A 288,358-nucleotide genomic window follows, 5' to 3' on the forward strand; every position below is an offset into this window, starting at 1 on the left:
TGCCTTGTTTTATTTCCTCCACATTTGTGACTCAATTTGTCCCATGACTTTCCCAGAATTATCTATATCAAAATATAGCCTACAGCATATGTGGCTACTCCCTGCTGTGCTGACGTAGAGGCATTTGGAGATCCAAGAGAAGGGTAGTAAAGACCTCTTCAACATTCACCCCACTCTGATTTTTATGCCATATCCACTGTTGTGGCATTGGAACTACATCACTTGCAGAAGCTAGGACGAGGAGTGGAATTCAGAAGGCTCTGTATTCTATTCTGTACGTCACATTCTGTGTTCTCTGTTTTTGTTTGGCCTGGTACCTCACTGTCTAATGCCATTGGGATTTTACCATTAAACTGTTCCATTTGTTTGAATAATGCACTTCATACAAGAAGTGTTCCCCAGATTCTGTATTCTACTTAGCACTCTCAGAATATGTTCTGAACTCACACATAACCAATCCTAGAAGAAGTCTTCTCAGCACAGTTACCATGAGGAAGTCTTCTAGGTGACACGAGAAGAATGGGATTCAGTGGACCTGTTTATTCTCAGGTATACCAGCCAAGCAAAGAGATCTCCTCTCCCTTGGCTTTGAGGCACTCTACCCTAGTGCACAGAACTGTACTGTCCTTTGTTATTTGGGTGGGCATGGTGCATATCCTCCAGATCACTTGGAGATATAAACCCAATTGGTCAGTTTCCTACTGCTTCCACCTTCCTTCCCATAGCAGAAATGTCATCCAAATGTGTATGAATAAGACAAGCTCTGAAGGAAAGGATTTTAATTCAAGTGATGCTGATTGCTTGGGGACTTCATAAGTCAGTCTCAAATGTGTGGGCATGGCCTTGCTCCTCAGTGAAGTTGTGGACCACAGAAGGATTCTTAGCACACATTCTTCAGTCTGGGTGTTTCTGTCAGGCTGCTACAAAATGCTGAAGTAACGGAGCCTAATGTAACCTAAGATCATAGGTGTAGGACTGGAAGGGACCTTGAACTCCCCAGACCCTGGCCTGTGTGCTGAGTCAGGGCCGTGTATACTTAGCCCATCCCTGACAAGTGTTGGTCCAACATGTTCTTAAAAACCTGCAATTATGAGGATTCCATAACCTCCCTTGGAAGCTTATTCCAGAGTTTAACTAACCTGGGTTTACAATAGGCTTTTGATACAGTCTTCTGTTTCCAAAACACACATGGTAATTAACATAAGGTTAAATTTAAGGTTAATTTTAGGTTAACATAAGGTAAACGTAAATTTATCCATTTAACAGTTTATCATAAATTTTAGAGAGAGAGAGACATTTCACCCAAGGTCCATTTAAATGTTAACATTCCCTTTTGTCCCCTTACGCCCAAGAGCTCAAAGAGAGCAATTGTCTTTCCACATGGATAGCCTCTATAAGATAAACATATATACTAGTATTACCTCAATTTTCTAACAATGTAGGTTTACCCTTCAAAGTTCTGTCTTAATGAGAATTGAATTCCCATAATTGGCATAAAATTTTGTTGCAGCTATATTATGGTAGTATCAACAATGGCTTTTACGGTGTTATTCTAATCATAGAACGTCTCACTTGGGCTCTCTGTTCAGCTTCTGGCCTGTGTAAAGCATGGGAGATCTATGGAAGGAAGGCGTTACAGAAGAGGTGGGTATTCTTTATTAGACTGACTTATTTTGCTGCCTGTTTTATACATTTCTCACCATCATGCTGTCTGAGCATCTTGCAAGCAATCAGATACTACATTATGGTTCCTTTTCTCCATCCAGAGGAGTGTTCGATGTTTTTGGTGTCTTAATTCACTGGTAGTTGTCACCAATAGTGAGAACTTATAAAACCAGAGCCAACTTCTGTCTGATTTGCAACTCTGCAACCCTTCCAACCTTATGTACAAGCTTTTAAATGGTTACTGAAGCCATTGGAATCAGAGGTGTAGCCGTGTTAGTCAGTATCTGCAAAAACATTGAGAAGTCCTGTGGCACCTTATGGACTAACAGATTTTTGGAGCATAAGCTTTCAGGGGCAAAGACCTATTTTGTTGGATGCATGTAGTGAAGCCATTAGGGCTCTGAGTTTAGGTGGAGGGCACTCTTTGGCCCAGACTGATTTTCACATAGCCAAAAATGGGATTTTTCTGGTTGGGATAGGGTTTCTTTTCAAGTAGGGTCTGAGTTAAAAGCCCAAAGCAGGACAGTCAGACCCAGGGTGAGTGAAGTGTTAACTGAATGTGTGAGCCAGAGAGTGAGCTGGTACCACTTGCCACAAGCTGCTTTCAGCTTCTTGATCGCTAAGGTAAGTATTTGGTGACATTATGCATCTGTCAATATTTGCACTTGGAAGGCATCATGATTCATATCCTGGTTCCCATTAAATATGGAGATGTTGACCTGTGTTTACCCTATGGTATTGGCCATCTGATCCTGTAAATTTAACTTCTTCGAGTCTTACTGAGAAGCTGGTTGGTTACCATATATTAATGCAATGTGCAATACATGTAAAATGTTTATATAACTTATCTTCCTCCAATGAAATCTGGTGAGGTAGACAGAGCCTGAGATAGGCTAGAGTGGAAATTGAATTTGTATTAATCAGTGCAAGGCAGGAGCTGAGAGCAGCACACTGTGTGGGAATGACCTGTTTAGCAACATGTTCGTGACTGAATTCTGGCTCTGTGGGCGTGTCTTTAACAATGCTTCTTTCTAACCAGTCTCATAGGTATTCCTAAAGCATTTCTCTTGTAGGCTCTGTGCATAGAGCATTGATGGAGAGAACCCGTGGGAATAGTAAGTGCTTTTTAATATCAAACCCCCAATTGTTCTAATTCCAGAAGGGGGAGTTAACTCATTGTGTGCAGTCACTCCCCTGCTTTTCCTGCACTGAGGCTGATTGAGGAGAAGGAAGACGCTCTCTTTAAGGGAACATCTACCCATTGAGGACTGGGCTGAGACCACTAGCTCAGCAGCTTAACAATTTTTACCTGTGTTGCAAGAGCACCCACAGTCACAGTCCAGAGACCTATGGGGCTATGGAAACACAGAACAAAAAAGTGATTGGCGCCTTTGGCTTATGAGCTAGTCCAAGGGGCAACAGGTAGAGACTGACAGATGAGGGGGCACAGGTTGGCAGAGGGACAGTGCTGGTCACAGCACATCACTATCAGGCACTGCATGGATCAATTAACTCCCACTGGATTCCCCATGCCCCCCATCAGGTATTTTAGGAGAGCTGTAGGTGCTGGATTGTGCATCCCCTGTTTGTTTCCTGGTGAGAGGCCAACCCTGCTTTCCAGGTAATGTGAAAATACTGCAAAATCTTCTTCCTCAAGCTCTTGTGGCCCCTACCAGGACTCCTTTTCTGCAGAAGAAGGCAATTTGGGCCTGTGGGCATAATTCTGCTCCCGTTAAAGACGCTCAAGGTGACACTAGTTGATTTTACCAAGAGCAGGTTGGACTTGCAAAAGCTTCTCTCTGTTCTATGAGAGTAAAGTTCTGACTGTGCTTTAATGGTTTCAGTGTCAGTTGTCTTAAGGGCACATTTCATCCTCCGCTGCATTATGATATCACAGATGACTGCATCAGAACTTGCCACTCTGGCAGCAAGAGGAGGTAAGGTTCTGATTGCACTGAGCAGGGCAGAAGGCTGGGCTCGTGGTTGAGATAGTGCCCTGGGACTCAGGAGCTGAGTTTAATTCTAGCTCTGCCAGATGCCCTGTTTGAGCCTGGACAAGCCACTTAACTGTGTCTCCATCCCTACCTGTAACATGAGGACAATAATGCTGCCCTGCCTCTCGGAGGTGGTGTGAGGTGCTGATGCTTACACAGCCTCCTAATCAATGTACTGCGTGGAGCTGGTCTAAACCTTTCATGTCTGCCTCGCTGCCTGAGGTGCTGGTCTCAGTTCTTGCCAATGGAAGTTGCCTCAGTATGAAGAGGGGAATTGAGCCCTCCGCTGACCTTGTCCCAGATTCCTGCTTCCAAGAGTTTGCTGCTGCTGCTTTATTCTTTGGCACCTGGGAAGGTCATCTGTCTAGTAACTCCCACACCTGCGAGTGAGGGTCTTTCTCAGTGCTTCTGTGCTGGCTGCTTGTAGCTCACCGGTCACTCAGCTCAGCACAAACAATGAGAAGTCATGTGGCACCTTATAGACTAACATATTTTTGGAGCATAAGCTTTTGTTGGTGAAGACCCACTTCATCAGGTGTGAATAAGTGAGTCTTTGCCTACAAAAGCTTATGCTCCAAAAAAAAAAAAAAGTTAGCCTATAAGGTGCCACAGGACTTCTCGTTGTTTTTGCAGATACAGACTGTCACGGCTACCCCTCTGCTACACATCTCAGCAAAGACCTAAGGAGAAATTGACTTGGAATGGCACCAGCTTTTTTGTCACATCCTCTCCCAAAATTGAATTGAAAACAGCAAGAAGTCCTGTGGCACCTTACAGACTAACATGTTTTGGAGCATACGCTTTCGAAGGCAAAGACCTGCTTGTCATTAATGAAGTGTCTTCCTTACATCACCTTTTCTTACTATGATTATTATAATTATTTCATGTAATGTGGTGACACTGAGAGGCTGAGCCCCACTGTGCTACATGCTGCACAGAGATGCAAAAAGCTGAGCTTACAGGCACACACCCCTGCATGCTAGAGACACACAGTGCTTCTAGCCGTTTGAAATCTCGAACAGGGTGAAGACACACACAGCTAGACCAGTTCTGTGGTCCCTTCTGGCCTTTGTGTCTCTACATATTTATTTTCAAAGCTGTATTAAAATGTGACTATGCTAATTTGTGCAGGGACATGCAAATCCACACCCCCATCTCAAACAAAGGCAGGGCCTGCTAGAGTCAGTAAGCAGGAAAGTTATTATAAACCACCTGCCTTCACTGCTTTATCTCTGTTTCTTGGTCTTACGCATACTCACTGGCGGGTGTTTCCCAAGACAGGAAACAGCCATAAACTGATGTCTAAAAGCAACCAAGTGGAGATGACGTGAAGCCATTTCACTGTCTCTTGAAATTCCCAGGGAGGCAGAGGGAGAGTGGCACTTTGGACACTAAGCTAGAAGGGCCCGTAATGCTCTTGCCAGCACTTGGAACCCCGCGGGATTACTTCAGTGCCAACTGCTGTCAGCCTGGAGCTAATCTCTGACATCGGCGCGCTGGCTAGGAGGGCTGTCCAGCTGCAATACTCCCCAGTATCAGGTACAATAGAAGAACTTAATGAAAGTACAGAGGCCGTTTTTTTTGTAAAGCTGACTGCTTCTCCCTAAGGCTGGTAGGAATCTTTCCTTGGGGGGGAGCCATGGATGCTGCAACAGAGAGGCTAAGAGAATGTGCGTGGTGTGAGGGACGTGGGAATGCTGATTTGACTGTCTCACTGGTTTGCTGTGTTTCCAGCCCCTCCACTTCTCCCTCAGGCTGCTCCACTCTAACATGAGGCTAATTCTGTACCTCACAGCTGTTGGATGGGTGGGGGGTGAGCTCTAAGGTGGGCAGGGATGTTACCGTGAGCCTGTTCTGAGATAACTTCCATAGAATCCTAGGGCTGGAAGGGACCTCAGGAGGTCATCTAGTCCAGCTCACTGCCTAAAGCAGGATCAACCCCAATTAAATCATCCCTGCCAGGACTTCGTAAAGCTGCGACTTAAAAACTTCTAGGGATGGAGATTCCACCACCTGTCTCAGTAACTCATTCCACTGCTTCACCACCCTCCTGGGGAAATAGTTTTTCCTACTATCTAACCTACACCTCTCCCTCTGTAACTTCAGACCATTGCCCCATATTCTGCCTCCTGTCACAACTGAGAACAGCCTCTCTCCATCCTCTTTAGAGCCCCCCTTCAGGAAGTTGAAGGCTGCCATCAAAGCACCCCTAACTCTTCTCTTCTGCAAACTAAGTAAGTCTAAATCTCTCAGCCTCTCCTCACAGGTCATGTGCTCCAGCCCCTTAATCATTTTCCTTGCCCTCCACTGAACCCACTCCAATACATCCACATCCTTTCTATGCTTGGGGGGCCCAGAACTGGACACAGTACTCCACATGTGACCATACCAGTTCAGAGTAGAGGGGAATAATAATAATTTCTCTAGGTCTGTTGGAAATCCTTCGTCTAATGCACCCCAATATGCCATTAGCCTTCTTGGCTACAAGGGGACTCTGTTGACTCTTATCCAGCCTCTCATCCACTATAATCTCCAGGTCCTTTTCTGCTGCACTGCTACTTAGTCAGTTGGCACCCAGCATGTAGCAATGCTAGGGGTTCTTTACAGCATAGAGAACTGCACTAGGAATGTGTCTTTCCACTGCCGCTTGTTTAATCAGCTTACACAAGACACACAGGTTTGTGTTGGCTCCATGCACAGTCAGCATGACTAAGGACCAGCTGAAAGCAGAGCTGAATGCAGCAGGAACATCCAAAGGAATACTTTGCCCCAGACCTGTGCAAAGTTGCCTGAAAGTCTTCCTGTGTTTTCCCGTGATCCATCTTTACTCGCTTACCAACTTCCCCTCGTTCCCAGTCCAAATAGAGCAGTACTTATTGCACTATATTCTGCACTGACAGCCCTCTTTGCCTTCCGGGAGCTGTGAGGGCTGTAAGCCAGGGCTGAATTTGGCCTGGACTTTGGAGATTTAGAGACTTAGACTAGGATGTTCAAAGGTGCCTAGAGGAATCGGGCACTACTTGGAAACTGGTATGTACTTTCTTTAGGAGGCTCTGTAAAGCTAAGGCTTGAATCAGCAGTTCTTGTTTTTTGTTTTGTTGGTGTTTGTTTTTTGGTCCAGCTTCCGCTTGGGTTTGGAACTTGTCCCTATTTGCTGACCAGTCCACTCGCCCCAAGACCCTTCCACTGGGTTCTTTTCATTACAAGGAACCTTCCTGGCAGAAGCATTACCATTGTGTGTCTGATCTCAGCCTTCATCTGCTGCACATCCAAGCATCTGGAACAACTTATAACCCTTGGCAGGTGAAAGCAGACATCCTTTCCAGGGCTATTCTGCTGTTTCCCTTCTGCACTGACAGGTACTTTTCAAATTTCTTAGAAGGACAGTCGCCAGTGCACTGATCGCTGGCACCACAGGAAGCTGAGACATGGCTGCAATCAGCTTGTATCTGGGGTAATGCAGGTATTCCTTGGGTTTGCAATCCAGAGAGTAAAGAGGGGGGTTCTGTGAACCTCAGACTGCACCTCACCTTCAGCTCAGGTACAGGCAGAGAGCCATTAGCTTATTCTGGCTATTTTAGTTTTGTGTTTCATAAATTCAGCCTGGTATGGTCTCTTGCTCCACTTTTTACGAACCCAACAAGAAATTTTTGTTGCTTCCTACCCCATTCTTTGCTAAGCGTGATTTGAGGCAAAAAAGACATTACAGTGGCAATGTAAACTATAGAGAGTATCTGGCTTAGAGGGCTTGGCCAACTTAAATCCAGTAATTTTTGATTTCCTTCTGTTTCTTTTTCATAGATTTGACTATGCCCACATGACTGAGTTAACCACTGTCCAATTAGCATGGTCTTAAATATGACTTTACTACGTCGTGTTTAACATTGGGTTCATTAGCAAGCCTGCTGAGGCAGGACTTTCCTCCAGCACAGGTGAGACCAAGATTTTCAGAGGGGTAATGAGCACTAGGGGTTCACTCAATGTGGTGTGCCTTAGAGGGACTTGATTTCCCGAAAGGGCTGGGCACCCACCTTCTGAAAACCAGATCTCAAGTTAGACACTTGTAAATCACTAGTCACTGTCTCAGCTGAGACGCCTGTCAGAGGCTGCCTGCGTTCCACGTTCATAATGGGCCCCAACAGGGAAGTAACAGTTCTTCACATGACACAGAAATAGTACCCTACTGCATGAATGAGGGACCACTTGCTTTCAAGGAGCTGGGTAGATCAAGGGAACCTTTGGACATACTTAGCAAGTTTCTTCCTCTGGACGGCAAGCAAGGAAGCAGTTGCAGAAGCAGTATTACTTGCATGATGTGCATTGTTGCATCATTTTTTTTTGTTTACTACATTTTATCTTGCTGTTATTGACAGGCCCGTAATGGTGCATTCATACACGGCATGCCTTCGGTGGCTGCTTGGGCAACTCGGTAGTGTCTGACAGTGCTGTGCAGGGAGGAAGGTTTGGCTAATTTCCCTATGTGAGGCAGTGCATTGTGAGAGGGGGTTATGAGAAGCAGCTGAGCTGCCTTATCCATAATGGTTTGAGAGGAGAGGGTCACACATTTGGCTGGAAATGGTTGAAGATTGTGACCGTTCAGCAGACTGACAGTGCTAGACGTGTACCCAGAAGGCCCAAGAAGGAAAATAACAGAACACCAGTGGCCACCTTCACCTACGACCCTCAGTTAAAACCTCTCCAGTGCATCATCACTGATCTACAAGCCATCCTGGACAGCGATCCGTCACTCTCACAGACCTGGGGGGGCAGGTCAGTCCTCGCCTACAGACAGCCTGCCAACCTGAAACAAATTCTCATCAGCAACTATAACCCACACAACAATAACTCTAACTCAGGAACCAATCCCTTCAACAAACCTTGGTGCCATCTCTGCCCACATATTGACACCATCACAGGACCGAACCATATCAACCACATCAGGGACTCATTCACCTGCACATCTCCTAATGTAGTGTATTCCATCACATGCCAGCAATACCCCTCTGCCATATACACTGGCCAAACTGGACAGTCCTTGTCAAAGAGTAAATGGACACAAATCAGGTATCAGGAATGGTAACCAATCTGATTCGTTTCTGTGATGCCGTAGCTGGCTCTGTGGACATGGGGAAGTCCACGGATGTGATAGACCTTGACTTTAGTAAAGCTTTTGATACAGTCTCCCACAACATGCTTGCCCATAAGTTAAGGAAGTATGGATTGGATACATGGACTATAAGATGGATAGAAAACTGGCTAGACAGTCAGGCCCAACAGGTAGTGATCAATGGCTCAATATCTGGTTAGCTGTCAGTTTCAAGTGGAGTGCCCCAAGGATCGGTTTTTGAGCCAGTATTGTTCAACATCCTTATTAATGACCTGGCGATGGGATAGATTGCACCCTCAGCAAACTTGCAGATGACACTAAGGTAGGGGGTCAGGTAGGTATATGGGAGGGTAGGGTTAGGGTTCAGAGTGACCTAGACAAATTGGAGGATTGGGCCAAAAGAAATCTGATAAGGATCAACAAGGATAAGTGCAGAGTCTTGTGCTTGGGATGGAAGAATCCCAAACGTCGTTACAGATTGGAGACCAACTGGCTACGTAGCAGTGCAGCAGAAAAGGACCTGGGGATTACAGTGAATGAGAGGCTGAATGTGAGTCAACAGAGTCCCCTTGTAGCCCAGAAGGCTAATGGCATATTGGGGTGCATTAGAAGGAGCATTTCCAGCAGATCTAGACAAGTTGTTATTTGCCTCTATTTGGCACTGGTGAGACCACATGTGAAATATTGCATCCAGTTCAGGGCCCCCCAGTACAGAACGGATGTGGATGCACTGGAGCAGGTTCAGTGGAGTGCAACAAAAATGAGGGGTCAGGAGCACTTGACCCATGAGGAAAGCCTGAGAGATTTGGGTTTATTTAGAAGAAAAGAGTTAGGGGCGATTTGATGGCAGCCTTCAGCTTCCTGAAGGGGTCTCTAAAGAAGATGCAGAGAGATAGTTCTCAGTGGCAACGGATGGCAGAACAAGGAGCAATGGTCTGAAGTTACAGAATGGGATGTGTAGGTTGGATATTAGGAAAAACTATTGCACCTGAAGGATGGTGAAGCACTGGAATGCATTACCTAGAGAGTTGTGGACTCTTCATTTTTTTTTTTTAAAGTTCCGGATTGATGTAGTCCTGGCTGGGATGATTTAGTAGGGTTAATACTGCTTTAGGCAGGGGGCTGGACTAGATGACCTCCTGAGGTGTCTTCCAGCCTTGGAATTCTATGATTCTATGAACATGCAAAAACCTGTAGGAGAACACTTCAATCTCCCTGGATACTCCAGTAGCAGATTTAAAAGCAGCCATTCTGCAACAAAACCACTTCAAAAACAGACTCCAAAGAGAAACTGCAGAGCTACAGTTCATTTGCAAATTTGATGCCATCAATCAAGGATTGAACAGAGACTGGAAGTGGCTGGCCAAATACAAAAGCAGTTTCTCCTCTCTTGGTGTTCACACCTCCATATCAGCTGTTGGATGTGGGCTTCATCCTCCCTGACTGACCTGACCTCATGAACTCTGGCCTTCCTCTTGATTGGGACTCCCTCCTTTTCATGAGCCTGTATAATTAGACCTCCCGCTGGACTCTCCACTACATTGTATCTGAAGAAGTGGGTCTTTGCCCAGAAAAGCTTATGCTCCAAAATATCTGTTAGTCTGTAAGGTGCCACAGGACTGCTTGTTGTGTTAACAATTCAGCTGGTCCTCCACTAGAGACCTCTCCAGAGGCATTTGAGCCGAATGGCAGAGCCAATGATTGTAGAACACCTGAGACAGCTGCTATCTGGCGCCATGAAGCATTGCAAACTTGAGGCATTTGAACCAACTGTTTATAGCATCTAGTTGCCAACTGTGCCAGTGGTTACAAGGAGATTAAAGTCCTGGTATAGAAGTGAGGCTCCTGAGACACAGCTGATGCTGCTTCTGGCCTGTTGGGGTCGTGCCCAGCATGCAATGCCCACTTCCTGCCGGAGAGGCCCAGATCGCCCCCCTCTAAGTGCTTTCTGCATTTAGGACTCTTGGCGCTTACAGCACAGTTCATTTAATGTGTGCTGGAAACAAGCCCCTTTTGTATTATCTCCATGCACACTTTTTTGTGAAGTTGAAAGGACAAGAAAGGCAGATCGATCGATCGATCGATCTATATATAGAGCTATCTTCTCCTGCCACAAGGGGGTCTGAAAGCAGAGCTCCATGTGTTGTAGCCTTGGCATTGACCAACAGGGTGGTGGAAGAGCTTGGATCATGCCATTGCTCTGTGCCTCAGTTCCCCTTGTATAAAATGGAGATAATACTTAGTTTCGGGGTGTAATCTTATTTTCTTAAATAACAAAGTTATACCCTCTGAAGTATAAATTGTCAGGTGCTTTAAAATCCTTCATAACAAATCATGCGTTCTGTAATAAATGATTTAACACTTTGCAACAGAAACATTTAAGGTCAAATCTAGGTCCCCTAATTTATTGAACAGGTCTGCAAATGACTTGTGAGCCAAGCCGTACTAGGACTACCACTGTCACATGCCAGGGAACGTGTGATAGAATGACCCGCTGACATATAGAAGGGTGCACTAAATTGTCCCTAAAGCTACTCCATCTGTCTTCATGCTTCACTGCAGAGCTGCCTCCTAAGACCTTTCCCAGCCTCTTCCAACTGGCGTCTTGATAGACAATTGAAGAAAACAGCACACACATCCTTGTCACACATGCCTGCATTCACTTAAATCACTTGGATACAAAGGAGAAAATTCCTTTGGCCAGTGTCTCAACCCATGCTCTTGCTGCCAGTAATGCTGCTCTCTTAGATTTCCCATGATAGCTTTAATTAAAGCTCCAAAGTGTATTTGAAACAAAATGCACCAGGTAAATCTGACATACAGTGAATAACAACTGTAAGTTTGCTACCTTGTCAGTGTACTGAGGGGAATGAAGCTGCTGTCCCCTGGAGTACACTTGTACCTCAACCACCAGGGCCAGAAAGTGACATAGCCCATGTCGGGATCTCTCCTGCTGCGTTGGGGCCCCACACATTGTGAGGCTTGACTGGCTGCCTCTTCCAGGAGGGAGCTTTGGCCCATCCACCCTGTGCTGGAGACTCACATCTTGCTGATTTGCTCCTAAACAGCAGGAGGTGCCTGAAGGGTCAAGATGCAGCGGAAGAAGATCAGAGCAGATGACCATGTCAATCTGATGGGTGAAGACCACAATGCCAAAGGCCCTTATTACGGGAGTCTGAGCCAGGGGCCTACTGAAATCTTGGAGGTAGGCAGCTGAAATCTGCAGTGGATGGTACTTAGAGCTGTGAGGGGGAAGGGCCAATCCAACTACACCCATTGTCTTCTGTCGCTAGGGGGATGACTGGGGCAGTCTGGGGAGCGCAGCCCCAGTCCCTGTTAAAGGAAGGGGAGAGCAACGCTGGGCAGCCTGGCTCCAAAGGCAAGTTGGAGAGGGCGTTCAGGAAGCCCAGCTGCTCCGAACAGTGGATATGCTTGCGCAGAGAGCCACCCTCTCCAAACTGGCTAGTGGCTGTGGGCTTGTCTCCTGGCAGGCACTGCATGCACTGAGACTGACTTGTAAACTGCAGCTCCCACTGTACGCTCATGACTTATCACTGCGGCAGTGGCATATGACCACTTTAGAAGGGCAGCCTGTAGTCTGTTGCCCTTTTCTCAGATGAGAGCTTAGAAACCTCTTCTGTGCTCTCACTGGCGGTGTGTGGACAGCAAGGGCCCAGAAGTGCCCTTTCTAAGAGACGGGGGTTTCCTAAAGTAAAACACTCTTGTCTTTCCCTCATGGCCCAGCTTGCTCTATATGGTAAACCCTCAATTTACGCGGAGGTTGCATCCTGGGCAACCTCCGCGTAAATCAAATTTTAATCAGATTTTAGAGATCGCTGGCATTCTCTGCTTCAGCCAGCGGCTCTGGCTTTGCCTGTGGGCGGGTCGGGTACGAGTGGGGTGGGGCACCTCCTGCTCCAGCCACTGGCCATGTGGAGCAACCATGGTGCTCCCGCCTGCCGCAGCTGCGGTACGGCTTGGCCCCGAGGCTGCTTGTTTGGCAGCAGCTCCAGCTGCAGTGTGGCTTGACCCAGGTAGCTCCAGCTGTGCCTGTCCCTCTCCGCCCTTGGCATTGCAGTGCTGGGCAGCTGCAAGGCAGGAGCTATCTCCTAAGGAGCCCCTGAACCAGCCGGCAGTGCTGGGGTAAGCAGCGAGGCGGGATACAAAAAAGTAGGGTCCCCCCTGCACTCCACTCGCATTAATACAAAAGTGCATAAGTCGAGTCTGCACAAAGCGAGGGTCTACTGTTCCTGTTTTCGATGTAGTCCCAGCAGTACCTGCGTATCCCAGGTACCACCAACTGCACTGCAGCCCTGGAGTCAGCCCTGCACCTGCATAATTACATATCAAAAGGTATGTCGGTGCCGCATGAAGGTTACCCTTTCACATCACTCTGACATCAGGAAATGTTGAGTGGTTCTAAATTATAAACGAGAACCAGATGGGAGGACTCTCCTGACTTCTGAATCCTCTGCTTCACAATCTAACATTCATAATACTAACCCACTCACTCCCTCTCTCACGTGCCATTGGAACTACAAAATGTAAGAACACAAGAGCAGCCACACTGGGTCAGACCAATGGTCATCTAGCCCAGCATCCTGTCTTTGGGGAATGGCCAGTGCCATGACCAGAACAGGAGATTATGTGCTATCTTTTTTGGGGTGAGGTTCCTCAGTCTCAAGGCACCGTGACTTGAAAGGATGCACAGTGACTGGTCCCTTGAGAGGAAAACTCCAGAACTCGGATTCTCCTTGGTGCAGGGCACTGCAGTGCAGAAGAGCACAAGACTGCCCTCACAAGGTAGCACACGGCTGGGGGTCGTACACTTCCACAACCCTGGTGGGGACTGCATGACGCCGGCAGCACCCTCCCTTCCTCATGCTATTTCCTGTCAGTGTGCAGCAGGTGTGAGCCCAAGCCTCTGCTGAGTAAATGCTTTTCTTCTAGCTGAGCAAGCCAGACCAGGCAGCCCCTGTCACATACAGCACTGCAAATGTCTTCAGTGATGGGCGCACCAGGATAGGTGAGGACATGGTGCAGGGGAACTGCTGGGCTCAGGGAAGCTGGGGTCGAGGTTGACATCCTTTCTGTTCATTTATTTTAGAGAAGGGCAGCTGTACAGGAAGGGGTGAAGTCCCCAGCTCTGCTCTCCATATCATGCACACTTATGGGCTGGGATGTGTCTGCCAGTCCCTGTGGCCAGGGCAGAACTGAATGGGTTCTGCTGGCGACAGTAGTTCTGTTTACCCCATCCGGAGTCTGCTAGGGCCCATCTGTCTAACTGAAGGTCCCAGTTTGTCTTGGGACCACTGGTCCTCATGGCTGCAGTAAGGCAGCATGTCTGAAGTCACACAAAGTCTACCTGTCCCATAAAGGGCAGTGCTCCTACTTTTATGATCCCAGCCTGCTCTTCCCTGCTCTTAATCTTTACTGCCCCAAGATTTGGCCTGGTGACAAATGGATGAGTGGGTGGAAGTGAACGGAGAAGTAGATTAAGAATAAATGTGCATGAGCTGGGTGGTTCCCAAGAGCTTTGCTCCCAGGTGGCGTTTAGTGTCCATCTGACTGTGATGTGGACACAAGATGTCTCTTGTCCCAGACTTTGTCCTGGTATGGGAAGCAGACCCCCAGGAGCAGGAGGGGCAGAATGGAAAAGCCAGAGCTGAGAGTGAGGTGCCCCGGTCGAGAAGAGTTGATTTCCACAGGACTTGGCGGAAGAAGTTTCTAAACAAGCTCCAGGCTGCTGGGATCTGTATAGAAAAGGTAGCTGGGTCCTTCCTGGTGACCGTGCAGACTTCTGCCTGGCTCTGCAGGGCTGCCCTGTCCTGAGAAGTAGAGTTGTTTTGTTCTTGGATCCTGGTCTTACCCCTCTGCCCAGTATTGCCCGTCTGGAGGAGTGGGAGGTTCCCCCTCCAGAAAGGGAAGCTTATTGTTCACCTTGGCTCCTCTCGGTGGGGAAAGGAAAGCCAAAGGCCAGCTGTCTGGACAGACTGAGGAGCTGGCCAGAAACGCAGCTGTCTGTCAGCAGCAGAGGCAGCCTGCCAGTGAGTGGTGGTAAATGGAACCTTCTTCCCCACTGGAGTCCTGCATGTTGCACACTTAGCAGTGCAGAAACAAGGCCCTGTGTATGGTGCAGCATGTGGGAGCTCAGTTGTGGGTGTGGGCCCCTGGGCCGCATGAGCTGTGTTTGGCCTGTTTCTTTTGCCATGTGAGATGCCATCCATGCACTCCCCTTAGCTGGAGGCTGGTGGGAGGCCCCTAGAGCACCCCAGCCTCACCTAGCTGCCTGCACCTGCCACAGGCTGTCATTGGGGGTAACAGAGGGGAGGGGGCTTGTGACGCAGGTCACCCTTCCCTTTCCTCCACCACCAGAGCACCCACAAGTGGGTGGAAATTGGGACCAGAACTTTACCCTTTTCCACAGTGGGTCCCTCCCCAACGACTGGGCCCCGGCAGCTGTGGGCATTTCAGCCTCTGTGGAGCAGGCGAACCCTCTGCTTGTCCTTCACTGGGATAGTATTGACCTTGTCGTGCCCAGTGTTCCCTCTAATTCTTTCCATCTGTATGCAGGATCAACAGAGAGTCCTGTGGCACCTTACAGACTAACAGATTTTTCGAGCATTAGCAAAGACCCACTTCGACACATGCATCTGACCAAGCAGGTCTTTGCCCATGAAAGCTAATGCGCTGATAAGTCTGTTAGTCTGCCAGGCGCCACAGGGCTTCTCGTTGTTCTTGCGGCTACAGACCGTCAGGACGGTGACCCCTCTGGTAAGTGTGTAGAATAAATCGTCTGTGTACCAAGGCATGTGCAGACGTGCACCGCCAATAGAAACGGTGCCGGCAGCGGGTGGCTGTGGGCACTCAGCTAATCCACTGGGCTGCACCTGCATCTCTCCTGGGGGGTCACCCGAGTGCTCAGCGTACAGGGAACACTGCATGTACCCCATGGTGAGAGCGTCTAACCCTCTGCCATCACCTAGTGATTCTCCCTGCAGGTGCAGGAGGGGAGCGCTCTGGTCTCCAGCTGCCTAGCCTGCTGGGAGAGGCACTGTCTGGGGAGGTGGCTGCCCACAGGAGCCTGGCTGGCTCTGTGTGATCTCTGCTCTGCAGTCACTGAGCTCTGCAGGGCTGCTTGGGCATGACTGCACTGCAAAAGAAACCCCTAGCAGCAAGCGCCCAAGCCCAGGTCAATTGACTTGGCCCTCAGTGTGGCTGTTCTGACTCTGGCTGGAGCCCAGGCTCTGAACCCCGGGTGCTGGGGCCCAGGTTCCAGCCTGCCAAGGAACAGCTTCACTACTGACCTGTCAGCTTGGAGCCTTGCTGCTGGGGCTTGCTTTGCAGGACAGAGGTCTCCCCAGCTGGGGCGAGCTCTGCCTGGCTGGTCCCTCACTGCTGCGAATGTCAGAGCAGCTGCTGCTCCAAGGGGGCCATGCTGCTACACCCCACTGAACAGCCCCCCCAGTGCCAGGCTGAAGACGTGAGGGTGCTAATGCTGCCTTTCCCTCTCCCCTCCCAGCACTCAGTCCCGGGGGAGAAGAAGGTGGTGCACTATGCCCTGCTGAATGCCCCCTGGAACGTGCTGTGCTATTACGCCGAGGATCTCCAGCTGAGGCTCCCCCTGCAGGTGAGGGTCTTTCCAAGACGTGTCCCTCTTCCCGCTGGTGTCCCACTCCCCTGCAGGAGCGGCCGCCCTTGCAGTCGCCAGGGTGTGGCCATCCCCTGCTCCCCGGGCCGAGGGGTGTTGCTGCAGGGGCTGGGCAGCCCTGTGGGTGGAGCCGGAAGAAGGTTATAGGGAGACCGAAGTGAAGAGGGGAGGTGGGGTGTGCCCTGTCTCCCCACTCGCACACCTCAGCAGTGGGGGTCCTGTGCAGGCCCAGGCGTTCCCTTATGCCTTCAGGGCTTCTCCACCCCTCTCTCTCAGCTGCTGGCGCTCCCAGACCTTGCTGTGTGGCTGGGGCGATGGCCACCGTCACCCCTGCTCCCGGTCGCCGCATGCCACTGCTGAGCGTTTTCCTTTCCTGGTGCCCAGGCCCTGCCGAATCAGGCTTCAAACTGGTCTGACAGGGTGGCCAAGAGGCTGGGGGTCCCCAACCTGCTGCAGGAGGAGGTTCCCAACGTGCCCCAGGACTACTACACGTGTCACTTCAAGGTGAACAAGTTAGCATGGTAAGAGCCCTAGGAGCCCGGGATACCTTCCCCCCGCTGCCACGTGCAGGCCAGTTCTCCTCTTTCCCAGCTGAAATGAGCCTCCTGCTCCCTCCCAGCGGCCCCGAGGAGAGACTCGCCCTCCTGTAGGGCGCCTGCAGAGACATTGGTAACGCTCCCTGCTGGAGCCTTCGCCCGCGCTGCTGCCTCTCGCCCCTTTCCACCTGCGCACCTTGTCTGCCTGGATCGCAGCTTTTCAGGGCGGGGAGCAGGTCGGCGTCTGTCCCTGAGCGCCCATGGGCATCGCCGTAGCCATCCCAGCAGGAAAGGGGTAAAAATGGGCCCACGCAGCCTGGCACCTGCACCTCCCGGGAGGAGGAGCCATGTGCATGTATAAGTGCAGGGGCCTGAGGGTCGGCAGAGCCAGGCTGCTGAGAGAGGCGTGTCTGGGCCAGTGGCCCTGGTACGCAGCCCGCTGAGCTGATGGCTCTTTGCAGCTGGGCTGTCAGGGCAGGGAGGTGGCATCCTGGGCTGGCTGGGGGAGGCGCAGGGCTGTCCCTGGGGGAAAGCGGATGGCTTTGGGCTCAGGGAGAAGCAGCAGGATGTCTTGTCCTGGGGAGCATGTTCCCATCGCTGCTCTGTTGTGATTGCAGGTTCCTTGGCAGCAATGAGCAAGATACCTTCTTCAGCAGCACGCAGCGGCACCGCATAGTGAGTAGCCAGCCTGTGGGTCTCTTGGAGAGCGGGAGGTCCCAGTGGGCTGGGGCTGGGGCTGGGGCTGGGCTGGGCTCTGCCCTCCCTCCTTGGCTTTTGGCTCAGTTGCTTTTTAGTCAGCCCAGCTTGGAAGGGCTCGAGTGTTCTGACCCAGGCCAAAGAGGGGGAAGGTTTGGGTGCAGCAAGCTTGGGTCCCTGGCAAGCTTGGGGTTGGGCTAGGAGCGGAGCTGGGGGTCATGGAGCAGACCCCATTTGAGCCTGGAGGGTGTAGGGCTTCCAGGCAGGCATGGGCTTAGATTGGGGTGCAGGTCTCGTGGCCTGTTGGGAGGCTGACCTTTGAGCAGAGAGGAGGCTTGGCTTAGGCACTAGGCACATCTCCAGATGCTGATCAGTCTAAATCTAAAGGAAGAGGGTGACTTGCTCCTCTGCAGAGAGCATGTGAAATGTGGCTAGCTCAGCTGTCTGCTGTGCTGCCCAGCTGGCAGCATGGTGAGCCTACCTTGCTCACGTGTGAAGGGCTGCAGTACGTAAGAGGCAAGGCAGTGGGAACCAACCAGCTGTTTTGGGTACTTCCAGAGCCCCCTCTTCATTGTCTCTGAGCACCTCACCACCTTTAAAAGTATGAGGGCTGAGCTGTTATCCCCATTCACAGGTGGGAACTGAGGAACCGTGGGGCTAGGTGACTCACCAGGCTCGTGCACTCGGTCTGTAGTGGAGCAGGACTATGTCTCATAAGCCCTAGACTGTTTCCCTAAGCACTGGACCATCCTGCCTTGGTCAGCTGCAGGCCTTAGTTACTCAAGGTGCTGGTTGTGTCCTGCCAAGGTGTGAGGCAATAACTAATGGTTAGGTGGAAGAATTAGGTTTTTTATCAGCAAACATGAATTTTACCATCCAGTGCAAACTGCCGAAAAAATATTTCCATTGATAAATGAAATTCACAGATAGAGTAAGAAAAATGCTGCTGTAGAACGTATTAGTGTGTGATTCAAGGGTATTTATTCTGTGTAGTCTGACGTGATGCTGTCTATTTGATTTTAGTGGTTATAGAACTTTTAACTTTGTGTATCACAACATCCGCTGCCATTAAAGAATTGTCTGACCCCCCGTTATGTCCTGGCACAGTAAACATGTAAATTAACATTTAAAAAATTTGTAACTCTGAACGTTGAAACTGATAAAATCTTCTTAAATACAGCAATATTATCCAGATTCTGCCAAGCCCACTAATGATCCACAATGTTCTGCTATTTATAAAGATCCAGACAGCTCCAGCCCTTTGGGCAGGATGCCAAGCAACCATGCAGCCTGGTGCCAAAAAACGACCTCCAGTGAGGAAAGTCAGCACCCCTCCCACTCCCCGCCTGGGTGATGAATTCCCCCGGGGCAGTCACAGAGTCCGCTCATGGACCAGAATCTGTCAAAAGAATACTTTGCAAAATGCAGGTCAGAACTGATGCAAACACAGCCTCTAGCAAATTAACATTGTGTTTGTGAGGACACCAAGACATGTGGTGTGAGTTTGTTCCTGATCATGACAACTGCGCTGGTGTGATATTGCCTTGGTAATGGAAAACTGGCTGTAGACCAGAACAAGTGGGACACTTATTTTAAAGAAGAGAAAATGGTGAAGTAAGAAAACAGTTTCCCCTCTCCATTTCCTGGCTTCCTTTGTGTGACGTTAGGCTGAGAGGAAAACTGCAGGTGTTTTTTAAACAATAACTCTCGCCCATCACTGCTGCTTTGTAATGTGTAAAATCCAGAAAGATGAGTTTCAAACAAAGTTCTTTTCCTTGTTTGTTAGCAACAGAAATGTCAAGGAGGTTAAGTCTGGTCTTCTCTGGGCTTGGGCTTTTTGAGGAGTCAGAAGGGGTGCAGTGTAAGGGTTCTGCTCATTCACTGGCAGTGGGGTGGGCTGAATTTTTAATAAAGACAACTTTTCTCCCAAGTGTTCATTGGCAATTGGAGTCAAATACATTTTAACACAGGCAAAGTCTAGCCTGTCTGGCTAACAACCAACCCCGCTCTCCTGGTTGGTCAGGTTTCAGTGTCTGTGGAAGGGAAGTTACAAGGCCCAGGAGTGTCAGACTTGGAAGTAGTGGCAAAAACCTCTTGTACCGGAGTTCTTGTGGCCGCTTTAGTCGCTTGCGGCCCAGGTTCTCCCTTTCCCTCTGGAAGGTGGTGGTGCTGCCTGAGACCCTCTGAGGCGCAGGGCAGAGCATGGTGTCAGTGCAACAGTGATTCGATACCGTCTCTTTGCTTTCCCCAGCTGTACGAGATTCTGGCCACAACACCGTACGGCCACCCGAAGCAGGGGCAGGTTGGGGTGGATCGGCTGCTGAGCGAGGGTGTCTTTGCAGCCGCATTCCCCTTGCACGAGGTAAGTCAGGGGCCAGGTCTCTGCTGCCTCAGCCAGGCTGTTCACACACACCGGCTCTCCGGCTCGGGCAGCAGGGAGCCCAGGTCAAGGCAGAGCATTTGGGCGGCCTCTACCCAGCAGGGGCCATGCTGTTCCGAAAGCTCCTTATTCAGCTTTCCTGTGGGAATGCAGAGGTGACAGGCACGTGGGGAGCACAGCTGGGGGGACATGGTGGGAGGGGAGGGGGCTCTTGTCAGGTTCCCCTCCCCAGCCCAGCCAGCTGCTCTGATCTGCTCGGCTCAGCTCGGCTCGGGCAGCGGCACCGCTTTCACCAGCTTCTTTCCTCTGCTGCAGGGTCTCTTTGCAGTACCTGCCATCGGGCTGGCCCCTGACAGCCTGACAGAGCGCCAAGTCCTCTTCCAGTACTGGGCTAGGTGGGGGAAATGGAACAGATACCAGCCTCTGGATCACATCCGCAGGTACTTCGGAGAGAAGATTGCTCTCTACTTTGCCTGGCTGGGTGAGTACCACGCTCTTTGGAGCCCTCCCCCTGATGTGCCTTCAGCCCTGTGCCCAGCCTGACCTGTCAGTGTGCAGCCGCGGCTCTCCTGCCTCCCCCACCATTTCGCTTCTAGTCTGCACCTCTGCCTCTGAGAAGCTCCTGAGCTGTGCTCACTGTGTGTTCCTTGCGCCCACTGGAAGAGAAACTGGTGCCTCACTGGACCGGAGAGCAGACTGTCCTGTCTCGCCAAAAGCTGGCACAGTGAATGATACTGCCAGCTGTGGCCACACTGCACAAAGGGGACGGGCCAGGCTGGGCAGACATTGTCCTTGATGGGACCCCACTGGGATCCCAGCCACAGATGAGATCTAAAAGCAAGCCCCAAACCCAACCCAGTGCCCTCTGGCTGAGGGGAGGAGGGAGAAGGTGTCCTAGCGAAGCAGGCAGGAAGGAACACAAGAAGTGAGAGAGACAGGAACACAACTGATTACAAATAGGCTGGAAGGGGGAGAAACAGACAGATGAGGCTGTCTTTGCCTCTGTGTGCGCCCCACACAGCCACTTGGCCTATTGAGACCACGATGGTAACACATGAACCAGGTCAAGGGTCTCAGCCAGTCTCCTTAGACAGAAATGCGGAGCTCACAGCCAGAGAACAGGAGCCGGGAGTCAAGCCTCTCCTGCCAAGAGAGGGCTTCTGCACCTCGTGGGGGACTGGCTTTATGGTCGCAGGACATAAGCGCTGTCATGTCAGCAAGTGCAGCAGACTCTACCCTGCCTCCAGGTTCGATTGGTCTAGATCCTTGTCTCTGTGCATTAGAGATGCAGGTGGGATTCCCATTCTCACTCAGTGCTGGGCAAGTTCTACTCTGCGGAGCAGACAGCCCTGAGTGGCAGTGGGAATTGCACTGAGCCACTGGGAAAGCCCTGCCCTGGGCTGATACCCAGCCCTTCCCTGGAGGCCACATCCCAGGGTGACGACCCAGCAGCAAGAGGCTCTTGAGTCACTCCCACGGTGGGATAACCCTTAACCTCCCTGTACCCACACCTGAACTGGAGGTGCCCCACGCCCAAAGTGTCCCTGGAGAGCCTGGTGCAGAGCACGGTGGGAATGCTCCTTTTCAGTGGCTAGCAGGGGACTCCTCCTTCAGCTGCTGGCATGCAAGCCTCCCTCCTCAGCGGGTTTCACTGGAGTGTGGGGCTCTGGCCCGGGGGCGCAGCAGCTGAGATGAGGGGGCAGGTCAGCTCTAGGTCCGGTGCTTGCAATGAGATTCCCACTTCTTGCTGTTCTCTTCCCTCTCGCCAGGGTTCTACACAGGGTGGCTCCTGCCTGCGGCAGCCGTGGGAACCCTGGTTTTCATAGCAGGCATCTTTCTGATGCTGAGCGACATACCTGCGTAAGTGCCAGCCTCTCTCCCTGCCCCCTGCCCTCGCCCGCTGGCTGTTTCCACCCGGGAGGGCGGCATGTGAAGGTCCTGGGAAGGCTGGGAAGGTTTCTGTGCCAGGTGCGGCCAGGCAGCAATGGGCCAGTGCTCTGTGCTGCCATGTGGGCATTCCAGCTTCAGCCCCTAGTACCACACTCTCACCTGGGACCTATGGGGGGACTCCCCAGAACCCACTGGTGCAGCAATGGTCACGGGCTCTCCAGAGGTCCTACTTGGTCCTGCATCAGTGAGAGCAGTGAGGCCTTGAGGTGGGAGAGGGTGGCTGAGAGCAGAGAACAGACCGTGGTCCTGATTTCTTCCCGCTCCGCCTTCACTCGCTGCAGGCAGGAGATCTGTGCGAGTGAGGGTCAGTACCTGATGTGCCCGCTGTGCAAGGAGTGCCCGTACTGGCAGCTCTCCAGCATCTGCAGCATGTTCAAGGTGAGGGCTGTGGCTCCAAGGGGTTAATTTCTGGATGGCAGGGCCAGGAAAAGATGGTTTCCTGCAGTCACCCTGGTCGGTGGTGCTTCCTCAAGTGCCTGTGTGCACACAGCTGTCCTGCCCCTCCTCTGTCCCGGGAGATGCTGTGTTTGTGCACTGGGACGGATGATAAGCCCGCTGTTTGCACAAGCATAATGGGCTGGAATTTACCCACCGCCCTTTCCTCTTACTGACACAAGGGATGTCTCGGGATGTGCACCTGGCGAGAGGGGACAGCACCAGGAGTCCACTCAGACTCTCACTAGCAGCCCTTCCCTTCTGCCTGCCCCGAACTTTCCTCTCACTGGCCCAGCTTTGCTCCCTAGGCAGGTCGCCTCTTTGACCATGGGGGGACCATCTTCTTCAGCATCTTCATGTCCCTGTGGGCAGTGACATTTCTGGAGTACTGGAAGCGGAAGAACGCCAGCCTGGCGCATCACTGGGACTGTTCTGACTTCGAGGACATTGAGGTAGGGGCCTGCCCCTCCATTCCGCAGCTGAATTCCCAACACCCAGCAAAGCTGAATCAAGGCAATGCCCTTTCCCTCTGTCCTAGGAGCGGCCACGACCACAGTTTGCTGCCACAGCGCCCACGACCATGGAGAACCCAATTACTGGAGTAGAGGAGCCATACTTTCCCAAGCGGAACCGTGCAAACCGGGTCATGGCTGGCTCCATGGTCATCATCATGATGGTAAGGGCCCCATGCCTGGCTCCAGAGCGCTTTCATGGAGGCTCCAGCTCTGGGCACGGCTGCCTCCTCTCTGCACGCTCGCTGCATCTTACTGCCGGCACGGCTCTTCCATGGCTGCTAGTGTCCACATGGATCAGAGCACTCCCAGCTCTTGCTGCCCTTCCCGAGGGTGAGTTGATGCCTGCTGGCTTGTGATTGCAGATTGCCGTGGTGGTGATGTTCCTGATCTCTGTTATCCTGTACCGGGCAATTATCAGCATCCTTGTGTCCAGATCTGGGAACTTCCTCTTTGTGGCATCGGTAAGATGCAACCAGCTCTGCCCTGGGCTTTAATGGGCGTGAACACATTACTGGGGAAGTTCTGGCTCATTCCCTCTGCTCACCTCTTTTCTAGGCATCTCGTATTGCCAGCCTCACGGGCTCAGTGGTGAACCTAATCTTCATCCTCATCCTTTCCAAAATTTACATTGGGGTGGCCCATTTCCTCACCAAGTGGGGTAAGTGAATTTGTGGGGGGCTTCAACTCCTGACGAGACACGCTGGCACTGAATCTGTGGGAAACAGTGCCATCGTACTGGGGGTGAGTCAGACCCACTGCACATGGGAGACTTGATGTGGCTGGATTCTTACGCCACTAAACAGGGGCTGCGAAAAGAAACTGGACCGAGGGCCGAAGGGAAGAGGCAGAAGGACAAGGATCAGAGAAGGAGGAAGAGCCCAGAGCAGTACTAATGCAAGGAATGAGGGCAGGTCTCTGGAGATAGTGTGACACAAGGAATTTACCTCTTGGGCAAAACATCAAATGTTGCAGTTGCGGAGGTCTGCAGTCGGGTGCCCAGTGGCATTCTGCAAGTCCACAGAAATGCCTGGGGAAAGCCGGCTGTATGAAGCGAGGCATTGGACATAATCAGAGGGCTATGTTTTTTGACAATCTTTTTGATTGTCTTCATTTTGATTGAAATTTTCTGTTTGGGTTTTTTTAAAACTGTGTGGGGAAAATCCTCACAGCTTTGGTTTTAATTCATTTAATAAAACAAACTTTAGTGACAGGTGCTGTATAGTTTCTGCCCAAAACTGCAAACTGAAATGAAATGAAAATGTTATTGTTAATTGCAGAACTATACAGCCGTTCTTGGCAAGCTCTAGGAATAGTATTAGAGGATAAGATCTGTACTGGCCTTTTTAAAAACAGAGAAAGCTCTGACGAATGTACTAGTACCTAGTTCAGATGTGCAAAGTTATTGCTCTCTGCTGGGACGAACCAGAACTGTACAAGGGTGTGAGCTACAGCCCCCACTTCTGACTGCTGGCAGAGATTCTCCCTAGGTGCAAGAGGCAGGGTCATAGCCTTGTGTGCAAGAGGAAGTGGATCCCACCCTGTCTCTCACAGTGGTGTTCTGCATGGCCCCGCCAAGTAATGTAACCGCTGTGAAACCCGTGACAGGCATCTTAAAGCTCGAATGAAAAAGCCTCCCAAACACCACCCCGCTCTCCAGGTTCCCGTTATGGATGCTGTTGCCATGGTTACTGGGTGCCAGGAGAAAGTGCCGCTAGTCTCCTTGACTAACGCTGCAGAGCAGGGCTGATGCTGTCTGTGTGTTGCTCTGCTGCAGAGATGCACCGGACTCAGACAAAGTACGACGATGCTTTCACCTTCAAAGTGTTCGTCTTCCAGTTCGTCAATTTCTACTCTTCTCCCATCTACATTGCGTTCTTCAAGGGCAGGTAAGGCATTGCCTGGGAGGGCAGCTCGCTCTTCCCTGCCCATCGCCCCGCACTGGGCATGGCCTCTTCTGGGAATCGCGCTGCAGGTGGCCAAAATGTAAGCAGCTCTGGGTCCGGGGGATGTGCCGTCCCAGTGGTACCCTGGGAGTGCAGCAGGGAAGCTGCAGTACTGCTGCCATGTGGGATGGTGAGCTGCATGTGCGGGGACAGCAGGGGGGTCCAGGCACAATCCTAACCTGGGAAAGAGCTACTAGAAGCCACCCCGGTGGCCGCGTCCCTCTGTAAGGCAGCCCTGTACTGTCCAGGCCTGCAGTGCACAGTGCAGAGTTACGCTGCCCTTCCCGTGTCAGAGCCCCACTGCGCACAGCCAGCTCAGAGCCCCGTGAGGTTAGGGCAGCTGAGTTTGGCAAGCACAGAGCCGAGACTCCTTGGGCAATTCTGCTCCCTGCTGGTGAGAGGAAGGGCTTGCTGCGTGCACAGCTGAGATTCTGAAGGGAAGCCAGGCTGTCTCTGCATTGCAGAGCTGGCTGTGGGTGCAGGGGAGGCTGCTGGTATCAGCATCTGATGGCCCCTCTTAACATAAGAACATAAGAATGGCCATACTGGGTCAGACCAAAGGTCCATCCAGCCCAGTATCCCGTCTGCCGACAGTGGCCAATGCCGGGTGCCCCGGAGAAGGAGAGCAGAAGGCAATGATCAAGTGATTTATCTCCTGCCCTTGTACTGAAGGCTGGGGCACCATACGTTACCCCTGGCTAATAGCCATTTATGGACCTAACCTGCAAAAATTTATCGAGCTCTTTTTTAAACCCTAGTAGAGTCTTGCAGAGCCCCAACTGCCATTAGTGCCTATAGGGACCTCTGCTAAGATCAGAGCTCCGTTGCGCTGCACACGCAGCGTGGCCCAGCCTGGAGGCGCATTCTGCTGGAAAAAGCAATGGCTGGAGATGAGCCAGGCACACGCGCATGCCGTGATCTGCCCAGGTCACCCGAGTGGGCAGCGACCGACGGTGCCCAGGGTGCCCGCGTCCCAGTCTGTGCTTGGTCCAGGCCCATGCTGCTTCCCAGCCCGGGGAAGTGGGGGTGTGCAGCAGAGGGGTCAGCAGGGGAGAGTGGGGGGTAACTACAGTCAGTGTCCCCCTTTGCTGTGGGCTGACGTTTGGCATCAGATGCCTCAGATGTGAAAGGGTGAAATTAACGTGGGCAGGTCTGGGGCAGCCTTGGGTGACCTCACTTGGAGCAGGCTTGGAAGGCAGGGTCCCTCCTCACCCTCTGCTGGGAAGATCAGGGCCCATGGCGTGTTCACAGCCTGTCCCTGGCAGTCTGGGCTGGCCGCCCATGGGAGGGGCAGTGTAACTCCAGGCTGGCCGCCTGGCAGAGCAGCCTCGGTGCTGGTTTCACGTGTGGGTGAGGGAGAAGGTGAGGAAGTAGTTTTGGCCTTGCTCGGTTCAATTGAGCAGAGCTGCCAGGGTGGCATCCCCAGGCTTCCAATGTCTAGGGGGTCAGGGTGTGGGACAGGGACCTGCAGAGTGCAGTACGGTGCCGTGCCCCGAGTAGCCTCATGCAGAGTGAGAGCTGGCGGGGGAGCGAAGGGGTCAGCTGTGGATTTACTTCTCTCTTGCCCCCCTGGCTTTCCCAGGTTTGTGGGCTACCCAGGGCACTACCAGACCTTACTTGGGATTCGCAATGAGGACGTGAGTACCAGCTATAAGGCCTGAGACCATAAGAAGGGCCCTGTGGGGTCAGGCTAGTGGTGCAGGGAGTGAACAAAACAGGGCAGGTGCTGAGTGTCCAGCTGCAGGCCCTGGCAGGCAGAGGCTTAGAGCACAGGGTTGGGAGGAGGTGGGCCTGGGGTGAGGGACTGTGCGGTAACCGGCCGGACAGAACGGGGACCCTTTGCTGGGGCAGCAGGAAACGGCCCCAGGCCCTGTACCGTTCTGGGCGCAGCCAAGGCTCTGCAGCACTCAAAACAGTCCTGGCCAGCAGAGGAAGAAAGTCCTGGCCAGCTTCAGTGCCACTGGAGCAGGCTCCTGGTTTGGTCCTTGCCCAGAGATTGCTCCCTGCCACTGGGGCCTCTCACAGGAGCAGCTCCATGCCAGGAGGAAGTGCTGCAAGTACCCTGGGGAGGCACAGGGGCATGGATGGGGAGTCCCCCTTTCTGATGCCCCCCCCAGCACTAACGAGAAGTGGGGTGGTCAGACCCTGCCCCACAGGGCCCCACTGCTCAGCCTAGTGGCAGCGGCTGAGCCGCTTGTTCCTGGCACGCACCACCCACCATTCGGCCCCAGGGACGAGAGTCAGGGCTGGGAATAGCTCAATGATGCAGGCTGCCCCGTCCTGGGCTCCTCTGGCTGCACACAGCAGGCAGTGACCCTGCGGCTGGGGGCTGCAGCGCGTTGGCTGCTGTGCTCTGCTAGAGTGGCGTGCGTGACTCAGAGTGCCTTCTCCTGGGTAGGTGAGAAGTGGAGGGACCCTCTGCCCGCACCCTCCTGAGCTTGGGAGAGTCCAGATCCTGGCTCCTTCCCTGGGAAAGTGCAGCACGGCTGATGTACCTCTGTCCTTCCCATGCAGTGTGGGGCTGGTGGCTGCCTCATCGAACTCGCCCAAGAGCTGCTGGTCATCATGGTGGGCAAACAAGTCATTAACAACGTGCAAGAAATCGTCATCCCGTAAGTAGTGAGAGCGCAGGCTGGGAGCTCAGCTCCGCAGGGGAGGGCAGAGCTCCTCTGGTTCCCAGTACTGCCGGCACACGGTTGTTATTCAGACAGGTCCCAGGGCCCAGAGCGTAACCCTCCCTCACTCGTACCCTGCTGCGGGCTCGGGATGTAACCCTAGTGCTGCGTGTTCAGGGGTGTCTCTTCCCATGAGAGCGCTGTGTACAGCACTGCCCGACTTCCCCTCGGTTTGTTTACAATGCTCAGGCTGCACGCACAGTGCCCCACGCCCCAGGTGGATGGGCGTTTCCTAATGGTTGCTCAGGCTCAGCTCCCACTGGGGGACCCCAGTTTCTGCACAGTGTGTCGGGCAGGGTGCCCTGGGCTGGCAGCTCTGAGGTTTGGCTGTGTCTGGAGTTGGGCCCAAAGAACAGCCTTTGGGTTACAGAGTGAATATTGAGTCCTGTCTTACCATACTTTAACCACTCACTGAAATATTTTACTAAATCACTGTCTAGCCAACCCTAGTGTGCTGCAAAACCATTCTCAGCCCCGTCTTACCCCACGCTTGAGTTACACCTCGCAAGACAGAAACAAAGACACAGACCCAGCCCATACAGCTCAGCAACAGCAAAGTGAGGCCCATAAAGCGAAAACAACAAAGGCCTTTCCCCATAGCCAAAGTAAGGCTTTTGTCATCAGCCCTATTGAATGAGCACCAACCCTTAGCCAAGAAGCAGGAAGTGACAGCCTCGCATTCCCTCTGAATTACATTAAAAGAGTGTAATATGAGGCCATTTAGGAGCCCCTGTCCTGAGAGGACCCAGCGTGACAAGGTAAAGGAAACTTTATTGGAGGGTATTTTGTCAGTCGGGCTAGCGGTGGGTGTGACATCCCCACATAGCCTTGCCTTGGCAGACCATTGCGCCAACAGGCTGGGGAGACAAGTGGAGCCGTCTGGGCAGGGGCAGGGGCAGAGCTGGCCAGGAGAAAGGGGCTGAGTCAGCATGAAGGCTCCCACATGTCTGTCCCTCTCTGCGTGGCAGGAGGTTGCAGTGCCTGTCCCGAGGAGCTTGACTGGGCTGTGGTTTGACCTAGGGGCTCCTGCTTAGACTGGACCAGGGCTTGTGATCGCGGCCCTCTCCTGCCACGAAGGAAGGAAGAGGGGCCAGGCAGGTTGTGGCCACTGGTGTAGGGAGGTGGTGTTGCTACAACAGATAGTGAGGGGATGGGACCCACAGCCCACGTGGGTGAGTCAGAACAAAACAAAAAGCTGCTTTGCAGCAGGTCTTTCAGCCTGTTCGCCGTGTGCATTGCAAAGCCGCTGGCTTCCTCCTGCCCCCGCTCTTCCTTCCTTCGGCCCAGGGATTCTCGGCACGGACTCCTGACAGAGGCAGCCTTATGGTCAGGGATGCTGGAGCTGGGAGGACTTCTCGTGGGCCTCCTCTGGAGTAATGTCCACACAGCCCAGGCAGGACTCTCCATTTGTCCCCTGTCATTCCCAAAGCAAAGGCATTGCTGGCAGCAGCTCCTAGCTGCTGACTGCAGCAGAGCAGTATTTCAGTGGGGATTTAAACCACCCTGGGCTTGAGAGTCTGGCCCAGCTCCTCACAGCAGAGCAAAGGGATTGTGGCTGGCTCAGGCCGCTGGTAACAGTGTGCGGGGGGGTGGTTCCCAGGCCTAGATGGCAAGCCATAGCCTGGCTTCCTGTGCCGTCCATCAGGCCAGCGAGCGAGCCAGTGGCCGTGTCAGTGCTGCTGGGGCGTGGCCCTGCCCTGATGGGTCTGGTCTCTGCTCCCCCAGGAAGCTGAAAGGCTGGTGGCAGAAGTACAGGCTTCGCTCGAGAGCGAGAAGGAACAAGGAGCCCCAAGCAGGGCTGGTGCAGCAGGCACCCTGGGAGAGCAACTACGAGCTGCTGGGCTGTGAGGGGCTGTTTGACGAGTACCTGGAAATGGGTAGGAACCAGCCATTGAGTCTGCCACCTCGGTGCGTGGGAGGGAGCCACGTGCACAGCCTCCTGGCCAGGGTGGGCCCCGCGCTCACTGCAGAGCCCCAGGGGAAGGGGCTGAAGGGCAGAGACATTCCTCCAGCACTTGCTGAGCTGCCTGCTGCCTGCTGCTCACCCATGGCAATGCAGCACGTCCTCCAGCACCTTCGCTTGAGCGTGAAATTGGCTGAGCTCTGGGGCTGCTGTCAGTGGCCTAAGGAAAGCCTCCCTCAGGGGTGTCGGCCTTGTGAAACAGACCCTGAGAGGCAGCTCTGCCTGCCGCAGGTGGAATCAGAGCAGTGCATAACCCCAGAGGAAATCGGCTTATGCAGCAGGTTCCACTGCTCCCCATCACCCTGCCAAAGCACCCTCCTGACTCTGGCTTGAGATGCAGAACATCCCACAGGGTGTTGCCCCCTCAAGCTGGGAGCTACCCCAGGCTCCAGCCCAGCCTCCTCTGGCTGCAGCCTCCTCTCCCCTCCCTGCTCCCTTATGGAAGCAGGCCCTGCAGGGAGTCCACATGAACTGCCCTGGGGATGCTCCTGGGTCAGTCAGGTACCTGGGCTGATGGTTGATGGACCATGGGCAGAGCTGTGCCAGCAGAAGCCTGGTGCAGCCAGAGCTAGCTGTGTTGATGACAGGAGAGCCTGGCCAGTACAGCACAGGGCCCTCCCTGCACAAATATGGTGGATTGCAACGTATTCCCCAGGGCCTTCCTGTTCTTGTCCTTGGGAGACCGGGAGGGGATGGGGCACAAGAACCAGCCGCACTCAGCACAGGGGCGTGGAGTGGCTGTGCTCTGTGTGGACCAGCACTCCCCCCACTCCCATCAGCACCACGTGCACATGGTGACTGGGCTCTGAGAAGTTTTTCCCTCTGCACAACAGTCCTGCAATTTGGCTTCATCACCATCTTCGTGGCGGCTTGCCCTCTGGCACCCCTATTCGCCTTGCTCAATAACTGGGCCGAGATCCGCCTGGATGCCCAGAAGTTTGTCTGTGAGTACCGGCGGCCTGTGGCCGAGCGGGCCCAGGGCATTGGCATCTGGTTTTACATCCTGGAGGTCATCACGCACTTGGCTGTCATCAGTAACGTGAGTAGCCGTGGGCCGGGAGGGAGAGGGAGGACAGCCGTGACCCAGCGTTCAGACTGAGCTGACCACACTACTGGCACTTACCGATAGCGAGATGTTGAATATAGTCTTGTTTGGCGTCTGAGGGCAGCCGCTGAGCGTGCTAGAATTGGGGACAGGGACTGAAAGCCAGGACTGGACTGGTGCTGCAATCCCACATGGTAGCTGCAAGGCTGAACATGCCATTTAATGCACGCTGAGCTGCCATGGCATGGGACAGACCCATGCTCTGGTTCAAGGCCTGTGGCAGCTCAGGCCTGCTGGTTCTCTGGCCCCTTGACAAGGTGCTCCCCTTTTGGAGCAGCAATGCCTGGGCCTGTCGGTGCAAGCTGGGTCCTCAGAGCTGCAGCAGGGGAATAGTTTTCAGCTCTGCAGTGCTGAGTGTCCCCCAGCATGTGAAGAATCTAAGCCTGCAGCCTTACATTGCCAGCAGGAAGCAGGACAGGCCCTGCAAGGCCAGCAGTCCTCAATCCTGACTTCCACCGGGGCCTTGCCTCAGCAGGAAGTGCAGAGGTGGGGGACTGGTGCCCTGGAAGCGAGGCACAGCACACGGTGGGCCAGCCAACGCACAAGAGCTGCATGGACGACTCTTCAGAACACCACCACTCGCCTGAGGTGCTAGTGGGTCTGCTGAAAAGGGGCTTGGACCTCTGGCCTGGTAGGAACCTGGAGGTAATGCTTGCGCTTTTTCCTCTGTATTTCAGGCCTTCCTGATTGCCTTCACATCGGACTTCCTGCCCCGGCTGTATTATCAGTACACTCGCACTGGTGACCTGCAGGGCTATGTTAACTTCACCCTGGCGTATGCACCAGAGACCTTTGCCTCACAGCACAACGGCACATGCAGGTCGGACTCCCAGCTCGGCTGCCTGAGCAGTTGCAGGCCAAAGCTCCCTTTCACTGGCAGCCTCTGGGCTTTCCTCCCCCAGGAGGCCCCGGCCCTGTGGCTGGGAGCGGGAGGACAAGGGCTGGGGCAGGCACATGCTTCACTTCTACTGAGTCTAAGGGAGATGGTGCTGAAGTACTTCCACCGAGTGTGCAGACTGCTGCCCCGTCCAGAGACAGGGGGCCATGGGTGCCCCAAATTGTTCATTAGGGGGACAAAAGAGAGACCATTCCAAACACACCCAATTTGCAGCTGCATTGGCCTCCCTTGCGGAGCTGCACCCCCCGTACAGGGGGCTTCTGGGTCATGTGCACCTTGTAAACCCCTCTTGTGAGAACTCAAATGTGGGTTTTTTAATTGACCCACTTCTTCTCGGGCTGTTCTAACTCACTGCTGCTTGCCAAGTGCTGGAGGGATGGACACACGCTCTCTCCTGGAGAAGCAGCCCAAGCCCTGGCTTACCCAAATGCCCAACTGTTATTAATCCAGAGGAGTGACTGTAACGTGGATGCAGTCACAGACAGCACCGTCACAGGAGTGAGAATCCCTGTGGCTGCCCTGAGGATGTGCACTAGAGAGCTCCTCTTTCCCAGCTGTGATATCATCTTTTCATCCCCAGGTACCGTGCCTACCGCGATGAGAGGGGCAGGTACTCACTCACCTACTGGACCCTTCTAGCAATCCGCCTGGCCTTTGTTATAGTGTTTGAGGTATGGCCCTCTCATTGTCCTCAAAGCCCTGCCCCCCCCCCCAAAGGTCCAAGTTCCTTCTACTACCCCTGTTGCTGAGGGCACATACTGTCCAGCACTGCCTCTTTCTGGCCAGACAGACATCCCTGGGGGTTGCAGACCGTGTGCTCTCTGGGGTGTACTGCTTGGTTCAAGTCATTATTGGGCCTGTCCCAGTCCCTGGAGCACTCCCATTGCTTGGCTGAGAACTCCACTCTGCATGGGCCAGGCACTACTCACTTGGTCTTGCTTAGAAAAGAATCAGCTGGCTGACAATACAGTACTCTTTTCTTCCCATTTCCAGCATGTAGTTTTCTTCATTGCTCGTGTCATAGACCTGCTGGTGCCTGACATTCCAGAGGCACTTGAGATCAAGGTGAAGCGGGAACGTTATCTGGCCAAGCAGGCACTGGCTGAGAACAAGGTAAATCTCAGGCTCCTCTACAGCAGAGACTTGTTCTACAGCAACCAAGTCAGTAGCTGAGTGGCAGCCCACCTAGGAACCCCCAGATGCTTCTGGACAGACTCTCTGAAATAATTCTTTGGACTCTTTCCTGTGGGCATACATATGGCCCACCCCTAGAATGTGGCCAGACAAATGGATGAAATACACTACATTAGTACACCCCCCCATACTTTCTGGTCTTTGGACATTCTTAGCAGTTGGGTGCTCCCTACTCATCATCCCCTTGTCCCAGGTCATCAATACTCTCCACTCATTTCACCTGTGCCCCACATGTAGTGGCTGTGGCTGCAGTTCCTAGACAAGCTTGTCTGGCAGTTCTGCCTCCTGGGTTTTAAAATTCAAGGCTTTGTGGGGTACATAAATCATGCCTTCCTTTGTTAAGCATAGCTGGTTCCTAAGGTCACTGCGCAGGATAGCATTCAAATGCTCAAAAGTTGTGGGTACTAATTGTCTTTTCTTCTTTTGATCCACTAATCAAAGGCTCTCTTTGAGAGAGAGGAAGTCAGAGCCACCTCCAGTGCCATGGAAACAGCCTCCCAAGACTGGGAGGTGGAGGAGGTGCATGAAAATCAGGACCCGATGCACCTACGGACTGTCCCCTCTACACACACATTAGATCCAAGTCCCCAAATTCCTCCTTAGCATTTTGAGTGTGAAGCAGCATGCCCATGAATTGCTGTTGAATCCCCTTTTAAAGCCCAATAAATGTAACTGTGCCTATGTGGGTGTGAGTGAAACAATGAGCTTGGCCATGGGGCGGGGCTGGGCCAGGCCAGGCCAGTGCTCTCCTTGCCTGGGCTGGTGGGATGGGTACATGTTCTGTCCTGGAAATGAGCCCTGATCTGGTGTGGTCAGACACCTCACAAGGGAATGAATGCATGAGTTTTCAGAGTTGGTAAAGGTAACTGCATGACTAAATGAAGTACTCCAATTAAACAGGATCGTGACAGGCCTGACTCCCTGAATACCAGCTACAGCCCAAAAGCACTGCAGATTAAAGTTATGTTAGACACAGGGAAGAGCCTGGCACATCTGGGGTTGGAAGAAGTCTCTCCTGCTGGAGTGCTGCTAAGCTGTTTGTCCCTTGACTCCTGGGCTGTCGGAAGCAGCCATGCACAGCTGCAGCAGGGCTCAGGGGAAGTCTAACAGCCACAGCATGGTGTCAGATAGGAGCAGGGCTCAGACCAGAAGGAGCTTGAGCTGAAAAAGCAGGGATGAGCCTGGGCACAGGCCTGGCTGTGTGAGGGTAGCCCTGAGTGCTGGCCCTGTTCTGTAAGGGTCTGCATTCCGATTAGACCACACACCCTGCTCAACAGCTAGTAAATCCATACAGGAAACAGCTCACACCATGGGATCACAGCTTTGAAAGAGCCCCCAGCAGGCTAGGCCCAGTGCTGCTGTCCATGGAGCAGCACAGGTTTCCTAAAGCACGGGCGGAGAAATAAGACAGTCTGAGCTGTTTCAGGTTTTTATTTTAGAATTTATAAAATTCCAGTGTCATCCATACTCATGAGCTTTTTTTACATGTTTGCATATAGTCTCCAAATTCCAAAGTTAAGGCCAAGGGATCACTGCCATGGAAACATACACTATGGAAGACATTGAAAATAAAGGAAATGGAGCACATACCAGAGCATTTGCTACAGATTGAGGGGCAGCAGGAGACAGTACTAGGTACAATCACCTCACGACCTTTAGCAAGTAGGGGCCCTGAATTTAACTCAAGCCAAGAGATACAACTGATGGTGGGGAGACAGGCTTGACCACCTCAAGGGACCTCCCTTCCCCCCCTGAGGTGGGGGAGGGGGTCAAGCCCTTTTCAGAACCTTTAGCTGGAACTGAGGGACTTGGGCACTACCCTCCTTTGGGTTATGCCCCTCTAGACCTCTGCTGGGTGGAGGGAGATTGCCCTAGTTAGTCACCCCTGCCTTTGGAGGGCCCTGGCTGCTTCAGTGGACAGCAATTCTCCCCTGCAAGCAGCAGAATGGTTCGGGGTCCAGCTTCTACCCTGACAAGGACAACAGCAGAGGGAACTGGGGAGAGAAGGTAGGTCAGCTGTTCTAAGGCGCAGTGCTGGGACCAGCAAGAGCACTGGGGCCAGCCTTCCACCCGAAGGACCTTGGCCAGTCAGCCTTTATTAGGAAGACACAGGGGCATTAGCTGCACCAGAGCTGAAGCACCTCCCCACCACCTCCTGCCCTCACTTTGTGGCTGAAAGAGCAGCTCACGTGAGACATCTCCTTTGCTCAAGCTAGAGCAGTGCTCAGGTGCCAAGCTGCTGCAGTACAAAGCATGGGACGCCCCAGAGCTTGCCCTGGTTTGTTCTGCTCCTGTGCATACTTCAGAACAGCACAGGGCCAACGTACAACCTGTGGTACCATAACCCCCTCGGTTTCCTCCTGGGTGGGGGTGGCCAAGAGCTACACATGTTGATTGGTGCTCTTCAGATCCCCTCCTCCTGTGCAGAGAATTCAGCTCCAGTCCCCACCCCTAGAAGAGCAGGTGGGCAGCAGGGCCAATGCGCCTGTGGGGCCATGCCCGACTAGTCTTTGAGGTAGAAAGAAGGCAATAGCGAACAGCGACATTTCCTACCCCTGGTCTCCAACCACAAAGGGTCAGCAGGAGGGAGAAAGTTTGTGGCTTCAGCATGGCAGGTCCCATCCCTGGTGACTTGGGCTGACCTAAAGGCTGTTGCACCCCCTAATACTGGTGCATCCTGGCTCTGAGCAGCTTCAGGGGTGGTAGGAGAAAAAGGGGAAACACGGGGATGTAGCTGTTTTCACTCTCACATGGTGGAAGACTCACTAAGTCTGCATGTGAGCACCTAGGCTCAGCTCCACATGGGCATGCTCAGTGCCCATATCACTCCAGGGCCTCTGTTTGAGCAGGGGATCTCTTGGGTCACAGCTGGTCCCTGCCAGTGGTGTTGCTTCTATAAAAGAAACTATTGTATTGTTCCTTTAAAAGCAGTTTCTAAAAATCTTGTAACTCACTCCCCACATCCACTCTCGCTGCTTGATGGATTTTTGGCAGTTCCAAGGAAAAGCTGATTGCACTCTACACTAGTCAGGTAAAGCCTGGGATAAACAAAAGGAAAAAGGGCAAACGTTTTGGCTTTTTAGAAAGTCAAGGAAATTTATTTCCTGAGGTCACGAGACAGGAAGTTGATTCCTAGCCACAGTAAAGGAGGTCTCCTAATGAGGGTTGGAGTGCATGGCAAGACATACTCAAAAGGATCCAGTCACATCACCACTGCAGCAGTTGTGAAGCTTAGCAGATTTGACTCACTTATGACAATGTTGGAAATAAAAAGCTGCAGCTGAGTCAAGAGTGGAAAGCTGGGACCTGGGAGGATGACCATCCACATATAGTAAGTCCTAGACCCAGTGACAAATAGAACAGGTTCTAGCACTCCAAACACTATTAGGAGACCTCACAGGGCAATTCAATTGTGGTCCAGCCGCTGGTTAAGAATTCAAACGAAGTATCTGTGGCAGGTTAGTGTCAGGTCAGCTGGCTGGAGGAGATGTTTCTGCTTCCACGTCATTATCGCTTGGGGCCCCAAGGAAGAGTCTTGGGGGCCACCTGAGCCCCAAAGCTGGGGAAGTCTTCAGAACTGCTCATGTCAGGGGCCTGGAACAAATAACAGAATGATCCACATAATACAGGTTGGCTGCAGTTCTAAACACTCAAGCAGCTCACCAACAGCTGCAGCATTCAAGAAATTACATGTGTAAACACAGTACGAAGACATGCAGAGAGCGAGGAGCGGGAAGGATGACTACCGCAAGGCCACTGCGTTAGAGGACAAGGACAGTACAGCCCATGAGGGGAGCAGATAAGGTATGAAGACAGCTCATGAGCCTTTGTGACCTTAATTAAATCCATTCAGAATAGGGAGGGGGGCACATTCTGCAGCAGAGAGAGAGAGAGAGAGAGTGTGGCACCGATGAGGAAAGAGTGGGCAAACTGTCCTCTGTTCTCCACCTAACTGGGCAGTGGCAGGAGAGAGACTGGGTGGGCTGGAGCTTCTTGCCACCCCAGGCTGGCTTTAGAACGGAGACCTGCCAATCCTCAGCACACCTGAGGAAGTGGCCCACACCAAGGTATTTCGGTTACTTTAGAACTCAAGAGTTCCTGACTAGATGCCCCAGAAACAGAAGACAGCCCAGCCTGCCAGTGTGGCTGCAGAAACTTCGAGGGAACATTCAAACAGACTCACTGCTCATTTCACAGCCTCAATAAGAGGATTCTTCCTGTTCCTAGAAGGAGAAGTGTGACTGCAGCAGCAGAAAGCTGGGACTTCATACGCCAGGCCCTGGGATGGGAGTACGCTGCATTTTTGGAGTGGGCCAGCTCAGCAGGGGACCAGGGAGAATGAGCAGGACAGGCCTAGAAATCCACTGAGAGCAGGAGACCAATAACCTACCTTAAGTAACTGCTGTTCTGAGCGAGGTGGCGCACCTGTCCCTTCCATTTTGGGTGTGCACAGCTGTCAGTTGTTGCCTTCATGGTATGTGCAAGGTCAGCTGTGGCTCCCCCCTGGACTGCTTTGCTCATGCCCAGGTACAAGGCACATTGCTGGCCCTGTGCCCCCTCACTTCCTTCCTGCCAGAGACTCCCACAAAAGGGAAAGTAGGTGGGAAATGGACTGGACACGAGGACCTCCCTTCCGTAACTCTTCCTCCTTCAAGTGCTGGCTTGTGTTGATTTCAGTCCATGGAACTCAGAGTATCCTGCAAGGTGGACTTGAGTTCAGTCATGTGGCTTGTAGCACTGCTGGTGGCGGCACTTTCCCCTGTTCTCAGCAAAGCTGAGCACACAGGTGGTGATCAAGGATGAAGTGCTCTGGGTGGCAACAAGTGTGGCCCCTCATCCCATCTGGCACCCCAACAAAGAGCTGCACGGACATACAGCACGTCTCAGTGTGACCTCTGCAAAGAAGCAGGGGCCACAGAGCGTAACCCACGCTCATCTGACTTCCAAGGTTCTGGGAAAAAGACTGGTAAGCAAGTATGCCCTGGCTCATATGACATGAGCTGCTCTGGGCAGAAAAGCTGCTGGATCTTGTCAAATGCCATGTAAAGTGGCTCTGAGTTAGGCACCTTATCTCAGAGGCCCTACAGGCTAATGTTACTGCCACCATGAAAGCTGCAAGGTGTAACCCACAGATATGAGCGCTCAGTGCTCTGGGGTCACTCGTAACCAGCCTGACTGGAAAGGGATTGGCGTGAGGCAGACGGCTGAGGAAGGAACAAGAAGATGGAACCTGAGAGTGGACTGCAGCAACATCCTCAAGTGCACCCTCAGACCGAAGGCTTGTGGTGCCAGGCAGAGCAGGTGAAGAGAAGGTGGGCAGCTGGAGACTACTGAACCCCATCTCTTCTCTTAAAGCCCTGCCAAGGAGGCCATGGCCAAGGAGGCAGGGTGGTGGGAACTGCTTCTTCCTCATCTGCAGCATATGCAGGCCCAGTGAGTGGAGAGCAGCTTGAGAATCCTGAAGTCCATGCAGCCTCACATTTGTTTGTGCCTAAGAGAGGCCACTTCCCTCAGTGGGAAGGTTCTGATGGAGGACTGCGTCTCCTGGGACAGGCCCAACAACTGAAACCAGAAACTGCAACTCATCACTATGGCCAAGGTTGCAACCCTGGCTGCCAAATCAGCCACATTCCAGGCCATCTGGAGACCCCCTCTCCTCCGTGGTACCCTTCTACAGGACGGTGGCAGACTCCTGGCCCAGGTCACAAGGTTGAGTCTCTGAACCCCCTGAGAGAATAGTAACCTGTGGAACTCCACCTCCCCAACAAAGCCTGGTGGTTCGATTGTGTGGAATGAGAGCTGGCCGCAGAATAAAGAAAATTCTTCCAAGAAAGCTCCCGCCTCCTGGCATCCTTGTTTTTCGGTGTGCAACTCACCTGCCCTTCCCCATCCCTTTCGCTGACCTCATGTGACTAGACCCCTGGGAATGGGTGGGCATACAAATACAAGTTGAACCTCTCTCAGCCAGCACCCTCAGGGCTGGACCTGTACCAGATGAGAATTTGCCAGACTACGGGAGGCCAATATTTTCTGTTAACATTACCAATGCTTCCACTGTTTACTGAGCTCTTGGAAGACATTTAGGGGTAAGTTATAGCTGAACACCCACACAGAGCACACAGCCAGGACTGGTGGCTGTAAACAAAACTTTATGGGACCATGGGAAACTTGGACACACCCATGATAAGTGGTCATCCAGCTAACTAAAACCATGCCAGATGAGAGTTCCAGCCTGCATTCAAGCCCTTTAACAGGGACAAGAAGATTTTTCTGCCCACTTGGGAAGGACAAATGAGGGTGTTTGCCACAGGGCCTTAACAATCTTTAAAATCCACACAGGTAGTGGCAGCATGATCCGTGATGGGACTGCCACGGTTAAAATGTCAGACAAGTTGTCCCCTTACACACCCAGCTTTGAAGCCACCCTTCTACCTTGATGCCCCCTAAAGTCATTGTGTGGCACGGCGCGCAAGGCCCTGCTACTTCCTAGTCTGGCAACAAGGACCATGATCGCACCACTGGTGGAAGGTGCACGGCACTGTTCCCCAGAGGGGTGGCCCCCTTGGAGCAGCTCCTGTTCCTTTACCCCAGCATGGGAGTCTGCCCTGGGGACAAGCCTGGTGCTGCTGCTGCAGAAGGTTGCTTCTCTGACGCAGCAAGGAAAGAACGAACGGTGTGAGAAGGGCACTGGCATCACCATCGTGGCCCACATGTTCCCACACAGCCACTGGGCTGGTCACCAGCCCTACTTGCCACAGGAGCAGAGACAACTCCCAATGCTCACAAGGTTTGTGGCTGCTGCAGCAGAGTGGGGCTAAAGTCCCACTCCAATGCAAATGAGTCCCTGACCCATGACCAAAGCGGGGCCATAGATGCTAGTGGCTAGCAGCTGACCCCAGGCAGGGGAGAATGGTGCCCTGAGTAAGGCAATCAGTGCATCTCAGAGGGCTGGAGCAGGGGACATGGAGACAGCTGCCATGCAGGTGAGTGATCCTGAACTGGCAAAACTCAAGCTGAGGCATAGGCTGGTGAGAGGATGATTCTTGCCTCTGTGCAGGCAAGCCGCACCAGTGGAGATCGGGACTGTGATGCCAGTGACCTGGGCCACTCGACTAGAAACCGAGGTTGCAGAGCCAAGGGACTAGGGCGCAGAGTCGGGGAACGCTGCTTCTTCTCCAGGGAGGGATAGTGTTCTGTTGCCCTCTGAGGTGGTCTTCATGGCTGGCTTGCCCTTAGACTGGGGAGCCTTAGCTGCCTCTTATGACATGCGTGGCACTGGAAAGGGGATCTGGTCCCTAACCATGGGGGCCACTGATGTTGAGGGCACAACTAGGTGCCTGAGTCCCCTACTGCTCCCAGGAGTTGGAGGTTGATTCCTGTGAGGCTTGTGATCCAGCTGGAGAGAGATCCCCCTGGGGCTCCGGAGTAGACAAATGGCCCAAAGGGGTGTTGGTGAGCCTCCCTTTTCCAAGTGCTTCTTCAGCACTAGGGAAGGGAGAGTGGTGCCAAGCGAAGCTCTCCTCACCAACATGAGGTGCTAGGCAGAGTCGCAGTAGGAAGGCTCCGACGCTGGACAAAGTGCAGTCTCTATAAGAAGGCCTTAAATGAATGTCCACTCTTTCCGAGCTCTGAGTCAGAAATGCTTGCAAATTCAACATTTGTTCTTTGCATAGCAATCTCCCAAGCACTTCATGGAGCAGCCAGGAGAACTGCTAACAGGCATATGCCTATCACAGGCTGAACTACACTCGAGACTGGCTAGCCCTGGGGCAGAGTCCGTGGGGGAGCTCTAACTCACGAAGTACTGCAAGCCACCACAAACAAAGAACAGACCATCGGTGCTGGGAAAACCTGCTACCCACTTGCGGGGCCAGGGGAAGGTGCTGACCAGCAGTCAGAGGGGGGAAGGACGAAGTGAGAGCACATGACACCAGTGTCACTTCATCTGCTGGTGCATGAGTGTGCCACTCTAGAGGGCACCAGAGCCAGCCCAAGATCCCACTAAGGAGGAAACCTCCACTGAGAGTGCGCATGCCCGGCATGGCATCGAGGAGAGCAAGAACAAGCACCGCTCCCTCGGAAGGTCCCCAAGACACAGCGAGGTGTCCCTCTGCCTCACCCCCCCAAGCCTGGCCTGGGAAGCGGCAATAGCAGAAGCAGCACTCACCTTCTCATTGTTGCCAGCTGCCCAGGGGGCATCTCTCACCACAAATCCCTTGGATGGGGCCTTCGACTCCTCATGTGCAGAGGGTTTCATGTACACCTGCATCGCCTCATTGTCCACCACGTCAGCCAGCTGCAGACAGGGCAGGGCAGGGCAAGGGTTTCTCTTTGTACCACAAGGTTCCTTGTGTTCCTTGCTCGGGCAGTGGAGCCTCCATACCCCCCACACCATCGAACTGGGATCACTGCTAGAACAGCAGTGCACCCCTCCTCTAGTCATCTACCCCTACCCCCCCGCCCCCGTGGCACTGGCCATGTGGGCTGCCTTGACACAGCCTCCACACAGAGCACGAGCTTCTAGGGACAGCTGCAAAGAGCAGCTGAAATTAATGTTAGCATGGAGATGGGAGAGGAGAGACAGGCTGTATTTCTGTCCCAGCCTATGGGAGGAACTGCAGAGATCTGGATGGTCAAGGACTTCTGCAGCAATAGGCTGGTATCAGATAGGCCCTGTAAGTTTTCACAGGTGCTGGCAGGAGAACGCCACGCACCTCCCTGCTGTTTGTGCTTTTTTGGCCCACTCTCCTGTACCGAGGAAGTTCACCTGCACCAGAGCCACTCTGCTGGCCTTCACTGCCTGGCCGTGACCCCCCTACTCACGTATTCCTCCTCCAGGTTCAGGATATGATCAATTGCTTCCTCCACGTTGTCGGGGAGCCCAGTCACAGTCACACAGTTGGGGTCAGAGGCACCGCTCTGTGGGAAGCGGATATCCACCTGCAATGCAAGGCCCAGCAGAGGGTCTCAGAGGTCTCAGCTGGCTCGTCCTTCTGGAGGCCCGTGGGCAGGCTGCAATGCCGACACCCAGGCACTCTCACTCAGTGGGTCCGTTTGCAGTGGGCCATGCCTGACCCTAGTGCTGCCATTGGTTCCGGTACACAGCACTTCCTTAAGGAGCAGGAAGCCTCATTCCAGCTGAGCAGAGTCTGGTCAGCTTAGATGCGGGGGCATTGGACACCTCTCCAGCCCCTGCTACCAATGGCTCAGCCCCAGCCCAGCTTTGTACTGCTGCACAGACCAGAGTCCTGCAGGGCTGAGCTGCTCTTCCACCACCACCTGCCCTGGACAGAGTCCCCACTTCTGCAATGTGCCCGAGAAGGGCAGCAGCTGGACAGCCAGCGACCATTCCCACTGCCATTACATCAGAGCCCACCACGACAACAGTTCCAGTTTTAACCACTGAGGGGCAGGAAGCAGAGGGCTCTATGAGCTGCTCTGGCCCCTAGCACCACCCCTGCAGCTCCCATTGGCTGTGAGCCACAGAGGCAGGGACCAGGGGGCAGTGGGAGGAGTGCACAGATATGCATGATCCCCCCCACCCCCCATGGCTAGGAGCTGGCTAGAAGGGGAACAAGCAGAGACCAAAGCTTGCACCTCAGGTTTGATCCCCCTCCAAACCACTCACCCATGGCCCAGCTCAGAGCTCTCACCCTCTTCTGCACCCCCATGTGATGGGCATTCATAGCCCAGCATAGTTTCCCTGCCCTTGTGCGGCCCACTCCTGATGCGAGAGCACCACAAACACTGAATCCAACGGTCAATTCAATACGGCCTATGGGAGTCTGAATAGGTTCATCTCATGCTGCCCAACTGCCCACGGGTCTCAGTGAGCTGCAGCCCTGGGAGGTGCTTACAGGAAAACACTGGCTCCTGATGGGTCGAGGGGAGTGGAGGCAGGTGCCACAGCCCAATCACTTGTAAGAGCCACAAGGGCAAGTGGGGGCCGGGGTGGGAAGAGGAGTAGGAGGGGACAGTGCACAGTCAGCCCTGGGGAGAATGGGCAGGCCTCACTTCAGGTGCCAGTGGGGTCCTGTTGACACCTCACGCCCCCCCGGCTCCATGATCAAATCATTGGCAGAACAGCAGTTAAAGCCCTTCCTGCTCCCTTGGAGACACCACTCAGCTCGGGTCTGGGAGGGCGGCATGATCAGAGCACTGCGAGGGGGATGGGCAGCTGCCAGAGGCAGCGGCAGAACGGCTGTGGCTTTCTTCTGGGCTGCTCCAGAAGCAGGTCTGAATTAAATCCACCCAGGCCACAGCCGCTCAAGATCCATCCGCCCTGCAACAGGCCACCTGGCTGTGGAACTGCAGCAGAGATGTTTGGACTCAGGCTGGAGCCACGGGCCTCTAGCCTCAGCGTGCTGTTTTAACTACAGGGTACGCTGTAGCCCCAGCCAGACGACGGGCCAGTCACAGGTGTCGACCTGCAGTGCAGACACAGGCAAAGGGCTCTCTCTCACCTGGGTGCCGACTGCTGGTGTCGCATGCCCCACCTTGAGAGCAGCTCAGACAACTGGAGTCCCCCATTTCCCAGAGATCCTGTTTTGTTGGGGGAGCAGCTGTTTCAACCCAGTCTGAGTGATATCAAACCACCTCCGGTGGCTGGGCATACACAGGAGCCATGTGTTCCTCAGCCTTGTGGGCAGTGACAAGGCTGGCGCACAGAAGCCCTGACAGACTGGAGCAACGCCCCAGGCGCTAGACAGGCCAGGGGCTTGCCTCCTGCCACCTGACTCCCGCATGCGGTCAAGCCTCCAGGGAGATGCCCTGTAACCCAGCAGCACCTCTCATCCCACCACTCCTGGTGGCCCAGAGGCAGCACTTGTGCCGAGAGCAGAAGGCGCAGGCGTTAGGAGCCCAGCAGTCCAGGTGGGAGTGGTCCAGGGTAACCCAGCTAGCCTACCGCAGCCCTGCCATGGAGCCAGCATCTCCCCCTGCTCACCTTGAACTCATCCATGATTTTGCGGATGGCTTTGCCCCGTGCGCCGATGATACGGGCATGAACACGATGGTCCAGGGTCACATCCTCAGAGACCATCTGCTCCAGCTCGCCCACAATCTTCATGATGGCGTCTCGGGCTGCCTCGGTGTTCTTCTCATAGCCAGTGATGGTGATCTGATCCTGGGACTAGGAAAGTGGGTAGGAGGAAGTTAGAATGGAGCTGTTGGAGCAAATCCATCCTGGACCTCTTCGGGAGAGGCCTGATGGGAAGCAACTCTCCAGCCCAGTGTCTCCTGCAAAGTGCACATAGCTGCAGACTGGCCTGCCTGGGACACTCGAGGCATTTTTACTTTGTGGGAAGCAGCTACAGGAAAGGTCACATCATGCTCTACTCAGAGCCTGTGATGGAGTGGGGGATACCTCTGTGTGTGTGTGTGTGGGGGGGGGGGGGGGGCGCTCCTGCTGAGGGTAACCTTGATGACCAGGTAACACCTTTGTACTGCAGACAAAGGAGGAGGTGGAGCCTGAGGGGTTTGAATTGGAACTGGGAGTTGGGAAGCAGTTAGTCTGGGCTGAGGGAGAGAGAGACCAAGGAGGGGGCAAGGCTCTGGGGGCCCCTCGGGGCCTCCTCTCCCCAACATGAATTGGACTGGCTGTCTCTGCCTGCTGTACTGACTCCTCTATACGATGCTGTGTCCTGTCAGCTAATAAACCCGCTGTTCTCCTGCTGAGTGAGAGTCACTCCTGCCTGCGGACGGGGTGCAGAACTTGGGGGACCCCAGAACCCCATCACAGAGCCCCAAGCCTCTTATGCCCCTGAAGGCTTCATCCCTGTCTGGTCCTCACCTGGTTGTCATCATCCTTATCTGGGAACTGGATGTTAACCTCATGCTCCATGCGGATCTGGGTGATCACAGCCCCCTTTCTGCCGATGATTTTAGGGTGGTATTTGGGGTCCACAGTGACAGTCAGCTTGAAGCTTCGCAAGGCCTGTAATGAGAGAAGAGGCCCTCAGTGCTCCAGCAGAGGATACAAATTAAACCCATTTCTGTCTGTCAAGTTCTCTCTCAAGTGTCCAGTCTGTAGGGGACATTGCATCCCAAGGTAGAGTCAGGTGGAATTTTCTGCGCTCCTGTAACGTGGCCCAGGCTGTGCCACAGTGGCACTACCTAAACACACGTGCACGGCTGCAGAGCCCAGACTGGCTCTGCACGTCAGCCGCCAGCCTGTGCTTCTGTTGAACCTCCGCTCATTTACCCAGAGCTCCCCGTCACTGCTCACAATAGCTCCTCACCGTTCAGTCCAGGGGCTGTAGAGAGGGAACCCACCAGGCCAGAAAGGAAACAACCCGCTCCCACACTTCACATGAAGATGGTAGGTAATGGGATCCAGGGGCGTGTCTTGTGGAGCAACATTAAAACTAACTACAGACTTCAGTGGCACCAGGATTTCAATAGCAAAACATCCCAGATAATGGCAACCGGACAAGATTCTGCCCACTGCCTAGATATGCAGCAGATTCCACTTGGAAGTCAGACGGAGGAGCATTGGGACAAGCTGCCATGTGGCTACATTCCACATGCTTTGCATAATTAAGTTCAGCTAAAAGGCTGGGCAGCCTGATCACTCTTTCATCAGCTCACACCCCACAGCTGGGTGACTTTCACCCCAATCTTTTCACAGTTATACTGAGCAGCACGCCGAGTGGAGTGACCTTCTACCTTCAGGCTAGTAGCTACTGGGGCTGTAACAGCTGTGGTTACAGTGCCAGGGCTCAGGTAATGCAGCTTGTAACTCAACCATCTCCCGTCACTGGAGGCAGACGCAAACAACCCTGTGTAATTCTAGATTCTGTCTCTTCGGCCAAGGGAGCGGCTTCGTACAGAGCTGCAGGATCCAATTCCACACCAGCTAGGTGCAGATTCATCCTACTGCCCAGGTTCAGAGGCAATGGAGGGGAGTCTGAACACTGATCCTGCTCTGCCTACCCTAGGAGCGCCAACATCAGGCCACTTACCCAGCGGTATTCTGCCTCTGACATACCGACTCCTGCACACAGAGCTAGGGTCAGTGCTTGGGTGGTTCAGCTGTGGTACTGTGCTTACCCGATCTTCTTGTTCAGCCTGCAGTTCCTTCACCCTCTCCAGCAGCCCAGCCTTTGCACGGTCCAAGTTTGCAGCCAGCCCCGTGATACTGATGACATCAGACCGGAGCTCAGGGGCAGGGACTTGAATGTTCACCTAAATGACAAACACCGATGGTCATCTGCGGTGAACGGTCCACCCTACAGGCAGGCCACATGCTGCTGCTTCTTGCCAGGGCAAGTGGCTAGGATTGTAATGTCACCACTGCCACCAAGCCCTCCCCATCTAGTGCCCCATCTCTGGTCACTGGGGACTTTGGTACTCACAGTCCATGATATGCTGAAACTCATCAAGCTCAGGCTTGAAGCCAGGTTAAGTTTTTGCCCCTACTGCTCTTCTTGGAAGGCTATTCCAGAATGTCACTCTTCCCTTGGAAACCTTCCCCTACTTGAGCCCACACTTGTCAATGGCTAGCATAGAGCCATTGTTCTTGCATCCACACTGGGCATTTCAGTAACTGCTCTTCCTCCCTGATCTTTACCCCTCTGATGTATCATGGAGAGCAGTCAGATCCCTGTCAGTCTTCGTTTGGTTACTCTAAACAAGCCAGGGACCATTTTCCATTCCTCTAATCACCCTCCTCGCCCTTCTCTACACCTTTTCCGGTTTGAATTCATCTCTCTTAGATATATGGCAAGCCAGAATCGCACACCGCGTTCCAAGCAAGGTCTCACCAGCACCTTGTATAACAGTGAAAGTAACATTTCCCTGTTTCTGTGGGAAACACTACCTCGAAGGCTCACAGTCCTCACTCGATCAAGCAACGCACCCAGGTCTTCCTCCTTTGTCGTCACTTACAACTGATACGTCCCCAGACGATGACCAGAGTCTTCTTGTTAATCCCTACATGCATGACCTTGCACTCAGCACTATTACATTTCATCCCATTTACATTATCTGGTTTGCAAGGACCCCAGATCGTCTTGTGTTATTCAGCCCTCCTCACACTGGGAATCCCACCTGCCTTTGCATCACTTGCAAATTTTATTAGTGCACTCCCACTTTGCGCACCAAGGTCAGTAATAAAAAGCCTTAAACATGGCCTCAATCCCTGAGGAACGCCGCTAGTAACCTCCCTCCAGCCTCACAGTTCATCCTGCAGCATGACCCATTGCAGTCACCCCTTTCACCCGTTAAAATCCACCTCGTAAGTCTCCTATTCAGCAACGGGGTCTCCAACTGAACTCTATCAACTACCACAGTGAAATGCAGGGCGACTGCATGTCCCTTGTCTAGTAGGTCAGTTATGTTCTTCAAGGAGGAGATCAGGTGGGTCTGGCACAAACTGCGTTTTATAGAACCCTGTGGTATTTTATCATGTTAGACATTCACCTCCTCCCTCAACGACTTTTTAGAAAAAACTGGTCACTGATCGTCGGGAACCGTTCCATTCAGAGCTTGGGAGTAGCCCCTTCCCTCCCACTCCCACGGGGAGACAGGAAGCATCAAATAGTACATCTTCTTAATGGGTGCCCAAGTGGCTGAATCAAAGCCCTGTCTTGCAGCCAGGCCAGGGGCAGGCTAACGACCCACTTCCCTGGCACTCCCAGAGGCAGCATTTGCAGCCCCAGGATCGCTGGGAGCCAGAAAAGGGAGGGAGACAAAACTCAGCTTACTTCAAACTCATCCATCATTTTGCGGATTCCACTTCCTTTCTGACCGATGATGTAACGATGAAGGTCAAAGGGCACTTCCACCTCAGTGGTGACCGGAACCAGAGCCTGCATGGGGGAGGAAGAGCGGCATTTATGGCCAGGCTCCTCACAAAGCCTTGCTGCACTTTAGATTAGCCACACCCGCCCGGAAAGTGGGGGAGATCTGGCACACCCTGAATCCTGTGGTTTAATGCATTTGAACCAAAGATTAAGTCACCGATGAGGCAAGAAAGCAGGGAGTCTGCATGGGCAGGTGCAGAAATGAAAGCTACAAGGACATACTTTCAGAATTAACAATGGTACCTCCCTTGTAGTACTGTGCTGTCTTCATAGCCTCACCTTAACATTCAGCGAAGGCAGGGAAAGCCCAGAAAGACTGTCCTTACATTAAGCAAAGAAAAACGAAGGTCAACGTGAGCTACCTAGAGTCAGCTTAACGCTAACATAGGCCGGACCTACCTCTTAAGCATCTAGAGTTGAGTTTTGTTCCTGCCAAATAATTGCCCCATTAGGCTGACTGGATTCCAGCTCCATGAGCAATGTAGACTCAAAGCCAATGCAGTCAGGTAAAGGCAGTGTCAGTGTAAGCTCTATGGTGCTCACGTTAACTGTTACGGGCTTTCAGGAACGGCCCCACACGGAAGTTACAACTGATACAAGTGGTGTTGGTGAGGTTGCACACTGCTGGACCCAGAAGCAAAGTACAGATGTATATGCAAACACACACAGGGTTGACTTAGTTTTGTTGGTGAGACATTGCCTTAGCTGTGAGGTGAACGTGCCAAGGCTGGAACTAGTCAGCCTGGAAGAGATCTGAAAGGGCTTTACTGAGGAACCACACTGAAGACAGACAGCAACTGCTCTGGCATCATAAAGGAGAATTGAAAGGACAAGTCCTAAGAGCCTTAGGCACAAAAACACACACCAACTACTGCTTGGGGTCTTCAACAGCTCCCAAACCAAAGCAAATTCACAGCTGTCCTGCAACTCAGCTGGCTAGGAAATTTGAACACAAGAAAGGAAACCCCTTTCCCTGAGCCCACCTACGTCAGGTTAGCCCCAAGGAGGACACCAACCTGAGCAAAGCCCCTGGCAACTCAGAGTTCAGAGAACTCAAACAGAGCCTCTATGGGAAGGCACGAGCAGATTATGTCTTTGTATGTCCTGACAAGACCCAGCACCACCACGTACCTGTAGTGCCTCTTTAGCGGCCTCGCATTTCTCTCTGCGGCCCGAGATGACAATAATGTCGCACTTCTTTGGGGAAGTGGGGTCAGGCTCCTTAGCTTCTTTGCTTTCTACACTCTCCTCTCCATTCTCATGCACAGCCGACTCTGTGGCAGGGGCTGAGAGCATGGAACCAAACAGCAAGAATTTAATCAGTGTGTGCAGACCTGCTACTTCTCCCAGAGAACAAACGCTCCTCCTCGCCCAAGAGGGCAATGGCCACTCACCATGGAAAGAGAGAGGGTTAAACATCTCTTCTACTGTCAGTGCTAGCTCAGCCTTGGCTCCACCCAGGCTTGCAGAGTTCCCCAGGATGCCCTGCTCTGCACACAGGAACACAGCCTCACTCCAGCCAAGCAAGCTCCTCTCACGGACCCCATGTTTTGTACTGCACCTTCTGCTCATTCAGCAGCAGCTAAGTACGGCTGCTAGTATAATGCACCGCCCAGCACTGCTGTTTGAGAACCACCTCCCCGCTTGCTTTTCCTTCAGCTGTTCTATTTCTCATTGAAAGCAGCATATTCTGTCTCTGTTCGGGTTGCCGTCCGAGCATGAATGTGACAAACCACGCACTTGCTGTGGAAGGACTTATACTAGCATATTGACAGGCCTTGCATTACAAGGTTGGCACAGAGCAGCCACCTGGGAAGCAGAGACACAGTTCACCAGCACTTTATTCAATAAAATCCCAGAAGTAGCAGCAGCTTGGTGCCAGGGCAACTACTTGTCACCTGTACTCTGGCTGGTCACCTGTACTGTGCTTGGACACACCCTGGAGTCAGCTCCAGATTACTAGCCCCAGCATGTGTGGATATCCCCATCAGTCCCTTTAAGAGGAGACCAAGGGTTGTGCACGTGAATGCGTGCGTACAGACAAGATACGCCAGCTTCAGAAAACAATCCAGCCAAGTATGTGGCTCCCTCCTCTCTCGAATGGCGATCCCCACTCGGATTCGTAGCTAGAGGAGTGTCTTGGGTTAGCGAAAGGCAAGAAGATGTCTGGAGAGCAGATCTAACACCATGCTCTGCTCACCACTTTCCCTGACAGGAGGGGATCTCCCCCTCTTGCAAACAACCCGTTCTCACACCCCTCGTTTAACATATGCAGTTACACATCAGGCAGCCTGGAACGAGCCAGCCTTGCTGCATGTGGTATGAAGACCGCACAAGCCCTTTTTTCACTGCGTGGCTGGAGAGGTGGGCAGGGGAAAGGAGAGGAGATTTGCTTAACAGTTCTCTCACTCCAAGAGAGTTCAAAACGTTTAAAAAAGAGAGACTTGAAGTTTCTAGACCTTCCATGGCTCTGTGTTGTGCATCAAAGAATAGCGCTCTCCTGCCACTGCTGTCTGCCTTCCTTCTTGAAGAAGGAGATAGAAGCTAATGCACAGCAGTTCCGAGCCATATTGAGAATGGGACACCACCATGGCAACTCCTTTTTACTATTAGCCTTGGGGGCAGGCTAAGGACTGGACAGCTTAACACACACGGCCCCTCTTCAGGGAAGGGCTTAAATGCCACAGCTTGGTAACCTGGCTGGGAGAGCCTCTGCAGCAGCTGTACACGCTGCCAGCTATCTGGCTGCTCAGACCAGCCCACAACAGTCAGGGGGCCTGGAGCTGTTTCACCTGCCCGCCCCCAACTTGCCGAAGTCTTGTACCTGGGGTCTCCTCCCGGTCGGGGAACTTGATCTGCACACTGTAGTCGCGAGTGATTTGCTGAATGCGGGAACCCTTGGGGCCCATGATGGACCGGTGATACTTCTGGGGGATGGTGCACTCGATTGTCACTTGAGCCTCCTGCATGTTTGACAGGGAAAGGGGGTGAATTACTCAGGCGACACCTGCTGCTGTGCACACCCTCCCTCAGCGCAGTGCCCAAAGACTCACTACAGCAAGTCTGGCCATGTGACACAGGGAGACAGAGCAGAGTGGAGGCAAAAGAGCAGATCAGAGCAACAAGGAGTGCATCAAATCCCTCTTACTGCCAACGTCCAAGAAACAAAAGGCGGCCTGACCACAAAGCAGCCTGCCCACAGCTCCATTCCCACGCACACCCTCCCTCCAAAGCTCTCTGCAGGGGAAACACAACCTGCTGGGGGTGAGGACAGGAGCACTGCACTTAGCCTCAGTAAGTCGTCGGCAGCCTTGGGAGCACCAGCTCCAACTCAAACCAGAAACCCCGAGTTCACACCCAATGCCCAACACACGCCATCACCCAGGGCAGTACGCACCAGTCAGGAGTGAGCGACAGCCGCTCTTTAACAAGGCAGTGCTGAAAGAACAGCTCATCTTCCACCAAGGGGCTAAAAAGAGCACGCCAGAAAGATACCTCGACCCCTAGCCACCAGCCTGCTGTTACAATGGGGAGTGGAGAAGCAGGAGGCTGAGGCCAGAGTGAAGGACTCCGGTTCCTGAATGCCCACCAGCGTACAGGAAACACAGCAGAGTCTTGGCCCAGAAGACACTGCCCCAATTGGTGACTAAGGGGAAGCCAAAGGGGGATGTCTGCTTTACCCCAGCTGGGCTGCTGGGGTGGCCAGGCACCTTTTCCTAGGCTAGGCTCGGCTCTAAACAGGGGGTTACACTAAACACTCCTTGGTTTTGACCCAGGGTCCGAGTGCCAGATACAGTGGCAGGTAACAGGGCCTACCGGTTCCTTAGATCAGAGGCTGGGTATAAAGAGGAACAACCCCCCCCTCACATTACAAGAAGTAGGAGGGAGGAAAGGTGGAACAGAACAGGGATATGTGACACACGTAAGAAACGGCAGACTTGTTTCGAGAAGCTGCCACTCAGACACACACCAGGTCTTCAATGATCTCCTGGATACGTTTCTTGGCGGCCTCCACGCAGTCCTTTGCTCCCTTGAGGACAACCTTATCACTCTGGGTGCCAGAGCGAGGGAAGCTGACCATCACACCACCATACTCGTCAGCAATCTCACGGAGAACCTGCCCTCTCCGGATGACGAAGTGTCGGTGGTGTTTGGGGTCAACCACCATGGAGTCATCAACCACGTTATCCTGCGGAGAGGGGACATTGCACACTGAGTTTATTCATTGCACCATATCTCTGGGTTAGAAAAGTCCCTTCCACAACTCACAGCATGGAACGCTCCTCTCTACTGCACAGTACCCACTTCTCTAGTGATAAGCATGCATATCTTAATCCTTGAGCTTCTTCCAGGACCTCCCAGAGAGGCAAGTTGTCCTTACCCAGGGCCAAGCAGTTCCTCTAGACCGACAGGCTAGCACTGGCTAGCAGCTATGCTGCAGAGGTGCTCACTGGGAACATGTAGGTAGAAAGAGAAGTGAATGTAGGAAGTCTCCCTCACCAGGTTCTTGATGAGTGCCTCCAGCTCCTTCTGAGCCTCCTTGACAGCTGCCTCGGTCCCCATGATCGTGATGAGCTCCTGGTCTTTGTCTTCGGAGGTTGGGAAGATGATGCGGGCCCCTGTGTTATCCCGCACCTTGCGGATGTTGCCACCACCTTTGCCGATCAGGAACTTGTGGTACTCCGGCTTAGCACGAAGGTCCACTGTGTAACTCTTGGTTTGCTGATAGGAGGTCAGCCCCCACCCCGCACAAGAATAAGCCCAAGTGAGTATTCGAGAGCACATGCTGAACGCCATTTTTTAAATCCTCTGAAAACATGGAGAAACTTCCACAATAAGCTTGTGTATATGTCCCTTTTGCTAAGCATGACTAGTGTAACAGCTGAGAAATGCAACCCTACAGATACCAGTTTGCTTTTCCTTTGAGAGATCAGAAGAGTTCAAGCTCTCTGAGCATCAGAACATTTGCACTAAGAACCTGCATTTGAGAGGCTGTTGCTTTACTTCTGATATGCCGCAACACAACCCTGTCTGAATGCACCAGGATTAAAACTGTGATGAGAGCAGAACTGAGCGAGCTAGAGAAAAGTTCATTCACTGTACAGGCCAGCCCCTTCGGAGGATAAGCTGGTGTCAGGCCAGTCCCCAACTGTGACGGCTTACTACAGCAGTGAGTCTGGCCCACAGCATGACTACACAGCAGTGTTACCAGGCAGCCATTTGAGGGAAGTTTAATCAATAAATAAAAAGTGGCCAGGCATGCATCTTGGAGGAATATCTTGTCACTGGAGACCTTAAATGCATCTGTAATCATAATCAAGGGGACCAAGGGATGTGAAAGAATAATGCCTCTCATTCAGAACCTGCAGGCATGGACAAAGGGCAGACAGGAAGGGGGAGCCACGTAAAGCTGCACCTCTCTGGGTTTAACCATCTCCAGTCACACACTAGTGTCCCATTTTCCAGGAAGTGAGGCAGAGAAGTGTGGACACAACACTCCGAATACTTCAGCCTGACCAAAGGCATTTGAGCAAAGGGAAGATCAGACAAGGGTTAGATCACGTTGCTGGCAGCGTCAGTGGGTTTTTACACTAACTGGAAAACCACCAGGATCAGTCTCTCTCATCCTAGCAGTGGCTGCACCACGTTTTGAGTGCGTTAACAGGAGACACGAGAGACAAAGCCTCTTACAGCACTCCCCTTAATTCTTCCCCACGTGTGCGCAGAGTGCATTGTCAGATGTACCAGCGTGAAAGATTGCCTTTAAACTGGTACACGTAACAAAACTACTGCAGTGGTGGGGTCAGTGGCTCAGGGCTGGGGCAAAGGTTTGGAAAGCAGACGATGAGGGGATCCAACGGGGGCGGGGGAGGCTCTGGGGTTTCAGGTGCAGGCTGCCCCACGGGCTATGGTGGAGAAAGAAAAAGGGGAGAGAGAGGACTCTTTCTAGGCTGGGCTGCAGCTATGAGCCCGTGTGCAGGGCTCTTCTAAGCCCCACACTGTCACCTTACCCCACACCTCCCTGTGGTAAGGCATACAAGGAGGATGGATCGAAACGTTAAGAGGGAAGACACTGGTTAGATATGATGCTTGTGCCTATTCACAGGGCTCACCTTCTCCTCTGCCAAGTGCAGCAGCTGTTTCTTGGCTTTCTCCACATCCTGGGCAGGGCCCCTGATGATGACTGTATCGCTTCCAGAGCCCTCTGTGGGGAAGTGGATGTGGACTCCACCACACTCTTCCATGATTGAGCGAATGAAGCGACCTTTGGCACCAATGAGGGAGTTGTGGAGCTTGGAGGGGATGGAGACCTCCACCTCTGTGATATCAGCCTAGGAGAAGAGGCCAGGTTGTCAGGGTTGCATTGTACAGCAAGCTCTTGGAAGCAGGTTGTTGGGAGAGGGAAGCAGACCCAGGCAGTCTGCTCCCCCTGCTGACAGTCAGACACAGAGCTTACTGGGATTTCAGCACTGGGAGAGAGCCCCACAACTGCTCACAAAGCAAATCTGAGCAGAGGATCTGGGACATCTGCCAAACAGCTGGGTGTGCCAGCACATGCCAGCCTTCCAGCCCAATAAGGGGCACTAGCGAAAAATATTATCTCCATGGCAGTGTTACTGTTTGGGCACAACTAAGAGTTGGTGTAAATGATGCCCCTTTCAGAAGAGATGCGACTAAATGCAGATTTGAGAGGATCCTGGTGAGAAGCACTAACTGGATTTGGTCAATCATCTATATGGAGACAAGCAGCTGTACAATGTACTGCTGAAAATCATATCCTGAGCTTGTCAGTCTTAAATGTTCTCAGGATTAAGCAATTAGATTTCTTTACCTACTTCAGTGGCATGACAAAGCTTGCTACAACTGGCAGAACTCAGTCCAACCTGGTTTTCTTCAAATTATCTGGAGAAATTGGTCTCCAATTAAACATTTGATCAATCAGTTTTACTGGCACTCTTCCAATTCTGAATCTTAATGAAAGAAAAATGCTTTAGGGACAGTCAAACAAGGAGACTTTCTCACTATGTGATTTTCAGTATCAGCTCTCGGGATTTGCAGCCTAGCAAGTTGGCAGTTTCTTTACGCAAGTCTGCATCCAAGACAATTAGGCCTAAGACAAGAACTTAGTGAGAAAGGAGCATAAGTATCTTTTGCTGAGAAACTGGGCTCTTTGATCTTAAAAGCATGCAAAAACTGAAGCTATGAACACAACACGTCAAAGACTGGACTCCTAAGTTTAACAGCTTCCTGTGTAATTGTTTGCATATTTAAGTTGTCTGGTTTGTCAGGCTTCTGTTCTCCATTTAAAACACCTTAATTTAATGAGTCCCTGTTACCAGCTCTTTTTGGATGGAGAGAATTCGGTGGCGAGCTGCTTCACAGTTAGCTCTCTTGCCAGTGATAATGATTGTCTCAGAGTTGCTGTTCTCCGCCGGGAGATCAATCTTGGTGTTGCTTTCCTCGCGAATCTGCAGTTAAGAAGCAAGCAAGCATTTGAGGTGGAGCACGCAGGAGCGAACGCTGGAAGGTTAAGCTCTACTGCCCCACACAGGTGGTACTGATCATTGGAAGGCAGCTGCAGGCAGAGAGAACAGAAGAACTTCACAAAAGATGTGAAGGTCAGTAGCAACCTCACCTTTTTGATGTTGGCGCCTCCTTTCCCAATGATGTTCTTGTGGAATTGTTTGAAGATAGGAACAGAAATAGAAAAACTGTTTTCAACCTTGCAGAGAGAAAGAAGAGAAGTCGTCAGTGAGGAGATGGAGTCACCCCAGCAAGCTTGTCCATGCCTCCCCCTGCTAAGATTTCTTAATGCACGTGGAGGAGAGCTTCTTGGTTTACTATTCTGCTTAGAAGCTGCCTGACTTCTGACCACCTCATCAGCAAAGCAAATTAACTGCAAACAGACCAAAGCTACAGGTTTGGGACCTCCTCCCTCCCTCAATTATCCTGGGATGTCTCCTCTTAGACTCCTTTATTACCAATATCAACACAATGCAGGTGTCCCACCCATCTGCTACATGAAGTTTTGGACAAAGCGCAAGTGTGATGCCAGCAAAGAGTCACCCTCTGCCCCCACACTGAGCAGGGCTGGGAGGTGGGGAAGACAACACACAGAACTCTCATACCAGATCTGCCACCATCTTCTGCATGTACTTGGTGCATTTTTCCACCTCGTTCTTGGGTCCTCTAAGTTGGACAATGTCGCTCTTATGGGCTGGGTCTGGGAAGTTGATGATAACCTGCAAGAGGTGGTCACTTCACAGCAAAACAAATGGTACATACACATGTAAAGGTGCAACTATCAGGACAGAGGATCCTTCTTCTGTGCTTGGCTACAGGAACCCTTCAGCAGAACGGGACTTTGTGTTTGGAAAAAGCCTTTGAGAAGGGTCCTCTCTGATGGCTGCTACATCTCAACAGGTGCTATTCCCTACCCATAAATGGAGCAGCTCCTTCAGCTGAAGCAGCAGAGGCCTGTGCTTCTAGTGCCAAAGGTCCTATGTCCTAACCCCACTGATGACCCACAGGCAGGCACGTGTGAGTGAGGGGGAGGACAAGAATCACCACAATTCATTCACCAGGCTAAAGTCAATGTGTCTGGTTATCTCGAAAGCAGAGAGAGTCGCACAGATTCCCAATTCCAGTTGGGCAGGAGAAGCCTTACCTCTGGGAATTTATCTCTGATTTCCCGGATACGCTCTCCCTTCTGCCCAATGATGGTTCGATGGAATCTCTGTTCAATAATTAGATCCTTGGTGCGTTCATTTTCCTGTGAACGTAGAGATGACATTTAGGTTTTCCATGAAGAGGAGTTCCATGCCCTTTGTTTACTCCATTTTGTTGCATGGCAATCAATCAATCAGGAAGACAGATCTTTCAGATAATCAATCTGCTGTGCCAGATTGGAGCTGTGGCTCCCTAACGCTGAAAAGTGAACTCAAACACCTCGGCAAACGTTTATTCTGCTCCCAGCAAGAGTACAGTATGGTACCCACATGCTGATTGGGGGTGGGGGAGGGAGGAAAAGACACCTTTGCTCTAGGTCCAGAAGACATGAGAAGAGGTACAGATATATTGACTAACAGACCCCGCTGGCTAAGTCAGTTCTGGGGTGCCTTCCAGCTTACCATTCGTGAAGCAAGTTCCAGCAGCTCTTTCTTGGCTTGTTGGACGCCTTGAGGGTCTCCTTCAATTCTGATCAGGTTGCTCTTCTCGTTGTCCGGGGGGATACGCACAGATACTTTGTACTGGTCTTTGATCCGATTAACTGCAAGAGAAGGATTCTGCTGTAACACTAGTCCGTTCCATCACACCTACAGTGCAGAACTAAACACCCCTTTTGAGAAGCTGCTCATCAGCATAAAGACAAACGTGGCATTAACATAGCTGGTGGAATTCTGGCCACTGTCTAAAGAGATGGCTATAATGCAGCTGTAAGAGCCTACTACATCGCCCACAGAAAGGCGCCTCACTCACTATTGGCTCCATTCTTTCCAATGAGGTGTCGGTGGAACTTGTGGTCAACGTTGATCTCTGCATAATCCATCCGGTTGATCTGTAAAGAGCAGTGCAGGGTTAGATGGCAGAGCATTAGTTCTTGCATAAGATGTCCATAACGATTCAATGTCAGTGTCAGGTCTTTGACAACTGGCCATACACATTATGACTGCTTTCGAGTTGAGCAGGCCCATTAATTCACTCTGGTTCAGACTAGCAGCGTTTCAAATGCTGGGCAGTAAGTCCACATGCAATCTCTCCAGCCCTAGAGTGAAAACCTCTTGTGGCGCGAACACCACTTGAAAGAAAGAGTTATCGTCTTGTACGAACAACATTCCATCTCTTTGTTAATCTTAAGGTAAGTTACTAAGGGGCAGAGAGAAGATGCTTCATGATGAATGCTTTAACTCACTCTCTAGTCTGCCTGCTTTCTGTCACATCACTGTCCACCTAGGCATTCTTCTAACTTATACAATAGCTTGCAGTCTCACCTCACTGAAGCTACAAGCGGCCAACTCACCAGATCCTTCACCATGACCTCAATCTGTTCCTGAGCCACATTCACGTCCTCCGTGGGTCCCTCAAGCGTGATTTTATCCTCCCCTTCAGTGAACTCGATGTGAACCTTTAAACGAGACAACGAACACTGTAAAAGCTTCAAGACACAGCCCAGATCAATGCTACTGGTCATGACAAAGCCATCTATCCCTGCTGCCAAGGGCTGGGTCACTTCCCTCCCACCTCAGGCAGCAAAACACTTGCATATTATACTTTATTTATATGAAAGAAGGTCACCCATATCAAAAGACATGGTTGAATGTCAAAAGCAGGCACCCTGCATTCTACTGACTTTGGGCACCTCTCTCTACCTATTATCTCCGTTTCATCGATGGAGGAAAATTAACTTATTCACCTTTTGAAGCTCTCGGAAGACAGTAACACATAGAATCATAGAACACTAGGACTGGAAGGGACTGCGAGGTCATCAAGTCCAGCCCCCTACCCCAATGGCAGGGCCAAGTACTGTCTAGACAATCCTGATAGACATTTATCTAACCTGTTCTTCAGTATCTCCAGAGATGGAGATTCCACAACCTCCCTAAGCAATTTATTCCAGTGTTTGACCACCCTGACAGTCAGGAACTTTTTCCTAATGTCCAACCTAAACCTCCCTTGCTGCAGTTTAAGCCCATTGCTTCACGTTCTATCCTCAGAGGTCAAGAACAACAAGTTTTCTCCCTCCTCCTTATGACACCTTTTAGATACCTGGAAGCTGCTATCATGTCGCCCCTTAATCTTCTTTTCCAAACTAAACAAGCCCAATTCTTTCAGCCTAAGTCATGTTCTCTAGACCTTTGATCATTCTTGTTGCTCCTCTCCGGACCCTTTCCAATTTCTCCACATCTTTCTTGAACTGTGGTGCCCAGAACTGGACACAATACTCCAACTGAGGCCTAACCAGCACAGAGCAGAGCAGAAGAATGACTTCTTGTGTCTTGTTCACAACACACCCCTTAAGGCATCCCAGAATCAGGTTTGCTTTTTTTGCAACAGCATCACACGATTGACATTTAGCTTGTGGTCCACTATAACCCCTAGATTCCGTTCTGCCATACTCCTTCCTAGACAGTTGCTTCCCATTCTGTATGTGTCAAACTGATTGTTCCTTCCTAAGTGGAGCACTTTGCATTTGTCTTTATTAAACTTCGGCCTGTTTAGCTCAGACCATTTCTTCAATTTGTCCAGATCACTTTGAATTATGATCCTATCCTCCAAAGCAGTTGCAACCCCTCCTGGCTGGGTATCATCTGCAAACTTAATAAGCATACTTTCTATGCCAATATCTAAATCGCTCATGAAGGTATTCAACAGAACCGGTCCTAACACAGACCCCTGCGGAACCCCACTTGTTATACTTTTCCAGCAGGATTGAGAACCATTAATAACTACTCTCTGAATACAGTTATCCAGCCAGTTTTGCACGCACCTGATCTTAGCCCCATCTAAGTTGTATTTCGCTAGTTAACCGATAAGAGCATCATGCAAGACCATACCAAATACCTTACTAAAATCTAGGTATATCACATCCACCCCTGCTCCCTTACACACAAGGCTTGTTAGTGTATCAAAGAAAGCTATCAGATCGGTTTGACATGATTTGCTCTGTACAAATCCATGCTGGCTATTCCCCATCACCTTACCACCTTCCAAGTGCTTGCAGATGATTTCTTTAATTACCTGCTCTGTTATCTTTCCTGGCACAGAAGTTAAGCTGACTGGCCTGTAGTTTCCTGTGTTGTTCTTATTCCCCTTTTTATAGATGGGCACTGTATTTGCCCCTTTTCCAGTCTTCTGGAATCTCTCCTATCTCCCATGATTTTCCAAAGATGATAGCTAATGTCTTGGATACCTCCTCCATCAGCTCCTTGAGTATTCTAGGATGCATTTCATCAGGCCCTGGTGACTTGCAGACATTTAACTTTTCTAAGTGATTTTTAACTTTTTTTTTATTTTATCTTCTAAACCTACTCCTTTCCCCACTAGCATTCACTATGTTAGGCATTCCTTCTTCAGACTTCTCAGTGAAGACCAAAACAAAGTCATTAAGCATCTCTGCCACTTCCAAGTTTCCTGTTACTGTTTCTCCCTCCGCACTGAGCACTGGGCCTACCCTGCCCCTCAGTCTTCCTCTTGCTTCTAAAGTCTTCTTGTTTCCCTTAATGCAATTACTACCTCTCATAGTTATTTAATAAGAGTGGCACAATCTTTCATATGAAGGTTCAACCTGTCCCAGTGGTTATCTGAACCTATATTAAAGGGAGATATTCTGAATGGAAAAGTGGTAGCATGGATACCACGTGCAAGAGCATTTTGTAAAGAGGCACATTCGCATCTCCTTTCTAAAAGTGTCTGTCCAGCCTAGTGGGAGAGGCTTGAGGAGAAAAGGGCAGAGACTACCTCTCCAAGGAGAAAGGTGGAGAAGTCAAGCAGGGTGGGTGTGGCCACCATGGACCATCTGTACCTTTGGCATCTGCTGAGTGATTTTGGCCAGATTTTGTCCTTTCTTTCCAATGATGAAACGGTGAAGCCAAGAGGGGGCAGAAACAGAGGAGACGGTGAAGCTGTTAGCCTAGGGAAGAGGAAAGACTACAAACATGAGTGACTACGAAGGCCTATCACAATATACCCACCACACAAGGACTGTGACATCTTTCACCCCAGCACCAGCCTGTTGGCAGAGTTCTCAAGTTTGCTATCCACATAAAAGAGCAGAGGAAGTGCTCATGACCTCCAAATGCTCTGGGATCCACTCCCATCTATGCCCTTTAGCCAGGGTAATGCAGGAAGTTGCTCACTGGGGGCATCTGAAGAGAGACGGCCCAGTAGTTTAAGATGACATATACTAGAAACCATTACCTTAGCATAGACTTCAGTCAATGCCTGCCCAAGTTTTTCAGGCTCACCACGCAGTATCACCGTCTCCGAGCTGCTGTCAGTGGGTGGGATCTCGACTGAGACTCCAGTTTTCTCTAGGATCTCCTGCAGGGAATTCCCCTTTGGACCGATGACATATTTGTGCTGGGACTTTTTCACTTCCACTGCAATGGTCGTAGTCTTCTTTTTCTGTGCAAGGAAAAGACACGAAGGAGTCAGTTGCAAGGATCACGGACAGAAAAGAAGGCAGGAGGGAAGAGCAACCAGAGATAGTGTAAAAAAAAATTTTGCCCAGAAAGGAGCAGGGTTAGGAAGAACCACTCAGCCACCTGAAGGATAATCTAGGACAATGGTTAGGCTCCTGCTGGAACTGACGATCAAATTAAGTGCTCACAAGGATTTTGAAGTAAAGCTATTGGCTATGACAGTAAATTCCCCAGGGCAAGGATAGCCCTAAGTGCCTGCACACTTGTATTTCATATCTGGTATAAGGTCCTGATTCACAACTGTGTTCTCAAAGAGATAGCCAGTTGCAATAGAACAGGAGAGAGACACTCAGGGTTTCAGAAAAAGTGAAACAATTCAGACTTAGCTGGGGGGTGCAGCACTAAAATTCACAGCTGGATCATCAATAGCAGCTAGCAGGGAGTTAACAGAAGAGACGACATGTATGCTGCTTCTATTCTACCAAGCCAGCAAGCCCAGTCTTCAAGCCCCATTTGCCCAGAAATTCCACCTTTCCTCAGTTTTATTTTAGTTCCAAATCGGATGTGACCACTTGTGGCAGGCTGACCACAAGAGAAACTCTTGAGAGAATTCAGTAACTCACCCCACCATAAGACCTGCTTTTGTCCAACAGGAGACCAGACCCAGCAAACACTTTTGCTGGGAAGGGCACCAAGAAGGGACCAACATGAGGCATGAGTGGTGGGTAAGACACAGAGGGAGGAAAAGGCAGCTACGAATACGAGATTCTCTTAACAGCATCTGTACCTTCTCCTCATAGATCTTCTTAATACGAGCTACAGCTTGGGCCAGCTGCTCCTTTTCACCTGTGAAGACTATCTCGGTCTTGTTGACACTGGGTGGTGGAATGTTGATGCGTGTCCCTGTCTCCTGCATGATCTCGCTCACCAGCTTGTTGAAGGGGCCAGCAATGAAAGGGTGGTACACTTTATCCACATCCAGTCTTTCCACAGCACGCTTATCCTTCAAAGGCAAAGCCAGACCGATTAATCGGTGCTCCAGGGGTATGTTCCAGACAAAGTCCCCACTGCTTACTAGCCAGACTTCTTACCCTTCTCTAAGGGTGCCTTATCCCCCCAGATACAAATATCCTTCATAATCCTAGCCCTTAAATCTTCAGTTCCCATAAAGATGCACTAAGAGCCTTACTACCCCCATCACAACATTCCCATCCATCCATGAGGCTTCTTTGGATGAAAAAGCCATAGGTGAAAGGAGCTCATCGCATAGAGAAACAAAACAAAAAAAAAACAAACAAAAAGTCAGTTGGTGGGGGCCACACTGATGTGGCCCAAAGGAGATGCCTCACTCCCTTCCTGCTTCAGCCCCACAAGAAAGGCAGAGGTTTCTGGGCTTCCCCACAGTCAGATTACTATCTCTGGTTCCCCAGAAGAATTAGATTTTGTAGGCACCCCGCTGGTTCTGGAATGGGACCAAAAATGAGGGGCTCTGTGTGAAGGAGGTGGCTGGGTGTGCAGGGCTGGACAGGAGGGAGGGTGTGGGAGTGGGCTGCGGTGCAGGGTCTGGGCAGGAGGTTGAGTGTGTGGACAGCAGATGGGTGTGTGAGGGTTATGGGAAACATGTGGTTCCATGCTGCTCCTCTGGCCAAGGGGAGCAGTGGGGACAAGCCTCCAGGCCAGTGCTTCTCTGTGCTGTCCTTCCCCAACCGGGGCAGATGGAAATGCAGTACGAGGAGACGCTTCCTTTGCCCAAGCAGGGAGAGCCGGTGGGGGGGGGGGGGGGGGGGGAAGAGAGGGGCCAAACTGGCCTGCAAGCTCCAAGGCTCAGGACTCTCCCCTCCCACCTCAACTCACACTCCAGCCATGGGGCTGCAGAACCGAAGTACCAGCGTAGACTCCCTGATGCGAGGGGTGGAGTGGGGCAGGAGAAACTTTGCAGGCCACAGGTTTCCCACCCTGTCATGACATCTTCAAGTGGTAATACTCCCTATCCAACTTTGTTTTCCTACAAAGGTGGAGGATCAGAGCCGGTAGAGGTCACAGCTTGATGCTGGGGCTTCTGACTCCTAGAGCTGTCCTCTGAGCATTAGGGCAGCATTGCCTCTCTACAGCACTATGGTCCTTCTGTACATTGTGGCAGCACTGCCTGTGAGGCAGCCTGCATCCCTCTGCTCCCGGAAAGCTGAGAAGATGAAGGAGCCCCGCAAATACCTGCTCGGCGGAGATCAGCAGGATCTCGTGTCGGGCCTTCTCTATCCCTTCCTTGGTGCCGGTGATCTTGATCTGGTTGCTGGAGTCGTCCGGGCGGGGAATGTGGATTTTGGTTGCAGTTTTGAGCTCCAGGTCCTGCAGCTTCTCGCCATTCTTGCCGATGACAAAGCGGTGATGCTCTTTGGGAATGGCAACTGTCGCTGAAGCCTGTGACAAAGCAGCCAAACTTGGGAGTAAGTACACGCATCAGTCATGGTCAGAAACAGCTAGGTGCCTCCCAGGATAGTACTACAGAACAGGACATGTTCCCTTAACCCATGGCTATGTTCTCTCTCAGGGGTAAGGTACTAGGTGATTTCCCTTGGTGGAGCCTGTATTAGCAGCAAAAATGAAAAGTTGCTTTTCCTCAACCAAACAGCTGTATTTTGAGGTGATTTCAATCTTGTAAGAGGTGTGACAAGGAAGCTCTGGATAACGAAGTCCCCTAGCTGCTGACAGCAGTGAGCTAGAGACATTATGGGCAGAGGCAGTAAAAGGAACTTTGTACTGCAGCTACAGGTTAGAGAAAGAGTGGACAATAATTTTTGACAGGCAGGGGCACTGCAAGATTTTTGGGAAGTGGTCAAGGACCGTGCTTTTCCTTGGAAGATGTGCAGGGGACGAAGATTGGCATAGAAGAAACTTGAGGTAGGGAACTGAGGTGCAGGATAGGGTGTGAAGTCTGGGAAGGAGCTTGGCTGAAGGGGGTTGTGGTACAGAGGCTGGGTGCAAGGATGTGGGAGCAGGTAAAGCATCTGAGAGGGAGTTGTGACCTGGGACACGGGGGAGAAGGGTGCAGAAGGTTTGGGCTGTGAGCTGGGGCAGGAGTGCCGAGTCTGGGTGCAGGACATGATTCTGGCCTGGGAGGGACTTGGGGTGGGGTGCCAGAAGCAGGCTCTGGCCAGGAGGCACGTACATAAGCAGCTCCTGGCCAGCAGCCCTCTCAGCAGGTTCCCCTGTGCCAGCAGCCCCAGCCCACCAGGTGTTCATGTGGCTCTCTACACTGCAGGGGGGGGGGGGGGGGAGAGAGAGAGAGAGACTTCGCAGGCTGGCCCCCACCCCACCCCCAGCAAAATCTCTCTGCTCCTATTGGCCAGAAAAATCACACCCGGCTCCTATGAAACTAGCCAGTAAGTGAGATTTTGCTGGAGGTGGTGGCAGTGCCTCACAACCTCTCCCACCTCCACAGGCTTAGGAGTGGGCCATGGGCCAGATTCAGAGGCTTGGTGGGCTGGATCCACTCCATGGGCTGTATCACACCTGGCCCTGGTTTAGAGAAAATGCCTGGTGGGCAAGTGTAGATTTAGACTTTGGCCTCTGCTGTTAAAAATGGGCAAGACCAATATATTTGTTCACAGCAACTCAATCAAGGAAGTGCTAATTTCAGAGGGCAAGCACCTATGGGATGGCAACCCTCGCTCACTACTGAAGTGGGGCATCTGAATGTGTACTGTACTATTGGCAGGGGCTATTCCTTTTCTTGTATAGCCCAGTGCTTTGTTATTAACCTTTCTGCTATCTTGGTGGTCCATCAGTATGATCCTATGGGATCTCTTGATGCCCATGCATGTCAATCAAGACTAGAAATTACACCAACAGCCAAAGTCAAGGCAAAACCAAAAACCCTCGGGGGTGTCACCCAGAGACAACTCTCTACTGCCTGCTACTTCTGGCCTGAGAGAAGAGATGCAGAAATGAAGCAGGGAAGGACAAAGTCTCTGGGCAAGTGCAATAGGAAGCCTTAGGCTGGCGTCCATGCAGGTGCTATAGCTGAACAAAAACATGCTCTCCTGCAACACTCCCAGATGCACCCCAGCCTACAGCTTGTCCAGTTCACCAGCTGGTCTGATACAAGGAGCAGGTGAAAAGGCACCATTATGGTGCCCACATTAACGCTAGCACAGGCACCTGCCTCCACTGGACAAACTAACAGCAAGTCAGAAGTGAGCTGAGAGATGCAGACTCCCCCCGCCCCCACCCCAAAAAGCTGTGGTAATGCTCCCTTGAGCACAAACATTATAAAAAATATGTAGCTGCGAGAGGAGGGCACAACAGCACCTGTGGGTTCTGGTGAGTGAAGCCCCACTTGGAAGCTCTCATCCAAACCCCTGATGGAATGACTTTCTGTAATGCCTCTCCTCAGCCTCCTTCACTCAGCTGTGTGTATCTGCTGGGCTAATAGCTGGCCTCTGTCCCAAGCAATATCAGCTTCATCTTAAAGGCCTGCAGTGTGTTCTCTGTACAGCTGATGTTGCAGGGATCTAGCTGGGGAGGAGTTTGCAGCAGGGCCTGTAATTAGCTTTGAACCCTGTTTCAAGGCTGCTCTCCATTGCGACTCATCATTTGCTCCTTTTGAAGAGGCTAGGCAAAACCAGATTAGTCATCTAATGACAAGCCTTCGGTTTACGAGCACCCAGGCCCAAGGGCCTCGAAGCAGCTGGGCATCCAGGGAAAGGGCAAAGAGAAGTAAAGGAGCACAGTTGGATACTCTCACCTGTGTCTGAAGCCGAGCGACAATTTCCTTCCGAGCTTTCATGACCGCTTCCAGCTTGCCAGAGACCATGATTGAAAGGCCTTGGTCCTTTGCCAGAGAGAGCTCCAGGTGAGCACCAGTCTTCTGCATGATGTCCAGGCAGATCTTGGCCTGCTCTCCTTCTCCAAACTGGTTCATGTCCTTGTATTTCCTCTCCTCGAGTGGTACGTGAAACACCTGACCAACCCATACAACAGGGGAGATGAGGACAGATGATACAGCCTGACACAGGCTGTTGAGATATATGGACAAGCCCTACCATTTAGGCTTTGAACAGGGTTACTACACTGGATCTTCACCCTTTGCAATAATTAAGATACTTATGCAGTAGACTGAGCCATCAAGTTAGGGCAGTTTTAACAAGATGCTTTATATATGCCACAGGAATCCTCTGCATACCAGACAATAGCCACTGTTCTACCCAGTCAGAACCAAGGTTCCCCTCTTACCCAGCATCACATGATTTCAGAGGAAGAACCCCACAGCAGGCAGATGTAGGATAGCCTGTTCCCAGAAAGATTTCAGTCTAACTCAAGTTAGGGATGAGCATAAGTCCTGAAGCATGAACTCGTGTTTTCAGTTTTAGTATTCGCTATTAGAACTCTGCATATTCTTGTCCATTCTCAGGATTACCAACACTGTTTATAAAATGAGAGTATCTCCTCTCCCACAGAAAAGCCAGGTATACCCTCTCTGCAACCAGAGCCCTTTGCTTTAACCCTCTTGGCATGTCGCTCTCCACTACAGTACCTCCTTTCTCAACCTCACTGGGGAGGAGACAACCACACTCCCCACTCCCACAGCACACTCCCTACTGAGTTAAGGGATGCTCAGCTGTAGGGCCCTCCCAATTCACAGCCCATTCTGGTCAAATTTCCTGGCCAGAAGATTTTAAATTGTTTTTCCACAATTTTTACATCTGAAATGTCAGGTCTTGTAACCGGTGGGAGGGGAGAGAAGTCTGACCCAGAATGGGATCGTGGGGCGGTTTGCAAAGTTGTTGTAGAGGGTCCCCAAAACTGGAGGCAGCATAGAACTAAGGACTGAGAGCCAGACTCGAAAGGCAACACCCTCCCAGCAGCCAGAGGAGGTTCTGGGAAGTGACAGAGGGTAGGATCTCCCCTGTGTTGTTGGGAGAACCCCAGCTGGGTTTGCAGTCCATACCAGGGACAGATTGAGGCAGGCACCCCTGCCATTTCAGAGCTGACTCTCCCACCTCCCATGAACCAGTGGAGTGCACAGGAGTGGAATCCCCCTACCAAATCACAGTGAAGCCCAGCTGGAGTGGCTTGGCAGAGGAAGCTCCCAAGCAAGAAAGCCCTGTGCTACACCAGTAGAGGAGGCAGTCAGAGCACAGGGTGCTGCCTGGAACACAAGTCCTGGGGCAACGCCGCTAGAGGTGGTCTGATTACCCCACCAGGCATGCTAAGAGCAGGGCCCTACTCATCTGTATGTCAGGGAGAGCAAGAAGTTTGGCTTCCACCAACCTGAGTGATGACAGAAGCCTTGATTGGTCGAATTTTGCTCCAGGCACCAGCTGGCTCCTGGGCACTTTCCAGACATGCTGCTTTCTCAGGGAGGGGAGGAAAGGCATCCTTGTAAGTTGGAGGGTCATTCTCCTCTTCAGAGTTCAAAGCTGCAACTGCAAATGAGGCAAACAATAGAAAGTTTTAACTGCAGACAATTCTCCCATTTCTGCCCATTGCAGATAGCTATTTTGGTAGGGTTGGGGGCAATAGGCTGTGCACCACTAGAACCATCAGTCAGAAGTTATGTTTATTACAGCAGGGCCTAAGGACCAACCCAGAAGAGGGCCCCACTGCACTATGTACCAAACAAAGAGAAGCAGACAAATTGTTTCCCCACCCACCCAATAGATTACCATCTAAACAGACCTTACAGCGCGAGGGGAAAAGAGCAGAACACACCAGCAGAGTGAACCAAGTGATGGAAGCAAACTGTACATTAGTGACACAATATGTATTTATTTAGGTGGGTTTAGTTAAGAAGGGATCAGCTGTAAGCAAAGAATGAGACATGGCAAGAGAGGATGGAAGAAGCAGCAGGTGAGGAGTCAATCTGAGGCAAAAAGAAGGAAGGAGATGGAGGTACAGAGCAAACAGAGCAAAGAAAGTCCAGAAGAGAGCGGAGCTCAGGTATGATCAACTACGGAACGTTTAAGGGCTTTAGGCACACCAGACTGACATAAGACCTGTTGTGAAGCAGGTGCAACTCTTCAGAAGTTAGAGCTGGCCTGCTGTGTTGGAAGGGTAGGAAGTCCAGCAGTATCTTCTCTCACTTAGCTCCAGCCACAAAAACCTGCATGAGCGTGACAGGAAACAACCTCTCCCACCCCCACCGGATCCTGTTATGGGAAGAGCAAGTCCTCTCCCATCACTGTCTTTTGCTCTCCCAGGTGCACCATGTTCTACAGCACATCCCACTGTTGTTACCATCTGCTGACATGAGGAGTCCCTGTAGAGGCTGTGGGCCTGCTTCTCTAGTGTCCTTTACATCTGGGCAAAACAGATATGAAATATATACTACCCTTCTGGGCAGCCATGATCTGATGGTCCAGACAGCCTATGAATAAGGAGACCTCCTCCCTGGCTACCCACAAGTAGCCTAGCAACTTTGAAGAAGCAGCAGGAGGAACCCCATGTGTGCAGCAGATAGCAAATGGGATTTCATAGGAACTTGGTGACAATCTTACCTTTCACCTGCTGCTGAGACAGGCCGCTGCGGTGTTCAGCGAAGCTCTCCTGGGTCAAAACTGCCACAGAGCTCATTGTCGATTTCCCACCTACACACAATCCGGGTATGCCACTGGGAGACAGAAGGGTGCACTGCTTATCACCAGGATCATGATAAACACAAATAAAGGTGGAGCTCCCCAGGGGCAGAATTTAAGAAACTAGCTTCAGAACTTCATCTGGTGTGGTTTATGGAAGCTCTCAAATACAGTAAACCGTAGTCCAACACCTCCAGGAAGGAAGCAGTAACTTTAAGAGATGCTTTCAGTATCAAGGGGAAACCATTTCTCACTTACACATTTGTCATCTAGGGACAAACTGTTGGTAAGTGTCTAGTTCATTACTAGAGCCCAGCATGGATTCCAAATTTCATATCCGTATCCAATTTGTAAACACAGAAAGCAAAATAGCCAGAGATTTTGCACAGCTCAATTAATTAGCGACCACACCTCCGCAGAACAGTGGAATGCAAAAAGCCACTTCTAAGCATTTTTCTTCCTGTTTACCAATGGACTTGAGTCTTCCATTATTCCAATGGACAATACAGCCCCTGTGAAAGTTTTGGTATCTTGCCTAGCCCCTGCTTCCAGTTTCTACTGTGTGAACTCCTGTCCTGGCTCCCCTGTTTTCTCTGTCTGGAGTACTATCACAGAACAAAGCATTAGCAGCAAATAAGCATTTAGCAAGGCTCTCAGATTCCTCCGAGGTACTCTTCGCCTCCTTTCAGTCAGCTCCAGCACCAAATCACTACCAGCTTGGCAAGCCAGACCTACAGTCATCCAAGCTGTGTGAAACTTACTCCCCAGAGCAAGGTATGAGTTACTTAGTCAGGAGGTGGATTTCAAGTCCTGAAAAAAGTTGCTTTAAAAAGGAGAAAGCCATCCATAGTGCCCCTCCCCACCTCCATCTCAAGCTTTTTGTTCAGTCCAATAACTGAATTTAACACAGCCCAACTTTCTATATTCTAAGCTCAGTGCTCCAAGTCTGGAGTGGAGGAATGTCCACAGTTTATACCTACAGAAGCGTGGTACACAAGCAGACCAGCACTCACTAATTACTTCATCCAAATTTATCAAGGTGGGGCTTTGTTGTTGTTTTCAAACTACAATGGCCATATGCTGATCCCAGGTGGGATGAAACTACAGAAAAATGGTCCCTCAAGCAAACCTTTAAGGTTTAACGATGGACAGATGGCTGCTGCAGAACATTGGTAGTTTCTTTGCTGAGCCAGTGGCCCAGGAACAGGAAAGTCTGATTGATACGAACAGTTAACTTACCAGCTAAATGGTCAGTAGCCAGGAAGTCCGTCCTGTAAGCTGCCTGTTCGTCAGCCTGCCAGCTTTTGCTTAATAGAAAGAAAAAGGTAGTTATTAATTTGGCTCTCAGACAACAGAAAACACAACACCTCCAATCTTGTAGGACAGCAAAGCGTTGCCTTTACTGTATTGTTTCACACTAAACAAGCTTCTGTGCCATTCCAAACTCACCCATCCTCAGTAAACCTCTAGCACTAACACACACATCGCTGCATTTCCTCCATATTATTTAACCACAGCCATAGGGAATCACCAGCGCAAAGCTAAATCCCATAGGAAACTTAGTTTGGTTACCCTGCCTACCAGTCTATGTAGTAGAAGATAGGAATACAGCAGATTAGTAACAGATGTAGAAGAACTGAAAGCTTGAAGGTTTTTAAAAAAAAATCCCACAGAATCAACAGCAGCACATCTAGTTGGAAAAAAACCTGAAAATCTGCCAATAAAACTGACAGTAGTCAGAAGTTAGGAATGTAGTTTAGTGAAGCCTGGGTGAATCAATGTAGAAACCCAAGACGGAGAGACAGACAGCTAACACACAGACAACTGCTGGCTAGAATGAACACACACACACACACACACACACACACACCCCCCCACCCCCAAAATGCCTCTGTCAAGTACGCCCACTTTGTGGGGTCAGCCTGCCCTTGAACGACAGATTTTGAAGTTAGGTTTTTAGGGGTTGCCTGTATGGAAATGTCTAAATCAGCTGGAGGGGACAAGGCCACCTTCTACAAGTATTGCCGATTTGCTCGGAAGAGGTTCCAAGTCAGGGCGGGCCAAGCTGCCAAATCCAGCCTGCAGCGCAGAGGAAGCCTCAGTCAGGCATCCGACCCCACTCTGCCCACGAAGCAGCCAGCTATGGGGCCATGTTCTCTGAGCACTACTACAGCCAATGGGAACTGCGAGCTTGTGTTGGAGTCAAGGAACAGTGTGTCAAGCCTCTCGATCTCGCCCTGTTCCCAGCAGCATTCAGAACACACGGGCTCTGCAGCCAGCCATTCCGAGGTGCGTACAGGGGCAGGGCAGGCAGAAAGCCTGCCCAAGGGACCTGCTGGCCAGGAGACGCCTAGGTAAGCGCCTCCCTGTCAGAGCCTGCACCTGACATCCCACTTCTTCCCTCCCATCCTCTGCACCTTAATCCCCTGCCCCAGGTCATAAACTAAAATCTTGCCCTGCCTCCTGCATCCTTGCCTCAGGTCACAATCCCCTCCAAGACCACAGACCCCTCACCCAGGTCAGAATCCTGTCCTGCAGGCACATGCATACTCCTCCTGTACCCCAATTGCCTGCCCCAAGTCACAGCTCCCTCCTTCACCCGAACTCCCTCCCACACCCTTTCCTGCACCTCAGTCCTTCACACTGAGCTTTCTGCACTCAGACTATCATGCAAGAGTGTGGCCCTTCACCATTTGGCAAATTCCCACACTGGGCCCCCTCACCCCATCAGACGTGACTGCTGAGCCCTGCTCTAAGCAATCCGCAAATGAAGCTCATCTCTCACCAAGTCTTTCCTCCCCTTTCCCGTAAGCCAGTACATATCATTCCTCTGACTGCCCCAAAGCAAGCTAGAAGGTTCACAAAAGCCAAAGACACAGTCTTTGCTGTTAAGACATCACAATGTAAATGAGACAAGACACCATGGTGATTGGCTGGGGTGGGGGAGGGGAGCAAAGGACAAGAGTTGCAATCAGGTCACAATATCAGGGCCCGATCCAAAAGCAGCACTCACTGCAGAGACTCCCAAAGGTCTTCCCAGTCTTCGGTTGGCCTTGGGATCAGGCCTAGGCACACCTGATATGAATCAGATTCCCTGCCGGCTACAACAACTAATGCGTCTGCTGTATGACCAGAAACCACCACCGCAGAGTGATTGTAGCGAGCAGGGAACACCAGGGGAAAGGCTGAGGGAAGGTGCATGTGAGAACATCAAGGTTCATAGCCTCAAATGGGTGATGCTACAGTCAAAGAAAGGGTTCGCTGCCACACCTTTCCCAAATTGTTTTTGCCAAGGTGCAGAGTCTCAGCCAGAGCTGTTGACACCATGGACACTAGTATGGCTGAAGAGGTCTTCATCCAGCAGTGACCGACCTGTGAATAGCAGCAAGGCTACAGCCCAGCAATAGCAGTCCTGGTCTGCGCGGGAGTTGCAGATTTCAGTGGTGTACAGAACCCGGCTACAGGCACCCTGAAAATCACTGTCATTTGGCAGTAACATTTCACAGAGGAGCCCATAACTTCCTACAGACCGGGGTGGGCTCACTTTGCACATGCTCTGCTCCTCAGGGGCTGTGGCTAAGGTCAAGAGGGTGTGCACTGCGGACAGGAAAATTGGAGCACAGCTGCTGGTTTCACACAGGTCACGTGATGTGGTGATTTGCCTTGCCATGGATGCCAGAGCAATGTACTTCGGGAAAGGAATCCCCAAGCAGGTTTAACAGCATGAATCACCGCTCCATCATCAGCACACCACACTAAGGCTGTGTCTACGCTAGCCCCTTTCTCCAAAGGGGCACGATAATCTGCCTGAGAAAGGAATAATAATGAAGTGCTTCGATGAATATGTAGCACCCCATTAGGCTGATTCTCCCCACAGCAACTTCAAAGGTTCAAACTCTGAAGCGCTGGCATGCCAGGTAGCCATGGGCACTTTGAAGTACCTGCACAATTTTGAAGTGCCTTTACTCCCAAAAAATTCTTGAAGTGCCCACTGCTACACAGCATGCCAGGGCCTCAAAGTTTGCAGCTTTGAAGTTGTTGTGGGGGAAATTAGGCTAATGAGGTGCTGCATATTCATTGAAGCACATCATTATTATTCCCCGCTCAGGCTGATCACTAGTGTAGACAAAACCTAAGAGTGTCAGTCTCCAAAACTTTTCAAGCCACGAGATACATCCTCAGGTCATACCAGACAGCAACCAAAGTGACCATCAAGTCAGTACATTCAGATAAATGGACCTCTAATGAAACCCCAGGGTATGCCACACCTTTTGGGGTGGTATGACCATACTTTTCACCCAACAAGCCACACACTCATGCTTTAAATGGCTTCATGTCACTGGAAATTTCAGATGCCTATTGGATGAACTGCAGTTCCTAAGCAAAGGGACTCAACATGGTACCTGGATATATTAAAATTTTGTTCTGAAGAAAGATAACAAGGGACAGAGTCTCTTCTACATGGGAAATGAGTGTATGCAAGAACAAATCTAGGAGACTACATGGCAAGCCACAATTTAGAGTTTCAATAGGATCAGCATTTTTTGAACTGCAGAAGCAAATCATGTGCCATTTTAATCTATTTTTAATTAAAATGATTTACATTTGGTTAATCGTGTTAAATCACATCACATATATAATCAAATGCACAAAGCAGAAAGGGTGGGTGGGTCAGCACCCTACAAAGCTCCACCTTGTCACTTGCCACAAGGTTTGATTCCCCTCAGGGGGCTGCTTACCCATCTCTGAGGTAGGGACTCAATCTGTATTTCTTGCAAGTATCCTATTAAGCATATTGGAAAAAAGTGCTTTCAGCTAGAAGCACTCCTAAATATAGCCAACCTAGAGACTGATCAGTCACGAACACTATGGCGTATCCCCTCCTTGATCCCTCCTATTTTATAGCTACCTCAAAACTCAGTTCTCGCCCATGGTCAGTAGCTGTCCCCTGTGCCTCTCTCAGGCCACAGCACTGCCTGCTGTAAGAGTGGCCTCTAGCTCTGCATCCTTCTGACTTAGGGGATGTCTACACAGCAATTAAATACTGGCAGCTCATCTGGCTCAGGCTGCAGGACTAACACTGTGGCACTGACATCCAGAGTCAGGCTGGCGCCTGAGCTCCGAGAGCCCAGGAGGCCATTCTAAAGGCCAGGCCGCAGCCCAAGAAGCTACAACAGTATAGCCCCATAACCCAAGCCAGCTGACCGGGCCAGCCATGCTTGTTTAACTGCTGTGTGGATGTATCCTTACATTCCTGACTGAGCAGCGTAGGCTCCACTCTGCCTTCCGAGGGGAAGGAAATTAATTCATCCTTCCAGGATGGTCTGTGAAAGATCCAGCAATCCAGCTGGTCTAATTAGTAGTCCAATTTCAGATGTCTTATGCTGCCTCATAATCCATATAGCCTGTGCCCTTTTTTGTATTAAAAGTGGGACAGAATTTGTTGTCCTATCAGTCATCTTGCTTAAACTTACATTAGCATATCAGCAGTGTCATATCTGACTTGGGAGAAATTTCAGTCTGTTGTTCATGCCACAGAGGTCACTCTTGACCTGATCCCTCCATTTAACTTTGGAAGCATTTCCTCAGTTTCCTTTCACAAAACTTTACGTTTCAAATACACTTTTGATCTTGCCTAAATCTAAGTCAATATAACTCTTCGAGATCAAGTGAGTGGATACAGGTTCACGTGTCACTTCTAAGGTATTAAGCTAATTCAAGCTTCATCTGCCCTCAAAATGACAAGATTTACTTTTTTGGTAATTTCCTCTTTCCAGTATTTACAGTAAAAAGTGTTACTTGACACATTAGAAGTCACACACCCCACATGAAGCCATATTACAATGCAAGCATATTTGAAAGACAGAATCTGCTATGAATGCCAAATGGAACTGGACATGTTACTCAAGTGAATTGCATGAGTAAAACAAAGTGAGAAGGTAGCCTCTGGTCTAAAGCCCACAGAGGAGCATGCCCACGCAAGGAGGCAGGCGGAACTCCCAACCATTCGAAAGTCCTTCTAAATTTCAGGAGCGCCCCACAGAGCCAGCAGTGTCAGTGCAGAGCAGAAAGTAACTTTTGCAAATGCCACCTCAGCACTGCCTGTACCAGTGACCATTCGCAGCTTCAGGGAAGGGGCGGTGCAACCTTAAAGGGCCAGTAACTTATCACAACTCGCTCCCTAGTCAACTGCATCCACACATAAGTACCTGATTGGTAAGAAAGTGAGATTTACACAAGCTGCCCAGAAACATTTCAGTTGTTCAACACCAGGTAATGCCCGTTACAAAAACCCTGTCTTCCGCAACATGGCCAATTATAAGTTGATTAACAAACTTCATTTGTGTGTTATGCTAACTTGTGTTCAAGCGCTCTGAAAAGCTACTGTGCTATTCCCAACTCCACTGATGTTCGGTGACCACAGAGAAGTGGACTAAACATCTTTATAAATGCACACATTCAAGAGGCCTATTCTCTACTTTGTGCTGTAACTTTCTAAGACATGTGATATAAAGATTTTTAGAAGGGGTGATTGAAAATGAATGGGTGGGGATGGAGGGAATATACTCAAACGACACTCACTGGCTGAGAGGAACCAGGGACATGGTACTAGTGAAAGAGATCTAGAGTTAACAGAGATCATTTTAGTTGGCCATGTGATACAGCAACAAAAGGGAAAAGAGGCTAGGTCAGTTTTGCACTGCAGATGAAAAGTAATCGTGTTAGAGAGGGGTTGTTACCTTTCTTCTCCATATTTGAGAGCCCTACACCAGCAATATTGTGAGAAGTTCTGTGTGGGCCCAGATTATTATGAAAATATTGACAAATTGGAGCCTCTCTTCTAGTCTCATTACAGAGCTGCAACCCAAATGATTTAAGTGGCTGTAGGGATTAATTTGTCAGTATCCTAAGTAACATTTATAGTACAGCTAAAAGATGACATGGTGCTTTACAAGTATTTGAAGTATACACCAAGGAAAGAAAAATTCTTTCTAGAAGGTCACTAGAACATTAAGGGCAAGTTAGTAAATTACTTTGATATTCATTCTAACAGCGATACCTGCATAGAAATAACCCCTTAAAGGAAGCGACTGAAATGAATCACCTGAGACTTTGGTTTTGAAGTCACGGGAGGAAGGAGGAGAGGGTGACACAAATATCAGAACCTTGCAGCAGCAGTTATATGGACCGAATTACTGAAAACCTAGTCACACATTGAATCTCTCTTTAAATCAACCTGGCTCAATTGCCACAAAGAAATCATCAGCTAAAGCACCTCACTTGTCTTTATCACAGTCATTTTCATTCCTCCAAAACAAACAAACAAGCAAAAAGCCACACACAACCCGTGGGCAAATAGCATTTTGCAAGAGTGATCTGGCTTTGGACCAGATCCCAAGACATGCCATTTTGTTACAGTTAAAGATTCCAGTAGACTGGGGCTAACTAGGGGTACAGTTCACAGAGTCAGCTTCTGCCAATAGCTTTTTGAACCATGGCTACTTCATGCTCTTCCCCAAAAGGAGAGTCACCCAGAAAGCCTTTTCATTACTGAAACCCAGTCAGAGTGTCTCGGTCACCTTCCTGACCACCACTCAGTCTCACCTACACACTGTCATTGGTGGCAGACTAACACACGAGAGCCGATGTGCCTTTCCTACACGAGGCTTCCGGCTGTGTTAGCCCAGTACCTCTAAACTCCAGCTTAGCCAAAGCTCAAGCCTTCCCCCTCCCCGGGCAGCCCCAGCCAGGGAAGCCCATTTCATCTCCCCCACCCGCCCAAGCACGCCGGAGAGAGTCACCTCAGCAGACAATACTGGGTCCGAGTCAAGCCCCCGGTTGCCGAGTAATTAAAAGCAGAACACCGACTTTCTCGGCAGCCCTCCCCCAGCCTCGCTTTGTCCGCGCTGGTTATGTCACCGTCCCCTCGCACCCGCGGGAGCGGCCCGGGGCACAAGCCGCCTCCAGCCCCCACAGCTGCAGCCAGGGAGCGACGCGGCCCCTCGGGGGGCGGCCGAGCCACGGGGACGTTCGCACCCAGGCCCGGCCCGAGCCCAGGAGACACGGGACGGGGCCGTTCTCCGCCGGCGGCCGCTGCCAGCGTCATCACCACAAGCCCACGTTCGCTCCCGGCGCGCCCCTCCCCCGCCGAGCCGAGCCGAGCCGGGCCGGGCCGGGCCCCACGTGCCAGCGCAGAGCCCGCGAGCTGCAGGTGGCCCCGGGCGGCCGGGCCCGAGCTCCCGCCTCGGCCGGGCAGAAAGTTGGTGCAAAGTTCGGCGGCGAGCGCGGCCCTGCGCGGCAGTGACACGTAGCCACGGCCGCGCGCCCGCCCGCCCCCGCGGCGGCCCCGGGCTCGGCTCGGCGGGGTGGGGGCGCGGGGCCGGCCGGCCGACAGCTCCGCCGCGCCTCCGCCTCCACGTCGGCAGCGCTGCGGGCCCGGCCCGCCAGCCGTGCAACTTACTCCGGCCGGTGCCCTGCTAGCTCTCTCTGCTGGAGAAGCCCCGAAACGCTCCTGGGAAAGCGGCGAGCTCCCTTCCCCGGCAGCTATATAGGGCGGGCGGCTGCCAATCCCGGCCGCGCACGTCAGAGCCATGCCCCTTCCCTTCCAGGGCAGGCCCCGCGCCGCCGCCAGGGCGCTGCCCCGCGCCGGCCCCAAGGGGCGCCCGGGCCGCAGAGGAGCTGCTGCCCGCCGCTCCCGAGCAGCGCGGTGCGGCCCCAGCAAGCCCCTTCCCCGCTCTGGGGCCGGGCGGCCCTTGGCAAGCTCCAGGTGCTCACGGGCCGCCCCTGCCCAGTGGGCAGTTCCTCGGCTGGAGCTCTGTCCTGCCCCGGGCAGCGAGCCCGGCCCGGCCATGCGCTGGTGCGGGCGGGGCGGTGTGGTCCGAGAAGGGGGAAGTACTTTTTAGCACCCCGTTCCCTGCAGGCCCAGGGCAGAACAGTCCGTGACCCCCACACAGGCAGGAGCCTCGCCTGGGCAGATGCAGTCCTGCTGCCGCGGGGGTGGCGCTGCGCTTGTGCTCGTGCTCGGGGCGGCTCAGCCAGCTGCTGGCATGGCCAGGGCTGCCACATGCCCCTCCAGCAGGGTTGCCAACTGATAAAAATGCGAACACCCTTGTCCCACGTCTGCCCTGAAGCCACAGCAGGGTCCCAGCCCTTCTCTGGGGTCCTGCCTCGCGCTCGTTCCACCACCCCACCTTCTTCCAGTGCTTTCTTTCCTCCTCCCTCACTCCCATTCACCAGGCTGGGCCCTGCTCGGGAAGGGAGATAGGGTGGGGTTGCCACGCTGGACAGGGGCAGAGGGATTTGGTTAGGGAGGCAGGGAAGGAGGGAGGGGGTTGCAGACATGGAGTGCGAATTCTGCAGCAGGGATTGGGGGTGTGGGAAGGAATGAGGAAGGCAGCAGCTCCTGGGGCAAGAGAGGGTCTTTGTGAACTGCTCCCCACAGGCACGGCCCCTGTAGCTTCCAAAAGGAGCTGTGGAGGCAGAGGAGGGGCAGCGTGTGGCAAACCCCCTGACCTCCCTTACTGATTATAGGAACATGCTTAAATTAAGATCATAAGAATGGCCATTACTGGGTCAGACCAATGGTCCATCTAGCCCAGCATCCCGTCTGCTGACTGGCCAGTGCCACGTGCCCCAGAAGGGGTAGACCAAAGACAATGATCAAGTGACTTGTCTCCTGCCATCCACATCCAGCCTCTGACAAACAGAGGCCAAGGACACCATTCCTACCTCCTGGCTACTAGCCTTTTATAGGCCTAATCTCCATGAATTTATCTAGCTCTTCTTTGAACTTTCTCTTAATCCTAGCCTTCACAGCCTCCTCTGGCAAGGAGTTCCACAGGTTGACTGTGCGCTGTGTGAAAAAGAACTTTCTTTCATTAGTTTTAAACCTGCTCCCCAGTAATTTCATTTGGTGTCCTCTAGTGCTTGTATTATGAGAACAAGTAAATAACTTTTCTTTATTCACTCTCTCCACACTGTTGATGATTTTATATACTTCGTCATTCCATGAAGACATGAGAGGAACCATCCAATATGACGGCGCATTATTGGATGCTTTCAGAATCAGGAGCGGCGTCAAACAAGGATGCGTGCTTGCTCCGACATTGTTCGGGATCTTCTTCGCACTCCTCCTGAAGTATGCCTTTGGATCTTCAACAGAGGGCATCTTGCTGCACACAAGATCTGATGGGAAACTGTTTAATCCTGCAAGGCTGAAAGCTAAGTCTAAGGTGCAGGAAGTCCTCATCAGAGACATGCTGTTTGCAGACAATGCTGCTGTAGTGTCTCACATAGAAGACCAGCTTCAAAAACTGCTGGATCAGTTCTCCAAAGCGTGCAAGGACTTTGGGCTTACCATCAGCCTAAAGAAGACAAACGTACTCGGTCAGGATGTTGCTGAATCCCCATCAATCAGCATTGACAACTATACGTTAGAGGTCGTCCACGAGTTCGTTTACCTCGGGTCCACCATCCCTGACACCCTGTCGTTGGACACTGAGCTAAATAGGAGGATCGGAAAAGCGGCCACAACTCTGTCCAGACTCAGCAAGAGAGTGTGGAATAACAACAAGCTGTACACTCACACCAAAATGTAAGTCTACAGAGCCTGCATCCTCAGCACCCTCCTTTATGGCAGCGAGACTTGGACCCTGTATGCCCGCCAGGAAAAGAGGCTGAACGTCTTCCACTTGCGCTGCCTCAGGCGCGTCCTTGGAATATCATGGAAGGACAGAGAGACCAACACCACCATGCTCGAGCAAGCTGGAATCCCAACCATGCACACCCTCCTCAGGCAGCGTCGGCTCCGCTGGCTTGGCCACGTCCGCAGGATAAATGATGGAAGGATTCCAAAAGACATCCTGTATGGTGAGCTAGCCTCTGGCAAAAGACCACCCGGACGCCCCCAGTTGCACTACAAAGATGTCTGCAAGAGAGACCTCAGAGAGGTAGACATCGAGCTGGACAACTGGGAAGAACTAGCAGATGACCGCAGCAGATGGAGGCAGGGGTTACACAAGGGCCTTCAGAAGGGCGAGATGAGGATCAGACAGCTAGCAGAGGAGAAGCGAGCGCACAGAAAGCACACTAAGGACTTGTCAGACACCCACCACAAGAGATGCAAGAGATGCAGCAAGGACTGTCACTCTCGTGTGGGTCTTCATAGTCACAGTAGACGCTGTAAATGAAGTCCTCAATGGAAACTATGAAGGGAGCGATCCATAGTCTATGCAGACTGAAGGATGCCTACTACTACATATCCCTCCACCACCACCCTGTCTCCTCTTTTCTAAACTGAGAAGTGCCAGTCTCTTTAACCTCTCCTCATAGGGGACCTGTTCCAAACCCCTAATCATTTTAGTTGTTCTTGTCTGAAACTTTTCTAATGCCAAAATATCTTCTTTGAGGTGAAGAGACCACATCTGTATGTAGTATTCAAGATGTGGGCATGCCATAGTTTTATAAAGGGACAGTATTCTTTATCTTATTTTCTACCCCTTTTTTAATAATTCCTAACATCCTATTTGCTTTTTTGACTGCCCCTGCACACTGTGTGGATGTTTTCAGAGAACTATGCACGACAACCCCAAGATCTCTTTCCTGATTAGTTGTAGCTAAATTAACCCCCATCATATTGAATGTATACTTGGGGTTATTTTTTTCAATATGCATTACTTTACACTTATCCACATTAAATTTCATTTGCCATTTTGTGGCCCAATCACTCAGTTTAGTGAGATCTTTCTGAAGTTCTTCACAGTCTGCTTTTGTCTTGAGTATTTTGAACAGTGTAGCATCATCCACAAACTTTAGCACCTCACTACTTACCCCTTTCTCTAGATCATTTATAAATAAATTGAATAGGATTAGTCCTAGAACTGACCCTTGGGGAACACCACTGGTTACCCTTCTCCATTCAGAAAATTTAACATTTATTCCTACCCTTTGTTTCTTGTCTTTTAACCAGTTCTCAGTCCATGAAAGGATCTTCTCTCTTATCCCATGACAACCTAATTTACACAAGACCCTTTCGTGAGGGACTTTGTCAAAGGCTTTCTGGAAATCTAAAGTATACTACATATATTGGATCCCCCTTGTCCACGTGTTTGTTAACCCCTTCAAAAAATTCTAACAGATTAGTAAGACACAACTTCCCTTTAGAGAAACCATGTTGACTTTTGCCCAACAAACTATGTTCTTCTGTGTGTCTGACAATTTTATTATTTACTATTGTTTCAACTAATTTTCCTAGTACTGATGTTAAACTTACCGGTCTGTAATTGTCAGAGTCACCAGGCAGCCTGCCTAAGCCCCACTGCATTGGGGTTGAGGGGGGCAGTGCCTATGAAACCACCTGGGGCATCTGGGCCAATTGCCTCCTTTGCCAGGTGCCACCTCCCCTTTCAGTGAGCCTGTGTCCCTATGGCTCAACTTTTACATACAGCAGTTTCCACGTCAACTTCTGTAGCTTTGAGCTCTCTCCCCCTACACCCTCATAGCTATCTTTAAGGATCCCTATGTCAGTCTTCTCAACATCAATTTACACAAGGTTGTAAAAATATACCCGCTTGGTACAGAGATTAGACCATTCTCTGGTTGATTTTAGAGTTTTTCTGTCTTGGAGTTTTGGCCTGTTTCTCATCACTGTAGTATCTGAAGGTTTTCCATACAAACTAGATTGGCAATGGCAAAGTCCCGACCCTAGAACTTGGTGTGGTAGCTGAGTGGTTGAGGTGATACTCCTACAATCTTGGAAGTAGTAGGTTTGAATCATGCTTCATTTTTAGGGTTCTACCAAATTCAAAGTCCATTTTGGTCAATTTCTTGGCCATCAGCTTTTTAAAATGGCAAATTTCGTTATTTCAGCCATTTAAATCTGAAATTTCATGGTATCAGAAGGGTAGCCATGCTGGTTTGTATCTGCAGAAACCATGTGGCAGCTTAAAGACTAACAGATTTACTTGAGCATAAGCTTTCATTGCAAAGATCCACTTCGTAAACTACATCTGACAAAGGAGGCCCTTGCCCCATGAAAGCTGATGGCCAAATCTGTTAGTCTTTAAGGTGCCACAAAATTCATGGTGACATAATTGTGGAGGTCCTAACTTAAAAAAAGAATTGTATAGAAGTAGTGAGGTTATTGTATGAAGGTTGTAGTTTTGCTACCCTTACATCTGCACAAGATACTTAACTTCCTGCATCCCTCGCCCCCCTCCTTCAGTTCCATGTATCTGATTCGTCAGTTTTTATTGCAATTTTTTTTGGACCTCTGTGCTATTTACCCAAGTCTCTTCTGGGAAGGCTATATATCTGACGAAGTGGGTCTGTCCCATGAAAGCTCGTCACCTAATAAATCATTTCGTCAGTCTTTAAAATGCTACATGACTGCTGTTTTTTTCTATACAGCTGCTGGCAGTACCACTGCCGTCAGAGATGGACAGCTAGCGAGCAGCTGCTGCTGGCTTGGAATCAAGCTATAAAGGCAGTGTTGCTGGTAGCAGCAGTGCAAATGGATGGTATGGTATGGCGTTGCCACCCTTGATGCTGTCTGCAGAGCAGGGCCCTTAGTCAGCAACCACCACTCTGGCCCTGCTTCAGCAATACAGAAGTAAGGGTGACAGGGTGTGGTATTGCCACCCTTACTTCTGTGCTACTGCTGGTGTGGTGCTGCCTTCAGTGCTGGGCACTCAGTCAACATTACATGCACCACTCTCCAACTGTCCATCTCTGAAGGCAACGCACAAGGGTGGCAATACCCTGACTCTGCTTAAATGATTGTGTGATGCCCTGTAACTCCCTTTTGGGTCAGAGGAGCCTCAATTTGAGAAATGCCGGTCTCCCCTCTGAGAGTTGTACAGTATAAGTTAAAGCACACAAAAGACCAGGTTTCATGCTCTTTTCCATCTGAGTGAGTTTGGTAGGGGTCTACTCACCTCATACTGAAAGGTCACTTCCAGTTCAGCCAGCTACAAAATTGGGTATTGGATCCATTGGGTTAGGGCAGTGAAAAGTAGATAGCTGTAATGCTAGCTTCTGCATGGATGGCTGTGAGACCAAGGTACCTTAACTGAGAGAGTTAAGGGGGAGTGATAATGTCTTTTATTGGACAAATTTCTGTTAGTGAAAGAGACAAACTTTCAGGCTATACAGAGCTCTTCTTCAGATCTGCCTTAACCAGGGCAGCTGCTGAGTCACTGGCACAGAGGGACTTTGAAGTTCTAGCAGCGTTCGTGCAAGCATTGGCTCTTCTCCCTCAACAGATACAGAAAGCACCACAAAGGTAGAGTGCTTTTTGTGGAGTGCCAGAAATGGCTAATCTGGAACATTGTGTCTGAAATGTATAATCTTTAATTAAGAATGTAAAATCCTCAGGTAAGGAACTCTACTTTTATAAGCAAGTTGTTCCCTTCTTTTATGTAATGGCATGCACACAAAGACCGTGTTTAATTAAAGTACATTGAAATGACCCATAAGGAGATCTAGTACATCACCCAGAAGCTAAAAGCAATACACTTTCCCTGGTCCTCCCACGACCACATTTTCACTTCTACTGGCTTATATTTCATAGTAGCAAAGTCCTCATTGCCCGAACATTTACAACAAGTCCCAGGCAAAGCAGAGAAACTCACCTCTGTTATTTCAGATTCACTTAGAATTTAAGGTACAACCAAAAAATCAAACAGATGTGTAAAGTTTTCGATCCTATTTCCTTCATGCAGCTAAACAACATCTCAACACTAGGCCAATATTAACTAATTAATATTAGTTAAGTTAATAAATATTAACCAAGACATGTCTTGTGCTCTCTGGCCTGATTTCTAGTAAGCTAGAAATTCTCAGATCCTGCACTATTTAGGCTCCTAGCTTCCACTGACTTAAATAGGAGCTGCGAGCCTTAATACCTGTGAGCATCAAAGCCATATTTCCACCCATTTCTCTGTGAAGAGACATGTCCTTTTTAAGGCACTGTGTACAAGTAGTTTCAGCTACACCCAATTAGCTCTTGTGCAGGTAGGAAGCCTATCATGGCTCCTGGTTACCTTCAGCACAGGGAAGCGCTGCTAGATGAAATCCCCATTGGAAACTCCTAGTGGGATTTCTCCCCCTTTTCCCAAATCTCGGTGTCAATATGGCATTTGATAGGGACATGCTGTAGCATATCAGTGATGGGGACCTACATATACCTATTATGTCACACTTATCCCCGAGTTCTAGTCTGAGACATTATAGGTTTGTGGATATCCGTCCAACCTCCCCTCAACAACTGTATCCTTTTGAGGGAATACTGAGGTGATCTGGCTTTTTTAACCACATGGCTTTAACTACAGAACAGTGACACAGCATGAAGTGGAGTGTGCCCCTGGGGAATTGGGGCAGAGGAGGTTCTGGAAGGGCCTATCACAATCTGTTGCCTCTACTTCTATGGTGAAGATTTGTGTTGGGGTGGGGAAAAGAAACCTGTCACATCCTTTTCTCAGAACTATGAAGATTCCACAGAGGGGGACAGCCTGTCATGGCCCAGTCCCGCCCCTCCACCCCCCCCCCTCACACACACACACACACACACACACACACACACACACACACAGAGAAGATTTCCTGTAGGAGGATAAAGAGAAGCCTCAATGATGCTCTGAAGGCTGCCATGATCAGCTTCCCCTTCTTCCCACTGCAACAACACTAGTGGAAGAAACCTGCCACGGTCACTTCCCTTTCTTTTCCAGAGGAGGAGTGTTTACTGCCCTCTCTGCTTACCATTCCATCAGGGTGACCACATACTGAAAACAAGCCATGTGTCAGACATATGTAAGGGTTTGGTAAAAGGCATCAAGGGAGAAGAGTGCACCTGCTCTTCATGACAAGCAGTTCCCCATCCCTCTCTTCCCTTGTACCCTGTGGAGTTGGCTGTGTAAAGAGAAGGAGAGTGACTTGAGGGCTAGTGAGAAGAAGAACGCACAATAAATCATCACAGAAAAGATGTTAACGTGACAACTGGTGTAGTACTTGATGAGCATGTGCTCCAGTAACCTGTCATCAGTTTCTGTGGCTCAGCTGCACAGAGCCAGTCTGAAGGAACGCAAAGAAAGTGGGACAAAACAATGACGTAAAACCTTCAGGGACACTGGGTCAGGCCCTAAGAACAGGACATTCAAGTGGAGAACAAAAGCTTTCCTAGCCATGTTCTTCTTAGGAACAGAGATTTCTAGGAAGGAAAAAGCTTGTGGCCCTTCCATGCCTGGTGCAAAAATGCGGTTCTTTCATAGCACAATCACACTTGGACAATATGAGACCTTTCCAACAGCTTTTCAAGCATTTTCTGGTGTTGCAAGAGATGCAAACTTTGTTTTATATCCCGAGAATGGATGGCCTTGTTTTGAACTCAACCCAAATATGTTAAAGTGGTGTATACAAATGTAAGATTTAACTAGCAAGCACCCATCGTGTGCTCTGGGTTCTTATTCCACACACTGAAATTACAAAATAATGCAAGAGACCTGCCCAGAAATAGATCAACCTCAGTTACATTAGAGAAGAGAAAACAATGGACATTCCAGCATACCCAAACAGTTAAATCTAGGCTCTACCCTCAGTGGTATTTAGGATCCTAAATTTTATTGCAATCAGTGGATGTTAGGAACCTAAATATGTTGGATGATCTGGGCCCAACTGGCTAAAGAGGGAACAGAGTTCCAAAATGGAGGACTAGTCAAAAAGAACATCTTGCAAGTTCCCTCTTGTTTATATTGAGGGACTTCCAGCTTTACTGATCTAGATTTTGGCAGTACCGTACTAAGGTTGTGTTAGAAAGTATATGTTTATTTCTTTTAGGCAGACTACTGTTTTAAAAAGAAGGTGGAAGCAAAATTAGGAATGAAGGCCTCACACATCGCAGAATACAGAAACTCTCCCACAAGCAACCTATATTACTGCATGGGGCCAGGTTTTTCACTGGAAGAAAACCTTTGATTAAGTTGTAATAATATGGATCGTCAAGGAGAGAGAGGGAAAAAAAGAAGTTTGCTGTAAAAAAAAAAAAAAAAAAAAGAGTCAGAGTGGCATAAGAGCATTCTGTGCTTCCTATGTCAATGACTTCCAAACCAAATTTCCATCATTTACAATTGGACAGGGAAAAAGTTCTCACTGGAGATCTGGAAGTGAAGCTCTGTTGTTTCTGATTCAGGCATCAGTCACAAAGATTTCATTGGCCAAGTTCAGCCCACGGTTACACTTATGCAACCCCACTATCTTCTGTTGCTCATAGTCTACATGTGAGCGATGGCGCAGGTTTGTATCCCTAAATGGTGCTCCTGTTGAAAGGAGAAGCATCCAGTCCCATACCAAGGCTTAGTTAGGACTAAATAGCCTGATCATACCCAAGTACCTTCATAAAAAAGTTCCCTTGCCGTAGTAAGAAATCTGACCAGAGTCTGAGGTCAGGGTGAATTTGTGAGGCTGTTTAACCTGCCTGGGCTTCTCTGTCAGAAGTCTTTGGTTTATTGATTAATCTTCTGGGCACTCTGGCACTAAAGCAACGTAACTATTTGTCTACAGGCAATGCACAGTGTCCTCCTTATAGTATCACTGAATGCACCACAAAAAAGTCCGAGCAAATGTGTTTGAAGAATTAAAGTAACTTACTGGTTTGGTAAGCGTTCTAAAGTGAACAGGACAGATAAGTGCAACATCACTCCCACCACCCGCCACCATCCCCACAGAAAGAGGAACCACAGCGGGTTGGGGAGGCGGTGGTCATGATCTACCTAAGGCAAGAGGTAAAGATGAACATGCTGATAGACTGGGTAAGGCGGAGAACAACAGCAGATGCATCAAGGGGTATCAGATGGACATCCTTTTCCTCACTGGAAGACCTCAACTTTGCGGGTGACCTTGCGTTGCTTTCCCACACCCAACAACACATGCAGGAAAAGACACAACGCATATATACCTTTGGACGCCAGGCTGGACTAAGAGTTAACCAGGAAAACCCAGAGATTATGACATTCAACATAGATTCACCAGCACCACTCAAGACAGATGATGCAGACTTACCCAGCACAGACAGCTTTATGTACTCAGGCAGCATCATCCACCATGATGGAGGCACCAAGAACAGCATCCAGAGCAGACTAAGCAAGGCCAGAAATGGCCTCAGAAGTACGAACAATGCATGGAGATCTACACAGTACAGTGTCCACACCAATCTTAAGCTGTACCAGAGCTGTGTCATACCAACACTACTATACAGCTCAGAGTGCTGGCAGATGACAGTATGACCATGCCAAGCTCTCATCCTTTCACACCACTAGTTTTAGCAAGCTACTTCGCATCTTTTGGCCGAAGACGATCTCCAACCATGACCTGCTCTTGTGATGCTACCAGGAGGAAATGACCTCTGTCATCATGAGAAGATGCTGAAGATGGATAGGGCATGTGATGAAAAGGGAGGCAGATGCCACTGCAAAGAGAGCACTTCACTGGATGCCTGAAAGATGACAGAAACGTGGGAGGCCCAAGACAACGTGGCGGCGTACTGCTGAGGCAGACGTGAAGAGAATGAACTACACTGGGACACACTGGAGAAAATGGCCAAAAGACAGACAGAAGTGGAGAACCTTCATTGATGCCCTACATGCCAGCGGGCATAACAGGCTTTAACTAACTAAAGCAAGAGGAAGCATTGTTTAGTGATGTGATGAAGTGGGGGATTTTCTTAATGTTTTGTGTGAATATAGTGTGTGCATGTTTCCCCTATGTGTGTGTTTAATGAGGTGGCTGGAGAGGGTGTTTCTTGGTGCAGAGACTCAAGTGTGACCTCACACAGCAGCCTGAACCCATGACAACTGCCAGATCCCGTAGAATTTCCAGTCACTGACCTGAAGTCCCACTCCATCTTGGGAGACAGTTGATTCTGGCCAATGGGAACAAAGGGTAGAAGAGAGAGGGCCCACATAATCTGAGATATTTGCATCAATTCTGAGTGTGAAAGTACTATTACAGGGTAAATGAGAGTTGCAGGTAATTATAAGTCTAGTACTTCAAGAAGAATCTGAGGTTGGCTTACAGCTAGTCTCCCTCTAAGACAAACACGCAAAGAACTGACACGATTTCAGCTTTTTCTTGTTAAGGAGCAATGTTTAGTTATTGATAAAATGCCTTGTTAGATACATACCTATTGTGTAAACAGGAGAATTTAGCTGTTGCCCAAACACTCCTAATTTCTGTGAATTTTGCATTCACTGATATTAAGTGCCAAAGGACCTGGATGTCTTTTACAGATATTGCTTCTGTGTGGGCATGCTTCATTCAGACAGCTACCTACAACATTTCTAAAATTCTTCCCTCTGAAGTGGAGCAGAGTATCACTAGAAAACAAGTCCAGTAATTGAACTTCTCACAAAAGAGTGGGGGGGGGGAAAACACCTGTCCCTGTTTCTACTTTTCATGTACAGATAACAAATCTGTTTTACTTTTTCCAGCAGCATGCTTTATCAAGAGATGTCCGCTCTACACATGAAACACTCAAGAAGGTAGAGTTACAGAAATTGTACTTTCATCTACTGAACTTGTAGCCAATATCTCCCAAGTACAATCTCTTCCCTAAAATTAACCCATAAACATCCTCTCTGCTCTTTCTTCCTTTAAATTTCTTCCAGCTTTCCCTTTTCTTGACAAGCTCCCAGCATCTCTCCTTCTACAGCCAGTAACCTTGTAAGCCAATGCTTCTCATATATGGCCACATGCAACCACCAGGGTTTTTTTTGCACTACAAAGCAGTGTCCCTTTCCCCTAGGCCTGCCCCCTCTGGAGACCTGGAGAAGCATGCTGCTAGTAGTGAGTTCCCCTTCCGGGAGACAGTAGGGTCAGGCTGCAGCCCTGGGATGATGGGCAGCAGGCTCTGACCTTGGGGTTGGTGGGCAGCAGCCTCTGACCATGAGGCTCCACCTACAGGGCTAACTCCTCCCCGCCACCCCAAAATGCCCGGGTTCCCACTGCTTCCACCAGCATGTCATGGAGTCTCCGCATCTCCTGCCTCCCCGCTGCTGATCTCCACATCCAAAGCTCAGTTTGTCCCCAGACTTGCCAGGACTACGTTTGCTGCTATGAAAAGTTATATTTGTGTGTTTGTTAACATCACTTTTCACAGTGCCAGACTTACTAGCTCACAATTCTTTAAAATAAAAGCAACAAAACAAAAAGGAATGTGCCAAACACCTTAGTTGGGTTTCTCTTCTGTTTAAGTCCAGTAAAGAATACAGACAACTGTACATTCATTACTCAGTCTGCAAAAAGACTAAATAAATTACAATGATTTAGACATATTTATGAGCATATTTATTACTTTTGCCTAAAGTTAACTGAGTATTTTAAGAAAATCTGTCCGTGTGACCACCAGCAAGAGTGGATGGCTACATTGTGAGATCACCAAAAAGGTTATGAGAACCCCTCTTTTAAGGTAGACATAGCTCCTTTCATCAGCCTTTGCTGCTCAATAAATGTGACAGCAGTAACGTACTTCCAGCAGGGGCACAGCATAGTGCCTCAGCAATGCAGCTGAGGCATCTAAGGATAAAGAAAGCAAGATCAAGGTCAACCCTACATCCTACTAGTGATGCTGTCAGAACACCAAGACCTAATCCCTCCAACCCTGTCTGTGTGCCTTGCTGGCCTGCCTGTGCTGCTACCCCACTAAGCACAGCGCAGTAACAAGAGCTCTAAAAGCTCTGCTTCTGCATGGAGCCATTTTCCCCAATCCACCAGTTGCAGGGACGGCAATTACACGAGTCCAATTAAGTGTTTCTTTCCCAAGAGCACTGCTAGGAAAATGGTAAGTACAACAGTAATTAGATACGAGGAAAGGGAAAAACTAGAAGTTAGGACCATTAAGGTTTTTAAGAAGTTCAAGTTTGGTTGTTCTTTTTCTTTTTTAAGGATTTCAGGTTTTTAGCAACTCCACCATGAAGTCTCTAGGGCTTCTATGCCAGTACCAAGCCTGGATAAAGGAGCAGGGTTGCTGAGATGAGCGACAATGCGCTGAATGTGAAACAACAATACGAATGAAATCTGATGTCAGTACAACTAAAGATAAAGGATGCTGGCTCAGACATCGCCCAGATAAATGAGTTCTGCGACACCAACTGGGCGATCAGGTTTGTGTCGATAAGTTGGCTACTGAAAGAAAATTACAAGTAACATGCTATCAATTGGAATATGGAACGTCCGAACACTGTGGGTGACTGCAAAATTAGAGCTGCTTCAGGAGATGGAGAGATACCGATGCGATATACTTGGACTGGCAGAGATGCACTGGATGGCATCAGGAAAGATGTGCAGTTGCAAAATCATTTGGTCAGAAAATGGAAGGAAGCATGAGGCAGAGTCAGAGTCCTTCTTAGCAAAAGAGCTAGAGGAGGATTATTAGAATACAAACCAGTGAGCACAAGAATGATGGCAGCGAGATTTGAAGCAAAATCACTCAACATCTCGGTCATTCAGGTGTATGCACCCACGCAGGACAGTACGGAGGAAGAGACTGAGCTATTTTATAAAGACGTGGCAAAGATGCTGGAGGAGATATCAAAGAGAGATGTGTTGATCATCGAAGGAGATTGGAATGCAAAGGTCGGAACAGATAACAAAGGCTGAGAGTGAGTCATGGGAAGGTTTGGATATGGGAAACAAAAGAACTAGGTGAGAAACTACTAGAGATTGCTACAGAGCATGAGATGGTGATCTGCAACACGAGATTCCAACAAAAGAACTGTAGTAAGTGGAAATGGCGATCGAATGACAGGAAGTCCAAGAACGTGATAGATATGATTTTGATAAGAAGCAGATGGGTAACATCAGTACAACAGTGCCAAACTTTCCTAGGAGTAGACACAGACTCGGACCACAGTCTAGCAATCACAAACATCAAGATAAAACTCAAGAGAAAGTGTAAGACACAGTTTAAGAAAAGAAGAGACGTGGCGAGGCTAGGCAAGGAAGAAACAGGAAATGCGTACAGAGCAGCACTCAAAGAGCAGATTAGGAATGCGGGCACAGAGAATCAAAGGGATAGCTATGGCAATAGAAGAGGCAATTGAGCAGACTGTTCTGGAAGGAGAGAAGATGAACAGGAAGTGGATCATGCAGGAGACACCAAAGTTGGTCGAAGAGAAGAGAGCATTGAAGACCAGAAGGGATGTTTCTGAGAGGGCAGAACAGCAATACAGGGTGAAATGCAATGAGGTAAGGAAAGTGGCCAGAGAAGATAAGGCAAAATGGTTAGAGGAATAATGTGAAGACAGAGAGGTACTACAGCGAATGTAAGACAAGGAAGGCATATAAGATGATTAGAAATATTAATAGGAAGTGGCAGCTGAAGAGTGGCGATCAAAGATGAGAATGAAAAGGTGCTCATGAACAGGGAGAAGATTGTGCATCGACGGACAAGATATTGTACCGATCTATCTAAAGCACAGTTGGACCTGAGTGTCTCAGAGAGACTGACTGAAGAACTGAAAGAGATATCTCCACTGAGACTGATATTTCAAAGGAGGAAGTGAAAAGAGCAGTGAAACGACTAAAGAACAACAAGAGCCCTGGAAATGATAAGATCACAGTAGAGATGATCAAATACAGTGGAGAAAGCAAGATTCGGGAAATACACCAACTGTGTAATACAGCATAGAAAGAAGAGAAGGCACCTAAGGAATGGGCAAGATCCGTGCTAGTGACAATACACAAGAAAGGAAGTACATTGGAGTGCAAGAACTACAGCATGATTGCCCTAACAAGTCATCTAGGTAACATGCTGATGACGATGCTGACAAAGAGCCTAAGATCGCAGATAGAACATCTAGCAGACGAGCAAGCGGGGTTCAGGTAAGAAAGAAATATCATATAGCAGATATTGGCACTAAGATTGATAGCGGAGAAAGCTTGTTGAAAGAAAAAAAACATATACACTTGCTTCATCTATTTTCAGAAGGCATTTGACAGTATAGATCAGAAAGTGACTTGGGCAGTGTTGGAGTCATATGGAGTGGATAGCAGACTGATCTGGTTGTTGAAGGATATCAGTGACAATGTGGAGGCAGCAATGAGAATGTGCATTGCGTTGGGAAGTTGGTTTAGAATGAGTAGAGGTATGAGACAAGGAGATCTAATATCACCAAGTATCTTCATCACGCATCTAGAGAGAGAGAGATGGACAAGATCAAGGAAGAGGTAGGAGGGCTATCTGTGCATGGGATAAGAATTAACAACTTGAGGTTTGTGGGTGATCATTGAAGAAGTTGAGAAGCTAGCAAAGACAGTGCAGGTGCTAAATGAGGAAGGGAAGCTGTATGGACTAATTACGAACTTCGATAAAACGAGAACAATGGTATTTGGAGGTAAGGAAATAGGAAGGAAGATCAGTGCAGATGGGATTGAACTAGAGAACGTAGAGAAGTTCATGTATCTGGGGAGCAACATAATGTATGATCTAGACAGAAAGAAGGAAATAGCCACTAGAGTAGTGAAAGCAAGAGAGAGTTTGAAGGCAATGAATAAGATCTGGAAAAGCAAAGTGATTAGCTTAGGAATGAAGCTGAGCATCTTGAAAACGCGTGTATTCAGCAGCATGTTGTATGGATGTGAATCATGGGTGATAACAAAAGATTCAAAGAGAAGAATATTGGCATTTGAGAGGAGTTGTTATAGAAATATCCTGAGAATAGGATGAATCCAGAAGGTCACCAACAAGGAATTATATAGGAAGACACAGCCGAAAGAGAACCTACTGCAGAAGGTTATACAATGCAAGTTACAGCTATTTGGGGATATTTGCAGAATGAACGACGAATGAAAAATCAAGACACTGGTATTCAGCATAATAGATGGTTCGAAAAGGAGAGGCAGACCCCACAGAGAACCGGTAGATGATATAGTAGATTAGTGTGGAGCTAGCCTACAGGAACTAAGCCACTCTGCACTGGACAGGGACAGTTGGAAGGAAATAGTGAGAGAGGCATCAGACACCAACGCATGCTGAGCCCATGGTTGTTGATGATGAAGTTTTTAGAAAAAGAGACATTGATCTTTTTCTTACCTTACGTATTTTGTACCAGGAACTAACTACTTAAATACTTCCCAAAGATCAGAGGAGCATACAACAAATTGTGAAATAGTTAAATCAAGAATCTACCTGTGAACTAACTGCTGCAAGGAATTATTACATAAAATATTTTGCACTTCCATGGTGATTTTGATCAAGGAATGAACAGTCACTATCTTTACATGTTGAAAATTTACCTGACATGTACAAGTTGGAGGTCTGAACTTAACTAGTCACAGACAAGAGGGTGGCCACCAGTAATGTCCAGAGATTACCTGATAAGATACGAAGTGCCCGGCTACCTCAAGGTGCAAGGTAGGATGGCATTTCTACTATGCTGCTTAAGCCAATACCAGAATCTCTGTAGCTGGAGAGAAACTTCAAAGGAGGCCTGGTTTCCCTGGTTAAGTTAAAAGTGCAGGCTCTTCAAATTTTTGTTGTAGACAAACACAGAACAAGACCCATCACGGATGGATGACATTCTGTTCACGCAACTTAAATCCTTAAACACACAAGAATTCTCCAACACACCAGAAACTTAAAAAAGCACAGATTTAAGTAGGGAAGATTTTTCTAGTACTCCCATTTTTAGATAATACTACATTTCTTTAACCTGAAAAACAACGGCCCCGCTGGAGTCACAACATGTAAACAGGGTGAGCACCACCTTACGGCTACGTCTACACTAGCCAAAAACTTCGAAATGGCCATGCAAATGGCCATTTTGAAGTTTACTAATGAAGCGCTGAACTACATATTCAGTGCCTCATTAGCATGCGGGCGGCCACAGCACTTTGAAATTGACGTGGCTCGCTGCCGCGCGGCTCGTCCACACAGGGCTCCTTTTTGAAAGAACCCTGCCTACTTCGAAGTCCCCTTACTCCCATCTGCTCATAGGAATAAGGGGACTTTGAAGTAGCCGGGGTCCTTTTGAAAAGGAGGCCTGTCTGGACGAGCTGCATGGCAGCGAGCCGCATCAATTTCAAAGTGCCCCGGGCGCCCCCATGCTAATGAGGCGCTGAATATGTATTTCAGCACTTCATTAGTAAACTTCGAAATGGCCATTTGCATGGCCTACAAGTGCAGTGAAGGGAAACGGAAAAAAATAGAGTAAGGGAGTTTTAATTTCAGAAGCTTTGGAAAACATGTTAGGTTAACTTACAGAAGAGCTTACAGCTTTAGAAAAAATAAACAAGCCTTCCTTTAAGACTACTAAATTAAACTCTTAACTGAAGTCTTCCCACTGTAGGTCCTCATAGAGGATGAATTCCTAAAGAAAGGTTACTCACCGTAGTAACGGTGGTTCTTCGAGATGTGTCCCCGTGAGTGCTCCACATTAGGTGTCGGGCTCGCCCGGCGCCGCAGATCAGATCTTCCAAGCAGTTTCTGCCAGACCGTGCATGCGCCGGTGCGCGCCGCTCCCTTGCGCGCTCCTGGCCACGTGCGCGATCCGGTCCCCACCAGTTCCTTGACCAACCGCCTCGGATGCTCCTGCAAAACACTAAACAGAGATCCGAAGCGGGGAGGATGGGCGGGTAGTGGAGCACCCACGGGGACACATCTCGAAGAACCACCGTTACTACGGTGAGTAACCTTTCTTTCTTCTTCGAGTGTCCCCGTGGGTGCTCCACATTAGGTGACTACCCAGCAGTAACCCAAGATAGGAGGTGGGTAATCGGATTATGTGCAGCTTGTCCCTGAGAGGACCGCTGTCGAGAGACAGGTATCCTCTTGGAATACCCTGTGAAGGGCGTAATGTTTGGCGAAGGTGTCATAGGATGACCAGGTCGCCACTCTGAAAATGTCTTTTAGCGCAACGCCCTTGAAAAAGGCTGTTGATGCCGCCACCACCCTAGTGGAATGAGCCCTGGGCGTGGCCAGTAAAGGAGTCTTTTTGAGTTCGTAGCACATTTTTATGCAGGATACGATGTGCTTCGAGATTCTCTGCGAAGAGAGACCTTCTCCTTTCGATTTGGGAGCAAGAGAGACTAGGAGTCTATCCGTTTTCCGGAAGGACTTGGTCCTGTCTATATAGAAGGCTAGCGTCCTCCTCACGTCCAAGAGGTGTAGGCACGCCTCTTTGTTAGAGTTATGAGGCTTTGGATAAAATGAGGGCAAAACGATAGGTTCGTTAATGTGAAACTCGGAAGAAACTTTAGGAACAAAGGCTGGATGCAGCCATATGGTTACCGCCTCCTTGGAAAAAACAGTGCAGGGTGGCGTTGCCATAACTGCCGCAAGCTCGCTCACCCTGCGAGCTGACGTGATTGCGAGAAGAAAGGTCGTCTTTATCGTAAGGAGGCGGAGGGAAACCATGGCCAAAGGCTCGAACGGTGGTCCCGTTAGCGCATTAAGCACCAGGTCCAAGTTCCACGAAGGTGGAAGCGGTTTCCGAGGGGGGTATAGGTTTACCAACCCTTTGAGGAACCTGGTAACCATGGGATGGGCGAACACCGTGTGCCCTTCCTCTTCGTGTCTGAACGCCGAAATGGCGGCAAGGTGGACCTTTAACAAGGATAGTGAGAGTCCTCCTCTCTTGAGGTCCAGTAAATACTCTAATATTACAGGTATAGGCACCGAAAGGGGGGCCAGCTGTTTGGTAGAACACCATGCCAGGAAGCAAGTCCATTTCTGCTTGTAGGTCTTCCTGGTGGAAGTCCGCCTGCTACTTTCTAGGACTTGTTGCACTTCCTCCATACATGTGCTCTCTAGGGAGCTGAGCCATGGATTAACCACGCTTGTAGTCGCAGGCCTTGGGGGTGCGGATGCACTATGGACCCCTGGGCTTGTGTGAGCAGATCCGGCGCCACTGGAAGCGGCATCGGTGGACGGTCCGACATGCGCAGGAGTAGGGGGAACCATTGCTGTCGATCCCACGTTGGGACTATCAGGATCATTCGGGCTCCTTCCCTCCTGGCTTTCTGCAAGACTTTGTGGATCAGCATTGTGGGAGGAAAAGCGTAAAGCAGGGGGCCCCTCCAGGAGATCGCGAATGCTTCCCCCAGGAACCCCCGGCCCAGTCCTGCCCTGGAGCAGAATCGTGGGTACTTCTTGTTGTGTTGAGTGGCAAACAGGTCTATCTGGGGAAAACCCCATGCGTGAAAAATTGGTCGTAGCAGATCGCGATGGATCTGCCACTCGTGCGTGAGTGTGAAACGCCTGCTCAGCTGGTCTGCCTTCACATTGTGAGCGCGTGGTAAGTACGAGGCTGTCAAGATTATATTGTTGGCGATGCACCAGTTCCATAACCGGACTGCTTCCGCGCATAAGGCATGGGACCGAGCTCCTCCTTGCCGATTTATATAAAACATGGTGGAGGTATTGTCTGTACTGATCCCGACTACTTTGCCTTGTATATGGTCTCGAAAGTGTCTGCAGGCGTTGAACACTGCTCTGAGCTCCAGTATATTTATGTGCAGTGACTGCTCCGTGGAGGACCGCAGCCCTTGAGTCACCTCTTCGCCCATGTGTGCTCCCCACCCTATGAGGGAGGCATCTGTAGTAAGAAAAACCGATATTTGTGGCTGGTGGAAGGGTACCCGTTAGCAAGTTCTTGGGGTTTACCCACTATTGCAGGGATTTGCGCACCTCTGCTGTGGGCGACACCACCCTGCGAACGGTGTGTGCTGACGGTTTGTATACGCTCGCCAGCCAGTGCTGCATGCTGCGCATGTGTAACCTGGCGTTCTGTACTACGAACGTCGCTGCTGCCATGTGGCCCAGCAGCTGTAAGCACGTCAGGACCGGCACCGTAGGGCTGAAGGTGATGACTTGCACGAGGGAGCCGATGGCCCAAAAGCGAGTATCTGGTAGATACACTCTCGCTGTAATAGAATTTATGCGTGCCCCTGTGAACTCTATGTCCTGTGTGGGGTCTATCTTTGATTTTGCCAGATTGATAACCAGGCCGAGCGAAGAGAACGTGCCTGCTCTGACGCGTATCATGCGTAGTACCTCCTCCTTCGAGGCCCCTTTGAGCAGGCAGTCGTCCAGATACGGGAATATAAATACCCCCTGTCTGTGCAGGTAGGCTGACACCACTGCCAAGGTCTTGGTGAAGACTCTGGGGGCCGAGGAGAGGCCAAACGGTAGGACCTTATATTGAAAATGTTCTTTGCCTACCATGAACCGGAGGAATCGTCGGTGAGCCGGATGGATAGTTATGTGAAAATACACGTCTTGTAAGTCGAGGGCTGCAAACCAATCTCCATCGTCTAGTGCCGTAAGGATGGAGGCAATTGTGATCATCCGAAAGTGTTGCTTGCACAGGTACCGGTTGAGGCCTCGAAGATCTAAGATGGGCCTCCAGCCTCCTGTCTTTTTCTCCGTGAGGAAGTACCTCGAGTAGAACCCTTTCCCTTGCAGTTGCTCCGGCACTCTTTCCACTGCCCCTGTGAGCATGAGATGGTCTACCTCCTGCTTGAGCCTCGCTACGTGGGAGGCCTCCTGGAGGTGGGGCCTGGGTGGAGGTCGTGGCGGTGGGAGCGACTGGAAGGGGATGGCGTACCCCGTGGCTATGATCTCCAGCACCCATTTGTCTGTGGTGATCCTTTGCCACTGGTCGTAGAATGGTCGGAGGCGATGGTGGAATAACAGCTTCGGATGACCTTGTGCGATGGTAGTGATGGCGCAGCCCTGGATCTGTGTGTCAAACTTGTGGCCTTTGGCCCTGCCCTGAGGACGCACGGCTCTGTTGGGAACATCGCCTGGGAGTTCTGTACTGCTGGTGCTGTTGATGTCGCCCTTGCTCGTAACCCCTGTGGTACTGGGGACGCTGTTGCTGGTACTGGTACCGTCTTTGTTGAGGGTAGTACTTTTTCTTTCTGTATGGAGGGGTGTAAATCCCCAGGGTCCTAAGTGTGGCTCTTGAATCTTTACTGGAATGAAGGACCGAGTCAGTTGATTCAGCAAACAGCTTCTGCGAGTCGAAGGGAAGATCGACTATCTTTGCCTGCAGATCCCTCGGTATACCCGAAGTCTGGAGCCAGAACTCCCTTCGCATCACCACTGCCGAAGCTGTGGAGAGTGCTGCTGTGTCCGCAACATCCAGGGCGATCTGAACTCCCGTCCTCGAGGCCGCGTAGCCTTCTTGCACGATGGCCTTGAGCACCGGTTTCTTGTCCTCTGGAAGCGAGTCCATGAGGGAGGTTAGCCTAGTGTAGTTGTCGAAATTATGGTTCGCTAGATGCACTGCGTAATTTGCCATTCGCAACAGTAAAGTGGAGGAGAAGTAGACCATTCTGCCGAACAGCTCTAGCTTCTTGGCATCTTTGTCTGTTCCCCCTGTCTTGAATTGAGATGTCTTTGATCTTTGTTGCGATGACTCCACCACCAAGGAATTTGGTTGTGGGTGGCTGAACAGGAACTCCATGCCCTTCGCCGGCATGAAGCATTTCTTGTCCGCTCTCTTGTGGACAGGCAGAATAGTCGCAGGGGTCTGCCATATCATAGTGGCGGACTCCAAGATTGCTTCATCAAGCGGTATTGCTATTTTGGAGGAGGCCGGAGGTCTCAGATTTTTGAGGAGCTTATGGTGTTTCTCTTGCACCTCTGTTGTCTGGATGCCTTGCGTGAAGGCCACCCTCTTAAACAGCTCTTGAAACTGTTTGAGATCGTCCGGAGGATGGACGTCCCCCGGGGCCGTAGCCTCGTCTGGGGAGGAGAGCGAGGAACCACTAGGGTACGCCTCTCTGGACCCTTCCAGTTCCTGTTGGTGATGGTACATCCGCTCGCTGGAAGCTTGCAAGGGAAAATCTCGGGGTTCCATAACCAGTTCCCCCTGAGATACTTGAGTCTCTGTCCCCGTTCGCAATTGCCCTCGGGGATACAGGACCGTCTGTGGGGATCTTTCCCTGGTAGATTGCCGGTGGTGTCTATGCCCCGCGTGATAAGGGCGACCATGGCAGCATGGGCACTGTTCTTGGGAAGGTGACCTAGACCACTCCCTTGGTGCATACCCTCTGCGTCTTGGGGAGCGAGATCGTCGAGAGACCTGGGACACTGGAGAGAGCGATTTGTGATAGTACTCCAGCGGCTCAAACCCCAGGAAGGGTGAAGGTGGTCCCAGCCAGGGCGAGGCTGGTTGTAAAAATGGAGACGGGGGCTCCGGGTAGGCTAGGGGGGACCCCTGCCTTCTAGTTGGAGTCTGCAGCATGAGCGGAGGGCTGAGAGAAAGCAACTCTGCAGCCCTGTCTGGAGAGGGGCTGCAGTGCCTTGTTTTGTGTGCAGCCTTCCCCCTCCCTTGAGGAGGTAGCTCCGCCCCCTGACGTGTAGGGGATCTCGGCCCCATCCGCGCCATGCTCGGCACGCTTATGGGAGGTGCCGCACGGGCGGTGTCCTCCGGTACCTGCAGGCTGCGTGCCTGCGCGCTCTGCACCGCCGGTTCCCCGGGGGTCGGTGCCGCTGCTTGCGGTGCTGCTGGTACCGGCGCTTGTTTAGCCGCCGCCCTGCCTGCGGTGCGGGGCGGCTGTTTAATTATTGGAGGCTGATCCGCCTCCACGTGGCTCTCCGCGCCGCCGCCGATCAGCTGTTGCTGCGGCTGGGGGCTGTGCGCTCCTCCCGTCCCGCTCGCTGTTGCTGCCGGCAGGGATCGGGCTGGGGAGACTTTCCTCCGTTTTTGCGCTGATGCGGTGAGGGAGGCGGCTTTCCTTTTATGGGCCCTGGAGGGTCCCTCCTGCTGCGGCCGCTCCGGCACGTCTGGCTGGAGGGCCTTGTCAAAGAGCAGCATTTTAAGCCGCATCTCCCTGTCCTTCCTTGCTCTGGCTATTAATTTTGCACAGAAGGAGCATTTCTGCGTGACATGGGACTCCCCCAGGCACCTTATGCAGTGACTGTGCCCATCAGACGCTGGCATTGCCTCTCAGCAAGACTCATATTTCTTGAATCCTGAAGAGGACATTTTTGGTGAGTCTTTCAGTTGTTAATGGGGTACTTAGCACCTTCTCTGTGCTGTTTTCCCCCTCTCCGATAGCCTGCTGCGGCAGGAGGGCTAATGGCCCTGGGCTCCTGGCCTCCGGTGCTCCGCTTGTTACTAGGACTGGACTGAATTCCGTCCCGCTTGTTGTTTCTTTTTCTTTTTTGAAAATAACAACTGGCTAACTTAACAGTAGCCTAAGAACTTGAAAACTTTAAAGAAAAACAGTTAAAACCATTGAATACGCTAACTCGGCCGTAGCCTAGTCGGATTCCGTCTGCAGCCGACGGCGGTTAAGAGGAACTGGCGGGGACCGGATCGCGCACGTGGCCAGGAGCGCGCAAGGGAGTAGTGCGCACCGGCGCATGCGCGGTCCGGCAGAAACTGCTTGGAAGATCCGATCTGCGGCGCCGGGCGAGCCCGACACCTAATGTGGAGCACCCACGGGGACACTCGAAGAAGAACCTACACTATTCTTCTAAAACTAGAAGAGAGAGCTAAACTGGAGAAGCTCTGTAAAACTTGAGCAAGCATTGAAGCTACATTAAATTCTTTGGGTAAAGTTGTATAGGTTATACACATAAGCTAAACAAACCTCCAAGCCTCTGAAGTTAAATGAAGGGTCCCAAACTAAAATGAGCTGCTCCTCAACCATGGAGATCAGTTTGACAAGACCCTTAACACTGACCTTTATGGCTACAGTTATAAGCAATCTGTTCACAGAAGTCACCGTCAGAAGAGATTTCCTGACAAAACTTCTGTTGACAGACTTCAACCACAAACGAAAGACAATCAGAAGAGCACTCTGGCTCTGTTGACAGAGCAGCCAGACTGCCCAGCTTCTCTCTTGACAAAACTGGCGCCCTGAAGCTAAGCAGACAGGGTTGCCCATTGTTCTGGATGCCCGGTCTGTCAAGAGAAGAGCCACCCAGAGCATCCACATAGCTTTTTTTTATTGACAAAATCTGTTGACAGCAGTGTTATGCCTCATGGCTGAGAGGTGGAACGCTGCCACAAAAGTGCTAAGTTTTGTCTACAAACTGCTGACAAAATACGTTTTGTGTGTGGATGTTTCACTGGTTTTGTTGACAAAACTTGCTAGTGTAACTGTAGCCTATACATTATGGCCAGTCAGTCCCCTCTATCTGACTTAGAATGGAATCTCATAGCCTGTAGTAAATAGTCTCTCTCAACATTGAAACAATTGCCCCTAACATGTTACCTTAAAAACCTACACTTTATTTTTTAAAGGTAAGATCAGTTTGGAGGAGGAACAGAGATGCTATCTTTACAGCATACACCGTGCAACTGAATTCTGCTTTCCTATCCCTTCTTGAGACTTGGTAACATATTCTAAAATAAATAACACAACAGTGATCTAACTATTTTACAGCTCTTGTTCTGGGTCTGTATGCTGTCTGTGACAGACTAATGGATAAATAATTCTTAGCAAAACTAGGCTCACTACATGCTGGCTGAATGTAGCTTCCTCAGGACTAAAAACTTTGCTGGGATTTTAAGTCAATGGCACACAGACAACTGTCAAAATTGCTAGGACTTTCTTATAGGATGCTACAGGGGTGTCTCTTGGCCTTCTCCAGGGAGCCCTAAAAGGTCTGTATTTAGTGATGTAGTGCTTTCCCTAGATTCTCTTTATAAAAGGTTGTGCTTCTATCACCGTCAAGATAGCATATGCCTGATAAAAATATTGTATGTCCTACTCTAACTACCTGAAAGGAGAAAGTGTTTTCTATGGCCGTTTCTACACAGGCCATTTTCTTTGAAAGTGGCGTGGTACTACATGGCCTGAAATATGCTAATGAGGCATGGATGCAAATTCCCTGCGCCTCATTAGCATACAGTCACGTCATTTGGAGTCTGGAAGACCATTCTTCTGGACTCCAAAACGCCGTTTAGAAGCGCGGCTCCCAGGGGGTCTTCCGCTAAGAAGTCCTTCTTCCAGAGGCCGCTTCTTCCTGAAAATTTTCAGGAAGAAGGGGCCTCCGGAAGGACTTCCTTCCGGAAGCTCCCCGGGAGCCGCACTTCTACATTGCGTTGTGGAGTCAGGAAGAAGGGTCTTCTGGACTCCAAATGACGTGACCATATGCTAATGAGGCATGGGAAATTTGCATTCATGCCTCATTAGCATATTTCAGGCCATGTATTACCATGCCACTTTCGAAGAAAGTGGCCTGTGTAGAAACGGCCTGTTTCTTTTAGGGGGTTGTCTGCTATTGTATCCTCCTTCGCATGATGATGATTAATGCTTTGGGTTCCTAGTGGAAAAGTCAATCTCCACAGTCATTCTCCATCGCTTGCGATTCCTCCATCTCCACAGTCATTCTCCATTGCTTGTGATCCTTGCCTATAATCTTGATTTGATCCCCCGTTAAGCCAGCCGCTTTTACTTCATCCAGGAAACGTCATTGCGATGTTTGCAACCTCTCCTTTTCCTCTATCCCTTTGGATTCCATTCTAACACTTGTCTCATGATACATTCCTTGCAGTCCTTACATAGGATATGGCCTGCCCATCACCATTTTCTCTTCTTGATCTGGACCTCCATTGGCTTCTGGTTTGTTCTGGTCCACAAGATTTCCTTTAACATTCCATCCTACCATTTTAGCTGGAGAATATATCTAAGGCATTTATTGACAAACATCTGAATTTTCTTAATGTTTCTCTGGACAATGTGCCCTGTCTCCAAGCCATGCAATAGTACTGATTTCACACTGGAAGTGAAAATATGTAGTTTGGTTCTTGTTGAAATGGCTCTTGTATACCAAACTGGTTGTAATATGGCAAAGGCTTGTTGCACCTTTTGTGTTCTTGCACTGATGTCCTCTTCAGTGCCCCCATTCTTGCTGGTAACACTCCCCAACAATCTTGCACCGCTCTTCCTTCAATTGTTATTTCACTTTCCTGTCTATTATTAACACGCATCAACTTGGTTTTCTCTTGACTGATCTTGAGGCCCACTCACTCAACTGTTTCCTGTAGGGCATCTGTCTTCTCTTGCATGCGCTCTAGTTTATCTGCAAGCAGGGCTAAGTCATCTGCAAACTCTAGATCTTCAAGTTTCGAAATTAGGGTCTATTGGAGTCCCCTCCCTGAGTCAGCATATGCTGACTTAGTGACCCAGTCTAGGACAATCCGGAAGAGTAATGGAGAAAGAAGGCAGCCATGGCGTACACCTGCTGTGACCTGTAATTCTTCTGACAATTTTCCTTTCTGGATGACTTGACGGGAGTATTCTTCACAGAGTTTCTTAATGACGGTTAACAGTTTGCCTGGGACTCCGTAATGTTGCATGATGATCCAGATGGATTGCCTGTCCACACCGTTGAAGGCTTTCATGAAGTCTATGAAGCTGATGTAGAATGGAGCTTGCCATTCAATGCATTGTTCTACGAAGATCCAAAGTGTTACTATCCGGTCTGTGCAAGTTTGTCCTCTCCTAAAACCTGCCTGTTTTTCTCATAGTTTGTGGTCTATGGCATCTTTCATTCATTCCAGCATGACTCTGTTTAGTACTTTGCTTGGAATGGACAGGAGGGTAATCCCCCTCCAATGTTCACACATTGGGGCAATTACAAAAGAAAAAGTCTGCAAGGCAATAGGAACCTAAAGAATGGCAAGACAGCAGGACCTGATAACATTCCACCTGAAGTACTAAAAGAAAGAGGAGCTGCTATAGTGGATCAGCTACTCAGTTTGCTGAACTGACAAGGACAACGGAAGAGATTACAAAGGACTGGGGGAAAGGGTTGCTAGCGAAACTCCCTAAATCCAGAAATCTGTCCTTTGCATGGTCTCTGAGAATATGTCTGTTCTGAAAAAAACAATACTGCAGCATTGTCTCTCAAAGCCTGGGTCAATGACATGATAGGAACTTCCACACTGCTATTTTCAGTGCTTTAGCATTAGACTCATTACCACATATATATATATTTGGTACTGCAGACATAGCTCTAGCTGCTGTAAAGCTCTGATCTGTCTACTATAATTCTGTATCTATCTTATTCTACTCCCTTTTATAGCTTCTATTACTTGGGTCCTCTTTTCCTCTGAATAACTCCAGTGTTTGTCTCTGCTGATCATTTGCTTTTCCCAGGAGCAAAAATGTGAAAGTAACATGACTCCTCACAGGTTCACTGCTATTTGCAAGGTTCTACCAGCACAGAAACTCACTAATTTCTCTAAGGGCAGGAGTTCTCAAACTTCATTGCACTGCAACCCTTTTCTGCCTACAAAAACTACTTTTGGTAGACTCATGCATCTGACAAAGCGGGTCTTTGACCACAAAAGCTTACGCTCCAAACTATCTGCTAGTCTATAAGGTGCCACCGGACTGCTTGTTGTGTTTGAAGATACAAACTCAGTTGGCTACCTTTCTGATTAAAAACTATTTTGTGACCCTGAGTGGCTTCAGCCCTTGGTGGCAGGGCTCAGGCTTCATCTTCAGCCCCAGGCCCCATGGAGTCTAACTCTGGCCAGCATGACCCCATTAAAATGGAGTCATCACCCACTTCTTGGGTCCCAAACCACAGTTTTATAACCACTGTTCTAGAGTGTTCCTGGAGAAAGGCCAACAACAGACGCACTGGGGAGCTTTTTCTGAAACCTCAGAACACACACTACATTTGAGAAGTTCTAGCTTTGTAACTGTAAGGCCTAGAAACAAGGTTTGTTTTTTCCAAATGAAACATTAAATTAGTTTAAGCCTCTATGCTTACCAAACAAAGTTCTCCCACTCATTAGTGGTGAGTAGATTGGGGGATGACATGAGGCAACAGAAGAGGAATAAGCATCCATATTTACAGCTTGCATATGGATGAACTGAGACCTGATCTAAGCATTTTTGGTACCAATAGAACTGGTTTTGTTTCCATTATCGCTATAATATCTGGTTTCAACTTCCTGCATCAGTAGTTCTTGTTGTTCCTTTTTATTGTTACCCAGGCTCCCTGCACGGATGTACAGACACCTTAGTTAATTCTGTTTGGCTTCACTCAGATCCCTTACCTGGCTATATACAGTAATCCTACTGCCCACTATGGCACTCTGGCTTGGGACTGCAATTGCGAGATTGGTATTGGCACTTTCTCCTTCCCACTGCTGTTCCTTTCTCCATTTCAATATTCTCTTGATTCTTCACCCTCATCAATATTCAAATGAATACACCTCCCAACCGTCTCCCGAGTTCTTAGTCTAAAGGTCTTTCAATCAGATGTGCCATCCTCCACCATGAAGTCTGTTTCCCTCCTTATTCAAGTAGAGTCCATCCAGTGAGAACAGTCTTCTGTCCATGCATTTTCCCAGTAGCTGAACATCCCCAAATCCTCCTTTGTAGCATCACTGCCATCTATTGATGATCATCATCTTGTCTCACCTTTGTTCTACTCCTCTAGGGACATAGAAAATCACTTAAGCTTTTATTTCTTTAATCCTCTTCCCCAGCCTGGCATAGGCCTCACTGATGCATTTGAGTGAGAATCTAGCAGCATCAACTGTTCCCATCCAAGGTCAAACAGTGAATTATTTCCTGCTCCCATTAGTGTATTCTTCACCCTCAGGTCCACATCCCACATTTTAGCTCCAAGCAAACAGCATACCTCTCTGTTCTCTGGATCAGCTCCAGTGCCAGCCTGTTCTTTGTAGGGAGCCACCATCTCTGTACACCTGCTTCTTCCAGTTACTGGTGTGATCCTCTGACCCTCCTCCTGTTCCTTCTGGATGCGAGCAGTGTTCTCTGTAAGATGAGTGCTTGGGAGGCTGACTAGGAGAGATTCAGGTGCTGCTCAGCTGATTGACAGAGCATCCACAGCTCCCTACAACTGGCAGCATGTGTTTCTATTGGTGGTGTTCATTTGCACATGCTCCACTGCACATAAAATTTACTCCACACGTTCTCTCTTGCAATCTTCCGTGAGTCATTCTCTATCCTCCCATGGCTCCTAATCGTCCTGTCTTCACTGATTTTTCCCTTTTCTTGCAGTACTAATTGTCCTTCTCTTCCTTCCCTGACACTTTCTGTTACTGCTTGCAGAGCTCTTTCTTCATTTTCCAACTCAACAAACCAGCTCCTGAGCTCTCTTTTGCCTTCAATAGCCTTCTCTTAACAAAGATGCAAAACTGCTTCGAAATTGCTTAATGTGCATAGTTTCTAGATTAGCTAAGCATGTGCTGGAAGGCACTAAAAGGTGTGTGTTGGTCACATGCCTATTCACTGAGGGTGTGACTTTGTGGAGCAAATGGGCCTCATGATGATAGTAATGGAAATAACCCTTCCAATCCCAAATCAGTAGTTCAGTGACACAAGATGACATAAGAATGGCCATACTGGGTCAGCCCAAAAGTCCATCTAGCCCAGTATCTTGTCTTCTAACAATGGCCAATGACAGCTGCCCCACAAGGAAGGAGAAGAAAAATCATCACATGATCCATCCCATTGCCCATTTCTAGCCTAACAATAGAGGTTAGGGACGCCATTCCTACCCATCCTGGCAAACAGCCATTGATGGACCTATCGTCCATGAATGTCTCTAACTCTTTTTGAACCCTGTAAAAAGTCCTGGCCTTCACACCATCCTCTGGCAAGGAGTCCCACAGATTGACCATGCTTTATGTGAATAAATACTTTCTTCTGTTTGTTATAAACCTGCTGCCTGTTAATTTCATATGGCGACCCCTACTTCTTGTGCTATGAAGAGTAAATTAGTATTGTCTCTTTCCAAGCTGAAAAGTCCCAACCTTACTAACCTCTCCTCATATGAAAGCTGTTCCTTACTCAATCATTTTTGTTACCCTTTTCTGTACCTTTTCCAGTTCCAATATATCTTTTTTGAAGTGGGGAGCGGGATCAGAGCTGCACACAGTATTCCAGTTGTGGGCCTACCATAAACTTACATAGAGGCAATATACTTTCTGTCTCATTATCTATTTCTTTCTTAATGATTCTTAACATTCTATTTGCTTTTTTGACTGCTGCTTCACATTGAGTGGATGTTTTGAGAGAACTACTCCAGATTTCTAATATCTCCATCTTGAGTGGTAACAGCTAATTTAGATCTCATCATTTTATATGTATAGTTAGGATTATGTTTTCCCCATATACAACACTTTGCATTTAGCAACACTGAATTACTTGTGCCGTTCTTTAACTTTTAATTTCAGTTAAAGTTCCTCATTTTTGCGTAGTCTCCCTTTCTGAAATTAAATGCTACAGTGTTGGGCTGCCGCAGTATTTTTCCCCACCACAGGGATGTTAAATCTAATACTGGTATGGCCACTATTACCAACCCATATTTTGCCACTGTGGTGCAGCTCTTGGAGCAGACCATGCGCTATACTTAGGACTAAATCAAGAAGTGCCTCTCCTCTTGTGGACTCTAAGACTAGCTGCTCCAAGAACCAGTCATTTAAGGTGTTAAACTTTAGGGCTATGGCTACACTGTGGTTTCTGTTTTGGGATACAGATGAAACCCAGCAGCTAAATACCACACTCAAAATGGCAGGGGTATTTGGAGTGCGGTACAGTAGACCCCCAAGTTAATGTGAAGGTTGTGTTCCTGGGCAACATCATGTAACTCAAATTTTATTCAAGTTGTGAGGAGGTGGGAACCAGGCGGCAGCCCAGCTCCCCTGCACTTGAGGGAGCTGGGGAGCTCACCAGCGCTGGTGCACTGGTCACTTTTCTGGCTCCCAGAGATGGGGCTAAGAACCAGGTGGCAGCCTGGCTCTGGGCTAGACTCTGCTGTTGGGAGCCAGGAAACTGACCAGCACATCGCTGCTGTGCTGTTCAGTTTCCCTGCTCCTGTCAGGGGCACCAGCCAGGAGTCCAGGCTGACAGAATTGGTTTCCCTGCACGTGTTAGGGACTGTAGCCAAGAGTCAGGCTCTTAGCTGCCACCTCGATAGGAGCCAGAAAACCAACCAGTGCAGCAGCTGGTTGGTTTTCCTGCTCCCCTGAGTGGTGGGGAGCTGGCGTTTAGTAGCCCAGAGCCAGGTGCCAGCTCTCTACCACTCAAGTCATGTCAGCCTGAGATACCACACGTTAACCCAAGATCGTGAGGGAGTAGCAGGAAGTTCACAATAAGTTACCTTGAAATAACATATGCAATTTGTGCAATACAAATTGCAGAAGCTATGTTGAGATTAGGCTACAGTGTAGCCCTAGCCTAGCTCTGTATCTCATCTTATGGTCACAAGTATCCAGTCAACGTGGGGAAAATTGAAATCCCCCACTATTACTGAGTTTTGTATTCCAACAGCCTCCCTAACCCCCCATTCTACAATCAGTATCACCATCTTGGTCAGGTGGTATTTAATACATCCCAACTCCTATGTTTTTGTTATTCGAGCTTCTGTGAGATTATTAGAGATTCTATGATACACTTTGCAATGGCTAACTGCCCTGTTCTGAAGGCAGCATCTCTACCTGCAGCAGCACAGAAGGGTGGTCATGCAGTGATCCCCTCTAAAATAACCTGGCAACTCTTCCCAAATTTCTTTTGGGTCCAGCCCACCAACTGAAGAAAGACTGGTTTTCCCTGTGAAATCTATATAGTTCAGGGTAAAAGCACACAAAAGACCCAAGTAGGGGACCTGTGACAGGATTTTCACGGCCATGACTTTGGTAGGGCTCTACTAGTGCTACATCTAGGCACGGGGGCCACAGTGCTTGATCTCAAAGCTCAGGTCTAGAGTCACACGGATAGTTCTCTAAAAACTAGATCTGAAAATCCATTTCAGATATGCAATACAGCAACTGCATAGCTCGCATCAACAAATCAGAAAGAGACTTTTGTGACTGTCTTCACTGAGGAAGGTCGACAGGAGCATTTCTCCCATCAACCGCCCTTACTCCTCATGATAGTGAGGAGCACAGAAGTCGACTGCTGACCCCAGACAGATCAATTTTGTGCGCCTTTACCAGATGCACAAAATCATAGTGAGGAAGGTTGGCCCCGACTGGGTGAATTTTCACGGAAGCGTAGACAAGCCCTAACGCTGCCACTGCTGCAGGGGAAGCAGAAGTTAAACTCCAAGTCTAGGCGCAATAGATTTCCAAAGGAACGCAAAGACAGGTCCAGTGGAGCTGGTCGCAGAGCCAGCACTAGAATCACAGACGCACGGCTTTTTTCCTAGAAAAAATGGTGGCAGAGCTCAAGCCCCAAAACCACCCTCCTCCAGCCCCAAGCTTAACACATACGCTCCCCGCAGCCCCAGTCTGCACCCCCTCTCGTCCCCAGGTGTCTTAATGCCCCCGCAGCCCCAACTTCTCCCCAGGCTTCACCTCTACCCTGAAGCCTCAGCCCCCACTCCCTGCTCTAAATGAATGCCCTCCCTTTCCCCAGAGCCAGACAACCCCAGCCCCCTCCCAGCTCTAAATCAATGCCCTCCCCCCTCCCCCAGAACCAGGCACCCCCAGCCCCCTCCCAGCTCTAAATCAATGCCTTCCCCCCTCCCCCAGAACCTGGCACCCCCAGCCCCCTCCCAGCTCTAAATCAATGCCTTCCCCCCTCCCCCAGAACCAGGCACCCCCAGCCCCCTCCCAGCTCTAAATCAATGCCCTCCCCCCTCCCCCAGAACCGGGCACCCCCCAGAAACAGGCAGCCCCAGCCCACTCCCAGCTCTAAATCAATGCCCTCTCCCAGAACCAGGCACCCCAGCCCCCTCCCAGCACTAAATCAATGCCCTCCCCCCTCCCCCAGAACCAGGCACCCCCCAGAAACAGGCAGCCCCAGCCCACTCCATCCCTGCAATTCAACTCGACTCACTGGAGCTGCCGATGGAGCCGGGGATGAAGGCGTCGTGCCGGGCCTCCTGGGCTGGCCACACCGCAGGTGCTGCACCACGCCCCAAGGCCTTGCCAGGCAGTAAGCCAGCACCCAGTCGCAGGTGCTGAGGCAACATGCACTGCGCCGGTCCACAGCTGCCAGGGCAGTGACAGGTGTCAGGAGCTGCACAGCTCCCAGGTGGAGCGCAAGAGCTGTGCAACTCCCAGCTGGAGCCGTGCATGCATTGAGCAGGGGGGAGGGGCACTCAACATGTGCGGCTCAACTGAGGCACATTTTGCCACCGCCCCCTGCTGCCCTGAAGGGGACACTAGCCCAGCTGCCTGCCAAAATGGCAACGCTGGGAAAAACGGTGCTGGAACACCATTCTGCAGTGCTCCGGCAGAGAAAAAGCCCTGCATAGAATCATAAACTCCTAGGGCTGGAAGGGACCCTAGGAGATCTTCTAGTCCAGCTCCCTGTCTCAAGCAGGATCAACCCCAACTAAATCATCCCAGCCAGGACTTTGTCAAGCCGGGACTTAAAAACCTCTAGGGAGGGAGATTCCATCACCTCTGTAGGCAACGCATTCCAGTGCTTCACCACCTTCCTGGTGAAATAGTTTTTCCTAATATCAAACCTACACCCCCGACTCCATAACTTCAAACCATCGCTCCTTGTTCTGCCATCCATCGCTACTGAGAACAGTCTCTCTCTATCCTCTTTAGAGCCTGCCCTTCAGGAAGCTGAAGGCTGCCACAAAATCATCCCCTAACTCTTCTCTTCTGCAAACTAAGTAAGTCCAAATCCTTCAGCTTCTCTTTATAGGTAAAGAGCTCCAGACCCTTAATCATTTTTGCTGCCCTCCACTGAACCCACTCCAATGCATCCACATCCTTTCTACACTGCGGGGCCCAAAACTGGACGCAATACTCCACATGTGGCCTTACCAGTGCCGATTAAGGAGGAATAATGACTTCTCTAGCTCTCCTGGAAATGCTCCTCCTAATATGCAGTTAGCGTTCTTGGCTACAAGGGCACACTGTTGACTCATAGCCAGCCTCTCATCCACAATCCCCAGGTTCTCTTCTGCTGCACTGCTACTTAGCCAGTTGGTCCCAAACCTGTAACAATGCTTGGGATTCTTCCGTCCCAAGCGCAGAACTCTGCACTTCTTTGTTGAACCTCATCAGATTTCTTTTGGCCCACTCCTCCAATTTATTTAGGTCACTCTGGACCCTATCCTCCTACCCTCCGATGTATCTACCTGACCCCCTAGTTAGCATCATCTGCAAATTTGCTGAAGGTGCAATCCATCCCCTCATCCAGGTCATTACTAAAGATGTTGAACAATACCAGCCCAAGAACCGATCCTTGGGGCACTCCACTTGAAACCGAACACTAACCATACATAGAGCCCTTGACCACTACCCATTGGGCTCAACCATCTAACCAGCTTTCTATCCATCCGTGTATCCAATCTATACTTCTTTAACTTATGGGCAAGAACTTTCTGGGAGACTGTATGAAAAGTCTTGCTGAAGTCAAGGTATGTCACATCCATTGACTTTCCCATGTCCACAGAGCCTGTTACCTCATCACAGAAGCTAACGAGATTGGTTAGGCATGTCTTGCCCTTGGTGCATCCATGTAGATTACTCTTGATCACTTCCCCTCTTCCACGTGCTTCCAAATGGATTCCTTGAGGCTCCCCTCCATGATTTTTCCAAGGACTGAGGTAGAGCTGACCAGTCTATAGTTCCCTGTATTGTCCTCCTTTCCTTTTTTAAAGATGGGCACTTCATTGGCAACTCCACCATGAAGCCTCTATGAGCTCCATTCCAGTCCCAAGCCTGGATGAAGGAGGAGGGTTGGACAGATGAGTGTCGATGTGCTGACCATCAAACAACAATACGAATGAAATCTGATGCCAGTACAAGTAAACAATAAAAGATGCTGGCTTGGACGTCGCCTGGATAAACAAGGTACACGATACCAATTGAGCGATCAGGGTTGGGTCGATAAGTTGGCTACCGAAAGAAAATTACAACTAACACACATACTATCCATTGGAACATGGAACGTCCAAACACTGTGGGCACCTGGAAGATTAGAGCTGCTTCGGAAGGAGATGGAGAGATACCGATGCAATATACTTGGACTGGCAGAGATGTGTTGGATGATATCAGGAGAGGTATGCGGTTGTGAAGTCATTTGATCAGGAAACAAAACAAAGCATGAAGCAGGAGTCGGATTCCTTCTTAGCAAAACAGCCAGAAGAGCATTATTCGGAGACAAACCGGTGAGTGCAAGAATGATGGTAGCGAGATTCGAAGCAAAACCATTCAACATCTCAGTCATTCAGGTGTATGCACCCACATTGGACAGTACGGAGGAAGAGATTGGGCTATTCTATAAAGACTTGAGAAAGACGGTGGAGGAGATACCAAAGAAAGATGTGTTGCTCATTGGAGGAGATTGGAATGCGAAGGCTGGAACATATAACGAAGGTTGGGAGAGAGACATGGGAAGATTTGTATATGGAGAAAGAAACTAATGAGATGAGAAACTACTAGAGTTTGCTATAGAACAGGAGATGGTGATCTGCAACACGAAATTCCAACAAAAGGACTGTAGGAAGTGGAAATGGCGATCAAATGATGGGAAGTCCAAGAACATGATAGATATCATTTTGATAAGAAGATGGACAACATCAGTACAGCAGTGCCGAACTTTCCAAGGAGCAGAGATAGACTCAGACCACAGTCTAGTGATTGAAAACATCAAGATAAAACTCACAAGAAAATGTAAGACACAGTTTAAGAACAGAAGAGACGTGGCAACGCTACGTGAGGAAGAAACAGGGAATGCATACAGAGCAGCAGTCCAAGAGAAGACTAAGAATATCACCACAGAGAAAGACCTATTTACAAGAGTCGCAGAGATAGCCACCGCTACAGAAGAGACAATTGAGCAGACTGTTCTGGAAGAAGAGAAGATTGATAAGAAGTGGATTACTGAGGAGACACTGAAGTTGGTTCAAGAGAAGAGAGCATTGAAGATCAGATGAGACGTTTCCCGAGATGGTGGAACAGCAATATAGGGTGAAATGCAATGAGCTAAGGAAAGCAGCCAGAAAGGATAAGGAGAAATCGTTAGAGGAGCAACGTGAAGATATAGAAAGGTATTATGGCAAATGTAAAACCAGGCAGATGTAAAAAACAATTAGGAATATTAATAGGAAATGTCAACTGAAGCAGATGGCAACCAAAGATGAGAACTAAGAAGTGCTCATGAACAGGGAGAAGATTGTACAGCGATGGACGAGATAGTGCACCAACCTATACAAAGCACAGTTGGACCCGAGTGTCTCAGAGACTGATTGAAGAACTGAAAGAGATCTCTCTACTGAGCATAGCGAGCGAGACTGATATTTTGAAGGAGGAAGTAGGAAAACCAGTGAAACGACTAAAGAACAAGAGCCCTGGAAATGATAAGATCACAGGAGAGATGATCAACTACAGTGGACAAAGCAAGATTCAGGAAATACACCAACTATGTAATATAGCATGGAAAGAAGGGAAGGCACCTAAGGAATGGGCAAGATCCGTGCTAGTGACAATACACAAGAAAGGAAGTACATTGGAGGGCAAGAACTACAGAATGATTGCCCTAACGAGTCATCTAGGTAAGATGCTGATGATGATACTGACAGAGAGACTATGATCGCAGATAGAAGGACATATAGCAGATGAGCACATGGGGTTCAGGAAAGATAGAAGTACCATATAGCAGATATTGGCACTAAAACTGATAGCGGAGAAAGCTCGGCAAAAGAACAAGAACGTATACACTTGCTTTGTTGATTTTCAAAAGAAATTTGACAGTATAGACCAGAAAGTGACTTGGGCAGTGTTGGAGTCATATGGAGTGGATAGCAGACTGATGAAGGATATCAGTGACAATGCAGAGGCAGCAGTGAAAACAGGCGGGGAGTTGGGCAGTTGGTTTAAAACAAGTAGAGATATGAGACAAGGAGATCCAATATTGCCAAGTATCTTCATCGCACATCTGGAAAGAGCGATGGTCAAGATCAAGGAAGAGGTAGAAGGAATATCTGTGCATGGGAAAAGAACTAACAACTTAAGGTTCGTGGATGATATAAAGTATCAGAGGGGTAGCCATTTTAGTTTGGATCTGTAACAGCAATGAAGGGTCCTGTGGCACCTTATAAACTAACAGAAAAGTTTTGAGCATGAGCTTTCGTGAGCACAGACTCACTTCCTCAGATGCCGTCCAGCATCTGATGAAGTGAGTCTGTGCTCACGAAAGCTCATGCTCATAACTCTTCTGTTAGTCTATAAGGTGCCACAGGACCCTTCGTTGCTGTGGATGATATAGTTATCATTGAGGAAGATGAGAAGAAGCTAACGAAAACGGTGCAGGTGCTAAACAAAGAAGGGAAGTGGTACGGACTGATTATGAAGATCGATAAAACAAAAACAATGGTATTTGGAAATAAGAAAATAGCAAGGAAGATCAGTGTAGATGGTATTGAACTAGAAAATGTAGAGAAATTCACATATCTGGGAAGCAACACATGATCTAGACTGTAAGAAGGAAATAGTGACTAGAATAGTGGAAGTAAGACCGAGTTTGAAGGCGATGGATAAGATCTGGAAAAGGAAAGCAATTAACTTAGGAATGAAGCTGGGCGTCTTGAAAACTTGTGTGTTCAGCGGCATGCTGTAGGGATGTGAGACGTGGGTGATAACGGAAGATTTGAAAAGAAGAATATTGGTATTCGAAAGGAGTTGTTACAGAAAGATTCCAAGAATAGGATGGATGCAGAAGGTCACCAATGAGGAATTATATAGAAAGATACAGCCGAAAGAGAACCTGCTGCATAAGGTTATAAAATGGAAGCTACAACTATTTGGGCATATTTGCAGAATGAACGACGAACGAAAAATCAACACCCTGGTATTCAGCATAATGGACCGCTTGAATAGGAGAGGCACATCCAACAGAGAATGGATAGACGATTTAGTAAATTGCTGTGGAGCTAGTCTACAGACACTAAGCCACTCCACACTGGACAGAGAAAGATGGAAGGAAATAGTGAGAGAGGCATCAGACACCACGGTTATTGATGATGATGACTTTATTTGCCTTTATCCAATCATCTGGGACCTCTCCCAATCTCCACAAGTTCTCAAAGACAATAGCCAAAGGCTCTGCTATGACATGTGCCAATTCCCTCAGTACCCTTGTATGGATTAAATCCAGACTCATTGATCTGTGTGCCTCTAGTTTTTCCTAAATGGCTCATAACCGTTCTGTCTCCACCAAGGGCTGCCCACCTCCTTCCCCTAGGGCACTGCCTAGTGCCCCAGCTGGGGAGCCGACCTTGTCCGTGAAGACAGAGTCAAAAAACCACGGAGTATTTCAGCCTTGCCCGCGCTATCTGTGACCAGATTACCTCCCTCTTCCCGCAACGTCAAGCGAACCCGGCTTCCGCAGCTCAGTGACGGCTCTCGCCTTAAACCGGGCCTAGAGCACGGGAATGGGTCAGGCTAGGGGCGCCTTTAAAAAACAACCGAACGAAGAGCAGCCTCCCAACCCCTCCCGCCCCGCCGCACAGCGCAGGTGGTAGCTCGTCACCCCACAAGCACCGGCGGGGGGAAGCGGGGAGCAGGGCGCGACTCACGCCTTCTAAATACCCCTGCCCCGATCCCGGGGAAGCCGCCTCCCTCCCCCGGGGGGCGGGGGGTGCAGGCTGCGCACGAGCGGACGCGGTGGCGGGGGGGGGAGACCAGTGGCACCCCCGCAGCGGACAGGCATCCCCGACCCGGGCCCCCACCGGAAGGCAGCGGCTGCCTCTCCCTCCGCCGCGCTCCATGGTAACGGGAAAGGGTAGGGGAACGCCGCTAGCACGTGGCCGGCCAGCACCAATAGGAAAGGAGCCAACCATAGAGCGACGAAGAGCGCTGACTAGACATTGCCGGCCCGGAGCCCGTCTCTCTGCTGCCGTCAGAGTGTTGGAGGCAGTGCAGTCCTCCTAACCCCCCGCCCCCCCCGCGCGGCGGGGGTCGGGAACGGCTGTCCGGCCCCCTTACCTGATGCGTCCCTAACCCGCCGCGTTGTATCGCACTGCCGTAGCGAGCGCGAGCGGAGAGCCGCGTTACCTCTGATGGGCCTGCAGCGAAGCCTATGCTGGGTACGAGACCGAAGGGCCAGCCGCCATCTTGGTAAAGGAGAAGGATGTGCGTGACCTGCCAGCATAAGGGTAGCCCCTCCCCAACGCACCCTTGTCCTGTCAGATCGCCACAAGAGCAGCGCGTGTGCACTGGCGGTCACTAGAGCGCATGCGCCCTTCGCCCCCCCCTCGAGTTCCGCGCATGCGCGCATCCAGTCTAACCGCCGCGCGTGGGCGTGCGCCTCCCCGCAGTCAGTCGCCGGCTCCGCCCTTGGGGCGGGTTCAGCGGCAGCGCGCGCGCCACAGTCTCCAGAGAGGCAGCGCGGGGGAAGGCGCTTCCGCCATCGCTGCGCAGGGCCCAGCGGCGCGGGGTGCCCCGGCTCGTCACGGGGAGGGGCGGCGGAGCTAGGCAGCGCGCGTCTGCCCGGCTGAGGTAAGGTCAGGCCCGCGCTCCCGCCGCCGGCTCGCCGCTGCCGCTGCCGCTGCCGCTGGGCGGTGCCGGGCAGGCGGGCGGGAGCCGCAGCTGTCTGGACGCCCGGCCCAAGGCGCGGGCGGCCGCAGACTCCCCCTCTCCGCGGGAGAAGGGGGCCGGCCGCCTTCGGCGGTATCTAGTACGTACCCCCTCCCCGCCGATCCGCCGCCGCCGGCTCGGGGGTGTGTGGGCGGAGCTGCCTGAGCGGCGCCTGCCGCAGGCAGCTCGGCGGAGGACTCGCTTGGGCCGTTGTGGCGGTGTGAGTGGTGCGCCGCTCCCCGCCCCCCCGCCCCGGCACTCCGGCGCGCAGCTGAGAGCGGTCAGCCCCTTACCCCCGAGCCTTGAGCGTGCGAATTACGTGGGCTCTTGCCGTGGTGTGGTGCTGAGCAGGCTGCTCCCGCTCTGGCTGGGGAGCGAAGGCCGCTCCACGTACAATGGCAACACTGCCCGGGGCTTCACAGGCAGCTGGGGTGCAGTTTATTCGGTTGTGGGAATGCTGTAGCACTGGGAGCCAAGGATAGAAGATAGGGGGCCGCAGCTGGAGGCTGACTGCGGGGGTGGAGATACAACCGTGCAGAGCAGGGTTAAGTAGGAGCCTTGTAGCCTAAAATGGTCATTACACCAAGTGCAGTAGGAGATGGAGCAACTCTGTGTTTGGAGCTTTCTATGGCCTATGTGCAGATTTATAGACAAAATGTAGCATCTGCAAAGCAAATATAAATGAAGATGAGGACACTGTAAACGAAATTTAACCAGATCTTAGTAACAGAGAAGTAACTGTTAGTCTGTAGTCTAACAGAGTAAACCAGCAGTCGTGTAGCACTTTAAAGACTAACAAAATAATTGATTAGGCAGTGAGCTTTCCTGAGGCAGACCCACTCCAGATCTGAAGGAGTAGGTCTGGTCCACAAAAGTTCATCGCCTAATAAATTGGTTTGTTAGTCTTTAAAGTCCTATGAGACTGCTAGAGTTTTAGATGGAATTTAATAGCAATCTCCTGTAAGTCTAGTTCAAGCTTTGCTCAAATCTCTTTGATCATTCAAAGCACATGTATAATGACATGGGTTTTTTGGACAGCTGTAAGGGAAGATCTAGGGTGGCCATATTGAAACTGCTCTTATGCAGGCAGCAATACAAATGCTTAAGAACTTAATCACAGTCTTAAAACATCTTTCATGCAGTATTCCCTGTTGTGAAAAATGTTTTTGTTGGTTGCCTGCAGCGGTGATTCTCAGTCTTTCCAGAGTCTGGTTTGCCTTGTGTACCAGTTTTCTCTTACTTACAATATCAGATGTAAAAATACAAAAGCTTCACAGCACACTAGTCCAGAAAAAATGTTTACTCTTACCATAAAAAATCAGTTTGAATATAAATATTGTACTTAAAGTTTAATGTATAGTAGTGTAGAACAGAATAAACAAATGGTGTAAAATTTTAATTTGTACTGGTTTCACAACTGCTTTTTATATAAACTTGTAAAACTAACAAACATCTACGTGACTTAATGTACCCCTAGAGGTATATGTACCCCCGGTTGAGAATCTGACCTACAGGAAACCTAAGAGGGTAGATGGTTACATCAGAAAAGCATGGACAATACAGCATGTTCAATGCCAAATAGTACGATCCTATCATTTCAATAGAAAATTGGAGAGAATTTTGCATTTTTTTTGCTGAACAGATAGAAAATTTGGATATATCTGCTTCCTGAAATCCCTAGTAACTTCTAAAATAGAATATTTGCTAGGATGTTGCAATTAACATACCTTCTTCTTGTGAAAATTACTGTTAAACTTTTAGTAACCACAAAGGGTCAAGGCCTCTGGTTTATATCTTGGTTAAGCTGACATACTGTATGCAGTAAGTAGTGGTCATCAAAGTTCTCTATCTAGCCATTATCAGGTTTCAGTTTGATGTGCAATATTCCTCAAAATGTGTAATTTTGAGTTGTGCTTAACTCACATTAATTCAAGCTAAGCGCAGCTCTAGATCCCACTCCCCCAGCCCCCATTCAACATGCGCACACCTCACAGCCCTGGCTCCAGCTCACCTCACCCCCCTGGGCCTGGCTCTGGCTAACACCCCCACCACAACCATGTGCAGCTCCAGCTCAACTATCCTGTAAGGCCGTGTGGCTGTGGCTCAGCTCCTGCCACCCCTGCAGCCCTAACCCACCCCAGGTTTAACCCACTTCCCCCCTCCCATGTCCCCAACCCACCATCAGGCTTAACCCTCCCCAGCTGCCCACCCCTACCCCCAGGACTTATCCTTCAGAAGGAGCTCCAGGTGCTCCTGCTACTTTCCCAGCTGCAGAAGGTGCCTTCTGCTGAGGAAAAAAGCTGTGCCCCTGACTTATGTGAAATTAGTTATGTGAGGGTGTGTGGGCACCCTCACATAACCCAAGGAGCAACTGTACATTATGAAAAATGAGTTTTGAGGGACTTGAAGTAGGAGTAGATGCTGGTATGGTTTCATTGGAAGTTTTGTTTTGTTCTATTTACACACAAAAAAAACTGGTGTAAGGGAAAGAATACAAGTGCTTGGAGAACTGAGTGATTAAAGCTGGCATCCATAAAGTGAAGGTGGGAGTCCACTTGGTGTGAGGTGGTAAATTATAGAGACCTTTCTTGAATAAGAACAAGAAGTTATTTTTTTGATGTGATGGATGAGGGGGAGACTAAAAGAGACGAGGGGGAGCAGCTGGCAGAGGTATGAAGCCAAGTGATTATCCTGGCAGCATTTTGAATGGTAGGATTAGGTTGTAGATACTGTAGCATGGTCAGAGAGGAAGGAGGTAATAGTTTGTCTAATTTTGCTTACCATATGTCATTCTGAAGTTGTTAAACCTTTTCCTTTAATTATTATTTACAAGGCACTTAGAAGTGCAGGGGTAGGAGAGAGCGCTGTGTTGTTTGAATTCTGAAATGGCACTTTACAGTAAACTCTAATTTGGACATGTATTTTTATTAATACCTTATTTTAGAGATACAAGGTTGGTGAGATAATATCTTTTATTGTCACACCAACAGAAGTTGGGCCATACAAATATTTGAGCTACATTGAGCTTTTCTTCAGCCTTTTCTTTCAGTTGTTTCTGGTGGAAGGTGTAGGCTTTACAATTTTTCCAGATTTAAACACTTTTTTCCATATAGTTCTTGGAATTTTCACTGTCGGCTTAATTGTGCTTCCAGTGAAGTAAATAGAATTGGAATTAGGCATTCAGTGTTGATCTTTGAATAACAACTGGGATTTTGATAACAAAGGTAAAGATAACAATATTGGTATCTGGCAGGAAATATGTTTGTGGAGGTCCAGAAACTGGGTGACACTTACATGTAGCGTAGAAATGTTCTCATCTTGTTCGCTATCAAGAGACAATTGAAATTTAATTAATCAGTGGTGTTTTTAATGGGTATTTTTTCTTTATATTATTCTGTTTGTAATAAATTAAAACAATTTTGTTCACAGAGTGGGTGACCTTCCATAAGGATGGCCAAGGTAAGAACAGCATTTGTATCATCATTAATAAAAAGCTGCACTTTATCTTGTAACGTTTTTACATAGTGCAGTCCTTCCTTTGTAAGCAACAAATACAAAGGTTTTAGGGTGGGGGGGGGTTTGCAGTCAAGTGTATGGAAAATTTCAAATTCACAAATGAATGAAAATAAACTTTGGGCAGTTTGCTAACAGATGATATTATGCAAAACACTGTTTATGAAAGTGGTTTCCCTAAGGAAGTTATAAAGAAAAAACATTGTGACAAAATGAGGCTGGACAGCTGCAAAAGGATCCTGAAAACTGATATTTTGCTATATTAACTGTTTTTCCTACAGTCTGAAAAGGGGTTACCTGAGGTCAGTTATGGATGCCTGTTCTACACCTCCTTTGGGGAGATCAAGAGGGAGAGAGACCAGCTGCTACCAGACTAGTGACACCAGGGAAATAAGCTGCTGGAAAGTGAGAGAGGCTGTACCCTTTCCCACAGGGGAGACAATCAAATGCACTATTCTTTCATGCTGTGTATTTCTATAACTTTGTTTATAAATTAGAAATGAAGGTTGAGTGCTCTCCAGAGCACCATCTAGTTTTCCTTCTGATTTTAATGAATTGACCATAGATTAGTTGAAGCTAGAAGGGACACCTGTATTAAGTCAATTTACTTGCTTTATTACATGATCTCTGATTTACTACCTCAAATAGATTACTATTAAACCCCAGGTAGTTTTTTAATACTTTTATTTGTATATGTCAGAACTGAATAAAAATGTAGAGTTACGCGTATGCTAAGTCAAAATGCAAGTGACATCGGACAACCACTTTTAAAATGGCATTAATCATCACACATTTTTAAAAGTGGCTATCATGATTGTAACAGAACCATAGTCTGTTGAGGGTAATCTTGAAAAGAATTAACTACATTTCTGGAAAGGTAGTTGGAATAAACTATGCCAGTTGTGAAAACATTCACTTAGCAAAGTTAATCTGTTCTTTGTAGTAAAATTATCTTCAAAATTGTTATGCTAGTGTGAACATATCTATAATGTGTTACTGCACAGCATGTAGCGTTACTAGTGAGAAACATTCCATGAATTTTCATTTTCCCTTAAAGTCGAGCTGTGGCCACACTAGCCCCTCCTTTTGGAGGAGATATGGTAATGAGGCACTTTGGAATATGCTGATGAGGCACTGCCATGAATATACAGTGCCACGTGAGCATAATAGCAGCCATGCGTGCTTCGGAACTGCCGGTTTTGAAATGCATGCCACCTGTGTAATGGGGGGGCCTTTCAAAACGACCCCCCTGATTTCGAAAGCCCCTTCTTCCCAAAACCAAATGGGAAGAAGGGGCTTTCAAAATCGGGGGCCGTTTTGGAAGGCCCCTGGCTAAACGAACAGCGTACGTTTTGAAAGCAGCACTTTCGAAATGCGTGCAGCTGCCATTTTGCTAATGAAGCACTGCATATTCATGGAAGTGCCTTATTAGCATATTCTGAGGTGCCATGTTATGATAGCCTCTCCAAAAGGAGGGGCTAGTGTGGCCACAGCCTTGAAGGAAAAACATATCATTAATTTAATCTGGGAATGAAAATGCTACAGTAAAGTTGTTGCTATATTATTGGTCAGTGAGTATATTGATATGTAAATTATTTTAGGCTTACATTGTGCCAAGGCAACCAGTCATTTACGCATTTATTTGTAATGAGATAAACTACATTTTAGAAGAAGACACAATAAAATCAGCAGTGAATCGATAACCAGAAACAAATCGTTAGCAATGTTACCACTACTCTTTTCTGTCTGTGTGCAAAATAAATTATGTCCACTGCCGTATGTGCAAATGTGCACCACCAAGTGGGGTGCGAGGTGACCCAGCCCCTCGTCAAGACCCCCACACCAAGAAAAAGCCCACCCTGACATTATCTCCTGCAAAGCAGGAGGCAGCACTGGCTTCCTGCGGCATGGGGGTCAGGGGGACCCATAGCTGCATGCCAGCGACTGTGTCTCAGGAAATGTGTGTGCTGCTTCCCCTCCCCAAACAGCCGGTGTGTTTCCTGCAAAGCTGGGTTTGTTGCCCGCCGGTGTCTGTCTTCCACAAGCTGCGTTCCTGTGCAGGGGGCGGGGAGGAGTGGGAGTCCCGGGTCCGTGCCTGCTCCTTACTCTCCATGGCAGCTGTGCACTGCCTGAGCAGATGGAGCTGGCATGGACCCGGGACCCCCCCTCTTCCCATGCCAGCCCCACAGGAAATCACCAGAAGGCAACAGACACAGCTTTTCAGGAAACACACCAGCTGTTTGGGGAGAAGCAGCGTATGTGCTTCCTGAGACTCAGATGCCTAACTTTTCATCTTTTCTGACATTATCATCGCTTGCTAAAAGTGAAGGTTTACAAGAATTTTGTAAAGGGGATGTCAAGAACAAACTTGTTTCATCTGGACTCTTTGCTGATCAATTCATGCTCTAACTTTTCTGGCAACCCCATTCATAAATTCGTACGCAATCCATTCAGTGATGTCGATTCATTGCCAGAGGTATTGCAAGAACAAGCACTTGAAATAAAATGATTCAAGTGCAAAAGATAATTTTGAAAACTTAAGCTTGGTGGAATTTTGGATAAAATATTTCCCAATGTACTCGCAAGTTGGAGAAGTAGCATGACATAGTATTCTTCTGTTTTTGTTAATGTACCTCTGTGGGGAAAAAAGCTGTTCAAGTTTAATCACATTAAAAATGAAACAAAGAAATCAACTGGATGTTGAAAATTATTTGCATTACACACTGTCACCTTTCAAATCTAGGATTTCCCAACTCATGAAGAAAATGCAGGATCATCCTTCACATTAAATTCTTTTTGTTTCTGCTATTTGGTGTTAAATTACACTTTTATTAAATTTTTGGGCTAAGAAAAACATTGTGCTTATTTTTAAATTTAAATAAAATTTTGTACCAAGTTTTTGTGTTATTTTAAATTTTAAAAGCAGGGTTGGATGATGGTAAAGAAGAGATGGGGGAGGCATGAGGGTTTCTCAAAAATCAGAAAGGGGGCATGATGCCAAAAAAATTTGGGAGCCACTGTCCTAAAGCCTAAGTGCAAAAAGGGGGCCTTTTAATCAGTGGTGCAGATCAGCAGGTTTGGGTTCTTTCAGACCAAAGGTTGGTGACTACTGTGCATTTCAAAGCTGAGGTACTTTTACAGAGAACAGTCCTGGCAGCTCTGTTTATAAATCAAGGTGACTCAATCTTAAGTGCCTCTTCTGTAGAGAACAGTGTGAGCAACAAAGACTTCAAAGATGTTCGAGCTCTGTCTCTAGTTTGTAACTACAAACTTCAGAACTGTCCTCAGTTATTTCAACCTATAGCATATATAATCATCTGATTATTTAATTTAGCAGCCGTCTGCCCAGTTTACCAATCCGGAAACTCCTGGCTATGTAGGATTTGCAAATCTTCCCAACCAGGTTCATCGGAAGTCTGTGAAGAAAGGATTTGAGTTCACTCTCATGGTGGTTGGTAAGAGAAGATATTTAATTATATCTTTTAATTAGATTTTAGAAAACTGGGGATTAGACAGAGTACAACATAACTTCTTGTATGAAGGAAGTCCTGTATAGTTGTGTAATTTTAAGTATACTTGAGTTTTTAATAGTTTAATGAGCTAGCTGTTCTACAAAAGCAGTAATACATCCAAACATATTAATGTGTGCAGCAGGTAATCTGTAGGTAAGATTGAGTAGTCTTCTCGCATCTTGGTCTCCACGTGGCCACTGTGTTCCTGCTGCGGCTGCTCCCAGTGATCTTGCTGCAGTATGGCTGTTCCCTGTGCTTGCTGCCCCCAGTGGTGAGTCTGAAGCATGCCAGCCCTCCTGTCCCTGCCCCTCTCTTTCCATGTTCTGGAAAATCCTGGGGTTTCAGGCATTTCCCACCTTCCAGGCACAACCAAACCCTGAGCTTGGTTTAAGTTAGGCTAAGTGGAGGATGCATACCAAATTTTGTGGTTGTAGCTCTCATAGTTTGAGGTGTTCTTAAACATAGAACTAAAAGACAGGCACACTCGAAAACACAGTAGGTAATTCAGGACAACTTGCTTACATTCCCAAGCCAAGGGGGAGAATTGAACAACACTTTGAATCAGTTATGATGTTTGTGAAATATCTATTCCTTGCTAGTTAGGGTTTTTGTCAGTTCTGTTGGCTTTGTTTTGGATGAAATCCTAACAGGATACATTCAAACAGCTTTTATATAAAATGTCATCTTACTTTCTAAAACATAATCTACTAAGAAACACCCTAATTCTGAAAATACAGTATTCTGTAATCCAAAATATTAAAATGAGAACTATAAACACATTTTCTCTGCTGCAGGTAAACTTAGTTCCCAGAACTCTGACATCAGTTGAAAATACAACTACACAATAGTGTGGCTGTGGCATAGAGCTCTGTATAAATTATTAAACAAAACAACTCAGTGTATGCTCCACTCAAACGAAATTCATGTGTACAAAGTGGAAAAAAGACAACAGTAATAGTGGAGGAGAAAACACTTCTTTGTAAATTGCAGAGCGGTAGCCATGTCAGTCTGTAGCTTCACAAATAACAAGCAATCCTCTAGCACCTGGAAGACTAACAAATTTGTTAGGTTAGGAGCTTTTGTGGGTAAAGCCCACTTCTTCAGATTATGGGAGTAGACAATTAAGATAAGCTTTATTAGCTCTTAAGGTACTACAGGACTGCTTGTTTTAAAGTTTGTGGGGGATGGCATTGCCAACTGGATGTTACCTGTTTGCCAACAGTTGAAAGGTATAACTAAAGACATTTGAGAACAGTTGGGGAAACAACAAAACTTCATTGAAATGCATTGCATTTGGAGAGGTTGTATGACACTTTGCTAACAGGGGGAAAGTAGATAAGAGTTAAAAATAAACTACTCAAAATTCTGAGTGTTTCAACACTGTGGCCTGAATGTGTTTAGTGACTTTCTTCTGTTGAGATATGTATAGGTCAACAAGGGTAGCGGTTTAACTTCTGTTGTGAATCATATTCTAATGTTGTTTATTCAAACTTTTAAAGTAGAAAATGAACATGGTTTGTTTTGGTGTAGAGCTTAGCCTAGTTCTTAAAATCATGGGTTTACTAACGTAGTGGAACTGTTCAGCCAGCAAGCTCCATTCATGAATCAGCTGATTATAGGAACTGATTGTAATTTTTCAATTTGAAAAATGGACATTTTTTTCTAAAACATTTGACCCACCATTTAGCTGGTTGGCTCTTTAATTTTTTTATAGTTTTAATTTTCATATTGATCTTCATATTCAGTCATCACATTCATGTTTGATCAGTGTTATTGCTTATATTGCCCCAGGAGGATTGACTGACCCCATCGTTCGCTTTTTAAAGTTCTGTTGAACAGTTTAAGAAAGAACAGGATCTTTGACAAACCAGCTGGATACATTGCCAGTGATGCTTCCCTACCCCCACAACTTACTTGAATCTGGCAACATCAGAAGCTTAGCTTTTGACAGAGGTTAAAGTCTTCATCAAAGCAGGTGGCTAAGTAGCCATTCCTTTGACTTTTTTTTCTGATACATCATAATGGTTCTGAGCTAGCAGGCCTGTTTATCACACATTCTGTTGTTCCTTACATCAGGAAATGATACTTGGTGCATATGCCAAAAAGTAGCATTGTACCCTTTTCTCAAAGGTTGCCACGTACCCTGTCTGTGAACATATAAACAGCAGGCATAACCATATTTTCCATTGGCTTACCATGGCACAAAGATTCAGTGAGTGTTGTTCATTACATAATCCCAGATGGCTCCCAAACATATTATATACAAAATTTTGATTGTAACTTTTAGTTTAAAAGCCTACAGGACACTGAAAAAATCATAAGACTCAGACTATGAACTTTAAGGTCAATTAAAAATTTTGCGCTCTAACAGATTTACATGTAAATCTCAAATATCAAGCTTAATTTAGTGCGTAAAGGCAAAAAAAATTGGCATATATAAAATTAACTACTGCTTCAAATGCATAATGGAGGTTTGACTATATCATTACTGCTTCATGTCAATTTAAACCAGTATTTGAAATATTTTGTTACATATTACTCAAGAAAAAAATGCATAATCAGATTTTATACATCAGTTCTGAAAGGTTAACTATATAGAACATATTTATGAACAGTATATTTTCATAATGATTCATAGGTGAATCTGGATTGGGAAAATCTACACTAATAAACAGCCTGTTCTTGACAGATCTCTACCCTGAAAGGATCATCCCAGGAGCAGCAGGTAAACATTGTTATTTCCTAATATCTCTTCATTGCGAGTGGTTACATATTTTTGGGTTGTACAGACTGCTAGGGTGGAAGCAATAGGAATTTGTCATGGGAATACGCCAAACAATATTCAGACTGCCTTGCTGGGAGAGCCCCAGTAGCATGTTTTCTGCATTCTGAGTGCTAGGGAAGCAGTATGCTTCACCCCAGGGAAGGTGAATGTGAGCCCCTTTCATTTGTTAGTGAGCCCATCTGGTCTAGTGTGCAATGATGATAAATAGTTCCCAAAAGTCTGTCCAGTTCCTTTTCGAAAAAATGTCGTCATGGCAAAGGACGATGGGAGGAGAGACGTTTTGTTGAGAATAGTCAACATGAACAAAGATGCAGAATGGTCTCATGCTATCTCCCTTTCAAAAATTAATACAGGCATCGCTTGACCTCTTGCCATATCTTGATAGACATGCTAACTTTTTTTTTTTTCTTGCACATGCTTCCATTGGGCATGCAGACTTGATGTATCTTCTCTTTTGACATAGCTGTCACAGGAATTTGAAGTTGCGAAGGGATATTTTTATTTCCCTCTCCTCTACTGAGAATCTTTTAATTAATGCTGTTTGTGTTAAAGTTCCACTGTTTTCTTGTTGAGTGACTCATTTTTGTAGGCTCTTCATGCCATGTGGAATGTCTGTCACTTTCTTCCAACAATGGAAAAGGAACTTCCCTATAAAAAAAAAAAAAAAAAAAAAAGTAGTCCTAAAGCTACTGTCTGCTTCTCTTTGCATCCAAACTCATTCCTAACCCTTCTGCCTGGATTTCTGGTACAGATTTAAAGAAACATTACACATCCTCAGAGGTCTTGAGAAAATTCTTCTATGGAAAATTTTGTGTCTGCATCTGATGTCATGTGATCCCAATTATAAGGTTATTGGTAGAAGAAAGTCTCATAAAAAGTTAAACTTGCTAGTTATTCTTGATCTAGCCTCTGAAGTAAACTATATTTATGAGAATAGTAATAGAGAGGTAGCCGTGTTAGTTTGTACTCCAGCAACACAAAACAGCAGAAATGTAGCACTTCATCAGATCACCAAATAATTAATTTTGTTAGTCTTTAAAGTGCTATATTTTTGCTGTTTTGTTACATTTATGAGATTTAAGATCAACTTTTGTTTTCTAGAAAAAATTGAAAGAACGGTGCAGATTGAAGCATCAACAGTTGAAATTGAGGAAAGGGGTGTTAAGCTCCGTTTGACAGTTGTAGATACACCAGGATATGGTGATGCCATCAATTGCCGAGACTGGTACGTATGTAATGGTTGTATTGATCTGTAAAGAAGAGGATTTACATCTCTTTGTATTCTTTAAAGTTCATTCTCACAGATGTTTTCTCGGGACGAAGCTGCTGAAGTGCAGGTACGCTGTGTGTCACAGTCACAGAAATGGAAGGATTGAAAGAATCTCTGGAATTTGTCCAAGCCTATCCCCCTTTGTTGGGGCAGGACCAGAGTTGTCCTGTCCATAGGATGGTTTGGGGTGGCTTCCCCAACCCGTCTTGTGGACGGGTTCCAGGACTACCTGGAAAATTGCCTTGGAGAGGGGCCTGGCATGGGGCAGCAGCCGGGGTTTCCCTCCTGCCACTCACTGCGGTAGCTGGAGTTGTAGTGACCCGTGAGCCTGCTCTGCTCCACCCCACCTCCCTCTCCTGGCTTACTGTGTTCTACTTCACCCCAGCAGCAGGAAGCGCAGTGCCCAGGCCCTGGGTGCTCCACTTCCTGTTGTTGCAGAGAAGCATATAGCAACTGGCTGGGAGAAGGTGTTAGGGCAGAGCAAAGCAGGCTCCTGGGCTGCTTTATTGACCATTGCTGCCACCCTGTACCAGACCGTTAGGTAAGGCCTCTGCTTTTGTTGCTTGGGGGAGGGGTCTTGGGCAAGTGATGGGGCTGGGGGAAGGAGTGGAATGGAGGTGGGCCATGCAGTGGGGATTCCCCAGGCCCAGTACACACCTAGGGATGACCCTGGGCAGGACCAAATATACCTAGACTATTTCTGAAAAGTGGTGGTCTAATTTAAAAGCCTCCAATACTTTCCTTGCTAACCAATTCCAGTACTTAACTATACTTAGTGTTACCCTTTTCCTTAATGCATGTGATGAAGTGGGTCTTTGCCCAGGAAAGCTTAAGCGCCAATATATGTTAGTCTGTAAAGTGCCCAGGATTTCTCATTGCTTTTCCTTAATATGTAACCTAAATCTTCCTTGCTACTTGTCCCACCTTCAGTGGAGATAGACAGCTGTTGAGTGGTACTTTTTATAACACCCCTTTGTATATTTGAAGATTTTCCGCTCCCTCTCGGGGTATCTCCTCACTCCTACAATTGCTAAATATGCCTGTTTTTTTTAAACTTTTCCTCAGAGGTCAGATTTTTCTAAATCTTTTGTCATTTTTGTTGCTCTCCTCTGGACTTTCTCCAGTTTGTCCATATCTACCTTTAAGTCTAGTGCCCAGAACTGAACACAGTGCACCAGCTGGGGCCTCCCCAGTGCTGAGTAGACTAGGACATTTGCCTTCCACACCTGACATACTGCCCCCTGTAAACACTCCCCTGAATAATGGCCTTTTTGGCAACTGTCACTTTGTTGGCTTACATTCAATTTGTTGTTTATTTCAATCCCACATTCTTTTCTCCGGAACTATTGTCTAGCCAGTCATTCCATTTTTATATTTGTGCACCTGATTTTTTTCCTTCAAGTGTAATACTCTGTACTTGTCTCTATTGAATTTGAACTTACTGATTTCAGACCTGCTCTCCAGTTCCTCAAAGTTGTGCTGAATTATAATACTTTTCCCCAAAGGTTTTAAACCCCTTCCAAAATGTCAGCTGCAAATTTTATAAGCATACTTTCCATTTCATTATTCAAGTCATGAATGAAAATATTGAATAGTACCAGACCTGGGAACGACTCTTGCAGGACCCTGCTAGGTACAGCCTCCCAGTTCAGCAATGTATGATTGATGCTGAGTTTTTGTTTTGCTGTGGAATTAGAAGGAAGTTCAGTTGTGTATCAGTTCTCTTGGAAGGGCAGGGGTAATTTGGAGGGGCAATATAAGATATATTCAAGAGGATAGGCAATAGCGGCTGCAGTACTGTTTCCCTACCTGGGGCCTCTGAGCACATGTTTCCATGTTAAAAGCAGGCATAACTGCTAGTGCACATCTGTTGTGTGACTACAGGTGGTCTTAAATATTGTATAAGTGACTTAAAGCTGAGTTTAATTTCTTACTATTACAAAAAATGAAGTAAACAAACTTATGCTCTTAAACTTATGTATGGCAACATTTTAGGATGTATATGCACCATGTTGTTTTAGTACGTATCTTCCGTCTTTCTGCTGAACTGTAAACCAATACCAGATCTCTTCAGTGTGTTATATTTGAAATTGATGAATATGTAACGGGAATAAAACCCTTTCCTTCCATAGTGGAGAGAATCTAATATTTATGATAAAATGAACTGACTGGTTATGACAGTTTATAATGCAGCAGCTGTCATAAGCAATTGGAGGCATTTTCTCACATCTGTCATGGCAGTTCAATGTGCCTGCTACTCAGCATCAAATCTCTCATATTTTTACCCCAAAACTGAGTTGGAACATTTAAGTCAAGAATATATTGAACATCTGTTTAATGTTAGCCCAAGAGGAAATTTCAGAGGACAGTCACTAGATGAATAAAATAGTATTTTTTTTATTTTTTTTTTTTTTAAACTCTCCTTGTGCATTTTCGGGAGTTTGACTTGGTTAATGTCTGGAAGTATGTGCTACTGTGGTCTCCATTTTTGTTAGCTTATCTTATTTTCACTGCCACAGTACTTGTTTGATCCTGAGAGTAGTAGCAGGTTGTTTGGGTAAGGATAACTTGCCTGGTGGTTTTGTTTTTAATGAGACAAATTGCTACAAAGAATATGGAGAGTGAGCGTCAAAATTGCTGTCATAATGATATTAATCTGCATGTTTCTTTCAGTTTTAAGACCATAATTTCTTATATTGATGAGCAATTTGAGCGGTATCTGCATGATGAGAGTGGCTTAAACAGGCGACATATTGTAGATAACCGTGTACACTGTTGCTTCTACTTCATTTCACCATTTGGTCATGGGTAAGTATCAATGCACCATTTACTTTTTATTTGTATTGACTAAGTTTCGAAAAACAAGACATGTTATGCAGAAAGTGTTACATATCACTATTAAAGGTGGTGAATTTACTCCTGTGGGGAAGAGTGAGGGATGTTTTTGTTAACAATGAATCTAGAATTGTTGAAAATGGAAACTTTAAGAAGTGCATTTGAGGGGGAATAAACCCTTATCTGTGTGTAAAAACAAATTGGGTGTTTAAATATGGCTTTCTTTTAAACATTGTTTATTTTTAGTCTTAAGCCCTTGGATGTTGAGTTCATGAAGGCCATACACAATAAAGTGAATATTGTACCTGTAATTGCAAAAGCTGATACACTTACTCTGAGGGAACGGGAGAGACTGAAGAAAAGGGTAAGTTCTAATTTTGTTTTCATTAAAATATATAATGTTTGCTACCTAGAACACTAGTTTAGGCAAGCAGGGAGACTTTATCCAAATACAGCTGAGAATAGCTGTGGTCTTCCACGTTGCACTGGAAAGGCATGGCATACTGTGGTTTAAAATTTGCCAGAAAACAACCCTGGCCTTTGGCATCCTGAGGGTTCTGATCATTGTTCTGACTGATGTATTATCCTTAACATATTTTCAGCAATGGTCAGATTGGCTGCACACACTAGTGTTTAAATTTTATAAATCAATTTTGGGGCGAGCTAGTAGAAGCGATTTATTAGCACTAACAGACAAACTTATTTAAAACTAGGTAATTCCATTATCACTTAAAATATGTTTTCACTTTTTTATGTATTGACCCAGCCACTCCCACTGCTTGGTACCTCCTTCTTAGACACAGTGCAGATATGCACAGCCTTAAAGGTCTTTTATGTTTTACTCTTTTAAATCAAGCAAGAGCTGCTTAGACTGGTAGTGAGTTTTACAAAATAAAATGTAGTTAACTTGTTAAGGGTCTCTTTTGTGACTTGACCCTCACTCATTCTGTAAATCCTTTCAGCTTTCTTCCTGCAGTCTGGGTCCTCCTGTAATGGCTGCCCAGGGCCGCACTGGTCGGTCAGTGGCTGCTGGGGGCACTGCAGAAAAGGGCTACATTGTCTACCCACCTTCCCATCCAGTGCTGGGGCTGAGGAGGAGAGGTTTAAGGAGGATTGAGCACCCCCTCAGGCAGGTAGGGGATCAGCTAGGGGTCAACCATGGCCAGCACCAGCACAGGAAACTTACCCGTGAATGGTGACTGGCAACATTCAGAGCCTCTCACCCAGATGGTCACACTCTTACTGGTTTGGCTATCCCCTTGTGCCACTCTGCAATATAATTGTCTCTCCTAGTAGCACCTTCCCTTTTCATGTTGTGGAAGACACTTCTGTCCCTCTTTCCTGGCACAACCAAAGTGGGAGTTCTTGAACAAACAGACTCACGGACAGACAGTGCACAAACTGTCTAGAGTTACATATAGTTTCTTCTGCAGCCATAGAGGGCAGTTTTTTTCTAAAGCAAAATTTAAGAACTGTTAATATCTTTTGAGTGAAGTAGGTAACACTTCTAGTATGCTGGGTTATAGCTAGCTTTAGAGAGAGGTATTAAATAGGGAAAAGACATTTTCATTAGTTTTACACATGTTTTAGGAGCACACTTTACAGAAATTACTGTTCACAGATGTGTTAACAGTTCCTGCCAGTGTGGTGGTCCGTCAGATGTTGGTTGATGTTTTCCCTATGGCTATGTCTACACTAAGAGAAATCTTGGAAATGGCCATGCAGATCAAAGGTTATTGAGGCGCTGAAATGCATATTGAGCGCCTCACTAGCATGCCACCGGTCACAGCTCTTCGAAATTGCTGTGTTTCGCTCCTGCATGGCTCGTCCAGACAGGGGGGGTCCAATTTCGAAAGGACCCCGCCAACTTCAAAATCCCCTTATTCCTAAAGGGGATTTCAAAGTTGGCGGGGTCCTTTCGAAAAGGACCCCTCTCCACCCCCGCCATCTGGATGAGCAGCACAGGAGCAAAATGCGGCAGTTTTGAAGAGCTACAGCTGGCAGCATGCTAATGAGGCACTGAATATGCATTTCAGCACCTCATTAGTAATCTTCGAAATGGCTATTTCAAAGTTTTGTGCCAGTGTAGACACTGCCTATGTGCGCCGCCTCATCTGTTTGCAACTAGCTGGTGAAGTTGACCTCAAGCAAACTGCCCAGTGACCACAGAATCGGATAAGGGACAAAGGCGCTTGGCCAGGTTTATTGTCAAACAAAGCACAGTGATAATTGCCAGCAGACCCTATGAGACTACTACACACGTGTCTCCTGACAATGGACCAGGTCAGTCAGTGGTGGAACTTTCCACTGTTCCCACACCAGACAAAGATATTGCTTCTCTGATGCTGCTTTATGCACAGGTACAAACAAGCTATGTATCACTCCTGACATATCTGCATTGCCATCCATTACGTTGTACTTGTTGGTTTGATCAAATCTTATCCATCATGCTGTCATACTGACCTTATCCTGAGGGTGGGTCAAGATAGTTTTGTTATCTGTGAAGTGTGTGCTGGTATCAGGGCGTGTTAGTACTATACTGGGATGTGCTTGTTTCTGTAATATCATCCCTGTCCTTGCCAGATACTGTGAGCAGGGCCTTCCTCTTACTTGTGGTTCAAATTTGCTTTATATGAGCAAACTCTTAACTACTTTTCCTAGGCCTTGGGCCTTGCACCAGGTCTGTGTGATCACACCAGATCGTGAGCTTACACAGCAGGGCGGTTTCTTACTAAAATTACTATTTTCATGCACAAAACAGACCAATAGACCTATTGGAGCATACGCTTTTGCGGGCAAAGACCCACTTCATCAGATGCATGGAGTTGAAATTCCAGAGGCAGGTATAAATATACAGGCACATGAAAAGTGAGTACCAATCAAGAGGAAGGCCAGAGTTACGGAGGTCAATTCAGTCAGGGAGGATGTGGCTCACTTCCAACTGGTGATGTGGAGTTGTGAATACCAAGAGATGTGTTCACACATCAGAGCCACTGCTTTGGGCACCCACATGGCCCCACAGTATGCTGACATTTTTATGGCTGACCTGGAACAATGCTTCCTCACCTCTAGTGCCCCTGCTCTACTTGCACGACATTAATGACATCTTCATCATCTTGACCCATGGGAAGGATACTTCAAGCGTTCCACCGTGATTTCGAGAGTTTCCAACCCCAGCCTGGACCAGTCTGCACAAGAGATCCACTTTGCGGACACTACAGTGCAAATAAGTAATGGTCACATAAACACCACCCTGTCACTGGAAACCTACTGACTGCTATGCATACCCGTGTGCTTTCAGCTTCCATCCAGGGCACACCACATGATCGATTGTCTTCAGCCAAGCACTAAGGTACAACCCCATTTGCTCCGATACTTCAAACAGAGGCAAACACCTACAAGACCTTTACCAAGCATTCTTAAAACTACAATACCCACATGAGGAAGTGAGGAAACAGATTGACAGAGCCAGGTGTGTACTCCGAAGCCATCTGCTACAAGACGGACCCATCAAGAAAAACAGAACACCACTAGCCATCACCCACAGCCCTCAGCTAAAACATCTCCAGTGCATTATCACTGATCTACAACCCATCCTGGACAACGATCCCTCCGTCTGACAGACCTTGGGAGGCAGGCCAGTCCTCTCCTACAGACAGCCTGCCAGCCTGAAGCAAATTATACACCACACCACAGTAACTCCAACTCAGGAACCAATCCCTGTAACAAACCTTGATGCCTACTCTGCCTACACATCCGTACCAGCGACGCTATCACAGGACGTAACTGCATCAGCCACACCATCAGATGTACAGGGCTCATTCACCTGTACATCTACTAATGTAATATATGCTGTTCTGTGCCAGCAGTGCCTCTCTGTCATATACAGTGGCCAAACTGGACAGTCTCTACGTAAAAGAATCAATGGACATGAATCAGATGTCAGGACTGGTAGTGTACAAAAACCTGTAGGAGAACATTTCAGTCTCCCTGGACACTCGGTAACAGATTTAGAAGTATCCATACTGCAACAGAACCACTCCAAAGAGAAACTGCAGAGCTACAATTCATTTGCAAATTTGATGTCATCAATCAAGGATTGAACAAAGACTGGGAATGGCTGACCAACTACAAAAAGTTTCTCCTCGCTTTGTGTGACACCTCCATATCAGCTGCTGGAAGCGGACCACATCTTCCCTGGCTGAATTAACTTTGTTAATTCTGGCCTTCTTGATTGGTACTCCTATCTTTTCAAGTGCCTGCATATTTATACCTGCCTCTGTAATTTCCACTCCATGCATTTGATGAAGCAGGTTCTTGCCTACGAAAGCTTATAGTCCAATAAATCTGTTAGTCTATAAAGTGCCACAGGACTCTGTGGTGTTAATTGGTGCTGTCATCTTTGAGGCACCAGTGTGTAAATGTGATGTGTGTATCTAGCGCATAAACCTGCACTCTCAAAAGAAGAAAAGGGAATTTTACAAAACATTAACATTGTAGAGTTGGAAGGAACAGCATTCGTCTCAATTTTGAGGGCAAGAGGTATGTGCTAGGTAACTTTTTTATGGTTTAGAACAAGTTAGGGATACGTAGTCAGTTTAAATTAATTATCTCCAATTATGGCCTTTATTTTAAAACAAAAGCCAAGTAGTTTGGATTTTTAAAAATCTAGATTTGGTCTGGAAATGGTTCTTAAGCAATTATTTTAACTTGTAGAGTATGTTACCTTCGCTCTTGTCATACCCTTTCAGATTCTGGATGAAATTGAACAACATGGTATCAAGATTTATCACCTTCCTGATGCAGAATCAGATGAGGATGAAGATTTTAAAGAACAGACTAGGCACCTGAAGGTAACAATAGTTTTGTAGTTTAATAGTAGTTGTGATGGGTTGAACTAAAAGTGGTGTATCATGTTTCACCAGACTTTGCCAGGTGAATACATAATTTTAAAACAAGACCTGGATTCTGTTCCAGGCTATGCCACTGACCTCAGGTAAGTCACTTCAGCACTTGAAATGTGGGGATAGTTTTTCCCCTTCATGTAAAGTATTTTGAGACCTATAAATCATAGAATCATAGAAGAGTAGGACTGGAAGGGACCTCAAGAGGCCATCGAGTCCAGGCCCCTGCCCTCACAGCAGGACCAAGCACTTTCTAGACCATCCCTGAAAGCCATCTGTCTAACCTCCTCTTAAATAGCTCCAGTGATGAAGATTCTACCACCTCCCGTGGCAATTTGTTCCAGTGTTTGTTCACCCTGACAGTTAGGAACTTTTTGCTAATGTCCAACCTGAACCTCCCCTGCTGCAATTTCAGTCCATTGCTTCTTGTTCTATCCTCAGAGGCAAGGAAGAACAAGTTCCCTCCCTCTGCCTTATGACACCCTTTTAGATACCTGAAAACTGCTATCATGTCCCCCCTCAATCTTCTCTTTTCCAAACTGAACAAGTGCAGTTCTTTCAGCCTTTCTTCATAGGTCATGTTCTCTAGACGTTTGATCATTCTCGTTGCTCTCCTCTGGACCCTCTCCAATTTCTCCACATCCTTCCTGAACTGCGGTGCCCAAAACTGGACACAATACTCCAGCTGAGGCCTAACCAGCGCAGAGTAGAGCGGGAGAATGACTTCTCGTGTCTTGTTCACAACACACCTGTTAATGCATCCTAGAATCATGTTTGCCTTTTTTTTTGCAACAGCATCACACTGTTGACTCATGTTTAGCTTGTGGTCCACTATAACCCCTAGATCCCTTTCTGCTGTACTCATTCCTAGGCAGTCCTTTCCCATTCTGTACGTGTGACGCTGATTGTTCCTTCCTAAGTGGAGCACTTTGCATTTGTCCTTATTAAACTTCATCCTGTTTACTTCAGACCATTTCTCCAGTTTATCCAGATCCTTTTGAATTATGACCCTATCCTCCAAGGAAGTTGCAACCCCTCCCAGCTTGGTATCATCTGCAAACTTAATAAGTGTACTTTCTATGTCAGTATCTAAATCGTTAATGAAGATATTGAACAGAACCGGTCCTAAAACAGACCCCTGCTGAACCCCACTAGTTATACTTTTCCAGCAGGATTGAAAACCATTAATAACTACTCTCTGGGTACGGTTATCCAGCCAGTTGTTTACCCACCTTATAGTAGCCCCATCTAAGTTGTATTTGCGTAGTTTATTGATAAGTATATTATGTGAGACCGTGTCAAATGCTTTACTGAAGTCTAGGTATACCACATCCACCGCTTCTCTCTTATCCACAAGGCTCGTTATTCTATCAAAGAAAGCTATTAGATTGGTTTGACATGATCTGTTTTTAACAAAACAATGCTGGCTGTTCCCTATCACCTTACCACCTTCCAAATGCTTGCAGATGATTTCTTTAATTACCTGCTCCATTATCATTCCTGGCACAGAAGTTAAGCTGACTGGCCTGTAGTTTCCCGGGTTATTGTTGTTCCCCTCTTTATAAATGTGTACTATATTTGCCCTTTTCCAGTCTTCTGGAATCTCTCCCATCTCCCACGATTTTCCAAAAATGATTGCTGAAGGCTCAGATACCTCTATCAGATCCTTGAGGATTCTAGAATGCATTTCATCAGGCCCTGGTGATTTGCAGACATCTAATTTTTCTAAGTAAATTTTAATTTGTTCTTTTCTTATTTCAACTTCTAAACCTTCCCCTTTTTCACTAGCATTCTCTGTTAGGCCTTCCTTCAGATTTCTCAGTGAAGACCGAAACAAAGAAATCATCTCTGCCATTTCCAAATTCCCTGTTACTGTTTCTCCCTCGTCACTGACCAGTGGCCCTACCCTCTCCTTGGTCTTCCTCTTGTTGCCACTGTATTTGTAAAAAGCCTTCTTATTTCCCTTTATGCTTGTAGCTAGTTTGAGCTCATTTTGTGCCTTAGCCTTTCTAATCTTGCTCGTGTTGTTTGTCTATATTCGTCCTTTGTAATTTGTCCTAGTTTCCATTTCTTATACGATTCCTTTTTTGTTTTGAGATCATGCAGGATCTCCTAGTTAAGCCAAGGCAGTCTTTTGCCATGGTTTTTATCTTTCCTATGCAGCGAGATAGCTTGCTTTTGGGCCCTTAATGTCCCTTTGAAAAACTGCCAACTCTCCTCAGCTGTTTTTCCCCCTCAGTTTAGCTTCCCATGGGACCTTACGTACCAGCTGTCTTGAGTTTACCAAAATCTGCCTTCTTGAAATCCATTATCTCTATTGTACCATTTTCCCTTCTCCCCTTCCTTAGAATTGTGAACTCTGATTTCATGATCACTTTCACCCAAGCATCCTTCCACTTTCAAATTCTCAATAATTTCCTCCCTATTTGTTAAAATTAAATCTAGAACAGCTTCCCCCCGGTAGCTTTTTCAACCTTTTGGAATAAAATGTTGTCTGCAATGCAATCCAAGAATTTATTGGACAGTCTGTCCCCTGCTGTATTAGTTTCCCAACATATACCTGGATAGTTGAAGTTCCCCATCACCACCAAATTCTGGGCCCTGGATGATTTTGTTAGCTGTTTAAAGAGAGCCTCATCCACCTCTTCCACTTGGCTAGGGGGCCTGTAGTAGACTCCTAGTAGGACCTCATCCTTGTTTTTTACTCCTCTGAGTCTAACCCAAAGACTTTCAACCTGTCCATCTCCTACGTCCATCTCCACCTCTGTCCAAGTGTGTACATTTTTAATATACAAGGCAACACCTCCTCCCTTCTTTTCCTGTCTGTCCTTCCTAAGCAGGCTGTACCCTTCAATACCAACATTCCAATCATGAGTATTATTCCACCAAGTTTCTGTGATGCCAAAGATATCATAGTTGTATTCATTTATTAGTACTTCCAATTCTTCTTGTTTATTTCCCATACTTCTTGCATTTGTATATAGGCATCTCAGACATTGATTTGGTCTTGCCTCCCAGTTTTGCCCTGGCCCTCTTTACTCTCCCAGTCTAGCCCATATGCCGTCCCATTTCAAGTTCATCTCCCAGGTATCCATGCTGTCCACTTACCTGCAGGCTTTGCTCCCCTGCCCCCGTTGAACCTAGTTTAAAGCCCTCCTCACTAGGTTAGCCAGCCTGTGTCCGAATATGGTGGACCCGAGGTAAACCCTCGTTTACCTCGGGTCCACCATCACTGACACCCTGTCGTTGGACACTGAGCTAAATAGTATGATCGGAAAAGTGGCCACAACTCTGTCCAGACTCAGCAAGAGAGTGTGGAATAACAACAAGCTGTATACTCACACCAAAATGCAAGTCTACAGAGCCTGCATCCTCAGCACCCTCCTTTATGGCAGCGAGACTTGGACCCTGTATGCCCGCCAGGAAAAGAGTCTGAACGTCTTCCACTTGCACTGCCTCAGGCACATCCTTGGAATATCATGGAAGGACAGAGTGACCAACACCGCCATCCTCGAGCAAGCTGGAATCCTGAGCAAGCTGGAATCCCAACCATGCACACCCTCCTCAGGCAGCATCGACTCCGCTGGCTTGGCCACGTCCACAGGATGAACGATGGAAGGATTCCAAAAGACATCCTGTATGGTGAACTAGCCTCTGGCAAAAGACCTCCCGGACGCCCCCAGTTGCGTTACAAAGATGTCTGCAAGAGACACCTCAGAGAGGTAGACATCGAGCTGGACAGTTGGGAAGAACTAGCAGACAACCGCAGCAGATGGAGGCAGGGGTTACACAAGGGCCTTCAGAAGGGCGAGATGAGGATCAGACAGCTAGCAGAGGAGAAGCGAGCGCACAGAAAGCACGATAAGGACTTGCCAGACACCCACCACATCTGCAAGAGATGCAGCAAGGACTGTCACTCTCGTGTGGGTCTTTATAGTCACAATAGACGCTGTAAATGAAGTCCTCAATTGAAACTTTTAAGGGCGCGATCCATAGTCTATGCAGACTGAAGGATGCCTACCTACCTACCTGTCCGAATATGGTCTTCCCCCTCCTCGAAAGGTGAACGCCATCTCTGCCTAGCAGTCCTTCCCGGAAAAGGATCCCATGGTCAAAGAAACCAAAGCCTTCCTGGCGATTACCATCTACGCAACCAAGCATTCACCTCTAGGATACACCTGTCTCTGCCTGGGCCCCTACCTCTGACAGGCAGGATTGAAAAGAATACCATCTGAGCCCCAAACTCCCTGACCCGTGCCCCCAGAGCACTGAAGTCACTCTTCACCTGCTCAGCGTCACACCTCGCAGTATCATTCGTGCCCACGTGGATGAGAAGCATGGGATGGTAGTCAGAGGGCCGGATAATCCTCGACAATGCCTGCATAATGTCTCGGATACGGGCCCCCGGCAGGCAGCACACCTCCCGAGATGAAATGTCAGGGCGACAGATGGGCGCCTCTGTCCCCCTCAGAAGAGAGTCTCCAACCACCACTACTCTGCGTTTCCTTCTTGCAGGGGTGGCAGTAGACTTCCCAGCCATGGGGGTACAAGGCTTCTCCTCTTCTGTATGGGGTAATTCTTGGTCTCCTGTATCGAGTACAGCATAACGGTTTTCCAATACCACGGTGGGAGGGTTCTGAGCAGGGGTGGGACACTGCCTGCTGCAAGAAGTAACCAGCTGCCAGTGTCCACCCTGATCCTCCACCTCCAGTGGTTTATCAGCCGTCCTGTGCACTGGGACAGTTACCTCCGCAGTCTCCACCTGAATGCTATCCAGGAACTGCTCATGGACTCGGATACTCCTCAACCTGGCCACCTCCTGCTGTATCTCCCCCACCTGCCACCTGAGACCTTCCAGCAGCAGGCACCTTTCACACTGAATATTCCCCTCAGCCTGGGTATCAGTAAGTGGGAACGGCAAGCCATAGTCCATGCAGAACCACGCCAGGATCTGGGTAGAAACGTCCATGGTCAGGCAGTCTGTCTAGCTACAGGCACAAGTGGAGGAGACAGCAATAGTGCTGGCACAGGTGTTGCGGGTCTTCCTAACCATTATAGTCCTCTCTGTCACACTCCCTCCCAAAATCCCTCTTAAACTCCCCTGTCTGCAGCTCCCTGTCCACTTCGCTCCCCTGGTCGCTCCTGCCTCTGGCTTTTAAGCCTGCTGGCCTCTCTCAGGCCCTCCCCCCAGAGATCAGCACTCTCACCTGGTAGCTTCTTCAGCGGCAGGCTCACTTGTTCTCCTCCCTCTTAAACTCCCCTGTCTGCAGCTCCCTGTCCGCTTCATTAAAACTTACTGCTCTTTTATGCAATGTCTAGTGAAACTCAGTATGTTGCTTATATTTTGATTCTAGTTCACTCTTGGTGACTGATTTTTTTTTTTTTTTCAGGCCAGCATCCCATTTTGTGTAGTGGGATCCAATCAGTTGATTGAAGCCAAAGGTAAAAAAGTTAGAGGTCGTCTCTACCCATGGGGTGTAGTTGAGGTGGAGAACCCGGAACACAATGACTTCCTGAAGCTGAGAACCATGCTAATGTAAGGCTTTTACGCTTTTAACAAAATTTAAATCTGTGTTCACATCTTTTTCTTTCTTAGCATACAAGAGATAGTACTGTCCTCCTTTTGCCAAGTCTCAAATCTTGCATGTGAAAAGCGCAATCAAAATGTCTGCACAGAACTAAAATACTTAAGTGTTTCCTAATGCTTTGTATCAGAGGGGTAGCCAAGTTAGTCTGTCTCTTCAAAAACAAAAAGGAGTCTTGTGGCATCTCATAGGTCAGCGTTCCCCAAAGTGTGGTCCATGACCCATTACCAGTCCTTGCGGGGGGCGGAGTCTTTAGAAAACACACAGATTATCGCTATGTGCTATTATTTTGAATAAATAATGAACAGTGGAATTTATTCATTTTTCCTTTGTTTTGTAATACACATTTATATTTTCGGGCCGCAAAAAAGGTACTAAAAAAACTTGGTCCCAACTATATAAAGTTTGGGAAACCCTGTTATAGACTAACAGATATTTTGGAGCATAAGCTTCTGTGGGCAAAGACCCACTTCATCAGATGCATGAGTGGGGGTTCCAGAGGAGGGTCTAAATTTATAGTCTCATGCAAAGGAGGAAGTCCCAGTCAAGAAGAGAGCCAGAGTTGACAAGGTCAGTTCAGTCATGGAGGATGTGGCCCATTATCAGCTGTGAACATCAAAGGAGGAGAAACTGCTTTTGTAATTGGCCAGCTACTCCCAGTATCTGTTCAGTCCTTGGTTGATAGTGTCAAATTTGCAAGTGAATTGCAGCTCTGTATTTTCTCTTTAGAGTCTGTTTTTGAAGTGGTTTTGTTGCAGGATGGCTACTTTTAAATCTGTGACCTGTTTCCAAGGAGACTGAAGTGTTCTACAGGTTTTTGTACATAACCAATCCTGTTATCTAATTGGCGTCCATTTATTCTTTTACGTAGAGACTGTCCAGTTTAGCCAGTGTATATTGCGGTGAGGCATTGCTGGCACATGATGGCATGTATTGTATTAGTAGATGTGCAGGTGAATAAGCCCCTGATGGTGTGGTTGATGTGGTTAGGTCCTGTAATGTCACTGGTGTAGGTATGTGAACAGAGTTGGTGCCAAGGTTTGTTGCAGGGATTGGTTCCAGGTTTAGCATTACTGTGGTGCGGTCTGTAGTTGCTGGAGAGAATTTGTTTCAGGTAGGTGGGCTGTCTGTAGGTGAGGACTGGGCTGCCTCCCAAGGTCTGCGGAAGTGAAGGATCGTTGTCCAGGATACTACTTGACATAGCTGGTCAGAAGCATTGCAATTTTGTAATATTGGTATCAATAATATCACAAGATGTTCTACATATCTCATATAACACAGGGGCCTGGGTGACTTATCCTGTCTAATATTAAGGGCTCTGTATAGCTCTTCCCACTTGATCTTTCCCCAGGAAGATGAACAACATTATTTATTAGGTAATGAGCTTTTGTGGGAAAGACCCAATTTTTCGGATTCTGCTCCAGAATCTGAAGTGGGTCTTTCCTGCGAAAGCTCGCTTCCTAATAAATTGTTAGGCTTTAAGGTGCTACAGGACTGCTTGCTTTGTTTTGCAAAAATACAGATTAAAATGGCTGCCTCTGAGACTACTCTCCAGGAAGAAGTAATTGCACTGAAGCATAGCTGTCCTGTCTCTTTACCCACCTATCTGGAGGGAGGGGAGAAGGCAACACTCTTTTTTTCTGTTGCTCCAGTCTCTCCAAATGACAAGAAGCTCCCATGTTCTCAGTGCTAGTGTGCTTATGCACCTCAAGTCCAGTATTTGTGCAGTGGGTGGCTGTGATCCGCTCCTGTTCAAGTGACATATTTATGGTCAAACATGTATGTTTAATGTCATGGGGTGGGGAGGAATGAGGGAGTTCAGCAACATGAGGGTTGTAAAAGAATGTGCTTGTATTTCTGCATTTTGGGTTCACGTAACCAGACTAGTTGTGTTTGAATCATGTATCAAGAAAGTGCCTCAAGTTATGATTGGGTATTGGGCGTGGTTTCACTATCCGTTCCTTTTTCTCCTTCCAGTACCCATATGCAGGACCTTCAGGAGGTGACCCAGGACCTTCACTATGAGAACTTCCGCTCTGAGAGACTTAAAGGAGGCGGCAGGTTGTCAGTGCATGGTTACAGTCTACCTTTGTCTCCTCTGAGTCTACCTTTGTGTGTCTCTTTCCCTTCTCATCCTGACTTTTTAGTAGCAGGATCTGGTGTGGTATAGGTTGTTAGAGCTGTAGCCAACAGCTAGAAGCCGATGGTCAGTCTCTTTTAAAACTTATGATTTAAATATGAGTAGGAGAAACAAACTGTTAAGTAAATCTGGACAGACATTTGAGGTAGTGAAATGGGAAGGATGTATGGCGTTCTACTCGTAATTCAGAATTATTTGGACAAACTGGAGAAATGGTCTCAGGTAAACAGGATGAAGCTAAATAAGGACAAATGTAAAGTACTCCACTTAGGAAGAAACAATCAGCTTCATACATACAGAATGGGAAGCGACTGTCTAGGAAGGAGTACTGCGGAAAGGGCGTTGGGGGTCATAGTGGACAAGAAGCTAAATGAATCAACAGTGTGATTCTGTTGCTTAAAAAAGAAAAACAAAAACAAACATGATTCTGGGATGCATTAACAGGAGTGTTGTGAACAAGACACAAGAAGTCATTTTTCTGCTCTTCTCAGCACTCATTAGGCCTCAGTTGGAGTAGTGTGTTCAGTTCTGGGCACCACATTTCAAGAAAGATGTGGAGAAATTGGAAAAGGTCCAGCGAAGAGAAACAAGAATGATTAGAAGCTCAGAGAACATGAGCTATGAGGCAAGACTGAAATAACTGGGCTTGTTTAGTTTAGGAAAGAGAAGAGTTAGAGGGGGCATGATAGCGGCTTTTAAATACCTAAAGGAGGGTTACAAGGAGGAGGGAGAAAAATTGTTCTCACCTCTGAGGATAGGACAAGGAACAATGGACTTGCACTGCAGCAAGGGAGGTTTAGGTTGGATATTAGGAAAAACTTCCCAATTGTCAGGGTGGTTAAGTGCTGGAATAAGTTACCTAGGGAGGTTGTGGAATCTCCATCATTGGAGATATGTAAGAGCAAGTTAGACAGACATCTATCAGGGATCATCTAGATCATGGTTTCCCAAACTGGGGGGTGTGCCCTCCACGGGTCATGAAGAAATTCGGGGGTGGGGGGAGGGGCATGAGATGACCTAGCCCCCCATCAGTCCCCCCACCCAAAGAAAAAGCTGGCCTTTGCTCCCGGCTCTCAGTCCCTGCCATTTTATGTGGGTGACCTGGCACAGCCGCTATAAAAAGCAGGCAGCCAGCGAAGACCCCCATGGACCTAGCTGCCTCCTGCAAAGGTGAGTGAGCATTGGTTGGAGAGGGGAGGAGGAGAAGAAGGATGGGGTTAGATGGGGGTCTGCGGGTGCCTGGCTTGGGGGGTGGGGGTGCCTGGCTTTGGGATGGGGGAGGGGCTCGGGCAGGCTTGTGGGGCTTGGGCGGCCAGCCCTGGTTGGTGGGTGGGCAGTTGGCCCCAGCAGCGTGGGGCTCAGACAGCTGATGGGTGGGCGGCTGGCCCCAGCAGCGTGGGGCTCAGACAGCTGATGGGTGGGCGGCTGGCCCTGGCAATATTAAGCCCTGGTGGCTGGCAGGAGGCTGGACCCAGCAGCTGGCAGGAAGGCAGGTGGCTGGCACTGGCAGCGTGGGGTTCCGACAGCTCGAATGGGTGCATGTTTAATATGCTGACTCTGGCAGCACAGGGCTTAAGTGCGTGGGTAGCTGGGGCTGAATCAGGCACCTGCAAGAGGACAAGAAAAACTATTTGTACTTATTTTTAATTTTAAATAACTTTTTTATATCAAGTTTGTGTTTATTTTAAATTACGAATTGAATTTTTTGTTAAAAGGAGGGGTTGGATGCTGGTAAAGAAGAGGTGGGAGGGGGACGAGGGTTTGTCAAAAATTAAAAGGGGGAGTGTGATACCAAAAAGTTCGGTTAGAAGGCCTATCCTATCAGGTCCCATCAGAGTGATATTGTCTCTCATAAAGACTATTGCCTAGACTGCCAAGGACGTGTGGCAGACCGCAGCTTCAGCCCAGCACACAGTAAGGAAGAATGAAAGGTGTTACCTGCTCCCCACTGCCAGGAACAAACACCTTTTCACTCAGCCCCTTCCCACCTCCCTGATGCGGCCAACCACTGGGAAAGGTGGGGTTCCAAGAGCCCTTGCCCAAAAACAGAGCTGCAAAGAGACTGGATTTGTATGGTCGGGAAAGTTTATTCGACTGGAGGGCTGCAGCTGTGCATAGGTGATCAGCAAGCCTTAATGAGCAGATACTTGTTCAATATGGCCTCTTCCCTCTAAGTTCAGAGTTCATCCCTCCAGATGCCAAACCCGAATTCATGGTAGTTGTGGAGGAAAACATTAGTATTGTGTGCAGCCTTGCAAGCTGCCTTGGATGGTACCAATGCAGTAACAAGGGTCATGGTGTGAGGGGTTGCCATGAGAAGGGGGTCAAAGTGCAGCAGACTATTCCAGACCTGCCCTTTAAGGGACCAACTTGATTGTCTGAGAAAAATTATAAAAAGCTGCACAGTCTCAAAGACTCCAGAGCCACCGTGGGGTTGCTGGGCCTCCATACCCCAGCAACTCAGCATAGACATTTTAACCCCCCACTCAACCCCTAGGCATTTCCCACAACAGCCTAGGGATCAAGATAAGCAGAGAGGCTGGAGCAGCAGGAGGTGCTCCCATCAGCCCAGCCCAGGGCATTAGAAGCCCTCACGGGGGCCACACCGCTCCCCAGTTTGGATCTAGCATGCCCTTTGTTTTCATTCACCTATCTCCTTTCTACCCTGCCTGGTGCCATGTAACATCAGACCGGTAGGTCATTCGCATGGTGGAGAAGGGATATCCTATCCAGTTCAGTTCTTATCCCCCTTTCAACCCTCCTTCCCTGTCCCTCTTCAGGGACTGCTCTCATGAGAGTCTGCTCAGGCAGGAGATTCAATTGGTCCTTGAGCAGGGTGCAGTAGAGGAGGTTCCCCCACAATTCAGAGGTTCTACTCCTGTTATTTCCTAATTCTGAAATTGAAAAGGTGTCTGAGGCCTATCTTGGACTTCAGAGACCTGAATAAGTTTATTAAAAGGATCAGGTTTCTCGTGGTCTCTCTGGGGCTCATTATCCTGTTGCTGGATACAGGGGACTGGTTTGCCACTGTCCACTCACAGGATGTATATTTTCACATTGCGATCTATCCTCACCACCAGAGGTTCCTAAGATTTGTTGTGAATGAGGAACGCTATCAGTTCAGTCCTCCTGTTCAGCCTGTCGGCAGCTCCGAGGGTGTTTCCCAAGTGCGTGGTTGTGATTGCACCCTTCCTCCAGAGGCACAGTGTCCAGTTGTTCCCATGCCTGGACAGTTGGTTGGTCATAGGAAGCTCACAGGTCCCAGTCCCTCAACACACAAAGTTCATTCACCAAACATTTGACAGTCTTGGCCTCCTGGTAAATAAGACAAAGTCAACGTTCGTCCCTACGCAAAGAATAGAGTTTATGGGGGCTCTCCTGGACTCTGTGCTGGCCAGGGCCTTCCTGCCAGAGAGCAGATTCCAGGCTGTGGCCGGCATCGTAAATGACATGATTGGGTTCCCCACCGCGACACAAAGCTCCTGGGACACATGGCAGTGTGTTCGTTCATGGTGCCACACAGCAGATTTCAGCTATGTCTCCTTCAGTTGCATCTTGCTTCAGTGTACTGCCCTGTGAGGGGCGACAGACAAATTCGTGATGTTGCCACAGCAGGTATTGCAGATTCTGCATTGGCGGATGGGTGCTTGGACCATGTGCCCAGGGGTGCCCTTCAGGCCTTCCCAACCTTCCTTGTCTCAAACTACAAACGCATCATATTTAGGTTGGGGGTGCAATTGGGGGAGCACCAGACTCAGGTTCTGTGGGGCTTCTCAGACTTGGAGCTTCATATCAAGGTGAGAGTGCTCAGGGTGATCACGTTGGCACGCAAGGTGTTTCAGGACAACCTAGGAGGACATTACATGTCAGTGAGTACAGACAACACAACGGCAATATAGCGCATCAATAGATGGGGAGTGCATGCTCCTCTCTCCTGTGTCGCAAGGTCCTTGGGCTCTGAGTTCTGCATTCAGCATGGAATTCTCGTGCCGGCTTATTACTAATACCGTAGCAGACCACCTCAGCAGATCCTTCATGAACCACAAGTGAGCCATTCACCTGTTTGCCTCATACCTCAATGCTAAGTGCCGGATATTTTATTCTTATCGGAACCAGAGCCCGGCATCCCGAGCAGAGGTGTTAGACATATCCTGGACAGTCCTGTTGTTGTGCATGTTCCCTCCAGTTCCTCTCATCCACAGGATCATAGTCAAAATTCGATTGCACCAGGCCTCAGGAATCCTGGTGGCTCCAGCATAGGCCAGGCAGCATTGGTACTTGGTTCCTTTGCACCTGTTGGTGTGCAGCCAATAACGCTCGCATTATGCCCAGACTTGTTGATGCAGGAGGAGAGGTGGCTTCAGGACCACAACCTGCTGTCCCTTCACCTCACAGCACAACTGAGTGCCATTGAACTTTCCTGCTCAGACCCAGTGAGGGAGGTACTTTTAATTAGTAGGAAGTCTTTCACGAGGGCCACTCATTTGGCAAAGTGGAAAAGGTTTGCGGTTTGGGTGTCCCAGAGCAGATTAGCCCACTTGCAGGCTACAATTCCCTTGATTCTGGGTTATTTGTGGTGCCTAAGTCTATTGGGGCTGTCCCTTTCTTCCATTAAAATACACCTGATGGCTATTTCTGCCTTCCATCTTGATCCAGGCCTTTCCTCAGTGTTCTTGGACCCTATGGTCAAGAGATTTCTGAAAGGCTTGGAGAGGGTTTGGTCACGGGTGCAGGACTCCTTTCCCTCCTGGAACCTTAATTTGGTTTTGATGAAGTTCATGGAAGGCCCCAGTTTGAACCCCTTCTTCCTGCTCCCTGCTTTTCCTAAGCTACAGAACAGCCTTTTTTAATGACCATTGCATTGCTTATATTGTATAGTAGCTTGTATTAAGGAATTCTACAAGCTGGCGGGGTTCCCCCTCCTTCAGTAAGGGTTCACTGTACAAGGGCACAAGCTACTTCAAGAGCATTCCTAGCCTAGGTCCCTATTCAGGAAATCTGTAGGGCTGCCATACATATATTTTCAGCCCATTATGTGATTACGCAACACACCAGGGAGGACACTGCAGTGGGCAGGGCTGTACTGCAATCATTCCAGAGTGCCGACCCTTCCTCCTAATGTTGGCTTGCCTTCACCTACATTGGAATGCCCATGAGTAACCCCTGGAGGAAGAAAAGACGAGTTATTTCTGTAACTGGTGTTCTTCAAGATGTGTTGCTTGTGTCTATTCCAAACCCATCTGTCTTTTCCCACTGTCAGAGTAGCCACCAAGAAAGAACTGAGCGGGGGAGGGGTGGGTGGCACCTACATGGGGTGCTATATCAGTGCCATTCCAGGGGAGCTGCACTGACCCGACACTATAGGCTGGGGGAGGAAAAACTTCCAGCAAAACTGGGCGTGCGTGTGTGTGTGTGCACTTACACTGGCATGCACACAAGCAACACACATTGTTGGAAAACTCCAGTTACGGAAATAACTTCATTTCCATTTATTTTATCAGTTTTCTGAGAATAGATCAGTTCTTAGTAAATTGTTCAAAATAGTCAGCCATAGAATTCCATCGGACGTTGCACAAGTAGTAGTTTGGATCCTCCTGCTCTCTTCAGTGAAGCGGAAGCAAGATGGTTGAGACGGGAGTAGTTTGTGATTTCAATAACATTTTTTGTATTCCTAGAGAAGACCAAGTCTTTGGCCAAAAGATTAAATGGTCACTGCAGCTGTATGTTGAGAAGCATTCTTCCATTTACTCTTCTGAGTATCTTCTCTTTGTCATATTTGCAGTGTTGTCTGTGACAAATCTGAGCAACTTGACCATTGAATTCAGTGTTCATTTTGTTACAGCTTTCATGGCCACTTTTAAATATTCCGTTGTGCGGGCATTTCTGAAATGTGCAACCCCATTTTCTCTTGTCTTTCCGGACATGTTACTGGATCATTATGTACATTGCTCCATCCATCAAGGCTTAAACTGAAACATTTTCCCTGAGTATTTCTTGCACACTGTTCAAGTTTCTTCTCATACACTGTATCTAGCAACCGTCCACCAGAGTCTGCTGTACTCCACCTTGTAGAGCATGGTCATAAGGACTCAGCCATGTCAATGAAGTGTTTATTGTTAACAACATGAAAAGGAGAATTTGTGGCATAAATGAACTGAGCAATCTGTTCATCTGTCGTGTCTTGTTGGTGTTAGCTGGTCCTCACTACAAAGCCATCTACGCTTGTGGTTCTGTGGAGGATTGAAATCTTTTCTTGCTACTGATATTTTGAACTATGTTTCATTGCAGCACTGCTGCTAAAAGTACCAATAGCTGACTCTGAAATTGTTCCAGGTACAGTCCAAATCTCTTTATGCTTAAATGGAATCCTAAAACATAAGAACGGCCATACTGGGTCAGACCAAAGGTCCATCCAGCCCAGTATCCTGTCTGACAGTGGCCAATGCCAGTGCCCCAGTGGGAGTGGACCAAACAGGTAATAATCAAGCGATTGCTCCCCTGCTATCCATCTCCAGCTTTTGACAAACAGAGGCTAGGGGATGCCATTCCTTAACCATCCTAGCTAATAGCCGTTAGTGGCCCTAACTTCTATGAATTTATCTAGCTCTTTTTAAATGCTGTTTATAGTCCTAGCCTTCACAGCTTCCTTTGGTAAGGAGTTCTAGAGGTTGACTGTACCCTGTGTGAAGAACTTCCTTTTTGTTTTTAAACAAAAAATTCACCTTATGTGGAAAGTGCCTGAATAAATCCTATGTGTATTTAAATAAACTGTGCGCGAGAGATAAGAATGCAAGTCTATTTCAGCATGAGAATCTTGGTTGCTTAATCATAAGATTAAGATTTTGTTGTGGTTATTTTTAGTGAAAGTCGGAGACAAGTCACAGATTTAAAAAAAAAAAAATCACAGAAGTGCATGATCTGGCTTTGTTAGGGTTTAAAAAAAATGACAAAAGAATACTGATAGAGGGGATTCAGAGCCCAGCCCCTGCTGTGGTTTGAGAGACGGGCTCCCCCAGGTGACCTAGTGCTGTTGTAGAAAATGTCACAGATGTCTTGAAATCATGGAATCCATGATCTTAGTGACATGATCTTACCTTTACTTATGAACATATATAAAGCTGTCACTTCAAGGGAATTAACCAGAATGCATGCAAGCATGTTGATGGATGTTTATGCCCCCCCCTCTTTTAATTGTAGGAAAGTTGAAGATGAGGAAGTGAATAAAGATCAAATTTTGCTGGAAAAAGAAGCTGAAGTAAGGTGTCTTTTCTTATAGACAAGCTCTGTTACGAAGATGCCCACCTTTCTTTCCTTAATTTAATTTCTTTGGATCTAAATATTTCATTGTGGTCTCAGTACAGAATGTTTTCTTAAACAGTTCTAACAAAATAATAGTGTAACAAGAGTATGGAAGTTTTCTCTTAAGAATTGCTTGATTGCTCTGTTAATTTCAAAGATGCTCCCCCCGCCCAAAAAAAAAAAAATCCAATTTGGAGAAGACTGGACATCTCAAGTTTCTGTGAATGGAACCTTTAATCACTTGCCCGTTCATGTTTGTGGTCTGAAAGTAGTTGCCCTCTGCGTGCTATTTTTTCCATTCTTTGTGAAATAAGCTTGGGCTCACTCTAATTCACAGTGACCATCTGGTGAAATCCCTTCTACAAGTTGCATCAGTTTGCACCTTTGGAGCATTCTGAAGGCGCCAGGTTATTGAATGGACAGCTGACAATTGTCTTTTTGCCTTTAGATACAATTCTGCTAAGCCAAGATTACCCCCCTAGCAGGGCAGTAGAGAGATGCTTGTGTTGTAATTACAGAATTTCACATTTATCTTACAGTTGTTGTTCAGTGAGGACCAGTGCTTTGACAAGTGTGAAGTGCTTTACAGGCAAAGGGAGACTGCATACTACCATTAGAGTTTGTTTGTGTGTGCAATCTGATAATCAGTCGGATAACTTCCTTCCATTACTAAACTTCCCCCACCATTTCTAGACGTGAGTTTCTAAAACAACTTGCTCTGCATAACTGCAGAAACCTTTCATTGTGTCCCTTTTGGATCTCCTGCCTTCCATTGGTGCAGTTCCCTCTGGATTGGAGATGTCCTCTTGAAGAGGACTGTAGCTAATGTGGGAGTGGCAAGCTTGTCAATTTATCAAGTAGCTAGGAGAGATTAAGGTTGTAGGGGGTCATTATGCAAACTTCATTTTAAAAATAAATAGCAGAAATTTATTAACTCAGTCATAAGGATGAAAACTTAAATGCACAGAAGCCAGGGCATTTAAAAAAAGCAAAATGCCTAGAGTATTGTTGGCTCCATTACTTTAAATCTACCAACACCAGCATTCGGTAGCCTAAGTAGAACTTAAGGAGACTTGTAACTGGGCCTCCTTTGCTCCTGCTGCATTTTGAAAACCATTCATAAAATCCTGAGGCTCAGCAATCATCAGCATAGTTTATTTACAGCTTGTGCTACCTCCACCTTCATACCATATGCCACTGTGGTTTCAGGTTTAGGCGCTTCTCAGCTTCTGCATCCAGAAGGGAAGAGCTACTACTCTCTTTCCACTTTGTCTTCCTTCCAGTGAGCCAGTATGTAGCCCCAAGCTTATTAGATTGGCCGCTGCTTCCCACTTGCCAGTCGGGTGTAGGTTTCTCTAACCAGCTCCAATTTACCTCCCTTAAATGGCTTAAGAACCAGCACCATATCATAAAACTAACTTATTTGCAGTGTGGTTGGTTCATCTCAATAGTTGTTTCCTGACTTGAGCATTTAAAGACTTAAATGTTTTAGAATTACTGAATTGTGTTTGTAGAACCCAATATAATTTTTCTCTGTTTTAATTTCTTAGTTTCAGTGCCTTTCTGGTACAATAAAAAGAGGAGCCAATACTAAGCCAGCTCCCCACCCACTCCTCCCTCCCCCAGCCAATCCTGTGGCTGGGGCTGCTGAGGTACCAGTATTCAGTACCTGCAAGTACCAACACAAAAAAGCACTGCTTAGTTTTAGTGTACTATAGATTTGTCTGGATGAATAGTTGCATTGCCAGTCTTAGGGTTCCCAACAGCTATGTCTGTGCCCCAGAAGTAGTTTTCTTAATTACTTTGCTGTAGCTGGTATGTTTCAGGTATTGCCTCTCTATGTGAGGACTGAGTGGTGGAGGGGAGTCCTATGGCAGATGGGGGCTTTACTAATGACTTCAGTAATTGTAAAGAGTTTAGTTCAGCTCTCCCACCCCACTGCACACAATCCATTTTAATTTATTATTGTAACTACGAAAATAACACCAACTCAAAACAGAGGAATTAGATGGTTGTGCTGAGACAAACTTGGGAAACTGATGTCATATCTCAAAAGTGCTGCCTATCATCTTGATCAGGAAATTACTTACATGTGATAGTTACATCAGTGTCGGACAAACATTTTAAAAAGTTCATTGCTTTTCTTCACTATCAGAACAGTGTTAGTGAAGACCAAAGTTAGTTTTCCTTGCCACAATGGATTGTTTCCTAGTCAAGGTAGAGCCTCTTGCTTAAAAGAGACAAAGCTAAAGAATTTTTTTTTGTACTATTTGTCTTTTCCAGCTTCGTCGCATGCAAGAGATGATTGCAAGAATGCAGGCTCAGATGCAGCTGCAAATGCAAGGTGGTGAGGGAGACAGTAGTGCAGTTCATGGACACCATGTGTAAATTCTTCGGTAAGACCTTCAAAAAATAATTGCAATAAGAAAAATAAATTGTCCTTAGTAGATGCATCAAGACATAGGAAAACTCACTGTTCTTCATCGAGTGTCCCCATGGGTACTCCACAATAGGTGTCGGGCTCGCCCGGCACCGCAGATCGGAATTCTTCCAGCAGTTTCTCCTGGATTGCGCATGCGCTGGTGCGCGCCGCTCCCTTGCACATCCCCGGCCACGTGTGCGATCCGGTCCCCGCCAGTTCCTTCTCAACCGCCATCAGCTGCAGACGGAATCCGCTCAGGCTATGGGCAGAGTCAGATTAGACAGTGTTTCTACGTGTAAATTGTGTGTGTGTTTTTTTTTTGTTTGTTTGTTTTTTTATAAAAAGAGAGAGAGAGAAGACAAAGAGAATATTAAAAAAAAGGACAGAGAGGAGCGGAGAAGAAGAGTGGACGTGAAGGCCAGTAGGCCACCCGCTGCCCTGCAGGCCGGGGTCCGCGATTCGGGTAAACAGGCACGGATAAGGTGCTAAGTACCCTATTAACAGTAAAAGACTCACCGAGATGGCTTCTTCAGGCTTTAAAAAGTGTGAGTCCTGCCGTGAAGCTATGCCAGCCTCCGATGCGCATAGTGAATGCATCCGATGCCTGGGGGAATCACACGTTACCCAGAAGTGTTCACACTGTGCTAAGCTCACAGCCAGGGCAAGGAAAGACAGAGAATGCGTCTTAAAATGCTCTTGTTTGATAAGGCCCTCCAGCCAGACGTGCCGGAGAGGCAATCAGAAGGGGCCTCTGGGTTCCACAAAAGGAAGGCAGCTTCTCTGATCCCCTCCGTGCAAAAACAGAGGAAGCTCTCCCCAGCTCGATCCCTGCCGGCAGTCTCAGCGAGCGGGACGGGCGGAGCACACAGCCCCCATCTGCATACTCAGGCAAGTGGCACCGTGGCAGTGCACGTGGCAGAGGCTGAGCCTCTGATTACAAAATGGCCGGCACGCGCAGCACCTAGAGCGGCGGCCAGGCCAGCGCAGGAACTGGGGGCACCACCACAGGCAGCACCGACCCCCGCGGCACCAACGGTGCAGGGCCAGCAGGCACAGAGCCTGCAGGCACCAGAGGACATTATCCACATGGCACCGCAGCTGAGCGGGCAGAGTGCGGTGCCGACAGCGGGGCTGAGATCCCCAGCGCGGAAGGGGGCGGTGCCAGCCCCGCAGGGGAGGGGAAAGGCAAGAGCAAAAACCCGGCACCGCAGCCCTCGGGACAGGGCTGCGCTGCTGCTAACAACAAGCTCTCCCCCTGTGCTACACACGCCACCCAGAAGGCCTGGGTCTCCACTGGCCTATCCAGAACCACCTTCTCCGTTCCTCCAACCAATGTCACCTTCACCCTTTCTGGGATTGGATCCGCTGGAGTACTGTCACAAACCAGTGTCACCGCTATCTGTGTCATCGTGGAGGTCTCGCTCTCCCAGACATCAGGGGTACACACCCCGAGAGTGGTCCAGGTCTCCGTCCCCGGACCCGTGCCGCCATGGTCGTTCCTATCATGCTGGACACAGGCACCCCAGGCCTACGCCCAGGGGCAGGTCCCCCCCTGGCCAGCCAATAGCCCCGTGGACATTCCTGGGTGGGGATGGAAACTCAGTTATCTCAAGGGGAGTTAATTTTAGAACCCCGAGACTTTCCTTCGCAATCCTCCAGCGAGCAGGTATACCATCGGCCGCAAGAACCTGAGAGTTCGAGGGAGGTTTACCCTAGTGGTGGTTCCTCATCCTCCCCAGCTGAGGCCATGGCCCCCGGGGATGTCGCTCCCCCGGATGACCTCAGACAGTTTCAGGAGCTGTTTAAAAGGGTGGCTTTCATGCAAGGCATTCAAACAGCAGAAGTGCAGGAGAAACATCACAAACTCCTGAAAAATTTGAGACCCCCGGCTTCATCCAAAATTGCTATCCCGCTGGACGAAGCCACTGTGGAATCAGCCTCTATCATATGGCAGACTCTGGCCTCTGTTCCGCCTGTGAACAAAAGAGCGGATAAGAAGCACTTCGTCCTGGCAAAGGGCATGGAGTTCCTCTTCAGTCACCCACAACCAAACTCACTGGTGGTCGAATCGTCCCACCAGAGGTCAAAGACTTCTCAGTACAAATCAGGGGGATCGGACAAAGATGCCAAGAAGCTAGAGCTGTTTGGCAGGAAGGTATATTCCTCTTCCACCCTGCTATTGAGAGTGGCAAATTATGCGGCACACCTAGCAAACCATAACTTCGATAATTACTCCAGGCTTACTTCTCTCATGGATTCACTTCCGGAAGATAAGAAGCCGGTGTTAAAGGCAATTGTGCAAGAGGGCTACGCAGCTTCGAGGATGGGAGTCCAGATCGCCCTGGATGTGGCAGATACGGCAGCATGCTTAACGGCTACAGCAGTGGTTATGCGTAGAGAATCCTGACTCCAGACATCGGGCATCCCGAGGGATCTACAGGCGAAGATCGTGGATCTTCCCTTTGACACACAAAAGTTGTTTGCAGACTCAACCGACTCGGTCCTCCACTCCAGTAAGGACTCGAGAGCTACACTTAGAACCCTGGGTATTTATACCCCTCCATATAGGAAGAAAAAAATATTACCCTCAGCAAAGACGCTACCCATACCAACCACAGCGGGCGCAGTATCACCGGGGCTACGACTAAGGGCAACATCAACAGCAGCAACAGTACAGAACTCCCAGGCGACATTCCCAACAAAGCCGTACACCCTCAGGACAGGCCCAAAGGCAACAAGTTTGACAGGCATGTCGAGGGCTGCACTATCACTACCATCACGCAATCCCACTCTCATCTCATGTTCCATCATCGCCTCAGACCGTTTCACTCCCAATGGCAAAAGATCACCGCAGACAAATGGGTACTGGAGATCATAGCCACGGGTTACGCAATCCCCTTCCAGTCGCCCCCACCCACGAAGCCTCCCTCCAGGCCCCACCTCCGGGACGCTGCCCACGAGGCGAGGCTCAAACAGGAGGTGGACCACCTATGTTCATAGGGGCAGTGGAACGAGTGCCGGAACAATACCGGGGAAAGGGTTTTATTCACGCTACTTCCTCACAGAGGAGAAAACAGGAGGCTGGAGGCCCATCTTAGATCTTCGGGGCCTCAACCGCTACTTGCGCAAGCAACGGTTTCAGATTATTACAGTTGCCTCCATACTCACGGCACTGGACGATGGAGATTGGTTTGCAGCCCTCGACTTACAAGATGCTTACTTTCATATAACAATCCACCCGGCACACAGGCGCTTCCTCTGCTTCATGGTCGGCAAGGAACACTTCCAGTACAGGGTTCTTCCGTTAGGCCTCTCCTCGGCCCCCAGAGTCTTTACCAAAACCTTGGCAGTGGTGTCAGCCTACGTGCACAGACAGGGGGTATTCATATTTCCATACCTGGACGACTGCCTACTGAATGGAGCCTCGAAGGCAGAGGTCCTACGCATGATACGTGTCACAGCTGACACGTTTTCTTCACTGGGCCTAGTCATCAACCTCGCGAAGTCAAAGACCGACCCCACATAGGACATAGAGTTCATAGGGGCACGCATAAACTCTATCACAGCAAGGGTGTATCTACCCGACGCCCGCTTTTGCGCCATCAGTACGCTGGTGCAAGTCATTACATACAGCCCCATAGTGCCGGTCTTAACGTGCTTACAGCTGCTGGGCCATATGGTGGCAGCAACATTTGTGGTACAGAATGCCAGGTTGCACATGTGAAGCCTGCAGTATTGGCTGGCGAGCGTCTACAAGCTGGCATCCCACACTGTTCACAGGGTAGTGTCGCCCACAACAGAGGTGCGCAGATCCCTGGCGTGGTGGGTAAACCCCAAGAACTTGCTAGCAGGGGTGCCCTTTCGCCAACCACAAATTTCTATTTTTCTTACTACCGACGCCTCCCACATAGGATGGGGAGCGCACATCGGCGACAAGGTGACGCAAGGGCTATGGTCCCCTGCGGAACAGTCACTGCACATAAACATACTGGAGCTCAGAGCAGTGTTCAACACCTGCAAGCATTTCCGAGACCACATATGTGGCAAAGTAGTCGGGATCAATACAGACAATACCTCCGCTATATTTTACATAAATCGACAAGGAGGAGCCCGATCCCATGCCCTATGTGCGGAAGCAGTCCGACTGTGGAACTGGTGCATCGCCAACAACGTTACGTTGAAAGCCTCGTACTTGCCAGGCGCTCACAACGTGAAAGCAGATCAGCTAAGCAGGCGCTTCACACTCATGCACGAATGGCAGATCCGCGCTGATCTGCTACGACCGATCTTTCATACATGGGGGTTTCCCCAGATAGATCTGTTTGCCACACAGCACAACAAGAAGTGTCCCCAGTACTGCTCCAGGGCAGGAGTGGGTTGGGGGTCCCTGGGGGACACATTCATGATTCCATGGAAGGGCCCCCTACTTTACGCATTCCCCCCCCACAGCGCTTATCCACAAGGTCTTGCAGAAAGCCAGAAGGGAGAGAGCTCGCATGATGCTAGTAGTCCCAACGTGGGATTGGCAGCAATGGTTTCCCTTGCTTCTGCGCATGTCGGACCACCCACCGCTCCCCCTACCGGTGGCGCCGGACCTACTCACTCAGGCCCAGGGGTCCATAGTGCACCCGAACCCTCAGAGCCTGCGCCTACAAGCATGGCTAATCTATGGCTCAGCTCCTTAGAAAGTACATGCACGGAGGGAGTACAACAAGTCCTGGAAAGTAGCCAAAGGACCTCCACCGGGAAGACTTATAAGCAGAAATGGACTCGATTCACAGCCTGGTGTTCCGCCAAGCAGTTAGCTCCCCTTGACGTTCCTATACCAGTAATACTGGAATACTTATTGGACCTCAAGAGGGGCGGACTTTCCTTATCCTCGCTAAAAGTCCACCTCACCGCTATATCAGCCTTTCGGCATACAGAGGAGGGGCCCACGGTATTTGCCCATCCTGTCGTTACCAGGTTCTTGAAGGGGTTGGTAAACCTGTACCCCCCTCGGAAACCGCCTCCGCCATCGTGGAACCTGGACCTGGTGCTCAGCATGCTCACGGGTCCACCTTTTGAACCATTAGCCACGGTTCCCCTACGTCTCCTTACAATGAAAACAACCTTCCTCCTTGCAATTACGTCGGCTCGCAGGGTCAGTGAGCTTGCAGCAGTTATGGCAACGCCGCCCTGCACAGTATCCTCAAAGGAGGCGGTAACCTTACGGCTGCACCCAGCCTTTGTTCCAAAAGTTTCTTCAGAATTCCATCTTAACGAACCAATAGTTTTACCCTCGTTTTACCTGAAGACTCACAGCTCCAGCAAGGAGGCACGCGTGCATCTCCTGGATGTGAGAAGGGCGTTGGCCTTCTGCATAGACAGAACTAAGTCCTTCCGGAAAATGGACAGGCTTCTAGTCTCCCTCGCTCCTAGGTCAAAAGGAGGAGGTCTCTCTTCACAAAGAATCTCAAAGCACATTGTGTCCTGTATAAAAATGTGCTGCGAGCTTTGAAAGACTCCTTTGCTGGCCCCGCCTAGGGCTCACTCCACCAGGGCGGTGGCGGTGTCAACAGCCTTCTTTAAGGGCATTGCGTTGAAGGACATCTGTAGAGCGGCGACCTGGTCATCCTTTGACACCTTCACCAAGCATTATGCCCTACATCAGGTATTCCAAGAGGATACCCGCCTTTCGACAGCAGCCCTTTCGGGGGCAAGCTGCACATAAACCGATTACCCACCTCCTTTCTTGGGTTACTGCTGGGTAGTCACCTATTGTGGAGCACCCACGGGGACACTCGATGAAGAAAGGGAAGTTACTCACCGTAGTAACGATGGTTCTTCGAGATGTGTCCCCGTGGGTGCTCCACCACCTGCCCGTCCTCCCCGCTTCGGATCTCTGTCTAGTGTCTTTCAGGAGTATCTGAGGCGGTTGGTCAGGGAACTGGCGGGGACCGGATCGCGCATGTGGCTGGGGACGTTCAAGGGAGCGGCGCACGCCGGCACATGCCCAATCCAGGAGAAACTGCTGGAAGAATTCCGATCTGCGGCGCCGGGCGAGCCAGATACCTATTCTGGAGCACCCATGGGGACACATCTCAAAGAACCATCGTTACTACGGTGAGTAACTTCCCTATTTAAGACACTGAGTCCAATTCATGTTACATTTTTAAATATTCACATGGGTATTTTTAAAGTGACGTAAATCAATACCTTGAAGACAGAATAACTATACTTACTTGAACTTTGATGCAGCAAATGAAAGAGAGATTGTGAAAACTTGATTACATTTTTCCAATGTAACTTTGAATTTCCAGGAAAGTAGAGAAGTGTATTTAGTTCTTGATTTCTGTTGTTTGAACTTTTGTCTTGAGAATGCTGTCATGTTACTGTTTTAATAGTAGAGTTAGCTTCCATCTGACAAACAGTCCTGATAGTGTTAAGACAATTAAAGAATGGTGACCTGAATTTAAAGATTTGCTAGTAGGTATTTTAAATAGCTTTTTGTAAAATGACAGATTGTGTACCATCCAAGTCCATTCTTCTGCTTTCTTAGGACAAAGGAAGAATTTCCATGAAGAAATTATTTCTTCATGCAGTGCTTTGATTTACTGGTGTTGAAGATGACTACATGCTGCCCTGCGGTTAACATAACCAAATGATTTTATTAGCTTCAGTAAATTCATTTTATGTCTATGCACAGCCAGGAGACAGTACGCTATCCTGTGATTTGGACTTTGCCATGGTGATCTGTCCATGTATGATTTCTAGACTAGGTTAATGTAATACACATCTCCTCCTCTGTGAGTCTGTAGACCATGGAAATCCTTGGCCAGTCTGTTTACCCCCTCATCTTTCTGTCAAGTGTAAATTTTTTTCCTCATTATTGGCATTATGTAAAACTTTCCTCCGTCTTCTCTTTGGTCAGATACCACAACTCTGTCCTTCCAAGAGATGCTTGGGTGGTCTGTCTTTTGCCATCCTAATTGTATGTCCTGCCCCTTGGGAGTTATTAGGATTTCATTATATTTACTGGAGCTGCTTCTCCATAGACCATCTGAAGTTCCTTATTAGATCTGTTCCACAGTCCTCCCTCACTGTCTCGACCCAATATTTTTGAAGGGATTTATTAGCTATCTTTATTCCTTCTTAATGAGATCTTGTGCATCTCACACAAGATTTTTTATTGGTCTCATATCCTCTTTTGTACCTTCTGTCTAAGATAGGCCAGGTCATCAGTGTATCTAGAATGCTGTTCAGGCCATTTAAATTAATGGCCATTCTGAGAATTGCACAATGACAGCACCACTATATCAACAGTCACATTAGATAGATATGGATAGCACATCTCTTCACCTGAGTGTAGTGATGTTCTCAAATGGGGAAGAGATTTTGTTTGCTTTTTACAGTCTGCTTTTTGATTGCTGATACAATTGTATCGGCAAATAATTTGTCCTGCATTCCAAGTTAATTTAATTGCAGCATATGTAATATAAACATTTAAAATAAAAATATGTATAATGAAGAAGAAAAAAATTTAAAAATTATTTATTTAGAGTCTATCGATAAACTGTTCTGGTCAGATTTCAGTCTTTTCTTGAATTATTGCTGAACATGTGCCTACATTTTAAAAACCCCAGTTAGTCCCAATACAGCAACCGCTTTCACAAACATTACAAGATGCAGAGTACAATTGCCCTGGAATGGAACCTTCATTGCATTCAATATAGTAGTAGTAGCAGTAGGCATCCTTCAGTCTGCATAGACTATGTATCACGCCCTTTAAAGTTTCAATTGAGGACTTCATTTACAGCATCTATTGTGACTATGAAGACCCACACGAGAGTGACAGTCCTTGCAGCATCTCTTGCAGATGTAGTGGGTGTCTGGCAAGTCCTTATTGTGCTTTCTGTGCGCTCGCTTCTCCTCTGCTAGCTGTCTGATCCTCATCTCGCCCTTCTGAAGGCCCTTGTGTAACCCCTGCCTCCATCTTCTGCGTTCGTCTGCTAGTTCTTCCCAGTTGTCCAGCTCGATGTCTACCTCTCTGAGGTCTCTCTTGCAGACATCTTTGTAACACAACTGGGGGCGTCCGGGAGGTCTTTTCCCAGAGGCTAGCTCACCGTACAGGATGTCTTTTGGAATCCTTCCATCGTTCATCCTGTGGACGTGGCCAAGCCAGCGGAGTCGACGCTGCCTGAGGAGGGTGTGCATGGTTGGGATTCCAGCTTGCTCGAGGACGGCGGTGTTGGTCACTCTGTCCTTCCACGATATTCCAAGGATGCGCCTGAGGCAGCGCAAGTGGAAGACGTTCAGCCTCTTTTCCTGGCGGGCATACCGGGTCCAAGTCTCGCTGCCATAAAGGAGGGTGCTGAGGATGCAGGCTCTGTAGACTTGCATTTTGGTGTGAGTGTACAGCTTGTTGTTGTTCCACACTCTCTTGCTGAGTCTGGACACAGTTGTGGCCGCTTTTCCGATCCTCCTATTTAGCTCAGTGTCCAACGACAGGGTGTCAGTGATGGTGGACCCGAGGTAAAGGAACTCGTGGACAACCTCTAACGTATGGTTGTCAATGCTGATTGATGGGGATTCAGCAACATCCTGACCGAGTACATTCGTCTTCTTTAGACTGATGGTAAGCCCAAAGTCCTTGCATGCTTTGGAGAACCGATCCAGCAGTTTTTGAAGCTGGTCTTCTGTATGAGACACTACAGCAGCATCGTCTGCGAACAGCATGTCTCTGAGGACTTCTCGCACCTTAGTCTTAGCTTTCAACCTTGCAAGGTTAAACAGTTTCCCATCAGATCTTGTGTGCAGCAAAATGCCCTCTGTTGAAGATCCAAAGGCATGCTTCAGGAGGAGTGCGAAGAAGATCCCAAACAATGTCGGAGCAAGCACGCATCCTTGTTTGACGCCGCTCCTGATTCTGAAAGCATCCGATAATGCGCCGTCATATTGGATGGTTTCTCTCATGTCTTCGTGGAATGACTGGATCATCTTGAGTAACCGTGGAGGACAGCCTATCTTGTGGAGCAGTTTGAACAGACCATCCCTGCTGACCAAGTCAAAAGCCTTGGTCAAGTCGATGAAGGCTATGTAGAGTGGCTTTCTCTGCTCCCTGCACTTCTCCTGCATTCAATATATAACCCTGCCAACCTAAAGTCCCTTTCAGTTCCTTCTTACCATCTGTGATAGCATTGGAAAAGTGTCTGCTTGCTATCCAAAGTTATCTAGTTCTTGATCATTCATTCTGTAAATCTGTAGTTAATGGTGGTAATAGCAGGCAGGGTAGCCCACACCCTTTGCTCTGTTGTCTGAGAGGAGTGCCTGAAGAGGAGGTAGCTGCTACTGCCTTTTATGGTGATGAGGATAAGAAGGCTGCTGGTGGCATTGGGTCCCAAGCATCAGGGCATGCCAGAAGTCTTTAAGTTTTGTGGTCTTTGCAAGAAGAGTATGCCAAGTCACGTGTGAGGTGTTTGAGGAAGGAACCCCAGTCAGACGGCCACAAAATCTGCAGGTCTTTCAAGTCCAGGAAGAGGAAAGTGTGTGAATTCAGTTTGAAACATGTACTAATGGAAGCCATGCTTCAACCTTCTGCTCCAGGACAGACTTGCTATGTAGTGTCCTCATGTTGGTATGAGAAATTATGCTGAGAAAAGACTGTGCAACTGGAGATTCTTGGCACTGAAGCTGATCAGCACCCAGGCACCATTCTACATAACCAGTACCGTGGAAGCAGTCACACAGTACATAGAGGGCACTCTCCTCGCTCGGCACAACTCAGACTGGGCAGTGTCTTCTTCAGCTCTGCCTAGGGAGGACCCCACCCCTGCACAGGAGTGGGGTCAAACAAAAGACAACCCAGTGCCACCAGCAGCCTTCTCATCCTTATCACTATGAAAGGCAGTAGTGGCCACCTCCACTTTGGGCACTCTTGTAGACAACAGAGCCTGCCAGGATCATCTTTGCCAGGTGGCCCACAATGTGAGCCTGGCTGAAAAGGTGTTGGAAACTGAAGATCTGATCAGAGGATTCCTATCATAAAAACTATCCAAAATCCCAACAATACATCGTGGCAAACCCCAGCCTTAGTCCCTGGTGCTGTTTTGTTATGAATTCCTTTTTTCCCTACCTCTAGCTGTGCTCTCTGGTGGTCTTCACTGTTAATGAAAAGAAGAGATAAGGACAGCAAGCTCCACCGCCAGAGGCTAAGGATGCATAGACTAATTTGGGAGGAAGACTTATGCAGCGTGTGGCCTTCTGCTGTGGGTAGCCAATCAGCAGGCTATCCTCAACTCCTAGGTTGTCATCTTCAAAATTGTCTGAGACTCTAGATAGGAGTTCTCCACCTTGGTACATGAGGGAAAGGCTGTGACCTAGAACATCACTGCTGGCCTCCCTTGACTTGGATGACTCAGTGGTATGGACTGTCTCCTCAGGGGTAGTCATGAGATGCTTAGCATGACCCCAGGCATCAGACCTTCTTCCTGAGGTTCACACAGCAGTGTTATTTCAGAATAACTTATTTTGAAATAGCGCATATCAAAATAGCAGTCAGCTACCTCAAAATAATGCTGCTGTGCAGATATAGCCCCCTATTTTGAAATAGCCACTCTTCCCTGTCTGTACAGCCCCTATTCTGAAATACGTTTCAGAGTAGACGCTATTCCTTGCACAGCGAGGTTTACCAAATTCGAATAAGATGACCACTATTTCAAAATTACTTCTAAATAGTGATTGCGTTGTGTAAATGCTCACAAACTTATTTCAGAATAGCGGCCACTATTCCGAAATAACTTGTCTATGTAGACACACCCAATAAGACCTCCACTTTTGAGGAGACAGGTCTGTCCCTACCTGGACAACTGGCTGTTTTAGTGGTGCTCAAAGGAGCAGGTGGTGGCCCAGATTCACCTGGTTATAGGGAGATTCCATTCACTGGGACTCCTCAAAATGAACAAATCTATGGTAATACCCATGAAAAGGATAGAGTTCATTGGGGTCATTCTAGATTTGGTACAGGCAAGGGCTGTTCTGCCAGAATCCGTGTTTCATTCCATGGCAGAAATCATTCAGACTCTCATGGCGTGGAAAGCTACGTGGTTAATTCTTCAGAGCTCCAGTACAGCAGCCCCTCTAAAGCTCCTTTCATAATCTGGCCCTGAGTGTGGCATGAGCCAACATTTAAGGACGTGTGAGAGAACAGGGTTGGTGTGTCTTGCAAAGTGCTTTCTCCTGAAGTTGATGGAAGTAAGCTTAGACTTGATATAGACTGCACCTTCTTAGACCCACACATGGAATAGCAATGAGAATCTTTGTTCGCACAGACTGACACACACCACAATTCTGTTCCTAAAATACAAGGAAAAGTTACAAAACAGCTGATTAACTGTCTCTATTTCTGCCTTTGGTTTTTTTTGTCTTTTTGCAGATGACTTCATTTGCAGACAGAGGAAACATTGAAGTATTGGAATGTAATGGTGTCTCTTGCTGGGAAGGATGTAACTTGGAAGACACAACTGTGTTGTGCAAATGCATGGTAATTTTTGTAACGTACTTTGTAACAAATTGTACTCAGTCAATATTTTATACATTATATAAAGAATGTGATTGGCTTTAGTTGAGTATTTTGAGTTCATTTTTTGTAACCCATTGTGTTAGGAATGCAAAATGGATGATACCGATCTTTTCTTAACCTGATTTAGCAGTAGTCTGTTTATGACTCACTAGCACCATTAGTGATACTAATTACACCTAGAAGTGTGTGACTGTTGCTATAAGTTGTCCATTGGTGTGATACCTGACTAATTAGGGAGTCTGATCCCAAGTTATTCTGTTTCCTAATTCTTACTTTAACTCTGTGCCTGTGAGACTCTTGGCCATTCCTCTCTTGCCTTGGCATCACAAGTGTTGGATTACAAAATGGATTATGATTGCTCTCCTCTAGGATAGAGGAGACGAGAGCTCCTTTCTGAAGTGGGCATTGGAGTTCAGCAAATGTTTATCACCTTTACATTTGGCCTTGAGGGAAATACCTTCTGGATTCCGTTTAACTGAAATTCTCCACTTACTTTCTGTATGGCACTGCAAAGCAATGTTGTGTTCCACTGGTGCTTCTGCAGCAAGAGTAAACAGAATAATGCTGATGTCAGAATACAAAAGGGGGCAAAAAAAATCTGCCTTAGTTTCAAATGCTTTGTAAAACATAATTTTCCTAATATAATAAGGGGCAAGAACTTCCAAGCTGCTTTGATGGTATTGCAATCAATTGTAATTAAAATAAGAATTGTAGAACAGCTTCTCCTTTTTATAAATGGAAATCTAGTGCAAGAATATAAAGGGATTCATGCTTACTGGGTCAATAGAAATTGTATATTAAAGTCTGTCAGTGAAAAAGCTGGTTATGTTGTTTTTGCTGGAGGCCTGAGATGCCAGAAGCTGGCTTTCCCTTTAACCTACAGTCTCTTGTGTTAGATATTAAGGTGGTGGTAAGGGCTCCTTTTTGCCTGAGTTAGGCTTGCAGAACACCTTACCTCCTGGTTGTTGTTTTGCGCATGACTGTTTATGATACAGCCATTACTCACAGGCCCAGTTGCTGACATAGTGATGCTATTTGCTGAATGAGAGAGCCTTCCAGCCACTTTACTTAAATTTTTCAATATATGTGCAGACTGGTTTACTGAAAAAGTGACCATAAATAGACCAGAAATAATACAGTCTTCCAAAGGTATTAGAATGAACCCTTTAAAATACCTGACAACCCTTTTTCTAGCCCCAGTGTTTTTGTTCAAGTGGTGTGGCTAAGCACCTCTGTGCATACTTCTAGGGTTTTCAAATGGTATCAACTGCAATACAGTTCTTACTGTCATGTTACATAGGTTGAAAATAGCAAGTTTTGAAAGTGCTGTCATTTTGTCAGGGGAAAAACTATTGCATAAAGATATTTCCATGTCTTTCATCTGAGGTCAGTACTGTGATCTAAACTTCAGTATTATTTATAGCCAGTATTAGGAAAAAACTGTGAAAGCTTTTTTATATGGATACGCACAAGTGACAGGCACATATTTAACTCCATTGTATGTCTTTAGGTGAGAGACCACTCATTCCTGAAGTCCTTTATCCCAACTTCTTTTGGAATAATGACTGTTTAGCACAGATTGCATAGGTTGAGCTGTAATGGTGGAATTGTCGTGAGAGAGATCTTGGGATGTGTCGGGTAATATGTATTCATTAAAAAGCTAACTTTTTTCCAATAGAGCATTATGGTTAGTTACCAAGTAAGTTGTTTAAATTACTGATTCTAGTGAAGAAATGTTTGCTTTTTTTCAACTAAAGTGTAAATTCTTGGGATTCTTAATGGATGGCATTTATATGATTGCTAATTGCTTCCCTGCATAGTCTCTTAGGGGGAGCTGGGAGAGTCCTGTGTGCCTGAAGGCTCTGAGGATTTCTTCTCTTCTGCACTTGGCTTTTGACATTCCTGAGTGCAGTTGCCGTTCCTTTATACAACGATGTGATGGGAAACCTCACAAATGAGCCATTCTTTCTCAGACCTCTTCCTCCTGCAGCTAACCCAGGCTGAAGAGAGTGTGCCTTTTGAGTCAAAAGCAAATGTCCTACTGTGGAGTCGAGCACTGTTGCTGGCCACAATATTTTTATTTTCTTTAGCAGAAGTATTTGTTACAAATGTCTTAGGGGTCAGTACCACTACACTTGTGGTACTTTATATTTGAAAAGGGCTATTTCTTTATATACCAACATTTTAAATTGCTGTATTTTGATACTGTATTGTCATTAGCCAAGACTATATTAATAAAAATATCAAAATGTACACTGTTTCTTTAACAAATTCCTTGTATAGTCTGAGGGATCATTGAATAGCATAACTGTAGTTTTCTAATTTATACATCCTACTCCTTTGTTGGACTGATGTAAGTGTAGTGGAAGTGCACACAAGTACAGGAATTAAATAAAACCAGCTAAGCCCTGCATCTGTTTATACAGTACACTTTTTTGCAGGTAGTTCTGAATTTCCAGAACTACGTGCATTATGTGATGCTCTTGTTCTTCCCAGCAAAATCTTCCATCTCCTCATGGCCCCTATTGATACAGACTGCAGAAGCCTACTTGCATTCAGGGAGAGTGAGCTAGGGCAGGGTGTCCTGGAACTGTTGACTCTGACCTAAGAATATTTATTATTTTGGGACACAGCTTCTGATGGACTTCTCTCTTCATGCAGTAATTGTGCAGACCAAAATCATTACAGCAAACAACTCGATTGAAAAGATACTGAGTTAGCGTCAGAGCATTTCATGTGAGGTAGCTCTGGTTTTTGGACTTGAAGCACATTTTCCCTCAGAGGTTGGTCTGACAGAGCCCAAATTCCCCAAAAACAGAAATTGTGGAATGGGGCTCACAAGGTATGGCAGGTTCTCTGTATGGAAATCTAATTGCCCCAGTAGAGCTGTTGTGCCAGTATTTGATATCTGCTCTGGCACAGCATCACTGTAAGTTGAGGCATGAGGAAGGGGGGGGACAGGAGACAACGCAGTGGTTGTTAGCCTTGCTCAGAGCAAGTCCAGTCCAGTTGTGATTCATAACTTTGGGTGTGGATGTGTAATGTGACGGGCATGCTGGGACATACATACTTGGCACGCCAAATTCTTCCATGGAGACAGTTTCTCAGCTGAGCTATGTTGCTTGAAGCATGACCAACAAGTTTACTTCCTCCCATGTGAAAGTGATTGCTGTACATTTAGCAAGTCAAGAGAGGTGTTGCCTGTTTTCCAAATAAGAGAACACTGTGTCTTCCCACAACTTCCTGTAGGCTACAACAAAGGTGGTCCTGCAGACAATTCATGTTGACATCCTGCTCAGCTTTAACGAAGAGGTTCCTTAAGCCAGGAAGTATTGGGCTTTAATTGTTGTGGGAAAGATTGACACCCCCCACACACACACACAGCAGGCAAGGAACGTGGGGAGTTGAATCCTCAGGCTAGCCCCAGAGTTGTCTGGAACTCGATATAAATAGCTTCATAGAAGAGACAACCGACATGTTTATGCTAAAGGAGACCCTGCAGCCTCTGTCCTACCCTGAGATGCCTAGCTCTGTGCACATCAGCTGCAATGACGCAACACAGGAATGTAGGCTGAAGTATGGCCACATCCTAATAAAACCCAAACTATCAGATACAAATTTCTTAGCCACAGTGGTCACATGGAGAAAATCAATAATGAAAAGAAAAGAGCTCAGAAAGTATTTGACATGATCAGCAAATTGCAGTTTCTCTTGCTTCACCCTTTGCTGAAAAACCTGCTAGTTACCTAATTTTATAAGCTATGGCCAAAAACTCCTGGGAAAACTCTCACATCTATATGAGCCAGCAACCCCAATCTTTCACAGTGAGCTAATCTCAGTATCTGAGGAATGAGTGAGTAGACACACCCTGAGAGCTAATGCCAAACACCCACGAAAACTTAGAATGGGATTATTCCTTGCTGTCTGTGCTTTTATGAAAAGACACTTTGGGAAGTGCAGGCTGTAAAAGAATTGTGTCCAGTACATATCACTGTTGCTGATCAGAATTAGGCTCTCCTCTGTTCAATTCAATGTTGCCATTTTTAAGACATGCAACAAGTTACATGTGATCAAGCTTGTATTGTGATCAAAATCTAGCCTTAGGGGTTAGGTGCTGTACATCAGCGTTACAGAGCGCTGAATTTGGTTTGCTGAGTATTACTCAGTTTGGTAAGTCTTAAATTAGATGTAAACTGGTGTTTAAAAAAAAAAAAAAAAACACAGCCACTACTTTACCTGCTTCTGACTATAAAACCTGTACAGCAAAACTTTGATAAGACTAACTCTATTAAGGTACAATTTATTTCCTTGATTTACATGTCTGAAAGAAATTGTGGTCACCAGGCCAAATAATTAGAATCATTCCTCTGGAATCTAACAGTTTAAATTCTCGTTTTTAAAACCATCTTGCATACAGTGGATAACTGATTCTGTCTCTTTTTCTCAAGTTCTTTTGGCATATTGCATGTTATGGCAGAGTCCTGATGTATTTGTGTATGCTTGTCATGTACAATGACAATAGCAGTCAGAGAAAAATTACATAATCCTACTACCCAATCCAAAGTAACTAATACATACAAGTAGAGAAGCTCAAAATGTTGAAAAAGGGTAACTGATAAATGTTTTGAAAAATTAATTTTCGCCATCTATAAGTACAAATGTTCTTTACATGTTCAAAGCGCCATGCAACCTCCCATATGTCTTAGTTTTCCTCTGAAGATAGGAAACAAGCAGTTTTGTCAGAATCAGGCTTAAAATTCAGGACTTCTTGACTGTCATGGGGCAGACTGGCTGCCCCACTACCCAGAGGGAGAGGAACCTGTCTGGGAGCTGTTTTAGACTGAGCTTGACCCCTCCCAGTCACGTGACCAGAAGTCAGGCAGTGGGGCCAGGACTAGAAAAGCCCAGCCTGAGAACTCAGTCTGTGCTGAGCCTCCAGAGGATAGCTCTGTGCTCTCTGCTTGGGGGGCTGAGGCCCTGATGAGTGAGGCTGAGGTCTGAATTGGACCACCAGGGCCCCTGCTGGTCCTGGAACCTGCCTCACACAGAAGACCAGCCAGACCCAGAGGACCAACCTCAGTACTGACTTCAGCCTGCACCCTGAGCCAGCCTGGCCATTAGAACCTATAGGCCATGCAGGCCAGACCTGGAACTCCGTGAGCCCTGAGGGACCAACTGGACACCCAGGTATGTGCTGGGGGCGGGGGGAGAACCGGGAGCAGCCCATGGGGTAAGAGAGGACTGTTGAAGGTCTGTGGGTCAGCATGTTGCGGTGTGGATTCTCTGCTGACCCTTGCAGCTTACCGTGCTGCTGTGTACCAGGGTCCCTGGCCGAGGATGCAGTGAAGTGGGTGGGCCTGTGTCCCCGCCACCCACCTGCTGGGTGGCAGGATCCTTTCCTTCCAGCCAGCACAGGTGAAGTGTCTGTGCCCCTCGTGAACTGGGTTGGTTGCCCTGCCCTGCCCTGCCCTGAGCTACGGCTGGGACTCTCTCTTGAGCAAGGAGACAACTAGCTGTTTGCTGCCCCACCCTGCAACAGGGCCTGGGCCTTTTGTGAACTGTGTGTTTGCTGCCCTGCCCTGCAACAGGGCCTGGGACCTCCTGAGACTGGGTGTTTTCCTTCCCCACCCTGAGCTAGGGCCCTGGTGCATGTGGAAAGTGTGTGCTGCCCTGACCTGAGCTAATTTTGCCAGTGTCTGCCTGAAGCAAGGCCAGGCTTTTGAACTGTTGCCTCTCACCCACCTGAGGCAAGGTGGGCTAAGAACTAGTGACTTGCAGGTTGGTGTGGTGCCTGTGACAGTGGGACAGAGTGACCGCCCACTGATCCAGAGGGGGAGGAGCCCCCCTGGGAGCCCAAACTGGCTACGCTGACTCTCAAATGTGTTGTTTCATCTAGTTTTGACCACAAGGCCTCCCAAATGTGCTCTGTGGATAATCTCAGTATTTGACTTTCTTTTCTTAAGGCCAATAAGCCCTGCAGATGTTGACAGTGATCCTTATTTTGTCATGTAATTAGGGCCACTTCCCACTAGGGGCCAATATGTTACTGTATTTCAGATCCCTGACACTAGATTTTTTTCACTACATAAAGGATATGTGTGAAAACAATCTGCATTTCTATTCTCCCCTGGGCTTCAGCCTAGAATGTACATACGGATTATTAACTATCACTACTTTTGCATGCCTCATTGTATGTATGCCTTTCCTTTTGCCTTGTTGGTACATAAGTGCTGCTTGCTGTGAACTGAGACTTCAGGCAACAGGAACCAGTCTGAACAAGCAAACTGATCAAACTAGAAGGTGGAGCAAGTGTGTACATGTGCACATACAAATACATGAGGAACTTTTTTTTAAAGTGTGACTTTCGCTGGTAAATGAAACTACAGACTTGTCAATGAAATGTCACTGTGTTCAAATCAAAGAACACTTTGTATTGCGCCTGTTTTCAATCAGCAAGGTTACAGAAATTTTTCCCATGTGCACATACCAGTTATACAGAATGGCATATTAAGGAAAGGTTAAAGCTAGGCACATAACCCAAGGCCCAGTGGGTCTTAAGTTTTCATTTAAAAGTGCACTGCAACATGTTACGAGTGGGTTGTACAATTTTAGCTGCATCATGAGTTGTTCATTTTCTTTGTGTTTATTTTTTCCAAATCAGCATTACAGCTGTGTTTGGATCCTGCTGGGTGGAGTTCCCATGCAGTGTCCTAAAAAGGAATATTTGAAAACTGTTCAGCACTGGTGGTGCGAGAAACGTGGTGATAAACACACCAGTGCCCAGTCTGGACAGTTTCCCCGGAGGTAGAAAATTACGCTACCTGGGATCAGCAGATGGTTGCTAACATTGAGGACTTCTGATGCCATCCCAATGCAGATAATGTGAGATGGAGAGCTGCTCCCACATGCACCGTGCATTTAACCCTCCTGCTGCGCCTCATCTCTCCCCCACACTCAGAACCCTCCAAAGAATTCAACTTCTGCAGCTGGACAACCCCAACAAACCCCCCAGATTCCCACCCCAAGCAGCTACACCTGGATCTTCACCCCACTGAGCCCCAATTCCTTTAGCATCAGGACCCCCACAGCTAGACCGTCGTCTGAGCCCCAGTAACCTTCACATGGACCCCCTGTAGAGTCCCATTACTGTTGCACTCAGAATGCCCAACAAGCTGCCCAGAACCCCACATACTTTAATGCCCCACTCATTAAGCCCCTCCAGTATGACTGTGAACCACTGATTCTCTGGGAACAATTTTCCAATCAGTTTTGTTCCTACCTTACAGTAGCTCCACCTAGGCTGTTTCCCTAGGTTGGTTGAGACGGTCACATGAGAAAGTATCAAAAGTCTTACTAAAGTCAGATCATACCACATTAAGTGCTTCCCCCACAAGGCTTGTTACCCTGTCAAGAAAACTGTCATACCTTAGAAAGCTTTTGGTTTGATGCAATTTGTTCTTGAGAAATCAGTTCTGACAAGTTGCATATCGCCTTATCATCCAGATATTTGTAAATTGATTGCTTAATTATTGCTCCATTATCTTTCCTGGTACAAAAATTAAACTGACTGGTATGTAATTTCCCTGGTTGTACTACTTTCCCTTTTTATGGAATAGCATTGTATTTACTCTTTTCCATTTTCTGGAATCTTCCAGGACCTTTCAAAGATAACTAATGGCTCAGATGTCTCCTCAGGCATCTCCTCAAGTATTCTAGGGTGCATTTCATCTGCTTCTGGTGATGTGAAGACATCTAATTTGTCTAAGTAATTTTTAACTTGTTCTTTCCTATTTACAGTCTCTGATCTTGTCATTTTCACTGGGATTCACTGTTAGGTGTCCAATCTCCACTAGTGTGCTCAATGAAAATTAAAATATATCATTAAGCACCTGCTATTTCCACATTTTCTATTATTGTCCCTCCTTCTTTGAGTAGCAGTGATGCCCTGTCTTGTTTGTAACGTATAAAAGGTTTCTTTTTACCCTTTATGTCTATAGGTGGTTTGAGCTCATTGTGTGCTGTGGCCTTTCTGATTTTGTTTTTATCTACTTGTGGCGTTTGTAATTCAGCTTTTGTAATTTTACTTAGTTTCTACTTTTTTCTACTGACTTGATTTTTAGATCATGGAAGATCTGTTAAAACCAGGGTAGTTTCTTGCCTTATTTTCCATCTTTCCTACACAGTGGAATAGTTTCTCTTGTTTCCTTGAAAATATCTCTTTGAATAACTGCCCACTGTCTCTAATTGTTTTCCCCCATGCTTTAAACTTGCTTCCCATGGGATCTTACCTGTTAAATACAGCTTAATTCATATCAAAGTCACACCTTTATTTAATACAGATTAATTTTCATGATGGCCATATGCAGACAAGCTCTAAATTAACAATGTGCAGTGCACACTAATATGGATGGTGGGGATTTGGGGATGAATTGTACAAGTCATTCACCTACATGTTATCAGTTGTTTCTATTTTCAACTCTGTATTCCTTTTGGGGAGGGGTGTGTGTGTGTGTGAAATCTGTTTTAATAGTTTTGTGTCATTTGTGCGGTGAGAGATTTTATGAAGTAGAGAGAATGTGAGATGTATTAATTGCACAGTACTCATTACCATTTGTAACACTTTCTACTTACATACGCCTTTTGGTGTTCTGAGGTTTATTAATCATTTGTATTTGTCCTGGTAAGATTAGGAGGAGGGAGTTGCTGTTGAGTTGATATTAAAAAACAATATGATTGGTTATACTAAAAAGACATCTTTAATTCTCCTTGTTGCACAAAGTCCAGCATGGAAGGGACTGCAATACCAAACCAAGGGCAAAACAGCTGAGTCAGAGGACTCTAGGTAAGCATGTTTAACCACAAGCTAGCACGGTTTCCATGGAATTGGAGCCACCAGGTAACCTGGTGCCTTTTCATTAACCACAGAAAGGAAGGAAGTATTGCTTCTTAGAGTATTTATAGCCCAGCACAGCGACGCAGCTGATGGCTTTATTTGTTAACTAGAGTTCAGTCCTGTTTACCAAAAGCCATATGGAGATGCAACCGGTGTGTCTGAAAGAAAGAAGCTGTTGTTATTTAGTGTGATCAAAGAGAGCCCATTTGTTTGTCACTTATGGTCGGATTACAGCCAAAACAACATGAAGGCCTGTGGCACCTGGTAGACTAATAGACATTTTGGAGCGTAAGCTTTTGTGGGCAAAGACCCACTTCGTCTTTGCTCACGAGAAAGCTTATGCTACTAAATATGTGTTAGTCTATCAGGTGCCACAGGACTTCTTGTTGTTTTTGAAGATACAGACTAACTCAGCTACCCCTCTGATATTATAGTTAAAGAAGACTTTTCCTAATGCATAACTCGGACCTCAAAAGGCAGAATGTTTGTACATAAATTGCGTTGCCCTAGTACTTAAAACACTACTTTACTCTTGAGGGTCTCATAACTGCAGCTGTGAAGATGACTTTATTAAGGCTTGTCTGCACTTAATAAAGTGCAGCAACATTTCCCAACTGGTAAAACACTAGACAGGGCATGTTGGGCTGACTTACATGGGTGGTAAAAACACCTGAATCCTGTCTACGTTATAACTCTCACCAGTAGGGAATTACAGGTCCAAGTCTTCCCAGCATAAGTGCATCTGTGCATTTTTAAAAGCATAACTCAAGTGGTGAACTTAGTGTCAGCGTGCATCCCTGTTTACTCCCACTGGTAGGATTTTTTGTTTCATTTACGTTTGGGGGTTTTGGTCTCTTTGAAGAAAACTGAGCTGGCTCTTTTTAGCTGAGGAAAGGAAATGCCACAAAATAAAACTCCTTCAATGCATCAAACTTTCCATTCTCTACTGTGGTTTCACAGATGATGGTACTTCTATCTCCACAGTTCTAGTTCAAGGCCACCATACTGAATCAGGTACATTGGCTCTAAAATCTAAGAACCAAGAAATGATCTGCAAGTATGTGGATACTGTAAAATAACTAATGCTAATGTGCATAGAAACATTTTTGGGTGGTAGTGGGAGCAAATTACTTAAATTGAAGCAGTGTGCTGCAGAAAACAAGGTAATAGTGAAGAGGATTGACAACAGCTATCTGTAAGTGTCTTGATTTGGGGTTTTGGTAAGACACAGGCTGATAGTAGGTGAATTTGTCTGTTTAATAGCTCTGTGTCCAGTTAAACTCCATATGCCATCATGAATCCATTATACGTTTTCAGGGGATCCATGTTTTCTGCTTCAGCAAAATGGCTATCAATAGGCAGCTCCAATGACTGAATCTATGTAATCTGAAATGAACTTTCAGAGACTTTGAAGAATCGGCAAATAATATTGCTTGCCTGCATCAGTAGTTATGACTGATGCATGTAAAGTATTGCTTTAACAATTTTTCTCTCTAACCCATACTTTCTTTTGTATTAATAAATCTTTAGGTATTAGATCTAAAGAATTGGTGAACATGTTGTTGTTTGGGTGAGATCCAGCATATATCGACCAGAGTCTTAGGCTGGGCCCCTTGGGGTCTGGAAGAATCTGTGGCGTTGGGTGGCTTAAGAGCCTCTTATCTTAACTTGGGGGTTGTTGGGGTGGGCTGGTACAGCAGCTGAGAAATCTGTGGGTTTGCTTGTGTGGCTTCTGGCTGGCCAGTGGGGCTGGCAGATGTGCTGTTGAGGCTGGTTGGATTTGCCTTAGTAAGAAAGAAATCCCAGCCTGGGGCTGTGACTAGCCTGGATTGATTTCTCTAGCTGTACCCAGAAACCCCAGCAGTCTTCGTTCCAGCACCTGTTGAGGAGTATTGGCTCTTGCATATGCAATCCACAAATTTCAGTTCCTTCTTTGGAGTCAAAATTTTCTTGGCATAATCTCTTGATTCTCTAAGAATGTCAACTCCATCTGGATTAGCTCCCACTGCCTCTTTCCGCACTATCGCTTGTAGCTTGATCTGCATCTCTTTACAAGATTATTAAGTAAAAAGTGAACATGACAAACAACTTGATGGACCATTTCCTTTTTCAAAACATGCCAAGCATCTTGTGTGTGCACTGGATACTGGGAAAACCAGAGGGGATGAGTCATGTCTTATGTTCTAGCTGCTATTTCTTTGGCTCCACCTTCCTGGAATCAAAGATGATTGTATCTATGTCTGAAAACTTAAGTCAGGGTATTTACATTAAGAAGAAAATAATTATCTACACAGTCTTAAATCTTTCCCATTCTGAATGGCATTGAAGAAAAGGATCCAGCTAAAGCATAATGGAGCAATTCCCGAATACTCAACTAGACACAATAGAATCATAGATTCACAGAACACTTAGGACGACCATATACCCCTGTCCCAAATACAGGACAGGGAGATACGGTGGGGAAGGGCAGCTCCTCCCAGCTCCACCAAGCCCTGGGGAGCTGGGAAGGAGGCGGCAACTGCAGGCAGTCCCTGGGACCTCCCCAGGAAGTGACATAAGAATGGCCATTACTGTGTCAGACCAATGGTCGATCTAGCCCAGCATCCCATCTGCTGACAGTGGCCAGTGCCAGGTGCCCCAGAGGGGTGGACTGAAAACAATGATCAAGTGGCTTGTCTCCTTCCATCCACCTCCAGCCTCTGACAGAGGCCAGGGATGCCATTCCTACCTCCTGGCTACTAGCCTTTTGTGGACATAACCTCTATGAATTTATTTAGCTGCTCTTTGAACTCTCTTATAGTCCTAGCCTTCACAGCCTCCTCTGGCAAGGAGTGCTACAGGTTGACTATGCACTGTGTGAAAAAGAACTTTTTCATTAGTTTTAAACCGGCTACCCATTAATCTCATTTGATGTCCTCTAGCTATTATATTATGGGAACAAGTAAATAACTTTTCTTCATTCACCCTCTCCCACCCCGCTGATGATTTTATATACCTCTATTATATGTTCCCTCAGTCTCCTCTTTTCTAAACTGAAAAGTCCCAGTCTCTTTAACCTCTCCTTATATGGGACTCGTTCCAAACCCCAATCATTTTTGTTGCCCTCTTCTGAATCTTTTCTAATGCCAAAATATTTTTTGAAGTGAGGAGACCACATCTGTATGCAGTATTCAAGATGTCAGCATGCCATAGTTTTATAAAGGGGCAGTAAAATATTTTGTCCTATTTTCTATCCCTTTTTTAAGAATTCCTAACATCCTATTTGCTTTTTTGACTGCCCCTGCACACTGTGTGGATGTTTTCCAAGAACTAACCACAATAACCCCAAGATATCTTTCCTGATTAGTTGTAGCTAAATTAGCCCCCACCCGAACACTTGGGGTTATTATTTCCAATGTGCAGTACTTTACACTTATCCATATTAAATTTCATTTGCCATTTTGTTGCCCAATCACTCAGTTTGGTGAGTTCTTGAAGTTCTTTGTGAAGTTGTTCACAGTCTACTTTTGCCTTGACTTTTGAACAGGTTAGTATCGTCTGCAAGCTGTACCACCTCACTACTTACCCCTTTCTCTAGATCATTTATAAATAAGTTAAGTAGAATTGGTCCTAGGACTGACCCTGGGGGAACACCACTTGTTACCTTTCTCCGTTCAGAAAATTTACCATTTATTTATACCCTTTGTTTCCTGCCTTTTAACCAGCTCTCAATCCATGAAAGGATCTTTCCTCTTATCCCATAACAACTGCCTCAAAGGCTTTTTGGAAATCTAAGTATACTATATCTGCTGGATCCCCCTTGTCTGCATGTTTGTTAACCCCTTCAAAGAATTCCAATAGATTGATAAGACATGATTTCCCTTTACAGAAACTATGTTGACTGTTGCCCAACAAATTGTGTTCCTTCTACGTCTGACAATTTTATTCTTTGCTATTGTTTCAACTAATTTGCCCAGTACTGACGTTAAATTTACCAGTCTGTAATTGCCAGGGTCGCTTCTAGAGCCCTTTTTAAATATTGGTGTTATGTTGGCTGTCTTCCAGTCCTTGGGTACAGAAGCTGATTTAAAGGATAGGTTACAAATCATGGTTAATAATTCCACAATTTCACATTTGAGTTCTTTCAGAACCCTTGGGTGAATGCCATCTGGTCCCGGTGATTTGTTGTTAAGTTTTTCTATTTGTTCCAAAGCCTCCTCTAATGACACTTCAATCTAGGACAGTTCCTCAGATTCATCACCCACAAAGGACAGTGCAGGTTTGGGAATCTCCCTAACATCCTCACCCGAGAAGACTGAAGTAAAGAAATCATTTAGTTTTTCCACAATGGCTGTATCATACTTGATCGTTCCTTTTGTATCTCAATCATCTAGGGGCCTCACTATTTTTTTAGCAGGCTTCCTGCTTCTAACGTACTTAAAAAAATATTTTGCTATTACTTTTTGAGTTTTTTGGCTAGCTGTTCCTCAATCTTTTTTTTTTTTTTTTACTTATTACATTTTTACACTTAATTTGACAGTGTTTATGTTCCTGCTTATTTACCTCACCAGGATTGGACTTCTACCTTTTAAAAGATGCCTTTTTATCTCGCACTGCTTCTTTTACATAGTTGTTAAAGCATGGTGACTCTTTATTAGGTCTCTTATTATGTTTTTTAATTTGGGGTGTATATTTAAGTTGAGCCTCTATTATGGTGTCCTGGAATATTTTCCATGCAGTTTGCAGGGATTTTACTCTACTCACTGTACCTTTTAATTTGTTTAACTAACCTCCTCATTTTTGTATAATTCCCCTTTTTTAAATTAAATGCCAGACTGTTGGATTGCTGAGGTGTTCTTCCCACCACAGGAATGTTAAATGTTGTTATATTATGATCACTGTTCCCAAGCAGTCCTATAATCACTTCCTGGTCCAGATCCTGTGCTCCACTTAATACTAAATTGATAATTGTCTCTCCCCTGGTGGGTTCCTGTACTAGCCGCTCCAAGAAGCAGTCATTTTAAGCATGGAGAAACTTGATTTCTGCATCTTGTCCTGAAGTGACATGCACCCAGTCAATATGGGGATAACTGAAGTCCCCTATTATCACTGAGTTTATTTTGATAGCCTTTCCAATCTCCCTTAGCATTTCATTATCACTATCACTGTCCTGGTCAGGCGGTCGATAATATATCCCTACTTTTATATTCTCATTTGAGTCTACATATTCTTTCACATACACTGCTACTCCCCCACCTGCACGACCTGTTCTGTTCTTCTGATATATTTTGTACCCTGGTATGATTGTGTCCCATTGATTGTCCTCATTCCATCAGGTTTCTGTGATGCCTATTATATCAATATCTTCCTCTAATTGAAGGCACTCTAGGTCATCCATATTATTATTTAGGGATATCCCTACTGCTATATTCTTATTAGAGAATGGTATTATTATCCATAGTGATTCTATGGAACATTTTGATTCATTTAAGATTTTTACTTCATTTGATTCTACATTCTTTCACATACAGTGCCACTTTACCACCTGCATGACCTATCCTGTCCTTCTGATATATCCTTGCAAAATTGTGTCCCACTGATTGTCCTCATTGCACTAGGTTTCTGTGATGCCTATTATGTCAATCTCCTCCTTTAATACAAGGTGCTCTAGTTCAACCATCTTATTAGTTAGACTTCTAGCATTTGTGTAGAAGCACTTTAAAAATTGCCACTGTTTGTCTGCCCTTCCCTGATGTACTAGATTTTTATCAAAACAAAAAGCAGGCAAGTAGCACTTTAAAGACTAGCAAAATAGTTTATTTAGGTGAGCTTTTGTGGGACAGACCCACTTCTTCAGACCATATCCAGACCAGAACAGACTCAATATTTGAGACAGAGAACCAAAAACAGTTGTTATCCTGTCAAAGAAAGCTGTCAGATGGGCTTGGCATGATTTGTTCTTTATAAACCCATGCTGGCTGTTACCTATAAGCTTACTTTCTTCCAGATGTTTTCAGATGAATTCCTTAATTACTTGCCCCATCATTTTTCCTGGAACAGAAGTTAAACTGGCTGGTCTGTAGTCTCCTGGATTCCTTTTTTCACATTTTATAGATGGGCACTCACCCTTTTCCAGTCTTCTGAAATCTCTCCTGACTTCCAGGACTTTTCAAAGATGATAGGTAAAGGTTCCGATACTTCCTCTATCAGCTCCTTGAGTATTCTAGGATGCATTTCATCAGGCCCTGGTGACTTAAAGCCATCTAATTTTGTGAAGTACTTTTTAACTTGTTCTTTTATTTTCTCTAAACCTACCTCCTTCCCACTAGCATTCACCATGGTAGGCATTTCTGTATCAGCCTTCTTGGTGAAGACTGAAACAAAGAAGTCATTAAGCACCTCTGTCATTTCCAAGTTTCCTGATATTGTTTCTCCCTCCTCACTGAGTAGTGGGCCTACCTTATTCTTTGTCTTCCTCTTGCTGCTAATATATTTATAGAATGTCTTTTTGTTACTCTTTATGTCTCTAGATAGTTTGAGCTCGTTTTGTGCCTTTGCCTTTCTAACCTTGCCCCTGCATACATGTATTGTTTGGTTATAGTCAGCTTTTGTCATTTCTCCTAATTTCCACTTTTCACATGACTCCTTTTTGATTTTGAGATCATGCAAGATCTCTTAGCTAAGCCAAGGCGGTCTTTTACCATACTAGCTATCTTTCTTATGGGGCGGTATAGCTTGCTTTGAGGCCCTTAATAAGGTCCCTTTTAAAAACTGCAAGCTCTCTTCAGTTGTTTTTTCTCCTTGGCTGTGGCCGCACTTGGCCAAAAGTTCAAAATTGCCCTGCTCATGGCCAAATTGAAGAATACTAATGAGGTGCTGAATTGAATATTCAGCACCTCATTAGCATTTGCAGGCTGCCAGCCGTGGCGCTTCAAAAGCACTGCTTTCGAATGTGCGCAGCTCAGCATGGCTACACAGGGATTCTTTTCGAAAGGACCCTGCCCATTTCAAAATCCCCTTATTCCCCTCAACTGAGGGGAATAAAGGGATTTCAAAAGGGGCGGGGTCCTTTCAAAAAGGACCTTCTTATAGCTGTGCACATTCGAAAGCTGTGCTTTTGAAAAGCTGCAGTTAGCAATGTGTGAATGCTACTGAGGTGCTGAATATTCAGTTCAGCCCCTCACTACTATTCTTCCATTTGGCCAACTGTGGTCCCAGCCTTCGTCTTGCTTCCCCCTGGACTTTACAGACCAGCTCTGAGTTTGAGACCAGAGTTCCTGATTCTAAAAAATGATGAAAGGGAGAACAGCAAAACTGAGACTCTGGATTTCAAGAAGGCAGCTTTTGATCGTCACTTTCTGCCCAATGGCCTTCCCCTGTCACAGTCTCAATTGTTAAAATCAAATCTACACCTCCTTCCCCTCCTTTTCCATCCTGTGAAATAAAAAATGGTCATCCAGCCAGTCCCAGGGCTGCCTGGATCGTCTGTGCCTTGTGCTGTGAGCTCCCCCCCATGCGCGTGGTGGCTAAGACTGCATATTCGTAATCTGATACCGCTACAAACGCGTCAGTGAGCCCTTGCCTGAACTCCTCTGTTTAAAGCTTTCACAGGGGGCTGTTAAATCTCAAGAGCTTAGTCTGACTTACCCCATTGCCAGTTTTGGGTCGACTGAGGAAACTTTCCCATCCCCTTCCCTTACACCTCCCGCCCCTAGGGCCTAGCAGGGGTCGCTTTAGCTCGTCCCTGCCCCACCTGCTAAAGCGACCCTGGATAGAGCAGCCACGGGCCAGGCCTCAAGCACCGATCCTGGCTCTGCGCCTTGCCCAGCCCGCGGGCAGCAAGCAGGCTGGGTGTGAGGGACTCGGGCCGGGCCTAGCCTCCCCGCTCCTGCTCCCCCGGCCCGTGCCCCGGCTGGCCGGCCGGCCGGCCACGCGTTCTCCTCACCAGGAGCCCCGCCTACGTGGGCTGTGGCGGACCAATCGGCAAGCGCGGCTGTGGCTCCGCCCGCTGCCGGGGCTAGCGCTGGCCAATCAGCGCTGGGTCCGTTGGGACTGGGCTCGCGATGGCCGCCTGAGGGGGCACTACGGGAGCGCTGGCGCGCGGGCAGGCTGGGACGGCTGGGAGCGGCGGCGCGTGAGGTGGGCGCGCGGCAGGCGGCGGGAATCGGGCCGTGGGAGCACTGTGGGGGCGGGGCGGCTGAGCGCGGAGACCCTTCGCCGCCGGGCTCTGGCCCTGAGCTCTCTCGAGCCTCGCCGCCGGCTCGTCGGGCCGCGCCCGAGTCTCTGGCCGGGCTCTCGGGGCAGCCGCGGTGGGACGCCGGCTGCAGTGACAGCCCTGCGCAGCGCTCGGGGCCGCATGAGACTGGCCCCGGCACGGGGCCCTGGCGGCGCTGCGAGCCTCTGATCTACCGGCAGGTCCGGCCCCCGCGGGGAGAGGCCGCTCGGGCTCCTAAACAAGCCCTTCGCTTCGCCGGCGGCGGCAGCCAGCCCCGGCCGCGGCCGTCCCTGTCTGCCCTGCTCGCCGGCCGGAGCAGCCGGGGCTCGTGTCCCTGGGAGCCTGCGCTGGCCCGCCGGCCCCCCACGAAAGGTGGGCGCGTGTGGCAGCGGAACGCTCCCAGCGCTCAGCTCCGGCCGCCATGATGCACAAAACTTGAGGCTTCTCGGGCTGCGGCGTTGCGTTCGCGCTGGTGGTGGATACGCGTTACTGTCCCTGCGGGCCGGCGTCGCGCCCCGGGCGGTGAACGTGCGTGCTCAGCTTCGAGGAAAGTTCGCCCGGTGTCCCGCAGTCCCGGCGCATGGGCGCATTGCAAACATGTTACCGCTTTGCCGGCGCCGGGGTTCTGCGGGCGCCTCGGGAGAGGGGTCCCGGTTGTTTGAGTGCCCAGTGGTGACTCTCTGTTTTCACTGGGAGCCAGTGAAGCCGCAGTGATAGTGTGTGGAAGAGTAAGATGTGAGTGTGTTAGAAGAGGATCAAGGTGTCACCAAGAGCATCTTATTTCTTGCCGAAGAGTATTTTAAAATAAATTGCGATATGGCACTTCAAAAAATTCCTGCCCACCTGTGTCAAAATCTTCATACTGACTGCCTGGCAAGTGTCCTTCCTGTTCCAGCTGAGCTAGCTGGGAGAGAGCAAAGACACTGTAACATGTTTTTCAGGAATTACGCTTGACATCTCATGGTAGGTTCCTTTACAACACTGTGCAGAAGGGAGGTTTTTTTGCTTGTGCATATAACCTGTTTTGCGATTGTGACTTTTTTCCCTGATAGCTTTAAATTTCTCAACTAGAGAAAACCTTATGGTCTAATAATGTAGTGGCTCAAAAGTAGAAACCACGTTCTTAATGAAATGTAAAATTAAAGGGCGATTATATGTTTTTTCATATTTAAAAAACTACTTCAGATTTCAAATCCTTAAAAGAAAATGTTACCTTTTTTTTTTTCCACCAAGTCCAAGAATTAAAAAAAAACAGAAGTGTTTCTCACCATATGTGTAGCTGGAAGTCTGTTTTCAAGTAAAAATTTAAATTTTGTTTTTTAGGGATTATAACTGTACAGCGCTTATCACTATGAGTACCTTACAGCATTATCTATATCTGAGGCAGGATTTCAAACCTGTGAGTCACAACTAGGTTTGATAAGGTTTGCCAGCTGGATGGCTCCAAGCCGCATATGGCTCTTAAAGGAGCCTTTTGTGGCTTCAGACGCTACAACCTGACTCATCCTCTGCTGCCAGTCCCTGCCCTGCCATGCTGAAATGGAATTTAATTGGTTTAACAGCTGGCAGGAGGGATCCTGCCCTTAAACCAATTACATTTAGTCCCATTTCAATGTGGTAGGATTGGAAACTGCCTGTGCTGCAAGTGGGGGAAGGGAGTAGGAGGGCTGCAGGGAACCAGACAGAGGAGGAGTAGGTAACGGCCCAGCTAAGGAGCAACTGGGGGTGGGCAGCAGCAGCAGCAGCACGGAACTCCCCTGTGAGGTAGGTGGGAGGGGGGCACTGAGCAAGGGTTTAAGCCAGGGCTCTGCCCTAGCTGTGTGTCTGTGGGGTCTCCCCAGCCAGGGAGCCTGTGGGACTGAGAGGGGTTTAAGATGGCGGTTGGGGGTGGTGCGTTTTTCCCAGCAGAAAACCTCTGCCGCCCCCACCTCCCCTTCTCAGTTTTGAACTGACTTTGGTCACAAAGTCTTTCTGAATTGTCAAAATGGGTCCCCATCTTGAAAAGGTTGGGAACTGCTGATCTAAGGGGTAGTCTAAATGTCAAATTGAATTGGCCTTCCCGAGTTTACTGCTGCTGCTGACAATATAACTTATGAGTTTAATGCTTAACTGATAGTTTTAAAAGTTTAATATTAGTGTCTTTCCTAATAACTGATCACTTATTAGGTTGTGGGAGTGGAACTCCCATTTTAAATGTTGGATAGTAGTAGTGATGTCAGATTAGGGAAAGGTGGAGGAAAAAAGGGTAAAATAGAGGGGAACATAAGGCTTACATTTAGTGCACAGTAATGGGAATCCAGTATGATTATTTAGCAGTCCTGTAGTAGAGAGTTCTTGGGTTCTTGTACAGATTGTTTTACTCTGCCCCTGTAGTACTGCTGTAGGTGAAACCTGAAAAGGGTGATCCGATCTTCCACCTGTTGCCGCTAGGATGATGCTCTTTGTCACAGCACAGTTGTCATTCTTTTCTGCTACACTCCTGAGAAGGGGTGCTTTGCAGTGCAGAGAATAGGGACAACATGACTAATTGGACAGTGAAAGTAAAGCCAAAACTTGCTGTTCTTAGGCAGTATTCTGTGGCAGAATCTCTGAATTGAAGGTAGAATACAGCCAAGAGGGAGGGAATGTTGTATATTGGTCTTGTATTGCCCCTCTGATTAACAGAAGGAACTGTATAAGGAGAACCTGGAGAGAACATTGGGAGGTTGAGCTTTGGACTGATGAAGGATGTTTTGGGAGGCTGAAAGCAGGAGATTGAAATGAAAAGGGGACCAACTGGCTAAGTAGCAGTGCAGCAGAAAAGGACCTGGAGATTACAGTGGATAAGAGCCTGGATATGAGACGACAGTGTACTCTTGTAGCCAAGAAGGCTAACAGCATAGTAGTAGCATCCTTCAGTCTACGTAGACTATGGATCGTGCCCTTCGTAGTTCTGTTTGGCATCCTCATTTGCAGCGTCGGCTGTGACTGTGAAGACCCACACGAGAGTGACAGTCCTTGCTGTATCTGTTGCATATGTAGTGGGTGTCTGGCAGGTCCTTGCTGTGCTTTCTGTGGGCTCGCTTCTCCTTTGCTAGCTGTCTGATCCTCAGCTCACCCTTCTGAAGGCCCTTGTATAGTTCCTGCCTCCATCTGCTGCGATCGTCTGCCAGCTTCTTCCAGCTGTCTGGCTTGATGTCTACTTCCCTGAGGTCTCTCTTGCAAACATCTTTGGAGCGCAGCTGGGGGCGTCCAGGAAGTCTTTTGCCAGAGGCTAGCTTGCCATACAGGATGTCTTTTGGGATCCTTCCATCATTCATCCTGTGGACGTGGCCAAGCCAGCGGAGACGCCGCTGCCTGAGGAGGGCGTGCGTAGTTGGGATTCCAGCTTGCTCAAGGATGTTGGACACTCTGTCCTTCCACGATATTCCAAGGATGCACCTGAGGCAGCGCAAGCAGAAGACGTTCAGCCTCTTTTCCTGGCTTGTGTACGGGGTCCAAGTCTCGCTGCCGTAAAGGAGGGTGCTGAGGATGCAGGCTCTGTAGACTTGCATTTTGGTGTGAGTGTACAGCTTGTTGTTATTCCACACTCTCTTTCTGAGTCTGGACAGCGTTGTGGCTGCTTTACCGATCCTCCTATTTAGCTCAGTCTCCAAGGACAGGGTGTCAGTGATGGTGGACCAGAGGTAAACGAACTCGTGGACTACCTCTAACGTGTAGTTGTCAATGCTGATTGATGTAAAATCAGCAATGTCCTGAGCAAGTACATTTGTCTTCTTTAGGCTGATGGAGAGCCCAAAGTCCTTGCATGCTTTGGAGAACCGATCCAGCAGTTTCTGAAGCTGGTCTTCTGCGTGTGACATGACAGCAGCGTCATCTGTGAACAGCATATCTCTGATGAGGACTTCCCGCACCTTAGATTTAGCTTTCAGCCTTGCAAGATTAAACAGTTTCCTGTCAGATCTTGTGTGCAAAAAGATGCCCTCTGTTGAAGATCCAAAGGCGTGGTTAAGGAGGAGTGCAAACAAGATCCCGAACAATGTCGGAGCAAGGACGCATCCTTGTTTGATGCCGCTTCTGATGCTGAAAGCATCCGATAATGTGCCATCGTATTGTACGGTTCCTCTCATGTCTTTGTGGAAAGACTGGATCATCTTGAGTAACCGTGGCGGACAACCTATCTTGTGGAGCAGTTTGAACAGTCCATCCCTGCTGACCAAGTCGAAGGCCTTGTTTAGGTCGATGAAGGCAATATAGAGTGGCTTCCTCTGCTCCCTGCATTCTCCTGCAGCTGCCTCAGAGAGAAGACTATGTTGACGGTAGATCTCTGTGCGGAATCCGCACTGTCATTTGGGATACACCCTCTCAGCAATCTTCTGGAGTCTGCCGAGGATGACGCGAGCGAACAGTTTACCAGCGATGCTTAGGAGGGAGATTCCACGGTAGTTGTTGCAGTCGCTTCTGTCTCCTTTGTTCTTATACAAGTTTATGATGTTAGCGTCGCGCATGTCCTGTGGAACCTCTCCCTCTTTCCAGCGCAGGCACAGTAGCTCATGTAGGGGTTCCAGGAGAGTACCTCTGGTGGTATACCATCCCAGCCCGGGGCCTTTCCTACTGCAGTGTTGTCAGTGGCTTTCTTCAGTTCATCCACAGTTGGTTCCTGATCCAGTTCATCCATTACTGGTAGGACTTCGACGGCATCGAGGGCTGAGTTGACCACAATGTTCTTGCGTGAGTACAGCTCGGAGTAGTGCTCGACCCAGCGCTCCATCTGTTTGGCTTTGTCAGTGTTGACATCACCGGATTTGGATTTCAGAGGTGCCATCTTGTTCTGGGTGGGTCCTAATGGCTAACAGCATATTGGGGTGCATTAGGGGAAGCATTTCTAGCAGCACTAGAGAAATTATTATTCTCCTCTGTTTGGCACTGGTGAGGCCACATCTGGAGTGTTGCATCCAGTTCTGGGCCTCCCAGTGTAGAAAAGGAGAGGGTTCATCGGACGGCAACGAAAATGATTAAGGGACTGGAGCACATGACCTACGAGGAGAGGCTGAGAGATTTGGACTTACAAAAGAGAAGAGTTGGGGCGATTTGATGGCAGCCTTTAACTTCCTGAAAGGCAGGAAGAAAAGGGCTCGCTGTGACTAATTTAATAAAAATGATGAGAAAAATCACAGTATTCTTTGAAAGAAAAAAAAAATAGGCTTTCCAAATCTGACAAAATTATATTCAGTCCATCTAAAAAAGACACAGATATAAACACTTGCAAGGCAAGACACAAAGAAAACAAAGCTTAATACAAGGTGAATGGTGGGAGAAGGTGGCAGAAAACGCTCAAGTGTATGCAGAAACAAATTAAGCAAGTTATTTGATTCTTTGACACTAGTTCTATGGACCTTCAAAGCTGGGCACAGATTTGCTCATGATGGTTCAAGTATAGTCTATAAGGTGCCACCGGACTCTTGTTGTTCATTGGAGTACAGTCTTCAAAGACAAACGTGGCATGGAACACAGATGGATTGAACATTATAGCCAACTGCTCAACAGGCCACTCAACTGACACAAGTGCTTTTAATCATCTCTCTCCAAAGACTATTCGGCACCTTTTTGATTCACCACCCCAGGAAGAAACAGAAAAGGCAGTCAGTATGATGATCTCAGGAAAGTCCTTGGGCAGAGATGGAATACTGGCAGAAAAACATAACTCTTCGGGTCCAGAGGTCGTAAAAACACTTTAGAAGATCCTTAATGACCTCTGGAACGATAAAGAAATGCTGCAGGACTTCAGAGATGCTATAGTTATTCCTTTATTTTAAAACAAAGGTCTCAACATCGTCTGCGATAACTACTGTGGGATATCTCTAACTGTTGCTGGAAAAAACCTTTGCTCATGTTCTCTTGAATCTGTCCAAGACTCAGTGGTGGATTCAGGCCTGGTTGTAACACCATAGTTATGAGTTTCAGTATCAGGCAAATAAAAGAAAAATGTATCCAACAAAAGTTGGATCTGTTCAGTGTTTTTGTTCTGACAGAAACATTTGATATAGTCAATAGAGAAGGATTATGGATGATCCTCAGCAAACCTGACTGCTCAACTTAACTGGTAAAGATAATTAATTTATTTCAGGAGGGTATGGAAGGTCGTATATTTTTTAGAGGAGATCTCACTGACTCCTTTCCCATTTCAAATGGAGTCAAATAAGGCTAGGGACTTGCTCCTGTATTGTTGAACATTTTTTTTACCCAAATTCTCAACCATGCTACAAACAGGCTCAATAGAGGCATGTACATCAGCTACAGATACAAAAACAAAAACAACAGAACTATTAGTAAGAGAAATACTCTTTGCTGATTACTGTGCCCACCTATAACACCCACAGAGATCTCCGGTGCATCATAGATCGCTTTGCTGAAGCATTAAAATTGTTTGTCCCAACAATCAGCCTGGAGAGAAATGTGGTGTGGCATCAGTCATCTTTACCATTCTGTACCATATCCCCCAGTATATCCGTTACTGAAATCCAACTAAAGCAAGCTGATCATTCATAGTTTGAGGTGTCTTGTCAGCAGCATCTCCACTTGTGTCTTTTTTTTGACAAAGAGATCACAAACAGGAAACAGAAAGCTGCCCTGTCATTAGGAGAGCTGTGGAACAAAGTTTTGAAAGCCTGTGACAGAAATAATGTTTTATAATGCTTTTGTGCTTATACCTCTTTGCGGCTGTGAGACCTGGATGCTGTACAAATGAAATATCAAATAGAGAGGTCTTCCATATGCAGTCTCTGCATGCCAGTATGGGGGTCCACTAGCAGGACAAAATTACCAGCCTTGACGGTTTCGAAAAGTGACATACCATGAGCATCAAGGCCTGGCTGATAAAAGCTCAGCTATGCTAGATTGGATACGTTGTTGGGGTGCCTAACCATCAACTCCTCAGAAAAATTTTCTGTGGAGACTTGAAACAAAGACATCAGATTCAAGGGCTCTCCAGAAAGAACTGCAAGGCCCCGCATACGAAAAAAGCATATGCTTCTATGCAGGAAAACCAGTTATTGAGAAGGTTGCATTAGATAGATGGCACTCCACATTCAGAGCTTTCCAAGTCTTTGAAGAAGACAGATATGATAGTTAGCTGAAAGGGAAAAATGTCATATTATTGTTGTAGCACCAAGATGCTCACCAATGACTTTTATCAGAGGGGTAGTCAAGTCAGTCTGTATCTTCAAAAACAACCAGAACTTCTGTGGCACCTTATAGACTGACATATTTTGGAGCATAAGCTTGCATGGGCAAAGACCCGCTTCATCAGATGCAATGACTTTGTCTGCCTACTCTGCCCATGAGCATGCACATCATGCTTTGCAGATTATGCCTTGAACTTCAGAGTCACTCTGAAATCCACAAAAATAGAGAGCATGAGAGTGTCTTCATCAAACCAATGAACTACACTCACAGCAGCAGATTGCTGCTCAAGCAGCTTTGCATGTGGAAGGGGGAAGTTCAGTATGTTGGGCAAAGGTCTTGAACTTCTACCCTCACTGATCTCTTCAAGGGTAGCTCTGGGTCAGGAGGTCTTTCTTTGAACTCTCTCCAGTATTTCCATATGCTGTTTGATGTGTGATCATCAGAATTGGAAACGGTTCTAGTAGCAGGCTCATTTCCCTCATTCTACTTGGTATGTCTTTTGATATATATAAATATTGTTCTTTTGCCACAGCGTTGCACTGTGAACTCATTTTGAAGTTATCTGTAATTCCAAAGTCCTCCTCTGACTCACTGTTTTTGACGACGCACCTATTCTGCAGGCATAGCCTATGTTCTTTGTTTCTATGTATGTATCACTTGCAGTTGAATGTATTAAATGCATTTTATGGGCACAAATAATGCAGATGGGGGAATGAGCTTGCATCATATCAAAAGCTTTGCTGAAGTCAAGGTGTATCATGTCCTCTGCTTTCCTCATATTCACATGGCCAGAATTGCACCATCTCAATAATACCTTCCGTAGATTTAATCTGGTTGGTGTGCTGACTTCATAATAAGAGTGGAACTGTTGTCTGTAACAGAATCTGTATCATGAGGCTTCCTAGCTGCCAGCAGTGGTGGGAATAATTTAGACTTGGTGTTAGTCATTCTTGTTCAAGTTTCTTCTCACTGTTTGCTCCTGTGTTCTCTGACTATGCTCTTCTGTTTCCTATCCATATTTGTTTTTGACTGTTTGGTTTGTTACTTTTTGTTTTTTGTCCCCGTTTTTGTTTTGTTCCATACCTGTTTGCTTTTTCAACCTCATTTTGATTAATTTTATATTTTTAAATACTGGAATTTGATCATTTTGGTAGTTGCGCAAAAAAATACATGAGGACTCCTTATATAACTTTTAAAATGTAGACTTATGCTTTCCATTTGTAAAATTTTAATTTTGAAAGAAATGAAATAACTATCTTTTAATGAAAAATACCTGTTTTTGTTAGTCATTATTCTCGGTGTTCCCCTTAGGTATTTGGACGTTGTTGATGAATAATGGGGGAGATAGAAGGAACATACAGAGTACTTCAGTCTCCTGGTTCTCGTCTGGGAGTCCAAAAGAATACTGGAGTGAGTACACTGGAACCGGAGCAGAACCTTTCTACAGTAATGGCAGTGACGCCTGCAAAAATGCATGAGAAGGATTTAGCGGTCAAAATAAAGCTGTTGGACAACACTGTGGAAATACTAACTATTGAGGTAAGAAAAACATTCGCTCTTACTTTCAGATAGGTTTAATTTCAGGTAATGTGGAATGCACTGTAGATAATGGTGCATAAACTGACAAAATTTGCAGGGAGCTTCTTGCATGGAGATTAATATAAGACTTGCAACAAGGAAAAAGAGAAGCTTTTGGTCTTCCTTCAAATTATAGAGCACGTCCCCAAGCAGCTTACTCATAAATAGACCTCATTTGCTCATCTAAAAACCTGTAAGTGTAGATCTTATAAGGATCATAGATGTACAGTTAGTATCTGAATTCTGTATTTAAAATACCCTTTTTTTTTTAACTGAAGAAATGTGACGTGTGAGAGTTGATTTATATGCTGGCACATACAGTAATTAAGCATGTTGTTAATAATAGTAATTAAGCCACAGATGGGGGGGTATATCTGTTTGTTTTTTATTTTTTGCATTGTTGGAGTTTGATATCTAGATGTGACATTTTTAATTATACTTTTAATATTTTTGGAGCACTTGAAACATTTTTTATTTGCTGGTAAAAGACTTAGTGCATTTTTGATTTGATAGTGGATGGGGTAGATAAAAATCAGTGATTTTAAAAAAAAATCAAAAAACAGTAAGCTTTCATATCTAGCAACTGTGGGATCAAGAGTTTGCAGATATGCAAAGATGCTGGTTAACAGAGAGCAGCTGGACAGGCACAGGTAGGGCTTGGAAGAGGCAAAGCTGCAGGATCTCCAAATGGGCTGGGGCAACAGTGGCAGCACCAGCACCAGGAAGAAGGCAGCAGTGCTAGGGCTGGGCTAATGCCAGCAGCACTGGGCCAGGAAGCCATCTGGGACTGGCAGGAAGCCACATGGAGCCTCATAAAAATATCTTAATGACTCTACTCTGTCTAACCCATCTACCAGCTCTTCTTGAAAATTCTGGGCTTCCAGTTTCTGTTTCTCAGCAGACTAATGTGCAAAGAAAGACACAGGCTGGAAAGGATTGGTTTTGTTCTGTGCTTGTGGTAGTGGACCTGGGCCAAGTACACAGAGGAGTTAGTTAAGATGTCTTAAGACAGGGAGACAGTATATAGGAAATGACAAAGGCAGCATAAAGAGGAGCAGTTTAGTGGATTAGAATGAAGAAGGGAAGACCATAGTCAGCACACACACACAGCTTCTTGTATTCCCCCACGCTTTTGCCACGGAAAAACTGTCATAGTTTTTGGGTGTAAGAGAGACCCTATTTGGGAATACTTGAAGAAATTTGTTACCTCGGTGAAAAAGGAAACTGTATCAAATGTAAGCAGTGCAAGACAAAGATGCAGAGCCTAGTTTCAGGAATGAAATATCATAAGGAAAACTGCTTACAGAGGAAAAATTACTTGGATTTTTCAAGATTCTCTGTGTCTTTTGGTGTGTTTATGATTTGACAAGTACATTTCCAAGCTGTTTGCTGTGTTGGATATTGCTAGAAAAAAAAGTTTAGCTTAGCTATCTTTATGCCTTATTTAACTAGTTAACTCTGGGTTTAGATTCTATCACCAAAATGTACAGTAGAGAAGGCATCAGTATGAGAAATCTAGAGTTACCAGTTGCCACTGTAATTTTTTTTTATTTTATATTTAGAAACATGGCCATAATGGTGATGCCATAAGTCTGTTCCCTATTTTACTTTGGCATAGCTCAGCTTTCTAAAGGGAACCCCAGCCTATACAGTAAATTCCCAATATGTGCGATTTCAACTTGTGCTTAACTTACATTAACACAAGTTAAGCACAAATCGAAATCCCCTCCTCAGCTCCTCCCTCCAACCCCCAGCTCCCCTAGCTGAGGGAAGCCACAGAAAAAGCCTCTGTGCTGCAGCTGTCTGCCCGCCCAGCTCCCCCAGCTGAGGGAAGCTGGGGAGAAGCCACTCTGGGAACCAGGATACTGACCAGCGCTGGTCAGTTTTCCAGCTCCTGCAAGCCCATGGGAGCCTGGAAGCTGGTGGCAGCTTGGTTCCCCTCTCTCCACCACTCTGGGAGCCAGGAAGCTGACCAGTGCTCATGCACTGGTTAGTTTCCTGACTCCCGCCCAACTTGCACAAAATTTGAGTGATGCGAGGGGGCACAGGAGCGCAACCCTCGTATAACTTGGGAGTATACTGTTCATGATTTCTCAAAAACTGAAGTGCCAGTGAGTTCAATGGGGCTTATTCCAAAACTAAGTGTAGTCTAAGTGCAGTCTTAGCTTCTTTTGGTAACTTGGAGTCAGATCTGAATCCTTGTTGAAAAAGAGTAAATCATTAACTGAATAGTAGAGTGAAAAGAACTGAGAAGAATGATTTTGAATAGTCATTCTGATTTTTTTTTTTTCAGGATCCCATTTAAACTTAAGAGACTTAGACTTACAACAGCTTCATAGTCATTTTTTGGTACTTTTACCTGCAGTACTGCAACTGAACATATTTCAAACAACAAATTATGAATAGCAAGCAAAAGATTTCAGTAACGCAGTAGAACCACCACCATAGATGGGTTTGTAGTAAGGACCAGCAAATACCAACAAGACATATAGATGAAAAGTTCATTTGTTCCACAAATTATTGATTTCACTTTGTTAATAATAAACAGCTCCATTGAGTCCTTCTGACCAGACTGCGCTCCACCTGGTAGAGGATTGCTAGATACAGCATATGTGAAGGAACTTGAACAGTGTGTAAGAAATATCAAGGGTAAATCTGCTAGTTTAAGTCTTGATGGGTGGAGCAATGATCCAGTAACATGTGCCCATGTGACAACAGAAAATGGGGTTGCATATCTTTCAGAAACATTAAATTCATCAGGAAATGCCCACACGCAGCAGAATACTTAAGTCAGGGGTCTTTAACTCACAGCCTGACGTCTCTCTACAGGCTGGAGCAGATTGGAAATCTGGCTCAGGAGGCCCTGTCCCTTCCCACTTCCACCAAGCCCTCTCCTTCCCCCCACCCCATTGCATCCCATCCCCCAAGGGATGCAGCTTTGGAGATTACCAGGGGAGCCTGACGTAGGGCAGCAGCAGTGGTTGGGCCTCCCTGGACTCCCTGCAGTGGCTGGAGAGGGGTGTCGAGGCTGCGGGGAAGCAGAACAACTTGGAGAGCACTTTACAGCCTGGTATGGATTTGCTATAAACTGCAAGATTTCATCCATAGCCAGCCCCTCCCTCACCCTGGGTTAGGTGTTCAGCAGCATGGGCCAAATCGAATGGAGATAAGATGTTAGTTGTCATCAACATAGTGAAAACATTTCTGTCCATTTCTAGTATACTTGAATGTATACTGAAGGAGTGTAGGAGAGATTGGAACTCTCAGAACTCCATGTAGCTTTGCTTTTACAGAGGAGGTGCAGTTGTGCCCAATGAGGATGCTCCTCAAGGAAAGAATGAAGCCACCTAAGAGCTGCATTATCTAGTTGGCTGTTTGTTATGCCATTAATAATGGCAGATGTTTGATCTCTGATATGTGTGTTAGTTTCTATTGTTTCTTGTGCAAGGGAACTGCATATTTTCTTCCTAATGCATGCCATTATGCACAAGGCAGAGTTAACTGACTTGCTAAGGGACTTAAAGGTATGTATTCCATATTTCTGTACTTTTTGGGTTTGAGTTCAGCATTATTTTCCCTTTTTCATTCTTAAACTGTTCTCACAAAATACTTACCTGATTTCACTTCCCCTCAAAGGAGAGGATTAATTTACTTTAAATAAAGCTTCTACAAATCTAATTCCTTACAGGTTATAAGTGCAGTCCGTTCAATGTTCAGGTTTATAAGCAAGCAAAATTGTACTGTGTTCAATAATTTTCAGATTTTTCTGTGAATTTGGAATGCTCTATTGCTAATCAAGAAAAAAACTCATCATTCCTGAAGAAATTCTTCCTGCAATTTTATATGTAATACTTATATAACAAAACATATCAGCAGTCATGTAGCATGTAGATCTTCTCAGATCTGAAGAAGTGGGTCTGTCCCATGAAAGCTCATCACCTAATCAATTATTTTGTTAGTCTTTAAAGTGCTACATGACTGCTCATATGTTTTGTTAGAATACAGACTAACAGGGCTACCTCTCTGTTACTATTTATATGTTGAGGAAAAGATATTCCATTGGATTCTCCTGCTGCTTCGGCTGGTGATATTCATATTGGCAAATTGTTACCAAATTGAGGGTTAGTTTGGGTTTCAGAAACTATCCCCTCTAGTAGTTGCAGGTATGTGTTGCCTTCAGGTACAAGAAGTCAGAAAAATGATGCACTGGAATGAAAGAAAAGATGACAAAACACTTTGTATTGATCAGCGGGGCTGACAGCTACCATGGACCCTGGGGCCAAAGTGGGAGGGGACCCTTGAAAGAACTGCAGTTAGAGTTGGAAGAATGTAATTAAGGAGGAAATTCTAAGCTGGAGGCTACTGAACTTAATTGCTGTATGCAGAGGGTCCCCTTCAAATACGTATCGCAGTGGGCACAGGGAAATAATCAAGGGTCTCTTATTTGCAGAAGGCACACTTGATCATTGTTGCACATGTTTATTTTTTACTGCATAGTTAACTGAAATAATATACACAAACTCCTCTTGTATGAGGTATGGCTTTTGGTTGAACACCTGGACTGGGATTTAGGAGTTCTGTGTTACGTTCCTGGCTCTGCAACTAACTCCTTGAAGTTAAGTTTGAGTGATTTCCCCATCTTCGCACGTTTTACCCGTATAAAAGAGAAATATATTATTTCCTCTTCTTTATCTTATCTATTTGGATCACAGGTTCTTTGGGACTGGAAATGTCTTATTGCATGGTTGTACAGTGCTGAGTGCAAATTTTTTCACTTAATGAAGTCTAATTGTATTTTGAGTTTGTGCGAAAGTTACAGTTCTGTAAATCTTCAGTCCTTGTGCTGGAAGGAATACTAGGATTTTGTCCTACTTCCCTGCCCTGAATAGTCAGGGATTGTTCTAGGTCTTTGCTGTGGGCTTGACTAGTGTTTGTAGGAGTTTTTGTTCCATTGACTCTGCAGTTAGACATTGGGAATTTATTTTTTTCTGCTTTCTTTTCATTTTTTTGGCATTTCTACCACTCACTTTGTTTCATATAATTAACTTAAAACTTTGAGCTTACAATAGACATTTTGTCTTTTCTCATTTTTGAGTACTGCAAGGCCAGAGCATATTCACATGTCTACCAAGCTGTTTGATTTATGTGTGTCCCCTTTTAACACTTTAGGAAAAAAACAAAGTATTACTGTTGCCTATCGAACAACAGAATAATGTAATAGAGCTGGATTCATGTTTTTCTTATTCTCTCTCTCTCTCTCTTTATATATATATGGACATAGCAATTTTGGGAGAATGGGATTAAAGTTGCTTTGATGCAGAGCTAATACATCCCTTTCCCATGTGGAGCTGGGGACAGTTTACTTGATGTGTAGTCTGGTGAATTTCTTGGAGCTCCCAGCATCCCATGAGGGGTAACAGAAGGATATTAATGGAGTTAGAGGGAACAAGAAGCAATATTTTCTAGTCACATAGCTATTTTAAAATCCAGGGAGATTGTAGGGTGAGTAGCACACTTGAGACAGAACAGCAGCTTACCTAGGAACTGGCCATTGTTGGTTTCCTGCCCACACTTATGAACTATCTCCAAGGAGCAAAGTGTAGAGTGCAAGGTAATGCTGAAAGAGGTAAGTGTGTTAATCTGTGGTGAAACTTTCTATGGATGGTGGCATCTTGGGGGGTTGCGTTTGCCTCCAACCCTTGTCCTTAGGACTAGTAGCTCCAGCTCTAAAACCTATAGAACTTGAGGTTGGGGTCTGCGGAATAAAAAGGAGAAATAATTCTTGTTGGACTCTGCTCCATCCCCTGGCGTAAATGGTATATTCATGGTTTTGTTCCTGTAGTATGTCTTGCAGGGATGATTTGGCATGTGGTTAATTTGCATTGTACGTTTGTTTAATGTTCATGTTTTGAAAGAGAAACTAAATAAACTAAGCTGTATGAAAGGAGAGCTTCAAATTCCTGAATGCCTCACCTGAGACTAGGTGCGGTCTAAGAAATCGTAGAGCATATGTGAGCGAGTTTGGAAAAAGAGTGGAAATTAAAATTTCTGAGACTGCCTCTAGTTGTATTTCCAGGTTGGTTAAGATTTCATTTCTTTATCAAAACAGATATGGCATTATTTCAAAGCTCAGTGGAATATACTGGTGTATTTTATTGTTGAAAACTATTCTATTTTAGCTAGACAGCTAAGCTGAGCTAAGATACAGTACTTAGTGCTGGCAATGAGAGATGCCCTGCACTTGGTTTTCTTGGCATGTCGTTTTGAAGTGTTGAACAAAACAGATGTGTCCATCAATCAGTTTCACTAAATTTGCTTGACTTGTTTAAAAGCATGTAATTTCTCCCTTTATTAAAGTTACTTGTTCTTTAACATCTTATTCGAAAGGCTTATTTTAGGCATCTGGGGTTTTTATGGTTTTCATTCACCTGTAATTTAAAGGTGTGGCATGAAATTGTGTTCACTGTCATTTTAGGTCAGTGGTCTGCTGTCTGACCTATTGATGGTGACTCACCACATTCTTAGATCTTAAAATCAGGAACTGACTTAGGACCTTTGGGACTGCATACAGTGCTGTTCAGGAAGTAATCTGAAATCTTGTATGCCAATCAGTGACTTCCTGAATGTTTTTTAAGAATTATTTTCAGCTTCTAGCCAGTATTTGATGATAAAAATCCATATCAGTATGTGCTAACAATAATAGCTGTACTAAAGTTTAATCATCAGGAAAAAATGCCATAATTATAGGGAAGTTGTGAAGAAAAAGATGTAAATACTTATACATATTTATCAAGGAATAAAACTAGTAAGAATGGGAAATAGGAAAATAGAACCCAAAAATGTTTACTTGGAAATAAGTTTTAAGAGATGCTCCAAATTGCATATAACAAGTTGTAAGTTGAAATAATGCCTGGCAAGTCTACAATCCTTCTAAGACAACACCCCTCCTTTTGAAGGAAACTTTTGGTCTTAATGGCAGAGACAAAGCTCTGAACATGAAGCTATTATGCTTCCCTGCCTCCTCTTCCCCATCCCTGCTCTCTCTTCCTTCATATATTTAGAACTTCATTTCATAGGAGATTTTTCTGTGTGCTGCAAAAATATTAACTTAAATATGTGGGAAGTAGGAGGACAGACTGCTTTATGAGTCTTGTTAAACAATATGCTGAAAGAAGCTAAATGCCGTGTTTGTAAGATGAGTGTTTATATTTTGTGACCAGGAAGAAATCATCAACATTTCTAAAAGAATCATAGACAGATGTTTGTCATTGCTCCTGCTTGACTATCCTAAATATGGCAAATAAGCTGTCTTAGAATTTTTTTTGTCTGACCTCAGAAGAAAAAGTTAGTAATTCACTATTTGAAATTCTCAAGCTATTATAGGGTTTAAAAAGAAAGTAATTCAAGCTTTCCAATAGTATAATATATGATTCTGTCATTCTCTTTTTGCAACCTGTTATTTTGTGTTCTGTGGCTTGACTTTTGTTTTTCCCCTTAGAGGCACAGTTCAGCCTAAGATTCCAGAGACCTAAACATAACCATAATATATTGACCTTTGATATAATCTTATTTGGAACGCTGTAATTTTTGTAAAATCCACAAGGGTACAGTAAAAACAATGAGAAGTCCTGTGGCACCTTATAGACTAACAGATTTTTTTGGAGCATAAGCTTTTGTGGGCAAAGACCCATTAGTTAGATGTGGTACAGTGGTGTCTTAAAAACTAACTATTTTATTATGGCATAAGCTTTCATGAGTTACATCTCACTTCATCAGATTCATGAAGTGAAAGAAAAAAAATACTAAGGATACAGAGATGGCAGTGCTACAGCAGAGCTAATTCAATCAGGACGGATTTGGATAAAAAGGTAAGAATATCTAAAGTAGAAAATTACTTATTTTAATGGGAGAGACATTCCCCGTTTCTATTCAGACTCATTTTGATGGTGTCAAATTTGCATATGAATTCCTGCTCAGCAGTTTCACATTGCAGCCTGGTTTTGAAGTTTTTTGTTTGAGGATGACAACTTTCAGGTCTGTAATGGTGTGTCCAGGGGGGTTAAAATGTTCTCCCACTGTTTTTTGTATGTTACCATTCTTAATGTTTCGTTTGTGTCCATATATTGTGTTTCATAGAGACATTCTGATTTATCTAACGTACATAGCAGAGGCGCATTGCTGGCACATAGCATAGAAATGTAGAGATATGCAGATAAAAAAAGCCTTTGGTATGGCTGATTGTGGTTAGGTCCTATAATCGTGGCACTAGGATAGATAAATGGACAGAACTGGCAATGGGGTTCATTGCGAAGATTGGTTCCTGGGTTAGTGTTTCTGTTGCAGGGTGTATGGTTGGTGATGAGGATTTGTTTCAGGTTGGAGGGCTGTTTGTAAGCGAGGACTGTAGTCGTTAATTCTTTTTGTATTAGACCAGGTAGAGAGCATAAAGTTTAGTTCAGTATCTGTTAAAATAGGAAATTTGCAAAGAAAAATGTCTGCTGTAAATTTTCATTACTCTTCTGATTGTAAGAATCTGTAAAAGTCCCTAATGTATTTGGGGAATGTGATTTAGGACTGTATTGAAAATGAGATTTCTTCTGCATCATGCTGAAGATAGTCATGTGTAAATATTAAGCTACGCCTTGCGTGACACATCTGTGATAGCTGCCCATCTTGAAAGGGAAATGTAAGAAATGGGACTTTCTCTCAACCCTCCCCTTGGACTCGCCATGTGGGCAGTGACTACCTGCTGCTGCTGCCACCCACTTCATCTTGCCCCAGGTAATTCTCCCCTCTTTTGTCCATAAGACGGCTAGGGCAGCCACCATTGGGCCTGGAGCATCCACTTCAGTTCGTCCTCTGGATGGGACATCTCTGACTGACATGGATATGTATATCCATAACATATGAGGAGAGGGGTGGCTCGGTGGTTTGAGCATTGGCCTTGTAAACCAATGGTTGTTAGCTCATTCCTTGAGGAGGCCATTTAGGAGTCTGGAGCAAATAGATTTTAAAAATATATATATTTGTCAGAGATGGTGCTTGGTCCTGCTGTGCTCTGCCCCACTGAGCCCTGTTTTTCTGCAGCATTGGGAAGTAGTCTGTGCTTCCTGCTGCCCATGGAGAAGGAGGGTGCAGCGGCTATGAGGATATGGCAGAGCAGGCTGCCTCTCACGCCATCCTTGTGGTGAGTGCAAGCAGATGGCTATGGGGAGGCACCAGCCCCACCCCAGGTAATCTCCAGCCCAGATGGCTGGGGAGTTGGTAAGGGGAAAGGGGGGGCCGTGGAGCAGGCAAGGGGCTGGTTGCCCTGGGTCCCATGCCTGGGGCACTGGAGGGTGGCTCTTGTCCCAGGTCTCCCCTCCGGGATGTCCTCACTGTCGCTTGCATGCTTGAATGCATCCTAGATTATGATCATTCCAGCGCTGGACTGTCAAAATAAGTGACATGTCGAATAGCTGTAACTGTCAAGCCAGTAAGATAGCACATCTACAAGGCTAAGTGTATGTCCACATTGCAGTTAAAAACCCATGGTTAGATAATGTCAGCTGACTCATGCTTTCAGGGCTCAAACTGCAGCTCCGTTTCAATGCAGTGCAGTCTTTTGAGCTTGGGCTGGAGCCTAGGGTCTAGGACCCTGCAAGGCAACTTCATCCGTGTTACCCTGAGCATTGGTGTTCTGGGACTCAGCAACAGGTGTGCTGCTTGCTGTTCTGGGTGTGGGTATCGGTGGGTTTTGGAACTCAGTCTCAAAATTGCAAATTGAAGAAGAGGTGCTTAACCAGAAGACACAGATGTGCCCTCATGTGACATGTTAGGACCAGAAGAGACCATTGTGAGGAACTAGTTTGATCTCTGAGAAGCTTGACATAATGTTACAGTGGCAGTCTACAGATACGTGCTCTGAAATCCTTGTTGACAGAAGCTTATTTTGTGGCAGCTGGCTTCATATGTCTCATATTGCTCTGTGGTCCTTTTGTTTAAATTAGATAAATCAGCATTTGGACTTGTTTATCACCCTGTAGACTTTAATCACACCAAGGCCTTGTCAGCACATTTTACGATTAAGCGTATCCCACATATTTTCAAAGCGTTTTAATTTTAGTGGCATTTTCCCTCAGTGGTATGGTTAGTCTCAGTCCTGGGCTCCAGGCCTCTATTCTGTTCACTGGCTTTGTGGTAAGGACCCTTTTGCCCTTGTTGGGGCTGGGAGGTTGTGGTCTGGGGGGATCCCAGGCCCCACCCACTTGTTCTAGGTTCCAGCTCAGAGACCCTGGGTGGCTGCTTCTGCTGAGGCATGACTCCCTTCACCTTTGATACCACAGCTCTTCTCCCGTGGCCACTTCCCCAGATGATCCTCCTGGTACCTCCTCCAGGTACCAGCAGCACATCCCTCCTCCTTGATCAGCTCCACCGGGTGAACATTTCTTTCCAGCCTCCAGTTGAATCTCAGGGTCCCCCAGGCAATACTAAATACCAGGGTTTGTAATTTCAAATCCTGAAGAGTCCCCTAAGCAATACTGTAGCTGCTCTAGTGGAGACATACACTTAAAACTTCTCTATTTTTGGGGGGGGTGGGGGGGAAGTCTGAAAAATACATCAAAACTTACAGGCCTGATTGACAAGTATTTGTTGTGCATTTTATATATGTCTTATAGATTTGGAGTTAAAAACAAATCCGGAACACAGTATTAAGTTTTAGGGACATACCACTAAAGATAAATCATGTTAAAGCTGAAACAGTGTAACTACAACACAAATATATAAAAACATTTTGAAACAGTTGTTAGAATGATTTTGTATTTTAAACATTCACTAGTTTATTGCATCACAGAAATATAACTAACATCAGAGGAGTATTTTAGCATTAATACAGCTTTGAGCAAAGTAATATAGATTTTGTTTGTTACTAAAGGGAATGTTTCCTTATTCAGTTCAAAATGGACCAATTTAAATACAAACAAATAGAAGTTTTGGGTGACTATTCATTTGAAAAAAAAAAGTTATATCATACCTTGAGATCTATGGATTTAAGGCACTCTAGAAATGCAGGGCATCTTCTCCATCTGAGATAGCTGGTATTAGTCCTGTTTCACAGTTGGAAAAAAAAAAAGTGTGTCCCCCCAAAGTAAAAAGTCTGAAAATGAAAATAGAATCATGTCTTTTAATTTTCATGTTTAATAACTAGTCTATTTTCCCTCTCTGTTTATCCAGAGTTGAATGTGGTTGTGGGTGTGTCCTTGCACACAGCTGTGCATACATGTTTTAGTTTAGTAGGCATATAATTTTATCCTCTATGTAATGCACGCTAATCTAAGTTTGCCACAGTGGCAATTCAATTATAAATGTTGTTAAAAAGAATGCTTGGGAAAGATAAATGATGGATGAACTGATTCTCTTTGCTTTAAAAAAATAAAAAAATAATTAAACTTGAATGTAGCGCTGGTGAGAGGTACCAGATCACAGCAGAGGAAGCTAAAGAGCTTTTTATTTTAGCCATAGAATGGATGCAGTAGCACCAGAAATGCAGGTATCCCCACAATTTCCAACTGCTGTACCTCACTTTTTTTTGGGGGGGAAATCTACAGAAATGTGTGTAACTAAGGTAAGATGAGATCTGTTGCTATTTAACATTGAGTTCTTGGACTGTTGGCTGAAACTTTTAAGTTACTAGTTGTCATGTATTTAAGGGTGTCAGTGTACATCAGGAAATGAACTGAGATTATCAACTCATTTCACATACAGCCCCTTTTGAGCCCTCTAAGGATAATGATTTCAGTCACTGCTTAGCTGGAACAATCTCTCACTATTGAGCAAGAAACTAGGAGGTTCTTCAGCTTTTAACTGCTCCACTCATCCATTTCCTGGTGATTCCTCCAATTCTTAGCATATTGCCAGAACAAGTCAGTGTTAAGAATACAAGTAAAAGCATAGGTCCTATTGAGGGCCAGATAACCGCTTCCACATGTCTGGGGTATTAGTTTTTTGAGGCTGCCAGAGCTCTGATGTGAAACCAAAAACAAGGGTTTCAAAGTGCAGGAGGGGCTGTGGTTTGAGGCAGGGAGTTAAGGTGTGGGAGGAGTGAGGGCTCTGGAGTGGGCCTGGGGAAGAGGTATTTGGATGTATGAGGGGGCTCCATCCTGGCTTTGAGGAGTTTGGAATGTGAAAGGGGGACTGAGGCAGGAGGTTGGGGTGGGGTCTGTTTTTTTTATTAAATAACTAATTGTAACAAACAGTGGTTTCTTTTAAACAGTTTATTTTTTGTTGTTGTGAAATGTTTACTATGTGAGAGGCTCTTCTCACATTTTAATGGAAAACCCAGATACTAACAAAATAATTATTTAATTATCAATCTGCATATGACAATGTCATTGAAAAAATAGCATTTTGAAGTGATTTGGCACAACAGTAAATAAGATCCACAGTGTATCATCACAATTAGAGTTGAATTTGACTGGAGGGGCATCCCAAAAGGTTGTGGAATTCTGATGAGTCGTGATCTATGTTGGCATTGTGTGGAAGATGTGTGACATGTCCAAGCATAGAAGTCCCCTGTGGAATGAAGGCACCTCTCTATCAGTCCTTTTTATCAATATGTGTCTTTTCTAAGCTAAGGATGTAAGTTACATTCCTTACTTTGGGAGATGGTATAGGAAGCAGCGTATAACATGGGAGATTATTAATCAATTTCTTTTTTTAAATAACTTGCAAAACAGGTCGACATCCTGGTAGTTCTAGTAACAGTGGTGGAAAAAGGGCCCGGCTGATATTTACATTTGTGACGACATAAATAAGTCTCAAACTCATCTGGAAATGTTGAGCCAGTGTGTAGGTTGTTACTCATCTGTACTTAAGGCAACTAAAACTCAGTGTCCCTAAAACATTCTGGCCAGATGATTTTGCAGGAAAGATCATTAGGCCCTTATGATTTTTAAAATTGATTTAGGCTTCTACGAGCAATTCTAATAGTTCTTTAGAATAGATTTGATAATTTCAAAGACACTTTGTGAAACTACAGCTGAAGTGCATTGAGCTATGTTTTACCCTCAGTGGTGTATACAGTTGCCATGGCAGAAGTTTAGGCTTGGCAGAATTTGGGCCTTGTAATGCCGAATCCTCAATGGCTAGGCACCTGTAACTCCCACTGAAGTCAAGCCAAGATTGTATGCTGTAAATTTCTCATCAGCAGATCAATCACTTTTGAGTGTCGCTTCACTCAAGTAAATATTCAGGTTCATACAAGTTTTGCTCTGTGATCCTGAATTCTGTTTCCTTTAGGAATATGAATTTTATTACTAAAAGTAAGTAATTTATACACCCCTCTTTGATCTACCTGCCACTTTATTTTTCTTTTACAGAGATCTTTATGAATGTCTGTAATAATTCAGTACTGTAATGCAAGCATAGGGAATGTGTGACAATGTGAGAATTGGATGCATGCCATAATGAAGGATTCCTTTAGAAATGTTTGTGACCTTTACAGAATCTAGTATGCATTCATATAACGTTTCCTACACTGTAAAAATTATAAGCACCAGTATATAACATGTTTAAGAGAACCTGTCTTTTTTCAAAAGACTTTGACAAAACTCCTAACAGCCATGTTGTATCGTGGCAGATAAATTAGGAAGGGGATAAATGCAACATACAACTTGAAAAGCTAAATCAAATTCTCCCAGGCAGAATTTTCCCACAGGACTTGAAACAAAGAATAATGAAATACTTTAAGTTCCAAGCTTTTGTAACCCATTTTTATCAACACATTACTTAATATTACTCTTTGTAAATACAACATTCTTTGCTGTGCTTTATATTTAAAGAGGAACAGAGTCAACTTCAAGATCATGTTTCTATCTGAATTTGTACTTAGTACTATTGCTAGTAACTACAGGATTACAAATTACAGTAATTGAAAAACAAGAAATATTTTCCTCCAGGTTTTTCATTTTCAACAATTTGGTAATACTTCATATAATTAGAGCCCTGCAAATCCATGGATATCTGCTTTCTATCTGTGGGTATCCACATTCAGAGATATGGGTATCATAGCTTCTTTTTGCGGCTACGGATACAAATTTTGTATCTAAAACCATGCAGATTTGCACATACTTGCTTTATGCTTGCAGATGTTGATGCATCTATCTGCAGATGACTTTTCCAGATGTGGATACCAATTCTGTATCTGTGCAGGACTTTATATATGATTTACAAGTTGTTTCTCTGTATAGTCAGTTAAGTTGGTCACTTTTCCCCGGTGAGTGCCTTTCACACAAGATGCAGAGAGGAAAAGTAGTATTTTGGAAATAGGGAAAAGAAAATTAGTTTTGTAAAAAGGCAAAGGGTCTGGAGATAGGTTTAGCAGTTGAACATTTTCCATATTTTAGTTTTGAATTTTAGTAGATTTCAGTCTTATAGTGCCCTCTACTCTTTGAGGAAAGACTCCTAAACTAGGCAAACTTGGAAACAAAAAAAGATTAACACGACATGATTCATTACTTATTATCTTCTGTATTTTTCCTTACTCTAATTAGTAACTATATTTCAGCTTAGCTGTTATGTAGAAATTATCTTGTTGTTTAATAATTAAACTTACTACTCAAGGCATTGAGAAGGGACATAAACAAGATAATTTAACAATTTTTCAAGGTAGGTACTTAGAAAAAATGTTTATATGGAGAAAGCACTGAATAAATAAAATTAACGAACATATTAAAATGGTAGAAAACACATGCTTTTGAAGTTTTATTTCTTCCATTCTGATGAGGAATATTAATTACAATGCTCTCTCCCATTATGATGGAAAACAATGAGTGATACAAGTTCTAGTGTAGTCTACTGGAAGATCTCTTTATCAAGGGCATTTTGGATGTTTTCTTTTAGAATACCACAATTAGCTGCTGAAGTCTCGCAGAAGGAGAAACTGATCATTATCACCTGAGATTTGAACATAAATATTAATAAAGAGAAGGGGAAAAACTAGAATTGTTTTTGCTAGAAAATGCCTTTTATATGAGATGGTGGGGGCTGTGGTATGAATTTCCATTTCTCATTTAACTGATATTGCAGTGTCTTACAAAGTGATATGCACAGTGATATACTGCCAAAATTTAAACAAAGTACTTTTTCAGAAATCTGCCACCTCATTTATACTTACCTTTCCCGCGGTAAGACGCATCTGTGATCCCATTCAAAAATACATTAGTTCCATACTCGTCCTCCTTACCTGTTTACACAAGTATATGTATTCCATATTTTCCTAATTCCCAAAACTAACCATATCCCCTCTCCTCCAATTTATAGTATTTTTTGCCTTGCAGTGCTTGTCCCTTGTCATTCCATCTCACATGGGTTCCTTTTGGTGGCTCCTCTATCTGGCTACCTTCCATCAGCATTGGTGGTGGCAGATGTTTTGTCCTGTGGCCTCTGCTGGCAACCGTGATGACAGGCACATAGTTGTGGTCTCTGGTTACGAGGCGGTTGGTTGGATGTGGGTCAGGTTCTCTCTGGTAGTGAGCTAGATTCTCAACTGGAGAATAGCTTCCCTTTAGTTTTTGAGTGTGGAAGCTCTCCTAGTTGTTACTCATGACAGACCTATTTTTGAGAGAGTGAGTTTCAGTACAGTAGTTATAGAACTACTGCCCCATGTTGCTACATCTTAGCATTGTTCTTTCTGTATCTCTTTTCATTTTGTCTGGCTGAAGCTGGTAAGTTGTTCTTTTAGTGCTTGTTCACATCAATTCCAAATTAGATGTGTACAACATAGCACGCCATCCAGGGCAGGTGATAGTAAGCTGACTACCACCCCCACTAAAAAAATCTAAGAACCAACATTAACATCTGCAGAGCAAGCTATGAACAAGATCTATGCTAAGCTTAGGGCATGCTTGCAAGGCAAGGGAATGATGCTTCAGTGCCACAGATGGTAAGGAGGAACTGAGGGATGGATGGGTCAGCTAGCTCACATGCAGCATATTATACCTGCACCACTTCAGGGGCTTTCTGACCTACCTGACAGATGCTGCTAGGTGAAAAGTTTCCAAAGTCCATGAAAGCAGTATGCGTGCACCTAACTGGAATAGATATAAACATCGTATCTTAACAACATTTATGAGAGGTTAGTAACCATTTTCTTTTCTTCAGTCCTGTGCCTATTGTGTTGAGCATCCCTCATGTAATCTAGATGCATTGACTGATGAGGAAATTTGTGAAAGCTGTTCCCCTCACATCAGATGTTTATCATGCAATGGTGGGTTCAGTGAGAGAGCTGAAGATTTGAACAAGTAGATCCAGCTTAGGCATTTTGGGCTGGATGTGAAATTGTTTGCTGCTTTCTCCTACTTAACATAATGAATTTGTATCTATGGTGCATGTCTGTGCAAAATTGGCAAAAAGATGTGGGCAGAGTTTGCGAGCTGATTCTTTGGGATATATCACAAATTAACTTCTATACACAATGCATGTGAAAGAGAGATGGAGATCTTTAAACTCTCAACAACTTCCTGACATACAAATGGAGACTGACTAGGCAACCTTTTTTTTTTTTTCCCCTGGATGTCCTTTGAAGAAGAAGAGCAAAGTTAGAATATAGCTTCTGTCAATACGGGACTTGAGAGGGTCCTTCCACTCAGTAGTGGACCAGCAGCCTGTGACTTTTGTTAAAATGTTCATCAGAGGCTTTATCATTGGCCTCACCAATGTATTACCCTTGTATTGCCCTGGAAGTACATGGAGGGCTTAAAGATGACTCAGGTTGCCAGTTGAGGATTCATATGTTGAGGGTGAATTCGCTTTTGTCATAGTCAACTCCATGCTACCTCTCCCCTGCCTCCTGTGATCTATTGGGATTGAAAGAGTTCTGAAGTCTGGCACTCTGACCAATGCTGATGTTTGTTTAAAAGTCTGTAGAGGTCATTGCAAGTAGTTGTAAATTACAGCAACCTTCAAGTGTTACAACTTATGTCCAGGAGCTGAAGTGGTCTTTAGCTGCGCTGATTTAAAAGTCTATCCTCTCCCTTTTCAGGTGCACTGAATCTGAGTTCTAGCACAAGGATGCACAAAGTGGGGGCAGGCCCCCTTGGGGGCTGTGAAGTGTTGTAATGGGGGGGGGCGTAGCATGATCAGCTGCTGGGTCTCAGGCTGATCCACCTCATTAAAAATGTTGAAATATATTACTGTTTTAATGTCTGTGTATTCATATTTATATACTGATTGATAAACTTTTTACATTCTACATACCTCTTCTTACACATGCTGAAAGATTAACAGGAACATAACCAAAATTTCTGTTGATTTGGATAACATTAGACAGGTTGTGGGGGGTTGTTAAATGCAGGAATGAAAAGTGGGGCTCCACGTAAAAAGTTTGCTCACCCCTGGCCTAGCACATCTTAAGATCTGGACCTGCATCTCCAAGTTCCACAGCAAAATTTGTGCTCGTGTACTGAAATTCCCAGTAGTAGTTTTATCCGAGTTATATCTGTTTATTCAAAGCCTAATGCTGGTTGGGACTTTTAAATGCTGCAGTAATATAAGTAATCAGTATTATAAAAAGTTCGAAATATTTCTGTGAAGGGGTGTGGTCATAGAAAACTTTTTGGGAGTGTTTCCCAAGGTGCTGATCATGCCACTGATACCTGCCCCTTTGCTCCCTGGGACTGTCCACTACCCTGTCCTGCTGTGTGAGATCCTCTGGTCTCCCCTAGCCAAAGCACAGAGTTGGAGTTACTGTCCCCTACCAGACCAGTTCAGATACTGATTTACTTGAGCTCTGGAAGGATGCAGCTCTAGGGCACAGCACTCAGGAAATCAACACCCCACCCCACCCCACCCCGGATTAAACCTCCAAATAAATATGTCTCTGTGCGAAAGATTCAGTTACTAAACTGAAATGAAAGGAAAATGCGTAGCTAGTTCTAACTTCCCAAAGACTCTGCCTAGACTAGGGGGGCCATTTTGCCAACAAAACCAACAGAGCATCCCGATTCCCAAGGGCATTCTTTTGACAGTAAGTCAATAGAGCACAGCACCTTTGTTGACAACCATACCCTGCTCATCACGAGGAAGAATGCTGCTGTTGGCAGAGATCTGTCACCAAAACATTGGTCTAGACATTTGGCGGTCGGGGTGGATGCTTTTGTCAACAGAAAAGTCTTCCGTTATACTGCACAAACCTGTCTGCTGTGCTTCTGGGTGGCCATTTTGCCAATAGAGTGGCCAGGCAGTCTAGCTGCTCTGTTGGCAGAGTGGGTTGCTCTTTCAATCCACATTAGCGGTCTGGCTGCGATTTATGGACACAGGTTTTGTCGCAAGATATCTTCCAACAAAAACTTCTGCCAGCAAGTTGCTCTAATCTAGACGTAGCCTTAGGAGACTTATTGCATACAGATTCTTACCTGAAAGAGCTGGTCTCATGTCAGGTAAAATCTTTAAACCAGAACTGATTTTCCCCCCCGCAGCCCCCGCCCCCCATTTGGTCCAACAGCCTTTTGAAGTTCATTATGTCTTCTTGGGGTTTGTCAGACAGATTCCAGAGCACACCGGAGACAAAACCTGATAGCTTCACATTGCTTAAATAGATGTTTTCATAGGGCAGGAAACATTTATTCAATATCTCTCTCCCTGAAAAACACTGGATCAAAATGGCTTTTAATATCAGATGGTGTAGTCACATGCTGTTCTTTCACTCACCACCTTCTAGACTTATAGGACAAATCAGGCTGCTTACAATTTAAGTTGCTCATTCAGGGTTGGGTGGTGGGGACCATTAGTAGTGGTCTTCATCAGCACATTTAAAACTATAAACAGACATTCATTTTCTATTTCTTACTTCACATACTCAAATGGTACATGCATAAAAATAAAATATATGCAGTTCCAGCAGATCATAACATTAAAATTGATAGATTAAATGAAATATTTTGTCCAAGTCATCTGAGGTATGCATATTTATATTCATAAGCCAATTTTCATAAAGGATGGGGAGGTATCACAATTTCTTCTACTGCTTTTAATAATTAATGTCTTGCTTCTACTTTGCAATAAACTAATTTGAATTCATTACGTAATCTCACTGTACCACTTATTTTTATTCTTCCAGTCAAAGTGCTATGGCCAGACTTTGCTGACAGAAGTTTATAAGCATTTGAATTTGGTTGAGTCTGACTACTTTGGAATTGAGTTCCAGAACATCCAATCATATTGGGTATGTAGTTGTTCCTGATCAATTTATTATAATAAAAAGGCTTGGATGAGTGCTGCCACCTGTTAGAAGAAGTTTGAAATCCCATGTAAGAGTCTCCCAGTGAATGTATACTTTTGATTGTAAAGTTGGTTCAGTCAATCAGGTCCACCTACTGCTTTACAAAATATGTAATAAAGCAGTACATAGGAAAATCAATCTTGTTCCCCCTTCACCCTAAAATAAAAATAAAGTTATCCACATACTGATGTTTCTACTGAATAAAGCTGTTTGATCATATTATTTACATCTTGTTGATTATCATCCCAGATATTACCATTTGCCCTTTTTTCCCTCTCAAAAATTTACATGAGAAGGAACTTTATGAATAGTTGACCAACTTAGGGTTTTAAGAAAAGGAATTGAACTCACACTGACTCTTCTTTGTTTTTGTACAGTATTGTAGCATCAGTGTGTATATTCCAGACTCTAGGATGAATAGTGCAGGTTTTTTGTTGTATTTTAAATTTATTAATTTTTTGTCTAAAGGTTAATGTAATATTTTCCCTCTGGGAAGATTAGGTATTTGAAAATGTAGAGCCTCCACACACTATGTAGGTGTAATTTGTCCGGGTTAATGCCCTTCATTGCTGCTGTTATTGGTTTTAGTGTTCATAATGTCGGTAGTTCTTTTAAAAATAACTCCAGAATATTTACAGAATACCTCTGTATAGCAGAGTTGACAAAAGACCATTTAATTCTACCAACTACCACCTATACAGTAAATCTCTGCATCTTAATTTATTAATGAAGCTGTTATAAGTAGAGCTGTTAGTGACTTTATCACCAGCACTTGGACTGTACATAGAGGTGAAAGGGTCAAATTTCAGCACTCCGCCCCCAAAAGGCTGGTGACCCCTGCTGTATAGCATAGTCAGTCATACTTGCTTTTGCTCTCAGAGGAATAATTTGGTGTAAAACTCTGGAGTGTCACTCTTTAGTCAAGCCCTGCATCATCACCACAATTAAGTGAGCTGGGCTGAACGTGGAAGGGAAAGGAAAGGGCTGGTGCTTAGCCTCCATCATACATGGAGAGCAAAGAGCCTAAATGTATGAGTTACCCAAATTCCTTACACTTTTCATTGTTTGCCTGTAGTGTTGTGGCTTCATCATGTTTCTATGGCCCATTCCTTTCAGCACTGGTGGCACAGTTTGCTCCTTTTCTGTTTGACTCCTTCCTTATAATGATGAAGGAAACTTAGCACTATACTTATCACAATGTTTTTGCAATTTATATATATTTGTTACGGGTATATACAGGTTAAATTTCCCTCATCTGGCACCGTTGGGACCTAACCGGTGCCAAACAAGGGAATTTACTAGACCATGAGAGGTCAATATTGTCTAGCACATTATCAACACTTCTAGTGCTTACTGAGCTCTTAAAGACATTTAGAGGTAAATTGCAGCTAAATAACGTCATAGAACTGTGAGAGCCAGGTCTGGTGGCTGTAAACAAACTTTATGGGACCACAGGAAACTTGGCCACACCCATGATAAGTAGCTGGCTAATTAAAGTAATGCCAGATTACAGATGTTCCCACATGAGTGTTCTAGATTAGAGAGTTTCAGCCTGTACCAACTTTAAGTTTTATGGCTAAGCATATTTAATAGGTGGAAGAAAATTATTATGCTATTGCAGTGAAATAGGGAGAAAAATGCATACTCATTTAGTGAGTAATGCTTACAGTTAAACTTCATTTTGGTGTTTTACAAAATTTATTAATTTTTAACTTCTCTCTCATTTCCAGATTTGGCTTGAACCTATGAAACCTATCATTAAACAAGTACGAAGTAAGTACATATTTAATTTTTCTAAAGCATTTTTCTTTAATTGTCATGAATTTAATGTGGTTTGTTTTCATAGTTGTGTAGGTGAGTTGCCTCAGGGAGTGGCCACACCTGCTTCCTACACAATGTAGTCCTGGGGCTTAGTCCTGTGTTTAGGCCTCAGTGGGCCTATGCCCGGCTTCTTGGGCAGGCCCCATGATTAGCCTAGTCCCAAAGTCAAACAGCCCAAGTCCAGGAGCAGGGCAGGGCAGCGCAGTGAACAAACAGTCAATATACAAAGCAGACCCAGGCCCTGGGGCAGCAAACAAACAAACTACAGAGCAGGTCCAAGCCCTCACAAGCAGTGAGAATGGGGCTACCCAAGCATATGCCTGGACTAGTGAGGGGTGGGAGGGAGACTGCCACAGACAGGTTAGGGGTGGCCGGGGGGATGCAGGCCCGCCTACTCCACTGCATCCCAGCCCAGGGCCCTGTTAACAGCAGTGGTCTGCCACCAGGGTGAGTGGGACACCAGACTGAAACACATTGACCCCTGTTACCCTGTGCCATTTCCATATTACTCATACCTGGTGTAATGCTGGTCGGCTTCTCCAAGTCAGGCAAGATACCACAGGGAGTAGTTCCTCCTCCAGGGCTTCTGCTGGGGTCCTGGGCCAATCCTCAGCCTCCTGGTCAAATGCCAGTTGGTCTCCTCTGGGTTCTCGGGGCTGCAGCGCCTTGGCCACAATGGGGAGTTCCTCCTCAGGGTCGTCTAGCAGGGGTCCTGGTGGTCCATGCCAGTCCTCAGTCTCCTGGAGCAAAGGATCCTCCTCCCAGCCCGAGAGCTGAGAGCTTCAGTCTATCCTCCCTGGTGGCTGGTTCCCTATTGAGCTCTGGGCTGGGGTTTTATGTTGGTCGCCCTTCCCCTTGCCTTCCAGACAGGTAAGGGATAGGGGCTAAATTCCTTTCCCCAGGGAGGGAGGGATTCTTCCCCGTGTATGTCAGGGAGTGGCCACACCAGCTCCCCACAGTTGTTGTTTGATTTTTCTGCCAGGTTTGCTGGTTTTGTGCTAGTCGTCATCGTGCATAATTGGTTAAACATTCATCTGCAAATGCAAACTTTTAAGATGGAATCAAGCCCTCTAATAGCATCATCATTTTCTAGAACATATGCCATTCAAAGTTGAATTACTGCGTGATTTGTAGGTTCTTTTGAATTAAAAGTAGATGCTTCTTTTTTCTAGAAAGCTAACTTGTTGCTTCCTCACAGATCTAAATGTTGTCTGAGTTGCTTGCTGTTTGTCCATAAAATAATAGAGGACTCAATTGCTTCCATTGTGGTAACATATAATAGCTATATATCACCCAACCTTGATCTTCTTCCTTATAGACTCTTTGCTATGAAATTAGATTCTTAATATCTTTGAGATACCTTTCTCTAATGTAGCATGTGATCTCTACAGCTAAGGTGAAGTGTGCACACAAACTTGAATTGGATTCCAACTGACATCTGGAATGCTGGATATCTAAAGTCCTCATTTGTGTTATGCCATGAATATGTGTTAATTAATACATTAAACCTGTATTCAGAAATCAGCTATTTTGTTATTTACAGAATGTTTCAAAAATATTTTTGGCGGGGGGTGGGGGAAGAGGTTTTATTTGGACTTGGGAACCTGATGCTCTTGATCTTTTGTCTTCTGGCTGGAACTTAAAATTACTGAGAATCTTTCATTTTGCAGTGATATGCATCTTGGAGAATAGAGTGAGATACTGTTAGATTTGGTTGAGTAATATTGATCACATTGTTGGAGGTTAGTTTAGCTAGGGTTGTTTTGATGTGGAAAGAAATGGGAATGTTTTTGTTTACTACACCCCATTTAGGGAGGGCAATAATATCTGCAGTAAAATTTCTTGCATTCATTGTCCAATAGGAGAGAGTTGCAGCACTGACATTCTCTATTTTATTTTTCATTAAAGGACCAAAAAAATGGAAATATATAGTGAGCTGATATCATTTGAAATGTAGTGTTCAAGAATTAGGCTAGTAACAGAGAGGTAGCCATGTGAGTCTGTAACTTAACAAAACAAAAAAGCAGGCATGTGCCATTTTAAAGACTAACAAAATAATGTATGAGGCAATGAGATATGGAGGTAGTGCTGTACTGGAAATATTTCAATATTTAGGCTTCAGTTAATGTTCACTAGACCTTTAATCATTCTTGTTGCTCTTCTCTGGACTTTCTCCAATTTCTCCACATCTTTCTTGAAATGTGGAGCCCAGAACTGGACACAATACTCCAACTGAGGCCTAATCAGTGGTGAGGAGAGTGGCAGAACTGCTTCTCATGTCTTGCTCACAACACTCCAGTTACTGCAGCCCAGAATAATATTTGCTTTTCTTTGCCACAGCATCACACTGTTGACTCATGTTTAGCTTGTGGTCCACTATGACCCCAAGATCCCTTTCTTCGGTACTCCTTCCTAGGCAGTCGCTTCCCATTCTGTATGTATGAAGCTGATTGTTCCTTCCCAAGTGGAGTACTTTGCATTTGTCCTTATTAAACTTCATCCTGTTTACCTCAGACCATTTCTCCAGTTTGTCCAGATAATTTTGAATTATGACCCCATCCTCCAAAGCAGTTGCAACTCTCTCATAGCTTGGTATCACCTGAAAACTCAATAAGCGTACTCTATGCTGATATCTAAATCATTGATGAAGCTATTTAATACAACCAATCCCAAAACAGACCCCCTGTAGAACCCCACTTGTTATGCCCTTCCAGCATGAATGTGAACTGTTAATAATTACTCTCTGAGGATGGTTGTCCAGCCAGTTGTGCACCCACCCAATCTTTGCCTAGATTATTGATAAGAAGATCATGTGAGACCATATCAAATGTCTTTCTAAAGTCTAGGTATACCACATCCACTGCTTTCCTTTATCCATAAGACTTATTACCCTGTCAAGGAAAGCTATCAGATTGACGTGGCATGATTTGTTCTTTACAAACACGTGCTGGCTGTTACCTATCACCTTATTTTCTTCCTGATGTTTGCTGATGAACTCCTTAATTACTTGCTCCATTATCTTTCCCAGCACAAAAGGTAAACTGACTGGTCTGTAGTTTCCTGAGTTGTTCTTATTTCCCTTTTTATAGATGGGCACTATTTTGGCCCCTTTCCAGTCTTCTGGAATCTCTCTGGACTTCTAGGACTTTTCAGAGATGATTTCTAACAGCTCTGATACCTCCTCTATCAGTTCCTGGAGTATTCTAGGATGCATTTCGTCAAGCCCTGGTGACTTGCAGACATCTAACTTTTCTAAGTAATTTTTTAACTTGTTCTTTTTTTTATTTTATCTTCTAAACATGTCTTCGGCAGAGGTGTGCTCAGTTGACATGGTCTTGAACTCCCACCCACCTCCACAGATACTTCTTGTAGTCACTTACTGTGGAGTGGACATGAGCAAGTATTCAGAGAAGAAAAGACAGTTACTTTTTCATAAGTGGTGTTCTTTGTGATGTATTGCTCACATTATTAACCAAGAAAAAGTAAACCTTATCCCTAGTACAACATTATGTTGGTCCTTGACTCTACTCAGGCCAGGCCTTCTTCCCCTAGGTTCTGCTTCACTACCTTATGGACCTTATCTTGTGCATGCAAGCCCACCCTCTCACCACAGCTCACACATGCCTGAGATTGTTGGGCTTTCATACTCTAGCACATACACCTCCACTTCAGGGCCTTGTAGGTATGGCTGTTGTCAGTCTGTGACACCACCAGGTCCTCCTCCAGAGTAACCTGCGAACTTGTTGGACCTTGGATAAAGGCATTCACTGCATTTAATCCTGGACTGCCTTCTGCATCTCGAGTTCCAAGGCCTGTTCTTTTCATCTGTCAAGGTCCACTTGGCTGCGATTTTGGCCTTGCATCCAATGCTTGAGGGTAGATTGGTTTTCGCCCAGGGCATAACTGCCAGGTTCTTTAAGGACTCTAAGTGCGTCTACTCATATGCCAGTGACCCTGTTCCTCTGAAAGGCCTGAACCTTATGCTGTAACATCTCATGGGACCTCCCCCAACAAGCCTCTATCTTCCTGCTGTCTCCTACTTTCCTAGAAGGTTGCATTCCTGGTTGTAGCAACATGTTCCAGCTGGGTTTTTGAGATTAGGATGTGCACCTTGTAACCACCCTATGTGTCTTTTACAAAGACAAAGTCCAGGTGAGGCCACATCCAGCTTTCCTGCCCAAGGTGGTTTCTCAGTTTCACATGGGCCAGGACATTTACTTACCTGTGTTTTTTCTAAAGCGAGATAAATCAGAGGAGAAACACAGACTGCAATCCTTAGATGTCAGGAGGGCATTAGCTGTCTACATTGAAAGGACTGAGCCATTCTACAAGTTGATGCAATTGTTTGTTCCAGTGGTCGACAGGATGAAATGATGGCTCGTATCTGCTCAAAGAATTTCTTCTTGAATCACCCCTGCATTTGTTGTTGCTACAATCAGGCAAAAATGCTACCTGTGGTGATTGTAAAGGCGCATTTGACCAGGGTGCAGGTCTCTAACAGCTGCTTTTCTGGCCCCAGTGTCCCACCAGGACATTTGTAGGATGGCCACTTCTTCACATCTCTTTATATTCGTGTCCCACTTGGCATTTACCCATGAGGCCCTGGATGATGCTGGCTTTAGTACAGCATTACCACAAGCTGCCGAACTAAACTCTGAGCCCACTTCCAAGGATATTGCTTGTGAGTCACCTAGAATGGAATCGCAATGAGCAAACACTTAGATAACTGTGTTTTCTTATCTATCTTTTGTTATTGTTCTTTGAGATGTATTTCTCATATCCATTCCACTACCTGCCTGCATACCCTTCTGAGAGGGCATAGGGTCAGTGGTGTCTAATACACTCACGTATGACCTCAGCACTCAAGTGGAGGCTGCAGCCAACCCACCGATACTGGTAAAGTGAAAGTAAAAGTCTGACACAAATGCACATGGGCGTGCACATATGTAGAATGAAATGGACATGAGCAAAACGTCTTGAAGAACAAAAGTTACAGAAGGTGGGTAACCATTTTTATGCTAGGTCATTACAGAACATTCTGTAATTGACTGCTTGTTTTATCTCATTAATTTAAAATTCTAGTGTTACTGTTTCTTCCTTTAGTAGAATTTAATTCTTCATTCTTAATGTGGAGGATTGGATCAAACGAAATGTGATGAGGTTCAACAAGGAAAAGTGCAGAGTCCTGCACTCAGGACAGAAGAATCCCAAGCACTGTTACAGGTTGGGGACCAACTGGCTAAGTAGCAGTGCAACAGAAAAGGACCTGGGGATTACAGTGAGTGAGAGGCTGGGTATGAGTCAACAACATGCCCTTGTAGCCAAGAAGGCTAATGGCATTTTGGGGTGTATTAGGAGGAGTATTTCCAGTAGATCTACAGAAGTTGTTATTCCCCTCTATTCGGCACTGGTGAGGCCATATCTGGAGTATTGTGTCCAATGGGCCCCTCCCCGCCACGCTGTTAGAAAGGACCTGGATGCATTGGAGCAGGTCCAGCAGAGGGCAATGAAAATGATTAAGGGGCTGAAGCACATGGCCTACATGGAGAGGCTGAGGGATTTGGTCTTACTTAGTTTGCAGAAGAGAAGAGTGAAAGGTGATTTTATAGCAGCCTTCACCTTCCTGAAGGGGGGCTCTAAAGAGGATGGAGAGAGGCTTTTCTCTGTAGCAGTAGAACAAGGAGCAATGGCCTAAAGTTACAGAGGGGAAGGTGCAGGTTTGCTACTAAGAGAAACTATTTCACTAGGAGAGTGACGAAGCACTGGAATGTGTTACCTAGAGAGGTGGTGGAATCTCCATCCCTAGAGGCTTTTAAGTCCTAGCTTTACAGATTCCTGGCTGGGATGATTTAGTTAGGGTTGATCCTGCTTTTAGGCAGGGGGCTGGACTTGATGACCTCCTGAGGTCCCTTTCAGGCCTGGGATTCTGTGATTATAAAATGTGATTATTCTGGGAATGAAGAATAACATTATTGTAAAAGTTTGTTATGCTCTTCCAAATAAAAGACTAACCCTGTAGCTGTTTTGCAAATTAGATTTCCATTAACTGTCTAAAATGTAGTACAAATTCCTATATAGAGATATTCATGTTTGTAAAACTGTTTAATATTTTTGATAGGACCAAAGAATACAATGCTTCGTCTAGCTGTAAAGTTTTTCCCTCCTGACCCCGGTCAGCTGCAAGAGGAATATACCAGGTAAGATATCTGTCAAAGTAATTAATGTTCATTAGTGGTTTAAAACAAAAAACAGAAACAAAAACAACAACAAGACAATGAGGATCAACCAGTCCAACGGCACCACCATCACACTGGGAGGAATGACCTGGAAGATGTGGAGCAGTTCAACTAGTTGGGGAGTACTGTTGGCAGAAATGAAGGAACAGATAAGGATATCAGTGCCAAAATAGGTGAAGCAACAGCTGTATAGAAGACTCTTTTTCCCATATGGAGCTCAAAAATAGTATCTGCAAAGGCGAAACTACAGGTCTTCAACACAAATGTGAAGAGAGTGCTCTTTTCTGGGCGAGAGACCTGGCATACTAAAATGTCTCCAAATCACAAGCTGTAGACATTCATAAACAGATGTCTGAAGTACATTCTTTGCATCAAATGGCAAGATTTGGTCACAAATGAGGTGCTTTGGAATAGAGTAGGACAAGAACCACTTGACATTCAACTCAAGAGAAGAAAGTGGGGATGGTTAGGTCACACACTCAGAAAACCATCATCCAGCATAGTCCATCAACCTCTCAGATGGTACCCACAAAGAAAATGCAAAAGAGGAAGACCATGGACAACATGGAGAAGATCTGTTGAAGTTAAAGGACAGCAACCGGAGTACTCCTGTAGTCAGCTAAAAGTCTTATCCTGAGACAGAGTGAGCTGGTGTAGACTTGTAGATGACCCCTGCTCCACCCAGAGTACAAGGGTCTAAGTCAAGTAAGTCAGTGGTTAAAACTGTATATATGGAGGGAATATAGAAATAAGCTCACATAAGAGAGTATTTTGTCTGTTACAAAGTAAAGATCATTTTTAGGGCAAGGGTAGGAGAGTATTTTTATTATAAAGTCACATTTCTGATAGAAATGCCTACCATATCTTATTAGTTCAGGTGGTAGATGATGCTTGTGGTTGTAAATGCTAGTGAAAGTTTGCATGAACAGATAATGGTTTGAGTTGACTGAGGCATTTTCTGCCTACCAAGCATGTTAAAGTGTTACCATTAAAAGAGGCAGTTGATCATTTCCTCTCTACAATCTTGTGGATGTGGATTTATAAATGTTTCTAGAAGGATTAAGTGACCAATAAAAGTTTTAGTAAATGGCAAATTGTCAAATTGTAAGAGTCTAGTAGGTTATTAGGTTATATCTATACCACTTGAACAATATCATCAACACTGCCTCAAGAGAATCCTAAATATCCCTTGGGAGGATAGGCGCACAGACACTAGCATCCTGGAAGAGTCCAACAGGACCAACATTGAAGCTATCTTCTTCTTCAACAACTTTGTTGGACTGGTCACGTGGCTCAGATATCTGATCAGAGCTTCCCAAGACAGATTGTCATTCCTCCAATTTCAAAAACAGAGGAGTGTTGGGGGCCAGTGAAAGCACACATGAAAAATAACAAAGAGGAAGCCGTGCTAGTCTATACACTATCAAAACAAAAAGTAGTCAAGTAGCACTTTAATGACTAGCAAAATGGTTTATTAGGTGAGCTTTCGTGGGACAGACCCACTTCTTCAGACCATAGCCAGACCAGAACAGACTCAATATTTAAGACACAGAGAACCAAAAACAGTAAGCAAGGAGGACAAATCAGAAAAAGATAATCACGCCCCCCACCCCTCCACACTCGGATTTGCTCACCTTGATTATCTTTTTCTGATTTGTCCTCCTTCCTTACTGTTTTTGGTTCTCTGTGCCTTAAATATTGAGTCTGTTCTGGTCTGGCTATGGTCTGAAGAAGTGGGTCTGTCCCACGAAAGCTCACCTAATAAACCATTTTGCTAGTCATTAAAGTGCTACTTGACCACTTTTTGTTTTGACACATGAAAAAGTGCAGCATGAGTGTTGATACTTTGGAGAACCTTGCCCAAGATCATCCCCAGTGGAGAGTACTAATCTTTGAGGGGATGGTGCAATTTGAGAAATGCTTCCACAGTGCAGATGAAAAGGGGAGAAGAAGAAAAGAGCATCAAAAACTGCCCCACACCCTTCCATCAGCTACCAACACCTGCCCCTTCTGTGGTAAGATCTGCAGCTCCAGAATGGGGCTGATCAGCCATCAATGGACTCACAAATAGGAGGGTGACATGAAGACGTCCTACTCGTTATCAAGTGACTGCCAAGAATAACAGCTTCTACTATTATGTTTATTGCCATATTTAGCATGTGACATATTACTTTTTAAAAGATAGGTAAATAATTGACATATTTTCAGCATGTTACCATCTGTAAATGTACCCTGGTCCTGTTCCTTCATCACCAACAAGGTAGTGTGATTGGAGAAATCTGCCTGCGGCAGATTTTTAAGAGCATTGTAATCTTGTCTATCTGCCACTCACTTATGGCTCTTACAACACCTTTCTTCAGCATCATAGCAGCTGTTTTCCCCTAACTGGCTCTATCTCTTTTATACCTGTTTTCTCCCACCTTTCTACAGTTCTCACCACCTCTACCTTCTTCGCTTTGATATTCACCCCTTTTCTCCTGCCTGTGCAAATCTGTGTTACACATCTGTGTGCTCCTCATCACCTCTGATGACTCAGGCTTGTAATCTGGGTTTCTTATTGGACTTGGACCTTTCACTAAGATCTTGTACACAGGTTATGTCTAACACTGCTGAGGGTTTTTTTTTTTTTCTTTTTTCTGCATAACATCTCAAAGTCTCATCCAGGATGTCACTACATCCTGTTTTGATTACTGTTAACATACTTTCCTCTAGCCTTGACAAACATGATCTTGCCCCCGTCCCATCTGTTTAGAATGTTGCAAAGAGCACTGGTCTACTTTGACTATGTCACTCATCTCTTTACATTCTTTCCATTGGTTACCCCTTGCCATACCTTTCCAGATTTATCACTACAATCTCTCTGTCACTGTCAAAATGTTGGTTCCTACATGCAATTAGCTCATAGAGCCAGTTTCCATTGTTCACATTTTAAGTTTTCTGTAAACATCTTGCTAGTCTCTCCTATGCTGCTCTATTTTTGAATGTGTGCCAGCATGGACCCCACTGTAGGTGCACATGCGTGCAATATTGGAATCTTTGAAATGGTGAGGTCATGCGTGTGCCCTGTAATACTTTGGAGTCCTGTGCAAGGTCATAGAAGATGTAGTGGCCAGGACTCTCCCTCAGTTCACTCTGAACTTTAAAAGTCTGGTATTTCTCTTCCCACACAGCAGGATGAGGCACTTTTGTGACAGCTTTCTGGCCTTATGGTGAAGTCAAAACCCTCCAGCATGGTTACCAAGAGTGGCATGCAAGCCGATTTTCATCAGCACATGAGGCAGGACTCAGCCCCAACCCTCTAGCTGGGAGCTTGCTCAAAGCCATGCCCCCTGGGGGTTAACAAAAGACTAGCTAATGCTACCAGCCACCACCTAAATGGTAAATCTGTGCATATTTATTTATTAATGAAGCTGTTGTAAGTAGCACTATTAGTGACTTTCACAATATCTCAAATTTTGGCACTCCTTCTCAAAAAGGTTGTCTACCCTGCATTAGGGTTTGAACCCCCTGTCAGTTTTATGACTGCCTCATTACCCTCACTAATGGACAAAGTGTATCTTCTGCTTGGGAGAAAGTCACTTCCTGGATGGGTGCTCAGTGTGTTGGTCATTTTCCTTGAGGGCCTGCAGATACAGGCTACAGCTTCTTTAGGTCTGCTCAGACTTCTGCTTGGCCTCAACCGCTCCCCCAGATCATAAAACACAAGTATTAAACCAGCAGACTCACTTGTTGCTTTCACTCCCATTTCTACACTATTGGTAGATTCATCATCATCATCAGTTCCTTGACCGAGGTCGTTGGGCACCTAAATTGGTAGATTGGCTTGTCCAAAATCTTTACTCACTGAAGAGTCCGGAGTTTCTTTATATAGGCAAGTTCCAGCCACAGTTTCCTTGGGTTGAATTAAATTTTTTTTATATGACCTTCCACTCCGCGCATACTTAGTGACAAAGCTCCTGATTTCCTACAGTGTGTACTGCACTTCTGCATAGTGATAGGCTGCATGCTAGCCATCTGGGGAAAATGGCAACCCCTGTCTATAGTTGCTCAGTGGCTCACTACAGCTATCACAATCTGAAGAAGTGGGTCTGACCCACAAAAGCTGATTGTCTAATTAAATAAATAAATCTGTTAGTCTTTAAAGTGCCACATGACTGTTTGTTTTTTGGTACAGTTCTCAGTTCAACCCCTTTACTCCATAGGCAAGCCATAATCTGATATAGCCACTCTCATCATTCGCATAGAAAGGGAAAAAGAGAGGAGAAAAAATCTTAGTCTCCAGTGGCCTCCCTGGATGTGGAGGCAACATACTCAATTTCGTGTTACTCTGTGTCCGCAAAAACAATGAGAAGTCCTGTGGCATCTTATAGACAGATTTTTTTGGAGCACAAACTTCCATGGGCAGACCCACTTCATCAATTACTCAGTTTCTTAACTCAGTCTCTGCCTGTGAGTTTACTGCCTTTGTAGTTCTGGGGCTCTGAGAGTCTGTTCTCCAGCCAGGCCTCTACTTACCCCTGGCCTGTGTACCTGCAGGGTTCCCACATGGTATCTGACAGTGTGTCTACAGTCCCTGCATTCCTGCAGTGTGCCCTCCTCCCACCATCAGTGGTGTCCAGTAGTAATTCAAGTATATACCTGTGGTTGTCGTCCTGTATTCGCCACAGGCCTTTCCCCCACTCTAAATAAATGTCCTCCCCGTCCCCCAGTCTCCCCCACTCTAAAGAAATACTCTCCCCCAAGAGCCAAGCACCCCCAGTCCCTCCTCCCCCACTCTAACAATGCCCTTCTCCCCCCAGAGACAGGCACCTCCCGCGCAAACTGAATGCCGGTGAGTCACCAGAGCTGCTGACACGGGGGCCACTGGGGTTGCGCCAGGACTGCAAAAGCTGCACTAAGGCAAGAGGCGCAGGAGGAGCTGCTGCTGCTGCCATGTGCTTGTCCCAACAACTGGTGGTGCGCATACACAGAGTGGGTGGAGGGCACACTATGTATCATTTTGCCACACCACGGTGTTCAGTTTGCCACATGTGGTGAGTGGCAAGCATATTGGACACCATGGCACTAAACTGACTAATGGTGAGACTTTTAATCAGTTCTAGCCAGTCTTTAATTGGTACCAGATGTCCCCACAAACCTAACCGTCTAAACAGGTTCTAGATTGCCTCCAGGTGTCTTAATTAACAAGGGCCAGGCCTTGTTTGGTTACCATGGAAACAGGAACTTCTTCAACCTGGAGTTAATATATCTATTCTATTACTATCTTACAGCCATCGTGTAGGTTCGACCCCATCATATTTGCTAATAATGCACCAACCCCACTGTGTAGGTTGGTGAAACCCTCTGAACTATGACTGAGATCTATAAATCCTGAGGTTGGAACAAATTTTCTAAAATCTGCTCTTCTAGTAAGTCAAGCTTTTCAAAGATCTTGGCTTTTCCTTCTTTGGTGTCCTGTGACAGTTGACTCCATCACACTTAATTTGCTTTATGTGGCTAGATTGGTTAGAGAAGTTAGTGATGTTATCTACTTCTATTTTAACTTTATGATTGCCGCTGAAGAATATTTTAGAAACTGTTGATTGTGTGAGTAGTGGCGAGTTGTTTTCTTTAGCTCATCAAATCCATGTACTGCTCTCTTTTCCTTTTTTAGGTATCTGTTTGCATTACAAATCAAGAGAGACTTGGCAGAGGAACGACTAACCTGCAGTGACAGTACAGCAGCTCTGATCATTTCTCATCTTCTGCAGTGTTAGTATGTTGGCTATCCTAGCCTGGACTAATGTTACCACCCATAAACTAAACTAAATCATCTATCCATGCACAAAAAGCATTGCCCTCATGTTGATGATGAAAAATATTAGAGCAAGTGTTTTCTATTTTACAAGTTTTAATATTCATAACAAAACATTAATGTGGTTATTCTTTAACCTCTGGCATACTGGATCGTCACCAAATATATAGCACAATGAGGATTGACCCATTTTCATGAGGTTGGGAAGGAGACCATTTTTATGGGTTTGTACTTAAAAAGCAAGGTAGTTTTGGCTGCTGGAAGGTGGGGCTGAGTCAGGACTCTTATCCGTTGTCACTCTCAGCTGCCTCTGCCTTTCCCTGCCAGTAAGCGTGCTTATTTTCTGGCTGGGCCTTCTTATCTGCCTCAGTTTCTCCCAATGCCAGTTTCCAAATCAACTTCATGTCACAAGGGAGTGTACATGTGGAGAACAGGCAGAAGGAAATGGAATTAGAACAGGATTCGGGCAACACAACAGCAAGCCTCATAGTGAGAATATCATCCCTCTTGGGTAGACATTGCTAGGAAGAGTTAGAAGGGAGAATTGGAAAGGTGAGTCATGGCCTCCTATTTGGAAGTGAGGGTGGAGGCTGAATGAACTTGGTTTCTGTTCAAGAACATTGTGATGCTTGCTGTGAGGGCCATAAGGACAGATTTTCAAAGGCATTTGGGTATCAAAATATCATGGAAAACTTGGTCGTAAGGGTAAAAGGAGACAACCAATGGCATATGTATTTACAAATCTTAAATATAAGACAAAAGGGATGCATTCTTTTTTCTCCCTGACTACCCAAACCAAAAAATGTTTAAGAAGCACTCCTTCAGATAGGATAATCAAATGTGAATCCATTTATTGGAAGGCCAAACCTATCTTACAAAATATCCAGTGATTTGTGCTATGAAAATTTGCTAAGGATTTTTGAGAGAGCTTCAAATCAACAGAGAACAGCTAAATAAGCACGGACATCTCTGACCATGTTTTTTCAAGAGTTAATCTTAGGATGTTGGTAAAGCAAAGGTGATAAAGGAATTTAAATGTATTAAGCCCCAAATATTTAAAAGATCATCATGTTCAAATATTTTGGTTTTGTAGGTCAGCCTAATTTTAAACAAAATACTTCCATGGTATTTTTATATCATTTTTTTTTAAATTCAGATGGTTTTTATAATGTCCATTTTGAAGCTTAAACTGAAATGTTTTAATGATTCTACAGAACTTCTCTGAGCATGTCTACACAGAAATTGCACTGGTTTAATTTAAATATGTTCAAATCTAATTTAATTAAAAGGTGAAAAGCCCTGTGTGAACACTTATCAGTTTAAATCTGATTTAAATTCCTCTAGTCTGCACCTGTAAATGACAGGTGCAAGCATAACACAAAGTTGCATTTGAAATATTTGTAACTGTATGTGTAGACCTTTCTCAGATCCCAACAATGGCTTCCTAATTCCCAGTATTGGAATGAATTGTGATATGACTTGATGTGATATGACTTTTTAGAGATTAAGTCAACTCATTTGATAGTTTTTGTTCTTGTATCTTACAGGAAAACCTCCAGGTGAAATCTTGTAGATGTGGGAATGCCAATACATGTGGTTACACAAAAATAAATAAGTACCATGTAAATGGTATTTTTATAGAGAAGTCAGAGTTGAGGATTAACTATATTTTCTTTACAGAAGTACTGTTTTTTTTAAATTCTGACATGTTCTGTTACTTTTTATCTTAGCTGAGATTGGGGATTTTGATGAATCTGGGGATTGTGATCACCTTAAAACAAACCAGTACCTGCCAAACCAGGAAAGAATTCAAGGAAAGATACTGGAGTTTCACAGGAAGCACTTGTAAGTGCAGATATAGGTGGGCTTTCTGTAAATGTTACATTATTACATCATAATGCTGAAATGGTGCAGAGAAGGCAGAAAGATATACCTCTGCCTTTAAAAAGTTCTAACACAGTTTTGATCTAATTCTTGCGTAAATAGTGCCAAACTATCATGGAATTCCTTTTTTCCTAGTAGACTGAAGTGCAGGAAATTTACACTTTCATACTTGCTAACTTCCTCATATAGATGGCATAAGCTAAATGCAGTTTAGAGGTGGAAGCAAAGCCACAGTGATGGCATCAATTTATACTGTGAGCCCTGCCAAATTTGGTGGACTTCAGCAACCATTTTTGTGTTGTGACAGGTTGGACCCCTTGGGATGTCACCAGGTGTTCTGAGATATCACTAAGTCAGCCTATTTTGCCTGCCTAGGTCCCTTTTACCTGGTCTTGCTGGGCCAAGTTCAAAAGCCACTTCCAGCCAAGCTCGCAGGCATGGACACCCCAGCTGCAGAATGATATATGATATAAGTTATGGGAAGATTCAGCTTTCAGGACTTGCCCCAGCCCCAGTTGTTCAACTCATTTGTAGTGTAAACCCAAAATTATATGGAATTTGCCTCGTCCCTCAATGTGAAAAGAGGTATGCACCACATCTCACCCTCCCCAGCTAAAAATTACATAAATTGGGTTATATTGTAAACTAGAATTTGGGGAGCAGGATAGCTCAGTGGTTAGAGCATTGGCCTTCTAAACCCAGAGTTGTGAGCTCAGTCCTTGAGGGGCCATTTAGGGGCCTGGGGCAAATAAGAACAGCCATACTGGGTCAGACCAAAGGTCCTTCTAGCCCGCTGTCCTGTCTGATGACAATGGCCAATGCCAGGTGCTCCAGAGGGAGTGAACCAAACAGATAACAATCACTCTCCTGCCATCCAACTTCTGACAAACAGAGGCTAGGGATACCATTCCTTACCTATCTGTAGCCATTAATGGACCTAACCTCCATGAATTTATCAAGCACTTTTTTAAACTCTGTTAGTCTTAGACTTCACAGCCTCCTTTGACAAGGAGTTCCACATTTTGACTGTGCCCTATGTGAAGAAGTATTTCCTTTTATCTGTTTTAAACCTGCTGTTCATTAATTTAATTTGGTGTCCCCTAGTACTTATGTTTATGGGAACAAGTAAATAATTTTTCATTCTTCACTTTTGCCACCCCACTCATAATTTTATATACCTCTATCGTATCCCCCCTTAATCTCCTCTTTTCTAAGATGAAAAGTCTCTTTAATTGCTCTTCATATGGGACCGATTCCAAACCCTTAATCATTTTAGTTGACCTTTTCTGAATCTTTTCTAATGCCAATATATCTTTTTTGAGATGAGGTGACCACATCTGTATGCAGTATTCAAGGTATGAGCATATCATATTTTTATATAAAGGCAATAAGATGTTCTCTCTCTTATTCTCTGTCCCTTTTTTCTTAACATCCTGTTTGCTTTTTTGACTGCCGCTGCACACTGTGTGGATGTTTTCAGAGAACTGTCCACAATGATTCCAAGATCTCTTTCCTGATTACTTGTAACTGAATTAGGTCCCATCATATTTTTTCCAATGTGCATTACTTTACATTTATCCACATTAAATTTCATTTGCCATTTTGTTGCCTAATTACTCAGTTTTATGTTATCCTTTTGAAGTTTTTCACAGTCTGCTTTGGTCTAAACTATACTGAGCAATTTAGTATTGGCTGCAAACTTTGCCACCTCACAGTTAACCCCTTTCTCTTTACAATGGTTTCGACTAATTTGCCTGGTACTGACATTAGATTTACTGGATTGTAATTGCTGGGATCACCTCTAAAGCCCTTTTTTAGATAGGCATTACATTAGCTATCTTCCAGTCATTGGGTACAGAAGCTGACTTTTAAAGGATAGGATAGATTACAATCCATGGTTAATAGTTCCACAGTTGAGTTCTTTCAGAACTCTTGGGTGAATGCCATCTGGTCCTGGTGACGTGTTACTGTTAAGTTCGTCAGTTAGTTCCAAAACCTTCTCTAATGATACCTCAATCTTGAACAATTCCTCAGATTTGCCACCTACAAAGGACAGCTTGGGTTTTGGAATCTCCCTAACATCCTCATCCGGGAAGACTAAAGCAAAGAATTAATTTTTTTCTCCGTGATTACTTTGAGTGCTTGTTTTGTATCTCTATCCTCTAGGGGGCCCACTGGTTGTTTTAGCAGGTTTCCTGCTTCTGATGTACTTAAAAAACATTTTGTTATTGCTTTTTGCGTTTTTAGCTAGCTGTTCTTCAAACTCCTTTTTGGTTTTTCTTACTACATTTTTATGCTTAATTTGGCAATGTGCTCTTTTCTGTTTTCTCCACTAGGATTTGACTTCCACTTTTTAAAAGATGCCTTTTTATCTTTCACTTTTTATACCTTTTTATTTCTCACTGCTTCTTGTACATGGTTGTTAAGCCCAGGTGGCTCTTTTTTGGTGTCTCTGATTGTGTTTTTAAATTTGGGGTATACATTTAAGTTGGGTCTCTATTATGGTGTCTTTGAAAAGTTTCAAGCAGGTTTCACAGATTTTACTTTAGTCATTGTACATTTTAATTTTTGTTTGACAAATCTCAATTTTGCATAGTTCCCATTTCTGAAATTAAATGCCACAGTGTTTGGACTGCTGAGATGTTCTTCCCACCACAGGGATGTTAAAAGTTATTATATTATGGTCACTATTTCCAACGGGTCCTGTTACACTTGGACCAGATCCTGCAGTCCACTAAGAACTAAATCAAGAATTGCCTCTCCTCTTGTGGCTTCCTGTACCAACTGCTCCAAGAAACAGTCATTTAAGGTACCAAGTTGTTCAGGACAGTCAAAACCAAAAGGGATTGTGAAGAACTACAAAAAGATCTCAGCAAACTGAGTGATTGGGCAGCAAAATGGCAAATGAAATTTAATGTGGGTAAGTGTAAGGTAATGCACATTGGAAAAAATAACCCAAATTACACGTACAACATGATGGGGTCAAATTTAGCTACGACAAATCAGGAAAGGGATCTTGGAGTTATAGTGGATAGTTCTCTGAAGACATCCACGCAGTGTGCAGCGGCAGTTAGTAAAGCAAATAGGATGTTAGGAATTATTAAAAAAGGGATAGATACTAAGACAAAAGATATCATACTTCCCCTATATAAAACTATGGTACGCCCACATCTTGAGTACTGCGTGCAGATGTGGTCTCCTCACCTCAAAAAAGATATATTGGCATTAGAAAAGGTTCAGAAAAGGGCGACTAAGATGATTAGGGGTTTGGAACGGGTCCCATATGGGGAGAAGCTAGAGAGACTGGGACTTTTCAGTCTGGAAAAGAGGTGATTAAGGGGCGATATGATAGAGGTATATAAAATCATGAGTGGTGTGGAGAAAGTGAATATAGAAAAATTATTTACCTTTTCCCATAATACAAGAGCTAGGGGACACCAAATGAAATTGATGGGTAGTAGGTTCAAAACTAATAAAAGGAAATTTTTCTTCACACAGCACACAGTCAACCTGTGGAACTCCTTGCCGGAGGAGGCTGTGAAGGCCAGGACTCTATTAGGGTTTAAAAAAGAGCTTGATAAATTTTTGCAGGTTAGGTCCGTAAATGGCTATTAGTCAGGGGTAAAGTATGGTGCCCTAGCCTCCAGTACAAGGGCAGGAGATGGATGGCAGGAGATAAATCACTTGATCATTGTCTTCTGTTCTCCTTCTCTGGGGCACCTGGCATTGGTCACTGTTGGCAGATGGGATACTGGGCTGGATGGACCTTTGGTCTGACCCAGTATGGCCGTTCTTATGTTCTTATCAAGAAATTTTATATCCACATCTCTTCCTGAGGTGACATGTGCCCAGTCAATATGGGGATAATTGAAATCCCCCACTATTATTGAGTTTTTTATTTTGATTGCCTTTCTGATCTCCCTTAACATTTCATTAACACTATCACTGTCCTTGTCAGGTGGTCGATAATATATCCCTACTTCTATATTCTCATTTGAGTCTACATTTTCTTTCACATATACTGCTACTCCCCCACCTGCACAACCTGTTCAGTTCTTCTGATATATTTTGTCCCCTGGTATGATTGTGTCCTATTGATTTGTCATCATTCCACCAGGCTTCTGTGATGCCTATTATATGAATATCTTCTAATAGAAGGGACTCTCATTCATCCATATTATTTAGGCTTCTAGCGTTTGTGTATAAGCACTTCAAAAACTTGTCACTATTTATTGGTCTGCCCTTTCCTGAAACATTAGATTCTTTTTCATCCGATTGTCTCTTTTCGGATCTGGCCTACACACTACCCTCTTCTTTCTTTTCTTCCGGACTAAAACCTGGAGAATCTCTATCAACAGACTGTCCTCCAAGAGAAGTCTCCATCTGATCCATATGCTCCCCATCTCATAGTTTAAAAGATTTAAAAAAAAAAAATCTGTCAGGGTTAGTGATAGGTCTGCTGTGAGCGCAGGAAACTGGACCCAATGACCTCTCGAGGTCCTGTCTAGTCCTGTGAGATCGACATATCTCCATATATTCTCTATTCTCTCTCATTAACTGCAAAAAGGTTTATTTTAAATGGTTAAAGAGATCCTCAGTTCACTCTTCTCCACTCCCTTGCCTGTGGCACTGGAGCGTGAGGGGAGTGAGGTGTCTCAGTCAGGGGCCAGTGAGGGGAGAGGGAGTGAGGGAGAGAGAGAGAGAGTGTGTGTGTGATTTTTTTCTTTTTATTTCTCGCTTTTATGTGGCCCCTAACTGATTTTCCTGTACCTCAGTGGCCCTTGACCGTTGACCTAACAAGTCATTCTCATCTCTTATTGAGCATCTGTTACTTGATTGCTGTTGTCAGCTGTACAGATGTACTTTTAAACTATTTTATATGAAAAATATAAATAAAACATTATTTCAGTGTTTGCAGTCTTTCATTAGGTAGTCCTTGTACTCAGCACAGGGAAACGCAGGGATTCGTGCAGATACTGATCTAACATCCACTTGTTGTTTAAGAGTTTACATGAATGATAAATTCACAGGAAAGTGGGGTGTGATTCTACCTGGCATTAGGCTGCTACAGGCAGCGTGTGTGACCTCTGCTGACTTGCATGAGTTATTTGTTAATGTGCTTTGATCTAGTTTTCTTTGAAGCTAGATCAAAGTGCATTCATATTAGCAGGATTCACATGAACAGTTGATGTGTGATAGGTTAGTAATGGACAGATTTGCACCCCATTTTGGTCTAAATAATTGTACAGGCAAGTCTAAACTAAAACTGGAAATCTTTTAAGGCCAGCAGCTATGGGTAGAACTACAATGCAACCTGAAATATCAATACAGTAGTCAATTGTTTGTTTTGATGTAAAGTTGAGTTTATATTGAGGATAAGTTGCATTTATTTTGTACTGTCACCATACTTCTGTTTTTCAATTTGCTGTAAACATGTGTACTGACAAAACTTAACTGCATTGTGGAAGTTGTTAGGATTACATTAGTGCAACCTGTGTTAATTAAATGTCTTAATGTGACGGATTCACGACCAGATTTATTTTCTGAAAGTTTAATCAAGTAAGGTTGACCTATTTTCAAGTGTAATAGCTTATTTTCATCCCAGAAGAACTGTATTTAATGTACCTTTTATTGGCGAGCTCTAGGACTTTGGATGAAAGCCAATGGGATTTAGCAGGAACGTGTTCCATTGGTTGTAGATGCTTCTTTCATTGGCTTAATGAAATCTGGGCCAATGAAATTTGATTTTGCCAAATTGTAAGTATTTCATAAAATGCAATATATAAATTTACACTGGATTACATTGAACAATAGAACATACCATTCCCTTTCATTCCATGAGTTCAGCACCTGGAGTGTGCAGTACGGGCTGAAAACTCTACTGATTCAGCACTGTCTCAAGGTTTCATTGCATGAATGTGGATAACAAAACATGTTAATGTTGCAAAATGAAACAGTTAAGCTTAGTTTTGTCATTTCCTAATTTATCTGTGTAATTTGGCTAAAAATATTTTAATCTCCAGCCTTTCCTGGAAACTGTGTAGTAGGTGTAATCTGGAAGCCTTTGCAGATGTAAAAGTAAGTGTGACATCCTTCCATTTCCTTCCCCTTTATGTCAGTGATAGTGGAGATCCTCTATCTTTTTAGTTTGATTTGTGAAATTTCCACATTTTCCCTCAATTGACACATACATCATCATTTTCTTTTGCAGGAGTGAGACCTGAATAGGAAACTGAACCCTGGTCTCCATTAAGTCATTTTGCAAAACTGGCCTTCTTTCTTTTTTCCTGGGTTCACTTTCAACTTGTCCTTTGTTTCTATTTCCCTCCTTTTTCCTCCTCAGCTTCTCTTAAGCTATGTCTGCACTACATGGTAAAGTAAAATTTAAGGCAGTTAGCTTGATTTTACAATGTCACCTTCTTCACTGTAAATACTACTAGGTCGATTTCAGGCAGTGCTAAGGTTGATATAACACCTTGAGAAGTGACTTAACATAACGTCAAGTAAAAATTTAGAAGTTCAAATTAAGGCTGATGTGGAAATGCCATGTCTTTTAATAGACTTTGTTAGCCTCCAGAGGTGTCCTATATGTATCCCACAATGCTCCATGGTTGTCTGCTCTGGCCTCTTCCATCTCCATTGCTCTCCAGGTACACAGGAATTAGGCAACAAGAAGCACACACAGTTGAATTTGGCTCCAGAAAGCCCGTGGCGGCTAGCCTGTGAGATCATGCTTGTAAGAGAGGCTGAGAAGCATCTTTCTTTCTTTGCTGTCAGTGCGGTGAGTGTATCTGCCCTTTAAAGGTAGCCCCAACACAGAGTTCATGGCTCTGTAAGCTGAGTACTTGGATATTTTTTTTTTCAGCGCTGGTGCCAGCCCTTGCCCCACCATACCACGTGGCAGCTAGGCAGTTGGGGGTCATGCTTGTATGAGAGGCAGAGAGACTTCTTTTCTGCAGTTTACGTTTGTACAGGTGGAGGCACCCCTTCTCCTCCTACCCCCCGCATAGCTGCCATTTAGTCGGGGTCTTTCCCGCACCCGGCCACATCACATGGCTAGCCCCTGACCCAATAAAAGGATGTGCCTGCTGTTCACTGTGGAACATGCTGCCAGACAGGCACCATGTCCTGGCTTGCATGCAGTGAGGGCTCCAAGGGCGGGAGAGAATTTTATTGGCTTGCTGCTGCTGGGGAGAAGTCTCCTCTGTGGCAAAGATTTCAGGGTCTTGCTGTTACCAGGGGAAAGTCTGCCCCCAGCGACAAAGATTTTTGGGGGCCTGCTGTCGCTGGGGAGAAGTCTCCCCCAGCGGCAGAGATTTCAGGAGCTTGCTGTCACTGGGGGACAGTCTACCCCCAGCAGCAAAGGTTTATAGGAGCTCGCTGTCTCTCAGGAGCAGTCTGCATCCAAGGCAAAGATTTCAGGGGCTTGCTGTCACCAGGGGAAAAGTCTACCCTGGTGGCAAAGATTTTGGGAACTTTCCACACCACCTGAACAACACTGAAGGGACTATTCCAACTGGTTCTTCAGCCAACGACCCCATAGTCCACAACACCCCACAAATGTAATTAGTGGGGCTGGCCCCTGCGTGATCAGTCAGGGCTACCCCCCGCTCCCCGACTGAGCAGCACTGAAGGGACCATGTCAACTGATGCATCAACCTAAGACCCCACAGCCCCCTGAGGCGATGAGGGAGCTCTATCCCCCATGTTGGGCACCTCTCACGAGTAAAGTGGGATGCCAAAAATCCTGTATCAAAAATGTCTTCTCCTAACCTTTCCTGTCCTTCTCTTTCTTCAAGCGCTGCATTATTCCTGTAATGTTTTGAGGGATGATATTTCTGGAATCAAGGGAGGTGGTATAGTGGCTGGACAGCCAATTGAGAAGACTCAGACACCTGCTTTTTTTGTGAAGTATTTGAGAATTCAGTTATAAAAGCAAGACATTTCAGTTAATTTGGTAATCTTTGCTGATGCTCTTTTTCCAATCTTTGTTTCTTTTGGTGAATTCTTTATCAGATAGCTGGAGGGCCAGTTGAGAGGACACAGACTCCTGGGTGATCTCAGTGCACCGAGTCATTCGTGCATGTGTAATTTTGGCAAGCTCCATCCCCCATGTTGGACATGTCTATGTAATGAACTGGGAAGCCAAAATCCTGCCTCACAAAATGTCTTTTTTCCAAACCTTTACTATCCTACTCTTTCTTCAAGCTTTGCATTGTTCCTGTAATATTTTCAGGGATCATGTTTCTGTAATCAAGGGAAGAGGGACAGTGGCTGGAGGGCCAATTGAGAAGACTCAGACACCTGGTGCCTTGGTAAAATCTTTTGATAATTCAGTTGTAAAAGCACAAGATGTCAGTTAATTTGCTGATTGTAATAACAAGAGGGCCTGACAATCAAGCTTGGTGTAAGGCTAAAGGCCGAAGCAATGGTCAGAACCTAGCTAAAGCACCTCAAGCCTGAACAACATAGGTTTAAAGCAAAAACGGAGTTAGGTAGGTTCTGCTCACAGGAATGCAGCAAGAGACTACACAAATCTTTCCCGTCTTTGTTTCTTTCATTCCATATTGTGGTTCCAAAGTGGGGAAAAGTAGCTGAGGGGCCAGTTGACATGGCATAGTCATCTGGGTGATCCCAGAGCGCATACGCATTGTGATTCCCTACTTTGCCTTCTATCCTCTGGAAAAATGGCTGTTTGCTTCCAATGGGAGGGGAATGAGGGCCATGTGGGAGGATAACATCACCTACCCACAACCACTTGTGTGGCATTTTTTTCCCATACTGTGCCAGCAAAAAAACCTAGAATGCTATGGGGCTGAGGGAACTGTGGAGTAGATTCCAACAACATACTGCTGCAGCAGTTGATGTTTGGTGATGGATTGTGTCAGCAGTAAGTTGACTTTGTGGGGAATTTGTTGGGAGGTGAGGATAGTCAAATTCTAATTTATAAAACCCAGTGTTACGAAATCAATTTTAATAAATTGAGATGTGTCTTGTTTTGTAGATGTGGCTTTATAGTGTTTCAGTAACTGAGGAGATTTGTTCTTCCATGGCACTGACTCTTGAATTAACTTCTCTTTTACTTTCTCTGTTACTGACAGGATATATTGTCTTTAGGTTTCTTGGCCTTCATCTACCTGTACGTATTATTTCCTTGCTCAGTTTTACATCTCCTTCATTTGCAGGTTCTGCTCTGCCTTTTTCTTCCTGGCCCTGTTGAGAGTGCTATATTCTCTGCACTATATCATCATCATTAACAACAACGGGCTCAGTGCCCGTTGGTGTCTCATGCCTCTCTCACTTATTTTTTTCCATCTGTCTCTGTCCAGTGTGGAGTGGCTTAGTTTCAGTAGGCTACTCCTCACCAATCTACTATATCATCTGTCCATTCTCTGTGGGGTCTGACTGTCCTATTCAAACCATCCATTATGCTGAATACCAGTTCTGACCTTTCATTCATCATTCATTCTGCAAATATGCCTGAATAGCTGTAACTTGCATTATATAACCTGCAGTAGCTTCTCTTTCAACTGTATCTTCCTGTATAATTGCTCATTGGTGACCACCTGCATCCATGCTATTCTCAGGATCTTTCTACAACAGCTCCTCTCAAACACCAATATCCTTCTCTTCGAATCTCTCATGATCACCCATGTCTCACATCCATATAACATGCTGCCGAATATGTGCGTTTTCAGGACGCTCAGCTTTGTTCCTAAGCTAATCGCTTTGCTTTTCCTGATCTCATCCATTGCCTTCAAACTCACTCTTGCTTTCACTATTCTAGTTGCTATTTCCTTCTTACAGTCTAGATCATGCATTATGTTGCTCCCCAGGTACGTGAACTTCTCTATGTTCTCTAGCTCAATCCCATCTACACTGATCTTCCTTCCCATTTCTTTATCTCCAAATATCATTGTTTTTGTTTCATCAGAGTTCGTAATCAGTCCATACAGCTTCCCTTCCTCATTTAGCACCTGCACCATTTTCTTTAGCTTCTCCTCATCTTTCTCAACGATCACTATGTCATCCGCAAACCCCAAGTTGTTAATTCTTATCCTGTGGACAGATATCCCTTCTTACCTCTTCCTTGATCTTGTCCATCACTCTCTCTAGATGCATGATGAAGATACTTGGCAATATCGGATCTCCTTGTCTCGTACCTCTACTAATTCTAAATGAACTTCCCAACTCCATGCACATTCTCTTTGCTGCCTCCACGTTGTCATTGATGTCCTGCAACAACCATATTAATCTGCTATCCACTCCATGCAATTCCAACACTGCCCAAGTCACTTTCTGTTCTCTACTGTCAAATGCCTTCTGAAAATCAACGAAGCAAATGTAGATGTTACTGTTCTTTTGTCAAGTTTTCTCCACTATAACTCTTAATGCTGGTATCTGCTGTATAGTATTTCCATCTTTCCTGAACTCTGCTTGCTCATCCACTAGATATTCTTGTGTCTGCAGTCTTAGCCAACTGGCAACTTCAGTCTGGCTTTCTATAACCTAATGTATCACTGGGCTCCATGCAGTATGTGGCTTGTCTGTGCAGGAGCGTGTTTATAAGTACTTGGATATTGCTGGTGTTGTGTGATATTGTTCCTGATCAGACTTTGCAAGTACTCTAGAAATACAAATAATTAATATATGGATTAACCTCAGGTGATAAAATCAGTCAAAAAATAGTACAAGATGAAATCAGTGCAATGTTTTCAATTAATAACAGTTCTATATCAAAAGGAAAATAAATGTTTTTCTCTGAGATAGAATTTTAAAGCTTATTTTGTGCTTCTTAAAATTAGTGATTTTATTTTTGTTACGTGTAAAATATGGCTTCTACATTTAATCTTTCAGATCTATTAATGTAGTGCCAAAAAACCCCATAGTGGGACAGCTTTATAGATGTGTAGCTCAGCAAGATCTGAAAGCTGAGTACTTTGTATTCTGGTATACCTAAGCACCCCAAATAAGAATTAGACTTCCCTTGTACTAGGCTTTATACAGACAACCGAAGGACAGTTCCTGCCATGAAGGGTTCACGGTCTAGGATTTAAACAGCACACAATAAGTGAATACATAATTTTTGTGGATGGAGTGTGGGAGGAGAACAAGATGACAATGTGGGAGGAGAACAAGATGACAACAGAAGAGTCACAGTGGGCTTGGTCTTGCATTGTCATCAGGTTAAGCAGTATCCTGCCTTTTGTAACACAGTACTAATATAGGCTCATTGAGGTATCTTTGGAAATATGTTGTGATATAGATCCTTGGGCAGGAATGTGAAGGGCTACTTTTCTTCCTTCTATACACACAGGCTACAGCTACACTAGAGGGTTTTGTTGACAAACCCGGGGTTTTGTCAACAAAACCCATGGAGCATCTACACACACAATGCATTTTGTTGAGAGGAACTGTCAACAAAAAAAACATATAGAGACTTTGGGGTCCCTTTTGTCGACAGAGTGGTTCAAAAGATCAGTCCACTTTTATGTGTAGGTGCAATCTGTTAATACAAGTTTTGTTGGAACATCTCTTACAACAGTAACTTCTGTAGACAGGTGCTTCTAATGTAGACATAGCCACAAAGTTTTTGGCTCTTCATGCCATAAAAATCTATATTAATTGTAGGTTTTAAAAAACTAAATAAATCACTTGTCAGTATCTGGGTTTGAGTTTGATTTTCCCCATTAGTATGTGGATGATGTGATAATGTATAGTTTTATATGGATAAATCTTTCACTGAGGTGTTTTGTACTGAAGGCTGTTCTTGGTAGAAAATACTTTTAATTGGCAGGTTGTCATCCATTGACCTGGGGAAGCCTAATTAGATTTATCTACTTAGTGGATGAACAAAATTAGACCAGATTGTTTTCAGGCCAGGCTGTGCAGATAAGAGTCTACAGCAAACATCTGAGGATAATTACTTTGAAACTGCCTCTCATTTGTAAATTTTTTTTGTGCAGGGTGAGCTGCTTGGCTTCATTCCTAGTTTTCCTCACTTTAGAAAGTACCTACTATTGTGAAAACAAAAAAGTAGCCAAGTAGCACTTTAAAGCAGTGGGGCCCTTGGATGATAAAGATATAAAAGGAGCGATCAAGGAAGACAGTGCCAATGAGGAGCGATTAAATGATTTCTTTGCTTCAGTCTTCACGGCTGAGGATGTTACAGAGGTTCCTAAATCTGAGCCAGCCTTTTTAGGTGACAAATCTGAGGAACTCACTCAGATTGAAGTGACATTAGAGGAGGTCTTGGAGTTAATTGATAAGCTGAATAGTAACAAGTCTCCAGGACCAGACGGCATTCACCCAAGGGTTCTGAAAGAACTCAAATGTGAAATTGCGGAGTTAACAACAGTGGTTTGTAACCTATCCTTTAAATCCACTTTGGTACCAAATGACTGGAAGACGGCTAATATAACGCCAATATTTAAAAAAGGCTCTAGAGGAGACCCTGGCAATTATAGACCGATAAGTTTAACATCAGTACCAGGCAAATTAGTAGAAACACTAGTAAAGAATAAAATTGCAAGGCACGTAGAAGAGCACGAATTGTTGGGCAAAAGTCAGCATGGTTTCTGCAGAGGGAAGTCGTGTCTGACTAATCTATTAGAATTCTTTGAAGGGGTTAATAAACATGCGGACAAGGGGCACCCAGTGGACATAATATACCTAGATTTCCAGAAAGCCTTTGACACGGTCCCACACCAAAGGCTTTTATGTAAATTAGGTGGTCATGGGATAGGAGGAAAGATCCTTTCATGGATCGGGAATTGGTTAAAAGACAGAAAACAAAGGGTGGGAATAAATGGTAAATTTTCACAATGGAGGAGGGTAACTAGTGGTGTTCCCCAGGGGTCAGTCCTGGGACCGATCCTGTTCAACTTGTTCATCAATGATCTAGAAAATGAGGTAAGCAGTGAGGTGGCAAAGTTTGCAGATGACACCAAGTTGTTCAGGACAGTCAAAACCAAAAGGGATTGTGAAGAACTACAAAAAGATCTCAGCAAACTGAGTGATTGGGCAGCAAACTGGCAAATGAAATTTAATGTGGGTAAGTGTAAGGTAATGCATGTTGGAAAAAATAACCCAAATTACACATACTACCTGATGGGGTCAAATTTAGCTACTGCAGATCAGGAAAGGGATCTTGGAGTTATAGTGGATAGTTCTCTGAAGACATCCACGCAGTGTGCAGCGGCAGTTAGTAAGGCAAATAGGATGTTAGGAATTATTAAAAAAGGGATCGATGATAAGACAAAAGATATCATACTTCCCCTATATAAAACTATGGTACGCCCACATCTTGAGTACTGCGTGCAGATGTGGTCTCCTCACCTCAAAAAAGATATATTGGCATTAGAAAAGGTTCAGAAAAGGGCGACTAAGATGATTAGGGGCTTGGAACGGGTCCCATATGGGGAGAGGCTAGAGAGACTGGGACTTTTCAGTTTGGAAAAGAGGCGATTAAGGGGCGATATGATAGAGGTATATAAAATCATGAATGGTGTGGAGAAAGTGAATATAGAAAAATTATTTACCTTTTCCCATAATACAAGAGCTAGGGGACACCGAATGAAATTGATGGGTAGTAGGTTCAAAACTAATAAAAGGAAATTTTTCTTCACACAGCACACAGTCAACCTGTGGAACTCCTTGCCGGAGGAGGCTGTGAAGGCCAGGACTCTATTAGGGTTTAAAAAAGAGCTTGATAAATTTTTGCAGGTTAGGTCCATAAATGGCTATTAGCCAGGGATAAAGTATGGTGCCCTAGCCTTCAGAACAAGGGCAGGAGATGGATGGCAGGAGATAAATCACTTGATCATTGTCTTCTGTTCTCCTTCTCTGGGGCACCTGGCATTGGCCACCGTCGGCAGATGGGATGCTGGGCTGGATGGACCTTTGGTCTGACCCAGTATGGCCATTCTTATGTTCTTATGTAAAGACTAACAAAATAATTTATTAGGTAATTTAAATAATAATAATTTATTATTCTTCAGAAGTGGGTCTGTCCCACAAAAGCTCACCTTATAAATTATTTTGTTAGTTTTTTAAGTGCTACTTGACTGCTTTTTTGTTTTGACAGTATATAGACTAGCACAGCTCCCTCTGTTACTACTATTGTGGGTGCGGGCAGTTTATTAAAATACTATTCTTTCTGATAGGCATTGTGCTCTTCACTTCATTAGATAAATGTGAATAATTAAACTCTGGGTTTTTTTATATGTAATAAAATAATAGTACTCCAGTTACTTGCCTGAGTTTGTGCCTAGCAGTTTTATTGCATATATTCCGAATTCTCCATCCACCATGTTATACCACCTTCCTGTAATTTTATTTTTTACCACATGAAGCTGTATCATCCTGTTTCTGAGACAGTGGCATTAAACCAGGAATTAGTTTGGCCAGTTGTGTTGTACTCAGTGTGCTTGAAATTGAATGACTTGTGAATGTGTGGCTAAAATTTATATTTTTAACCTTCTGTGGCCTATCCCCGAGAGATGCAACGTAGGCCTTACCTGTTCACAGAAGTTGTACTGCTGTAAGAATACTTTGTATATAAAGTTTGACTATATCTGGCCTTTTTTTCTGGCAGAATGCACTGGAACTGTGTTCTGCCACCTTTTTCCCATTATTTTAGCACTGCAGGGGGCCTCCAGCCATGGCTTGCGCGCCACAGCTCGCTCCTCCAGCTGTGGGGCTCCTCCAGCTGTGGGGCTCCTCCAGCTGTGGGGCTCCTCCAGCCATGGTTTGTGCCATGTGGGGTGCCCCTAGCTCATGGCTATTCACAGAGCACATGGCTCTGCCATGGACAGGCAGTCAGGGAGCCTGCCTAGGAAACCTGCAGGGTTGCTGTCTGGGAGTCGCCCAGGTAAGTCTCCTGGCCAGCCCCTACCTGTGGCACCCCAGACCCGCCCTCTCTCCAACCATCTGCCCCCTACTCCTGACCCTCTGTTCCATTCATCCCAAATCCTCTGTCTCCCTCCTGTACCCATACCCCCGTCCCAGACCCTGCATCCCAGTCACCTGCTCCAGGTTGCAACCTCCTCCTGCCCTCTGTCACAGCTGAAACCCATGCACCAGCTCACAAGCCCCTCTTCCTCTAGGTCACAACCCATCCCCATGCATTGTAGGTCACAACTGCTTCCTTTACCCAAACTCCCTCCTGGACCCCACACACCCCTGCACCCCACTCCCTTACTCCAAGCACCCTTCTACGCACAACCTCCATCCCAGTTCCTGCACCTCCTCTATTAAAATCATGTAAGGGTGCAGCCTTTGATCAATTTCCAAATTATTGGTATGACCCCTCATCAGAAATTATTACCCACCCCTGAGCCAGACTGAGGACTGCAGCGGGCCCCTGAGGCTCATGACAAGACAGTGGGTTTCTACTTACCCTGGAAAATGAGCAGGGCAATAGTATTAGGGTGCCCCATGGTGGGCCATGGATTGAGACCAGTGTGAGTCTGGACAGGGAGAGGAATAGAAGTGACAGTGGTGGGATGTTGTTAGTAGAGTGTGCTCTGGATCAGGGGATCATTCCCAGGCAGATCAGTGGGAGGTGCTGGGGCAGAGATTAACCCACTGACATTGCTCCTTTCCCCTGTTAACTTAAAATAGTCGTTAAACATTTTAGGTGGATTTTACATGTCAGTGTGGGATGTACGATTCCACTGGATCACTTTCCAGCAAAGAAGTGTTTTAAGGCTGTTATTTTGAATTATTTGTATTGAAATCGAACACCCTAACCCCTATGAGGAATCATCAGACGTTTCTAGAAAAAAAGCACTGAACTACATTATATGCAAATTTTATTAAAAGCATAACATAGAGTAATTCTTTAAAATACTTTTTAAATCTTTGAAACTTTTTTTAGCTGGGGAAAAAAATGTTTTCAGGCTTTGCCTTAGGGAGACTGAAACAAAAAAATCAAAGATAATACAAATTAAATTAGTAGAAACTGCACGCAGACTATGTCTACACTATCTCCCAACTTCGAAGGGAGCATGGTAAGTAGAGTGTCGGGAGATTATCAATGAAATGCTGCAGTGCATATGCAGCATTTCATTATGCTAATTCTCCCCTGTGGCAGCTTCGAAGTGTTAAATTTTGAGGAGTAAAGGGGCTTCGAAGTAGGCCGGGCACTTCAAAGTACCTGCGGGTTAGCTGCAGATACACACAAGCCAGCTCTTCAAAGTTTAACACTTTGAAGTTGCCGCGGGGGAGAATTAGCTTAATGAAGTGCTGCATGTGCACTGCAGCACTTCATTAATAATCTTCCGACACCCTACTTACCATGCTCCCTTCAAAGTTGGGAGCTAGTATAGACACAGCCTGGATGTTTTAACTACCTCATAGCTCACCCATAACCTGTGTAGCACAATGATTTTCAAGTAACCGCTTTTAGGAGTCAGAGAATCATGATTTCTGCAGCACCTTTTCATATTCAAAAGGATTGCATTCTCATTGGGTTCTCCAATTGTATTGGTATTAATGTTAAAGATGGTCTATACATGCAGTTAAGATGGCCCTATTTCCATAAATTGTACTTTAATTTTTCATAACTGATCTGAACATGTTCAGCATGAAAACATTACTTTTTAGAAATATAGCAAATGTCTGGTCTTAATGATTCCCATAAACTGTTAAAAGTAGGCATCTTGAAGAAAAAAGGCTAGAAGAGGGAGAGAGAGTGCTGTAGGAAAATATTCATTTATTTAATGTTCATGTTACACTTGGCACAAGATAGAACACAAAAATAGACAGATCATACCATAAATAGCATACAGTCTGTTCTAAAAGAATTGAATATCTATTCTGAGGGGTATTGGTGTTCCCTAGGGAAAAATTATTAAAGCATATTTTAATATGACATAAATAAATCTAGCCTGTGTGAGGCGTCAGTTCTAAGCAAAAATTGCTGAGTTTTTCATTTTACCAAGTCCCCATCCATCCTCCACCATCCAGTTTCTTTCCATTAAACTGTTGTTTGAAAAATTCCATTTGTTGCCTTTTTTGTATTCAGTGAAGTAATATAGATGGCAAAGCCAGCACTTGATCAGAAACAGTGGTATAATAGTTATTGTGGAGTCTTTTAGTATTGTGTTACATGTTGCCAAGCCTTTACATTTTGTCAGCCAGTTATACCAAACTCGTATTTTATCAGACCCTTTATATTTTGCAACACTGTGGAACTAAATTGTGTGGCAAACGCTCCTAAATTCCACTCCTAAATTTTTATTCTGGCTTTGTGAAATAATCCTAATTCCCATCTCCCTGATGGTTGTCACCCTCAAACTCACAAACAACTGTGATTTACAGTTGAAAATACTGATTGATGTAAATTTGCCAATTTTCACTGTGGTCCACTTTTAAAGGTTGTGTTTTTCACTGTTTTCTGAACAGCCCATACCTAGGGGTCTCAGAAGTTAATGTCTGGGTAGCCTTGCTCAGTAGCTCCTTATCTCAGTATTTATCATGGAAGTAGGGAGCTTGAAGCCGGCTTCAATAGCTCATCTTCTCTGCTCCCTGGGTGTTGTCTATTATGTTTTTTGTCCTGGCAAGCTCAGTTAGACAGTGTACACTTTTGGTTCCACCTACTTTAGGCTTGATTTGATTTGTTTTCCTGCTCTTTGCTGCTGTGCCCTAGACAAGGGTGTGCTGTAATCCAATTGAATCCCCTGGTGGGGAAAGATGGAAAACAGGAGAACTGGCAGGCATGCTTTGGCAGTTCAGGAAGATTGAGGGAGTGGGGGAGGAAATCTCAGATGTATGGCTGCAGCAAACTGACAAATTTGATCCCAAAAAATTGTGAATTCTGTGAATGCAGCATCATCAAGTCTGGTGGCAAGTCCTGAAAGCCCTGAGGGCAAGTCACTGTGCTCTGAACCTTTACTTCAGGCTCTTGACAAACTCAGAAAGAATGTGTAGGGTTTTTCACCATTATCTAAGCAAATGTGTGAGAGATAAATGTGATTTTTTTTTTTTTTTTTTAAAAAGCGAGACATAGGGTTTTGGGTTAGTTATGGATTTGCCAATTCAGTGGCCGTGGATGAAATCTGTGAACATAGAATCATGGAATGCATAGGGCCTATAGATACTAGGTTTTCCTTGATATTTTTTTAATGAAGTACGTATATTTTGAATATACTCTATTCACACAATGTTATTTCGATAACAGATCATTCTTATTTATGTTTATAATCCCATTTTAGACTGTCCTGTGTTGTTGCAACATTTGCTGTGTTTCTGTCATGCTGATATGGAATATTCTCAATTTCCCTCTTATTTTCTTATGTATATCAATGTACACTTAAGTAAGAAATGAAACTGCACAATATTCTTGTTTTGGACAAAGATGTATTTACCTCCTTCTGACTTTTGAATCAGATAACCTTCATACCAGTTTTCATTTGCTTTTCTGTATGTTTTCACCCAGATATAGCTTGTTAGTCATATTGCTAAGACAGCAGTTGTATTTTCCTGGAGTGAAATTTTCATTGAAAATATAGGCACAAAATTATTGCTTAGTTCTAGATATATTGATTAATTACTTAGTACTCTTTGGAAGTATTATGACATCATGTTGCTTTTAATATCGAGGGGTTTTATGCTTCTGTTCCTTACTGTAGGGGCCAGACGCCTGCTGAGTCAGATTTCCAAGTGCTAGAAATTGCTCGGAAACTGGAGATGTATGGCATTAGATTTCACCTTGCATCTGACCGTGAGGGATCAAAAATTAACCTTGCTGTTTCACACATGGGTGTATTAGTATTCCAGGTAGGTTGGGAGAATTCTACCAGTTACATACATCTTTCTTTTCATTATAATTCCCTAAGTAACTGTCAGTCATTTTAATCTATATATTTCTTCTGAATTTTTTTAATAGCTGATCTTAAATCACAAACTCATAAGGTCAGAATCATCCTGTCTGACCCTCTGCCAAGAGGCAGGATTTGTTGTTAAACCAGCCAGCCAGCCTCCTTTTGCAAACTTTTAGTGAAGGAGCTATAGTTTGCACCCATTGCCTCTTGTCCTACCTTCTGCTGTTTCTCCATCTTTTTTAGCTTTTTAAGCATTTGAAGACTGCTATTGTGTGTGTCCCACTTTCCAAATTAAGCATATCCAGTTCCTTCAGCATTTTATCATATGGCCCTTTAGGTGTTCTGTTGTAGGTGTGTTTTGTGTCCCTGTGGTGCTGATCAGACAACTTTGGTAACTGTGTCCACTGGGCCCACACAGGCATTGTCTCTCCTCAAAGTGCATGAGGGTAGATAGTGAGTGCTGGCTAACCATTAACAAACTCAATAACTTTATTGACAAACTGCCTCAAAGGCCATTGACAGTGCTTTAAAGCCATCCTAGAAGAAGGATAATTAGTAGCAAAAACATTGCTACAGTCGGCCCTCAACAGCACTGAGGTCCATCTCCATGACACTAGTGATGCACAGAGCATTATGACTCCAGTTATCGGGGTTCCCAAAAGAAGTGCAGTCCACCATAGGAGATCTTCCTTTTAAGGGCATGAAACTCTTTGCCAGGAAGACCAATACTTCCCTTCATACCTTTGAAGGATTCCAAGGTTACCCTAAGGTTGCTGGGAATCTGTAGACTGGAGTAAAGAGGTGTTTTAGTCCCCAGTCTCAGCACAAATAATCTGTGTTTCAATATTAATCTCAGCGCCACTACCAACCACTGAAGAGGAAAGGGAAATTCCTGCAGCTCACACTGTCTGATCTGCAAATCTCATCCCATCTGCCTACATCAAAATACCCTTTTGGTAGGCAGGCCAAGGTGCTGCAAGACCACTCGCCATGCAGCCATTCATGAATGTATACATATATAGCCAATGGTCAGCCATGTTGTGCAGTTTCTGGGAATGTGTAACATTTGGATTGATGTTTTAGAGACCATCCAACCTGAGTACTCCGTTCATGTCATCTCCATACCCTCTCCGCAGTCCTCTTCCCTGACCCCATTCAAGGATCCTGGTCACAAGAGTTTACTACGACTGCACCACATGGTCCATTCCTTGTCATGGGATGAGACGGCTTGTGTGTCTCAATGACCTGGAGAGCTATGCCAGCGGGAGCTACAGCTCCTGGAAATGGTCGCACAAACTGGACACGTCAAAGGATAGAGACCAGACAAATTTGGATCACCTTTCCCCAAGGTAAAAGAGATTGGCTTAGGGTTAACAACCCCATCCATAGAAAACCAAAAGTTACAGAAACATCTACAAAGAAACCTACAATTACACAAGTCATGGATGGAGCTGGCAATTCACACAGATTGAGTACGAAGCATGGTAGGGAAGGCCAAAAGGAACCTGCCCTGTAAATGATCCTCCTCTCATCCAGGATAACAACCAGTTTGGTATGTTGAACCATGTATCAAGCGGGAAGACAGCACAGATTGCAGTGGAGATGAGGTAATACAAACTTGCATGTTTGGGCTTGTGTAAGGCAATATGAATACAATCTGGGTGGCTATGCCTGGCAACAGGTGAAACCCTCATCTACTAAGGACATAAAGAAGAGGGTGCGCCACACACAGAAGGCATGGGATTGATGTTATCAAGAGAGGCATTTGATGCTTTAGCGGAGTGGACAACAGTATCATCACAGCCAGATTTTAGGCCAAAGTGTGGAAGGTACTGATTAGTGTAGTGTTATGCACCAACCAACGAAGCAGCTGATGAATGTAAAACAGACATCTGTTAGAAACTACAAAGTGTTTTGAACCAGAAAGAAGAGGAGGATATCTTGATTTGATGGATGACTTCAATGTAAAAATTTAGAAGCATTAACACGGCCAGAGAACAGACCATGGGAAAAGAAGGCCTAGATAGCATGAATATAAATGGAGAGAGCTTCAGTGACTTTGTTCCTTGAACAGTTTGGTGATAGGTGGTAGTGTTTTCCACATCAGTCAGAAAACCAGATTGATTGCATCTGTATCAGCAGTTCTTTCAGAAGATTGGTGCAGGGTGTGTGCACTAGAAAAGGAGAAGATGTAGATTCAGACCACCATCTGGTCATGATAAAACTCAAGTTCAAGCTCAAGAGGTACACCACAAAAGTGACCAAGCTGGGATTGAGATTCAACACAGAGCAGCTGAAAGATTTAGAAACAAGAGCCGGTTTCCAAGTGGAACAGTCCAACACATATGCACTTCTGACAAAACCTATCCCGGAAGATGCTACTGTGGAATAAATTTGTGAAGACACTAAAACAGCCTGGAAAAGAGACCTGCAGTAAAATACTGGGGAAAAAAGGATGAGGCATCACAAAGAATGAATCACAGCAGAAATTCTGAGAAAAGTGAAGGAGCGAAAGGACAAAAAAGCAGCAGTCAACAACAGCAAAATGAGCAGCCAAGGCAGAAGTTGAGAGACTGGATTCAGAAGCCAACAGAGAAGTTAAAAAGACTGTGAAACGGGACAAGAATAATTTTGTGGAAAACCTTTCACAACACACAGTACAAGCTACAGGATGGAGAAACTTGAAAGAGCTATGAGACATTACAAGGAAACTAGCTGGGTCATTGCATACAGTGATTAGGGAGGGATAAGGAGGGGCATGTGCTAACGAGTCCAAGTGAGCAGCTCAGTAGATGGAAGGAACACTCTGAAGAGCTACTGAACAGCCCTGCCCACATGGAACCTCCAGAGTTACCACCTGCAAATATACCTCTACAAATTAACAGCAGCAGAGATACAAAAGAAGAAATCTGAAAAGCAGCTGATCCAACATCATCCCCACAGAAGCAATCAAGGCAGGTAGTGTGACATCAGTTAACATGATATATAATCTACTTGGGAAAAATTGGGACACTGAGGAGTTCCCACGAGACTGGAAACAGGGCTACCTTACCTAGCCTCCAAAGGAAGGCAACTTGAAGGAAAGCAAAAAATGGAGGGGCATCATATTATTGTCTGTTCCTGGAAAAGTGTTGTATAGATTCTCCTTTGAGTGGCCCCCTCAGGTGCTCTACTCAGGTCTTGGTGCCTCCCAGTGCCACAGATGAGGGAGCCTTTCAGAGCAGTGCCCCGCCTGCACACTCAGTATTTCGGGCTGCTGCTGGTGTGTTGCAGTGTGCACCTGGCGCAGCCCTTGTCAGTTCCTTTCCCACAGTTTCAGGCTGAAGATGGCCTGCAGAGCAACTCTACTTCTGAAAAAATAGAAATTCATTGTTAGCTTTAATCTTTTGCCTTATATTTTTAATAGTTTTACTTTTCAGTGCTAACTGGGGCGGGGCGGGGCGAGTGAAAAAAGCAGCAGTTGCTGTGGTGCTAGGGCAGCAGCTTTTTTTTCTTTTTCAACATGCTGGGTTCCCACAGATTAAAAAGTGTGATCCATGAAGAGACCCAATGCCCATTTCTGATGGGCATGCGTGTGGTGTAAAATGGGTCTCCTCCTACCGGTGGGGGCCACATTTCTACATCGGAAAGGCAAGGGATTTTGTCTCCTTACTTCCTAATACCCAAAAGAAATGGAGGTTGGAAATTCATACGAGACCTCAGAGCTCTCAATAAGTTTGTCAGTGCTGAGAAGTTCAAGATGGTTTTCTTATCAAAAATATTTTAATATTGAAACAGGGAGACTGAACTTTGACCCTCAACCACCAGGACACCTACTTTCTCATCTCCATCCTACTGGCTCACAGGTTATTTCTCAGATTCATTCTGGAATATGACCACTATAGATGCAGAGTCCTCCCCTTTGGTTTGTCGTCAACCCCAAGAGTATTTTCTAGTTCTCTCAGTGGTAGCTCTTGACTTATACTTGCAAGAGATAATGATTTACTCAGAACTGGATAATTATCTTCTCAGACCCTCATCTCACCTGAAGGACATCTACAGTATAATACATTTGTTCACAGAGCTTGGTTTACACATCAACACGCAGCAGTCAAATCTTAGTGCAATGTGTGTAATTCAGAGAAGCTGACCAAGGGCCCTTCCCCTGGGACACCTCATTTCCCTGCTGCCACTATCTTGGGAGAAGTTTAGTACTCTCTCTTTCCCTTCCCAGAAGAGGGGATTATTAAAGCTTCAGGTATCTTTTAATTGGAGTCAGCTGCCCCTAGTTGACCTGAGGTATCCCCTTCTCTGTTAGTAGGGAAAAGGTCCTTTAACTTTCTAGGGCTAACAGATCTACCTTCTAGCACCCTCTTGTTTGGGCTTGACTTGGACTTTGACTTTGTCAAGTAGTATCTTAATGCAACAGTGTAAATATTTCTTGCTAGCCTAAATATTTTTGTTTTTCATTTAGGGTACCACAAAAATCAACACCTTTAACTGGTCTAAAGTCCGTAAATTAAGCTTCAAGAGAAAAAGGTTTCTTATCAAGCTCCACCCAGAAGTCCATGTAAGTCTACCTGTAGTCATGGCACTGTTTGAACAGGTCTTCTAAATGTTAGTAGAAATGCTCAAGTCTATAATTTTGTAATGTAAATAGATTTTTTTTTTAAAAAAAAAAGTCTTAAAGAATATTTTTTGGTTTCTTCATTCAGTTACTGTAGGAAAGGTCCCCCTCCCTCTTCAATGTCTCTTGTGTGCTCTTCTAAGGCTTTCTATTACCTGTATCTGTCTTGGTCTTCCTTAGACGTAAGCACGTGTATTTTAAACTATAGCATTATAACATGAATTATTCAGTATGTAATTGCAGTGTATTATCTTTTTATTAGGAATGTTATTTCTAGTACTTATGCTTCAGATATAAATTTGCCTACAGCTAAAACTAGTGTTGTGGGGCCATGTGCTCCCTTTGCTGTATGGTGGGGAGAGAATTAAAAGCTCATAACAGAGGTCTGTTTAGTTTGGGGGAGGAGGCTGAGGTGCTGTCAAGCAGGCCTACCACCAACTGTGAAGTGCTGGTCAATACTATTTACCATAAAAATGTGTGTTGTTTAAATGTGCACGACTGAAGAAGGCATGGCCAGTCATGAGAGGTTGGAATTGCTGAGTAGACACTATCTGTTTATCATGAGGCCTGGACTTTGGAACTCAGTTATGGGGCAGATTGCCTCTTGGGAGATAATGCTGCTTGTATTAGAATTTGCTTCAGATTCTTTGGCTCCTTAACATGGTTGCCAGATTAGACTCTGCCCCTGCATTCCATTGCTAATCACATATGCAAGGAAAGAATATGGCATGTTTACCTCATTTTTCAGGTCACTAAATTTTTGCAGTAAATCTTTTCCTTCTGTTGAATTTTTCATGGAATGGAATGAAGATCCAGAACAGAAGACCTGGTAGTAATGAGAGTCTTTACCCTGACGTCTGTTTAAACAGTAGTCTGATGTAGGAGTGGTGCTACTGTTGTATGACATGGAATGTGATTAAGACTGCAAGGCATGAAGTACTACAGGTACTGTTAGGGAAAGTTGTCCAATTCCAATGTGCTGAGCACTTGCTGCCAAAACTGAAGTACATGTTTGCGTTGCATATTGAAGAATAACAGTTACAGATAGGTGACTGTTTTATGTGGGCTCTCAATTCAGATAACAATAAAGTGATCCTGAAAGAACTAGGGAGACAAATGAAATCATTTTAGGTTGTTTCAGATCCCACATTTCTAAACTGCAGCTGCGTTTTTGTGTGTGACGTGACTCAGACCATGTGGAAGCAAAAATACTGCTGTTCAGTGTCTGTGTTATCTGCAGCGGAATGTACATACTGTTTTCTTATCTATCTTCAGTGTTTTTGTGTGTGCTACTTGAGTGTCTGTTTTGCTCCCAGGGTCCATATCAGGATACTCTGGAGTTTCTGTTGGGCAGTAGGGATGAGTGTAAAAACTTCTGGAAAATCTGTGTGGAATATCACACTTTCTTCAGACTATTTGATCAGCCAAAACCAAAGGCTAAAGCAGTCTTCTTCAGTAGAGGGTCTTCATTCAGATACAGGTATGGTTTACCATAATTCAGCATGTTTATAAAACAATTTCCATGGCTAGGAAATAAAATCATGTTGGAAAAGTGCTTTGAAGGCATCCACTGAAGTTAAAAGTTTCAGATGCATAAATATTCTGTTTTCTAGACTTAGACATTTTTATATACTTCTGTGACGATTTTTATATTTTTACTTTACCTGGGTTCACAGTGGGCGAACACAGAAACAGCTGGTGGATTATGTTAAAGACAGTGGGATAAAGAAAACTCCTTATGAAAGGTAAATTACATTTTTACATGGGTAATGTGAATTTGGGACTCTGCAAGCCCCTATTTTGATATTCTGTATCTCACTTTTAATGAGATTGCTGCTTTGAGACATTTCTTTTTTTTTAATTATAAAATTCCAGGGAACTGAGATACAGAGAAGCTGAGTGACTTGCCAGAAGTCACACAGGGAAGCTGTGGCAGAGCAGGGGCTTGAATGTGGGTCTGCCAAGTCCTAAATTAGTACCTAATCCACTGCACAATTAATGCTCTCTGAGAAATTATTTGTTCTCTCTCTCTCTCTCTCTCTCTCTCTCTCTCTCTCTGTCAAGTGTGTGCACACTATCCACTAGTAAGAAAGGTTTCTAAAAGATCTTATCCTTCCTTTCAGTCCATGTGGTTTTCTTAAAACATGAAAATACTTATGGACAGTAATCTGTTTGGTGAAATGGAAAATTCCATAAAAAATGTATGTTAACTACCTGGACTTCTGATCAGCTTCCTGTCTTGGACAGGGATTTTCTAATAAAAAGTGTAACATGGTCAAATCACCAGCTTGCACGATTTATAAAAATGGCCTTTTTGGATGGAAAATGGCTGTTTCATTCCAGGTATTATATACAGTTGTCTGACATTGTACTTTGCATATTTGTGGTGTTGATGAGAAGAGGAATTTTTTTAAAAGAGAAGCTTTATGCTGCCTCAGTCTTCTTTCCTCTTGTGCTTTTGCAGTTTCTTTTGAGTTCTCCTTTGAAGACATGAACAGTCTTCATCTAGTTTGTCTGTTTTCTGTAATTGTCTTGCTTCTGTGTTTTGTAATCATTCACAAATATTTTATGTTGTTGCCGTACCTTCATTTAGTCATCGCTGAAGGGAGAATAGAACACCTTTTTACTCTTTTGAAAGGGTAGGTCAAAGAGTGAAGTTGGGTCGCAGAGGAGAAAGGATGCTTGATTTAATAGTGTCTCACAGCATACTCTTTCTTGCAGGAGGAACAGCAAAGTTAGAGTGTCTGCTCACGCTTCAAACGTGGATGTGCCAAAGCAGGTTAGTCTTGACCCATCCTGAATATTACGCTCGGTTACACTGGCTGCCAGCTTTCCAGTATGACAGCGTAGGGAAAATTGACTGTTGTCTGTCGTCTTGATCCAGAATCGTTTTCACTGTTGAATCTTCATGCCTGTGCATAAATTTTTTCCTGTATTACTAATTTTAGCATATACTGCAGGTAGGTTGAAAGCGACTTGCATTGTTCATCTTTCACACTTCACATAGTTTAAATGAAATGTTCATATTATTCTTTGAGATACTATTTCTGTTCATGTGTCTCAGATCGAATCACTCTCATACAAGCAAAAAGAGCAGTGCTGAAACAAACCCTTCTGGACTCGGCCCTGAATGTTTTATGAATTCTCTTCAGACCCCTTATGGGTGTTTCCTTGTTTGCTCTGTAAGCAGATAGTTTAAAAATTATTGGAATAATTTGATATTCAATATCAGACGTTATAAAGGGTGTGTGTTTATGTTTCTGGACATTTTCGTCTTTTTCTATATATGAAGCTGTTTTTGCAAAAAAGTTCTCTCTCTGTGATACGCACTTTTCTGAGTCAGATATCAGAGGTAGTTTTATTCTGTGCATGATAGAAACACTTTTTTTTACCTATTCTGTTTGTTTGTTTGTTTTTCCCCACTTTAGAGTGTTTCATTTACTGAGGGCTTAGGTGCTACTGGGTCCCATGCCTCAGTGTCTGCCTCCTTCCATTCAATTTATACATCATTCACTACCACTACTGACCTGCCCATCTATACAGAGACGAATAATTCCTTCTTGGACCCCAGAGCACCTAATGCGAGGAGCCCAACGACAGAAAAGAGTACTGCAATGCCAGCTGAAGAAACTGCAAAGAAAGCAACACAGCAGCCTGGATCTCCTACACTCCAGTCATTCCAAGGTGTTGGGTTTTGTGATGTTGCAGGAAACTGCAGCCCCACTTGTCCTGGTGTTGCTAGTAGTTGTGATTTAGATCTAGAAATAGAGAATGTTAACAATCAGAGGAGGCTTATTTGTAAAAATGACAATGATGAGGATGACTTTACCACAGGTGTTTTCATTGCTGATAAAAAGCAGCAGTTTTGCGGTAGGGGTGACCCTCTTTTCACATTGACAAACTCCCAGCTGCAGGTTTCAGAAGAATTTATTGATGATGACCCAGCAGAAATCTCCTTCTTCGCTGGAGGATCTGAGGCATTTTCATATGTGTACAGTAGCTTAGATCTAATGGGGTCCGAATTTTCTAGACATGCATCAGATTCAACTAAACTAACTAGAGATGTTCTTCAGCAAAATACGGTGTCTTCTCAGTCAAGCCCTGACAGATACTCCACAGAAGCAGTAGATATGAACATGGAAGATGAGTTTGAATTTGAAGAAGGGAGTGATTTCAATGGCAATGAGAGACCATCAGATACTTCAGAGTTGTTTGAAGTTAAAGCACAAGCAAGCAGAATGCAAAGCCTTTTGAGTCCTTCTGAAACCAGTTCACTCATAAACAACCGTTCTGAAAGCAGTTCCCTTAATAACTTGCCACTGAATGGTACGCTATCCTTTCATACATATAGCTCTGCTAACCATTCTGAAGCTAGTTCTATGGTGAACTTCCCAGCCTACTCAGTTCGCTCTGAATCCAGCTCAGCCTTTCAGTTCACTGATATCCTTGACCAGTTGGAACAACTGAGCTATCCACCTACCACTACAGAAGACTCTAGCAGTACAGATACAGACTCTTGGGATTCGGAAAGCGCAGCTCCACTGGATGTAAACTGCTTCTTCAACAACCCTTTTGCTCAAGCACCTGGTGAGAACTTCACTTTTGATTTTCAAAATAATTTAAAGAATCTTGCCCAAGATGATCCAACAGGAAAAACATACATCGATCATTGATTGATAATTTGATTTTTGAGTTATCCAGCTGTGCTGCTTAGATCTAGGTTTCAATACAGAGATATAACGTAAATCATTTTTGAGCTGGAAAACTATGGCTGGATTTAGTTTATGTAATGTAGTTGATATCTGTTTTCTTCTCATCTTGATTTTTGATTGAAGTATCACAGTTCTTTTATTGCATTATTTTGAAATATTTGTATCAGAAAATCTACAACCTGCGAAGTCAGAAGGGATTGGTATTGTCAGTTGAGCCAATCAGAATTAAGAGAAATTAAAACCCTAATATAGTGTACTTTCCTGAAAACGTATTTGTGTGTGAGTTTAGTCTGATGTGCACTTCCTCAGACATCAGCACAAGGTGCTGTTGCTTGCAGGTCGTCAACGCAATAGAAGTCTGTACTGTTTCGTGACTCAAAAATGAACACTATGAATCAACTGTGAAGATGATTCTTAAAATGTCAAGTTTATGCAACAAAAATTGGGTATACACCTCAAAGAATCAAACTCTTAGATGGCAATTTAGAAGAGGAACATGTATGCAGGAGCAGATGTGCACTGGGCATCAGCTGATTTATCCCTGAAGAAGATTGTTGAACTTGAAGGCACAGTGGGATCAACAACAGTCCAGCAATGAGCAACTTCCTTGATGTTTTATAGCAGTTTGGAGGGAGACATATAGATTATAAATTCACTTAACTCCTTATTGAATTTTCTCATCTTCCTTGTCTTTAATCAATTAATGAAGGCATATAAAACATGCTTGAGCTGCGAGAAATGCTGAAAGATAAATCAGGCAGTTGTGTCTTTAAATTTAACTCTGCCCTCTGTTGAGCAGAGCGCTATTGAAATAAGAGGGCTCCTTTCAGGTTAATAAAGACTTGGTGTAAACTTTAAAAGAAAAGTGAATACCATCTGTTACTGTTCTGTCTTCAGTGCTTTCATAGGCCTTTTTAGATAGGTGACTTTATATAACATGATTCATATTGAAGATATCATTGAAAAGGTATAAATACAGTTTTCAGTGATCACAGCCATTATAATGATTTATTAAATCAGTGATAGTGGAGGTTATCAAACTTACTCGTTCTCAGTCCATCTAATAAATACTTTTGGTAAGGGCTTGAATTTTGAGGGCCTTGGGTAAGAAACAAGTTTAAAAAAGAAAATATCCCATTAGCAGGTTTGAAATCAAAAGCATCACCTCTTGAGACAGTTTGGCTTACATTCCCTGTGGTCCAGATTCTGAATCTGCTTTTCCTAAATGGGAGAAGAGTGCAATATCATTTCAAGAGATTCCCTCTAAAATAAGTAGGGTGTATAAACTTAGCTTAATTAATTTATTCATATTGTGTGATCTCCATTAATGTTCATATGGGGTTTCCTATGTATGGGACTGTTGTGTTGAAAAGGAACCCTCATACTTGTTAGGCCACTTAAAAATCTCTTAAGGAGTCCTGATAAAATGTTACAAGTCCTTTCAATGTGCAATAAAGCTTAATGGGGAGATGGTGCATCATTCACTTTCTTGTTTGTGATGCATTTTAACTATTCCTTCACCAGACATGATCATTCCTTAAAGCATTCAGAATGTGCACTCATTTCACTCATTGTGTTTGAGTGGAGTCCCTGTTTTTGCACTAAGATGTGTCAGGAGTGTGCATTTGCTATTTGGCATTTGAAAATCAAAATATACCCATAATACCATATAGTACAATATTAGCTGTGCCAAGTTTCAAGTGTGTGTTCCTGTTCTGTTTCTTTAAATGGCAGTTCTCATAACTGTGGGCCCCTCTCCCCATAAGTTAATTGTTTTTATTCCTATTGTTAACTTGATTTCTGCTTGTGAAAATGTCATGAATGTGGAATACAGCATCAGTAAACAAGAAGCTGTTCTTTAGCTATCTCACTGAGCTAGTACTGGTCATCCTATAATTAATTTTTTCATTATGTAACTTGATAAAGGTGAGCTCGCTTTTGTATGGCGTGTGGGAGGCAAGTCTTTGTATCATAATACTGGCAGGGAAAATATTTGATGCTCAAGATGTTAAAGATTAAAAATTGCCTTCAGCCTATATGTAGGACTTTGTGTCACAATGGATTTCCTAAGGATTGACTGAATCTAATGTGTGTTAAAGAAATTTCCACCAACTTCTTAGATGAGCTTTGGAAAAGCTTCTTATAATTCTGTATGACAACTTCCAAATATTTTTTTCCTTGAGTGTAGTTAGATTTAAAACCGTAGTTGTAAACTTTCACCTCCCTATCTATATTCTGCAATCCTGTGTATCTTTTAATGGCAATTACAAACTCTGGGGTTTCTTAAACAAAAAGTGCTTAAATTTAAATTCATGCTTCCTTTTTGAAAGATACCATAACAGCTAGATTCCGGGTCTTGATTTTTTGGCTTCTAGAAGGAGACAGGTAGGCAAAAATATTTGGCCAAAAATATTAATCCATTCAAATAATATTTTTAGTGAAGCATTAACAGTAGGTGAGTAATTTTTCCTTCCACAACATCTCACTACATTTTTTGTGAAGATAGATTGCGAATACTCTGATAAGGGCACACTGATCAAAACAGTAACATAAAAGCAGAGCTAAAGAGCAGCCAACTGCTAAGATAGCACACTAGAGTGGGCACCAGGTATTTCTCCTTTTTTTATATTCTCCTCCGGGAAACTGGGATGTGGATGGCAGAATGGGAGAGCACTCTTATGGTGCTGATCTAGGTTAGGGGCTAGACAACTAAAATTTAAGTGTTGGCTAGGCAAGTGATGGATGGGACTTCAGATCATATGTTATTGTAAGTGAGGAGGGGGAGGAGGGTGGAAAGATTTTTCTCATAGTTTTATAATGCCACCCATCAGCCTAGTATCTGAATGGTTTCCATGTGCAGGTTGAACCTCTCTAGTCTGCCAACATCTGTGGTCTGGCATAATTTTAGTTAGACAGATGTCCACCTATCCTGGGTCTGGCCAAGTTTCCTGCAATCCCATAAATTTTGTTTACAGCCACCAGTCCTGGCTCTCTCTGTTGTGTGCTGTTACTTAGTTCTAATTTACCCCAAATGTCTTCTAAGAGCCCATTAAGCCGTGGAAGTGTTGATAATTGTTAGACAATATTGACCACCCATGGTTTGGCAAATTGTATGGGAAGACACTGGTCAGGTCCTGATGGTGCCAGACTAGAGAGGCTCATCCTGTGAAATCAATTAACTGTTAAAAAAAATGCCAAATGAACTTCATAATCTCTGTTTGTTTCCCCTTCTCAGACTATACAAACTAGATTAGGGCTATGTGTCTTTTTAATTTTTGTTATTCTTGGGAAGATTTATGTTTTCTTTGTGGGGGCAGGTAGAAAGGTGATGTTAGCGTTGTGTCATTTTGTGGTGGCAGACTTTGTCAAAGACTGTTTTGTAGCATTTCCTCCAGATGATAGGATTTCAAATTCACTTAATCTTGCTGATCTTGGCCCAGGAAGAGATAGACCCTGAGAAACATCCTCATGGGTAGTGCATAGAGAGAGGATTGGACTCAGTGCCTTTCAGCAGTCTAGGTGTCAATTCTAGCACAAGCCACTGTTGCTAGCTAGCTCTTTTTCCTGGCAGTAGTCAGAGCATCCTGTCATATATACTTATGGAGGGTCTCTGGTTGAACCAGCCCAGGAAGAAGGCGAGAAGGCAGGCTCTCAATTCTCCATTTAGGCCGTTTTACCTTGCTAGTACAGTTTGTGATGTAATGGAATGTGAACTTCAATATCTAAGCATAACATCCCAAATTAAGAATGTGCTAGCACATGTTCAGTTTTGTTTTCTATTATTTCACAACTTTACTATTATTTAATAATTGTTGTTATTGAATGTTTTTAATCTGAGCATAAAATTAATAGTATGCCATTCGATTTTAAAAGAAGGTACTGGATACTAACAGAGAATTGCAACTTTTGGAGTAGAAGGAGAACTTGAGTATGAAATGATGTTATGGGTATCATTTTACACTATGATGGAGTGGAGTGGGGAATTACAAAGGAAACTTTAGAAGATGGTCCTTAGGGAGTCTCCTGTGCAAGTTCTCTGAAAAGGGAGGATTTTGAAGAATAGTGGTGGGAGGCCTGGACCTAAGACTCATTTTCTCAGATTTGGGCAGTGTCAAGCCAAATTCTAGCAGCCTTTCCATGGTACATCCTGGCACCATCACTGCTGAGGATGCTTTCTGACCTCTTGAATAGAAGGGATTTAATGCTGGTCTGCCATCATTAACTTTGTGTAGTATTCACCTCAAATAGGGCAACAGCCAAGAAGAACCTTATGCCCAAACTAGCTACTCACCTGCATATGCACCACTAAACTGTTCTGTCCTATGTTCCATGTTCTCACACTTGCACAGCCTTCATTGTGAATGCCACCTAAAGACTGCTATCCTTCCTCTGAGAGATTTAGGGCCTCTCATCCCTTCTGCCTCTGAACTCCTCTACATGGCATGGGACACTGAGTAAGCAACTGCTAAATGTTTAATCAGGTATTTGTATATATAGCAAATGCATTTATTGAATAGACATAAGCAGTAGTGAGTATTCTTGGCTGTTGCCTACACTTAAACTAATGGTTTTAGGTCTATCTTGTATCAGTAAGGGATTGACTACATTTCACAATGCAACAGAAAGCCATTTAAAAATGCACTGCGGATCTTAGAGCCTATATTTCTCTGAATGTATATTTATATCCACTCATCACTTAAGAATACATTTTCCACCAAAAGTAAGCACTATAGGAGAGTATTTTAGTCTTGGTATGTATAATTACTAGAGTTCATTTGACTTATAAAACATAGGTTATAGAACATTCTGCAATCAAACAGCCATACAGTTAAGCCATGGTAAAGTCTACTGCATTTTTACTAGTGTTGTGGTGTGTGTATACTTTACAATTTTATCAGTCATTAAAGTACTATTGTCTGTTTTCCAGAAATTACTCACATTTTATTGTTCACATGGAGTAGGAAATATATTGATTTTTCTATCAAGTTTCACTTTAAAGCCCAGTAAGCTCAGAGTTACTAGATAAAACAAGTACTGACCTCCCTTATCCTGTTGTTGTAGATGGTGGTAGTTTTTGTTTAATTTTGTTTATTGCAAATCTTGATGAGATTGTGGGGAAACAGTAAAAAGAAACATTCTGTTAATTATTTTTGTGTTGTTTTGGTGCAAACCTGTCAGTAAGTCATTCCTATTATTGTCATTTTGCAAAGAGCGCTCAACTTTAATTATTAGATATTAATAGACTGAGCAGGTATCAAACTCTCTCATAGTTGTCATCTGCACTATACCCATTGTTACTTAGTGGCTTTTGAATCTAGAGTGCTTCTCAAATTAAAACTGAAACATGTAATCTATGGAAAGACATTACTGTAAATTTTATTGAATCACACTATTCCACTATAACTTCAATGTTCAGGGTTCTGACTTAATTCAGTAATACTGTTTGTGGCAGACTTCTAAACATTGGTAAGAATACACAAAAATCTGTTTTCAGAATATGCAGGCATATACTAGGTTTAGCTTCCAAAACTACTTGTGCCTCTACCTGAAGTTATCCCCAGTTCAGTAGGTGCTAATCTTTGCACAAAAAAATTACATTAACAATACAAAGGGGGCTGGAACTTCTTAATAAATTGATATTTTGGAACTTTTTTTTTTAACACAGTAAAGTTTTTGTTTAATTATTTGTTTGGGACATTTTACATCTTTGTTTTCTGTTGAAATTGCTGATTATAAGCCTACAGATTTGTACTTATTCAAAACTTTTAAATTGTTTATTAAATAAAATGAGGAAACCTTTGATATGAATGACAAAATGGGCTTTTTAGCTTTTATTTTTCTTTATGCTTGTTTCAAATAGATAAGATGTCGGTTCTCTTAGGCTAAGACTCCCAGGAGTTTTAATATAAGACTTTCCAGTTTAGTTTTTTTCCATATAGACATTTGGGAGGGTAGTGTAGCCTAGGCAACTGTTGTTCAAGTTATTGTTTTGTTGTACCCCTTTAATCTGCAGTGCAGATGAGAAGATTAGATTTCATCCTAAAAGTACCATTTAAGTCAGACACTTTCCTATTAGCTCTGGTTCAGTCTCCCTCAATAAATCTGCTGTATAGGAACTCCTTATAACCAGTAATTAATGATTGTAAGTAAATTGCATAAATGACATATAGGTCATGTACTTACATTTTCTGTGTTATACATTTTCCAGAACTTCATGCTTAATTTACAGCTCAATTTTGCTCACATTACTTTTGCATGGTCCCTTAGAAATCCACTGTATGTGGTTACATAAATAATGTGATCTGGATTTGACTCTTTTTTTTTAAATTGTGTTTAGAACTTGCTGAGAAGTAGAATTTTTTTCCATACTTGAACTGCTCAGATTTAAACACAAAAAACAATAAAAAATTGTTGCATTGTTTTCTTAGCAGTCAAGAAGAATTAAGATCTAACGTAAATGATGTATGATCTGACATAAAATGTATGTATGATGTGACGTAAAATCTTAAAAACATTGAGAAGTGCTGTGGCAACTTATAGACTAACAGATACATTGAAGCTCAACTTTTGTGGGCAAAGATGCATCTGTTGAAGTGGGGCTTTGCCCACAAAAGCTTATGCTCCAATTTATCTGTTAGTCTAGAAGGTGCCAAAGGACTTCTAATTGTTTTTGCAGATACAGATTAACACGGCTACCCCTCTGATATTTGTTAGAATCTTAGTCATACTAAGTTGCTACTATATTTGAATTTGAGCTTCTCTTTTCATCTAAACTTGTAGCTGTTTTGGAGGTTCATAAGTTAGGTCCCAATCCTGCAAATTCAGTGTATGCAAACAGTAGTCATTCCTGATCAAGTTTTATGAGCATGTATTAGACTTCGACCTCACCTTAGAGTAACCCATGTCATGCTGAAATAAATATGTTGCTATATTAATATATCATTTTATACAAGTTTTTAATAATAGGCTATCAATGATACTAAGATGCTGGAACAAATGCAATATAATCTTTGAAGATGCCTTGGTTATTCAAGTGTATTTTAGAAACATGAAAATCTGTTCACATTCTGGTCATAACCTGAAAATAAGACTGAGAATTTTTAAAACATTTTGGGCCATTTCGGTAAAGTTCTTAAGCACATGCAAAACTTTTGTTTATAAGTAGTTCCACTAAATCATAGCTGAGTGAGTCAAAGCCAGATTGTATGAAAAAAGGGGAAAACTTATCAATTTGAAAAATGGTAGGCACAAAAGAAATTGTTCAGGTTATTTTATGCCTCTGTAGCCCAAATATTTTTAATAACTTTAAAGAACAGTTTTGCAGGAAATAAATTCAGATCTGTGGTGGGGAGGTTGTTAACTAAAAGCAGTATTTTGAAATAACCAGGATAAAGAACACTTGACACTATGGTGTTTGTGTAATGTGTGTAAAAATATGCCCTTAGCACACTGGTATCACTGTTCCAATAATACTTTACTATTTAGGGATTGATCCAAAACCATCTGAAGTCAGTGGGAGTCTTTCAATGATCTTTGGATCAGGTCTTAAAAGTGCAAACTGGAATTTTATTTCACGTGCTGTATATATTAAGATAAGTTCAAACGTAAAATCACGTTAAAAATCCTATTAGTGAAATTAAAAGGGGAGAAATGAGCGATGAATAGTTAAAGGGAATGCGTAGTACACTGTTATGGCATCTGTTTTTTTTAGACCAGTGTATCTCAACAACTGGTCAATGGACCAACATGTGTCCTGGAGATCTCCCTAATCACCTCTGTAACACCTCAGTAATTAACAAACCTGCCTTCCTTTCATTACTTTAGGTGCTAAGTAATCTCTTCAAGTATAGAATATTTTCAGAATGCAATCTTGAAGTCCCAATTTGTTATATTCACATCAAGAAACACATTCAAATATATGGTTTTAAAAAGTATTTATTTCTTTTTTTGTTTGTTTGTTTGTTTGTTTGTGTGGGATCTACTCTGACCAATAACTGTAAAATGGCATCATAGGTTTCATCTACATGGTGTTTGTCACTCCAAATCAAATGAGCTTTGCATGCATGTCCAAAGACTTTTAAGTGTCAAACCATAGGCTGACTTTACAGGCCTGTAAGCCAAGCTGTGTTGTTTTTGGCTTGTGTCTCATCTGTAGGCCAGGTTCTTCTGTGAAACCTGGACAGCCTCATTTTTTTCAGTGGGGATCATCATTTGTAACCAAGGCCAGCATTTCAAAGAATCATAGATAGTAGGGTTGGAAGAGAACTTAGGTCATTTGGACCAACCTTCTTCTCAAAGTAGAATCAACCTGAACTAAATCATTCCAGCCAGGACTTTGTCAGTCTGAGCCTTAAAAATCTCCAAAGATGGAGATTCCACCTCCTCTCCAGGCAATGCATTCCAGTGTTTCACCACCCTCCTAGTGAAATGGACCCCCCCCCCCCCCACGCACACTGCAGTTTGAGACCGTTGCTCCTTGTTCTGTCATCTCTCCCCCACTGAGAACAGCCTAACTCCATCATCTTTGGAACCATCTTCAGGTAGTTGAAGGCTGCTATCATATTCACTTTTCTCTTCTGCAGTTTCCTCAGCCATCCCTCATAAATTATACACCCCAGGCACCTAGTAATATTTGTTGCTCTCAGTTAGACTCTCCAGTTCATCTACATCCTTTCTTTAAGGGTCCAAAACTGGATGCAGTACAACAGATGTGGCATTATCAGTACACCAGTAATTTGACTGGTAACGAGAACTTTCTCAACACTGTAAGAAGAAAAAGAACTGAGCTTACCTCCTTAAAGCTGTAGAAGTGCTGATCAAAAGTGGGGGTGGGGGAAAGGATAGGTACATTTTTTTCACTAACAGCCGATATGGCTCTGAATGCACACTGAAAACCGTATCTATTTAGGGTGCTGTTTTGCACAGTTGCTTGAGAAGAAACGTACTTTAAACAGCCTTTTGATTATTGTATGTATTTTCAAATACTTTCCGTTCATCTTGATTTCCTACACTATTGTGCAAGCATCAGAAGAAATGCAGCTGGGTATACATGGGCATCCTCTGTCGATAGAAGAAGCCTTTTGTTGACAAACTCGCAGAGCATCTATGCTGTTAAAGCGCTCTGTTGTGATTTTGTTGGCAAAACCCAGCACTTCAGCCAGCAGCATTATGCCTCTCCCAGATCAGGCATAATAACTGTGTTGACAGTATTCTGTCAACAAAACTGCCGTGTAGACACTTGGGGCCCATTCTGTTGACAGAGCAGGTTTTCCCTGGTGTTGGCCAGGCAGCGCTGGGAGACACCCTTCCCCCAGAGGCACAGTTCTGTCATCCTTGCCTCCCGTCATGTTTAAAGAGTCTGGAAGCCCCAGGCAGGAAGCTGGAGGTGTAGCTACAGGCCTGCTGCATGTGGCTGCAGGCACACCCTGCCAGCCACTCCCCTCAAGAGAGACAAGTGTTCCAGGCAGCTGGAGACCATCCTGGGCCCTTTCATAGCTCAGGGGAGGGATCCTAGGCCTCCAGAAGGGATGGCAGGAGGTGGGCCCCATCCTGGTCTAGGTTGGAAGTTAAGGGCCTGCTTAGCCCTTTGGGCTGAAGAGGAAGTGGTGCTGGACCACAGTGCAAAGCACCAAAATGCCGTGGGCTATGCACAGATGGCTGAAGCCCTGGCATAGTGCAGCCACCCCACCTGTTCCCTCAAGCAGGTGAAGGTGAAAGAGCTCCATCAGGGCTATGTGCAGTCCTGAGATGCACAGCAGCAGTCGGCGGCAGGGCCTGCCATCTACCCATATTACAAGGATCTGGACCATCTCCTCAAGGGGAAGGATGGGGCCCCCAACACTGGCCCCATGGACACTGGGGAATGGTCTCCCCCCACCAGGTGTGCCTCTCAGGAGCCCACCAGCTTTCTGGAGCCAGCCCAGGAGCCCCCATTAAACCCAGAGTGGAGCCAGGACATGCTGGTCTTCGCCCTGGCCTTGACCACCTCCAGAGTTGCCAACTCCGCTCAGCCATCCCCAGACCTGTTCACAGGACCATCCAGAGAGTAGCCCAGTTGATGCATCCCCCTGGGCTTGGTGGCAGGTGGGACATGCCCCAGCGCCTTCTGGGACGTCTTGGACAGGAAGATGCACCAAGGGTTTGTCACGTGCGTCGACGCCCACAGCAGTGCATACCACGCACAAACAGCAGGTTGCTGCCAGCTCACTGGTATTGTCATGGGGGACTTTCTGATATCCCAGGTCATGGGGGTGCCAGGCCACGCCTGCCAAGGCCAGGTGCGGAACAGCTGCCTAACTGAGCGACCAAACCCAAGCCCACACCCCTGCACCATTGTGCGAGTTGTATGTGTGTGGTGGGGACCCCAGGAGGGAATGGGAACACTGTGCCCCCTGCTACCCATGCCAGGACTCCCACGTGCCACCAGGTGGGGGAATGTGGTCAGGACATTCCTCCCAACATTACAGGCTCCCTCTGTAGTAAGGCCCACTGTGCAGGGTCACCGACTTGCACACCTGGGCCAGCCACATCCAACAGCACAGGGGTGGGGGGCTGTCTCCCTCAAGGGGAATGGGGTGAGGCCCAGGGGTTGTGCTGCGGCCCTCTTCCCATCTCTCCTCCAACATCCCCACCCTTACCTATCACTCTTCAGGAACTCTTCCCATGAGACCTTACTGTGTCTTGAGGTATAGCACCTCTTGCAAATCAGAACCATAGAACAAGTTCCAAAACAGCATTAAAGGAAACTATTTTATTCAAACTACTTCCTAACAGAATAAAATGGGGTGTTGGAGACCCACCCTAGATCTACGACAGTTGAACAAATATATTTACAAGCAGCGTTTGACTATGACTACACTATCTTCTACCTGCACTGAATGACGGGGACTGGTTTGCAGCCCTCAACATTCAAGATGCTTACTTCCATGTCACCATTCACCCAGCTCACAGACATTTCTTGCACTTCACTCTTGGTTCACAATATTAATACAGAGTCCTCCCCTTTGGGCTCTCAACTGTCCCCAGGGTATTCACCAAGATTCTGGCACCAGTGGCTACGCACCTCAGATGGGCAGGTATCACCGTATTCCCATATCTTGATGATTGGCATCTTCGAGGCCCTTCACAGGACTCCACAAGAGCCATGGTACAATCCCTACAATCTCTAGGTTTCCTCATCCAGGTTGCCAGATCAACCCTGTAACCTACCACCCATATTGATTTCATAGGAGCTCAACTCAACTCCACAACCGTTTGTGCTTATCTCCCTACACATGCTATGAGAATATAAAGAGCCTTATATCACAACTTACCCTCAGCCCTACATTTGCCTCAGCCATATGACAGCCACTACTTAGGTTGTCCCAAATGCTCGGCTACATTTTTGCTGCCTTCAGCATTGGTATACAATCCCGCCAGACATCACATACACAGACGGATGACAATACTTCAGAAGGTGATCAAGTCTCTATGCTGGTGAACCAAGAACACTGCATTCAAACAGCTCACCAAATTACAATAGATGCTTCGCTACTTGGCTGGGGAGCACATTTGCCAGCAGTACCATATCCAAGGTTGACAGGCCAAGGACAAACAAAGATTACATATCTTCTCAAGCTATGCACTATCTTCAATGCTTGCAAGCACTTTCTCCCACGTATCCAAGACAAGACTCTCAGAATCCTTATGGACAATACCACAACGATGTTTTATATCAATCGTCAGGGAGGGGCCCGATCACAATCACTTTGCGCAGAGGCCATAAAATTATGGAACTAGTGTATTGCGCACACCATCGTCCTCACGGTATTATACCTGCCGGGCATGAACCACACACTTGCAGACTCCCTCAGTCGACATTTCTCCTAGACCACAAATCAGAGCTCCACTCTGGAGTGACCCAACACCTTTTCAGCTGGGGTCACCCAGCTGTAGATCTCGTTTGCAACAATGGAGAATTTCAAATGGACCTGGTGTTCAAGAGCAGGCAAGGGCCACAAATGTCTGGGGGATGCCATTCTCCTGTCTTCGAACACTCATCTCCTATATGCCTTCCCACACACTCCTCGATTGCCAGAGTCCTCAGGAAAATGAAACAGATGGAGCACAAATGCTCATAGCTCCAGTGTGGCCCAGGCAGATTTGGTTCCCCTTACTTTTTCGTCTGTCTCTTCATCCTCACCCATTTTCCAGCCATCCAGACCTACTCTTTCAGAATGGGAGGTGCCATGCTTCACCCTAGACCACGTACCCTACATCCGATGGTTTGGTTTCTTTGTGGCTTCCAGAAGACGTACACCACTACTCCCAACAAGTGAGCGATGTGCTGTTACAAAGCATGTGAGAAACAACATGCAAAACTTACCCCTACAAGTGGAACCGCTTCTCATCCTGGTGTTCTGAAAGGGGTGTACAACGCACAAATGCCTCGTTGCACATGATCTTTGACGACATTCTTTACCTGAAAGATTCTCACCTATCACTGTCTTTGCTCCAAATACACCTGTTGGTGATTACAGCCTTCCATCCAACAGAAGAAGGTTTCTTGGTATTCACCCATCCAATTGTAAAGCACTTCTGGAAAGACCTACAAAATATCATGCCTCCACGCACATCTATACCCCTCTGGCTTGGGATTTGGAACTGGTCCTTCAAACTTTAATGGGACCACCATTCAAGTCAGTGGCCCCATGTTGAATAGCTATGCTAATGGTGAAAACCCTGTTTCTAGTGGCGATAACATCAGCTCCAAGGGTGAGCGAGATAACTGCTTTGACGGACTCTCCACCATACACAATTTTCCACACACACAAAGTGGTATTACGACCCCATCCATCCTTTCTACTGAAAGTATGTATGCTCTCAATTACACATCAATGAGCCTATAGTTCTTCCTACCTTTTAGTCTAAGCCTCACGCTTTCCATACAGAAGCCAAACTGCACACACTAGCTGTCAAAAGGGTTGTATATTCCTATATGGACAGGACATGACTGTGTAGAAAATTGGAAGGACTATTCTTATTCATTGCCAGAAGATCAAAGGGATTGCCTCTGTCATCCCAATATATATTGAGACTTCTGTCTGCATGATGCAATGCTATTCTATTTGAAATAGACCCCTTCCGGTAACTTTGAGATCACATTCTACGAGATCAGTAGTGATATCAACAGTCTTCCTAAAGGGAGTGCTGGTACAGGGCATATGTCATGCAACCACGTGATCCTCTAACCACATGTTCATGGCACACTGTAATACAGTCTCACACGGACAAAGATATGGTAGTAGCTAAAGCAGTAAGGTCTTGAGTAGTCACATTGAATATAGGGGTTACTGCTCTACAGTCACCTACCATGGAGCACCCCTGGCACTCAGGGAAGAAAGAGAAGTTACTCACTTCATGCAGTAATGATGGTTCTTTGAGATGTGTCCCCCTGGGTGCTCTGTGTCCTGCCCTCCTCCCCTCTACTCCGTGCAGTGTACATAGTAAGGGCATCACTGAAGTAACAAGAGAGAGCAGGGCTCCATGTGAGATCCTTAGTGGCATGAATGGCTCATGTGGGGATAACACATGTGGAGCCCCACTGAAGTGCCGCTTGGAAAATTTCTGTGCTGTGGTATTGGGCGAGCCCAATGCCTGCCTTAGAGCACCTGCAGGGACACACATCTCAACGAACCATCATTTACTGCACGAAGTGAGTAACTTTTTTCTTCATGTCATATAGCAGCCTTCCAGATCTTTGCCTTCCATGCTCCTCCCGACCCTGACAAGGACCTCTGTGGCTAAGAAGCAGCTTATTCAACAAACTAGTCTGGAAATTTTAGAGAACAGAGAAGTACTTTAAACACATTTTAAATGAGGAGAACATTTAATTTTAAGAAGATAATTATGTTCAACTTTAATTTAGAGGAATATGAATCAAGTGTCCTCAAGAAAACATTAAAGGTAGGATATGGTAATTATCGCAACTAATTACACACTGGAAAGAGACACACCTATACTGGCCCTTTCAAACAATTTGTACACATCTTTATTTGAAACATTACTGTTTTTAAAAGTAGTGCCTTTTTAGAGGTAATGAGCTCTTCGTTTAGAGCACAAAGCTAAGTCAAATTCTGCCTTCACAACTGTCAGATTTTATTTATTTCAGATTACAGAGGTTTTCAGAGCAGACTTTCATTCTTTATACCTATAGCAAGAACAAACTGAGAATTTTAGCGTGCTAGTAAGTGCATCCCAGTTTCATAATGCATCCCCCATTCCTGCATTATATTCAAAGAAAAACTGCAGTGAGTTCTTGCTCATTTGTTTTGTGTGTCTTGCTTGATATAGAAGATTAAAGAAGTTCTTTCAACTAGATATAAATGTTTGCCTTTCTTAAGGAAGGTAATTTTCTTGTGATACCCCTGGAAATTGATGCCTGCTTATTAGGGTGGGAATACTTCAGTGGGCATAGTCTGCTTGGAACAGAAACCACACAAACACTTTGATCTTATTCCCAACTAAATATAACTATTTAGCAGGTTTCTAATTTAAATAGTAGCTGAATATTACCACTTCTCCACCGTAAAGGGCTACAGAGCCACTTCATGACTTGGCAGAGGATTTCCCCATGGCTGCTCTAGCAGAAGTGCACGATAACTTTGTAATAGTTTTCTAAAGCTCTATTTGTTGTGTATTGAATCCCCTTTTGCTGACACTAAGAGGAGATAAGTGCATTTGTATCCGACTTGTAAAGTCTTATTTCAAATTTTCATAAGTTCATAAAAATTAGGGCACTGTGTGAGAGATGCCCATCCTTTCCAGAAGAAGATTAGTGTCCTAAACAGGTTGCTACTGTCTCTTTAAGGAATTTTGCCATAGTCTAATCCTATGTACAGTATTATAAAACTGCAGCTGTTGTAACATCTTCCATGAGAGAGTCGTTACTTGTACCCCAGTGACATAAACATCATAGCCACTGTTATCTTACATTCCACCAAAGCACAAAGACACAGAGGAGCATGATTCCCACCTAGAAGAGTTTATGGTCTAAGAAATACTTTGCATTTTGACCTAATTTAGGCCTTTTCTAAGAATCCAGCTTGAAGGAAAACACTAGATATCTACATTTTGAGTTTATATATTTTCAGATATAATTAGTTGAATATGTCCCTCATTTTCATAATCTTACAGGGATGTCAAGAAAAATAGTATTTGAAATCAGATAAAGAACAAACATCAATTTAGATGAATTTTCTGGGTTTCACTCCAGTTTTTGAGCTGGTAACAATGTCAGTATTGGAATAACTCATTTGAAATAATCCACTGGAATTTATTTCCTGTTCTCCCCTTCTCTCTGAATATTATTGCTTCCATGCCTGGAGCTGAGGCCACAGCATTTGTAACAGTTGCAGCTGCTTGGTGCTAATATATAGGGGGTGTGTATAATTTCTATGGCATGTTGAAACGCTTTTTATTGTTTAAGAAAGTAATTACTTCCCATCTCATTTTAACTTCTTTCACTGATATGTATAGGCAGACTTCCAGTAAACTATTTCCCCTGCAGTATATGTATATGTAAAATAAATGTTACCTATTGGCACTTTCCTACGTGGTAGGTTGGTAGACTAAAAGCAACTGAAAAAAGAAACTATGCCAGGCAGAAACAATGTACACATGATAATGATTCTGCTCAAGGCTGTTAATAGTTAACTCTACAGCCCTGATAATCTGAATTTCTTCCAGGTGATTTGAGAGCAGTGGTGTTTAGCTTCCTGCATTTGTCAATGTGAAAATATGCATTTGCTTCCTCATCATTGTCATGCTGCAGCCAATCACTTAAGTGATTTTGCTTTCTGAGCCAAACAGTAATCGTTTCTTGCCAAAATTTGTCCAAACACTCACAACTGGCTGTCCTCTAGTCAGTTAATCTTTTTTTCTTTTTCTTTATTAAAAGATATTGGGTGTCTCATTTACTGTTCTGTTCCTGTGGATTGATATTTTTGAACTCCTGTACTGTAGGGTTTAATGTTTTTAATCATCTGACTTATGGGGAGAAAATCTGTCTGAAACGCTAGTGTTGGATATAACAAAGATCGCTGTATTACTGCAGTTACACAAAGTGGATTTGGAAGTGCGAGTAGCATTAACTTGTGTCAACTTGAAATCTGTTTTATACTGACATGTAATCCCCAGAAAATAGGTGTTTATAATAGGAAGGATAAATTCTTGCTTATCATATAGACATCATTCTGTAATGTCAAGTTTCAGAGGAATGATTGAGCTGTGTGATTGAATGTGTGGTTGCTGTGCAGCTAGTTGTTGCAGAGGTAGCTCTGAGGTGGACTGAACACAAACCTCAGAAAGGGAACTCCTGAGTTATAATTTTTGGCTGTCACTGATTTGCTGTGTGGCCGGGGGCAATTTACTTAGCCTCATTTCCATCTGTAAAACAAATAATACTTGCATGCCACAGTGGGATGTTACTGTTTATAGAAGGTGGAAAGTGTAAAATAAGTGCTTGGTACTGAGTCAAAGGTCTATTCCTATAGAGTTTATCTCTATACCAGAAGAAGGGCTTAGGAAAACAAAGTTTTGCCTTGTCTCAAAAGTTGTGGTCTTGATAATTTGAATGACAAGTGTCCCTATCTCCTCCCTTTGCCCCCCACAAAATCTACTGGAGCGCAGCTTCTTTGTTTAGTTATTTGCTCCCTGTACCATCCATCCCCTTTGAATTACAGAAGGCCACACATTTATAAAGTTAAAAATTCTGTTTGCTGCAGTGTTACAAGATCAGTTTCGTTTGGAGAAGCTGATAAAACACTTGGCTCAAGTATTTAACAAATACTGTAGATTTAGAGAGCAGAAAAGGGAATATAGTATGGGGTCCGTGTGTGTCTGGCAACGTATTTCCCACTCCCACAAATATGGATTTTGAGATGAGATATGCCACAGATATGGAATGTTTTAAAAAAAAAAATTGTTCCTCTCCTGAGTTCCTTTGTCTCCTCTTTCTAGCCATGTGAATATTTTCTGAAAAAAATGTACTACAGTAACATGGTACAGCTTCTGTCTGGGGCTAAACAGAATTCTAATTTGAAAATCGCAAAATGTACAAAACTACCCTTCTGTAAAAGTAATCCAAAGTAATCAATATTGAACACAGTAAAGGGGAGCTAAGCCATTTTATTAGTCCCTAACCAATTTCTGTTCAATAGCTCAAACCATACCTAACTGCCAGCTCATAGCTTGATTGTATAGATTGCTCTATGACTCCAAGAGATTTCAATCTTCTTGAAAATGTGTGTGCTGGTTTCAAAGATTGGCTAAAATGTTTACTTTGATTGTGGGCTTTGTTAGACGAACCATTGTGATAACATATCTTTCCTCATTTCCCAATCCATCCCTTTCTGCTCCAATTCCAGACCTCTCAAAGCTCCACCCTCAACTCTCTTCCTTCACAGTGAAGAGTCCACAGAGCTTGGACCCCACATTTCAGGTGAATTTGAACCCAGCTGGCCAGAGTTTCTCTCCTCTTCTGAGTCCTGTTCTGAGTGATGCTGGCAGTGTCCGTGCAGAAGAGGAAGAGGAAGTAAAACGTAAGGTAAGGCAAGTGCACTACAGTGAACCTAAGCAATGAGTGAAGTAGATGTATTGTGTTAGTGTGGATTCTGGTGTAATTTGCTGTATATTCTTCATCACTACGAATTATATTATTTGTGCTAATACAAACTTAGTGTTTGCTGCTTCTACAGTGAGTATTCAGCAGAAGTATTTTGACCCTTGGAGTCTCTTGCCTTAGGACAGTCCTCATTGCTGTAATGGGAGTCAAATATGTGCAGCAGGCTGACGTCCACTGGAGTCCTGGAGCAAAGTAGGGTGGGAGCCTGGCTCTAGGGCAGAAGTGGCAGGGCAAAGGACAGCTGGCTTTAGTGTGGCTGGGACCACAGCACTGTCACGCCCCCCCCCACCCCAACTCCTCCCCCACAGCCATGTGGAATGGCAGAGTATTGCTACTGGTACTCCAAAGGAACCTGGAGCTCCAGCAGGAGTTGGCAACCAAAGTAGCAAGAAGAGCCATTTTTTCCAATTTGGTTTAAAAAAAAAAAAAAAATCAATAATTCAAGAGCTGCAATACAGGCAAATACAAGACAGTCCTTAATGAATAACGTCAAACTGTACATTTTGTAACCCCTGTTTTAAGAACAGCGCGCACACAACGATTTGTAATGTGGTACATGTTTACTGCAGGACATTCACCAACTTTCTACATACTCTATTTCCTCACATTTTACGTGTGTGTTTGTACCTCTGTCTTCCTGAGTTTCACTCCCAAACCTTCCCTCTCTCTGGAGGATGCCAGGGGGAATTATCCAGTGTTTAGAGATCACATATTGTTTGCTGTTTAGGTACGAGTTGTTCATTTTGGGGCTTTTAGATGTTCACCATTTATCGAAAATAATTAGGAGTTGTTTTGTTGGTTTTTAAACTTTGTAATTATAGCATCGGGAGCCACAAAGAAGTCCTTAAAGAGCTGCATGACCATATGTCCCCCAGCCAAATATGGGACGTGGGGAATGACCCCTGTCCCAGCCAAAATGGGACAGATATTCATCCTATCTGGGCCACCAGAAACAGGGCTGCTACCCTGCCAGTGAAACTCATGGCTTCCCTGACCTGTGGGTGTCATCCCGCTCTGCCCCACAGGTCCAGCTCCCAGCTGGGGGAAGCCAGGAGGCTCTGACTCCAACCCCACTGCAGCCATGGTTCACCCCACCCAGCTCAAACCCCCCACAGCTCCAGCAGCCCCACTCCAACACCTCCCCCGGCCTCAGTTCCCGCTCCAGCCCCCATGGCTCCAGCTCCTGCTCCAACCTCCATGGCCCTGCTCAACTCCCCATGGCTCCAATCCCAGCCCCTGCTCCAACCCCCGCCACGCAGGCCTCAGATCCAACCCCACTGAAGCCCCTCGTGGCTCCAGTCCCAACCCTTGTGGTCCCACTCAACCCCCGAGGTTCCTGCTTCACCCCTGCAACCCTGGCTTAGCTCCAGCGCCTGCTGCGTAGTCTGGCTCCCAGCTCCCCCAGGTGGGGGAAGCCAGTGAACCACTGTGAAATATGGGGCAGTTAGCCCCTTTTGCAAAATAAATTGGGATGCCAGAATGGCGCCTGAAATGTGAGGCTCTCCCACCAAAAACAGAACGAATGGTCACCCTACTCGCCTGGAGAAACTGGCCCCTTCCCCCACCTTGTCAGCAGGCCTGAATGTGTGTGTAGTATAATGTGCTGTTGTAGTGCTGAAGTAGTGATGTTTTCTGTCTGAAGAATGGTGTACATCCATACTATGCTGCCTGACAGGAGCAGTGAGCTGTAAGGAGAAACTTGTAGATGCATTGTGCAAGTATTCTCCTTTCCTGACTAGAACAAGCTTCTAATAAAATCTTTCACACAGACTACTGGTAGACCACTTACATGGCCACAACCTCAGAAAAACTTCTCTTGTCTTTAGATAATCCAGAGGAAAGTCAGCTAGGAGAAGGCCTAGTGAGTTCACTCCAAGTAATTGGCCTACAACACTGAGACAAACATTTTCTGGCTAGCAACTATGGCTGTAAGTCTGGTAAAGCTCTACCCATAGCCAATTAAGCATTTATTTCTGTTGCACCCACATGGTCTCCTCTGTGCTCCTGATACCTGCCTGCAGTACAACAGGCTGGTAGGGAGGCTATCTGACATACAGTACAGGGTCAAAACAAAAAGCAGTCAAGTAGCACTTTAAAGACTAGCAAAATGGTTTATTAGGTGAGCTTTCATGGGACAGGCCCACTTCTTTCAGACCATAGCCAGACCAGAACAGACTCAATATTTAAAACACAGAGAACCAAAAACAGTAAGCAAGGAGGACAAATCAGAAAAAGATAATCAAGGTGAGCAAATCAGAGAGTGGAGGGGTGGGGGGGAAGGTCAAGAATTAGATTGAGCCAAGTATGCAGACAAGCCCCTATAGTGATTCAGAAAGTTCCCATCATGATTTAAATATATTCAAATTTGGCACATTAACACATGGTTTAAATGATGATGGGAACTTTCTGAGTCACTATAGGGGCTTGTCTGCATACTTGGCTCAATCTAATTCTTGACCTTCCCCCCCCACCCCTCCACTCTCAGATGATATAAATTGGCACATCACCATTTATTTCTGTGGGTATAGGCATACAGCAAGGTGAGTTAAGGACAAAGTGGTTTTGTACCTTGGAATATGACCAGACCTCTCAGTACTTTTTAAGAATTTTTTAATAATATATGTGTTTAAGCCAATGTGACTTTTGATTTGTTGCAACCACAGAAAATCTGTTTTCACCATTTCCTTCCTTCTCCTTTGGTGTCCATTCCCCTCTCTCTTTCTTTTTTAAAATAGCAGTTTTGGATTTGGGAGAAGCTGACTGCAAATACAGTTAAACAAAGTGATTGTTTCAAGGGTTTTTTTGCCACTTGACAAGTCACATTGATAAAGCTGAAGGTTAACTCTTCTGAAGTGAGAATTCATTGTTTTTTCCAATTGATATTACTTAAGGCCCCATAGGACTTCCTTTGTTTCCCTTACAAACTCTTACAACCGCAGTAAGCTGTGCCTTAGCACCTTATCTGCTCAGCGCAGGGATACAAGACAAATGATACCAAAATTAAAAAGTGAACCATCAGGAAAGGCCTGGAATTTAGCATCTACTTCTTAAACATCTGTGTCTCTATGTTAGTGGCGTACTGTACCATCATGGTCACCCCATGGCAACCGAGCAGCAAGCAGTTCAATTGGTGTGGCTTCTTAGTTCAGTACTGTTACAGTTGAGTAGATGGAAGCAGAATGGTTCTGAAACTGCCAAAGCACCGGTGGTGGTGTATTAGAAATAAGGCTATGATTTTGTCATGGCTATTTTTAGTAGACATAATAATAACAATAACAATAATAACTCAAACTGTGACCTGTCCCTGACTTTTACTAAGAACATCCCTGACAAAAGGGAGAGGGAGGAGGGTCTAACATGCTACCTTCCTGTCCCCTTTCAGTGGCTGCGAGCTGCAGGGACTCCATTGCCCTGTGGCTGGTAAGGGTACCCCTGCAAGGCTAGAACTAAGGGAAAGTTCGCAAACTGCCCTGGGAACTGGGAGGGCCCTTGCCAGCAGTGGGGGGCCCCTTTGCCCTGGCAGCTGAATGATACTGGGGTCTCTTTGCTCCTGCTGGCTGGTATCTGTGAGGGGATGCCCTCTACTCACAGTGGCTGAGCTACTGCAAGCAGAACCCCTGCCAGCAGTGGCATTTGGCCTGAGCAAGGGATGCTGGCAGCTGATAAATTGAGTAGGCTCCTGACACCCACAGCTGCTGGGTAGCTGCAGGAGGTGCTGCTGCCTGCAGAGGCTGAACTTCTGTGGAGTACTCATTGTCATAGGAGTTGCTGGAAGTCACAGATTCTGTGACTTCTGCAGCCTCCATAATACAATCTTAGCTATATAAAACACAGGTCATACTTAAATTGATTTCAGAATCATTTACAATCTGTCAAAGCTGGAATGATAACTTTCCCACTGCTGTGAAATGCTTTGAGATTTTAGAATAAAAAGTGCTATATAAATATAAGGTGGTGGTGTTACCTGATTTAGTTTAGAGCTTTCTTTTAGAACCAAATAAAAATAATTTACAACAAATTCAGTGTTTGAGAAATCCAAGACTGATCTGAGTATCAATTCTTTGAAAAAGAAACATTTCATTTTTGCAGCAGGAGGCGAGAGTTTTGCCAAAGTAATATTGCTTGAATTCCTCTCCCTCTCCCTCCCCATAGGGATGCTGTAACTGGTTGAAAGTGTATTTGTGACTGAAAATAAGAAATGTAATACATGCTTATTTAATTCTAATTGGTAGTTTTCTTCTCTTTCAGCGATATCCAACAGACAAGGTGTATTTTATAGCGAAGGAGATTCTTGCTACCGAACGGACATATGTGAAAGACCTAGAAGTCATTACAGTAGTAAGAGAGACAAATTTTCTTCAGCGTTCTTGTTCCTCAGTCTAGGTTTTTAACCACTAACATGAAAAAAAAATTGTCTTCAAGCTGTGCATGCCTGTGAGTACTCCAGTTCAGGTGTCAGTGCATCCTGGCACCATCAGTCAGAGTTATGGTAGCAATGTCTGCAGTAATGATGGTTCTTTGAGATGCATGTCTATATGGGTGCTCCACAACCCACCCTCCTCCCCTTGGCTTTGGAGTTTCGCTAATAGATACTGCCGTAGAAAAGGAACTGAGAGGACCATGCCTACATTTGCTAACAAGTGTCATGGCAGGAAAAGAATGGGCGTGTGCAGAGGGAATGGACTGCTATTGAAATGCTCTGATCAGCAGTGCATGTGTGCATGCATACTTAGAGTAGAACCCATATGGGGCACATCTCAAAGAACCATCATTACTACGCAACTTGAGTGACTTCCTCGTCTTTCACCTGAGAAACTGTAAACTGTCTGCAAGGTAGGTGAAATGTTTGGCACCTCAAATACATAAGAGATAGTCTTGTCCTCCCTGTGAAAAGACTGGGAACTCTAAGGGTATTAAGAGAAAATATATAATATAAAGCAAATGTTTCCAACTGCAGAATAAAACAGTTTTACTGTTAAGAAGCATTAGTGTGGAAATAAAAGCAGTTATATAACAATTACTGAGAGAGAGTTCCAGAATCACATAATTTACTGCAGTCTCAGGGGTAGCCAGGTCTGTAGCTTTGTAAATAACAAGCAGTCCTGTAGCACCTTAAAGACTAATAAAGTTATTAAATAGTCATGAACTTCTGTGGGTAAGAGCGTGAAGAAGAGGGTCTTTGCCAGAAAAGCTCATGACCTAATAAATTTGTTAGTCTGGAATGTGCTGCAGTACTGCTTGTTATAATTTATTGTAGTTGTAGAATGGTATATCTGCATCTTGCAAGGGGAACATGGAATATGTCTGTGGCTGGGCCAAATGACTTGCTTCAAATTTTTAAAGCTTAGTGAGGAAAGAAATTGCATCTTTCTTCCTATTGTTCTCTAGATTATTTCTTCCCTAGACGTTTCCCCTTCCCCGCTGATCTCTCTCCCCGTATATTCAGGAGCTAAAATTCAGGTTCTCTGTTAATAAAATTCAATATGAATGACCATCATTTATACTTTCTCCTGCAGTGGTTCCGCAGTGCAGTCATCAAGGAGAATGCCATGCCTGAAGGTCTGATGACACTGCTCTTCTCTAACATAGATCCAATCTATGAGTTTCACCGAAATTTCCTGAAAGAGATGGAGCAGAGGCTAGCACTCTGGTAAGAATTAATAGTGAGCTTTGTGTGTTACCTCTCAGGGATTATCTACTGTATCCTCAGGTGAAGGCTATAGACTCTTCTAATCTGTACAACTTGGCATTTCTCAAACTGCAAAAAAGGGAAAAATGAAGAGGTATCTTGAAAAATATAGATTATGAAAGGGGAAAAATCTACAGCTGGAATACTCTTAAAATGCCACAATTTCATGCATTACTGTACCCACAATCCCTCAGATTTGCATGCATAAATTATGTCATAGCATACCTAATTACCTTTTTGTGGAAAAGAATTAACAACTTGAGGTTCGCGGATGATATAGTTATCATTGAGGAAGATGAGGAGAAGCTAGTGAAAACAGCGCGGGTGTTAAACGAAGAAGGGAAGCAGTACGGACTGATTATGAACATCGATAAAACAATACCAATGGTATTAGGAGATAAGGAAATAGGAAGGAAGATCAGTGTGGACAGTATTGAACTAGAAAATGGAGAGAAGTTCACATATCTGGGGAGCAACATAATGTATGATCTAGACTGTTAGAAGGAAATAGCAAAAGCAAGAGCGAGTTTGAAGGCGATGGATAAGATCTGGAAAAGCAAAGCAATTAGCTTAAGAACGAAGCTGGGCGTCTTGAAAACGTGTGTGCTCAGCAGCATGTTGTATGGCTGTGAGACATGGGTGATAATGAAAGATTCGAAAAGAAGAATATTGCCATTTGAAAGGAGTTGTTATAGAAAGATTCTGAGAATAGGATGAATGCAGAAGGCCACCAATGAGGAATTATATAGAAAGATACAGCCGAAAGAGAACCTGCTGCAGAAGGTTATAAAAGGGAAGCTACAACTATTTGGACATATTTGCAGAATGAACGATGAACAAATAATCAAGACCCTAGTATTCGGCATAATGGATGGTTTGAATAGGAGAGGCAGACCTCACAGAGAATGGATAGATGATGTAGTAGATTGGTGTGGAGCTAGTCTACAGAAACTAAGCCACTTCTCAATGGACAGGAAAAGATGGAAGGAAACAGTGAGAGAGGCATCAGACACCAATGGGCGCTGAGCTCACAGTTATTCATGATGATGATGATGATGATGACTTACAGTTATGTACTTAACATGCACAGATGTAAGGTTTTGCAGCTGAACCTACTGCTCTGTTTTGCAAAATGTTGGCCCCGCCTCCCCAGCCCTAGCAAAGAGAAGAAATACGAGGGCAAAAGGGTAATATTGCATAGTCTTTGGGGCATTTACTTTGCCTCCAAGGTATCTCTAAATGAAGTTACTGGAAACCAAATGTTTCAATAAATAAAAGATACATAAGCAAAGCTATTAATTTCTCACAGAAATTAGTGTGTGTTATTTTCCTGTAACCTGAGACATAACATATTGGAATCCAGCTAGCCATCATAGGTCTGATGGGCTATGTTCTGTTCTTGGAATTTAATTGATTTAGTGATTTTTTTTCTTACCTCTTCAAAGTGGCAAATTAAATTTTCCCTGTGTAGACCCTGGATTTCGTGACTTGGCTTTGTGCCTCCACTTGTGAAGCATTCTAGCATAAGCTAAATAATTGTGTAAGGTTACAGCACCCTCGTTCTGGAAGAGCAGAAGTGAACTACAGTGCATAAAAATTAACTGAAATTAGTCAAACTAGCACGGCATCCTGCCAAGGATTTTACAGTTATACTAACTGCATGACCTGATCCTTTCCTAATGTGATTGTTGGGTGGATGTGGTTATGTGTGTGTGTGCTTTTTTGTGGGCTTAGTTTGCTGTTCCCCATGTTTTCAACTAATGTAGAGAGCATGAAATGATGGATGGAGAGGCAGAATACTAGTTTTGTCTCCCTTCGGTATCTGAGAATCATTTTTAATGAACTCAAAAAACTGTGTCCAGGGCCCGCATTATAGTACAGTTTTTCATTCCTTTGTTTGTGTTTATTTCAGGGAAGGGCGAGCCAATGCTCACGTGAAAGGAGATTATCTACGGATTGGAGATGTCATGTTAAGGAACATGTGTATACTGAAGGTAGAAGAATTGACTCCTGAAGTTCTGAGACTTTCAGTTCAGCATCTCCTATTGATAGGGTGGTAGTTCAAGTTTTGGCAATTTCACCCAGCTCAGTAATGTGTAAATTAATTGATTATGGTTTGTAAATCACTTTAAAACAAAATGTAACAGGACACTATTTGCAGCAATAAGACTACTGGTATTGTATTTTATATCACCTGAATTGAAGACCAGATGAGAGCTGGCTGCTTAGAAGGCTGCCTGTATGAGGAAATTAAATAGCATAGATATAAAGGAGTAATTATTTTACCTCTACTTGAACCAGGAGAAAACATTGAACAGCTTCCATCTTTACTGCTTCCGCAGAATTATGAATATCAGCTGGCAAGATAAAGTTTCAAATGCAGATGTCCTGTCAAGATCTGGCATACCCAGCCTCATAGCGGTCCTCAACAGCAGAAGACTATGTTGGCTTTGTCATGTGAGAAGAACAGGTGACGATGTCTTCCCAAACAAATCCTCTTTGGTGAACTGTCACGTGTGTTGAGAAGAAAAGGAAGATCAAAGCTAAGATTCAAGGATACGTGCAAAAGTGCCATGAAAAAATTCAACATCGTTCCAAAATCCTGGGAATCTACATCATCAGATCGAAATACCTGGCTATGACAGGGCACATCATCCTTTTATAGTATATGTGCAAGCCACACAAAGGAACTTCGTCTTAGAAGGAAAAGCTCTCAGACTCAAGAATTCGGAAGTAGACTGACATGCGGTTATTGCAGTCGACCATGCAAATCCAATATTTGATGGATAAGCCGTGAGAGAAGCTGCAGACTTAAATACTGCCCATAGATCCTCACTGCTGCTTGCTAACCACCACCTCTCGAGACGAAAAGAGGCCATAGTAGTATAGTAGTAGTATTTCACTATTGCAATACCAGTATAAATCCTGTGTGGACACTTGAAAGCCCTATTTATTTCAGAATATTCTGGAATAATGACTCTGCTATTAAAAAAAAAACCTCTGGATTAATTATTCTGGAATGAAATAATTTTATTCTGGAATAACGTTCACACATAGTTATACTAGCATAGCCATAGCAAAATAATTACTCCACTGTAGCTATGCTAGCCAGTTTCCCCAACTGGACAAGTCCCAAGTAGGGAAATTAACAAGGTACCTCTGCCTGTTCTGGTCATTCCATAGATGCACTTACTTTTTTCATACTGGGGTAGTTTGATGTTCTTCCATCACGTGCTTCCTGTTTTTCTTATCCACAATATACTGCAGAACAGTAAAAATATAATACTGGTTTCTTCAGTCAATGGAATTATCAGTATGCTTTTGTAACATGAACTGTAAGAAATGGTTAAAAATATTGCAATTTTCATGCAGTCAGTTTTTACCATAGTAAGTTACATAGTAAGTTTTTACCATCTATAGAATTCTGTATCCTTTGTCTCAATGGACATCTGGTTTTGTTTGATTTTGGGGGTGTCAGTGTCTGTCTTGTTGCCTTACCTTAACCTTGGGTTCCAGTCCAGGTTCTGGAGGGGAGTGCGTTGTAGTGGGCACAAATTCTTTTGATAGTCACTTCCCTCCCCAGGCTGTTGGGCCCTGCCTCCAAGCTTCTGAGTTCTCGTCTCTTTCGGGCTTGCTGTCAGTTGCAGAGCTATCCAGCTTGAACTGGTTTTCCATTTGCTTGCAAATTTCATACCTGTCCACACGACCAGAACTAGCTCCTGTCTCTTTGATTCTTAAATATTATGTACATTCTGTGTAGATTGTAAACTGTAATTAGTACTAAGCACCAATGGCAACTGCATGGTAGTTATTTAATTGTTTACTTATAAGTTGGGAAACACTGGAATTAAGGCTGCCTCTGCAACCCTAATTCAGTCCTCCGTCCTATATGCATTATGATAGTTGTAAATTACCTAATCACATACTGTTTCTTCCAGAGGATGCCTGCCTTGATGTAGGCACAGGATGGACTGTGCTCTCTTAGCAAACAATATTCAATATTTTCTTTCATCCTTGTTGTTTAATATGTGGCCCAAGGCCTTACCTACTAGACCCTATTCAAGTCTTGCTCTAAAACTAGAATTATTAATGTAATCATTGGCTTTTCTCTATCACTCATCACTACTGAATCTGATTGCTCGCAAGCATTAATGATTTTTTTCACAACATCACGTGAGATGATGTACTGACATCTGCATTTTTGGAAAGGGGAACTGAGGCTCAGAGAAATTAATATGAAAAATATCTTTTGATTTTGGAATGTCTTGTTTGAAATTCCTTTGAGCTGATTCTTTAGAATAATTAACATTATATGACACATTTTATATATTCCTGGTACTGCTCCCGTTGACTTCAGTTGCGGCTGAGTGCTTAAAACTTCTATAACCAGGCCCCCTGGGGTCTTAAGTCAGGTACCCAGAAAGTGAAGAACTGCCAGTCCTCAACTGAGAAAAGTTTGGTTGAAGAGACTTGCTCAGCATCACATGGGAACTTTGTGTCAGAGGCAATCCAGTTCTCCAAGGCAGCATTCAAATCCCTTAACCATGAGAACCCTCCTTTTCCTTCCTACAATTCCCTGCCTTATTGCTACATAGCATACAGATTCTGAAACATGTGAGGCTGGAGTCCTACTTACAAGTGCCTCCTTTGCTGTACAGTGCTGATGCATCCCCAGAGCAGGCCCAATGCACCAAATGAGTCAGGGGTCTGTGGGAAAACAGTATGATATTACAAATGTTTATTTTTACCAGCAGTCAGAGCACATGTAGTTTCTGTTTACATCATTCATGTTTCAATAGTATAAGTAAAACTGAAGATGGAGGGACAAGGGGATGCTGATGTTTCTTAATGGCCATTGGTCAAATATAGATTGTGTTAAGAGTTTTTCCAGTTTTTAGTTATTCCTGTGTCTCTGTGATCCAACAGGAGTTTACCAGTTTCCTGCAGAAACATGATGAGGTTGTGATAGAACTGGAGAAAGCAACTAAGCGCCTAAAGAAACTGGAAATGGTTTATAAGGAGTTTGAACTGCAGAAGGTTTGCTATCTGCCACTCAACTCTTTTCTGCTCAAGCCCATCCAAAGGCTGATGCACTACAAGATGATCCTAGGGAGACTTTGCAAACACTACACAGTAGAACACCAGGACTACGCTGACTGCAGGAGTGAGTGAGCAGTGCTAGTCTGAATTCTCTTCTCACCTTTGTCAATTTTCCATTTCAGTATCTCATAGTGGATGCACGGGTATTGCAGTTCAGAGAGGGAGGGATAGAGCATTGGCCTTGTCAACCCAGGTTTGTGAGTTTAGTCCCTGAGGGGACCTTTCAAAAGTCTGGGGCAGGATAGATTTAAAAAAATAAAATTAAAATCTTTCGGGATGGTGATAGGTCCTGCTGTGAGGGCAGGGGACTCAACTTGTTGACCTCTCAAGATCCCTTCCAGTTCTATGAGATATGTTTCAAACTCCATGCACAACTCCTTTCATTGAACTTGTTTGCCTTGAAAATTTCTTTTTACACACAACTTCTTCAAGTGGTTGCTTCTGTGCATTCTGAAATGTGTGTACATGTGCAACGTGCACAGCTGTCAGAAGATTTTTCCCCAGCGGTACCTGTCGGGTTGATTGTAGTGCCCCCGGCAGCAACATCATCAACATTGCTTATAAATACCCCTGCCAACCTGACCCTCTCTTCGTTCCTTTTTTTTGCCTACTGATGTTTACTTTGCAGTTGGTGACATTCCCTAGCGTAGGAGATCTTTTTTAATCAGTTGTTGTTTGCTGTTAGTAGCTGCTGTTAGTCTTTGAGGGGGTTTCCCTCACTTAGTTGTGCCCCAGGACATGAAGCAGCCCCAATGTTTCAAGCAGTGTGGGAGATGTGGGAAGCTCATGCCAAAAGGTCATTCACACCTAGGGTGAAGAAAGAGAGGGATCAGAGACTGCAGCTGATCCTTATAGAATTGGCTCTCCAACCCCAAGACCTGACTCCATCTTTGTTGGTGTGGAGTGTGGTGGCCTCAGTGCGCGACTCCTCTGCACCTAGGCCAGAGGGAACGTCAGAATCAGTCCCCAGCACTGAAGAGCTCCACACAGCACCAGTCACACTCCGCAGCACAGAAGATAGGGGCTTGACCCCACTCCTGTTCCCCGACATCGGTGATTGTGAAGGACCTAAACATTCCCTCCATGCTTCAGGGCCCTCAGGGACTTCGTTGGCAGTGCCTTCTGGTCCATCAGGTGTGGGTTTGGAGGATCCCATGGCTTCTCCTCCAAACACACCCACTCTGCCAGCAACCCTCGAATACCAACCCAGGGGCCTGGTGCAGAGTCCTCAGCCGACCCATCCATTCCTTCTCCAGTACTAGTACACACACAGCACCACCTCCAGCACCTGTCACAGCACTGGCGCTGGCTTACTTCTTGGCACTGGCCCCAGCATCGCTCATCACCCCAGGGCTAGCTCCCACCCTGACACCTGTGTGGTTGGCACCGGGGCAGTCCATCTTCACACCCCAGGCTATGTCTGTGGTCACAGGTAGTGGGGATGGCAGTGGCACTGGTGGTCCTCCTTCGGCACTGGTGTCTAGCATAGCTTACCCCTTGTTGGCCTCACTAGCTCCCAGGCACGGGGCAAACTGGAGGCCATCCTGTTAAGAGGCCACTCGCCACAGTACTGCTCACCCCCTGTCTGGCACTGCTCTGCCCTGGTCTGCATTGGAGTATATGTCAGACTCAGGCACACTTCATGGTGTCACACAGCTCCTGTCCAGTCTGGATCACAGCACTACTCCTCCAGCACTGTCAGCAGACCTAGCCTCCACAGTGGCAAGCACAAGTACAGTGCTCGTTCTGGTCCTCTGGGCCTACCAGCAGATGTAGGGCCAGTGTACCACTTCTTGGGCTCCTTTGGTGGCATCCTCAGTGTGGGAGAGCCCCTTCCATTGCTGCAGGGGCTCTCTTTTCAGAGCCGGACGAACAGACGGGTTGCTCTTCGAGTGTCCCCGTGGGTGCTCCACGTTAGGTGTCGGGCTCACCCGGCGCCGCAGATCGGATCTTCCAAGCAGTTTCTGCCAGACCACGCAGGCGCCGGTGCGCGCTGCTCCCTTGCGTGCTCCTGGCCACGTGCGCGATCCGGTCCCCGCCAGTTCCTCTTAACCGCCGTCGGCTGCAGACGGAATCTGACTAGGCTACGGTCAAGTTAGTGTATTCAATGGTTTTAACTGTTTTTCTTTAAAGTTTTCAAGTTCTTAGTCTATTGTTAAGTTAGCCAGTTGTTATTTTCAAAAAAAAAAAAAAAAGAAACAAGAAACAACAAGCGGGACGGCATTCAGTCCAGTCCTAGTAACAAGTGGAGCACCGGAGGCCAGGAGCCTAGGGCCATTAGCCCTCCTGCCGCGGCAGGCTATCGGAGAGGGGGAAAACAGCACAGAGAAGGTGCTAATTACCCCATTAACAACTAAAAGACTCACCAACAGTGTCCTCTTCAGGATTCAAGAAATGTGAGTCTTGCCGAGAGGCAATGCCAGCGTCTGATGGGCGTAGTGACTGCATAAGGTGCCTGGGGGAGTCCCATGTCACGCAGAAATGCTCCTTCTGTGCAAAATTAACAGCCAGAGCAAGGAAGGACAGGGAGATGCGGCTTAAAATGCTGCTCTTCGACAAGGCCCTCCAGCCAGACGTGCCGGAGCGGCCTCAGCAGAAGGGACTCTCCGGGGCCCATAAAAGGAAAGCCGCCTCCCTCACCCCATCAGCGCAAAAACAGAGGAAAGCCTCCCCAGCCCGATCCCTGCCGGCAGCAACAGCGAGCGGGACGGGAGGAGCGCACAGCCCCCAGCCGCAGCAACAGCTGATCGGCGGTGGCACGGAGAGCCACGTGGAGGCGGCTCAGCCTCCGATAATCGAACAGCCGCCCCGCACTGCAGGCAGGGCGGTGGCTAAACGAGCGCAGGTACCGGCGACACCGCAGGCAGCGGCACCGACCCCCGGGAACCAGCGGTGCAGAGCGTGCAGGAACGCAGCCTGCAGGCACCGGAGGACACTGCCTGTGCGGCACCGCCCATGAGCGTGCCGAGCGCGGCGCGGACGGGGCCGAGATCCCCTGCACATCAGGGGGCGGAGCCACCCCCGCAAGGGAGGGGGAAGGCTGCACACAAAACAAGGCTCCGCGGCCCCTCTCCAGACAGGGCTGCAGAGTTGCTTTCTCTCAGCCCTGTGCTTATACTGCAGACTCCAACTAGAAGGCAGGGGTCCCCCCCAGCCTACCCGGAGCTCCCATCTCCATTTTTACAACCAGCCTCGCCCTGGCTGGGACCACCTTCACCCTTCTTGGGGTTTGAGCCGCTGGAGTACGATCACAAATCGCTCTCCCCAGTGTCCCAGGTCTCTCGACGATCTCGCTCCCCCAGACGCAGAGGGTATGCACCAAGGGAGTGGTCCAGGTCACCTTCCCAAGAACTGTGCCCATGCTGCCATGGTCGCCCCTATCACGCGGGGCATAGACACCACCGGCAGTCTACCAGGGAAAGATCCCCACAGACGGTCCCATATCCCTGAGGGCAATCGTGAACGGGGACAGACACTCATGTATCTCAGGGGGAACTGGTTATGGAACCCCGAGATTTTCCCTTGCAAGCTTCCAGCGAGCGGCTGTACCATCACCAACAGGAACCAGAAGGGTCCAGAGAGGCGTATCCTAGTGGTTCCTCGCTCTCCTTCCCGGACGAGGCTACGGCCCCGGGGGACGTCCATCCTCCGGACGATCTCAAACAGTTTCAAGAGCTGTTTAAGAGGGTGGCCTTCACACAAGGCATCCAGACAGCAGAGGTGCAAGAGAAACACCATAAGCTCCTCAAAAATCTGAGACCTCTGGCCTCCTCCAAACTAGCAATACCGCTTGACGAAGCAATCTTGGAGTCTGCCACTATGATATGGCAGACCCCTGTGACTATTCCGCCTGTCCACAAGAGAGCGGACAAGAAATATTTCGTGCCGGCGAAGGGCATGGAGTTCCTGTTCAGCCACCCACAACCAAATTCCTTGGCGGTAGAGTCGTCGCAACAAAGATCAAAGACATCTCAATTCAAGACAGGGGGAACAGACAAAGATGCCAAGAAGCTAGAGCTGTTTGGCAGAAAGGTCTACTCCTCCTCCACACTACTGTTGCGAATGGCAAATTACGCAGCGCATCTAGCGAACCACAATTTCGACAACTACAGTAGGTTAACCTCCCTCATGGACTCGCTTCCAGAGGACAAGAAACCGGTGCTCAAGGCCATCGTGCAAGAAGGCTACGCGGCCTCGAGGACGGGAGTTCAGATCGCCCTGGATGTTGCGGACACAGCAGCACGCTCCACAGCTACGGCAGTGGTGATGCGAAGGGAGTCCTGGCTCCAGACTTCGGGTATACCGAGGGATCTGCAGGCAAAGATAGTCGATCTTCCCTTCGACTTGCAGAAGCTGTTTGCTGAATCAACTGACTCGGTCCTTCATTCCAGTAAAGATTCAAGAGCCACACTTAGGACCCTGGGGATTTACACCCCTCCATACAGAAAGAAAAAGTACTACCCTCAACAAAGACGGTACCAGTACCAGCAACAGCGTCTCCAGTACCACAGGGGTTACGAGCAAGGGCGACATCAACAGCACCAGCAGTACAGAACTCCCAGGCGACGTTCCCAACAGAGCCGTGCGTCCTCGGGGCAGGGCCAAAGGCCACAAGTTTGATACACAGATCCAGGGCTGCGCCATCACTACCATCGCACAAGGTCATCCGAAGCTGTTATTCCACCATCGCCTCCGACCATTCTACGACCAGTGGCAAAGGATAACCACAGACAAATGGGTGCTGGAGATCATAGCCACGGGGTACGCCATCCCCTTCCAGTCGCTCCCACCGCCACGACCTCCACCCAGGCCCCACCTCCAGGAGGCCTCCCACGTAGCGAGGCTCAAGCAGGAGGTAGACCATCTCATGCTCACAGGGGCAGTGGAAAGAGTGCCAGAGCAACTGCAAGGGAAAGGGTTCTACTCAAGGTACTTCCTCACGGAGAAAAAGACAGGAGGCTGGAGGCCCATCTTAGATCTTCGAGGCCTCAACTGGTACCTGCGCAAGCAATGCTTTCGGATGATTACAATTGCCTCCATCCTTACGGCACTAGACGATGGAGATTGGTTCGCAGCCCTCGACTTACAAGACACATGTTTTCACATAACTATCCATCCGGCTCACCGACGATTCCTCCGGTTCATGGTAGGCAAAGAACATTTTCAATACAAGGTCCTACCGTTTGGCCTCTCCTCGGCCCGCAGAGTCTTCACCAAGACCTTGGCAGTGGTGTCAGCCTACCTGCACAGACAGGGGGTATTTATATTCCCGTATCTGGACGACTGCCTACTCAAAGGGGCCTCGAAGGAGGAGGTACTACGCATGATACGCGTCACAGCAGGCACGTTCTCTTCGCTCGGCCTGGTTATCAATCTGGCAGAATCAAAGATAGACCCCACACAGGACATAGAGTTCATAGGGGCACGCATAAATTCTATTACTGCGAGAGTGTATCTACCAGAGACACGCTTTCGGGCCATCGGCTCCCTCGTGCAAGTCATCACCTTCAGCCCTACGGTGCCGGTTCTGACGTGCTTACAGCTGCTGGGCCACATGGCAGCAGCGACGTTCATAGTACAGAACGCCAGGTTACACATGCGCAGCATGCAGCACTGGCTGGCGAGCGTATACAAACCGGCAGCACACACCGTTCACAGGGTGGTGTCACCCACAACAGAGGTGCACAAATCCCTGCAATGGTGGGTAAACCCCAAGAACTTGCTAACAGGGGTACCCTTCCACCAACCACAAATATCGGTTTTTCTTACTACAGATGCCTCCCTCATAGGGTGGGGAGCACACATGGGCGAAGAGGTGACGCAAGGGCTGTGGTCCTCCACGGAGCAGTCACTGCACATAAATATACTGGAGCTCAGAGCAGTGTTCAATGCCTGCAGACACTTTTGAGACCATATACAAGAGTCGGGATCAGTACAGACAATACCTCCACCATGTTTTATATAAATCGGCAAGGAGGAGCTCGGTCCCGCGCCTTATGTGTGGAAGCAGTCCAGTTGTGGAACTGGTGCATCGCCAACAATATAACCTTGAAAGCCTCAGGCGCTCACAATGTGAAGGCAGACCAGCTGAGCAGGCGTTTCGCACTCATGCACGAGTGGCAGATCCGTCCCGATCTGCTACGACCGATTTTTTACGCATGGGGTTTTCCCCAGATAGACCTGTTTGCTACTCAACACAACAAGAAGTGCCCACGATTCTGCTCCAGGGCAGGACTGGGCCGGGGGTCCCTGGGGGATGCATTCGTGATCTCCTGGAGGGGCCCCCTGCTTTACGCTTTTCCTCCCACAGTGCTGATCCACAAAGTCTTGCAGAAAGCCAGGAGGGAAGGAGCCCGAATGATCCTGATAGTCCCAACGTGGGATCGACAGCAATGGTTCCCCCTACTCCTGCGCATGTCTGACCATCCACCGATGCCCCTTCCGGTGGCGCCAGATCTGCTCACGCAAGCCCGGGGTCCATAGTGCATGCGTACCCCCAAGGCCTGCGACTACAAGCATGGTTAATCCATGGCTCAGCTCCCTAGAGAGCACATGTATGGAGGAAGTGCAACAAGTCCTAGAAAGCAGCAGGAGGACTTCCACCAGGAAGACCTACAAGCAGAAATGGACTCGCTTCACGGCATGGTGTTCTACCAAACAGCTGGCCCCCCTTTCGGTGCCTATACCTGTAATATTAGAGTATTTACTGGACCTCAAGAGAGGAGGACTTTCACTGTCCTCGTTAAAGGTCCACCTTGCCGCTATTTCGGCGTTCAGACACGAAGAGGACGGGCACACGGTGTTCGCCCATCCCATGGTTACCAGGTTCCTCAAAGGGTTGGTAAACCTATACCCCCCTCGGAAACCGCTTACACCTTCATGGAACTTGGACCTGGTGCTTAATGCGCTAATGGGACCACCGTTCGAGCCTTTGGCCGTGGTTTCCCTCCGCCTCCTTACGATAAAGACGACCTTTCTTCTCGCAATCACGTCAGCTCGCAGGGTGAGCGAGCTTGCGGCAGTTATGGCAACACCACCCTGCACTGTTTTTTCCAAGGAGGCGGTAACCATACGGCTGCATCCAGCCTTTGTTCCTAAAGTTTCTTCTGAGTTTCATATTAACGAACCTATTGTTTTACCCTCATTTTATCCAAAGCCTCATAACTCTAACAAAGAGGCGCGCCTACACCTCCTGGACTTGAGGAGGGTGCTAGCCTTCTATATAGACAGGACCAAGTCCTTCCGGAAAACGGATAGACTCCTTGTCTCTCTCGCTCCCAAATCGAAAGGAGAAGGTCTCTCTTCGCAGAGAATCTCGAAGCACATCGTATCCTGCATAAAAATGTGCTACGAACTCAAAAAGACTCCTGTACTGGCCACGCCCAGGGCTCATTCCACTTGG

The 288,358-nt window shown here is 45.9% G+C and overlaps 4 protein-coding genes across 21 annotated transcripts in view; 3 read left to right on the top strand and 1 right to left on the bottom strand.

Annotated features, from left to right (window-relative positions):
- Positions 1–1,554: 1,554 nt before the first annotated feature.
- On the top strand, positions 1,555–33,382 carry ANO7 (anoctamin 7). 3 transcript variants are annotated; one of them, XM_075004135.1, is made up of 26 exons: positions 1,629–1,644; positions 5,021–5,198; positions 6,781–6,962; positions 11,835–11,971; positions 13,717–13,792; positions 14,369–14,532; positions 16,289–16,396; positions 16,802–16,938; positions 17,571–17,628; positions 19,901–20,011; positions 20,345–20,510; positions 21,799–21,889; positions 22,261–22,357; positions 22,723–22,866; positions 22,953–23,090; positions 23,292–23,390; positions 23,485–23,587; positions 24,704–24,815; positions 26,455–26,509; positions 27,387–27,484; positions 29,273–29,424; positions 30,344–30,549; positions 31,293–31,435; positions 32,094–32,184; positions 32,507–32,626; positions 33,149–33,382. In XM_075004135.1, exons 4-26 carry the CDS (start codon positions 11,858–11,860, stop codon positions 33,308–33,310), a joined length of 2,745 nt encoding a protein of 914 aa, XP_074860236.1. In that variant the 5' UTR covers positions 1,629–1,644; positions 5,021–5,198; positions 6,781–6,962; positions 11,835–11,857; the 3' UTR covers positions 33,311–33,382. The 3 variants fall into 3 exon arrangements, with proteins under 3 accessions (XP_074860237.1, XP_074860236.1, XP_074860238.1); XM_075004136.1 differs by lacking the exons at positions 5,021–5,198; positions 6,781–6,962 and having other exon boundaries at positions 1,555–1,644; XM_075004137.1 differs by lacking the exons at positions 32,094–32,184; positions 32,507–32,626; positions 33,149–33,382 and adding an exon at positions 31,091–31,203 and having other exon boundaries at positions 31,293–31,416.
- Positions 33,383–34,124: 742 nt separating this feature from the next.
- On the bottom strand, positions 34,125–115,277 carry HDLBP (high density lipoprotein binding protein). Of its 5 annotated transcripts, none has more exons than XM_075003837.1 (28): positions 115,192–115,277; positions 69,467–69,534; positions 68,150–68,262; positions 66,924–67,078; positions 65,398–65,613; positions 62,865–63,071; positions 61,441–61,656; positions 60,430–60,636; positions 60,035–60,142; positions 57,533–57,637; positions 56,992–57,070; positions 56,643–56,782; positions 56,180–56,284; positions 55,641–55,754; positions 55,148–55,234; positions 54,849–54,980; positions 53,625–53,843; positions 52,012–52,233; positions 51,482–51,700; positions 50,336–50,474; positions 48,643–48,797; positions 47,413–47,517; positions 45,758–45,892; positions 44,499–44,642; positions 43,653–43,838; positions 41,531–41,647; positions 40,875–41,003; positions 34,125–36,301 (listed from the first exon to the last, which is right to left on the bottom strand). In XM_075003837.1, exons 3-28 carry the CDS (start codon positions 68,223–68,225, stop codon positions 36,215–36,217), a joined length of 3,804 nt encoding a protein of 1,267 aa, XP_074859938.1. In that variant the 5' UTR covers positions 68,226–68,262; positions 69,467–69,534; positions 115,192–115,277; the 3' UTR covers positions 34,125–36,214. The 5 variants fall into 5 exon arrangements, with proteins under 5 accessions (XP_074859938.1, XP_074859940.1, XP_074859939.1 ...); XM_075003839.1 differs by lacking the exon at positions 115,192–115,277 and adding an exon at positions 115,123–115,154; XM_075003838.1 differs by lacking the exon at positions 115,192–115,277 and adding an exon at positions 76,689–76,773.
- A 170-nt stretch (positions 115,278–115,447) lies between these two features.
- SEPTIN2 (septin 2) lies at positions 115,448–165,933 on the top strand. 8 transcript variants are annotated; one of them, XM_075003845.1, is made up of 14 exons: positions 115,448–115,635; positions 119,143–119,172; positions 119,508–119,528; positions 122,561–122,681; positions 125,377–125,463; positions 126,625–126,748; positions 129,467–129,601; positions 129,875–129,992; positions 134,380–134,481; positions 139,923–140,068; positions 142,095–142,181; positions 149,455–149,512; positions 151,840–151,952; positions 163,392–165,932. In XM_075003845.1, the coding sequence occupies exons 2-13, from the start codon at positions 119,164–119,166 to the stop codon at positions 151,942–151,944; spliced, it is 1,113 nt and encodes a 370-aa protein (XP_074859946.1). In that variant the 5' UTR covers positions 115,448–115,635; positions 119,143–119,163; the 3' UTR covers positions 151,945–151,952; positions 163,392–165,932. The 8 variants fall into 8 exon arrangements, with proteins under 8 accessions (XP_074859946.1, XP_074859947.1, XP_074859950.1 ...); XM_075003846.1 differs by having other exon boundaries at positions 122,564–122,681; XM_075003849.1 differs by lacking the exon at positions 119,508–119,528 and having other exon boundaries at positions 122,564–122,681.
- A 14,542-nt stretch (positions 165,934–180,475) lies between these two features.
- Positions 180,476–288,358, top strand: part of FARP2 (FERM, ARH/RhoGEF and pleckstrin domain protein 2) — a 132,893-nt gene continuing 25,010 nt past the window's right edge. For 4 of the 5 annotated variants that reach the window (XR_012646753.1, XM_075003719.1, XM_075003716.1 and 1 more), the window contains exons 1-18: positions 180,476–180,549; positions 189,101–189,328; positions 208,464–208,568; positions 210,356–210,398; positions 216,565–216,643; positions 222,336–222,433; positions 224,207–224,321; positions 242,996–243,143; positions 247,641–247,736; positions 249,110–249,273; positions 249,470–249,538; positions 250,515–250,572; positions 251,222–251,477; positions 269,911–270,089; positions 274,416–274,505; positions 275,684–275,817; positions 277,769–277,850; positions 280,783–281,020. Coding sequence is in view for 4 of the 5 variants with exons in the window: in XM_075003719.1 (XP_074859820.1) it covers positions 189,125–189,328; positions 208,464–208,568; positions 210,356–210,398; positions 216,565–216,643; positions 222,336–222,433; positions 224,207–224,321; positions 242,996–243,143; positions 247,641–247,736; positions 249,110–249,273; positions 249,470–249,538; positions 250,515–250,572; positions 251,222–251,477; positions 269,911–270,089; positions 274,416–274,505; positions 275,684–275,817; positions 277,769–277,850; positions 280,783–281,020 (2,158 nt within the window). In the remaining variant the exon portion in view is untranslated. Of the gene's footprint in view, positions 180,550–189,100; positions 189,329–208,463; positions 208,569–210,355; positions 210,399–216,564; positions 216,644–222,335; positions 222,434–224,206; positions 224,322–242,995; positions 243,144–247,640; positions 247,737–249,109; positions 249,274–249,469; positions 249,539–250,514; positions 250,573–251,221; positions 251,478–269,910; positions 270,090–274,415; positions 274,506–275,683; positions 275,818–277,768; positions 277,851–278,198; positions 278,491–280,782; positions 281,021–288,358 lie in introns of those variants that run through there. The other variant, XM_075003718.1, reaches the window with a different exon arrangement.

Source organism: Carettochelys insculpta, chromosome 10 (assembly GCF_033958435.1).
Source record: "Carettochelys insculpta isolate YL-2023 chromosome 10, ASM3395843v1, whole genome shotgun sequence".
NCBI classification, from domain to species: domain Eukaryota; kingdom Metazoa; phylum Chordata; order Testudines; family Carettochelyidae; genus Carettochelys; species Carettochelys insculpta.

Excerpts from the sequence above, each read along its gene's own strand:
- ANO7 (XM_075004136.1), top strand. The coding sequence starts at position 11,858 with ATGCAGCGGAAGAAGATCAGAGCAGATGACCATGTCAATCTGATGGGT. Across the intron at positions 20,511-21,798 it reads TCTCTACTTTGCCTGGCTGG|GGTTCTACACAGGGTGGCTC; the intron begins GTGAGTACCACG and ends CCCTCTCGCCAG. Across the intron at positions 24,816-26,454 it reads ATTGCGTTCTTCAAGGGCAG|GTTTGTGGGCTACCCAGGGC; the intron begins GTAAGGCATTGC and ends TGGCTTTCCCAG.
- HDLBP (XM_075003837.1), bottom strand. The coding sequence starts at position 68,225 with ATGAGCTCTGTGGCAGTTTTGACCCAGGAGAGCTTCGCTGAACACCGC. Across the intron at positions 56,285-56,642 it reads TGGAACTTGCTTCACGAATG|GAAAATGAACGCACCAAGGA; the intron begins GTAAGCTGGAAG and ends CTACGTTCACAG. Across the intron at positions 51,701-52,011 it reads AGGCACTCATCAAGAACCTG|GATAACGTGGTTGATGACTC; the intron begins GTGAGGGAGACT and ends CCCTCTCCGCAG.
- SEPTIN2 (XM_075003843.1), top strand. The coding sequence starts at position 119,536 with ATGGATGCCTGTTCTACACCTCCTTTGGGGAGATCAAGAGGGAGAGAG. Across the intron at positions 119,632-122,560 it reads GGGAAATAAGCTGCTGGAAA|CAGCCGTCTGCCCAGTTTAC; the intron begins GTGAGAGAGGCT and ends TATTTAATTTAG. Across the intron at positions 142,182-149,454 it reads CTTAAAGGAGGCGGCAGGTT|GAAAGTTGAAGATGAGGAAG; the intron begins GTCAGTGCATGG and ends TTTTAATTGTAG.